The 277,863-nt window shown below is 45.9% G+C and overlaps 2 protein-coding genes across 5 annotated transcripts; both read left to right on the top strand.

Moving 5' to 3' along the window:
• The first annotated feature begins 56,122 nt into the window (after window positions 1-56,122).
• On the top strand, window positions 56,123-253,991 carry MSRA (methionine sulfoxide reductase A). Of its 4 annotated transcripts, XM_083605574.1 has the most exons (7): window positions 56,123-56,349; window positions 69,298-69,318; window positions 127,944-128,012; window positions 136,589-136,708; window positions 172,456-172,560; window positions 184,828-184,934; window positions 253,185-253,991. In XM_083605574.1, the coding sequence occupies exons 1-7, from the start codon at window positions 56,145-56,147 to the stop codon at window positions 253,341-253,343; spliced, it is 786 nt and encodes a 261-aa protein (XP_083461700.1). In that variant the 5' UTR covers window positions 56,123-56,144; the 3' UTR covers window positions 253,344-253,991. The 4 variants fall into 4 exon arrangements, with proteins under 4 accessions (XP_083461700.1, XP_083461702.1, XP_083461701.1 ...); XM_083605575.1 differs by lacking the exon at window positions 69,298-69,318 and having other exon boundaries at window positions 56,125-56,349; XM_083605577.1 differs by lacking the exons at window positions 56,123-56,349; window positions 69,298-69,318 and adding an exon at window positions 67,495-67,701.
• A 3,046-nt stretch (window positions 253,992-257,037) lies between these two features.
• PRSS55 (serine protease 55) lies at window positions 257,038-263,183 on the top strand. The gene is made up of 5 exons (XM_083605483.1): window positions 257,038-257,243; window positions 257,491-257,686; window positions 259,067-259,308; window positions 260,811-260,953; window positions 262,755-263,183. The coding sequence occupies exons 1-5, from the start codon at window positions 257,189-257,191 to the stop codon at window positions 263,160-263,162; spliced, it is 1,044 nt and encodes a 347-aa protein (XP_083461609.1). The 5' UTR covers window positions 257,038-257,188; the 3' UTR covers window positions 263,163-263,183.
• The last annotated feature ends 14,680 nt before the right edge of the window (window positions 263,184-277,863 follow it).

The raw sequence follows: 277,863 nt of genomic DNA, 5'->3' as shown, positions 1-277,863 counted from the left end.
CAGGAAGGAGGAAGATGGGGACAAAATTAGAGTAAGTTGGCTCTGCTTGTCACTGGCTCTCTGGTGCCACCTGCTGTTGGCCTCCGGGCCTTTCGCCCCATCGGTCCCAACCAGTCACCACTGTGTTGTATTTCTATGGCTAAGAAATGTTATGCTATGCATTTGTGTAGCTGCGTAAAATTGCCATGGCACATCTTTCTCTCCAGGCATCTGATGGAGTGAAAACCGACGCTGCAGTTAGTCTATTAGCCTTTGACTCTGTTGGTTTCACTCCAGGGAAATGTATTTTTGGACAACTGGATGTCTGCAAGTCAACATAAATCCCAGCAGCACTGGGTTGAGTTGGAGCTAAAGCCTTGGTTCTGATTCCACTCCTTTGTGAGTAAATCCCCATCTTGAGCCTTAAAAGCGAGTCCAATTCAGCGTTCAGTTACGTAAGCATAAGACTGCAACCAAAATAGGAAAATGTGTTTGCATACCATTTATACATCCCTTTAAAGGTACTGTAAGATGTTGCACTGATGATGAAAATTTGTCCTGGAGAAAAACCAATTCTTTATCCTGTTCTTTGGAGGGAAGGCGAACGCCCCTCCCGCTTCATCACCAAGCAGAAAATGAAAATAAAAACAGAAAGCTGGTAGCCGTGTGGTCAGCCAGGGGGCCACAGTCTGTGATAGGCTGCCATGCTCTGAGTGTGGTGGACTGCCAACCTTACTATATGCTTGTGAAACATGGACCACTTATAATGGCCATCTCCAACTCCTCAAAAGATTCCATCAACGGTGTCTCTGAAAAATTTTACACATCACTTGGGAAGACAAGCGAACTAAATATCAGTGTACTGGAAGAAGCAAAGATCACCCGTGTTGAAGCAATGATTCTTCAACATCAACTTCATTGGACTGGTCATGTTGTGCGGTTGCCTGATGATCGTCTCCCAAAGCAACTACTCTATTCCTAACCTAAAAATGGAAAGTGCAATGCTGGTGGTCAACGAAAGAGGTTTAAAGATTGTCTCAAGGCAAATCTAAAAAAATGTAGTATAAACACTGACAACTGGGAAACACTGGCCTGCGAGCGCTCCAACTGGAGAACAGCCTTTACCAAAGGTGTCATGGGCTTTGAAGACACTCAAACTCAGGACGCAAGGGAGAAACGTGCTAAGAGGAAGGCACGCTTGGCAAATCCACACCGTGATCAACTCCCACCCGGAAACCAATGTCCCCACTGTGGAAGGATGTGTGGATCCTGAATTGGCCTCCACAGTCACTTACGGGCTCACTGTTAAGACCGTGTTCATGGAAGACAATCTTACTCAGCTACGAGGGATCCCAAAGAAGAAGAAGAAGTTGTGGACTACAACTCCCATCAGCCATAGGGCGTTTACCATGCCGCTTGGTGCTGATGAGAAGTGCACTCCAAAATGTCTGCAGGGCACCAGGTTCCTGAAGCCTGGCTTAGGGCACAAGCTATGAACCGGCTCAAATCTCAATTTATTAGGTGGCACTAAGACACAGTTTAGGGGCGTGGGTGGCGCTGTGGGTAAAACCTCAGTGCCTAGGACTTGCCGATCGTATGGTCGGTGGTTCGAATCCCTGCGGCGGGGTGAGCTCCCGTCATTCGGTCCCAGCTCCTGCCCACCTAGCAGTTCGAAAGCACCCCTAAGTGCAAGTAGATAAATAGGTACCGCTTTATAGCGGGAAGGTAAACGGCCTTTCCGTGTGCTGCACTGGTGCTGGCTCGCCAGAGCAGCTTCATCACGCTGGCCACGTGACCTGGAAGTGTCTCCGGACAGCGCTGGCTCCCTGCCTCTTAAGTGAGATGAGCGCACAACCCTAGAGTCGGACATGACTGGCCCGTACGGGCAGGGGTCCCTTTACCTTTACTAAGACACAGTTTGCCTTCAGGTCTTTGTATCATCTCCCACTATCTGTGAACTCCAGTGTAGGTGAAGAGTTTTTGTTTTGTTTTTAATTCTCCCATCAAATGTGATCTCCATTGTTTAAAAACCAAAACCATAGCTTATGTGCTACAATGTTTGGTTTTTTGCCACCTGGTTTGATTCTCCAATAAAATTCACAGCTAGGAGCAACTATTTAAAACACCCAAAAATAATTGAAACCAACGCTAAGCTAAAGGCAGATTCAATCGCACGTCATCGTTCTACATACCTGGGTAGGCTTGCCTAACCAAAAATGTTTCTAGCTGGTGCCGAAAAGAGTTCAGTGAAGGCGCCGGCCTGGTGTCAATCGGCAGGGAGTTCCAAAGTGCGTGTACTGCCGCACTAAAATATTAACATACACATGCCTGGAAGATGTGATCATGGCCGCTAACCTGCAAGGCTTTAAAAAGTGATTAGACAAATTCCTGGAGGAGAACTCTGTCAGTGGCTTTCAGCCATCTCGAGAGGCAGTCTGGCTCTGACTATCAGGTACAGTGGTACCTCGGGTTAAGTAATTAATTCGTTCCGGAGGTCTGTTCTTAACCTGAAGCACCACTTTAGCTAATGGGGCCTCCTGCTGCTGCCGCGCCGCCAGAGCACGATTTCTGTTCTCATCCTGAAGCAAAGTTCTTAACCTGAAGTACTATTTCTGGGTTAGCGGAGTGTGTAACCTGAAGCGTATGCAACCCGAGGTACCACTGTACTGGGGTGCAAAGAGAAGCAGGAGGCTACCACTTTCATGGCCTGCTTGTGGGCTTACACAGGCACGCACGAAGCTGCCTTATGCACCATTGGTCCCTCTAACTCAGGGCTGTCAACACTGATTGGCAGCAGCTCTGCAGGGTTTTGGATGCTGGCCTGGAGACGCCAGGGTTTGAACCCAGGACATGCTGCATGCATAGCAAATGCTCTGGCAGGCCACACCAGTCTGGTCCAACAGGGCTCTTCCGATGTCTTTATGACCATCACATCCAGGCAGCACATGAATGGGTGTCTGCTACAGCTGTTAATCAATACATGTGACGTTGCCAGGCCACCAACTCCAGCTGTGCCATCTCTGACTGGCAGCTCTCCAAGATCTTCGGCAGTCTTCTTCAACCTGGAGACAAGTGCTGGCTGGGATTGGAAGGGTCAGGGATGCTTTAGCTGAGATTCCTGCATTGCAAGGGGGTTGGACAGTTCTGTGATTCTAACATCTGGAGCACATCAGGCTGGGGAAAGGCATACCCTCCAACATTTCTCTGATGAAAAAAGGGGTGTCCTATTCCATAATAATGTTATTATTTATACCCCGCCCATCTGACTGGGTTGCCCCAGGCAATCTGGGCAGCTTCCAACATATATAAAAACACAATAAAACTATACAGGGCTGCCTTCAGATGTCTTCTGAAGATTGTGTAGTTATTTATTTCCTTATTGGCTCGGGTGTCGCATAACTCCATACCCTCCAACGTTTCTCTGATGAAAATAGAGACGTCCTAAGGAAAAGTGGGACGTTCCGGGATCAAATCAGAAACCAGGATGGCTTCTGTAAATCTGAGGCTGTCCCTGGAAAATAGGGAGATTTGTGGGGTCTGGGAAGGCTGGTTTTGTCTTAGGCAAAGATCTTCTCACAAATCTGTTTTAATTTCTCAGAAAAGATTTTATTGAATAAATCAAGCAAATCAGTACAACAGAAAGACTAGAAGTACAAAACAGCTGCGCAGTACATCCAAGAGAGACCTAATATTAGGTTGGTAAAGCACTCAAGACATTCAGGAAACCCAATTTCATGCTGTGCGGAGGGAGTCCTCTGTGTGTCTGCATATAAGATAAAATCCCCACCAAGCAGCATAGAATTTTTCAGGGCCCTCTAAGCTTTTGGCAACACAAAATTTATGAGTTTTGTTTTTTAGCTCACACTAAACTCCATATATTTTCATCCTGAAAGTGAAAGTTGCAAATCCTGCAAGGTTTTTCATTGGGGGGCAATTTAGCTTCCTTGCTAGAGTTCATGGGAGCTGAAGCTTTTCAATTTATCATCCCACAGATTTAGTAAACAAAGCTGCACTAAAAGTGGACTGGGATGTTTTGAGCATTTTGCTCAAACGCTGGTCCAGAATTTGGGCAGATCTTCTCACGAATCTGAGATCTTTTTATAACTGGGGGTGGTGGGGATCGAGCCCACAAACTTGGGCACGCAGTCCTCTGCCATTGACTTACAGGCCTTCCCAGAGGCAGGAAAAACTGAAGCAATAAATGAGATGGAGAGGTTCATTCCTATGGGAGTTTCTTGAATGCTTTTCACCCTAAATACGTAACAAAACAAAAATGCAAATTTATCCAGCGCTCCTTTGCCTCTTCCCTTCTTCCTCTCACCTCTTCCTGGCTTAGCCTGCGATCCTAACCCCACTTACCTGGAAGTAAGCCCCACTGAATTCAATTGGGCTTATGACGGCGTAGGCATGGTTAAGATTGTGCCGCTAGCTGCCTCTTCCACGCCTGGACTTCTGGGCAAGGTAGAAATATCTGTTGCTAGACAGAAAGATGTGCATATCAATCACCACCATCATCTTAGCCAGGCTTCCTCAACGTCGGCCCTCCAGATGTTTTGGGACTACAGTTCCCATCATCCCTGACCGCTGGTCCTGCCTGCTAGGGATCATGGGAGTTGCAGGTCAAAAACATCTGGAGGGCCACAGGTTGAGGAAGCCTGCTCTTAACAGTAATAGGAGGGAGAAATCTAGGGCCATAGTTTGCACTTCCGTGGGGCAAATACACAAACAAAAACAATTAATACCTATTCCTGTTAGAGACAAGAGTCAGGAATGGAAAAGCATTGAAAAGCATTGTCATAAGTTCATTAGGCCTGTTTCCCAAACCCCAACACATTAACAGTGGGATAATCAGTGGAGAAGAGCCATTTTTAACGGCTGGTACACGCAGGAAGAATAAGACACAGGGAAATGTGATTTCTTCCTTTTTTTATTTGCTAAAACTGTCAACAAAATAATGGAGGCCTCTTCCTCTCCATCTGCAAAAGGTACTGACAAAATATCCCTATTAGATCTCTGGATCCAGTTCAATGAGATGCATATTTCAAGCCTCGCAAGAAATCTTGGTTCCCATTTTGTTTTAGCATCCCGCGCTCCCCTGCAGACCTCACAGTGTGGGTGAGAGGGAGAATGCATGATGAAATGAGCATTTAGCCATGTGCCTTCAGCTCTGGAGCCAAGCTCTGCCACCTCCACCTTCCTCCTTGGGTGATTCAGATCTTGCAAGATCCTCTAATCAGGTGCAAGGAGGTTTTCCTGGGGAGATCTGGAATGGGTTCTGACTTGAGGCTGGTCCCCTTATCTGCCCCAGACTCGATTAACTCCTGAGATCCACCTTTTGGCTGCCCCTGCAGATATTTAGCAAACACGGCGAAACAAACACAAATCATTTGAGTTGTGAGTTTAGACTCTGCATGATCTGAGTTTGGGTTGCTGTTTTTTTTGCGCTAATGGCTCTGATCTTCACTTTATTGTGCCTTTTATTTTAGATACAGTGATACCTCGGGTTAAGTACTTAATTCGTTCCGGAGGTCCATTCTTAACCTGAAACTGTTCTTAACCTGAAGCACCACTTTAGCTAATGGGGCCTCCCGCTGCTGCTGCGCGATTTCTGTTCTCACCCTGAAGCAAAGTTCTTAACCCAAGGTACTATTTCTGGGTTAGCGGAGTCTGTAACCTGAAGCGCATGTAACCTGAAGCGTATGTAACCCGAGGTATCACTGTACTGTTTGTTGATCAAAACTTGGGTGATTTTTGGTTTCTAAACCCTTTCTTTCCTCTCCCCTCTCTGCTGTTTTGGTAGCCCTTTGGGGCAGAGACCTACATTTGTTATTCCTCTGCAAAGTGCCATAGACACGAATGCTGCTAAATTACTAAGACTGATGCCAGCCATGTCAAAATCTTGAGGGTATGCATTGCACTGAAATAAATAAGCAGGTGTCAATAGGCTTCTGAAGGGGCGGGGGTGTCAAATTGAGTCACCTCACTTTGCACCGCTTTTAGACTTGGATAACTCGCAGCTCAGCCCCTAAGTATGTTTGCTTGGAACTGAGTCTCATTGAGCTGAATGCAGTGCTTTTTCCGGTGAATTTTGTGAATCTAAGTTTGGCCTCATTGAGGGGCAGTATTTCAGTAGGAGTAGGAAAATGAGAGTAGCCCTAAACATTTTAATAGGGGAAAAAAGCAGTGGCTGAATGGGACTTCTCTAAGATCAAAAAAGCACGCCTAGGACTGCAACCTTACTCAGAGACCCAAGAGTCCTTCCTGTCTCTGCAAGGTGACCTTAAAAAGAATTGCTTTTCCCCCATTAAAAGAATTCCTATGGGACAGAGGCAAGAGAACAGTGAATTATGAGGCCACCAAATATATTGCCATTTTTAAGGGCGGCTTGCTGTGGATCCTCGTTCCTTGATGCTGAAGTTAATGGGTTTTGGGGAAATGGTTTGGGTTTTTGTTCGGCAAGCTACCTGGAAAGCCCGCTGAGCAGAATGGTCAGGATAAATTTTCCCATGAATGAAGAACAGGGGGGGAGGAGAAAAAAGTATCTCTCCCCTGCCCCAGATTTGTGGTGCAGTCCCCAAACCACTTAAACCGCTTTATGTGAATAGTACAATAAACAAAACCGTTCTCTTTTTGCTCCCTTGATCAAGTAATGACTGGAGCCCATGCTATTTCAGATAGAAGTAGAATCCTCTCGCCGCTTTGGTGGAGGACGAACAAATCTGGGGAAATGAATGAACTGCGTTGAAATGAGTGGTGTTGACTTTAGGATCGGCTGCAACACACCAGCCTATGTTCAGGAGTGCTGCTTATGCACTGAATTAATGTGGGGGCTTTCCACATCATAGCTTGACCCTGAATATATTTTCTTGGGGTGCCAGTGGGATGCAGGGTCCATCCTTGCACCCGTCCAACAAGCTGCGGGTTTTTGCCCCTTCCTGCGCTGGACGCCGACTTTGGCCTAGACGCCCATTCAAATGAGCCACTTGGCTCACAAGCGGACAGATGCCGTCTTAAAAGTATCTGTCACTCTGTGGGATCTTTGAGAAGCAACTTAGCGGGACAGCATCTTCCATGCACCCAGAGGGCCCCAATGGCATCTTCAGGTAGGGCCAGGAAACTCTGGAGAGCTACTGCCAGCCAGTGTCAGCAGCACTGAGTGAGATGAACCACTGGTCTCTGCTTCCCGTCTTCCAGGATCCCTGTTTTCGTAAGCAGAAATGGCCCGTTCCGATCTACGCCTAACTGAGAAGGGGTGGCAGCTGCAAGGCATGCAATGTCTGCTCTAAAGTTCAGTGCATTTAGAGGTTCCAAGAGAGATGGTCAAGTTGTTTGTGTGTGCTTCTATCGCAGCCAGAATCCTGTATCCGCAGAAATGGAAAGATGAAGGCGTCCCAACGAAAGAACAATGGGTTTTAAAGATCAACGACTACACAGAGATGCCGAGGTGGGCAGCAAAAATAAGAGATAAAGACAGAGGAGAACTTTGTCGAAGAGTGGAGGTCCTTTGGGGCCTATTGGGAGGAAAAAAACCTATAGCCAAATAAAACTGCAAGCAGGAGTTGGATAATAGGCAAGGGAAAGAGAATAAATAAATGATAACATAAGTTATAATACAATAGAAAATAAATGGCAGTTATGGCAGCAGATAAAGGAAGGCAATGGGAACATCACCGATTCAAGGATAGGAAGTCAACATGTATTAAGTTATTCTGCTGAAAGTGAAATGAATAATGTCACATTTTGTGTAAAAAAATATATTTAAAAATAAATAAAGTTTGTTGCATTTAATGCATGGGCAAATTCCCCATGCATAAATGCAGCCTGAATTGCAGCCACCAGCCACAATGCATTTGCCCACAGAGCTGCTCCTGATGTGCATTAATGTTCCAACTCGCTTGCTTTCTCTAGGGTCAGGTGACTGGGGGCTGGATGACTTGCAGGAGAGGGTGGAGGAGTGCAGCTCAGCGGCTCAGAGCACATGCTTCAGATGCAGAAGGTACCTAACCTTGGGTTCAAGCCCCCTCCAACTTCCAAATCCAAAGGCTCAGTGGGAAAAGACTTCTTTCTGCCTGAGGCCCCAAAAAGCGGTTGCCGGCCAGAGCAGACAACACATGGATCAGTGGACAAAGAGCCTGGTATAATACGCCTTCCTAGGTTCCTGTTGATGTGGCGAGTCAACTGCATTGAAAAGGTTTGGCCTGCCTTGTCCACCAGTGACCTCTTGCTCTCTCTTCTGCTTGCGGCTGCAGACCTAGGTTCTTCAACCTGGCGCCCTCCAGGTGTTTGGGACTACAACTCCCATCAGCACGCTCCCCCTCCCCGCAGCCTGGCTTGCAAACGACAAGGCCTTACTTAGAAGAACAGCCATTCCTGCACTGCAGGGGGTTAGAGTAGATGCCTCTTGGGGTTCCCTTCCGACTCTAGAATTCCATGATTCAAATTTATTATTATTATTATTGGCTCACTCTTGAAATAAAGGGCATGATCCACCAGCATCTCTAGCACGGCTTCTTTGGAAGGCACTTAAACCCATTGCCTTAAAGTGGAGCGAAAACACATTTCTTCGAAATAAAAAGCCGAAAGGATTCCTAGCTTCCAATATCGATCAAAGCCCCCTTCGTTCTGCCACCTCCTTATCTTAGAGGGTTTTCGGGGGGGGGGAGTGTTCCCACCCCCCACCTTAAAACACAGGCCCTCAAAGTCAAGGCAGCTGGCTTTGTCTGTAGTCTGTAGCTTCCCTGGGCCATTCCCCCCCCCTTCTTTGGAGAGGGCCATTCCCCCCCTTTATTTTACCACCTCCTCTGATTCTTTTTCTTTTGATCCTATAAATAATTTGGTTTATTATCTCCTCCCCCACCTTCCTCCCCCCTCTCCCGCTGCCATCTATACGCTGCCTTCTCTGCGAAGGCGACGGGAGGGAGGGGATGTAAAATGAATTGAACGGTGGGGGGGGGTCAATTCTGTAGGGTAATTGGTCCCCATTGTGGAGATGCTGGGGCAGCTGTTGGGGGTGAGGTGGTTGTGGCGAGGGGGGGGCAAGGTCTGTATTACCATACAAAGGAAACAAATGGCATGTTTATCTGGCAAGGAGGCTGACAAGCAACCTCTCCCCCTCGCCCCCTATATCACACACATGGGGCTGCCCCCCTCCTGGGGTCCTTCGGTTTTAAATTATATTTTTAAAGTTGGGGGTTGGGGGAGGGGGGAGGGGAGTTGCAAAACCGCCCTCCCCACTGGACATCTGTGTATCGATGCTAGAAGAGGATATATTTTCCATTATGATGCATTTGTTTTGGGTGTTGTTTAAAATGCGGGTTATCTATATAATCCCACAGAACTCTTTCCCAGTTATAAATGAAAGCCATGCTATGTAGAGGGGAAAATTTTGATTTCTCAGCAGAAGGTACGCAAGAGAGAGATAGCTATTTGCTGCAGAAAGGCGAACTGATATCCCAAATGACCTTTTGAAATAATAATCGCAGTAAATAATCACCATAGTACTACTACTAATGACAATAATAATAACAATAAAATTGCAGGGCAAATCGTATTAAGTTTGCTTATGTCATTCTGCAGAAACATAAAGTCTTTGCATTCAGGAGAACAAGCCTTTGCAGATAAATCTTTTGCAGACGTAAAATATACAACAACATGATGAGAAAATTAAACGACAAATCTAACTAATAAAAATCTGCCATGAATGCTTAAGGATGTGTGTGTGTGTGTGTGTGTGTGTACACACACACACACAATTGTTTCTGTGACATGCACACTGCATTAAAGCCAATGACACCAGTCCTATTTAATGGTTCTAGATAGTAGCCTTGTGATTATGTGCAATGTTGTTTTTTTGCAGTCATATCCAGATTTTATACATGCTTATCACTTATATCTCAATTACATGCTGCCATTAAAATCTATGGGAGTTTCCTCACTGATTGCAATATGATGTAAATTGCAAAAAAAAAAAAAGCCCATACACTGCTCATACGCACACACACTGATAGAACATGGCCACGATCCATTCACATTTAAGCACCAACTGAGTTCAATAGAAGAAATTTGGGCTTACATTGGTTCCTCTCCTGTTAAAATTAGTGGAACCTAAAAGTGCTTAACATTAGTTGGAGCCTAGTCTGCATTTTAACAGCTCTATGAGCTTTCTGTGTATGTCAAATTTATAGAAATCGATTGATATTTTATATCTATATCTACCTACCTATCTATTATCTATCTATCTATTAGCTATCATATTTAGCTTTCTATACTGTCTATACATTCTTGTTCTCAATAGGTTATTCCTTCGCAAGCTTTGATTGCCTATTACATTTGTCACATGTCTGTAATATTTATTTACTTACAAAATAATTGTTCTTTGGGGTTTTGTTTTTATTTTATTTTTTTAAAAAAAGATTTACAGCCTCATCTGCAGCCAGGGTAGCAATGTGCCCTACTCGATTTATCCCTCCCTACCCCTTAATTCGAAACAAAACACTGGGTGGCATGCAACCTTACTCAGAGTAGACCCATGGACGTTAATGTGGGCACTGCTCACTTCATTTCAATGGGTCTACTCTGAGTAGGACTCAGCTGACCACAAGCCACTGTAGTAAACCTTTTTTTTTCCAGTGATGCACAGCAAGACACGCAGCGTTTCAATTATCCCCACAGAAATGACAAGCTAGCAGCAATCTCTAGGGCTGAGGGCCCTGGCGGCAGGTGGGGAAATTTTGAAAAAACAAAAAACCCACCAAAAAACGAGGGGAATTTCAAGGGTTGGTTTAGTGACAGGCTCACAAAAAAGGAAGACCCCCTGCAGGGACCCCCCTCCTTGCTTCCTAGGTGGGTGTCTCTCATCCCACATGCCCAGAAGGTGACCCCTATGGGGATGGGGGTAGGAGACACCCCACAGGGCAGCTCCCGTTGGAAACTAAAACGAGGAGGGGGTTTCTCTGTCGGGGCAAGGCTGGCTAAGCCCAGAACACATCAGGGCCCCAATCCAACGTGCCCCCCCACCCACCCGCCAAAGAGTTAAGCATGCTCAACGGATGGAAGTGGCGCTGGTGGTGCAAGAATTCTCTCCACACACTTACCTGGGGGGCGTCCGAGGCGTGTGGGTCAGAGTGGACGGGGGGCTTCCTTCCGCAGAGGCTGGGGGCTAGAGTGGAAATCCAGCGGGGGGGGGTGCTTTGGCACTGCCTGGCGCATCATCCAGAGACCCCCGCCGCGCCGGGCTGCTGGGTCGCTCGGCTTGCCGTCCACCCCCGCGCCCACCCCCCCCCGACGATTCGGCAGCCTCGTCCTTAGCATTCACCGCGTGCCTTAATTGTATGGACATTTAAATCAAGGTCCGCTGTGAACACGCAGAAAGGGGGCCTCTGCTGGTCCTGATCCTGTCCCAGGCAGGCAGGCAGGCAGGCAGGGGTAGCGGCAGCCCAAATTGAGGTGGGCAAACCCCCCACCCTCTAAGTGGAATGGAGTGGAGGTGGGTAGGGGGAGGAGAGAGGGGGGGCGTCAGATCAGCCAACCTCCCTCCCCAAACCTGCTTCTATTTCTTTCCTCTCTTTCCCACCACCCCCACTTCCATCCCACCCCATCCCACAAACAATAGTGGGGGGAGGGAGGCGATGACGATGCCTCTGCAAAAGGGCGTCTTTGTTCTTAAGCCCCTCGCGGGCGCCGCTGTCAGATCTGCTTGCTCTGCAGTGGGCGGTGGGCCCTGTTTCTCCGCCCCCCCCCCGTCCCCCACAAGAGCTGGTGCCAGGAGGAAAAGTGGGGCGGAGGAGAAGGGAGTGGGGTGGGGGGGAAGGACCTTAGGTTGTGGGGAGAGGGGAGAAGCCAGTGCCCTTATATCCTCCCCCCGCCATCGCCCCGCACGCCGCCGGACCCATCCCTGCAAGAGCATCTTTGGAAAACAGAAGAAGAAGAAGAATAGCATCCCTACTGGTCCTGATGCTGCGGATGCTGCGTCGGTGATGCTGCGCTTTGGTTCTTCTGCAAAGGATGCTCTGAGCGCGCAGCCTCTGCCAGGCCTGCGCTCGGCGGGGAGGAAGGATGGAAGGAGAAGCAGAGAGGGAAGGGAAGAAAGAAAGAAAGAAAGAAAGAAAGAAAGAAAGAAAGGAGGAAGCCAGTCTTTGACTGCTGCAGCCAGTCTTCTAAAGCGAAGGTCCCAAGTGGTCCAAAAGGGGGGGGGTGGAGGGAGGGAGGCGGGGAGGGGAGGGGGGCCACACAGCGGCGAAGCGGGGGCCCATCTGTCTCCTGCTTTGTCAAGTCTTGCATACGCTAAAATGCTAATGACCTAGATAGCTCATGCAAAATGCAGCAGCAGAAAGAGGAGGGGGAGGGAGGGAGGGAGGGGGAGAGAACCAGATCTCACCCCCACCACCCCGCACACACCGGCCACCGCGCGCACACGCACACAGAAGCGTATCCTCGCCCCAGCTTCAAAGCCCTTTCTTGCTTAGGTAGATGGGTTTGGCCAGAACCTGGCCAAAGGTCACCCCCCCCCGTGGTTTTTTTAAGAAACGTATTTTTAAAAATGGATTTTTTTTGGGAGGGAGGGTGTTGCCAAGGTGCCCCAGTTTAAAAGAGACCCGTGAGATCGAACCCTCGGCGCCTCTTCTCTGCAGCCTCCCTAAGCCAACACACACATACACCCCTCCGCCAGAGTGGGGGGGGCACCCGCCTGTCCCCCCCCCCAAATAAATGCGGGCAAATACAAGCAGCGGCATTCCTTTCGCAGGCCACCAACAAGATTATTCCCTCCGCGTTAGGATTATCATGCGATTTCCCCATCAACCAAAAGCAAGAACACTCTCTCTCTCTCTCTCTCTCTCTCTCTCTCTCTCTCTCTCTCTCACACACACACACACACACACACACACACACACGTGTGCAGCACCAAACACCTCCCAGGACCTTCCCCGGTCCAAGGTCCCTCTCCGTCCTCACCTCTCCAGCTCCCCGGGAGGAGGCAGGGGAAACTCCGCGGAGTCCCCTTTCCCACGACACCCAAGAGCGCGAGCTTCCTACGAACACCCAACTGGAGATTCTTCTCCAGAGGACCAGCCTCACTGGAGCCAGGCTCCTGCTTCCAACCGCGGCCGGACAGCTGCCTCCGGGAAGAGCGCAAAAGCAGGAACTCCCGCCCAACCAGCCTTTCCCTGTGCCCCCCCCGCAAGCAGCTGATATTCAAGAGCCGGTAGACTGCGCCTGGACACGGACGTTCCATTTAGCATCCTCTCCCGAACGCTCTTTTTTGCTGTCGTTGTTGTTTCTTTGCTTTAAAGCTGCTTCTGACGCCGCCACACACACCAAACCCCCCCCAATACAACAAACCAACCCCTCCAGCACAGAAAACAAGACCCCCCCATTTTCTCCATCTCCAGGCTCCCCTTTATGGGAAGGGCTCGGTTTGTCCCTCCAGGGGGTAGCTTCTTCGCTGGGGTGGGGGGAGCGGGAGAACAAGAAGACGGAGAGAGAGGGGGAGGGATGGAGGGGGGGAAAAGATGCTGTCGGGAGTGGGGGGGGCGAGAAGGGGGGTAGTTTTCCTGGAGCAAAAGGAGGAGAGGAGGAGGGGGGGAATATATATATATTTTAAAAAATCCGCAAGCAGGACTTGAGACTCTTCCAAACCTTCCGGAGAGGAAAAGATGCGTCCATGGGACCAGTCCGGGGAGGAGGCAAGCCGGGGGTTCCCCCCCCCGCGATGGTCCAGGCAGCGCTGTGCCTTGCAGAGAGAGAGAGAGAGAGGCAGGCAAGACGAGGCTGCGAGGCGCTTCTGTAGTTGATGCTCAATCTGGAGACCCGGGAAGCGCCATCCTAGGCAGGATGGGGGGGGGGGGAGATATGGGGGGAGGAGGAGGAGGAGGAAGAGAAAGAAAGGAGGCTGCGGATCACCTGGGGGAGGGGGGGAGGAGGGGGAGGAGAGGGGCAGCCTCAAAGGATGTCCTTCCTTCGGAGAAAACCTCCGCGCCTGTCTTGCCCACTTGCCTGCCCTTCCGCAGGGCTCTCCAGCAGCAACTCCTCCTCCTCGCTCTGCCCTCCTCCCCTTAGTCCTGGAGGGATTATTCCTTTAAAAAACAACCCCCCCCAAAAAACTCTACCAGCAGCTGCTTTATCAGCCCCCTACACCTATTATTTCCTCCCCGCCCGCTTCTCCTTTTAACCAGCGCTCTGCGCAAGGTCTTGGAGATGCCCTTTGCCTTTCCGTCTCTGAGTTCCCCCTCCGGCGGTGCTGATGGGATCTTTGGGGAAGGAGAGGGAGAGGTGAGGTTTTGGGGGTGCCTAAGAGGGACCACAGAGGCACCCACGACCCAGCTGCTAAGGCAGGAGTGGGAGAATTGTGGGGGGGGGGGATAAAAGAAGCGCTTTGGAAGATCCACCGCGGCCTCTCTCGACAGCCGTCTGGGGAGGGAGGAGAGGCTGGTTTCTTAACGCGTCCCACACACACCCCGCCCCACCTCTCATAGCCAAGAATCCTCTTGAGCTTTCACCTTGACCAGAAAAGGTCATCTAGGGGTCCCACCTTGACAGCTCTTTGGCTGGGGAGATTGAATGAACTCATCGCTTGGATATGTTTGTGTGTGCGCGCGGGTCCCAGTCTCTCCGCCCTCCTCTTCCGCGGGGGCGCTTGTGGATGTATGTACGGATCCACACGCATGTACGCTGCAGTGGAGTGCCCCAGATTTCGGGCACGTCATGGGCATCCTTTATGTGCATGCTGACAATCTCAGATTAACACACAATCACACACACACGCGCCCCACCATCATGTTTCGGTCGTCATCCATCATGGAATGCTGGCGGTCCGAGTTGGGTAACTCACAACATCATTTGCTAAAAACAGCATTTAACAAGCGGATTGTCAACAGCTTCCACGTCCCGGAGATTTCCTCTTTATGCGCAATTCTATGCCCATAGCTGTCGACTTTTCCCTTTTCTTGCGAGGAATCCTATTTGGAATAAGGGAATTTCCCTTTAAAAAAAGAGAAACGTTGACAGCTATGTCTATGCCCCTCTTTCTGGTTTTGCGTTTTGCAAAAGCTCCAGGTGGTTCGCTATAATTTGCGGACAAAAACGACCCAAAACAACCCTCTCAGTATCTATCAAAGGTGGCTCCTGATTAAAAGAGAGCTATCTATAGACGTGCATGCAAAACAGCAAACTCTCAGATACCTATGTAGACGCAAATAGCAAGGTATAGGAAGGTTTGAGGTCTGTGTGTGTGCAGAACGTGCGTTGTGCATTGGAGTTTGACTGCTGTTGATGATGAAACTGGGAACAGGGTTGGGGGGGGGGAGAGAGAGAAGTGGGGGGGATTGCTAAAGGAGGGAGGGAGTAGCCATCTTTCGCAGCTGACATCACTGCGGTGGAGTAGAACCGAGAATTTCTGAGACTGCATGCAGGCTGCTGCAGTGATACTGTACAGTGTGTCTCTTTCTCTATTTTTTTGAAGCCATTATTTCCCTCCCCCAGCCACTCTACTGATTATTGTCAGAGAAAGGAAAGCTATTCCTCCCCCCTCTCCTCTCCACCCCCACCCCTACGCACTTCCAACCCACCTTACTGCATTCAAGGTGAATTTGAAGGAGACGAGGGCTGTTTATTGTGCGCTTTTCAGTCCTAGGCAGGGGAGCTCAAGGAGGAGGTGGGCAGAGCCCGGAAGGAGAGGAGGCCGAGGTCGCTGGAGGAAATGGGGGAGAAGATGCATGCGCTTTAGCCCGGAGAAAAGGAGACTGAAAAGAGGGGAGGTAGAGAAAGGGGATAGATGTGGAGCCATTGCAGGATCTGCAGAAGGCAGCGATGGGGCTGTTGCATTTTCCCTGCCCACTGAGGAGAGAGGCAGAACTGCAACAGCCTTAAACTCAGAACACAAGAAGATCCTGCTGGATTAGACCAATGTTCCACCTAAGTCCAGCATCCTGTTCTCACAGTGACCAGCTAGACGCCTATGGGAAACCCCCCAGCAAGGTTCAAGCTGAGCAAAGATCAACCATTAATTGACCTCTCCTCCAAGAATTTGCCCAATCGTCTTTTAAAGCTGTCCCGGTTGGTAGCCCTCAATGCCTCCGGTGGCAGGGAGTTCCATAGTTTAACTAGGCACTGCGTGGAGAAGTGCTTTCTTTCATCTGTCGTGAACCTCCCAACATTTATCTTCACTGGAGGTACATTGAGTTCCAGTGTTAAGAAAGAGTGGGGGAAGGGGAACCTCTCTGTTCACTTACTGTATGCTGTGCATAATTTTATAAACTTCTATCATGTCAACTCTCACTCGCCTTTCCTCTATCCTACGTCTCATATGCTGCAAGCCTTGAACATTTTGGTCCCCCTTCCCCAACTCTACAATATCCTTTTTGAGAGGAGGCAACCAGAACAGGTGGAGCTTAACAGCAGGAAGGACTTCCTAATCTTATTAAGAGCTATTCTGTCAGGAGGCTGTGTGGAATCTCTCCTAGCCTGGAGGTTTTCAAGCAGAGACAGGAAAGGCGGCTGCAAGGAGGCTATTTCACATACTGCTCAGTGCCATTTACGTCCAGAGCTTTGCTGTTGGCCTTTGTGTTTTTGTATTTTGGCATCCAGACAGTTGAGATCTTCACCGTCATCCCACTGACATCTCCAATATGGATGGTGCCATCCTTAGTTATGTGCAGCAGTCCTTTAGGCAGCAGAGCATGTGTGCACATGTATGTTATCATATGTGATCTGTATGCACACGCCCATTGCAATGTTCAAGATGGCAACGGCATGTGGTGGTCTCAGAAATGGCAGAGAGAGGAACTGAAGGGCCTCAGGACAACTTGATATTTTTTTGTAAGTCTATGTACTGGAAGCTGCCCAGTGTATACATAGTAAAATTATTACTACTGCTGCAACTACTATTGCCATTATTCCCAATTTCTTGGTCCGTGTCATTGCCACAGATGTAAAGAGGTTGCTGAGCTGGACTGAAAGGGTCCAGTAAGTTCGTGCTTCTCTTCAGTGTTGGCAATGGGGCAGCCAGAAGCTGATTCTTCAGGACCAAGGACAGCAACCAGGCAGCTCAGATGTTGCTCCTTTGAGTTCACTCATTGCAGCTACGGTTACATGTCTGAGTACAAAAACAAACAGTAAAAATCTGAATAATGGTGCAGTTTCACCTAGTTTCCAATTCACTCTCTAAAAGACAAAGTCCAAAGATTAACTTGGCTTATATGGATTTGTGAGCCCCTCTTCATAGAGGCTGAGGCCAGGGCTGGAGTGAATAGGCAATCTGCAAAACAACTTCATAAAAAAGAGAACCCAGCTAGGCAATTGCAATAAATATTGACAGTGGTGATGGGTGTGCCTGGAATTGTTCATAACAAATGTGAGCAGAATCAATGGCACTGTCTGTGTTTCCTATATACCCCTCTCCCTGGCCACGGCTCATTCATCTGACCTTGGGAAAATTCTGTCAGGACTGGAGCCTGTCGCAGGTCTTCTTCTGCACTGCCACCCACCCAGTTCTGGATAATAAAAGGGGAAACTAGCCAAGGGAGTCCTTCTTGCACCCGTATGTCGGAATGGATCAGTCACTTCTCCCTGAGCCCTGGAACAACCTTTCAGATCAAGGCCTGCTTGACCTCAGGGAGGACCTGGGTGCTTTTTGAAAGTCGCTTCTTAAGGAGAGCTTAAGCTAAGCCTGCTGAGTTTAGCACAAGAATTCTGGAGCCATCTCTAGAAGGTCTCCTTGTTGCGCAGGCCAGCAAGCAAGCTTGACGGGTGGTGATGGCACAGCTTCCCTGCATTAGATCTCCCACAATTTATTTATTATTGCATTTATATTCTCCCCCGCAGCTCAAGGAACTTGAGGGGGGGTACATGGTTGGACTAGATGACCCTTGGGGTCCCTACCAATTCTATCATTCCATGATTCGTGATCCTGGAGAGCCACAGGTAGTCAGTTAAGGCAATTCTGGTGGACCAAGAATGGTGTGACAGCTTTCTGTCTCCCGATGTTCCTACAGTAGAGAGCCAGTGTGGTGTAGTGGTTAAGAGCAGTGGACTCGTAATCTGGTGAACCGGGTTTGATTCCCTGCTCCTCCACATGCAGCTGCTGGGTGACCTTGGGCTAGTCACACTTCTTTGAAGTCTCTCAGCCCCACTCACCTCACAGAGTGTTTGTTGTGGGGGAGGAAGGGAAAGGAGATTGCTAGCCGCTTTGAGACTCCTTAAAGGGAGTGATAAAGCGGGATATCAAATCCAAACTCCTCTTCTTCATCATCATCATCATCTGAAAAACAAATTCACGCACAGGCATCTTCCAAAAACCCAACCCAAAGCCATGTTTATGGAAGACGATCTTACTCAGCTACGAGTGATCGCCAAAGAAGAAGACGACTAACTGCTGTTGTAGGAAAACATACCCGGTTGGGGGGATAGCCACAATATTTTGCATTGTAGTGATGGTGCTTTGAACTACGTAAGTTTAACAGAAGAACATGGTGGAACAGTTGTGGCAGGAAGAATTGGGGTTATATCCTGTGTGCTCCATCACATACCTTCCAAGAGCCAGTGGCCATGTAAGACTAGAAGACACAAAAAAGGAATAGCCATACTCGCAGCCGACATCGTGCCGTCGCACAGGGCAGCACGACCGAGGCTGCATGCATAAAACTCTTTTCTAGCTGCAAAGAGTCACTAATTTTGGGTTCCCCAATGTGGCCCACAGACCTCTCTCCCCTTTGACATCCACCAAGGCTACCCCCCCATTATTGATGTTGTTGTTGTGCTTGTTTCAGTGTGGGACATATATGCATTTTGGTGTTTTTTTGGAATAGGTATGTGTTTTTCCTCTTGTTTGGGTGGGCGGGTGTCTGAGCATATCAACGCAGAACCCGTTGCTATGCACACCCGTGTTCTTAATCTCCCGGTGCTAAATTTGGGATCTAATTTCCCTTTAAAAATGTTCCCCCACCCCGTGAGGTTTCTTGAGCCTTAAGCACGCCTATTATTATAGCATTCGTGCCTCGCCTATTAACATCAACTTGCTTCATTTCTGTACTTGGAACAGCAACAATAAAACAAAATAAAAGATGCAGGATATAAAAGCAGGAGCAAATATAAATAGATTCAGGTACCACGTGCAATTCGTTCCCCACGATGGCAAAACCCCCATGGATTGCAGTGGTTTTTGATCGCAGGAGCGATCCAACAGATTCATGGTCACTACTCAGTTCAATGGCACTTGTTCGTTAAAGCTCCATCCCAAACGAGCCTCACTGAAATGATGACCATGTTTGGGGTGTGTGAACCTAGGGCTGTGTTGTTATTGTTGTTCTCTTCGTGACCCCCTGGACCAGAGCACGCCAGGCACTCCTGTCTTCCACTGCCTCCCGCAGTTTGGTCAAACTCATGCTGGTAGCTTCGAGAACACTGTCCCACCATCTCGTCCTCTCTCGTCCCCTTCTCCTTGTGCCCTCCATCTTCTCCAACATCAGGGTCTTTTCCAGGGAGTCTTCTCTTCTCATGAGGTGGCCAAAGTATTGGAGCCTCAGCTTCAGGATCTGTCCTTCCAGTGAGCACTCAGGGCTGATTTCCTTATGAATGGATAGGTTTGATCTTCTTGTAGACCATGGGACTCTCCAGAGTCTCCTTCAGCACCATAATTCAAAAGCATCAATTCTTCGGCGATCAGCCTTCTTTATGGTCCAGCTCTCACTTCCATACATCACTACTGGGAAAACTATAGCTTTAACTATACAGACCTTTGTTGGCAAGGTGATGTCTCTGCTTTTTAAGATGCTGTCTAGGTTTGTCATTGCTTTTCTCCCAAGAAGCAGGCGTCTTTTAATTTCGTGATACCTGTCACCATCTGCAGTGATCATGGAGCCCAAGAAAGTAAAACCTCTCACTGCCTCCATTTCTTCCCCTTCTATTTGCCAGTTGGTGATGGGACCAGTGGCCATGTTCTTAGTTTGACATTCTGTCAAAGAACATAAATCAGAATAGGACTCAGATCTCAACTCCACAATATGCCTGTCTATCTACAGTATCTTTATATCTGGAATATAGGAAGCTGTCTTCTACTGAGTCAAACCATTGGGTCCATACGGCTTGTTCCACCTGCCTTGTCTCACCTTCCAGTCTTAGGATGAACTGAGTGGAAGACTATGAGTCATGGGGGTGGGGAAAAGAGTGTGTGAATTCAACAGTGCCTAGTTTGCTTTTGTTAGTTTGTTAATGTTGTTAATATTTAATGTTTTACAGTGGTACCTTGGTTCTCAAACTTAATCTGTTCTGGCAGTCCGTTCCAAAACCAAAGCGTTCCAAAACCAAGGCACGCTTTCCCATAGAAAGTAATGCAAAATGGGTTAATCCGTTCCAGACATTTAAAAGCAACCTCCTAAAACAGCAATTTAACATGAATTTTACTATCTAACGAGACCACTGACCCATAAAACGAAAGCAATAAACAATGTACTGCAGTCACATAAACAATTATTAAATCAGTAGCTGAACTGGGTTCCACACCGTCACAAAAACAAAACAAAAAAGCCGCAAAAACAAAAATGCAAAACAAATAATAAAAGCAGGCAGACCTCAGTGTAACACTCAAAACGGAAGTGTGGCACTCAAATCGGAAGTGTAAGACTCAATACAGAGCATGTTCGGCTCCCAAAAAAAGTTCACAAATCAGAACAATTACTTCCGGGTTTGCAGTGTTTGGGTTCCAAGTCGTTTGAGTACCGAGGTGTTTGAGAACCAAGGTACCACTGTATTATGTTTTATATAAGCTACCCAGAGTGGCTGGGGCAACCCAGTCATATGGGTGGGGTACAAATAATAAATTATTATTATTATTGGGTCCACCTAGATCAGCAATGACGCAGCAGCTTTCGGGCATGGGTCTCTCTGAGCATTGCCTGGAGATGCTGGGATTGAACCCCAGGAATTTCTGCATGCAATGCAGAGGCTCAGCACTGAGCTATGGCCGTCCCCCAAGTTCCAAGCCATCAAGCCTTGAGAGTGGGTGAGAAATGTCTGGTGGAAATCTCAGAAGGCACCGGGGAGGCCAAAGCAAGGTCTTCTGCTATTTGGGAGGCAAAATTACCAGTGTGTAACTCTGTGCACCACAGAAAGTTGCTATAAAGGGAATGCAGTTTTTGGACTGAAAAGGTTTCCTGTACCTTGATCTAAACCAATTCCTTGCAAGGAATCTGTGCTAGAATATTCCTGACATGGGCATGTCCCAACTTTTTTGGGGGGAGGAGGGTGCACAGAAAGAAAGATCTAAGCGTGCCTTGATTTGGCCTGCTTGAGAGCTTTCAGAGCAGTCAGCAAAAGTGGACTGGAGTAGGAGGCCTCTGGTGCTGGGCTAGCAAAATCCAATTACAAGGGACCTTTCAGTACCTTGGAGAGTTCCAAGGCAAAGAGATGTTGCTTCCATAAGAGCAATTTTCACACCAGCCCTATAAGGTAGGCCGTTGTCACCCACATATTGCTGGTGGGGTGGGAGATAGGGCTCAGAGATAGCAGTTTACCTAAGGACACCAAAATAATTCATAGCCCAGATGAGATTTGATCTGATAATTTCCTGGCTCACAGCTCATGCTCTTAGCCACTGTGTTACATCTTTTGCAAAGAGGTCATGTAATCGCTTGCTCCGAACTACATTCTAACAGTTAAACCCTTAAGGCGCCTGGGTTAAATCTGGCACAAAGATCTTCTTGGAAAGGTGTTAACCTTAAAATCCCTCCTGGGCGCTCCACTCCCTCCATATGTTTCCACAGGTTATTTTTTGCTGGGGAATCCAGCATGCACACCTGTGCCATCTAAAAGGAAGAGAGATCATCATCCAAAGCAATGCAAGCTATGATTCATACTTCCCCTTCCATTCCACAGTAAGAATTCTGTCTAAAGAATTTTGTCTAAAGAAACACAGATGGGCGGGGTATAAATAATAAATTATTATTATTATTAGCCTCAGAGCCTCAGAAAAAATGTAGTTGGTCAAGGGAGCCAGGGAGTCTAAAAGATTGAAAACCTCTGAACTGTGGATTTTTCTCCCATGAAGAAGTAATGATGGCCACCAATTTGGATGGCTTTAAAGATGGACTGTTGGGAAAGATGGAGGGCACAAGGAGAAGGGGATGACAGAGGACGAGATGGTTGGACAGTGTTCTTGAAGCTACCAGCATGAGTTTGACCAAACTGCGGGAGGCAGTGGAAGACAGAAGTGACTGACGTGCTCTTGTCCAGGGGGTCAAGAAGAGTCGGACACGACTAAACGACAAATAACAACAAAGATGGACTGGAGAAATTCATGGATGATATCAAAGGCGGCTCACCATGATGGATACGATCTCCCTCCACTGTTGGAGACAGTAGAGCTCTGGATAACAACATGCTAGGAACCACAAGTGTGGAGAGCACTCAGAGGCTGCTTGGGAGCTTCTGTTTGACGGACCTGGTTGGCCACTGTGAGAACAGGATACTGGAATATATGGGGCCCCTGTGGGCTGACCCAAATGCAGGGCTTTTCATATGTTCTAAGGGATGATGGGAGTCATAGCCCACAACATCTGGAGGGCATCGCACTGGCTACCCACACGCTCCACCTGCCTCAATTTTAGCCAGATCATGATATCCCCCGGTTGTCTTCTGAGAATAGTAGCTATTCGTGCTGGTGACTAATATACAGGGAGCCAGTGTGGTGTAGTGGTTAAGAGCAGTAGTCTCATAATCTGGTGAACTGGGTTTGATTCCCCGCTCCTCCACATGCAGCTGCTGGGTGACCTTGGGCTAGTCCCACTTCTCTGAAGTCTCTCAGCTCCACTCACCTCATAGAGTGTTTGTTGTGGGGGAGGAAGGGAAAAGGAGATTGTTAGCCGCTTTGAAACTCCTTCGGGTAGTGATAAAGCGGGATATCAAATCCAAACTCTTCTTCTTCTTCTATAGGGTCCATCAGTAAAAAATAAGGAGTGTGGTGTCCCTATGCCCCACCCAGTAATTTGAGCAATAAAGAGTGTATCTTCCATAAGGGTTGCTTGGCATGCTTCAATAGCACATGGCCTAGGTAGCAGATGGTAAACACCATGCTGTCTAACCTACAGATCTGATCTATTAATGTTTACGCTACATATTTAGAATATTTCACACATAAACACATGCACATCTCAGAGGATAGGTTCTAATGAAACGTCTAATGATAAACAATATTCTAAGAATAAACACGATTGATAGTCTTTTGAGTTTTCCTTCTGCTGATGCAACGTCTAAATATTCTTCTTCTTCCTTCCACTGGAAGGCCTCTTCCCAAACTGACACCATGCCTACTGAATTAACAGGGCGCGTTCTCAGGTAAGAGGGGCTAGGATTGCAACTTTAGTCAAATATATTATATCACTGCGCGCATACACACAAACACACAAGAGTATGGAATATTTTCCAGAGTGTTGTCTGTGAGCAAGGCTTCTGCAATAAGTCAGCACTGCTGGAGGCAATGTTTTTCCATGTCAGATTGAATTTGTATCACGGGGTTTGCATAGCATGATGGGTGCTACACACACACACAGTGAGAAGAAAACATTTATTTGCATGTTTGTTTCTGCAAGAAAATTAGCAACCGTTTGACGCAACGTATATCTTAATATGCATTGTGCAAAATGTCTATTTTACGGAGGCGTCGTTAGCAGAGTAAATCGCTGGTTCCAACACTGCCCTTTTATGCCTCATGAGAGTGTATAGCAGAAGGAAAGAGAAATAATAGCAAAGGAAAGCAATATGTTCCCACCCCAACGGCAAATTTCAAATCTCTCTACTTAAGAATGATGGGTGAAGAAAGGATGGAGACCCCCGAGGGGCCAGGGCAGATCTAAGGACGCAGAAACCCAAGCAATCATCTGGATTTGTGTCTTGTCCTGACTGACTGAAGTCTATACAACATGGCGTGGGATCACGTGGTGGTGGTGATGGGGGAATGAGAGGCAGCTGGTGGTGGTTTCTGAAGCCAGTTCAGCACAGACAAGGGAACCAGAGGAGCTTGCATAAACGAGAAAGCTCTCCTTAAAAAACAAACCTCCTCAAAAGTTAGCAAAATAGAACAAGACATCACTGTCCTCTCATCACGCTACAAACAAACAGGAGCTAAAAAACTCCTTCAACTTACAGAACAAAAAAGGAGAGAACTAGACTCCCTGGAAATCAACAAAACAATGATCAGCATTCTATACTCTAAACAACGCTTCTATGAATACGGAGGGGAAAACTCCAGACTATTAGCAAATAGATGTAGGAAAAAAGCACTCAAAACAAGACTACACTGCATCTCCAAAAAAGATGCCAACATAACATTCTCCCCCAAAGAAATAATCTCAGAATTTGCAGAATTGTACTCCAACCTATACACCTCTCATAACCCACCTGAGGAGGAAATCAGAAAATTCCTAGCAGGACTGACCATGCCTACCTTAACTGATGAGGAACAATAATTCATGGACAGTCCTATCACCCCAGGGGAAATAGATACGGTCCTCAAAAACTTGAAACCACACAAAGCCCCAGGGGCCAGACGGCTTCAAAGCAGAATTCTATAGGAAATTCAGAGAACCCTTGATGCCCTACATGACCCACCTATTCAATGATATCATGAAAGGGGGGCCCATCCCCAAAACCTGGAACCATTCCAAAATAGCCTCCATCCCAAAACCACTGAAAGACAGCCTCAAAGTAGAATCATACCGCCCAATCTCACTAATAAACCAAGACTACAAGATATTCACATCAATCTTGGCCAACCGCCTAAAAATCTTCTTATGCAAGTTAATAGCCCCAGACCAGACTGGCTTTGTCCCTGGTCACAATATTACAGACCCCATCAGGAAACTTACTGAATCTGATCGAACACAGCAAGGCAACTAAACACAGACAAGGGAAGCCAAGGAAGTGAGTCAGGACCACGGACAGCTACCAGGCCGGTCACATAAAAAACCTCCATAACAGAACTGGAAACCCTACATATTCTGGTGAAATCCTGAAAACTGCCTCAAGCACACACGTGCACCCCAAATGGGATGAGCCTTGCAGGCTTCTGCAGCAGAAGGATGCCTTCTCTGGGCTGAAGAAGGCCCCTTCCTGCAGGGATTGCAGTATGCTTGTATCCTGGCCCTCCCATTTAAACTCAGAGCTCAATCTCTCACTACGGCTGGAAGTTGTAACGGTGTTAAAGTCAGTACAACCTCTCCACATGGTTAGGCATGGCAGAAATCTATGGCATGTGGCTGTTGTTGTTGTTTAGTCATTTAGTCATGTCCGACTTTTCGTGACCCCCTGGACCAGAGCACGCCAGGCCCTCCTGGCTTCCACTGCCTCCTGCAGTTGGGTCAAACTCATGCTGGTAGCTTCGAGAACACTGTCCCACCATCTCGTCCTCTGTCGTCCCCTTCTCCTTCTGCCCTCCATCTTTCCCAACATCAGGGTCTTTTCCAGGAAGTCTTCTCTTCTCATGAGGTGGCCAAAGTCTTGGAGCCTCAGCTTCAGGATCTGTCCTTCCAGTGAGCATTCAGGGCTGATTTCCTTCAGAATGGAGAGGTTTGATCTTCTTGCAGTCCATGGGACTCTCAAGAGTTTCCTCCAGCGCCAGAATTCAAAAGCATCAATTCTTCGGTGATCGGCCTACTTTATGGTCCAGCTCTCACTTCCATACATCACTACTGGGAAAACCATAGCTTTAACTATACGGGCCTTTGTTGGCAAGGTGATGTCTCTACTTTTTAAGATGCTGTTTAGGTTTGTCATTGCTTAGTTTAGATGGACACAACTTCCAGACAGGAGTGCCTGGCGTGCTCTGGTCCATGGGGTCATGAAGAGTCGGACACGACTAAATGACTAAACTACAACTACAACAAACTAAGTTTCATTTCTTCATTTAAGGAATTTATACCCTGATTTTAACTATATGACTCTAAGTAGCTAATGGGGAATAACAACAACAACAACAACAACAACAACATAAAACATACAGCACACAAAACGTAAAACACAATAGCATAAGAAGAGCCTGCAGGATCAGGCCCATCTAGCCCAGCATCCTGTTCTCAAAGTGGTCCACAAGGTGTTTGTCACAGACCAGCAAGCAGGAAGGAGCAAGCGGAAGAGAAGGAGACAAATCTGAGCAACGCAGCTCCACTTTCTCGCCCTCCATTTCCACAGTGGTGGGGGGGGGGGGTCAGGGCGAACGCAGAGGGTTAAACCAGCTCCACCCAATGCAGTACATAAATTCTCCACCCCATCCAGACAACTGCATTTTGCTGCTGCGTTCGCTGCTCTCAAAAAATAAATAAATGCCCCAGGCATTTCAAAAAAACAGGACCCGGCGGCTTGTTTGTGTGTTTGGTGCACTTCGCCTTTCATAGCTCCTGAACGATGGTGCTCCACGAGTCGCGAAATGGTGCAAACCTGACTTCATCCTCCTCCTCCTCCTCTTCTTCCTCATCCCCCCGCCACCCGCTGCCTTATCCCTTGATTTGCTGCCCAAGGCGGCTGCACCAAGGATGAAATGCTGACTGCGGGGAATTTCCAGCTTTTTCTGCTGTTCATGCAGAGGTGGAGTGGGGAGGGGTTGGGGAAATGCAGCAGTTCGAACAGAGAACATGCAACCTCATTCCGGAGCTGTGGAAAGCGATGTGTTGAATCCACAGCAGAAATTAATTTTGGGTAGTAGAGAGAGGGGAGGAAGGAGAGGGGAAAGGAAATCTATATGCAGCTGTCCCTGCTGGACTTGACAAATCTTGCAGGGCCAGAGCGAATCAGAGTGTGTCATAAAGCACAGATTCATTGTAGCATCTTCAAATTAATGGCAAGGCTCCCTCCTCCCACCCTTTAATTCCTTGTAAGCTCCAGGGTTCGTGTGTGTGTGTATTGTGTGTGTGTGTTTGGGGTTGTTATCCAATTGCTGTTATAACCAGAGACCTATGCAACCCTGACAGGCCTCTGTTCCTGGGGCTTCCCATGCAAAATCCCCGAAATTTTGCAGTGTGAAGCAGTGTAAAAGCAGCTCGACGTGCGTTGTTGTGTATTTTGCAAAACAGTAGGACCAGCCTCTCTACCTCTGAAACAGAGTGAGCCAGGAGAAGCCAACAACTCTGAAAGCGGGGGGAACCAACTGTATTTTTCCATCTATAAGACGCCCCTGTCTATAAGATGCCCCCTATTTTTGTGGCCTCGGAATTTAGAAAATAGGGGGGATTGAGCTTTCGGGGAGAAAACCACCTATCAGCTCCCCGATCGCCACCAGCGGCTGCCAATCACGCTCCCACTTGCTGCGGCAAGGGCAGCTGTCTATTTGCTGCCGCAGCAAAGGCTGATGGCGGCGATCAGGCAGCTGCGACACGAGCGGTTGTGTGCTGTGTTCCGGCGGGTGAGTGATTTTCGGGATTCCGCCCCACAACAATCAAGCGGCCAATGCCGAAAATCGTTCACCCTCCGGAATGAAGTGTGAGCCCGAGATTGTAAGCAGCAATTGTAAGCGACGCGAGCGGTTATGAGCTGCGTTCTGGCGGGTGAGCAATTTTTGGCACCCCCCCCCCAACAATCAAGCAGCCAATCACCACTTTCAATCTCGAGCTCACACCAAAAAACCATTCGTGCGTCCCCCCTCAGCACTACTTGTGCATAAGACGAGCCTAAATTTTGAACCTCATTTTTGGGTCAAAAAAAGCTCATCTTATACAGCCATACCTCAGGTTACAGCCACTTCAGGTTACGTTTTTTCGGGTTAAAGGTAAAGGTAAAGGGACCCTTGACCATTAGGTCCAGTCGTGGCCGACTCTGGGGTTGCGGCGCTCATCTCACTTTATTGGCCGAGGGAGCCGATGTACAACTTCCGGATCATGTGGCGAGCATGACTAAGCCGCTTCTGGCAAACCAGAGCAGCGCACGGAAACGCTGTTTACCTTCCCGCTGGAGTGGTACCTATTTATCTACTTGCCCTTTGATGTGCTTTTGAACTGCTAGGTTGGCAGGAGCAGGGACCGAGCAATGGGAGCTCACCCCGTTGCAGGGATTCGAACTCCCGACCTTCCGATCGGCAAGTGCTAGGCTGTTATGGACCACCAAAACCCGGAAGTACCGAAACAGGTTACTTCCAGGTTTCAGCAGTTGCGCATGCGCAGAAGTGCTAAACCGTGCTTTGCGCATGCGCAGAAGTGCCGAATCGCAACCCGCGCGCATGCAGTTGCACAGATGCAGGTTGCGAATGCTGCAGGTTGTGAACGTGCATCCCGCACGGATCACGTTCGCAACCCGAGCGCCCACTGTACACTGAAAAATACGGTAGTTAAAAGGCCGACGCAAGGAAGACACTCGGATCAAATCCGCTGTTAGGAAAGGCTCTTTGGATTATGGGATTAGGACTGGCTATTTTTGGTCAGGCTAATCTGGGGAAGCAAAGCGAGCGGCGTCAGAAGGACAGCCTCTTCAGGGATGGGCAGGGAGGATTTGATGGGCCCTCTGGGAAGCTGGGAAGTTCACCGTTGACTATACACACCCAAAACATGTTTGGGGAAGTGTGTGTTATTTAAACCCAGGGCCCAGAGAGCCAGTGTGGTGTAGTGGTTAAGAGCGGTAGACTCATAATCTGGTGAACCGGGTTTGATTCCCTGCTCCTCCACATGCAGCTGCTGGGTGACCTTGGGCCAGTCACACTTCTCTGAAGTCTCTGAGCCCCACTCACCTCACAGAGTGTTTGTTGTGGGGGAGGAAGGGAAAAGGAGATTGTTAGCCACTTTGAGACTCCTTAGGGTAGTGATAAAGCGGGATATCAAATCCAAACTCTTCTTCCAAACTCTTGTTCAAGCTTGCAGTTTACTTCTGCCACCTAACCCCAATGAAAGAGGGAACACACCCGTGGCAATTTGCACCTCATTGTTCCATGGTTGGTCAGTCTTAAAATGTGCTTTCCGGTTAAAGAACAGATTGTTGGACCAGCAACAGATCTCTCTGTTTTACCACTACTATTACTACTGTGTCGCAGCACCGAGTTAAAGTCCTGCTATCAGTTGAGAGGCAGGAATGTTCCATCTTGCATGGCCTTGAATTTTTTAGGCAACCCAAATGGATGTAATTGCATGACTTAATCTGATGCTTGGAGTAGAATCACAGAATGGAATCACAGAGTTGTAGACTTGGAGGATCATCCAACCCCCTACAATGCAGGACAATGCAGTTGTCCCATACAGGGATTGAACCTGTGACCTTGGCATTATCACCACCACGCTCTAACCAACTGAGAGGGCAGGAGAGGACCATGTCCAAGAAGCCATCATAGCTACACCAAGTTCTCGGTGCAATATCAAGGAGCCTCCCCAACTCCTCTTCAAACCCAGGTCTCTTCCAGCCCCCAGTCCCACCAGAGTATACAATGGGTTGAAACTGGGACCTTCTACATGCCAAGCAGGTCTACCACAAAGGCTACATCCCTTGCTCATTGATGACCACTGGGCACTCCAAGCCACTGGAATCTTTGACACCCTGCCTGGGCAATGTCTTAGGAAGACATTGCACAACTTGCATATGGTCAAAGAAAGAGAGAGCAGCGGATGGTGTTGTACAGGAAGAGAGAGCAGCGGTTTTGCGGATGGTGTTGTACAGGAAGCAAAAACTGCCTGTGTACCAGTTAAGAGAGTGGGTTATGAGCCGGCAGCTCAGCCACAAACTGATTGGTTGGCTCTGGAGTCCTTTGGATGTTGCGGCTTCCTTGTTTCGTGAGGACCCAACTAAAGTATAATTTCACAGCCAGACACCTCGTTAGCAGCAGCTCGCCCCGAAAAAGGAGACAGCGTGCACGAGAGCTTTAAATCCAAAGGGGGAAATGCTCACAACCTTTTCTGCAGAACACCCACCAAACGGATCGGCCCCAAAGAAAGAAGCACGTCTGGCTTTGACCTGTGGACACCATTAATACAAGTACCGTTCCGGCACAATGAACCAGAGCAGAATGGCAATAATTTTTAATTTCCTCTCTTGGACAGAAGGGGCTGGTTTGCTCTAGTCATGTCTGTCTGGGCACGGCTGATCTCTTCTCATAGGAAACAGGCCCTTCATCTGCTCCATACCGCAAGGTTAGAGAAGAAGGAGATTCTACACAGGGGGCTTACGCAAGCCCTGGAAAAATGTGAATTGACAAGCAAATATGACTGGTGTTTTTTTATTTACACTGGGTCAAGTGCCAATGCCCTCATCAAAGCTGTTTTGCCAATGACAGGCATCTGATTTGGCCAAGAAATTAAAGGACGTTATAGCTCTTTGTTAATTCCCCCTCTGGATGCGGGTGGCGCTGTGGGTTAAACGCCTACGGCATTTCCGTGCGCTGCTCTGGTTCGCCAGAAGCGGCTTAGTCATGCTGGCCACATGACCCAGAAGCTGTACAACGGCTCCCTCGGCCAATAAAGCGATATGAGCGCTGCAACCCCAGAGTCGGCCACGACTGGACCTAATGGTCAGGGGTCCCTTTACCTTTAAGGAAACACGGTTTACCTTCTCACCGGAGCGGTACCTATTTATCTACCTGCACTTTGACGTGGTTTCGAACTGCTAGGTTGGCAGGAGCTGGGACCAAACAGTGAAGGCTCACTCAGTCGTGGGGATTCGAACCGCCGACCTTCTGATGGTTTAACCCACAGCACCACCCGCGTCCCTCTTCACCTTCTTTGCTACCTCCTAAAAGAAAAAAAACTACTAATAACATATTTATACAATAACATCAAACCTAAAAATATAAACATAACAATGAATACACCATATTATTCTCTATCTTCTACACATTTTCTAATACTAATAATATGGTTGTTTATTTAAATCCTGCCATCAAGTCTATAGACTTTCTTTGTTTCTGCAAGTATAATATAAATGGTTCCCATTCTTTTTCAAAGTCCCTGTTGTCTTTTTCTCTTAGTCTGTCTGTCATTTCTGCTAGTTCTGCATAGTTCGTCAAGGAATGGAAGTATGGCAGTCCTGAGCCACTGAAGGCTTTATAGGTCAAAACCAGCACTCTGAACTGGACCCGAAAACTAATTGGCAGCCAGTGCCATCGGGCCAGGAGTAGTCTACAATTTGTTTTCCTTGTTTATTTATTTATAAAAGTATTTCTGTACCACCAACACATAAAATATCAGGGTGCTGTGCAGCGATATGAAAGCTTTCTTTAATTTTGTTTTATTTAAAAACACATTAAAAGCAGTGTGGAACAACCATTAAAACAACTGGCTGCTCAAGAAAACTTTGGGCAACCGCATAAGAGTGTTGGCATGAAAAAGTATTCTAGAGGCACCTAAAAATCAAATCAAGGGTGCCTGAAAGAGTGTCCCATAGCATGGGACTCGTAACTCTAAATGCCCAACTTCTGGTTGAGACCAGTGGTGCCTCTGTACAGTGGTACCTCGGGTTACATACGCTTCAGGTTACAGACTCCGCTAACCCAGAAATAGTACCTCGGATTAAGAACTTTGCTTCAGGATGAGAACAGAAATTGTGCTCCGGTGGCGTGGCAGCAGCGGGAGGCCCCATTAGCTAAAGTGGTGCTTCAGGTTAAGAACAGTTTCAGATTAAGAACGGACCTCCAGAACGAATTAAGTACTTAACCTGAGGTACTACTGTAATATGATGAGACATCTTAAACGCCCTTCTCTGGATGATCTCAATCGTCAGTCTGGGATCTAAATGCTCAGGTGGTCCTTAGCTTATCCCAAACCCAAGATGTGGGGTAATCTATAAAACAGCATTGTTTTGTTTGCTTGTTTGCTTATATTTCTGTTCCACTGTGTCATAAAAAAAATAATCAAAGCGGTTTACAGCAATAAAAACTTACAATAAAACCATAAAAAAACTAAAGTACAGACATCAATTAACTCTGATGGATCTTAAGTGGCTGCATAGACCTGGAGGAATAGAAAAGTTTTCCACAGGTATTTAGTTGGCACAGACGACGCTTCTTGAATCTGCATTGGCAGGGTCAGTGCAGTCTATAGCATATACACCGCAGGGGTTCAAAGATCTGCCCAGCAGCCCCCAAATTTAGTTTCGCCCCCAAATTAACTTTTATTATGCTTATGTCAGACACCACGTATACACCTTATCTCTTGTTTAAGAAAGGGAGGGAAAAGAAACAAAAAAATTTATTTGCTCATTTATTTACAGTACACTTATACTTAAGTATACAACACCACCACACTTAAACTTATAAGTATTGTTTAGGCACCTACTTAGGAGAAACATCAGTCGTGTCAAAGGTGCCGCTGATTCTGCTGCAGCATAGCAGCTCAATACAATATGTAACATAATATTTTGATTTAAGAGTTAATTTCACATGCACGGCACAGTTAAGAATGACAAGCGCCGTCGCTGGCGCAGCGCATCTTTGGCAAATGAACGCACAAAGTCGAAAGTCCTTTAGTGAAACAGTAAGTATACATTTTGGTAATACCTAGGTATATATGTATTTTGCTTTTCTAGCTTGATAAAAATTGTTTACTATTTCATAACAGGTAGATAGTTAAAAGCTTAGGCCAGGAGTCAGCAACCTTTTCCAGCTGTGGGCCAGTCCACCATCCCTCAGACCATGTGGTGGGCCGGACTATGTTTTGAAAAAAAAAAAAAAGAACAAATTCCTATGCCCCACAAATAACCCAGAGATGCATTTTAAATAAAAGCACACATTCTACACATGTAAAAACACACTGATTCCCGGACCGTCTGTGGGCCGGATTGAGAAGGCAATGGTCCGCATCCGGCCCCCGGGCCTTAGGTTGCCTACCCCTGGCTTAGGAGGCTTCAGCAGGCACCTGGCACCCCCCCCCCCCAGAATTCGGCACCCGGGTCTCCCGCACCCCTTGCACCCCCAGGTAAAGACAGCGCTGGGCAGGGTGTTCCACAGGACTGGGCCCATGGTCCTAAAGGTCTGGTTTCTTGTTATCGTATCAACTCAGGGAAAGACCAATGGCGCACCTGTGGATGATCTCAGCGATTGAGCCGGCATATGGGGATTTAAGAGTTCAGGTGACCGCTAAAGTACTCTGGACTTCATTTGTAAAAAAAAAGGGGGGTAACGTTATCCTATGGTGTTATAATGTTGATTCCTTATAATTTGTTTTTTTGGAAAAAGGAAAACGAAAGTTCTTCCGCGAACTGAAAATACAGAATCTGATGACCTGGCAGCCAGACATAATTCCAGGATGATTTAGTGCTTCCATGCCTCTGTGTTTCCTCTCACTGATGGTTTCTTTCTTTTTTAAAAATTTATTTATTTGGTTTTTCAGATTAAAATTTTACAATCATATATCGAACCCAGATCATAAAAACAAGATTCCAAGGAATCGCCTGGACTTCCAACCTCCTCTTTGTGGGTCCTATTATTAATCATTTCCTCTTGCATCTTTTATGATGATCCAAATCTTTTACATCTCCATTTTTTCCAAAATTCACGATTAAACTACAAAATTCACCATTAAACTACAAGCGATATTCCAACCCTGCTAACGATTTTAACTGTCTGTAAGGTTAAGTTATACATTTCACCCGTACTTTATTAAAATTTTGGTTTTCCGTGATTTCTGATCATTTTAGCCATTTCGGCATAGTCCATCAACTTCACCTGCCAATCTTCTCTGGTAGGGACTTCTTCTCTGATCGTTTCTTACTGCCAACAGGGCCCTAGAAGATGCTCTCGCAGGAACCACCATCGAGAACGTGAAGACTGCTTCTTCAGTCAATATGGCGGACACAAAATGGGGGGAAGTTCTTCATGGGTCCACAACTAGAACCTTAGGTTGTGCTTGGAAGGCAGCAGAAGCCACAGAGTACCGGAGTGCATAAACTAAACCTAATGGTTTTCCCAGTAGTGATGTATGGAAGTGAGAGCTGGACCATAAAGAAGGCTGATCGCCGAAGAATTGATGCTTTTGAATTATGGTGCTGGAGGAGACTCTTGAGAGTCCCATGGACTGCAAGAAGATCCAACCTCTCCATTCTGAAGGAAATCAGCCCTGAGGGCTCACTGGAAAGACAGATCCTGAAGCTGAGGCTCCAAGACTTTGGCCACCTCATGAGAAGAGAAGACTCCCTGGAAAAGACCCTGATGTTGGAGAAGATGGAGGGCACAAGGAGAAGGGGACGACGGAGGACGAGATGGTGAGACAGTGTTCTCGAAGCTACAAACATGAGTTTGACCAAACTGTGGGAGGCAGTGGAAGACAGGAGTGCCTGGCGTGCTCTGGTCCTTGGGGTCACGAAGAGTTGGACACGACGAAACGACTAAACAACAAATTAAAGGGAATCACATAGGGAGAGAGGGAAGTGAGGCTGATCCCTCCTCCCACCTAGCAAACCCTCACTCATAGGTGGATTTATTTTAGCTGGGGAAATGAATTATTTCGGCCTGAACAAGAGCAGCCAAGGAAGCATTTGTTATGCAAATCTTTTCATTACCGCAAAGCCAGAGTGCCGATCGCAGATAAAACTCTTTGTAGCCTTCCTTCCACATATCCCCCCCTGAGCAGCAAGACGCCATCACCTAGGCTGATTATCTCTGCAAAAAATAAAATAAAGAAGGAGAATGGGCCAGCTCTCTAGTGACACGTTTTTTCCTAGGCTCTTTCGTTTTTTTTGTCACCAGAAGAGAAAGGCCGGGATAGCAGGTGAAAAACTGCTGGGCTCATCCAAGTTCGGTCCGTTTCAGCTCCTCTGTGTCCCCAGCTGACGTGACATCTGCTCTCGAATGACCTCACATGCCTTCTGTCAGCGCACCCTCTGCCCATTCTTCGTATGCGCATATATTAAGGTCTCTGGTGAAAAGGCTTCTTTTCCTGCTTCCTTGGGTCTCCGCTAGGCCTGTCAACGGCCTGAGACAATGGGGCAGATGAGGAATGGACCCCAAGTCACACCCTGGGGTTAAAAGGGTGGCTATGGCGCCTCCTAGGAAGACAGGAGGGAGATGCTATTTATTTTCTCCAATTATATTTTTATTACATTTCAACATTTTTAATATATATATGTGTGTGTGTGTGTGTGTGTGTGTGTGTGTTATTTAACATACCATTTTCAACAATAATTAAACATACTTTTACATCTTATTCAATTTTTTTGACTTCCATCAATCCTGCCTGAAAATTTTCCAATCTAATCTCTTAGTATGCATTTCTTATCTTCCCTATTACATTTCAAACTTATAACCAATAGCTCTATCTTTCTCTACTTTGTAACACTTCGTATATTTCTCCTTACAAAATTTCTTGTAGTCCTACTAGAGTACAGTGGTACCTCGGGTTACATACGCTTCAGGTTACAGACTCTGCTAAACCAGAAATATTACCTCAGATTAAGAACTTTGCTTCAGGATGAGAACAGAAATCATGCTCCGGCGGCGCAGTGGCAGCAGGAGGCCCCATTAACTGAAGTGGTGCTTCAGGTTAAGAACAGTTTCAGGTTAAGAGCAGACCTCCGGAACGAATTAAGTACTTAACCCGAGGTACCACTGTAATTTGTTGATTACAGTTGCTCTTCAAATAATTCATATACTTCTTCCAATCTTCTGTAAATCTCTGGTCCCGCAGGTTTCGAATCCTTCCTGTCATTTTGTCCAATTCTGCATAGTCCATTAATTTCATCTGCCATTCTTCTTTCGTCGGAATTTCTTCTTGCTTCCATTTCAACATTTCTAACATATATGGTACAGTCCAAACACAATTCCATCTTTTCTCTTATTTTTTTTGGCTTCTAACCCCATTTTAAGTGGAGCTGTTGTTTCTCCTCCCCTTCTGTGGCACCTTGTTTTCTATCTGTCCCATCCCCTCCAACATTTCTCCGATGGAAATAGGGATGTCCCGTTCCATAATGATAATTTTATTATTTATAAGCCACACGTCTTACGGGGTTGCCCCAGCCACTCTGGGCACCTTCCAACATACAGTATATAAAAACATAACAAAACATTAAACTTTTTTTAAAATTTTAAAAAACAACAACCCTTCCCTATACAGGTTTGCCTTCAGATGGCTCAGGGGTCAGATAACTCCATACCTTCCAACATTTCTCTCATGAAAATAGGGACGTCCTAAGGAAAAGTGGGACATTCTGGGATCAAATAAGAAACTGGCTTCTCTAAATCAGGGGTGTCCCTGGAAAACAGGGACACCGGTAGAGTCTGCTATCAGATCATAACCACAGTATTATAATCTAATTACTTCTGTCGCTCATAGTGCAACTCCTGCTCACGAGTTCAGCATACTATAATATTTCTTTAAATAGTCTGAAAAAGGCATCCATTCTTCCACAAAATAGCCATCATTAGATTATCTTAATTTTGCTGTTAATTTTGCCAATTCTGCATAGTCCGTTGTCTTAATTATCCATTCTTATTTGATTCCTTCCATTTCTGTGCATACAGTATCCTAGCTGCTGTCGTTACATAGATGAACGATTTTAACATTTTTTGGGGGGGAGGAGATTTTTGCCCCTATAATCCCTAACAGGAGATGTCATTTATTCATTTTATTGCAAGTATACACCATCTTTCTCTCGAAGGAGCTCAAGCTAGCATACATTGTTCTCTCTCCCTCTCTCTCTCTCTCTCCTCATTTAATCCCACAACAACCTAGTGAGGTAAGAAAGGCTGAAAGGCCATGTGACTAGTCCCTAAGGCCACTCGTGGCCAAGTTGGGGGCAAGATTTGAACTCTGGTTTTCCAGGCCCTAGTCTGATGCTCCATCCATTATACCATGCTGGCACTATCATGCCCCATTTTCTTCCCGAGCCAAGATAGGCCTTGCCCAGACATAACATAATGATGGCTGACTGGGAACAGTTATGGACCACAGGTATGAAATTTACGGCATGTAATGCCTTAAGAGAAAATTTAATGAAAATGATTTATAGGTGGTACATGACACCAGTCAAGCTTGCAAAAATTTACCATTTGCCCGATAATAAATGTTGGAAATGTAATGAGACTGAAGGTACATTCTTTCACCTTTGGTGGACGTGCCCAAGGATTAAGACATTCTGGGAGATGATTTATAATGAAATGAAAAAGGTATTTAAATATACCTTCCTGAAGAAACCAGAGGCCTTTCTCCTGGGCATGGTCGGCCAATTGGTGCCAAAGAAGGATAGAACTTTCTTTATGTATGCAACAACAGCAGCAAGAATTCTCATCGCGAAGTATTGGAAGACACAAGATTTACCCACCTGGGAAGAATGGCAGATGAAGTTGATGGACTATATGGAACTGGCGGAAATGAATGGCAGAATCCGAGACCAGGGAGAAGAGTCGGTGGAAGAAGACTGGAAAAAGTTTAAAGACTATTTACAGAAATACTGTAAAATTAATGAATGTTAGAAAAATGTGGAAATGAAGTTATATGGCTTTAGTAGAAATGTTACAAGGAACTAAGTATAATTAGATTATTAGAGTATTAAAGGAAAAATAAGGTTAGAAATGTTAAGATAATTATAGGATAGAAAACAGAGGAAGATGGAAAGGAATTGTTGAAACAATTAATAGAAGTGGAATACAAAAAGGGAGGTGCGAGGAGGTCGCTGAAATAAGTGAATGAAAGATAAGATATTGAAATTGTTTGGTGTGTTTTAAATTGTTTTTATTTTGTTTTGTTAGTTTAATGTGTTAGTGTTATGTAGTGTTTTTATGTTATATTATGTAGTGTTTTTGTATTGTATTGTATTGTTTATTTTATTTTGTTTTGTTTAAATTGTTGGAAAAGTCATAAATATTATTTTTTTTTTTTTAAAAAAGGTAGGCCTTGCCCACACTCCCTGTGAGTGCGCTCTTACCAGTATTCTGGGAAACAAGTAATGTTAGCCACAATCTGTAGCAGTTAAGATGCCCAATGTGTATCCAGCTCACTATTGTCTATGCCACCAACTTGCAGCTTACGTGCGTTTAACACATGCGATCACAACTTCATACCGCTGGCTGATATCATACAAATTAAATGCACAGAAGGTGGGGAGCTTAAAAGCTCTTGTTTACAGACCTTTTTCCCGGCGTGGAAAGAAGTTTTAAACTCTCGGAGTTTCTTAGTGAGCTCCAGGAGGCTCTTGCGAAACCTCACAGCTCCATGTGGTACGCAGGCTGAGACCCTTCCTGCCCACGGACTGTCTTGCCAGAGTGGTGCATGCTCTAGTTATCTCCCGCTTGGACTACTGCAATGCGCTCTAAATGGGGCTACCTTTGAAGGTGACCCGGAAACTACAACTAATCCAGAATGCGGCAGCTAGACTGGTGACTGGGAGTGGCCGCCGAGACCACATAACACGGGTCTTAAAAGACCTACATTGGCTTGGAGCACAATTCAAAGTGTTGGTGCTGACTTTTAAAGCTCTAAAGAGCCTCGGTCCAGTATACCTGAAGGAGCTTCTCCACCCTCGTTGTTCTGCCCGGACATTGAGGTCCAGCTCCGAGGGCCTGCTGGCTGTTCCCTCACTGCGAGAAGCCAAGTTACAAGGAACCAGGCAGAGGGCCTTCTCGGTGGTGGCCCCCGTCCTGTGGAACGCCCTCCCACCAGATGTCAAAGAGAAGAACAACTACCAGACTTTTAGAAGACATCTGAAGGCAGCCCTGTTTAGGGAAGCTTTTAATGTTTAACAGACTACTGTATTTTAATACTCTGTTGGAAGCCGCCCAGAGTGGCTGGGGAAACCCAGCCAGATGGGTGAGGCATAAATAATAAATTCTATTCTATTCTATTCTATTCTATTCTATTCTATTCTATTCTATTCTATTCTATTCTATTCTATTCTCATAGGAACTTGGACAGTCTTGTGAGATCTTGTAAGAGCCTAGCGGAGCCCGGTAAGCAAGGCAAAGGGCTTCAAAAACTCTCTTTCTTGCTTGGGCAGGGGGATAAGACCCATTTAGAGCGCCAGCTCTGGAAACAAAGTTTGCTAGTGCATGGGGCAGTTCAAAGGGGTTATTTTGACTCTAAGAGATTTTGGCTTTTCGTGCTGACCCCTGGAACGTATCCCTCGTGCAAGTTGTGAGTTACCTACACCTACTGGTGGTGACTACCTGGGGTTTTAGGCAGGGATCTTCCCCAGCCCTATGTGGATTTGCTAGAGACTGAACTTAGCACCCTTCGCCCCAGAGCTACACCCATTTCCCCAATAACCTGGCAGCTAAATGAGGCAAACTGACTCTTCAGCATTGCCCCTTGTGCTGGGCCCGGGGGTAACCCAAGCAATGTGGTCCAGGTCCGGTCCCGAATCCAAGGGTTCCGCGAGGAGTCAGTCCGACAGGGCAGAGGCAGGAAACCAGGCAGGGTCAGACACAGGGTCTTAGGCAGGTTCTGGCAAACAGCAACATTGCTCCCACAACCTTGGGCGGGGTCCGACAGCCTTTTATCTTTGTTGGGGTAGTGGCCGGTCCTGATCCCCCGGTGACTCACCTCCTCCTGCAGTACTCAGGTCTCTCCTTCTCTCAGACCTCAGTCTCTGCAGCTCGGGAGATGTTGGTGGGTTACTAGATCCAGAGGCCGCCTCAGCCTCTCCTGACCCAACCAGTAGTGGAGCAGCTGTAAGTGATGGCCCAGCTGAAGGCAACAAGGTAGTCCCCGTATCTGGAGCCAGGGCAGACTCAGCCCAGCTGGTGCTTGTTGCAGGGAAACCTGTGCAGACTGGGGCTCTTCAGAATCAGGCCCCAGACTTGGTTCAGATGATGCCTGAGGCAGAGGATCCGGTGTGGACGGAGACTCCTCTGGTTCCGAGTCTGAGCCCGAGTCCCAGGCCATCACACCCTTCTGCTATGGGGCATCTCTTCTGAACAAGAAGATTTCTGCACAATGCAGATGCATTGCTCACATACAGTGGTACCTTGGGTTACATGCGCTTCAGGTTACAGACGCTTCAGGTTACAGACTCCGCTAACCTAGAAATAGTACCTTGGGTTAAGAACTTTGCTTCAGGATGAGAACAGAAATTGTGCTCCGGCTGCTCGGTGGCAGCAGGAGGCCCCATTAGCTAAAGTGGTGCTTCAGTTTAAGAAAAGTTTCAGGTTAAGAACGGACCTCCGGAACGAATTAAGTACTTAACCCGAGGTACCACTGTACTTGTGTCAGGCAGGGGTGTAGGGGAGGTGCGGGGGTGCGGTCCGCCCCATATGCCACCTCTGAGGGGGTGACAAAATGGCAAACCGTGGGGGTGGCACTTACTGTGGGGCCTGCAGCACACCTGAGCCACACATCTCCTAGGAGTGACATGGTGTCTCAGGGCCCTGCACTGCCCGAAAGGGCAGCGTGGGGCTTGCATCCACCAGGCGGACTCCGTGGGCAGCTTGCCCCCCTGGGCAGATTGCCGCGGTGCCCCCCAGCCCTGGGCAGAGCGCAGATCGCCACAGCACCCCCGTGCGTTGATCGCCCTGTCCCCGCTGCTCCAGGTGCCAGAGCAGCTAGTTATACCCCTGGTGCCAGGAAACCTGGTCCATTCAGGGCCTACAAACGCGTAGCAGTTGCATTTGCCATGTAAACCCCCCAAACTGCTCCAGCTTCAAGTGTTTGGAGATGGAATGAACAGTTCAATTCTTGGAGGCAGCATCATTATGCAGAGAACCTCGACGATGCATCAAACTTCCCTCCTTATTAAAAAATAATCAGAACTTAATCTGGCTTGTTCTAAGCACCTAATGGGATCTGTAATTTCTTGCTAATTATATAATGATTCTAGTTTGTTATGTAGGGCTGGCAATTAAAACACTCCAAAAACACTCTTCGCGTCAAGGAACCCGTTCTGTCGGCTGTCCCCGTGAAGGCGCTCCATTTGTGGCCGCCTTTTCGGCAACACTTGACATTTTCCGTTCAGATGCGCCTCCGTTTTTTAAAATGGCTGCCTTCTCCTCCTCGTTTCATTGTTGGCTTCCATTCAGGTGACGTGTTAACTTGCAATTTGGGAATACGTGCCAGGATGTGTCCGGACCGGCGCTCTCATCCCTTCCTTCAGAGCTTTCCAAACTTTTCATGTTGGTGACAACACATTTTAGACACGCATCCTTTCGTGACACAGTAATTCAGTTTTACTAGCAGACTGGAGGTTAATCTAACCCCTTTCCAGCTCTGGGAGGAATGCGGGGAGCGTTTGCACGACAAACCTGCACACTGCAGCTGACACACCAACGTGTTGTGACAGTTTGGAAAACTCTGCCTTACTTAATGACATAAAAAGTGCCAGGTCAAAGGTCCATCTAGTCTCGTTCCCACAGTGTTCCCACAGTGGCCAACCAGATACCCAAGTGGGAAGTCTGCAAGCAGGTATGTAAAAAGGTAAAGGACCCCTGGATGGTTAAGTCCAGTCCAAGGTGACTATGGGGTGTGGCGCTCATCTCACTTTCAGGCCGAGGGAGCTGGCGTTTGTCCACAGACAGCCTTCTGGGTCATGTGACCAGCATGACTAAACCATTACTGGCGCAACGGAACACCCTGGTGGAGGCCAGAGAGCATGGAAACGCCGTTTACCTTCCCGTCACAGCAGTACCTATTTATCTACTTGCGCTGGTGTGCTTTTGAACTGCTAGGCTGGCAGGAGCTGGGGCAGAGCAACGGGAGCTCAGCGCAGCCCAGCCCAGCGGCATGATTTCTACTGTGGTAGCACATGCTCCAATTGGCTGCTTAGTTCTGAGGGAGCTTACCTCTGTACATTTAGTTGAACGCTTTCCCTGCAAAGTACAAAGTTCCTGAAGTGACAAAACCCCTCTGTTGCTCATCAGATTATGCAGTTGAGTTCAGTTTCCTCAGTAAAGTCTTGTTAGGACTTTTCTCTCCGGACTCCAGTCGCATTACTCTAGTGACTGTTGTCAGCTCTGAAGAAGAAGAAGAAGGAGGAGGAGGAGGAGGAGGAGGAGGAGGAGGAGGAGGAGGAGTTTGGATTTGATACCCCGCTTTATCACTACCCGAAGGAGCAGCTAACATTCTCCTTTCCCTTCCTCTCCCACAACAAACACTCTGTGAGGTGAGTGGGGCTGAGAGACTTCAGAGAAGTGTGACTAGCCCAAGGTCACCCAGCAGCTGCATATGGAGGAGCGGAGACGCGAACCCGGTTCACCAGATTACGAGTCTACCGCTCTTAACCACTACGCCACACTGGTTCTGAGGGAGGTTTGGAGGGTGGTATCAATGGAGAGGGCCTTTTCAGTTATAGCTCCCTGTTTGTGGAATGCTCTGCATGGTGACATCATTTACACCCTTTCAAGGCCAGGTTAAAAACGTATATTTACTTACAGGCCTTTGGCAGAACAGGATGATTCTACTGTCTGGTTTTGCTGCTGTTTATTTGGCTTGTTTTATAGGCTCTTATTGTAATGTACTATTCTTTTTCTGATTGTATGCTTTAAAAACTTTAAGTTTTAGAGGCTGGCAAGTGGCTAATAAAGTGGACTAATAAGAATAATAATAACAACAACCTGATAGAATTTTGCAAATAGAATGAAACAGAAATCAGCCCGAGATCCTTTGAAAGCTTTCAGTGTTGCCTCTTTGCCCCGTGCAGAGCTAGTTTTAAAAGATGGCGCACTGCACATTTCTCTGACTGCCATCCTCTGCGTGTAGTGTTTGTTTTTAAGTAAGAAACAGTGCTTAGTGCTTGGCTGTAAATGAGCTAATAGCAAACACATACACACTGCTGAAGATGAATCAGATTGTATGTTTTATTATTTGGCAGGTTTGCGTGAAGGAACAAACGCCAAACTTTGTAGCTTCACGGAGTTCACCTGCAGACCTGTAAAATCAGCTGATATGTTTTTGCAGTGGGAACGTGAGGGCACCAGAAATGTCAATCTTTGCTAGCAAAGTGAAAAGGAAATGTTCCTCTCGTTCGGCCAAGCTTAAATTTCTTAGCAGGGAACTTCACTGTAAAAGTACGCCCACCGCCGTGGAATTTATTGGGGCTGCACGTTTCTTTGTTGCCACATGGGAAACAACCAACATCTCTTCGTGGGTCTGTCCCTTGTTAAACACCGCCAGGCCTCCGTGTAATTATACTTAAGCTGAGGCACCAGAGTGGCATTCTAAATGGACTAATTAAGACTAGATTACTCTAAACTTTGACAGCTTCCCTTTAAAATTAGACCCCCCCCTAGTTATATGCCATTATAGTTCTCATTCTCCATCACATTAGCAGCTATGAAAGTGCTGCACTTAGATTATTTGAAGCGGGGAGGGCGGAGGAAATTGTGACAAAAAAGAAATCACAAGGAAATGGCAAAGCTAGCCGGGGTTGGGGGTTTGAGTGCGTGAAATGGGTAAACACATGCTGTCGCCCCCACAAAAGGGATTTCATAATGTTTGTGACTCCTGTGGTAATCATTGGCTAAGGAGAAGGGAGGCTCTGGAAGGTTGCCCCCAAAAGGAATGTAGCCCTCGGATGGAGACTCTTCGCTTTCACCATGCCATGCATAAGAAGAGTTTGGATTTGATATCCCGCTTTATCACTACCTGAAGGAGTCTCAAAGCGGCTAACATTCTCCTTTCCCTTCCTCCCCCACAACAAACACTCTGTGAGGTGAGTGGGGCTGAGAGACTTCAGAGAAGTGTGACTAGCCCAAGGTCACCCAGCAGCTGCATGTGGAGGAGCGGGGAATCGAACCCGGTTCACCAGATTACGAGTCCACCGCTCTTAACCGCTACACCACACTGGCTCAGAGGACCCAGAACTCACTAGGAATGCCTCCCTTGTGCTCTTATACTGGCAATGACGCCCACCTGAGAAATGCCGAAATGGAGTTCCCATACCCTCCAACATTTCTCCGATTAAAACAGAGACACCCCCGCTAACATTTCTCCGATGAAAATAGGGACATCCTCTTCCATGCCCTCCAACATTTCTCCAACAAAAATAGGGATGTCCTAAGGAATAGTGGGACATTCTAGGATCAAGTCAGAAACTGGGATGGCATCTGTAAACCTGAGACGGTCCCTGGAAAATAGGGGCACTTGGAGGGGCTGAGTTTCCATGAGTTCTGGCTAAAAAAAAAAAGAGCCCTGCTTCTGCCATGTCAATGCCTACTTGCCTTTTCTATCAACTATTGTCAAAGTGAAAGATCTGCCACATGGAAGATGGAGCAAGCTTGTTTTCTCCTGCTCAAGAACAACTCAAACCAATGGCTCCAAGTTACAAAAAAAAGGGGATTCCTTTTTTATTTTTATTTTTTATTGATTAAAATTTTACATATCTATACAAACATTATATGCTATCTCTTTACATATGAAGAAAAAGAAAATTATGTAGAGAATAGAAAAATTTTAAAGGAACAAAAAAGAGGAAAAGAAAAAAATAAAGAAATAACAAAGATACGAAGTAAAAAAAATCAAAAGAGGAAAAGACAAGACGACATTATTTACACAATAAAACTGTTCATCGACACAATCCTGCCCACCCTTCTCATTATACTGTAATATAAACATTCTTTTTTAACACAGATTTGTATTGTATAATAGCATTTCTTTCTACTTTGTATATATTCCTCTAATCGTTTTCTTTACAAATATCACTCAGTGTCTGCTAATATGGAATTACCTGTACAGTAAAGTTTTACATGGTTCTTGAATGTTATCCATACTCTAGTTGTTTTTTGTTTCGATGTTCCTCTAAATGATCCCGCTAGGGATTCCAACGAAACACCAGGAAGAACTTTCTGACGGTAAGAGCTGTCCAACAGTGGAGATGGACTCCCTTGGAAGGTGGTGGACTCTCCTTCCTTGGAGGTTTTTAAGCAGAGGTTGGATGGCCATCGGCAATGGCGTAGCATGGGGGGGTGCAGGGGGGGCCGGCCGCACCGGGCGCAACATCTGGGGGGAGGGCGCGCTCGCACTCGCAGCTCTCTGCCCCTACCTGGCTCACTCACTCTCTCTCACGGGTTAGGGGGCGCAAATTACTTGCCTTGCCCTGGGTGCTGACAACCCATGCTACGCCACTGGCCATCGGTCATGGATGCTTAAGTTGAGACTCTGGTATTGGGCTAGATGAGCCTCAGCATCCCTCCCAGCACTACAATGGATGGACCAATGGTTTGACGCAGCAAGAGGCAGCTTCCTATGTGTGATGGCCTTGGACTCGGGCTTGGACTTGGAACCGGAGGAGTCTTAATCCGCACTGGATCCTCTGCCTCAGGTGGCATCTGAACCAAGTCTGGGACCTGATCCTGAAGAGCCCCAGTCTGCACAGGTTCCCCTGCAACAAGCACCAGCTGGGCCAAGTCAGGGGCCTGAGCCTGCCCTGGCTCCAGATGTGGGGATTACCTCGTTGCCTTCAGCTGGGCCATCACCTACAGCTGCTCCACTGCCAGTTGGGTTAGGAGAGGCTGAGGCGGCCTCTGGGTCTAGTAACCCACAGATGTCTCCCGAGCTGCAGAGACTAAGGTCTGAGAGAAGGAGAGACCTGAGTACTCGTAGGGGGGGTGCTCGCCTTTGGGCAAGACAGGGAGGTGAGTCACTGGGGGATCAGGACCGGCCGTTACCCTGACAGAGATAAAAGGCTGCTGGACCCCGCCCCAGGTTGCGGGAGCAATGTTGCTGTTTGCCAGAACCTGCCTGTGATCCTGTGCCTGACCTTGCCTGGTTTCCTGCCTTGTGTCTTGCCTTGGCCCTGTTGGACTGACTCCTCGCGGATCCCTTGGATTCGGGACTGGACCTGGAGCGCGTTACTCGGGTTACCCCCGGGCCCAGCACATCTACAATGGATGGACCAATGGTTTGACGCAGCAAGAGGCAGCTTCCTATGTTTCCGGAGAGCCAGACCACTGCTTGGTCCTGCATCCAGGTGCCATGGTGGTGTGGTGGGCAAGGCAGTAAAGTCTGGCTGCTGGGGCCCATGGTTCATGTCCCCTTCAATGCATGGACACTTGGAAGGCTGCAGGATGCAACAACATTCCCCAGCAAAAGCCAGGACCCCAGCAAGAGCTGTGGCAGTTCATTTTATCAGCTAATTGCACACTGTTTATAGATGAGTTGTGTGTTTCCTTTTATAATGTCATCCATTTTTTCTCCCTTTCACTCCCCACATCCCTGGTCCAGTTGATGACTTTTCCTCTTCCAGGTGGCACAGAGATGTCTTTAGTGCTACGAAGAAGAAGAAGAAAGGGGAGTTGTCTGTGATTTTTTTTTTTTGCACCGTTCATTATTTTCCATGCCACTTTCAGCTAGCCTGATGGAATCAATAGCAAGCCACCTCTGCTATATTAGAGGGTCACTGCTGAGAAATAACACACACACCCTCCTGCAAAAAATCAAAAACCATATATACCTATAACCCGAGTTTCTCCTTTGCTAGCTACACTAATGTAGCAAATCTCCTATTTGGGCCTCTTCCTTAATTCTGTCCTTCAAGTGGTCAAGGTCTGAAATCAAGTTCTTGTTGCAGACCTCCTTGATGCCATTGTCCGGCCAGCCACTTCACCCTTTTCAGCCTTGAGGCTTACCCTTTCATCCTTGCATCATTAAGGACAAGTCTTGAAGCCTTACAGTCAAGGACGAGGTACAATCTGCCTTATTCTTCTGTTCATTGTGTAGCCTTTTCCATTTCCTAACTTCAGTCGCGGGCGATTCTTCAGCCTCTGGCAGATGAGTAAGATGGTTGGGTTCTGTGATAACAGCCTTTGTCAGTGTCCCATTTCTCTTCTGCCCAAGCCAGTATGGCCATGGTGGCTCAGACCTTGAGGGTACCAGGTTGGTGAAGGCTGGTCTACACTCCCAAAATACTACAAGTACAGTCATACCTTGGGTTACAGATGCTTGAGGTTGGGTTCTTGCGGGTTACGGACCACCGAAACCCAGAAGTACTGGAATGGGTTACTTCTGGGTTTTTAGCAGTTGCGCATGTGCAGAAGCACCGAATCGCAACCCGCACATCCACTGTATATTATGGTTCGAGCACATACTGTATTTTTCGCTCCATAAGATGCACTTTTTTCCTCCTAAAAAGTAAGGGGAAATGTGAGTGCATCTTATGGAGCGAATGGCGCTGCGCAGAGAGGGAGAGCTGCACAGCGGCCCTTCAGCAAAGTGCCTCTCCCGTGAAGCGGGAGGAGAAACGGAGCCCCTTCTGTTCCTCCTCCCGCTTCGCAGGAGAGGCGCAGCGCAGAGACAGTGGCCAGCTTTGTAAGCTCCCAGACCTAGGTGTATATTAATCTGACCCTTTAAAAAAAAGCCACAGGCGACTGGCTAGGATTGTGCCTGTTCTATATCTCACAAATGTCATGTCTTCTCTAATAATAATAAGCCTGGCTGTAGTTGTTTCTCACATAATCATGGTAAAATAGTGCAAATAGATAAAGGGAAATTAAATGGGCAAATGAAAAAGGGACACATTAGCTGATGCCTTGGATGGCTAATCAAATGCTTAGTGAGATCGTATATTGCTTGCAATTAAATCCGAAAGCACAAAGGTGTTTCCGCATTCTGGGATGCAACGTTAGGTGGAGTCTTATAGATAACCACAATATAAAGCCGTTATAGAAGCACCCCCAAAATGTGCTTGTGTGCATTATGTGGCTGGTAATAAAGATGATGGAAGCTCACATTATGACGGTGGTAGAGGTAGCCAATGCCTCTCTGTTATGCCTTCTCAATAATGCTCATTTCAGCCGTTGGAAATTGTTGAGCATCCTTGGAGTGAAGGGGTGGGAAGGGAGGGAACACCCTCCTCTACTTTCGCCATTAGAGATAATGTGTAATTTGCTGGAAAAACAAGCTATATAGCCATTAGTATGTCAGGAGGGAAAAAAACGTTAACATAAATTTGTCAACATGCTTAAATTGGCCAAAGGAATAAAAGGCAGAACACCCTGGTTCCATGTGTTGGCAATGACTTCTGCACGACCTTTTCTTCCTTATCACAATGAATATTGAATGGAGCCAGTAGGATACAGGAGCAGAGGGCTCGGCCTTAATGAAAATTCAGTGGATTTAGTTTGGTTTTCCATCTTCCCACCTCGATGACGGATGTTTGTCCCATCACGTGAATAGCAACCGGCCATCTTCATGGGGGTTTGGTTTAATAAATTAATGGCTACAGTTCCCGAGTGCAAGTCCTATAGTGCACAAGGGTGCTTTGTAAAAAGACATAGTGGCTAAATTTGCTTCTTCTTGTCCCCACCCAATCATTGCATCTATTAAGACTGTAGGCAGGGACTGATTTGCTTTCTTCGTTTTTCAACGCCTTGAACAATTTATCGGAACATAGGAAGCATTATGTCAGATCTCGATTGGCAGATGCTCTCTAGAATTCTCTCCCAGACCTTCTGTATGCAAGACAGATCGGAGCAGAGGAAGCAACCTTGTACTGAAGCCAGACCATTGGCATAGCTAGAATAAGGTAGCCAGATTTTTTTCAATGAATCCAGGGACACGTTGATTAATTCATTACTACACGTTCGGGACGTTGATGCTGCAGTGATGGCGGTGGCAGAGGGGTGGCCGCCTTGACCTCAACCGCCACGTTTCCCCTTCCTCCGAGGTTTCTGTCTCCTTTCTCCGTGAGCCTGGGCAGCCCGAGTTGTTGGTTCTTCGGTGGCGGTGGTGGGGAAGCGGTGCGTGGTGGGTCAGGCATGGAAGGCGGAGAAGGAGGGCCGAGAGCAGTGGCGGCAGCAAGGCTCGGGCAGCGCTATGCCCGCCTTCTCATTGGAGCAGCCCCAATCCCATTCCTACTTGCGTGCAAGCAGGAAGGGGCAGGGATCTCTCAGTTAGGCGGCGTGATGCCTTCCTTCCCAATGGAGCAGTCCCAATCCCATTCCTACTTGCGTGCAAGCAGGATCGGGGTGGGGATCCCTCAGCTGGGAAGGGAGGCTTCCTGTTGCCTGAGAGATCCCTGCCCCCTCCTGCTTGCACGCAAGCTCTGATAGGCAGCGTGAAGGCTCCCTTCACAGCTGAGAGATCCTGCCCCGATCCTGCTTGCATGCAAGTAGGAGTTGGGAGGCTTCTCTGATAGGCAGCATGAAGCCTCCTTTCACAGCTTAGATGCTGGGGTCAGGGAAGGTGGAGGCAGCCCGGAAGCTGCATCTTAGAGCCCCTGCACCACCATCATATGGGGACTTCCGCGCAACTCCAGAAGCCCGCCAGAGCTAACTGCTCCGGGCTACTGAGACTGCCGCTGCTGCGTTACCCGGGGACATTAGATGAAATCCGGGGATGGAATTTGTCCGGGGACGTTTTTGCAAATCCGGGGACTGTCTCCGGGAAATGGAGACGTCTGGTATCCCTAAGCTAGAATATCAGAATATTGGAAGAGTCTGGACACAAAATGTGGAACATAATATCCAGATGGAGGATTGGGGAAAATTATGGAAGAATGAGATGAAGTTCACAGCATGTGTGGCAATTAAAGAAAATTGTATGAAAATGATGTATAGATAGTATCTAACCCCAGTTAAATTAGCAAAAATGCATAAAACTAAGGAAAGAAGGATTGGAAATGCAAAACAATTGAAGGGACATTTTTTCATATGTGGTGGGATTGTAAAATTATAAAGAAATATTGGGAAATGATTTATAATGAAATGAAGATGTTTAAAACAACCAGAAACTTTTCTTTTAGGTATTATAGGAGTGGATTTACTAAAATCACAAAAGAGTTTATTTATGTATGCAACTACAGCCGCACAGACATTATTAGCACATTGGAAAGAAGAATGTGTCCCAGCTAAAGAAGACTGGCAAGTTAAATTAACGGAATATGCCGAAATGGCAAAATTGACAATGGAACTAAGAGGAAAAGACGACAAAGAATTTAAGGAAGATTGGAAGGACTTTATTGCATATATACAGAAGCATTGTACATAAGTTAATACATTAGCAGGGTTTTAAAATTACTTGTAGTTTTGTTATGAATGGATCATAGGTAATACAAATGAGTTTAAACTTAGCAATGGACATGTGGTACATTGATAAATAATGGAACTAAGGAAGAGACTAGAGGGAAGTCAGTCTGTTCTGTTTTGTTTTTGTATTGTTTTTATTTTTGTTATCTTTGGGAAATTAATATTATTATAAAAAAAGAATATTGGAAGAGTCCAGCTGGATCAAGCCAAAGGCCCATCTAGTCCAGCATCCTATTCTTGCTATGGCCACCCAGACGTCTATGGGAAGCCTGCATGCAGGACTTGAATACAGCAACAACTCTCCTCTCTTAGGACCCCCAGCAAATGATCTTCAGAGGCATACTGCCTCTGACGATGGAGGCAGAATATGCTCATTGTCACTAGCAGCCATCGATATTTTGGGCTATAGCTTTTGGGTGGTCTTGGAGGAGACCCTTGAGAGTCCCATGGACTACAAGATCAAACCTCTCCATTCTGAAGGAAATCAGGCCTGAGTGCTCCCTGGAAGGACAGATCCTGAAGCTGAGGCTCCAATACTTTGGCCACCTCATGAGAAGACTCCCTGGAAAAGACCCTGATGTTGGGGAAGATTGAGGGCACAAGGAGAAGGGGATGACAGAGGACGAGATGGTAGAACAGTGTTCTCGAAGCTACCAACATGGGTTTGACCAAACTGCGGGAGGCAGTGGAAGACAGGAGGGCCTGGCGTGCTCTGGTCCATGGGGTCACAAAGAGTCGGACACGACTAAACAACAATCCTCTTTTAAAGCCATCCCACCTTTTTTTTGTCCATCCTGAATTATCAAATATTCAGCTTCAATGGATGCACTTAAATGACCTTGATAACGGAAATATGGAAATTCCATTTGGGATTCCCACCTCCCCAGCTGGTCTCTTCTATGCTCTACTATGTGGCGGAGAACCTCAGGCTCTCCAGGCCTCTCTATCTGTGCTGCAGAACTTTCATTAGGTCGCATTGGCTCTCCTTTGCAGCTGAATTGTTTCTGCCTGGATGGAATGAGTCTTCGAACTCTGACGATGACCATTTGTTTTCTAGGTGGGGGACAGGGGTTTGTGTGTGCAGAAACCAGCCTAAATTTACATGTTGCTCCGCCCACTGCTGGCATGTTATCTTAAGAAAGCTTCCCAGAACGGAATGCAGCCCTTGGACTGGAGAAAGTTCCTACCTGTTTTGAGCACGGATCTGATTCTCCCTTTCATGAGTGCTTCTGTACTGAAATCACCTTGGAGTTGATGTTGCAAGGGCAGCTTGGTGCACCGTGCTTAAAATCCGAGAGAGGCGATTTGCCTCCAATGCCAATTCACTCGGTTATGAAAACCTAGGACTCAGAATAAGGAAGAAGAGCCCAGCGAAGGGTGTAGCCGTGACCGGGACACACTGGGGCAAGATGGGGGTGATTGGTGTGGAAAGTACTTGTGGGGCAGTGGAGAATGGTGAGGGGATGGGGGACAGTGCACGGGGAACCAGAGCAGCAGGACCCATCACCAGAGGGGCCCGGGTCTCCCCAAACATGGTGGGCTCTGAGACCTAAGGAGAAGCAGGAGGGACGCTCTAGGAGGTTGAGGCAGCCAAGGGCTCACAGCCCAGCTCAGTAGCTGGCCAGGTGAGGCTTGCTAGCTCTGGGAGGAGGTGTCCGATTCCCCAGGTGGAGTAGGCTCAGGACAGGTGAGGGTAACATGCCTCGTCAAGCCAAAATGCTGCAACCAGTATGCAAGGTATAAAAGGGAAGCAGAGTAGAGGTGCTGTGTCTGCTCCACTCCCCACAATGGTTGGATCATGGCTTGGATAATAATAATAATGATGATGATGATGTATTTATATGCCGTCCTCCCCAGCCAAAGCCGGGCTCAGGGCGGCTAACAACAGTAAAGTGATACAGCATTCTAAAATCAGTTCAAAATCAAATTAATGGCAACCATTGGGCTAGAGTGCTATGAGGATTACAGAAGGAGAGGTTCAGACTGTGCCCTGGCCAAAGGCCTGGTGGAACAGCTCCGTCTTGCAGGCCCTGCAGGAAGATGTCAAGTCCCAGAGCCATAGTCTCTTGTGACAGAGCGTTCCACCAGATCGGGGCCACAGCCGAAAAAGCCCTGGCTCAGGCTGAGGCCAGCCTAACCTCCCTGTGGCCCGGGATCTCCAAGATGTTTTTGTTTGAAGACCGTAAGGTCCTCCGTGGGATATACCACGAGATGCTCTTTGGGACTGTTCTTGTGTGGGACTGACCTTTAGGTGTCCTGACCCCAGATCGGCTGCAGAGGCAGGAACCTGGCCTGACTGGACTTTGGACTTGTTGGACTGCTGGACTCTGTGTCACCATCTGCTATGGAATCATGTACATCTGTGGGGCTCGCCGCCAGGTACCCTGTGGTTCAGGGCACTAGCCAGTGGATGATTCCTCCTCCTGGATGGAGCTAGTTCTGTCCTCTGGCATTTTTATTCTTTTCTTGGGATGTGCCCTGTTGTTCTCAACCTTTGGGACCAACACTGGCATTAACAAGAGTCACTAGGAGCGTTCAGCTGCCGGCACAGCTCCCTGATGCTGTAGTTACACTGGAAATCCACCAGGTGGCTTGAGGGAATCCGTTGCAAAAACCAAAAATTCCTGACGAAGGAGAAGACCTGCTCCCCTGCCCCACTCAAGGAGATGGTCTATTTGGTAACGTTCAGAAGCACTCTTAAAATACGGTGTTACGCAAACTAACAACCTACACGATGCATGTTGCTATGCCTGCGCATTTCTTTATAATCTGCTTGTGGGCATCTAAGGCCGCATTAAGAAATCCATACCGTGTGAAGCAAATGCACATCTGCAGCTAACTCTCACAGAGCCCCTCTTCAGCCCATGTAACACTGGTGCTGCGGAAAAGATTAAGACGTATGCATTTGCAAAAAGCTGGAGGCCCAGTCCGCGTTTTACGTGACATGCAGTGCCTGCTCCCTCACGGGCGGTTGCAGCAGCAGCAGCAGCAACCGTAAAGCTGGGATGCATTTTGTGAACAGATGTCAGGCAGCCCCGCCTAACTGTACGGTGCCTAAGTGTTACCCTAGGTTTATTAAGCTGCTGATTTTATTTCGTTTTGAGTTTGTTTATGTTTCGTAACAAATCATGCTTCCCCAAATGTTCTGTATTTTGATGGCAAGCTACATGTTTATCGCAATCCGCTTTAGGCATATAAATAAACTGAACGGAAACCTTCAACTTGTAATTTTATGACGCCGAAAATCTAACGGAGCTGCATCTGAGGAAGTGGGCCCTGCTCCATAATAGCTTATGTCATAATAAATGTTATGGGTCAGCAACCTTTTCCAGCCGTGGGCCGGTCCACTGTCCTTCAGACCATGTGGTGGGCCGGACTATATTTTGAAAAGAAAAAAAAAAATGAACGAATTCCTATGCCCCACAAATAACCCAGAGATGCATTTTAAGTAAAAGCAAACATTCTACTCATGTAAAAACACGCTGATTCCCAGAATATCTGCGGGCTGGATTTAGAAGGTGATTTGGCCAGATCCAGCCCCTAGGCCTTAGTTTGCCTACTCATGCTTTAAGGTACCAGAAGACTTTGTTGTGTCCTTAAGGTCCTTTATTTATTAATAAATAAAACAAGCTGTTATTGTAGTTAAGAGGAGATCCTCAAGGTTTGTTTAGGGTGCTTATGTACCACTCTTCTAGTGCAGACTGACACACAGTGGTTTACATTATATCACATTAATAAACATCAATAAATAAGCATCAGCCCCAGCCAGCATGGCCCAGTTAGGGGTGATGGGAGCTGGGAGTCAGCAACTATTTGAGGGGGCATAGATTCTCCAGTCCTGCTCAGGGGTGTCAGTGGTGCAGAGTGCCTTCCGCTGATGGCTCAGCTGCACCCTTTATCTGGACAGGGACAGCCTAACTGATGTCCATGCTCTGGTAACTTATGTTATAGAGCACTGCAATGCATTATTCATGGTGCTGCCCCCCAAGATGGTTTAGGAACTTCATCTGGTGCAGGATTTGGCAGCCAGGTTGCTCACTGGGGCACAACGGTCTGAGCATGTACAGTCAAACCTCGGTTGCCGAACATAATCTGTTCCAGAAGTCCGTTCGGCTTCCAAAATGTTCGACAACCAAGGCGCGGCTTCTGAGGGTTGCATGAGCTTCCTGCACTCAAGCAGAGCCACGTCAGACGTTCGGCTTCCAAAAAATGTTCAAAAACTGGAGCATTTACTTCTGGGTTTTCGGCGTTCGGAAGCCGAAACTTTCCAAAACAGAGGCGTTTTGGAGCTGAGATTTGACTGTAACCCCAATCCTGGCTGCTGATTAGTTTCTGGGCCCAATTCAAAGCAGAGGATTTGACGTAATACAACCACTGAAATTTGCAAAGTCCATTCTCGCTGTGTTACAGAACTACGTGGCAAGAGGTGCCCTAATTTCCTGGCCAAGATGCTTCCCCCAGTTCTGCTTCTGGATCTGTGGGGTGGAGGCAGTCAAGAGTACTTCAGGACAGGGGCTTATTTTTCAAGGGCAAGACAGCCAGAACCATCACTGAGACTGCCTATAACTTCAGGAACCTGTGTGCCTTATGCAGTTTCCCTTCCTTCTCCCTTCCACTCCTTTTTTCCTCATGTGCTATGTATTTTTATTATTATTATTATCCCTCTATGGACATGTTTTCTGTAAGCCGACTGGAATGGCGTTTTTGGCCGAAAAGGGTAGGGTATACATGCTGTAAGTCAATAGAATAATAGAACTGTAGAGCTGGAAGGGACCCCATGGTCATCTAGTCCAACCCCTTGCAATGCAGGAACCTCAACGGGATGATACATGACAATGGCCATCCAACCTCTACTCGAAAACCTCCATGGAACAGGAATCCACCTCCTCTAATGGGAGTTCATCCCACTGTTGAAGAGCTTTTACCATCAGAAAATTCTTCCTGATATCTTTCCTGAGAGATTGTCATTGCCTTTTTAAAAATCAGCTGCACAACAAGCAGAAATAGCACAGCACTTCCCATCACTTCATTGCCATGTCAAGGTGAGCTGTGCCCTTTGCATTTCTGCCTCTCATGTCACTGAGGTACGAAACCTTCTTTGGGGAAAAAGTCGACCCCTGATGCAGATGTTCTCAGACAGTCCATTCCCAAGAGCCAGGCACCCATTCAGCGCATCATCTACTACGTGGGTGGTGCTGTGGTCTAAACCACTGAGCCTTAGCGCTTGCCGATCAAAAGGTCGGTAGTTCGAATCTGCACAATAGAGTGAGCTCCCGTTGCTCTGTCCCAGCTCCTGCCAACCTAATAGTTCAAAAGCACACCAGTGCAAGTAGATAAATAGGTACCACTGCGGCGGGATGGTAAATGGTGTTTCAGTGCGCTCTGGCTTCCATCACGGTGTTCGGTTGCACCAGAAGCAGGTTTAGTCCTGCTGGCCACGTGACCCGGAAAGCTGTCTGTGGACAAATGCCGGGTCCCTCAGCCTGAAAGCAAGATGAGCGCCGCAACCTCATACAGTGGTACATCGGGATGCGAATGTGATCCGTTCCGGAGCCCCATTCACATCCTGAACGCAACATAAGCTGCGACGGCACGTCTGCGGGTTGCGTTTTGCCGCTTCTGCACATGACGTCATTTTGAGCGTCTGCGCATGCGGCGAAACCTGGAAGTAACATGCTCCGTTACTTCCGGGTTGCCGCAGAGCGCAACTCGAACGCGCTCATCCTGAAGCACATTCAACCCGAGGGATGACTGTAGTCACCTTTGAATGGACTTAACCGTCCAGGGATCCTTTTTTTTTTTTTTTTTTTTTTTGCCTTTTACTACCATCACACATGGGCGTAGCGGGGAGCTGCCTCCCGAACCAGGTAAATAAATAAAAATACTTAACTAAGCAATTGTGTCACAGATAACTCTGTTCCGCCCCTGGCTACGCCCATGCCATCACACCTTGCTTGGGCAGGGTTTGGTCCGAATCTCCCTCCTTGCAACTTGAATCCATCAATTTGGGCCTTTGCCTTTGATGCAGCAGACATAATAAATTAATATTAAATAACATTCAGCAATAAGCATTATTATTGATAATTAATTTTATGATCATCAACTGCTTTTCTGTATCAGCCACTGCGGGGAGGTTTGCAACATAATTTGATCCACTGCCCGCCTCCCCCCCCCCATAGGCGTTAAAAAAACCCCCAATATTATGCAAGGTAAGTCCCCGCCCGCGCGTGCGCAACTACACTTTTCCTCTCCGGGGGCACGTGACTCCCCATCGCTCGCGCCCAGCCGCTGACCACGTGCCTCCCCCCCCCCCAGCCTCGCGACATGGGTTCCGTCCCGGCGCATGCGCGCGCCACCTGACGGCCGCCGCCTCAACGTCCCTTTTGCCCCAGTTTATGGGGTGGGGGGAGGGGCGATGAGTTCCGTCGGCCTCCGGAGACTCTTCCTCGCTTTCGCAGCCATGGGAGAAGCCGCCTCTTCTGCCCTCAAGGCAGCCGGGGAAAGAGAGGTCCTGCCCGGCCGGAGCCGGAGCCTTGTGCGCCTCCTGGGTAAGTGAGCGGGGAGAGAGAGAGAGCTAAGACTTAAAAAGCGGCCTCCTGAGGGGAACCGGGCGCCTCGAGTCGGAGCGAAGGAGAAGGCCGCGCATGCGCCTCGAGTCGCTGGTGTGTGTGTGTGTGTGTGTGTGTGTGTGTGTGTGTGTGAGAGAGAGAGAGAGAGAGAGAGAGAGCGCGCAGCTCGCGAGGGAGACGTTATTCTCGAGACTGTGGCGCATGCGCGAGCTCTCCCCAGCCGCGCTCGGCGCCTGCGCGCTGAGGAGGTGGGTCGGGGACCTCGCGGTGGTGTTCGGAGGGAGCATGCGCGCCTCTTGGCCCGCCTCTCTCCGAGGGAGAAGCCAAGCCCCAGTGCGCATGCTCCGCGTGGGTCTCTGCAATCTTAGGCGGTGCATAGGTTTTTCAATCAATTTCCTTTATTCGACCGATAGTCAGAAATAAAACATTACACAATAATTATAAACTATAACATCATAGGGGTAGTTACAGATAGGTAGCCGTGTTGGTCTGCCATAGTCAAAACAAAAAAATTTTTTTCCTTTCCAGTAGCACCTTAAAGACCAACTAAGTTAGTTCTTGGTATGAGCTTTCGTGTGCATGCACACTTCTTCAGATACACTGAAACAGAAGTTGCCAGATCCTTCTATATAGTGAGAAGGTGGGGAGGGGTATTACTCAGAAGGGTGGTGGGAATGGGTGGTTGGCAGATAGCTGTGATAAGCCTGTTGACGACTCTTAACGACTGCAATAGGTCTTACAGGAAAAAGCAAGGGGTGAGAAGGTGAAAAATGGCTTTGTCATGTATAATGAGATAAGAATCCAATGTCTTTGTTCAGACCAGGTCTCTCCATGGTTTTAAATTTGGTAATGAGTTGCAATTCAGCAGCTTCTCTTTCCATAGACACCACCTTATACCGTAAACCAACTGACCGACAAACATATCTACATGCCTCTAGCTACCATCCCAAACATACCAAACAGTCCATTGTATATAGCCATGCACACGAAAGCTCATACCAAGAACTAACTTAGTTGGTCTTTAAGGTGCTACTGGAAAGGAAAAAAATTTTTTTGTTTTGATCATAGGGGTACATAAATAAGGTAGGGTTAGGGTACTAGACCTCTCACAGATAACCCACATCAAAGCATTCAGTTATACGTTTCCGACACTTGAGTGCCAGGAAAAGGAATTTAGCCACTGACAAAGTTATTTCCCCCGAAGACTTATTTAGCAGATATGCTGTCTGCTTTCCTCTTTGTCGGGAACTGAGCTGGGGTAAGTATGGAGTTGGTGCATAGGTTGCATTAGGTTGGCTGTTTCTAAGGAGCTGCAGAGGCGGCTGTTTTGCAACTGGAGCAATGATTTTCACGTAGAGTTGGAAGGGACCACGGGAGTCATCTAGTCCAACCCGCTTGCAATGCAGGGATCTGTTTTCCCCACGTTGGGCTCGAACCCACGAGCTTGAGACTGAGAGTCTCGTGCTCTAGTGACTGAGCTATCCCCAGGCTTTGCGCCAATAAAGGGCATTCCATCTCACTCACAGCCTGCGTAAGGCGGTTTTTCAGTTATACTTCCTTGCACACCTCTGGCTTTGGAAAGTTAAGGGTTGCAACTAACGGTTGGAGAAAAATATTTATACATACATACCTTGCCTTTCCCCCTGAACTCAATGTGGCTTACAGCTAAAATAGAAACATCTAAAAACAGTATGTTATCATAAGGCCATTATACATAAAATAAACATGTCATTACAATAAAATATCTGCTTTCCTCCCCCTTTATTTGCAAAAAGAAGACCTGCTCTAATGAAAAGTACCTAAAAAGACACGTTGCATAAAATGTTCTCTTGGAGTTGGGAAGCAACAGAGGGATGGCCCAAGTTTGCAGAGGCGTGTTAAGTTGTTCGGGGTCATTGAAACAGGAAGGGAGCTCTTCAAAACGAGTGAATGGATGTTAAAATGGCATATGCAGTTCTTTGCAAATAAGTGTAAAGTGATACATGCCAGGGTGAAGGAACCCTTAATTTGGCATACAGTAAGCCCACAATTTACACACGTTTAATTTGTGTGCATTCAGATTTACGCACAGGGCAAAAAAGTTTTTTTTTCTAAACCACACAGCCTAGAGCTTGCTGATCAGAAGGTCAGCGGTTCGATTCCCTGCGACAGGGTGAGCTCCTGTTGTTCGTTCCCTGCTCCTGCCCACCTAGCAGTTTGAAAGCACATCAAAGTGCAAGTAGATAAATAGGTACCGCTCCGGTGGGAAGGTAAGCGGCGTTTCCCTGCGCTGCTCTGGTTTGCCAGAAGCGGCTTAGTCATGCTGGCCACATGACCCAGAAGCTGTCTGCGGAGAAATGCCAGCTCCCTCGGCCTATAGAGTGAGATGAGCGCGCAACCCCAGAGTCGTCCGCGTCTGAACCTAACACTCAGGGGTACCTTTACCTTTAAACCCACAATTCACACACATTTAATTTGTGTGCATTCAGATTTACGCACACGGCAAAAAAGTTTTTTTTTTAAAAGGGGCAGGGTTCTGGGAAAATGACATTGGCAATCCCACCCACCATTGAACCCAGAGGGTTTTGACTATACACGATTTTGGCTTTATGCACAAGCTGCTGAACATAGCCGCCTTTATAAGTTGCAGGCTTACTGTGCATGCTCATGGGGACTGAACCAGAGGTGACGGACTAGGAGCATGACCTTGGGATCATAGTAGATAGCTCGATGAAGATGTTAACCCCAGTGTGCGGCAGCTGTGAGAAAGGCAAATTCCATGCTAGGAATTGGGAGAGGAATTGAAAAAAAAAATGATATCATAATGCTGTTATAGAAATTTATGGTGCAACTGCATTTGGCGTATTATCTTAAAAAGCAGAGACATCACCTTGCCAACAAAGGTCCGTATAGTTAAAGCTATGGTTTTCTCAGTAGTGACGTATGGAAGTGAGAGCTGGACCATAAAGAAGGCTGATCGCCGAAGAATTGATGCTTTTGAATTCTGGTGCTGGAGGAGACTCTTGAGAGTCCCATGGACTGCAAGAAGATCAAACCTCTCCATTCTGAAGGAAATCAGCCCTGAGTGCTCACTGGAAGGACAGATCCTGAAGCTGAGGCTCTAATACTTTGGCCACCTCATGAGAAGAGAAGACTCCCTCAAAAAGACCCTGATGTTGGGAAAGATGGAGGGCACAAGGAGAAGGGGACGACAGAGGACGAGATGGTTGGATAGTGTTCTCGAAGCTACCAGCATGAGTTTGACCAAACTGCGGGAGGCAGTGGAAGACAGGAGTGCCTGGTGTGCTCTGGTCCAGGGGGTCACGAAGAGTCGGACACGACTAAACAACAACAAGTACAGTTCTGGTCACCTCACCTCAAAAAGGATATTGTATAGTTGAAAAAGGTTCAGAAAAGGACCACCCAAATGATCAAGTGGATGGAGCGACTCTGCTATGTGGAAAGGTTGCAGCATGTGGGACTTTTTAGTTTAGAGAAAAGGTGAGGTAAAAGTACAGGACCCCTGGACGGTTAAGTCCAGTTGAATTTGGCTATGGGGAGCAGCTTTCATATCTGCTTTCAGACTGAAGGAGCTGGCGTTTGTCTGCAGACAGCTTTCTGGGTCATGTGGCCAGCATGACTAAACCGCTTCTGGAGCATGGAACACCGTGATAAGTGTCAGAGCGCACAGAAACCCTGTTTACTTTTACACCGCGGCGGTACCTATTTATTTACTTGCACTGGTATGGTTTCGAACTGCTAGGTTGGGAGGAGCTGGGACAGAGCAATGGGAGCTCACCCTGTCATGTGGATTCGAACTGCCGACTTTATAATTGGCAAGCCCAAGCGGTTTGGTGGTTTAGATACAGTGCTACCTGCGTCCCCTCAGGAAAGGCGAGTATGAGATGGCATGATAGAAGTTTATAGAAGTGTTCCCTGCCCCTCTTTTTTAAAAAGAAAAAAAACCTGTTCTCTCATGCAATGTGCCTGTACCCTACGATGTATTCTCCACTGAAATTTATAGCAACAGCAACCAGAAACAAGGATGTGTTCATTTTTTGTGTGTGTTTATACTTCAGGTGAAATGATGCAGGGGTAACGCAACTGATACTTAGGTTGAAATTCTTCATGTGACTTTTGGAAAGAAGCAATATGTCAAAAGCGTGCAAATAATCTTTGGTAGATGAACGGTATCCAATATGTATGCATTTCAGATGGCCTGACCGTCTGTCAGAGAAACACAGCTCCTGGGAGTCCTCAAAACCCAACACTGTCTTATCACCTCCTAAGTACCACACACAATATTCATTAGCCAACACTTTCACCTGAAAGCCCCCGCCCCTCCAATCCCTGGAGTTCTTCAAAAGCTGCTTAACATTCCTCTCACACTGCGGTGTGCATGGGCCTGAAGCTTTATTGTGCAAAGCTGGATCCCCACCCCAGAAGGATTCAGATGGGCTTGTAAGCCGAAGTATCTCACCAGAAGGGACCCCCCTGGCAATAAAAGTCAGGTTGCTGGGGAACAGCATCACTTGAGGGGTGGACACGTTTACTCAACTGGCAATCCCTTGATTGCAAAGAAGACATAAAAGAGAAGTATTCAGCAGATTGCATATTCATGAACCTGACCACAAGAAAATGGAGAAGATCTTTATTCGGAGAATGATGCTTGTGTGTTGCTCTGAGAATTTATTCCAGATTACGGAACAAAATAACCTGATGTGAGGGCGTTCTTCAATGCCTGGCTGTCAAGGCTTGGGAAGGCCCTCGAATAAAATACAGCAGCTGATTGGTTCTTCAAATAGTATCTGAGATTAGAGGAAGATGGAGGATTGCATTTAGAAGAGGGAATTTTGGAATTCCCTCTTCTGTGGGCCAATTAAAGATACAGAAGACCTGGCCCTAGCCTCTTCTGCTTCTGGACACTTTATCAAAACATCCTGGGGTCTATGGAGCAGAGATTAATAATTTTGAAATCTTTCCTGCATTCTGTGTCAAGATTGTTTACAGAGTATTACTTCATTTTTCTCACAACTTCCCTGTGAGGCAGATTAAGCTGAGAAACTGTGGTTTATCAAAGTGTGCTGCTTCATTGCTGAGCAAGGAAGCCTATGCAGCAACACTGGTGTAAATTCCCTTATTGCTGAAAATGTGGTCCTGTACTGGGGACGAAGGTGCAATCCTATAGCTTCTATAGTTTATTAACAGTGGCAGCAAGACCAGCCTTTCAGAAACCTGTGAAAAATGTTTATCCATGCATAAAACGGTTACGTACGCCGAGGAGGCAGAATATCTTAGAAGGATCTGTTATCTCCAATTTCCCAAAGGTTGTGTTTACATTTTTTAAAGGACAGTGTTTCATGTACTGCAATTGAGGGATGAATTTCTGATACGGCTTAACAAACCATACTAAAAGCTTTTCTGAGGTTATCAATAACAAAATAGCTGTGCCAGAGATAACATTATAATATGCCTTGTCCACAGCGGTTACTGGGCTTGCTTCCTTCTTTTTATTCAAATTCTCCCTCGAGAGTCTCTGCTTCTCCCGTACCCCAGGGATGAAGAAACTCTGTTCACTTGCGGTTATCAGTATGGACCTGATGTCTGCTGCTGTGAATAGAAAGTGCTGCCACTTCACAGACCTGAGTCACTCCTTTGGTATGCAGAGCTGCTAATGAATAATAATAAAAGATCCTTATATTAACTGAGCCTAGTACTGTGGATCAACCAGCTCTGGCTATTTAGGTAGCTCATTTCCAGGCTCATTTCTCTTTTTCCTGCTTTGAAAGTGATATTTCCTCTTTGCGGTTGATCTGCTCCGTTCCTCCTTCTCTGCGGTTTCCCAGGCTATGGTATCAGAAGTTTCCCAAGGGCTGAGTTGGCTTGACTTCGTCAAAACAAAAACAAGCTCAACTCACCTGCGAGTTGTGCAAGGTCTGCAGCTAGTTTCCACACAAATGAAGAACATTGACTAAGTTTGTGCTGACAGGTAGCCAAATGTACATTGTCCCAGTGACGCCCTAAGCATGTTTACTTGGTGAAAGTCCCGCTGAATTCAAGGGGACTTCTTCCCTGCTATGTGCGCATGTACGGTTTCGACATTTCAAAATCTGCTAATAATTTCTAAGCCTGCTGAGGTTGAACAGATTTTAAAATTAGCTGTCAGAAGCTTTACCACCACTTTAGGCTGAAATGTAAATTCTTACCTACCCTTCAGGCATAAAGTTTGGCAATCTTTAATGGTTTTTGCCTTCAGTGCATGTTTTGGAATACAAACATTTGAAATACATACAAGCATTAATGCTGCAGGAGGCTAACAACAAACCCTGGTTTTTAATACCTGCTTTTACTGGGCAAGGCCTATAGCTCAGTTGTAGAACATCTCCTTTGCAGCATCACCAGCTAGGAGTGTAAAAGACTCCCTATCTGAAACCCTGGAGAGCCACTGTCAAATCAGTGTACACTACTGAACTAGGGGTACTGCTAGTCTGACTTGGTGTAACACAGCTTCCTGTGTCCCTAATAGGGAAGACAGTGGGGCTGTGATTAAAAGGTAAAGGTAAAGGGACCCCTGACAATTAGATAAGTAACTATGCAACTTTTAGAAGACACCTGAAGGCAGCCCTGTATTGGGAAGTTTTTAATATTTTATTATGTTTTAAAATGTGTTGGAAGATGTCCAGAGTGGCTGGGGCAACCCATTCAGATAGGTGGGGTATTCTTCTCTTCTCTTCTTCTTTTTCTTCAGATGAAGGGTGGTACAGAAATACAGTAAATCAGTCAAACAAACAAAAACAAACAAAAAATCTTTGTATTCACAGAGAGTTGGTGATTGAGTGGTTCCTGCAGGGACCTTAAATAGCCTATCCCCTGCTACATCAGTTTCTTTCACTGAACAGTGAGCTGCTTGCCACCCTTCTGAGTGTGCTATGACTTGGCCACACCCCGGGGATCCTAGTACAGTGGTACCTCTGGATGCGAACGGGATCCATTCCGGAGCCCTGTTCGCATCCTGAAGTGAATGCAACCCGTGTCCGCGGGTCACGATTCGCCGCTTCCGCCCATGTGCGGTCATTTTGACCGTCTGCGCATGTGTGAGCGACAAAACCCGGAAGTAGCATGCTCTGTTACTTCCGGGTTGCTGCGGAGCGCAACCCGAAAATACTCATCCCAAAGCTACTTCAACCCGAGGTATGACTGTAAAAGGCTACTTGTATGCATGGTTTCAGGATGGAAACTTACTTTGCGTTTCTGGACAATTTGTTACTATTATTCTATTATTATTATTAGCATTTGTACCCCGCTCTTCAGCTGAAAAGGCTCCCAGAGTGGCTTACTGTATTTTTCCGTCTATAACATGCCCCTGTGTGTAAGACACTCCCTATTTTGGGGGACGCAAAATTAAGAAAATGGGGGGAGATTGCCCTGAGTTGTTGAGCTTTTTTTGGGGGGGGGGTTGTAGGAAATTGCTCATCTGCACGCATCGCAAAAGCCACCTAAAATATGTCCCCGCGTCTGCACAAGCCACCATTCACCCGCCCTAATGCCGCAGCGACAGCCAATCAACACCAGCCCTTGCTGCAGCCACCAATAACACACTAAATAGACGCTGGCAATCTCTGCATCGTGGCAGCAACCAAAACCACATCCCCACTGTGCACTATCCATGTATAAAATGAACCCCAATTTTTAACAATTTTTTTTCAGTTAAAAAAACCCCCTCATCTTATACACGGAAAAGTACGGTACATACAATTACCCACATACAAGTCAATACCTGATTATCTGTACTGAGAGAAGGAGAGAAGAAGATGACCCTGCTAATGCGTCTTGTCTTTTTGGTGGCCTCTGACGCCATCAGCCACGGTGTCCTTCTCAACTACCCTTGTGTGTTGGGAATTGGTGATACGCATTTTAGTGGCATGGCTTCTTCTCCCCTTGGAAATTGTCCTTTGTGCTTCCCCAGGGTTAAATATTGTCTCTCATGCTGTCTTACACCTCCTTGAAGTGCTGTGTGAAGTTGTCTGGGGGCTGGAATGCAATCTAGAGCAAGCCAGTAAAATATTGTGGCTGAGCAGGGGTTTGAAACTCATTTTTCCATTTGTGTGTCCGCGTCTAAGACTGATGTCCTCCCTATTGCAGCATACTATTTCCTGCAGCTAATGCACTCTTTCATGGAAGCATTGATACTTTTTTGAAGCCAGAACATGGACCCTTCAGATTGTGAAACTGTACAGTGTTATCTGCACAGTATAATAACAAATGTTAAAATAACTGTTGGAATTGTCTGGTGGGGGTGGATCCAGGAAATTACGGACTGGTTAACTTAATGTCTCCCTTAAAGGGAAGCGGGTGGCGCTGTGGGTTAAACCACAGAGCCTAGGACTTGCCGATCAGAAGGTCGGCAGTTTGAATCCCCACGACGGGGCGAGCTCCCGTTGCTCGGTCCCAGCTCCTGCCAACCTAGCAGTTCAAAAGCATGTCAAAGTGCAAGTAGATAAATAGGTACCGCTTCAGCGGGAAGGTAAACGGCGTTTCCGTGCGCTGCTCTGGTTTGCCAGTCATGCTTAGTCATGCTGGCCCCATGACCCGGAAGCAGTACGCCGGCTCCCTCGGCCAATAAAGCGAGATGAGCGCCACAACCCCAGAGTCGGCCACGACTGGACCTAATGGTCAGGGGTCCCTTTACCTTTACCAAACTTAATGTCTGTTCCAGGAAGACTGGTGGGAGGTATTGCTGAAGATAAAATAACCAAGCATATAGAAGGACAAGCTTCGCTGAAGCACAGCCAGCATGGCTTCTGTAAGGGCAGTGACATGTAGTCCTGGGCATGGTTGGCCAATTGGTGTTAAAGAAGGATAGAACTTTTTTTATGTATGCCACAACAGCAGCAAGAATACTTATTGCAAGGTATTGGAAGACACAAGATTTACCCACTCTGGAAGAATGGCAGATGAAAGTGATGGACTATATGGGATTGGCGGAAATGACTGGCAGAATCCGAGACCAGGGAGAAGAGTCGGTGGAAGAAGACTGGAAGAAATTTAAGGACTATTTACAGAAACACTGTAAAATTAACAAAGGTTAAAATGATGCTGGAATGAAACGAAGTGGTATTAGTAACAATGTTAAAAAGGAGTATGCAAAAATGATTTATTAAATAGATGAAATTATAAGGTTACAATATGTCAAGATAAAGAACTAAGATAAAAACAAAGAGGGAAAGGATTTGCTGAATTAACCATTTGAAATGGAATACAAAAAAGGGAGGTGTGAGGAGGTCAGGGAAACAAGTGAATGAAAAATAAGACATTGAAAGATGGACTTATTTTTTTTACTGTTTTTTCTATTTTCTTTTTCTTTTTTTCTTCTTTCTATTCTGTATCTTTTTTATTGTTTGTATTTTTTCTGTATTATTTTATTATTTTTGTAAACTCTTTCTCAAAATTTGAATAAAATATCATTTAAAAAAAAATGTAAGGGCAGTGACATGACATGACAGTGGCCAAACTGATGTCTGTGGGAAACCCTCAAGCAGGATTCGAGCACAAGAGCAAGTTTCTGCAGTTTCCAGCAACTGGTATTCAGAAGTATTACGGCCTCCAACTATGGAGGCAGGGCATAGCCAATGATGGTTAGTGGGCATTGATAGCCCTCTCCTCCATGAATTTGTCAAATCCCCTTTTAAAGCTATCCAAGTTAGTGGCCATCACTGCCTTCTGTAGGAGGGTGTTTTAACTGTAACACTGGTTTTAACTGTGGTTTGGGGTGGATAATAATTAGGTGTGCCTGATACTGATTTTATTGTAAAAGAAGAAGAACAAATGTTTGCAAATGGACAGCAAGATCCCTTTAAGAATTCTTTTTCAATGCCAGCATAGTGTCACCAGGCATTTGTAGGAGAGGGAAGCACTTTTTATGAACTGGTCCCAATTCAATGCCTTTTGTATCTTACGGAAGGTACACGGGTGGCACCGTGGGTTAAACCACAGAGCCTAGGACTTGCCGATCAGAAGGTCGGCGGTTCGAATCCCTGCGACGGGGTGAGCTCCCGTTGCTCGGTCCCAGCTCCTGCCAACCTAGCAGTTCGAAAGCACATCAAAGTGCAAGTAGATAAATAGGTACCGCTCCTGCGAGAAGGTAAACGGCGTTTCCGTGCGCTGCTCTGGTTCGCCAGAAGCAGCTTAGTCATGCTGGCCACATGACCCGGAAGCTGTACGCCGGCTCCCTCGGCCAATAAAGTGAGATGAGCGCCGCAACCCCAGAGTCGGCCACGACTGGACCTAATGGTCAGGGGTCCCTTTACCTTTTACCTTTACTGTATCTTACGGTCTGACCACCCATTGCCTGTGGTTCCACCTGACAAGATATCTGACAAGATGAGACACAAGGAGGGGAGGGGAAATTAACATTCCTTGTATTTTCTTTGAGAACAAAATGATTATAATTTCAGTTTTAGCCATGATTTAGGTCTGTTTCCATAGTGGAGCTTTCCCCATTATCACCAGTCAGCCTGATATTAATGCAGTATTCCATGCTTCTTAATGTTATGGGTAGAACCTCCTTCGAAAGAAGCTTGCCATCTTTATGTATTGCCTGCAGACGTTTATAGAGAACACATTTCTTATCGCTGAATGGTGCGCATTGCATCCAGTTCTCCAGGACTACTGAGTAAAATGTTTTTGTTACCATTGTGCACAGTGTACTAAACCATGAAGGCTGTAAGGCGATTTGGCAGGATGAAGCGATGCTGGTGCCAGGATTTGGTTTCTAGCCAACAATTTTGGCTAAGAATATATACATATATGTATATGTATACATATACATATACATCTATACTCACACACACGTTTATATGTGTATATATATGTGTGTGTGTGTGTGTGTGTATATATATATATATATATATATATATATATATATATATATATGTTTATTAATTGACTTGCAAAGGGCATCTATTGGAAACAAGGACTTCCAACAGCCTGGCACAGGCTGGAGCTCTGCCAAGACTGCTTGGGAAGGTTGCCATGCTGCAAGCAAGCAAGCAAGCTGAAGAAAGGGGGGAAAAGGCAAGACTTGGCACTGTTCAATCAAATCGGCTTCTTTTGTCTGCTTTCTCGGCTTGAGCTTCAGGAAAGAAAACCATCTTGGGATACAGAAAAAAACTCAGAAGTTTTCGGTGTCCAAACTTAGAAGATTATTAAAAGTCGCTTGGGCTTTTTTGTTTTGTTTTGTTTTGTTTTAAAGCGGCGGTATATTAAAATTCGTCCATCACTGGTTTGGGAAATAGCAGCCTTTCTTAAAGAAGCCACCACAGTGTTTTGTCTTTATACATATAGGATAATACGGTATTTGAATTTTGAATGTATAGTAAGGTTGGAAGATGGGGATGAGGGGGCGGGGGCGGGGGGAAGATTCTAAGTTTTAAAATAATGGTATACATTTGCAGAATAAAAGTTCTCATTGACTTTAAGCTTTTGGGATCAAGCTGAACAGTTGTTTTTATTCAAAAAAACTGGTTTGAGGGTATAAGCTTTCCTTTCTTTCACCTTTATAATACATTGCAAATGATAACTTTTAAAAGGGATCCCCTCTGATATATGTTCCTATATACGCTGTGAAATGATATAGTTTAAATATTGATGTAAAATAGTGTTTTGCATTTTCTTAAAGCAGCAGCATTTGTTTTCAACGATTCCTCCTTTACCTAGCATGTTTCCCTTCAATTGGTGACAACAGGGAAAACCCACAATGTTCAGCTTGAAGGCACCAGTCTTTGCTTGAAGACATGCAGCTAGAAAGATGGCAATTTGTTTTAGTGCCTGGAAACAGTTTGGGGCATACAGTATAACTTTCAAAAGACGCTTGTGAAATTAGCGAATTGTACACTTCAGGAGCAAATTGTAATGGATTCTGTAAATTTTTTTGATGGTGGCAAGAATTGCAATTTGGGCTAATCGCTCAGGATGAGGAAAGTTTTGGGTTAAGTAGGTTCTGTTCTGTTCTGTTCTGTTGATTGAGATAACTGGTAGAAAAAGCCCCACAATTTATTTGCTTGAGTTTGAATTTATTGGGTTAAGTAGTTTAACAATGAATGAAGATCAGATTCAGTGCGATTTTAGTTATGCAATTAGATACAGAGTAATTTTCTCTTAAAACAGTCTTTAACTTTATGACACAGGAGAGGAATAGTTTATTCCTAATTTTGAACCAACAAATACACAACTATCTTGTCAACTAGGCCTCGAATTACTCCATTTCTTTCCTTCATGACTGGTTTAGAGAGTTATGACAGTCTAGTATGGGTCATTTTCACTTAGCATAAATAGTTGATGAACTTTTTTTGAAATATGAGATTGTTCAGTTTTGCCACCAGCTGTTAGAGTAACAAGTTTCATCATAATTTTTTTACAAAACAAGCCCCTGACTGTGTTTAAAAATCTTTATGTAGATCCTGAATGTACATAGAAAATTGTTACGTTTGTGATGCCAAGCACACTTATGAAGAAATTAATTCCCTTGAAATTCAAAGAACTTTATGAATAGCAAGCTTAGGACTGGAATGTTAAAGAGCCAAAAATAGTTGGAGTTTTTAGTGTATGTAGAATAGAAGTTGATATATTTTTAATAAAAAAGTTCTTGCCTAGCTGAACAGATTCCAGAGTCATTACAGTAAAGCACATGCTGTCACTGAACTTCTTTTTGTGTCTTATTGCAGTGTTTGTTGTAATGGCTTGCTTGGAAAGATATTTAGGACTGCCTTTGTAAGATCCCATTTAATTTTTTGGAAATGAAAGGTCTGCATGTAGCTTATTTTATTTTGTAACATTCATGCTAATATTCATGTAGATTTGATTGCATTTTATAGGGTTGAAGTTACCATTATTATTAATGTTCTTTTTCTGTGTTTATCTTTTGTATAATTCTTCATAACATAACATAAGATGAGCAGTATTCAGCCAAAGGTAAGCACTTTAAAACTGCTTTGATTTGAAAGAGAGATATTTAAACACATTGAATTCTTCCATTGGATTGAATGGGATTGAATGTCCAATCCGGTGCATGATTCCATGAAAGTTAGAGCCACTGTATCCAATGGGATTTACTCCCTACTAGGTGTGCTTAGGATTCTGCAATGGTATGCCCAGTTATATAGGAATAAACTATTGAACTCAGGGGAACACAGCAGATGTGTAGGGTTACACAGTTAAGCAGGATTACTTTGGTGTATTGTGCCCTTTGGTCTTGAAAACCTATTCCAATTTTTGCTTGCAATTCCTAAACAAATATATGGGAAAGTATGCAGAATTTTAAAGGAGGATATACCAAGTAACCTGCTTTAAATATACTTTGACGTATTCATGCAAGATGCATTAGTATTCTGCTTACCTTTTTCAAAAGTTTTTTAAAAAAACTTTTTAGCCAAATGATTGCCAAGGAATTATTCTGAATCCCCAAACTGAGATGCCACAAGAGTGCATTGTTTGTGTGTTATGGACCCAAAATTCCAGGCTTTTGGAATGAAATTCTCTCTAAAAGTGCAGTGAGCCAGCTGGAAAAATAACTGAATTTTGAAATGTTCTTTAAAATAGATTCAGATACGATACGATAATCTTTATTGTCGTTGTCCTATACAGAACATGTAATATAGGGGAGTATTCAAATATACAAACTGCCAATTTATTCTGAAATGCTATATTTCTTTAGAGGTGCTAATTTGAATGCAATCCAGTCACAGTAGCTCCTGCACAACTTTCATTGAAATTGTTAGGATTCACAATGGAGTATTAAAATATTACAATGCTCTGGCTCAATCTCCATTGATTTGATGGGGTTTGCATAGGAGGAGTTCCTGGGGATTGCACTTTTTGCTGCAGCATGTACGACATGTGTTAGAATTTTTTTTAGAAAATGCCATTACCAGCAACGTGTTAATAATGTATTAGGCCTTAGGTAGACAAAATGTTTAGCTACAGTTTGTTTCCTTTACCACAGTTATCGTATTTTTTGCTCTATAAGACTCACTTTTTCCCTCCTAAAAAGTAAGGGGAAATGTGTGTGCGTCTTATGGAGCGAATGCAGGCTGCGCAGCTATCCCAGAAGCCAGAACAGCAAGAGGGATTGCTGTTTTCACTGCGCAGCGATCCCTCTTGCTGTTCTGGCTTCTGAGATTCAGAATATTTTTTTTCTTGTTTTCCTCCTCCAAAAACTAGGTGTGTCTTGTGGTCTGGTGCGTCTTATAGAGTGAAAAATATGGTAGCTAAATCTGAGCAATCTAGTCTTGAATAAACTAAGCAATAATGGTTGTCTGTAAGAATACCGGGATGTGAAACCCTGGTTAAGGCTGTTTCCTCGGTTCTCCAGTTGCTCTGCTTTCAAGGTGGCAGGCATGTCTTAGCCCAGGCATAGGCAAACTCAGCCCTCTACAAGTTTTGGGACTACAATTCCCATCATCCCTGACCACTGGTCCTGTTAGCTAGGGATCATGGGAGTTGTAATCCCAAAACTTCTGGAGGGCTGAGTTTGCCTATGCCTGTCTTAACCAGACTCCCTAAACATTTGTTTGTTTCAGTGCTTATTTGTATCTCGCTTTCCTTCCAAGTGGAAGCACAACATGGTTAACATCATCAAACAACAAAGCATAAAACAATATCCAAAGACAATCAAACACCATGAAAAGTTAAGTATAGGACCTCAGTTGTTGTTGCTGTGCTGTGATTTGTTGGCAATTCACAGCAACTACAATAAGGGAAGAAGAAAGAGGGGGATCAGTTGTACACCTTCCCCATCCAGGACAGGATGAAAAGCATTTCTTCAAAATTGGGAGTGTAGGTAAAACCTTTAGGAAGAACTTCCTACCCATTAGAGCAGTTCAGCAGTTAGAGCTATATGTCTGGTTCCTCATTCTGAAATGAAACTTTTGAAGAAGGAATAAAGTAGGTTTCCCCCACCCAAGAAATAAATAAACCCAAGTGGGCACAATTATGTATATGTTTGGGAACCAGGTGATATCATAAACTTGAGTTTGAACTGTCATTGAATGTCCTGTGTATAGCGAATGAAGAGTGAGTAGGATGACTGGGTTTGCAAAGCAAGGTGGTATTATTATTATTATTATTATTATTATTATTATTATTATTATTATTCCACCCATCTAACTGGGGTACCCAAGCCACGCTGAGCGGTTTCCAACAAATTAAAACACAGTAAAACATCATATTTTAAAAAAAGCCCTAAACAGGGCTGCCTTCAGGTGTCTCCTAAAAGTCAGAAAATTGTTTATCTCCTTGACATCTGATGAGAGGGCATTCCACAGGCTGGGCATGACTACTGAGTTCCCGGTCCCCTATAACTTCACATCTTGCAATGACGGAACCGCCAGACGGCCCTTATAAAGGTCAGCTTTGTGGGAAAGATCAAGGAATACAGAAGAACAGAAAGAGCCCCTTGTATATCAAACATTATAGTAAACACCTTCCACAGAGGAACCACTGTGTACTTGGCCTGTGGGGAGCACCTTCTGTCTAGTTCAAGGGTAGCTAACTTGTGGTCCTCCAGATACTGTTGGACTTCAACTCCCATCAGCCCCAGCCAGTGTGGGTAATGGCGAAGAATGAAGGGAGTTGATTTATTTTGCTTAATTTACTTAATAAAATTTACATACCGCTTGACTGGAAAAAAAATGCCTTAAAGTGGTTTACAAAGAGATAAAACAATTGTTTTATCTCTTTGTAAACCACTTTAAGACATTTTTTTTTACAATGTTTACAACAGTACTTTAAAACATACAAAAGTTAAAATACTAAATAAAACAGATTAAAAATACCTCAAATTTTTAAGCATCTGTGTATGTTTTTTTAAACAAGAATGCTTTTAGCAGGCGTCGAAGAGTACAGCGAAGTCGCCTGCTTGATCTCAATAGGCAGGGAGTTCTGATGTGTCGGTGGCACCACACTAAACAATCAAGTTCTTACAAATGCAGAACGGGTATTATGTGGTACCTGTAATAGTGCCAGTTCTGCCTATCGAAGTGGTTGAGCGGGCAGTTGTGGAGTAAGCAGATTTTGTAGCTAAACTGGAACCAAGTTGTTAAGGACTTTATATGCTAATAGTAACACCTTGAACTTGGCCCAGTAGCAGATTGGCAATCTGTGCACATCTCTGAGCACAGGTGTTTCACGCTGATGAGGTATCTTAAGTAGACATCAAGTAGATGGTTGATTTAGGAAAGCTGGAAATTCAAGCAATATTTCAGCACCTTGGACAGAGCACTGGAGCTCTAAAGGCAGAGCCCATCAGTGCTCTTAGTAGCTGTGAACAGGAGTTCTACGTACAGTGCTGCCCAGGCCACCTTCCTTTTGAGGGGTCTGCCTACATTTAAAGCAGCTTTGCTTTTGCCTTGTACACATACTGGCTATACTGTTAAACCTGTTGTTACCTTGAGATTGTGGTGAGGCAGGATGCTGAGGGCTTTTGGGCAAGAGGTATCTCTCACATTCAAGGGTGCCAGAGATTAGGTGGTCGCAAGATTTGAGGATGGACGATGCGAGTCCGAAGATTCTTTCCCTTCTTCAGTGGAAGAACCCATGGAAATGTGCTGTTCAGCGACTTATTTTCTGCAATAGGAATTTTCCTCCAAAGAGGAGGTCTACAAGTCTGTAGCTGGTTCTTGAGCCTGATGCTAAGTGTTCCCTCCAAATAACGTTTGCCTGGAAGGAAGTCTCATTAGTTTTAATGGAACTTATTTCCACAAAAGTGACAGGCTTAGTTTTCATTTTACCTGGAAAGTGACAAAAAAACACACCACCCCTGTGTCTCCTTCCCTCTCCCCTGCACCAGCACTGTCTTATTCTCTGCTGCTGGTTATGTTTTTAGCATTTACTGGTGATATTATTTTGACAAGGCTTGTAGCAGAAAGGTAATCATCAGTGTGCTGTGCTGTTTTATGAGGTAATAATCTAGTTCCTTTATTTGAATAAACTGCTTGGCCTTTGGGCTCCTAGTCTTCACTTGAAAAAACTAGATTGGATTATTGCTTTGTACAAGAGAGACGTGTTCTTGTTTTGATTTATTATAAGCCTTTGCCAATTACTGATCGCTTGCCCTGCTCCTGATTTTCAAAGCATTTATATTTTGGCAAACCTGTAGTCAAATATTGATATTGGAAAAGTCTCTTGACGGTGATCCTATCATTATATTCTTATGATAATTCTCATTATAATTTGAAAGTTTGCTGCTAGTGACCTGGCCAATTCTTGAAATGGAAGCAGTCCTAAGCGCTTGAAAGGGAGTGTGTTTGGAATCAACACAACTTGCTTCGAAGTAAATAGGAATGCAAAATTAAAACTGACTGCCTCAGAAGGACTTGACCTTTATGTTCAAGTGTTAGGAAATAATGGGGGAGCCACTTGATGACTTCGAAGCAGTGGACAAGAGTGGGAGATTAAATGCTGTTCAGTTTTCTACCAGTGTTATACTCCCAAGGGAATTTTGTTGTCTAAGAACAAAAAAGAGTGCAAATCAACAAGGCTTTCCATTTATGATCTTCCGTTTTTTAATAAAACATTTCAAAATTTTAACCCCCCCCTTCTCATCAGCGTCACAAGGCAGCTAACAGCAACATTTTTTGAAATAAAATAACAGCAATAATAAACAACAAGCAACAGCAGATTAACAAAACAAATAAATAAAAAATTAGTTTGAACTGATTGGGGTATTAGTTGAGCTGATTGAGGTCAGCAGCAGAAAATTTTACAGTGCTTTGTGTGTGTGTGTGTGGGGGGGAAATCTGTTTTATAAGTTCATTTGAAACAATGAATTGATTCCAATTGCAAATATTCATTTCCTATGAATCATTTCCTATGAATTAGCTTGTTGGATACCTAATGGGAGGGAGTTCCAGAGTGTAGGTGGCACCACACTAAAGGCCTGATACTGACACCTTGCAGAAGGGCCTCCTGATATGATGGCATCTGCTGGTTCCCTCTACTGCAGAGCATGGTGATTGGTTCGGTATGTAGGGCGAGAGAGGATCCTTCAGGTATCCTGGTCCCAAGCTATTTAGGGCTCTGTACACCAATAATATCACCATGAACCTAGCCCAGTAGCTAATCGGCAGCTGGTGCAGTTCTTTCAAGAGTAGCATAATTGTTGTTGTTGTTTAGTCGTTTAGTTGTGTCCGACTCTTTGTGACCCCCTGGACCAGAGCACGCCAGGCACTCCTGTCTTCCACTGCCTCCCGCAGTTTGGTCAAACTCATGCTGGTAGCTTCGAGAACACTGTCCAGCCATCTCGTCCTCTATCGTCCGCTTCTCCTTGTGCCCTCCATCTTTCCCAACATCAGGGTCTTTTCCAGGGAGTCTTCTCTTATCATGAGGTGGCCAAAGTCTTCACGATCTGTCCTTCTGTAATAGGACATACATAATAGCATAATAGGATGATGTTATTCTGTCCCAGTGAGCATTTTTTATTATTATCTAAAGAGTATTTATTTTATTCCTCACCCTGACTGCCTCCAAGAAATAACACTGGGGGAAACCCCAAAGAGGGGTACATACAGCGACTTGGTAAAGCAGAATTGAACAATCCCGGGAGTGAGGAACAAAAGTAGAACTGTCTAAGCAAAGACAATTAAACTAGACCTGCGGAAGGCATATCCTTTCTTCTTTGAGTTTTAAACTGAGAAAGTCCCTTGGAATTCTAACAGATTTTGTCTCAGGTACAGGCTAACAAGAATGAGCAGGAAGGACTACAATACCAAACTTTCACTACAGAACGCTGTACACACCTGTTGTCAAAACTCCCTTAACCACTGTGTCTATTTGCTTGCTTGCTGAGCTTGTCTGCGGAGAAGGACATAGGTCTTCTCCTTTATCCAGTCTTTATTGTATGGCTGGTATGTCTGAGTATCAGCACGATAAACAAGGCGGCTGAGGTCAGCCAAGTCATCAGTGAAATCAAATAACTGGCTAATATCATATGTAATTGCAGGACTGTTAGGATTGTGTTTTGTACTGAGTTGAATAGGATCCAAAAGGCAGCAGTCTGATTGGTCCTAGAACAATAGGATTCAACAATAGGGTCCAGAATGCAGCAGTCTGATTGGTCCACAGGAGCCACCCAATCCAGCTCCAGGTGGAAGTGAATCCGCAACCTGAGTGGCCTACAGGTGAATCCCAGAATTAGCCAATCACGTGGGGCCCATTGTGTAAATAATGTCTATAAAGCAGACATTCTGGGGGAACTTCCATTCCTCCTCACCACTATGAGCTGAATAAAGAGCATGAAATCCACTCTCGACTCCGAGTATATTTCAGATTCATTCTCTTCAGACGCTCTTCATACTTTTTACAGACACCTTCCATGCATTCATTCACAGATTCATAATCAGCATAAGTCCTGCCTTCTGGTTGTTTGGTAGGTTGAACAAGCAAAATTGTGTGAGCTTTTGAGCTGCCGCATTCTGTATTAGCTCTGCTTCAGGCAGCAAAATGTATTGGGCTGTTGCTGGATAAGGCATTTTCTTCTGTGCAAGGATAGGAGTGGATGCCTCTCTCTCCTAAGGTGATATTTGCTGTGACACATGCACATATCATTCAAAAATGAAAGCTTTCTTTTGAAAACAACCTGTTAGTATTATAGGTAAATTATAGGAGACCATAGTTCAGTTCTATATTTACATGAAAAATACTTCCCGGTATATTCAGTGGGCCTTTATCTCAGGAAAGTGTGCATGAGCTGCAGTCTTAATCAACTAATTAATTGATTGATAAACTAAACACATTTGATTAATCAGTTCAGATTTCTTTAATCATTTGGCAGTTCTGTTCATAATTCACACCAAGCCATTGCAATAGAATGGAAATCTAAAGTAAATAAAGCATTTGTTTCCCCATTTTTTAAAGCTGCATTTTTCAGCATGGACACAAATTGGGGTGCATTTTATTTTCTTATATACAGTATATGGGCAAAAGTGATTTTGCTAGAATATATGGTTCTAATAAAGAGGCTTCAGCTGCCCCTGTGTGCAACCCTACATCTTGTTTTGTAGCTGCCCCAGTGAACTGCAGTCATAGCCTTTGAAGAACTGGGATTGCCTGTGGGAATGGAAGAAATATTTTTTCAGAAGAAAATTAAATGATTAATTAATGCAATATAGTGTCTCTTACCAAAGGCTTTTCAGGGGCTTGTTTAGCTCAATTAATGAGGAAGAATTCCAACAGCAGGTTCTTAGTGTAGCTTTTTGAAGACTATAAACGATTTATAGCTGCTGCAGGGGAAATGATCTTAGAGCTGTTCTGCTAAAACTACCCACTGAAGTTACATCCAGAAAGGAGAGATTTGATAGCTTTTACTGGGCTCTTTTTTAAAAAAAGCAAGCAGAGTTCCTTGAGGATAGGATGGGCATTTGGAATAAAAATTAAAAACAGTTTCCAGTAGGGTCCAGCAAGCAGCTCCTTTATTTTCTGCATTCTTAAGTCAAGAACATACAAAATGAGAACTTAACTTAGAATTACAGAGTTGGAAGATACCTCAAAACGTCAACTAGTCCAGCCCACAGTAATGCAGGATTTGCCATAGAAGTGATATGAGAATGAGCTTCATGGAGGACCACAGAAGAATAGGACACCAACTTGAGTCTCCATAACCATCACTGCCATTTTCAAAGAAAGTTTCATATCTGGTGGGACAGTTATGCCTTCTGTGTGGTTTGGTGGTTTGTGTTTCAAACAAAAACTGGGGAGTATCAGGTTCAAAAACCTGATACTCCCCAGTTTTTGCGAAAAGCAATGACAAACCTAGACAGCATCTTAAAAAGCAGAGACATCACCTTGCCAACAAAGGTCCTTATAGATAAAGCTATGGTTTTCCCAGTAGTGATGTATGGAAGTGAGAGCTGGACCATAAAGAAGGCTGATCGCCGAAGAATTGATACTTTTGAATGATGGTGCTGGAGGAGACTCTTGAGAGTCCCATGGACTGCAAGAAGATCAAACCTATCCATTCTGAAGGAAATCAGCCCTGAGTGCTCACTGGAAGGACAGATCCTGAAGCTGAGGCTCCAATACTTTGGCCACCTCATGAGAAGAGAAGACTCCCTGGAAAAGACCCTGATGCTGGGGAAGATGGAGGGCTGGGGAAGAAGGGGCGACTCAGGATGAGATGGTTGGACAGCGTTCTCGAAGCTACGAACATGAGTTTGACCAAACAGGCAGTGGAAGACAGGAGTGCCTGGCGTGCTCTGGTCCATGGGGTCACAAAGAGTCAGACACAACTAAACAACTAAACAACAACAACAACATCAGGTTCAAATCCCTTCTCGGCCATGATGCTCTCGCTTTGTGAATTTTAGCCAGTTACTGTTTTTTGTCCTAACCTACTCACAAAGTTGTTGTGAGGCTAAATGGGAAAGGGGAACCCTGAGCTCCCCTGTAGAAAGGTAGGGTATAAATCACAGAATTGTAGAGTTGGAAGGGACTCTGGAGATCATCTAGTCCAACCCCCTGCAGTGCAGGACTCTTTTGCCCAATGTGGGGCTCGATTCCACGGCTCTGAGATTAATAACAATAGCTGTGCTTTATACCATGATAGTGCCTACATAATGTACATTTAATGTGCATAATTTCAGTGGCATCTTCATGAGACAGCTGAAAATTGATGTCCCGGGCTGAAGAGGATTTAGAATTAATCTCTGTAATTTTCCACAAATGCTGAAATATAGTTGATGCAATTCAGAGGTCTCCAATACAGAATTTTTCTTATTGCTGTTAATGAAGCTCGTATGCCCAAATGTGAAATTTCCTGATGGAAGTCACCAAAAAGTATATTATGAATGTAGCAATTCCTTCTTCAGTAGCCATGGCAAGGTATCAGAAAGTGCACCTTTCGAGAGGGAAATTATTGCTACTGGCTGTGCAACCAATGCATTTTACTTTAAAATTCATAATTACGGCAGTGTTTGCCAGTCCAAAACTGAACTGGAAATCTTGTTTATATACACATTTCCTTTGCATTGTTATAATTAACTGATCTTTTCATTCCTCAAAATACTGGGGGTTGGGCTGAGCCATGGTGGGGATGGTTCCTTTTTGACGATGGATTTCAGAAGACCTTGGATTTGGCTAAAATAGCAGGGGCAGGGAGTCAGAGTGGGACTTGGGGATGTTATTAAGTGCCTCCTACTTTGCTCTTCTCCTCATAATTTGAGCCCTGCATCTATTAGACAATAATATGTTGTAATATTTGTGTGCATGGCAAATCATATTAGCGCTAATACTGTGAATTGACAACATCATAATTCTGAAGGTACTGTATGTTCAAGTCTTACTGGTTGATTGTTTTAAACTGTTTGCTTTGCTAATTATGATGTTGAGGCTGTCCTATCGTCTCCTATTGATGTAATAGCAAAAATAAACAGTTTTGATTTGGACTTTGAGGCAATGAGAGGATAGAAACAAATGTGTACAACTGAATTTTCCTTGAACCCCCAAGGCTTAGGTCTCGTGGTTTTCGCATGTGGACCTCCTCTTTGCAACCCCCTGCTGTCACTGTCCAAAGCCTAGGACAAAAAGAGATGACCACATGGGACTTTTAATTCCTGATCCTTTAACAAAATTGTCACACACATTAAAATTATTTTTTCTGGCTGAAATCCAGTGCTCACTTCCATTAAAGTAAGCAATGGTTAATAGTGTCACTTATTTCTGGACGAATATGCATAGTATCACATTGTCAGTCATGAGGACTAGGTGCTTATTCTTAAAAAATAAAGCTGGCACCAACTTTCAACAGGAGTCTCTTCTGCGGTCATGAGATCGTCTGGAACATGGGGTAGTATATAGCTCAGCTTATTGCCCAAAAAGTTAAGGTGAGAGAAAGGAGTTGGGCAAAAAAAATAAAAAAATAAAATATCACATAACTTTGCAATTCAATTGAATCCTGAAAGAGTTAATTAAATTTTATAGAACAGAGCGCCTTTTTCCTCTGGCTGCATTTTCACACCTTTTATTAACCTCCCCTTTATTATCTACATTTCACTTGGGAAATTAAATTAAAATTACATTTCGTAATGATTCTATTTTTCTTAATGATATTTAATGACCTCACAACTCCGTATGTGTTTTAATGAGTTGGAGGAAAGCTTATAGTTTCTTCTAAGAAGCAAGCTACAGCTGTACTAAAGTCTGGGCTGAATTTCAGAGTGGTCTTTAGATTTTTAATCCACTTTCTCACCAAAGGCTTAGGGCGGCTAATGCTTAGAATAATGTAGCATTTTAAGTATTGCATGTAAAACAATGCAAAACTAAAATGAACCACATCTCCTATACAATGGGTTTTCTATAATAATCTTCTACACAAACATGACCATTGGTTCCTTAAGTGTCTTTCATTTCCTACAATGAAAGGAAACATGGCCATAGGTTCCTGAAAGACACCCTTTCATTTCCTAAAAGTTTGGCTTTGATGAGTGACAGCTATCATTCTATCCTTCTACCAGCTAGAAAAATATTAGCTTGTTCCAAGTGGAGGTGTTTTGGTCTTATGTGGAACTTTTCTGATAACTTTTCTGCTATCTCCCTTAACTCTGTAGGCTGAATGATTCAGGCTGTTGCTTAATTTGGGCTGCAATTCTAAACACACTTGCTTGGGAGAACAGACCATTGAAAGAAAAGGTGCATACCTAGGATTGTGTTGTGCAATTTCCAGAGGCCCAATCTGTACCAAATTTCTAAGGTTCCCATGATTCCTTGTTTCTTCGACTGTGGTGTTTCCCCAAGAATGACCAACAGGAGTGCTTGTTTGGTGACCACATAAATGTTATAAACCACTTTCACCAATACCGCAGGGACTGCATTATTTCTTCATTAGCAGCATTGTACTGGGTACTGCCTGGGACGCGGGTGGCGCTGTGGGTTAAACCACACAGCCTAGAGCTTGCCGATCAGAAGGTCGGCAGTTCGAATCCCTGCGACTGGGTGAGCTTCCGTTGCTCAGTCCCTGCTCCTGCCAACCTAGCAGTTCGAAAGCACGAAGTGCAAGTAGATAAATAGGTACCGCTCCGGCGGGAAGGTAAACGGCGTTTCCGTGCGCTGCTCTGGTTCGCCAGAAGCGGCTTAGTCATGCTGGCCACATGAGCTGTACGCCGGCTCCCTCGGCCAGTAAAGCAAGATGAGCGCTGCAACCCCAGAGTCGTCCGCGGTCGGGCCTAACAGTCAGGGGTCCCTTTACCTTTACTGGGTACTGCACAAAGCACAGGAGATAAGAGGTTGGTGCAGTCCCTGCCCAGAGGGCTTACAGTCTACACCAGGCATAGGGAAACTTGGCCCTCCAGATGTTTTGAGACTACAATTCCCATCATCCCTGACCACTGGTCCTGTTAGCTATGGATTGTGGGAGTTGTAGGCCAAAAACATCTGGAGGGCCGAGTTTACCTATGCCTGGTCTACACCAGGCAGACAAATAATGGTACAGGGTGGGGAAAAGTTGGAAGCATGAACATACATGTACCGAGAATGGGATCGCGAAGGGTGGGTAAAGGTAGAGGTCTGAAGTTACGGTAGTGATTTGATGAAGAAGTAACTTTAAATGCTCAGAACTAAGCATGAATAGAGTGGTCTGTCTGCCCAGTGATTCAGTATTTCAGGTCTGTTTTAGATCTAGTTGACTTCATCCATCTTTTGGAATGAAACATCAAAAGAGAATTTCCCTCCCGCACCCACCAAGATTAGGCTTGTGGCGATAGTGGCCAAGGGGAACATTTCCCTTATCCAGTTTCCTCAACTCTGAACATGAGAACCAGTGCGCCACTATTTGTGAGCACTGTGCTGTAGATGATCACCCCATGGTTGCTATGGAGGTGATGGGAGAAAAACCTTGAATTAAACTGTTTTTTCTTTTTTTAAGTGGATTAAAAACATGAATTCTTAATCCTTGTCATAATGAGCTGAGAATGTAAGTGGAACGTAGAATCAAAGAATCTCCAAGCCTAATTGGGACCTCCGCCAAACAAACACAGATTACCTGTCCTTTGTCAGTGGACAATAATGGCAGATAAAGGGAACCTGCAGAGCTCATATCGTGGAGGATGACCAATTCTGACCTTTGGTGGCTGAAGGTAGCTGTTGTTGGCACAGGAGATGCTTCACGGTGATGCTTTAAAAAGGAGATAGCTGCCCTAACCGTGCCCTAATTGCATTTAACTCCTGTTGACAGACTGTGTTGTTCTTACCAAAGGCTTCACACATATGAAATCATTAGTACTCAAAGATGTCCAGATTATTTACTAACTTCACTGAGCACAAAACTCTATTTGAATAAATGATGCAAGGCTCCTAGATTCCCCTGGAAAGCTGGTTATAGCAAAAGCTTTTCCTTGACATCAAATGCTGTCTTTTGGAGTTGTATGCGGCAGTCTCTAAGAATCTTCCCTGTTCCCTAGGGGGCTTGTTTTAAACCTCTCCTGTTGGCACATGTTCCCTTAGCATGCTAATGAATTCTGAATCCCAGGGGGCTCCTTTGCAGAGTGTTTTCTTTTTAAAATCAGCTTACACACTGTTAAAACCCACAAAAGAGGCACAGCTCTCTTTTGGGGGAGTTGACATAATGTGCGCAAAATGAAAAGATGATCAACATCTAATATGGAGGGGAAATACGTGAAGCATAACATTTCGGCTCTATAAATATATTCTGGCTGCTTGGACTTATCTATATATGAAACAGCTCTTCTGTGCAATTGGATAGGATGCCTTGGCACCCTGGGGGCAGCTGTTCAGAGACTATGATGGCTGCATTCCACCTTCTCCCTCCCCAGCCTGTGGTTTGGCTCCTTGTCTGTTCCCAAGGCGCTGAGAAGGGATTGCTCCTTCCAGCCAGCTCTGTCCACTGTTTTACTGATGGCATTCATGCAGCCTGTGTAGTGGGAAAGGTGGGGTGCCCTGGTCAGCAGCACCTAACTGCTGCTGTTCCAGCATTCCCAAGGGCTGCCACTGAGTAATAATAATAATAAATAATAAATTTTGATTTATACTCTGCCCTCCCCGGCCAGAGCCAGGCTCAGGGCGGCTAACACCAGTAAAATTACAATTAAAAAAAAACACCAATTTAAAATACAGGTTAAAATACAAATTAAAATGCAGCCTCATTTTAATAGTAGCCCATAGATCAAAACCATAAGGGGAGGGAAACATAAGGGTCAGACTGAGTCCAAACCAAAGGCCAGGTGGAACAGCTCTGTTTTGCAGGCCCTGCGGAAAGATGTCAACTCTCGCAGGGCCCTGGTCTCTTGTGACAGAGCATCCCACCAAGTTGGGGCCAGTACTGAAAAGGCCCTGGCCCTAGTTGAGACCAATCTAACCACCTTGTGACTTGGGACCTCCAAGGTGTTGTCATTTGTGGACCTTAAGGTCCTCCATGTGGCATACCAGGAGAGGTAGTCCCGTAGGTATGAGGGTCCTAGGCCACATAGGGCTTTAAAGGTCAAAACCAGCACCTTAAACCTGACCCTGCACTCCACCGGGAGCCAGTGCAGTTGGTAAAGCACTGGATGAATGTGATCCTGCGGCGAGGACCACGTAAGGAGCCTCGCTGCGGCATTCTGCACCCACTGGAGTTTCTGGGTCAGCTTCAAGGGTGGCCCCGCGTAGAGCGAGTTACAATAATGAAGCCTGGAGGTGACCGTTGCATGGATCACTGTGGTCAGATCAAGGCGAGAAAGGTAAGGGACCTTACCAACCACCACCACCACCACCACAATTTATTATTTATACCCCGCCCATCTGGCTGGGTTTCCCCAGCCACTTTGGGCGGCTTCCAACAAAATATTAAAATACAATAGTAATTGTTCTCCCTCCCTGTTTGCCATTGGCAATGACACAAACCAGCATCTAGATAGGTGCTGTGCTTTAATGTAGAGCAGGCATAGGCAAACCCGGCACTCCAGATGTTTTTGGGACTACAACTCCCATGATCCCTAGCTAACAGGACCAGTGGTCAGGGATGATGGGAGTTGAGGTCCCAAAACATCTGGAGGGCCAAGTTTGCCTATGCCTGATGTAGAGGCTACTTGATCAGGTGTGTTCTTTGAGACCAGAGTACTGTCATCACGTTTTGGTTCAGGCATTATGAAAGCAAGTGGCTGGTTTCAGACTATCCATCACGGATTAGACGGCACACTTTGCTGAATCATTGCAGAAGACGTCATGTTTTCAGTGGCCTGCAGGCATGCATACTGTGTGTCTACCAAGCAAACAGGCATTTCTGCCAGGAGGCTTATTCCTAGCACCAAAGGAAACAGTTGTTTCCAACCAGAGGCAAATAAATTCAGCTGGACAGGCTGATGATGACACCAGCTTAAGATACGTGATGCTTTGCTCCTGGCCAGCGTTTTCTGTATTTATAAATATTTGGATATATATATGGTGTATAGAATTGCACTTTTGATAGTTGGCCCAAGTATTTTTTTGTAGTACTAGAAAGCAAACTTTTCAAGCTGAGGTTCTAGATGAGTAAAACAGATAATGTGCACTAGCTGAAGTTTACCTAGTTGAACCTGACCTCCAGAGCAAAGATGTTGGGAGAGCCTATATGGTTCTAATTCGAATAGAAATAGCTAAGTCATATTGAGAAGATTTATGTTACAAATACTTGCTGAATACCTATCAGCCAATGCAAAATAAGTTCTGCATTGGGAATATAACAGTGCAAATATCTGGCATTTTTGTATTCTGAGAACAGTAATACCTGCCCCTTCTCTGGAGCTGAACTGGGATTGTCCCTGTTAAAACCTGCAAGATGCATTAACTTCCAACAGTTACTAACAGCCTTGTTAGTGAATATTGGGAGTGAGTTGGGCATTGAATCCCATATATGCCAAAAAATGGCTGTTCCTTCTGTTTTCAGCTGCAGTCTGTTGTTTTCCTTCATAGTTTCAACAAGAGCAGTGACAGGAGTTGCACACGTGTTTTCTGTTGTGTTTATCCTTTCTTTGCTTTTTCTGTAACTTGCAAAAGAGGACTTGTACATCTCAGCTGTGCACAAGGGGTGAAGACACCTCATCGTAGATGAGATGCATGAATCCAGTGCTGCACTTTGCATGAAAAAAAATTAATTATTGATTTCTTTCATTTATAAATCTCTTCCTATGAAACATCACAAAGTGATTTCACCATACAATAAAAATGTATATGAAACAATTGCGCATATAAAAACAGTAAACTACTTGCTTGTATGAAAACAATTGAAAAGCTATATATTCATATCTATAACAATGCTGTTAGTGCTTCAGTTTCAACCACTTCTTAGACAAGTGGCAGTTCTCTTTAAAATGTGCTGCTTAAGTAGTGAGCATAAAACTCTAAATCATTCACAAAGGTCTGCTAACATTCATATTGAGATTTACATGTGTAGTCCATTTTATACTCCTAGAAGTGTACTCCAGAGAATTACAGCTTTTTATTAACACTGTAGTTATCTGTTATCCTATATATTATCTCTGGTACATATTAGTATTACTATATAATTTACTCATAAAAAGGCAGTGATTTGTAATGAACAGCAACAAGGAAAGGGCAGATAAAGAAGAGCCTGGGCAGACACAGCTGACATAATAGTATCAGGGAAAATAAACCGCCTGCCATACCTGATATTTCGACATCTCTGCTCAAGGAAACAGATTTATTTATTTGCAAATTTATAGTCCTTTATTTCATAAAAAATGTAGCAAGTATATAAGAATAAAATTTAAAATAAGCAAAAACACCAATAAAGCAACAATAATAATAATTTTATTATTTTTACCCTACCCAGCTGGCTGGGTTTCCCCGGCCACTAAGGGCAGCTTCCAGCACATATAAAAACATAATAAATAAGTATAAATAAATACTGATTGGGTAAAATAAAAAATAATGCTGTTCAAGCCTGTCTAAAGAAAAGCATTTTCACAAGACATCTGAAAGGAGGGATGTTTTCTGCTGAACCTCTGCTGTTACCCAAAAGGCTTGGTCCATAGTAAAGGCTGATTGAATCTCAGGGGCGTGGGAAAGCCCCAGAAGTGCTCCATCAGGGGATCTCAGTTACTAAGGTAGACCATAAGGAATCAGGCAGCCTTTAAGGTATGTGGAGCCCTAGTTGTTTAGGGCTTTGTGGATTAACACCAGAGTCGCCTTTCCTATTGGGCTTATTGGTGCGTTGCGCCAGGGCGCTGGCCTCTCAGGGGCGCTCCAGCGATTGGGGGAGCTACGCAGCTTTGCCGGCGGCCTCCTGCACGCCCGCCAGCTGTGCTCCCGTCACACCACCTGCGGGTGTGCAGTTTCCTCCCCAAGCCTCCGCGGGAGGAGAGCGATCCCCGCAGAGGCTTGGGAAAAGGTTGACAACTCTGGGAAAGGGGGGGGTGTCGCCGGAGGGATCTCTGCACCACGGCGCCGGATATGCTTCAGACGGCCCTGATTAACACAAGTACCTTGGACCTGTCCTGGTAGCAGATTGGCAACCAGTCAGCTCTCTCAGTCGAGAGAGGCAGATTGAGACAGTCCCATGGTTGCGGTGGAGGCCATGAAATTTGGAGCCGGTCCAATGCAGCCTCAGCATAAATGTTGAAGTCGCCCAGAATTATCACCCAGGATCCCTTCAGCACTGTGCTTGGGACTACCTTGCCCAGCTGGGTCAGGGAGGTTGTTGGACAGCTGTGTGACTGATACAATAATAGCATCCTTAATTTGCCTCCAAGACCCGGTGCCAGATGCAGGCCCTCTATATCTGCTCCAGGGCAGAGAGGGTTCCTGGTTAGATAGAACAAACTCCGGTGAAATATGCCCCCCTCACCTTCCTGACCCTTTAGCCTGTGCTGGTCCTGTGCTGAGTATCCAGTGCAGCAGAGCTGGGTAAAATCTGGACCAGCCATCTCTCCCCACCCCTAAGTCAAAGTGATGCACACCGGGTCAGTACCCTCCTCTGCTATTAAATCATGTACAACCATGGTCTCATTACATACTGACCTGGTGTTTAACATCAGTACTACCATGCTGTTGGGGACAGTGGCACACAGCGGTACCAAGAAGCTGTGGGGAGCCAGATATGGACATTGGGTGCAAGCATCTATTGTCCCGTGTGAAGATTTGCGAGAAAAGAATTGCCAAACACTTCATTCAATGCAAACTCTAACATGATTATTTTTGCCGATTCAAGAGTAGAAAGTAGAAAGTAGGTCAGCTCTGCAGCTGGTACCTGGAGTCAAGACTTCCCTTACCATTCTCCAGGGATTCTCCTTTTATTTACTTGTGCTGGCTTTGAAATACACAGTCATGGGGTGAGATCTACTAACCTGGAAGCCCCCAGACCAGAACACATTCATAAATGTAAAAATATGTACATATATTTATTTATGGAAAACAGCAATCTGAACAAGTAGCCATTTACTATCCTAACCAAGCATACTTTATTTCCCCCTTTAATAGCTATTCCATTTTCTAAACCAAGCTGCTGCTCTCTAATATTGCTCAGTCCTCTCACACTTTGTCTCAACTGTCCCACCTCCCCGTCTTTCTCAGTTGACTCTCCACTTGTCACTCACCCAGACTCCACGTACAGATTCATCACACTCCCTTGCTGACACACATTCTTCCACTCGTTCATCTGCTACCATGCTGCTACTTCCAACATTTATTTGGTTCAGTGCAGAACTGGTGCCGATTCTGCTCAGAAGAGACTTAACATCCAGCTAAGCTGGGTTTTGATGACTCCAGATCAAGGGGTGGGATTTTTCCCTTTCCTTTGTAGAACATGAACCATTCCCATTGCCCCCACTGTTCGATAACGTAAACAGGAGAAAAAAGGAAGTTGACAATTCCCCCATGACCCCTCCCCTCCCCTCCCATGTCCCATCAAAGGTGCTGTCAGAACACTCTTCACACCACATTTGACGCCTTTTGCCTCTTGGCAGGAAGATGCATACCTCTTCCATCAAAGCTTATATATGCAAACTTGTATGGTGCAAATGTATGCCCCCTAAAGCTTTGCTGTAAGAAATTGGAACATGTTGACTTCTGCACTGCTGTGTTCGGTGTGTGATATCTAAGAAGTGCGGAAAACTTTTTTCTCTTTGTCGTCGCTGTTAAATGTTCTCCTTCGCCTTCAGAAGCTTCCTGGTTATTTTGCTGAATATTTGTAAGTCTTGTCAGCTTCTGAAGGAAGCACTTAAAGCTGGTGGAGAATTTTCTTCACTGTTCTTAGAGATTTCCCTCTGTGCATTCAAAGGTTCTGCAAGGTATATGCTTGCATCCCTATCTATCAGCACTGCCAGTTTCTCTTGGCAATAACAAAAGAAACATCCCGTGATCCTCTGTGTCAGTTTGTAGCCCTTTGTGTTTGTGCAGAATCCCTGACTTGTGCTTCTTCCTCCTGCTGTGGGGTCTGTTTGTTGTCTCTCCTATCACTCCCTTTTAGTTAACACCTTTTAAAGGAGGATGCCATTCATATTCTGGAAGAGAACACATAACCAGCCCAGTTTGTATATTTCTTAGGTCTGGATTTGTTAGTCATAGAGCAGGAAGGCATCCTCAGCAGATATTAAAATGATCCAAGTCAATGTAAGGGTCAGTACTGTAATATACTATAGCAGTCTTGATTTCAGTCTTTCACCTTAGTAGGACCAAAACCCAAGGAACTGTAGATCTGGGAAGAAGCTACACGTTTTTGCCAGACTGCTTGTCCCTTTGCTCTTGCTATGGCCTCATTGCAAACCTGGAACTGGAGTTATTAAAACCATAGTCAGTTTCCTTGCTGTGCAGTACTTTAATTGAAATCCTTGGATAAGAGCTGTATCTTTTTGGGAGAAAGTCTGAACTCCTTTACTTGTACGAAATCTTGTACTTAAATGAATTTACGTGATAGCGAGAGCTCATGCACACTTCCGCTTGTCTGAGCGGTTTCCCACTTGCCCCACGTTTTGGAGATAGTTTTGTCTTTCCCCAGCTGCATTCCCCTGGAAAGCCCACTCTTTGGTGTTAAATGGGAACAAACAGCAATCTGCTGAAAACCTGATTGCCCTTTGTTCCCATTCAGCGCTGAAGATTGGGTTTGCCCAGGGGAAAGCAGCAGAGTAAATGAGGGTGTGGAGGAGCCCTAAGTCTTGTTGATTTCACTTCAGTGTTTTTCTAGGGAATGTATGTTGAGGATCATAGCCACACAGCCCAGTTGCAATCCTAAATATACCTACTGGTATTACTACGTACTAACACGCAAGCATCCATGCTGCAATCTTAAGCACTCTTCTTTGGAAGCAAGTTTACTTCCAAGAAGATCAAACCTATCCATTCTGAAGGAAATCAGCCCTGAGTGCTCACTGGAAGGACAGATCCTGAAGCTGAGGCTCCAATCCTTTGGCCACCTCATGTGAAGAGAAGACTCCCTGGAAAAGACCCTGATGTTGGGAAAGATGGAGGGCACAAGGAGAAGGGGACAAGAGAGGACGAGATGGTGGGACAGTGTTCTCGAAGCTACCAGCATGAGTTTGACCCAACTGTGGGAGGCAGTGGAAGACAGGAGTGCCTGGCGTGCTCTGGTCCATGGGGTCACGAAGAGTTGGACACGACTAAACGACTAAACAACAAAAAAATATTTGGACTGAGTTATCTTAGTTGCTCTTAACCCAAGTTTTTCAGCTTAACTGCTTTGTGGAGGAGGCTCTAAATAGCTCGGTGCTTGTGCCTGATGTCTTTCACTTGCTTTTTGCAAAAAAGAGAGAGTAAAATTCTTCTTTTAATCAAGGGAGGGCAGCACGAAGGTCGGCTTTAGAACCACAACAACAACAAAGAAGCAGAACATTTCCTATCTCTCCCTTTAATGAAATGAGGAAATTATCCCAATTTCTTCACGTTCACTCTCCTGTTAAGAAACAATTTTTCCTCCAATGCTTTTTACAAATCAAGACCTTTTAGCCTGTCTCTCTGGCTGTCAGCCTTAGTGTCCGTCTAATAATATAAGTTGTCTTTAGCTGCTTTCCCCCTCTTGTTTTAGCCCCCAAGGTTGCAGGGGGAAATCACACTGAAGTACAGTGTTCTTCTGTATAGCTGTACAAAAGGAGAGCCTAGTTGTGGCTCCCCTTGAAGTGACCTAGTGCAATTACGTTTCCTCCCTGATGAGATGTGACTGTGTGTTGCTGTTCTGTTCCTAGTGTGCTTTTGTTTGTGTTCTCTTATAATTACAGGGAGCAAGACGGACAAGCTCTGTATGCTTTTGGGGGGGAAAAACCCCTATTGTTTCAACACAGACATCTGTACTCAAGGTCTGAACACCCTTCCCCCCCCCACTTTTTGTTTTGGAGGGAGGGGGCGGAATTAGCCTTCTTGCATCGTACTTAACCTTTTGCTGTACCCTATTTCAGCAGGAACTTGGAGGCAGTGTTTATTTGCCTTTGCCTTCCTTCTTGGGATAGGTTAGATTTTTAAAACGTGTTTATAGAACATTGTTTTTCTAGGGTCCTAAATAAATGCATCAAGTGGTACCGAGTGCGTAGTGTGTACAGCTGCCAGTTAATTTACTTCCCATCCTAGTCAATTGAGATCCAGCCAACCTTGCAACCTTGCCGTCCTAACACGGTTCCAGTGTTTAAAGGTAAAGGTAAAGGGACCCCTGACCATTAGGTCCAGTCATGACCAACTCTGGGGTTGCGGCGCTCATCTCACTTTATTGGCCGAGGGAGCCAGCGTACAGCTTCCGGGTCATGTGGCCAGCATGACTAAGTTGCTTCTGGTGAACCAGAGCAGCGCACGGAAACGCCGTTTACCTTCCCGCCGGAGCGGTACCTATTTATCTACTTGCCCTTTGACGTGCTTTCGAACTGCTAGGTTGGCAGGAGCTGGGACCGAGCAACGGGAGCTCACCCCGTCACGGGGATTCGAACCACCGACCTTCTGATCGGCAAGCCCTAGGCTCTGTGTTTTAACCCACAGCACCACAAGCCCGTTAATTTGACTAGCCCACAAACATTAGCCCCCCCCCCGTGTGGACTACAAGAAAATAGAGACCAGCCTTTGTAATCCTTCCCAGCTTGGTCTTTTGAGGCATTCCTTACTTGCCACAATCAAGCAAGTGCCTTTTGCTTATTATCTTTTCAGCTATGCTTTGCAGCTCTTGCAGTTGTGGGTACTTGCAACGAGGCTTTGTGCTGCAGTTTCTCTGGGATGTACAAAGAGGTCCAGAGAAGTCACTAATAGTCAGTGTGAGCTAAAAAGCAGAAAGCAGCGGAAGAACCTGTGCCACGAACAATGTGATACGTTGGTAGAAATGGCCAGCTCCTTTTAAAAATTATAGATACAGGGGCATTGTTCCCAAGAGTCAGGATAACATAATTCTGCTTTGATTGGTGCCTCTGTGCTCTTGCTTATATAGTTCGTTAATGGTGGTGACCAGTAGGAGGCTACTGAATGGAGTTCAGGTTGAAATTCGGGATTCTTGCATCTAAAATCTTAGTTGCATTTTGCAGCAGTGTAAACCTGCTTTTCTCCCTTACTCATCCCCACAAATTAGAACAGTACAGTGGTACATCGGGTTACATATGTTTCAGGTTACATACACTTCAGGTTACAGACTCCGCTAACCCAGAAATAGTGCTTCAGGTTAAGAACTTTGCTTCAGGATGAGAACAGAAATTGTGCTCCTGCGGTGTTGCGGCAGCAGGAGGCCCCATTAGCTAAAGGGGTGCTTCAGGTTAAGAACAGTTTCAGGTTAAGAACGGACCTCCGGAATGAATTAAGTACTTAACCAGAGGTACCACTGTAGATTTCAATAGATTGGTCACAACCAGGGCTTTTTTCCAGCTGGAACTCAGCAGAACTTAGTTCTAGTTCTTGGCACCTCTCAGGTGGGCTCCATTGCCATTCTAAGAAAACAAGGGAGGTGTCCATGGTGAATTCCAGCACCACTTTTTCTAGAATAGCTCACTGGTCACAGCTCACAAGTGGTTTGTGAACTGACCTAAGAGGGATTTGCGACACTGGTGAGAGTGGGGAAAGGGAGAGAGAACAGAAAAGGAGAAAGAGAGGATACGATGGAATTTGATCAATAGATGAAAGATGTAAAGGTAAAATTAATACAGGAGAAAATGAAGTCTTATATAGAAGGTTGGAGCTTAATGGTGGGTTCTGCATCTGTAAAGGCTGATAGCTGCTGTTTAAGAACAGGCTTGCCACTCTCTTCTCTTTAGTTCCAGGAACTTACTGCTCCTGACTTGAGGGAGAGCAATGCCAAATTCTGTATTGGATAACCCTCTATTAAATAAATTTATTGATGATAAGCTTAGCAGCAATGTTTAGTGAATTTTCCAAAGACTCTTTATAAAATTAAAGTCATCTTGATATATTTGGCTTTTAACTTATTATACTTTTTGTATTTTTTATAGTTGTTGTTTTTTTGTAAACCACCCTGGGAATATAAGTGAAGAGTGGCATAAAAATACTTAAATAAGTTTTCAATTCTGTCACTAGTAGCCAGCATAGTAATTGTGCCTTTGGATAAGTTTATATAAGTAAGAAGAAATCAGTTTTGCAAGGGGTATGATAAGAAAGAATGAGAGAAAGTAACTTGATATTGATTACTGCTCTTGAATTGTGCTTGTAATTTTTATTTGTTTGCAACTTGGAAACTTTTCACAACAAAAATCAATGAAGAATATTCTCATTTGCTTCTATAATTGCAGCACTGTCTGTTTGCAATTCTTTTACATTTCCAAGCTGGAGAGTAAAAAATGGTTCTTGAAAATGATTTTTGAAAATGAAATATTGTAGTCAGCATAATAAAGTAAACTGGCTGACATTTCTGGATAAATTGAATCAGTTTTGTTATTCTTCCAAAGGAGATGCCTCACCTGATGACGCACTTTTTTCTACTTTGGACTTTCTTATTCTAAAAAAAAAGTATCATTGAAAAGAAGCATCAATATAGCAAATCTCCAGAAATGTCTTGTTAAAGGAATTATTTAAGTTAGTAGGGAGTGTTGATTTAGCTGCCCTTAAACAAGCAGTCATGCATACACTACTGAAGAATCCCACCAGCACCCCATGGTTTGCAACACTTAAAAGCCTGGTCGCAAACACCACTTCATGGGCAAGGCGAGGGAGCGAGTGGTGATGGAGCAGTTATAACTGTAGGATAACTGAAGGATACAGACTATGTCTGGGTTCAGGCATGGTTTTTGGACCGAATCAGCCTTGGTTGGCCTGATGGATGACCTATATTGAGAGTGATACATGGGAATGCGTTTTCCATCTGCTTCTGAATCTTTCTGTGGCTTTTAACACCATGGACCATGGCAACCACCTGGATCAGCTCTGTAGAATGGACTTTGTTTTACAGTTGTTCCTTTCCTCCCTAGTCATTGGGGTTTTGGGGGTCAATGTGTAATCAGTATGCTGTTGATACACACCTCTATTTCTCTACAACATCTGAGTCAGAAGAGGCTGAGCATGATCTAGATCAGGGTTTCCCAAACTTGGGTCTCCAGCTGTTTTTAGAATACAACTCCCATCATCCCTAGCTGGCAGGAACAGTGGCCAGGGCTGATGGGAATTGTAGTCCAAAAACAGCTGGAGGCCCAAGTTTGGGAAACCCTGGTCTAGAACGTTGTCTGGATGTAGTTTTGGTATGGATGGCCCAGAAACTGAGTTTGAACCCCAGGCAGATGGAGGAATTGTGAATGGTTCCTGTGTCTGGGAGACTGGCTACTTGCAAGTCCTAGAGATGGTTGTTCTCCCTCTGAAAAAACAGATTTGTACTTTGCAGCTGCTCCTGGATCCAACTCTGATACTTGGGGCTCAGCTAGCCTCAGTGGCCAGGAGTGGCTTTTACCAGCTGCAGCTGGTACTTCAACTATGATCATTCTTGCACAGGGATACCTTTGCCATGGTGAATCATTCATTGGTAACCTCAAGGCTTGATTATAGCAGTGTGCTGAATGTGAGGCCACCTTGCATCTGGTCTAACTACCAGATGTACATTCAATATTTGAGGTCCAGTCCTGTGGGACTCCTTCCCATCCTGACTGAGATTAGACACATACCATCCTGACTTAACAGGCACTTAACAAAGACTTTCCTATTACAGCAAACATTTTAAGGTGATTTTCTGTTTCTATGGTGCATCCCAGTAGTGATGTATGGAAGTGAAAGCTGGACCATAAAGAAGGCTGATCGCCGAAGAATTGATGCTTTTGAATTATGGTGCTGGAGGAGACTCTTGAGAGTCCCATGGACTGCAAGAAGATCAGACCTCTCCATTCTGAGGGAAATCAGCCCTGAGAGCTCACTGGAAGGACAGATCGTGAAGCTGAGGCTCCAAGACATGGCCACCTCATGAGAATAGAAGACTCCCTGGAAAAGACCCTGATGTTGGGAAAGATGGAGGGCGCAAGGAGAAGGGGACGGTAGAGGACGAGATGGTGGGACAGTGTTCTCGAAGAGAGCAGCATGAGTTTGACCAAACTGCGGGAGGCAGTGGAAGACAGAAGTGCCTGGCGTGCTTTGGTCCATGGGGTCACGAAGAGTCGGACACGACTAAACGACTAAACAACAACAACATCATGGTGCTTATTCTTTCTTTGTTTTTGTTTTTTAAGTAAAAATTTTGGAGGGTAGTGGCGTTTTGGTTTGCTTATTAAGTTGGGAAGTACAAATGGGAAGGTGAATCAAATGAATTTCTCCCCCATATCTATCCCAGAGTGGTTTTCAAAAATCAGAAGTCAGTAGTAAAACAGCCCCGACCTTCTCAGGATTATACTCTAAAAGGCATGACATGACACAAAAGGAAAAGGAATGGGAAGGGCGGGGAAAAAAATACATTCTCCAGTTCTTACAACTTGTAATGGCCAGCTAAGATTGAGCTGCTGAGGGAGCTTGATGAAATGGCTGTTGCTAAGTGACTGTTGAGGGAAGGCCAAAGGCAGCTGGTTTCTCAGCAAAAGTGATAGAATAGTCTTGCTTCTGTGCTGTCCTCTTCTCTACTGCCTGATGAAATTTTTGCCATTAAAACATGGAGACATTTTGACATGTAAAGCCTTGCAGTGCTGAGACCCAGTATAATGACCTCCTGTCATCCTAGCATAACACCTGCAATTAACTTATAACATTGTCTGCACCAAGTTGAGCACACTGAAAGAGGTATTTTCAGTTCCCGTCCCACAAATATGGAGCTCCTTGAAGAGTTTCTAAAGTTATTTAGTTTGTTCTCTTTTCCTCCAATTCTGTGTTCCGATAGTTGTCCCCTTTCTGTGGAATAGCCTTCCTGGTAGTGGATGCTTTTGCCTCAGTTTGTGGACTGTAAGGAAGGCTTGAGAGTCTCTTCTGTTTCAAATTTCTCTGTGGGGGGTGGCTGGTGGTTTATCTATGGCTGACTTTTATTTTGTGCTCTGTTTCATGCTACCTCTTGGGCTTGCTGATTGGCAGTTCGAATCCATGCAACAGGGTGAGCTCCCGTTCCTCTGTCCCAGCTTCTGCCAACCTAGCAGTTTGAAAGCATACCAGTGCAAGTAAATAAATAGGTACCACTGTGGCAGGAAGGTAAATGGCGTTTCCGTTTGCTCAGCTTCCGTCACGGTGTCCCGTTGTGCCAGAAGTTGTTTAGTCATGCTGGCCACATGATCCAGAAAGCTATTTGTGGACAAACGTTGGCTCCCTCGGCCTGAAGCTAGATGAGCGCCGCACCCCATAATTGCCTTGGACTGGATTTAACCGTCCAGGGGTCATTTACCTTTTTTACCTTCATCTTACCTGTTGGGGTGTGATTTCATGTTTTGTAATCTGATTTGGAGAAGCATTGAAATGATAAATACATAATGACAGCAGATGAGTTAAAATAGTATGCGTTTCTGTTAATAATATTTTTTCTGTCTTATTGGCTTATAACTGACATTTATGGATGCTTTATGCATTGTTACTTGGCCAGAGTCCTTTGGAATTGTCTGGACTAGCAATACACAGATGCACCAATATAGCTTCCAAGTGTGAAAAATAGAGTGTGCATTTTTCCTAAGGAAGAGATGCCATTTTTCAAAGAATGGGAGATACATAGGAAAGGAACTCTAAGTTAAGCAACTCATAAGTGAGTCTGAAACTTCACCCCATGTTTTGGGCAGAACAAGCAACAGCCTGGAGTCAGGAACAATGCGTCTGTTTAAATTGGGCCAATTCTGCCTTCAGTCAGTTTGCGTCTTGTGGTTTTCTGCATGTATTTTAGAAAAGCAGCTCTCAGATATTTGAATTGCAAATGATGATAGAGTTTAGCATCTTTTTTGAGAGGTATGGCACAAGCATCTGAAGTAGCACTTGCCAGACTTTTAAGCGTCAACGCAGCAGAAAGCCAAATGATTTCCGAAAAAGGAACATTTCACGGAATAATTTATTTGATATGGCAAAGCCGTTTGTTGTATAATTTCTGTCCTGTTGCTATGGGAACCCATTTTAGTGTTGCAGTGATTGTTAATCAGGATTTGCAGTTATACCATTTTCATTGCGGGACCCTATATCCTTATAGATTGAATCATGGTTCTCATTGACAGTGGCATAGATCAACCATTATTGCAAGATATAAAATGGCATCAGCCTTCCTGTCATTTTTCTTATTATTACCAGAAGCAAAGACACAAGTTTAGCTTTTCCAGGAAACTCAAAGAGTGCTGCTTGCCCCACTTAATGCCTTTGATCCCTGCAGAATTCCGGCACAAAGAACAAGCTTCTGGTGCACCATACCATCACTCCGGAAGAGAGCGATTTAAAGGGACAGGATGCACTCTTGTGTGCAAAGAGCATCTTCAGCCAGAGTATTCACGAGAGGAAATAAGGCATGTTGACTTTGCCACCAGCTTGAGGTCATTTGTGGAACGGTCAGCACATTCTGCCTTTTATAAAGAGGAAGAAATTCAGGAGGAGGCAAGAGAAGAATTTCTTGTTGGGCTTCGAAGAGCCCAGATGTCTAGCTGACGTGCTGTTTGGCTTCCTATTTTACACTCCCCAAGACTATCACCCTTGCATTGTATAGGAAACCTGAAGTTGAGAAGCTCCAAGTCCTTTCATTCTAGGGCAGTTGGCCAATTGAACGTGCAGGTTTTAAAGCTTGTAGCAACCTAGTAGAACCATCAAGTCAGTGTCACTGGCTATGATCCTGCAAATGGCACATGCAGTTGAGTCTAATGTGTAAAGTCCGGCAAGTTCAAGTTGTTCTCTGGGTCAATGTGGGAAGAACATAAGAAGACCTGCTGGATCAGGCCAGAGGCCCATCTAGTCCACCATCACAGTGGCAACAAGATGCCCCAGTGGGAAGCCTGCAAGCCTGGTACAGCACTCTCCCTACTTGGGATTTCCAGCAGCTTGTGTTCCCACTCTTGACACCGGAGGGAGAAAATTGTTGTTGTTTAGTCGTTTAGTTGTGTCCGACTCTTCGTGACCCCATGGACCAGAGCACGCCAGGCACTCCTGTCTTCCACTGCCTCCCGCAGTTTGGTCAAACTCATGCTGGTAGCTGCGAGAACACTGTCCAACCATCTCGTCCTCTGTCATCCCCTTCTCCTTGTGCCCTCCATCTTTCCCAACATCAGGGTCTTTTCCAGGGAGTCTTCTCTTCTCATGAGGTGGCCAAAGGATTGGAGCCTCAGCTTCAGGATCTGTCCTTCCAGTGAGCACTCAGGGCTGATTTCCTTCAGAATGGAGAGGTTTGATCTTCTTGCAGTCCATGGGACTCTCAAGAGTCTCCTCCAGCACCATAATTCAAAAGCATCAATTCTTCAGTGATCTTTATGGTCCAGCTCTCACTTCATATATCACTACTGGAGGGAGAAAATAGCCATCATTATATCCTTATCTTCCATGAATTTGTGCGGTCCTCTTTTAAAGCCATCTATGTTGGTGATCCTCACTGCGTCCTGTGGGCCTGAGTTTCCATAGTTCAGCTATGCACTGATTGGAGCATTGCTGCCTCCTGTCTGTCATGAATCATCCAACATTCAACTTCAATGGATGTCCACGAGTTCTAGTTGTGGGAATGTTGTGGGTAACAGGAGAGGCTATATTGATTAATATTATCCTTTCTAACTCGTGCTAGCAAGTATGTTTCTGAGCACAATTCAAAGTGTTGGTGCTGACCTTTAAAGCCCTAAATGGCCTCGGTCCTGTATACCTGAAGGAGCATTTCCACCCCCATCATTCTGCCCGGACACTGAGATCCAGCTCCAAGGGCCTTCTGGCGGTTCCCTCATTGCGAGAAGTGAGGTTACAGGGAACCAGGCAGAGGGCCTTCTCAGTAGTGGCGCCCACCCTGTGGAACACCCTCCCACCAGATGTGAAGGAAATAAGCAGCTATCCTGTCTTTAAAAGACATCTGAAGGCAGCCCTGTTTAGGGAAGTTTTTAATATTTAATGCTGTATTGTTTTTAACACTCGATTGGGAGCTGCCCAGAGTGGCTGGGGAGGCTCATCCAGATAGGTGGGGTATAAATAATAAATTCTTCTTCTTCTTCTTCTTCTTCTTCTTCTTCTTCTTCTTCTTCTTCTTCTGCAGAGCGCATTCCCTCTTTTACACAGCAGAAAGCTGGTTGCAGACTCGTGTGAGTGGTACATCGGCTTAATTCGTTCCAGAGGTCCGTTCTTAACCTGAAACTGTTCTTAACCTGAAGCACCACTTTAGCTAATGGGGCCTCCCCCTGCTGCTGCACCACCGCTGCATGATTTCTATTCTCATCCTGAAGCAAAGTTCTTAACCCGAGGTAATATTTCTGGGTTAGCAGAGTCTGTAACCTGAAGCGTATGTAACCTGAGGTACCACTGTACAGTGGTTGTGCATGGGATCCGTTCCGGAGCTCTGGTCAGATCCCGAGGTGTGCATATCCGGAGGTGCCACTTCTGCGTATGCACACGGCACGGTTTAGCGCTTCTGTACATGCGCGTGGGTCAAAACCTGGAAAAATACTTCCTGGTTTGCTGCGTACGTTTCCCGAAGGATACGTAACCGGAGGTGAACGCAGTTAGAGGTACCACTGTATTACCCTATTACAGAATTATTCTTTGTGTAGTTTTGCTTGTGAGAGTCACTGTTCTTCCTTTAGCCTAATTTCTATTATGACAGCTGCTGTGGAAAAACATGGATGTTGTTATGGTGTATTGCACAACAAACATGATCTTGCAAACTGCAGAAACTGTCATGAGCATAACACGCAAGCGTGCACACACTCTGTTTTATACCAGCACTAGAAATTAGACTCTTTTTTGGGAAGCCTAATGGAGGTAGGGGGTGGTCTTCCTAGAGAGTGCACCTGGGGAGGCAAGAGTTAATCTCACCTTCAAAGCTGTACTCTGCAGGAAGATCATCCTACTCCACAAATAGGCTTGAAGAAAACCTTATATTGAAGCAAATAGAAACCCCCCATTTCAAGCTTAATTTTAGTGGGAAAGAAGTGATTTTGGGAGTTCACAGCTGGGGAGAGAAGAGTTAAGCTTTGGGGGAGGGGAAGTTATTCAGTTGTGTTAGGGTAATGTAACTTCAGTGTTCGTCTCAGTATTCATATAGTGCAGAGGTGTCCAAAACCACGCTTGGCTGGATCTCTAGTTGCTGGCTACTCCAAGATGCTCCAAAAATGCTAATATCCAAATATCTTGCAAGGAATAATAAAGGAAACTCTGATCCTGGTGTGCATTTTTTAGCCAAGTTCCCGGTGGATCCAGCCTCTTAACTCTGGTTCTTCCATGGATGACAAGATATTACACAGGATTTTCACTCTAAGCAGGCCAGTGTAAGCACGGAGACTAGGTGAAATCTATCCACATTTCTCAAAGGTGCTCAAGGGGAGGGTCTTGAGTGCAGTGCCAGTGTACAGGCTTTGTATATAGAAACCCCCAGGGCCAGTCCTCTGCATATCCAGTTAAAAGGATTGCTGCCCATGTGGCAAAGAAAACAGGGCCTGAGACCTTAGATCTGTCGCTGCTTGAATTATGGTCTAGGGCAGATATTGCATGGAGAATTACAGAGTTCAAGCAAGGAGGCAATACCTGGGACAGCTCCAAGTGGAGCTGGAAAAAGTTCAGGCTAGATACAGGCAGCAGAGTATGACGCTACTCTAGTGAAGGCCTGAAAGTAACTGATGATTTAGGTAGGCTGTGGTTGGGTCAAAGTTCCTTTGGGATCAGTTGTCGGCTCTAGCAAGGCTGATTGGCTTCCTTCACAAGGTTTGAAGTTGGTGTTCTTCGCAATGGAGGAGAGTAGAATGACCTCACATTGTGGAGCTTGAGCACTGTGGATCTCTTAAGGTTCTTCAGCTTTGGCTGGGGAGGGCGGGATATAAATAAATTATTATTATTATTATTATTATTATTATTATTATTATTATTATTATTATGTGAAGTCCTCCTATGTCCTTTCTAGGGATGATACTCACACTCACTCTTGTGCTTTACGGCATCCTCAGAACTTTCTCCAGGTTGTAGGGAATCCAATTCCCGGGTCACAACAAGTACACAGTATTGGGTTAAATTAATCACTAGTCTGACTTCATATAAGGCAGCTTCCTATACTCACATGTAAGAAGCCATCCAGGAGTTAGGCATGACATTTTCTTAGGAATGGAAGAACCTGCCTTATACTAGATACTTGTTTATCCACCCAGCCCAGTGATATGTGTTGACCTGTGTGCCTGCAAAGCGTGGGCTCTGCCACTGAATTAAGACCCTTTCCCCCATTCCATTCTGCATGGGTCAAGGGACTTCCAGGCTAAATTCACCCTGCGTCCCTGGAAATCATTAATATACAGTATCCGCTTCAGAAATCCCACAGCAGCACCTCCGAGAAATATACATTTGTCCAGTTTGCAGCTTACACGGCGTCTCAGTAATAACATTCATGCTGTTTCGTTTCTTATTGACACACATTCACAGTTTCTCTAATTTCAAGTCTGCTTATGGGAGCCAAGGACCTTCGTGTAACAGTTACATTTTCACTTGGTTGTCTTCCAGTTCTTCTGAGTGATGAATAATCAAAACATTAGCAAGGCGCAAGTAGCATTTTTGCTGCCTCCTTTTCCGTGTTTGCTTATCTTTCCCCCCCTCATATTCAGCCTTGCACATGCCCAGCCCCCAACTGTAATTCTGATTGGCTAAATTAATTCCGCAGTATCCTGCTGTGAATAATTATGTTAATCCTGTGTAGAATCAGATGCCTCCTCCTCCCCCCAACCTTTGCCTATATTAGAATGTGGCAATTGTAGCGCACAGCTGGCTCATCAGAGGTGGCCAGTTTGGGAATAGGCACATCTGACTATGCTTAAATCTCTGCCTTGATTGCTTAAGACGATACACGCAAACTCCATGATTACTGTCATTTTGTATGTTTCACAAATGCGCCTCTTCCCCTGCAAAGCTGGGTCGTTTGAGAGGAGAAATGACTAGAATTGAGCCTCTTCTCCAAACTCCAGCTGATGAGGAAGTGTTGCCAGGCTTACTTTAAGAATGAAATGATAGGTGAATGTGGCGTTGATGGCATTGTTTTGAACAGATCGCTGTTAGGACACTGAGGCAGTTTCTCATTTTTCAGCTCAAACTGGATGCTATGGTGGCACGCCTGTGGCAGGATGTGAGGTGTGGCAGGGGCAATTTCAAGTGGAGAGGTGGCAACCCTCTTCCCAGGCTGTTTCTCCATCAACCAGGCTCATTTCTGGTCCCTTGAGTGCTCCTCAGATTTGGCAGACTGGCTTTCTGTCAGTCTTGACAAAGTAACTTTGGCACACTGAGGATGGGGTAGTATTTCCTCTAAGCAACAACCCAGAACTGGCTTTAAGCTTGAAGAGGTGATGGAATTAGAGCATCTAGCAGGGGCACTGAAAGGTGAAGGTATACCATGTGATGCCCTCCATAAGTTGTTGGATTGCATAATATGGTGTCTGGAAGTATAGTGTCCAGGTCAAGAGAAGTAAGGAGTGCCTGGCGTGCTCTGGTCCATGGGGTCATGAAGAGTCGGACACAACTAAACGACTAAACAACTACAACAGATTTTGCCTTGGTCTGGCCACACTTGGAATAATGTGTCCAGTTCTTGGCACCACAATTTAAGAAGGATATTGACAGGCTAGAATGTGTGCAGAGAAGAGTGACCAACGTGATCAGGGGTCTGGAAACCAAGCCTTACGACGAACGGGTGAAGGAATTGGGTATGTTTAGCCTGGAAAAGAGGAGACTGTGAAGAGATATGATAGCCATCTTCAAATGTATTAAGGGCTGTCACATGGATGGAGCAAGTTGGTTTCTCCTGCTCTGGAGGGCAGGACCCATACCAATGGCTCCAAGTGACAAGGAAAGAGATGTTAGGATGTGTCTGGGGAGACGGGGGCAATTGTCAGGCCCCCAGCTGCCTCCAGCCCACTGGCCGGCAGCCGGGCGAACTCTGGTTCTCGGAACAGCATCAAAACTGCGACTCAAGCCTCAGAGACCTTTAGAGACTGAATACGCAAGCCAGCAGAGATAAACCAAAAATTTTTTTTTTCCTTCCAGTAGCATCTTAAAGACCAACTAAGTTAGTTCTTGGTATGAGCTTTCGTGTGCATGCACACTTCTTCAGATACACTGAAACAGAAGTTGCCAGATCCTTCTATATAGTGAGAAGGTGGGGAGGGGTATTACTCAGAAGGGTGGTGGGAATGGGTGATTGGCAGATAGCTGTGATGAGCCTGTTGACGACTCTTAACGACTGCAATAGGTCTTACAGGAAAAAGCAAGGGGTGGGAAGGTGAAAAATGGCTTTGTCATGTATAATGAGATAAGAATCCAATGTCTTTGTTCAGACCAGGTCTCTCCATGGTTTTAAGTTTGGTAATGAGTTGCAATTCAGCAGCTTCTCTTTCCAGTCTATTTCTGAAATTCCTTTGTAGTAATACAGCTACTTTGAGATCTTGTATAGAATGTCCTGGGAGATTGAAGTGTTCTCCTACTGGTTTCTCTGTCTTGTGATTCTTGATGTCCGATTTATGTCCGTTTATTCTTTGGCGTAAGGTTTGGCCTGTTTGTCCAATATAGAGAGCTGAAGGACACTGTTGGCATTTGATGGCATATACAATGTTAGACGATGAGCAATTAAATAGTCCCGAGATGGTATGTGTGATGTTGTTGGGGCCAGTAATGGTGTTGTCCGGGTGTATGTGGCAGCAAAGTTGGCATCTGGGTTTATTGCAGGCTCTGGTGCCAGAGATAAGTACTCTTCGCAACAGAAGTAGCGGACAGAGGCATATGTAAGCATATTTACAAGTGTTTATTCAGCATTAGAACAGAGGAAAAACATGTCTGTTCCCCTTCGTGTCAAAGCAAACAGCATAGGCAAAAGCTATATACAACGGAAGTTCCCAGCAGACTGTGCTGGAAGTAAACAGACATGTGACATACAACAACTCCACATGCCTGTTCTAAAGGTGGAATGGAACTATGTCCTAACAAGAGATTCCAACTAAACATCAGGAAGAACTTTCGGACGTTAAGAGCTGTTCGACAGTGGACCCTCCTTCCTTGGAGGTTTTTAAGCAGAGGTTGGATGGCCACCTGTCAGATTCAAGCATTGCAGGGGGTGGACTAGATGACTCTCAGGGTACCTTCCAACTCTACAATTCTATAATTCTATGCAAGTCCCATCTCCCGTGACATGCTAGTTGGAGCCAATGGGAATTTGAGTCCTGCAAAATCTGGAGAGCAGCACACTGGTTAACCCTGTTCTAGGACATCATTGGAAATTTAAATGGCGCCTGCCTGATGCTCATTGGAGTGCTTAAGGCTCACTGGAGTGCCTGAGGCAGTGGTCTTTGCTAGGGTGGGAAAGTGCTGACCCTGGCCCTGCAGTAACCTAAGCGCTCAATTGTTGTCTGAGATAGTTTAAGGCAAATAAAGGATGCAAATAACCATCTGATACTCTGATATTTGATTAGCTAGGAGCTGAAAACAAGTAAGTAGATTCCAGAACAAAACATTCAGGCAAGTTGTCATTCTGCAGAATGGCGGAATGCATCTGAAAAAGAAACATGCCATGCATTTAATCCATTGTAAGGCTGCTTCTGGTTGGCTTATTGAATTTGTGTCTCGTAGCTGAAAATATCCAAGCTTCATTTTTTGTAATTCTTTGCTGTATGCATAATTCATTTCAACCTGTCAGAATCTCTGCTCATGTGTCCTCTGATGATGCCTGCTTATTTCCATCCCATCTGCAGGGCAAGGGCCTATTGTTGGGTTTTTTCCTTTATTTGTTTACAATCTCGTAGGATGTGAAGATGCTGCCTGTTTTGGTTTGTTTGAGTATCCTCAGTTTTATATTATGGTAATATATTGCCTTTTACATGTTTTTAGCAACTGTGCTTGAGAAGGTGGCAGTTTTTATTCAAGAATCTCTTTTTCTGAGGTCGTAGGCAAGGGAAAGAAACTTCCAAGGGAAGAAACTTCGATGGAAACGAGAATTCATGTTCACAGGTGCATCTATCTATCCATCTAGATATAGAGATAGATATAGATATAGATATGTAATTTACCAGTGCAGCCCTTGAACCTCATATACTGGAATTTAGAGAAGGTTTATATCTTCTTGTTCTGAAACCAGGACCCAGAAACAGGAGTGTTTCTCCCTTGTACTTTGCACACAAAGCCTGTTCATGGAATATGTTGGAATTGCTGTTTTCATGAGAGTCATCTAGCTGTGTGGGCAATGCAGCATGTTAGATCGCCACTCACAAATCTCATCTGCAGCAGCTCAGCAGCAGTGGAATATGCCTGAGGGAATGTGCAGACTGGCTTACCAGAAAATAAGCGAGTGACCGAATACATTCCTTTCCTGTCCAGACTTGATTCCACACCTTGAGCATATGCCTTACAGGCCTGGTTGCCTCCTGTATCAGTTCATTGCGCTTTCTTAAGCAGCTCCATCCCACAGCCTCCGGTCTCTTAAGTCTTCCTTGCCTACCTACTAGGCAGCTGTACCAGGTTTGGGGCAGCCAAGCTTGCTCTTTTGGAAAAGTCAGTTCCTCCTGCTCCAGGGTTCCTTTCTCTCTTATATGAGTTTGACTCATTGCACATTGAACACTGCAGGGGGGAGAGCTCTTTGGTTTTCTGGGCGCCTCACTATTTTTGTTTAAAAGTATCTCATGAAAGTAATAAATTATTAATTCTAGGCTTCTCTTGTAGCAAGCGCTCAAGTTGGTGGCCAAAACAGAATTGCCTTCAAATGACTACAAAAGGTTATGTAATTGTCTGACATCTGACGGGAGGGTGTTCCACAGGGCGGGTGCCGCTACCGAGAAGGTCCTCAAAGCTGGACCTCAGCGTCTGTTGGCTGAACAATGGGGATGGGGGTGCTCCTTCAGGTATACAGGGTCAAGGCCGTTTAGGGCTTTAAAGGTACAGTGGTACCTCGGGTTAAGAACTTAATTCATTCTGGAAGTCTGTTCTTAACCTGAAGACCACTTTAGCTAATGGGGCCTCCTGCTGCTGCTGCTGTGCTGCGGCTGCACGATTTCTGTTCTCATCCTGAAGCAAAGTTCTTAACCCGAGGTACTATTTCTGGGTTAGCAGAGTCTGTAACCTGAAGCATATGTAACCTGAAGCGTATGTAACCCGAGATACCACTGTAATTGCTTAAGAGTGGCTTACTTAAGACTCCTCAGTGGACTCCCATACATGTTGACAGACAGTTTGACCTATGTGTTGTCAGAGTATTCTCTGAGCCCATCAGGGCTTGACCCAACTGGAAAGGTGGCAGAAGACTTTTGCTTGCTGGGCATCCATGCTGCCAGAGTGGCTGGCGCGCCTGTATGTGGACCACAGTTCTGTGATCCCAAACTTTGCCCATCTTGAACCATGCACCTCTCAGCCTCTTTGTACCCCATTTTGCTGGGTTACTCCACTCCCATTCCTTCCTCCTAGTTTCCTACCTGTACCTTGCCTTCTTTCTTCCTCACTTTGTGTTTTAGGAAGAACATAGGAAGCTGGTCCGTCTAGTTCAGATTGTCTGTATTGACCACTCGTAGCGTTCTTGAAAAGTAGAGACATCACCTTGCCAACAAAGGTCTGTATAGTAAAAGCTATGGTTTTCCCAGTAGTGATGTATGGAAGTGAGAGCTGGACCATAAAGAAGGCTGATCGCTGAAGAATTGATGCTTTTGAATTATGGTGCTGGAGGAGACTCTTGAGAGTCCCATGGACTGCAAGAAGACCAAACTTCTCCATTCTGAAGGAAATCAGCCCTGAGTGCTCACTGGAAGGACAGATCGTGAAGCTGAGGCTCCAATACTTTGGCCACCTCATGAGAAGAGAAGACTCCCTGGAAAAGACCCTGATGTTGGGAAAGATGGAGGGCCCAAGGAGAAGGGGACAACAGAGGACGAGATGGTTGGATAGTGTTCTCGAAGCTACCAGCATGAGTTTGACCCAACTGCGGGAGGCAGTGGAAGACAGGAGTGCCTGGCGTGCTCTGGTCCATGGGGTCACGAAAAGTCGGACACGCCTAAACGACTAAACAACAACAACAAGCGTTCCAGGATTTCAAGCAGGAGTCTTTTCTAGCCCTGTCAGCAAGTGCTGGAGATGGAGGCTAGAACCTTTGGTATGCAAAACATGTGTTCTACAGCTCAGCTACAGCCCTGGTTCTCTCTCCCTTTTCCATAGCACATTTGCTAGTACCATCCTCTTCTGTGTTCCCCAGAGGCCCTACTGCTTGTAGGAACAGCATCACTAGAAGAGTGAGCATCGTTTAGTAATAAAAATCTGTTGTTTGCTTTTGTCCTTTTACTGGAGTGTTGCAGTCTATGATCTCTACCCACACTAATAGGGGGTATAGAATTATATCAAAAAGTAAAATCCATAGTTCGTATCCCTTTAACAACAGCTTTTATTTAGGTTTTGATTGAGCAAATGCAGTCTCATGATTTCAGAAAGAATGCGGTCCAGGCTGTCACAATGGGATGCAAATTGATTGGACTTTTCTCCATTTATTTGGTTTAGCACTGCAGGTTTTCTGATTGCTAATTCAGCAAAGACACAGAGGTCATAAATATGTGTAATTTTCCACAAGGTTAGATCAAATGTGTTAATAGGAGAAGAAACATTAACAGGCCACATTCACAAAAGCTCTTCAGAAAAGATCACAGAGTTTCAAGGACTTTCTTTTTGCCTTGGATGAACAATACATTCCTTTTTTTTTTAAAGGGGAAAATTAGCTTGGCTCATAGAAAGTTATGTTAAAGCTTGGGTTAAACCATTGTGTTAATTATCTGGAGGTCATTTGGAGAAAATTGCCATCAAACACATTGAAAAGATTTTATATTTTCACAGAAATTATGATCTTCTGTTTCTATGGAAACAGCAACTGTTACTCGTGAAAGCTTTTTAATGGAGGTTTGCAGAAGCTTAATGCGGAGAAATTTAGCAACATCTCTTTAGAAAACCCAAAGCAAACAACCAACTACATACATGTTGCTAGTTTCAGTATTACGTTTAATAAAGCTAGGGCAGTTTTAGCTGATTGTAGTTGTTATTTCACAATATTGGATTCAGGTTCCTAAAATGTTCCATGCATTTGCACACATACATGTCTTCTGATCTTTGTGCAGGGATTTTCATTTCCACCACATTTTAATGGGATAAGGAACCATTCTCTGGTTCTTATATCTCCAAACGCTAAGCAAATGAGATTCTGAAAGGGTTGCAAAAGACTGTGTATTTTTTGGGCTAGTCTGCATGGCACACTAAACTGTGATCAGTGTTATGTGGATAAGGTTCAGCCAGCTGAATTAGAGCATTGAGTTTGTATGCTTCCCTCTCCTGCCTGCATGAATGTCCGTTTCGATTGTACAGTGGTACTTCGGGTTACATACGCTTCAGGTTACATACGCTTCAGGTTACAGACTCCGCTAACCCAGAAATAGTGCTTCAGGTAAAGAACTTTGCTTCAGGATGAGAACAGAAATCGCGCGGCGGCAGCGGGAGGCCTCATTAGCTAAAGTGGCGCTTCAGGTTAAGAACAGTTTCAGGTTAAGTACGGACCTCCGGAACGAATTAAGTACTTAACCCGAGGTACCACTGTACGTGTGAACAAGGAGTGCTGGTTTAAAATAAGCAGTGCTTATTTCTTGCTAACCGAAAAAGCTTCAAACCATGACTTATTTTACTAACCACTACAGTGGTACCTCGGTTTACGAACTTAATCCGTTCCGGAACTCCGATCTTAAACCAAAACTGTTCTCAAACTGAGATGCGCTTTCCCTAATGAGGCCTCCCGCCGCCGGTGTCCTTCCACCGTTCGGTTTCCGTTCTTAGACTGAGGTAAAGTTCTCAAACCAAGACACTATTTTTTTACGGAGTTTGTAAATCAAATTGTTCTTAAACCGGGCTGTTCTTAAACCCAGGTACCACTGCATTTGTTTTAAAACAGGATTTCTGATTTGCAACCTAACGCTAAGCTGAGATTCTTTGAAAAGAAAAGTAAAGCCATTAGCAGTCCTTGTCCTGGCTGTGTGGAAGAAGGGAGGGAGGAGTGTGTATGTTTTTGTCCCTTTGCTCTAGCTTTCTGAGGATCAACACTGAACCTTGGTTTAGCATTATGTGTGTGCGAGCCCTCTGTGTTTTTAAAGCAAATTAGAATTACGTACCTGGGCATCTAAGTTCTGTACAAACAAAGCTGAAATCTGTGCCCGGTATAAATGGTACAAATGGGGGGAATTCAGATCCTCTTGATGCCTTGATTTTTCTGTGAGTTGGTGAGATGAGGAGAGCTGTCAAAAACTCGCTCCCACAGGTTCTCCTCTGCTGCCTCAGGTTCTGCTCTGCACCTTGGTTTTACCAAAGAGCTGTGAGCAAGGAAGCAGGCTGGGAGTTGACTGGGTGTAGGTGGCAGAAAATGCTCCCTCAAGATGGCTGAACGCTTGTTTAGTTTGCAGAGTTCTGCCTGCTAAGTGGTGATGAAGGCAGGAAAGGACGTTGCTGCCTGCATTGCAACCTCAGTGAGTCATCCTGCAAAGTTGTTTCAGGGGGTCATGCTAGTCCATGCATAAGCAAACTCAGCCCTCCAGATGTTTTGGGACTGCAGCTCCCATCATCCCTGACCACTGGTCCTGTTAGCTAGGGATGATGGGAGTTGTAGTCCCAAAACATCTGGAGGGCCGAGTTTGCCTATGCCAGTACTATTCCAACTGTTTGGGTTGGTATCCAGTTTCTATGTCTCCAGACAAATTCCATTTACAAGCAGAAGTTGTTCCGCTGAAAGTTGCCGCTACTGAATACTGCTTGGATGCTATTTTCAGTGGCAGCAATTAGGACTGAATTACTGTGCCAATAATTAACACGGCTAATTCTTGTGATGTAATTACTACAAACAATAATAACTAAACAGGGTAATAAGAGCTAATGCAGCCCTTGCCCTGAAATATTCCGAATGGCTCTGCATTCACCTAATTTCTAAGTATCACATGTACATGCTCACAAATCATAAGAATGAGAATAAAAAAACCCCACCAGTGCCAATGTAAAATTCTCCCAGCAGTGTCATTCCATCCAGCATAGAAAACAATTTGATTCCAGTGAATGCTGTTGCGGATATTGATTTAATTAAGTATCTCCATTAATTCCTAGTTCTCCTCTGGCCAGTTTTGCCTTTTCTTCCTGCTGAAGTTGTCCAATAAACGTTTAGGAGTCTTGATGTATTTTCTTAATTAGATGGTTGTGATAATGAGTCCCCATGCCGGACTTAATTTGATGCACAAGATGCAAAGGGTCTAAACTTTTACCCCCCTGAAGGGGAGGAGGGGAACATGCACAGTAGAGCAAGTTTTATTGAAACTTACAAGTTCAGCTCATTTTGGCGCTGAGGACAAACTGCATGGGTACAGTTTAAAAATAACAAAGCAGCCATTGGGTTTGGATCACAGACTTTTTAGAGATGAAACGCTTTGACAGAAAAGGCCACCAGTGTTTTAGTAGGATAATCTTCACTGCAGAAAACTATGTCAGGATTATCCTAACAGCTGAACTCTTACAACTCACAAGATGCAGATGTTCCTAAACATCATCATGTGCTGCAGTTATTACAGTAGCAGCAGGATTTTCAGTGACACCAGCTCCCCTACATCTGCCTTCAAGGAGCAGAAGCATAAAATAAACTACCCACTGAATACGTCCGGCAGGGAGGCCTTGCCTGTTAGCATCTTCCCCTATCAGCTGCCATGCAACATGTAGTGTGGTGATTTTTTTCTTACTAAAAGATTATATAGTAAGATATATTGTTGTTGTTGTTTAGTTGTTTAGTCGTGACCCCATGGACCAGAGCACGCCAGGCACTCCTGTCTTTCACTGCCTCCTGCAGTTTGGTCAAACTCATGCTGGTATCTACAAGAACACTGTCCAACCATCTCGTCCTCTGTCGTCCCCTTCTCCTTGTGCCCTCCATCTTTCCCAACATCAGGGTCTTTTCCAGGGAGTCTTCTCTTCTCATGAGGTGGCCAAAGTCTTGGAGCCTCAGCTTCAGGATCTGTTCTTCCAGTGAGCACTCAGTGCTGATTTCCTTCAGAATGGAGAGGTTTGATCTTCTTGCAGTCTATGGGACTCTCAAGAGTCTCCTCCAGCACCATAATTCAAAAGATGTATTAGAAAATGTCAAATGGGGAGGCGGTGGGGTACAAAAAATATTGAGTGGGGCCATGTGTACCTCACAGGCAGGGGTTAGGCACAGGTTTCGCAGACCAGAGCCCACGATGTCAGATGCATAAAGTGTATTCCTCAGTTGCCAGGTTCACATGGTTGAAGAGGATTGAAAACTGTGAAAGTTAAACGGCAATAAAATACAGAAAGTACACTCTCTGAAATTAATTAAAGCTTCAGTGTAGGCCAAATAAGCACAGTGACCCTTCACAATAGCAATAATTGGTGATAAGCATAATCTTACCATTGCTTAGTAAATTAGCATCTGAGGAAGAACAGGAAACCATAATCCTTGCTCAGATCTAGATGAATAGAATTTATGTCTTGATAAGTTGTAATTCAGCAGTTTAATACTGGAGTTTCCCTTTAAAGTTATTTTGTATAATAATAATAATAATTCTGGGGTGAATGATGGGGGTAGACACTCCTTCAGGTATAATGGACCGAGGCTGTTTAGGGCCTTAAAGGTCAGTACCAACACTTTGAATTGTGCTTGGAAATGCACTAGGAGCCAATGAAGGTTCTTTAGGACCTGTGCTATATGGTCCCAGTGGCCTCTCCCAGTCACCAGTCTAGCTGCTGCATTCTGGATTAGTTGTAGTTTCTGAGTCACGTTCAAAAGTAGCCCAACATAGATTCCTTAAATTCCTTGTAGGTTGTAGTCCTGTCTTACTTGTTTCTGAATATTCTGATGTCAGATTTGTGCCTATATATTTACAGGAGCTGGTATAGGAGCCAACTCCTAGGGATTTGGGCCACGCCAATAAATTTTTTGAGGAGCCCCTCAAGCTAATGGGCATTGCCATTCAAATAGTGTGCATGTGCCGCATCATGTGATGTGACTCACCCCCAATATTTTATTCAGGTTGGCACCCATGGGTTTATGGGGTGGGATAGTACCTCTGGTGGGACACGTCATGCTCCTTCTGGGCTAGTTTGTCCACCTTTCGTCCCCAACTGCACTCAGCTCTCACCTGTGGCTCCTAGAAGCTGTCAGCAGGCAACAGCAGCCACACCCCAGGAAACTGCTTCCACTGGCTGGCTAAACCAGGTGAGGGTAGCTGATGGGTCTCAGAGCCTCAATGAGTTAGGGACTTTACACGCATGTGAAGACGGGCTCTAGTGGATTGAATGGATGAGACCAAGAGAGGGTCCAACGGTCAAGAAGGTGGTTTCTGCACATCCTGGAGAGGGAAGTGAGGGACAGATGGGGTTCTTCAACCTGGAAAGGCAGCCCATCTAGGAGGAGAACACTGACCCTGAGCCTTGCTGGATATCTTTGAGAGAAGAAAAACTTAATAAGTAAACCTTATGAAAGACTGGGGTGGAGACCTTAAGATGATTGGATGGCACCTTGTATGCCTCCTTCTGGCAACTCCTGCGGCTAAACTAGAGTCAAACATATTGAGAGCCAGTGTGGTGCAGTGGTTAAGAGCGGTAGACTCATAATCTGGGGAACCGGGTTCGCGTCTCCGCTCCTCCACTTGCAGCTGCTGGGTGACCTTGGGCCAGTCACACTTCTCTGAAGTCTCTCAGCCCCACTCACCTCACAGAGTGTTTGTTGTGGGGGAGGAAGGGAAAGGAGAATGTTAGCCGCTTTGAGACTCCTTTGGGTAGTGATAAACGTAAAGGTAAAGGGACCCCTGACCGTTAGGTCCAATCGTGGCCGACTCTGGGGTTGCGGCGCTCATCTCGCTTTATTGGCCAAGGGAGTCGGCGTACAGCTTCCGAGTCATGTGGCCAGCATGACTAAGCTGCGTCTGGCGAACCAGAGCAGCACACGGAAACGCCGTTTACCTTCCCGCTGGAGTGATACCTATTTATCTACTTGCACTTTGATGTGCTTTTGAACTGCTAGGTTGGCAGGAGCAGGGACCGAGCAACGGGAACTCATTCCGTTGCGGGTATTCGAACCGCTGACCTTCTGATCGGCAGGTCCTGGGCTCTGTGGTTTAACCCACAGCGCCACCGCGTCCAAACTCTTCTTCTTCCTCCTCCTCCTCCTCCTCCTCCTCCTCCTCCTCCTCCTCCTCCTCCTCCTCTTCTTCTTTGCTTTTCTTTAGACCACATCAGTGAGACCAAGAGCGGGGACTTCTTGTCTGGGCAGCCCAGGATCTCCATACACACTACCCAGGCTTGCACACTGGGGAAGTCACTCTGGCGCTGCTAATGCAGCAGTTTGACTTCACCTCTGGAAAGGTACTCCATTGTCTCTCAGGACAGACAGATGCCAGTGACATTTACAGGAACAGGCTTGTTTATCCTACCTGGAATGTAGAAACGCACTGCTGAGAGATGGATGCTATTGTATCACAGTGGAAGATGACCTGGTAAATGAACTATTGGGTCTGCCTTTGTTTTATCCAGTACTAGTTTGATTTAGTAGGTTTAGGTACTGCGTTGGCATTTGGGGTTGAGACCCTACAAGAATTGGTACACATATCAGGCAAGATTATTAAAGGAACTCATCCTGACTTCATTACAAGGTTTTCGAAAGTGCAAGTACACAGTGTCTCCTGGCTTGTGTTGGTAGAGAAGAAATTTCCCGACCTGCTTGGGCCACTGTGCCATATGAAAGGTGAGCTCTGTGGAGGTTCATAAATATGGTTGCATTTCCAATGGCCGCCTGCATGGTTGCTGGAATATATGGACTGGGCCAACTTTGTAAAAATGGAAAAAGCAGATCCAGATCAAAAGTATGTAAAGCTGTTTAATTTATACATTTTTGTTATCATGCTATAACAACTGCTGATGCAATTCCATTTGGTTTTATTGTTTATTACAGTTATTTATAATATCACCTTTCAGGATACAGAGCCTTCCACGTGTTTTTGTTCTAGCTCACTGCAAACCTTCAGTATAGAAATGAATACTATGCTGACTATAGTATTTTTTAAAAAATGTGTTTTTTTCTCTTTTAACCTTGGTTTCCATAACAGGAAAATCAATGAGTACTCAGAGGTTTTTTCCCCATCTTATACTAGCTGTTTTGCTCCCATCTCCCACTTTCTGATTATATTCATATTATCACAGTTCATAATAAAAGTGGTGTATTTGGCAGAATTTCTTCTAAAGTATATTTAATTTTCTTATTTCAATTATAATTGTCAGTTTTTGTCAGCTACAGAAAATACAATGGCATTTGTATTGGAAGAGCTTTAATTTTCTAAAAAGCTTTTAGAGAGAACATGTTCAAGCAATTCAGTACTACTTAGCCGTGAGAAATTATCATTGCATTCTAATTTTAAGTAATGTTATTAATTAATTCTTAATACCTGAATCTGGACAACTTATTTAACGGGAGTAGTTGAGGATATACTTCACTAAGCCATTCTTGCATTTCACTGGAATATTTTGGAATTGCAAAATTTCTTATTATATCTTTTACATAATCTATTTCAGCTTCTTTTATTTTATAGGTGATCCACCCAAATCTATGACTTAATTTAAATCAAACAAATAAAAAGCCTATTCAAGGAAATATGCTGTATCAATCCAATTTGAGACAGGTTTAATATTTAGAAGCTTAAACATGCTTTGGGATTAGTTTATCTTCCCCCTTTAACTAAAATTTAAAGCATGTGTACGCAAACATGAATCTGCAGAAAAATGGCAGGGGTGAAAATGACCAAATATAACACAACAACACTGTTGGGAACTAAGTTCTACCCAAGCCAGTGGGATTCATTTTCAAACAAGTTGTGACTTGTTCTTACAGAGCTACCCTTCCATCTCGGGTAGGACAAGGCCATATTGTAACACTGCCTGCTAACACCCCTCTCCAAAAAAATCCCATTACAGGTACAGTGGTACCTCATGTTACATATGCTTCAGGTTACATAAGCTTCAGGTTACAGACTCTGCTAACCCAGAAATAGTGCTTCAGGTTAAGAACTTTGCTTCAGGATGAGAACAGAAATCGTGCTCCAGCGGCGCGGCAGCAGCAGGAGGCCCCATTAGCTAAAGTGGTGCTTCAGGTTAAAAACAGTTTCAGGTTAAGTACGGACCTCTAGAACGAATTAAGTACTTAACCTGAGGTACCACTGTAGTCACTTTCATATTTCAAGCACAGTGTCGGTGTTAGGATCCACAGGAGAAGGCCACTTTCAGGATTGTTTCTGGCCCATCTTCACTGTACTTCCTATCAGCAGCCTCTCATAAATGTAGGAGCACTTGTAGATTACCACTGTGCAGCGTGGGATGGGAGGGTCGGTTGTTAGTGTGATAGCACTGAGTAGTGGAGGCCCATACCCATTGGGACTTGTAGGTCAGAAGGCAGGGAGGCCAACAGTAGATGGATTCCAGAAAAGTGACTGGCGGAGACAGTTAATTCTGATACTGTTCTCACGCTCTTCCCTGCTGAGTTCTACAAAGGGAGCGCTGAGACCAAAGATTAGAAAGTTGGCAGCTTTGCCACCCCCTGGACTGGTTGTGAGCAAGGAGGTAGGCAGCTGAGGGCTGGCTGAGCTTGGTGGGGCAGTGCCCCATTCACCCTAATGGACCAGTTTCCGTTGGGCCATTGACACATACTGAGTGTTGGCTTGGAGAACGCCATGGGTTGCTATGCTGAGCTGACTTGGCACTCCTTGCACCATTCTTGCGTGCTTATTTGCTGGTGTAGGGTCTTATAGGGCACACCCTATGAGAGTGCAGAAGTAGGGTGCCCCACTTGCCTTACCTAGAATAAACTTTCCTGTTCGATTGCCCCAATCTTTATATGCATTGCACGCATTCAGCAAGCGTAGGCAAGGCTATGAGAGTTACATCCACAGCATTTCCTCGCTTATGTTGCTTCTCTACTCTTTTATCAGTGTTCTGCTCTTCATTTATTGTCTCTCCTGAGTCATCAGTATTGGTCTAATGGACTGGAACAGCCTAAGGTGAATGATAATTACTTATTGAGTCGCTGATAAGCCCAGATGAGAATAAGGCTTATTAGATCAGTAATAATGGAAATCTGCATTTAATATAGAAATCTGTAACCAGTTTGAAACAAAAGAGCCCAGATCTATTGATCCCCCCCCCACCACTGTCCAGAAAGTTAAAAGTGTTAGAAAACTTTTTAAATTAATAACATGAATCATAGAATCGGAGAGAGAGAATACTTTGGCTGTCATCCTGGGCTTGTCGACTTGGAGGCAAGCTCCAATAAGATCAATGGGATTTGCATCCAGATAAATGCATTTGGGTGCAGTGTGATACCTAGTGTTCACCCATGAAGTTTGTGTGTGGGGGGGGTACACTTGGCGTTGTGCTAACTGTGCTTTAAAACTCATTGCAAGTAGCTGAAAGTCTGTAAATTTTGATAACAAACTTGAATTGCAATGTGGGTTGAGTAATTTTGATTGCAACTGTAAAAAATATAAATAATGATCATGATGACTAATTGCTTGCGCATCCAGTAGCTTAAAATACTGGTTGAGTATTCATATTCTGGCCAGTTCTTGTCAGAACTGTACAGCCGACCATTTCCTGTTGGTTGAATTTTCACACCCAAAATTTGAAATGATGCAAATATTCCATACATTCCTAATCAGTACAAGAAAAGAGGGTACTATTACACGAGCACATTGAGCTTCTGCTTTTTTGTCCAGCCTTATGACTCATTTGGAGAGGGAAGGAAGAAGATTGGGTGTCCCCTGACAACTGTTTGCCTTGTGATTCCTTCTGGAGACTCGTTATCTCATGTTTTAATCATGGAATCTCCCTTGGCCTGGGAACTTCTTTATCCAGATTATCTCCAAGAGGGAAAAGCAGGATGTGCAGACTCTCTCTCTTTTGGATATCTCCTTTTTAAACACGGAGAGTTTCTTGGACAGGGCAGCTAAAGCACGGCTGCTTATTTCCAAAACCTGTATCCATTTAAAGAGGAGGTGTAAACTGAAACCGGGTTGTAGAGCAGCCTTTCTCAACCTGTGGAGTCCCCAGATGTTTTGGGACTACAACTCCCATCATCCCTAGCTAGCAAGGCCAGAGCTCAGGGATGGTGGGAGTTGTAGTCCAACAGCATCTGGGGACCCACAGGTTGAGAACCACTGTTGTAGAGGCTCTTCACAGAACTTGGGGCCTTCCTTTATTTTCCCTGGCAAGAACTGGTGCTGACCCAGGATACTCTGGTTCCCGAGGTGGTCCTGTCCCCAACCATACGCAGACTCTCCACTAACCAACAAGGGACACAATCCAGCAGACGGTTCTTCTGCCCAGTGCTCACTGAAACGGACAGGAACCATCCAAGAGCGCTCCAAATTCAGCACCCAACCGAGGCCGCTTTGGGGCAGCAGAAATCCCCTTTCCAGAGTTTCCCCTTTTCCGCTAAACCCCAACACCGCACGGAATTTGCTGTCGAGGTGCTGCGGATGGGGCTTTATTTATTATTATTATTATTATTTGTTTGCTGTTTCCATTGGTACCCCATCCCTCATCCCGGGGAGCGAAAGCTGGTGGGGGCTAGTCTGAAACAAGATTCTGAAAGGGAGGCCTGGAACTCTCCAGCTTATCTGAACATTACTCCTGATCATTTATCACTGTCAGATGGGAGTGGGCGGGGGTGGGGAAGAGGCACTGAACCATTCCTGCTCATCTGTTGACTGACAGCTGAATGAAGCTTTAATGCAACCTCCAGGCAGATAATCTGCCATCAAGGGGAGGTGGGGGGGAGTGTGTACAAGGAAGATACTCTATCACAGCCTGCATATTGCTTACAGCTACTGACATCTTCACGAGGGCTGTTGCGGTGGGTTTTTTTTCCTTCCCCCCATTTGTGCTGTATTAGCAGCATACTGGAGACGTGCTCTCAATCTCCAAAATGATAATACCACGACATTGTGAGCCAGATGAGAAGATGTCAGTGTTTTTGTTCTGCGTTTGTACAGAGGGAGTCGACTCCTGACAAATGTCAGTGTCCAAGGGACCCAGCGTAAGCCTAGTGATGCTGTAGAATAGTGCGAGTTGGAAGATTCCTCATTTCTGATTCGGCCACAGCCGTGAACTCACCCAGTAGCCTCAGGCAAGCCATGATTCTCTCAACCTCAGCCCCTGCCCCCAGCCTGGAGTATGGGGATAAACAAATATTAAATTCACCCTGTTCTGAATTTAATTGGCCAGTTCATTTGTTTCTTTTTGCAATGTTGTTCATCACTTTTTGTCGTCACCCCCCCCCCCAGAATCCCACTTCCCCCTGTTTTATTTGTTGTTATTAGTGGTTAAAATACATTGTCTCTGTGGCTTGGTGGATTTGGCGTGCTGTTTTGGACAATGGCTTCTGTTTTACTCATGTGCTGCAACCTAAGGGAGTCTTCCGTCATCCTAACATCCAAATTCTTTAAATCCTCCCATTTGTATATGTAATCATTTCTGAGATTCATTTCATATCACATGCTTTAGCTTAGGCAGATTTTATGGAACTTTGCTTGAAAGTGGTGTCAGTTAAAACGCTATTGACAGCAATTGTTATAAGCTACTGCAATAAGTATTCTAGAAAGTGAAATTTCAGACTCTTTGAACAATGTTAATGTAGCATTCATGGATTGTGGCTTTGGAAATTTCAACTTTTCCTTTATGACCCATTAAGCAACATGGCAAGCAAGCAAGAGGGAGTACAGTGAACTAGTATTCTACATTTTACCACTGCTAGTTTAATGATTTCAAACTCCTTCCTTAATGAATAATATTTTGCTGTTTCCATGTAAGTAGAAAGCAGTAATTGTAGCTCTGATGCTCCCCAGTTTTCAGCCTCCAAGGGTCAGGAGTATGCACAGGCCCCTTTCTGTGGCTTTGTCTCCAGATCCAGTCAGTAGCTCCCAGCCTTCTCATCATGGTGTTTTACAGGTATACCTGTATGGTGGCAGCACTTAAACCAGGGATTCTGGGACCAGATGCCCTTGTTGTTGTTGTTTAGTTGTTTAGTCATGTCCGACTCTTCGTGACCCCATGGACCAGAGCACACCAGGCACTCCTGTCTTCCACTGCCTCCCGCAGTTTGGTCAAACTCATGTTGATAGCTTCAAGAACACTGTCCAACCATCTCATACTCTGTCATCCCCTTTTCCTTGTGCCCTCCATCTTTCCCAACATCAGGGTCTTTTCCAGGGAGTCTTCTCTACTCATGAGGTGGCCAAAGTATTGGAGCCTCAGCTTCAGGATCATTCCTCCAGCACCATAATTCAAAAGCATCAATTCTTCGGCGATCAGCCTTCTTTATGGTCCAGCTCTCACTTCCATACATCACTACTGGGAAAACCATAGCTTTAACTATATGGACCTTTGTCGGCAAGGTGATATCTCTGCTTTTTAAGATGCTATCTAGGTTGGTCATTGCTTTTCTCCCAAGAAGCAGGCGTCTTTTAATTTCACAGCTGCTGTCACCATCTGCAGTGATCATGGAGCCCAAGAAAGTAAAATCTCTCACTGCCTCCATTTCTTCCCCTTCTATTTGCCAGGAGGTGATGGGACCAGTGGCCATGATCTTCGTTTTTTTGATGTTGAGCTTCAGACCATATTTTGCACTCTCCTCTTTCACCCTCAGTAAAAGATTCTTTAATTCCTCCTCACTCTCTGCCATCAAGGTTGTGTCATCTGTATATCTGAGGTTGTTGATATTTCTTCCAGGAATCTTAATTCCGGCTTGGGATTCATCCAGCCTTTCGCATGATGAATTCTGCATATAAGTTAAATAAGCAGGGAGACAGTATACAGCCTTGTCGTACTCCTTTCCCAATTTTGAACCAATCAGTTGTTCCATATCCAGTTCTAACTGTAGCTTCTTGTCCCACATAGAGATTTCTCAGGAGACAGATGAGGTGAGCACGCCCTACTTGTGCACTACTGGGACAGCTTTCAAGTAGAGGGACTTAATGATCTAGATTCTAGTTTGCTGTGCTGCACTACCAGCTATGTAATGGTCGGAAAAAGCAGCACCAGGTAACTTGAGGAACCAGTAGGAGGCTGGCTGGTCCTATAGTGGCTCTTCACACTGAGCAAGTTATATTTGGAAGAAGCTTCTATACAGATGTGCCTCACTTTATCCTCCTCCCTCTTCATGTATCTGTAATCTGTAAAGTTCCATTGCAATTCAGTAATTCACAACAAAGTGGATAGTCCACACTCAGGAAATCATTCATTTGTGTGATTAATACAGTGCCTCCCACTTAGTTCATTCGGTGAATGGTTTATATAAGACCCAAATGTTCCTTTCATTTATGATTCTTATGCCATATCCAGTGAGTAGAAGTTTTTCATGTCTTGAACAGATACTGCAGTGCAAAGTATTTCTGCTTTTTCATGCTCCTTATTTCTGTCTTAAAGTTTGGGAATTCCTGGACGTGCCCGCTTTTGGGGTCCTACAAGCCCATCCAGTGGGAATTTTTGCATTTTAAAGCAAATGTCCTGGATTTTGGGATTTTTTTTGTTTGCACGCAGGTGGCTCTTTATATTTTACCTCTTGAAATATCGCATGGTCATTGATTTGGTGTAGGAGGTGGGAAATCTGGATCTCAGCGACCCAATAATACATGTGAAAGGGTTGTCCCATGTTCTTTATCTTATATCTGAAGTGTTCACCCTTTTCATACGCAGGACCCCTTTTGAAGCCAAATGTGTATTTGGTGACCTGCTTCTTTAATTTGTTCCCGTATAAGTTTATGCATGTGACCCACTGTAGGTCAGGCTGTGGTAGTGGGTCCCGGTTCACCATAACAGCAGTCCTACTGGAGAGAACCAGAGATCCATCTGGTTTTTGAGGGTCTGGCTGGAAGCGAGTGATAATGTGCTTGGGGCCTTGGGCTATTGTTTGGGTGATGAGCTACTAACACTCAGCGCAGTGGCATGCACAGTGCAGTTCTCATGTGTCTGCTTGTATTCACTGTCTTCAGTTGTCTGTTCTATCCACTGTCCTGAGAATAATTGAATTCAGGGAACAGCTTGCAAATCTCAGGGTAAAGCAGAGGGAACAAGAGAATGGGAATGGAGAAGGGGAACGAGCACTGACGTAAAGAGAAGTACAGTGAGGTAGGTTTTTGTGGATGTGGGTGTCAGTGGAGTATGGAGACTGATTAGGAATTTGCTTACCATCTGTGGTCTAAACCCATGGACTGCAATCCTATGTAAATATTCTTCATTTCAGAGAAAGGTGTAAATCGTTTAAAAGACTATATGTTTTTATTCTGCCTTTCCCTTTCCTGGTAGTAATGGTGCAAGCTGTTTTGCTTATATAAATAAAAAATAAAATAAAAAATTGTCCAGTAGCACTTTATAGACCAACTCAGTTTGTTCTTCTGTGTGCATGCACACTTCTTCAGATACCTGAACACGAAAGCTTATGCCAGAACAAACTTAGTTGGTCTATAAGGTGCTGTTGTTGTTTAGTCGTGTCCGACTCTTCCTGACCCCATGGACCAGAGCACGCCAGGCACTCCTGTCTTCCACTGCCTCCCACAGTTTGGTCAAACTCATGCTGGTAGCTTCAAGAACACTGTCCCACCATCTCGACCTCTGTCGTCCTCTGTCGTCCCCTTCTCCTTGTGCCCTCCATCTTTCCCAACATCAGGGTCTTTTCCAGGGAGTCTTCTCTTCTTTTGAGGTGGCCAAAGTATTGGACCCTCAGCTTCAGGAGCTGTCCTTCCAGTGAGCACTCAGGGCTGATTTCCTTAAGAATGGAGAGGTTTGATCTTCTTGCAGTCCATGGGACTCTCAAGAGTCTCCTCCAGCACCAGAATTCAAAAGCATCAATTCTTCGATGATCAGCCTTCTTTATGGTCCAGCTCTCACTTCCATACATCACTACTGGGAAAAACAGAGCTTTAACAATGTGGACCTATAAGGTGCTACTGGGCAATTTTTTATTTTTTTTATTTCGACCGCGTCAGACCAACACGGCTATCTACTGAATCTCTTTTTCTTATGAATGCCTAGTCAGTCTTTTTAATTTTTGAAAGAGAAAAATAATAATTCCCAAATCCTACCTAAAGGAATTTTGGCCCAGTTTAAAATCATTATTTACTGACATATTGTACTGAATATTGTACTGAAACACATCATATTTTGTAGCATCAATCAGTGTTCAGACAGTAATGCCGCTTGATATAATGGATGCAGTTGAATGTGGGGTGTCACATCGCGATACATCAACTGCATGAAAACATTGCTGGAACTATTTTAAGCCACCACTGTGCCCTTTGTCAGTGTCAATTTTAATAAGTGAAAATAATTTGTTCCTAGTATAACTTGGAGCCATATTGTTTTTCACAAAGCTCCGATCCAGCCAGATGAAAAGCAGTATTTGAGGGTACTTGGTGGGGGCTACTCTTCAAGGATAGGGACGCGGGTGGCGCTGTGGGTAAAACCTCAGTGCCTAGGACTTGCCGATCGCATGGTCGGCGGTTCGAATCCCCGCGGTGGGGTGAGCTCCCGTCTTTCGGTCCCAGCTCCTGCCCACCTAGCAGTTCGAAAGCACCCTTAAGTGCAAGTAGGTACTTGCTTTCTATTGGTACCGCTTTCTAGCGGGAAGGTAAACGGCGTTTCCGTGTGCTGCACTGGTGCCGGCTCGCCAGAGCAGCTTCGTCACGCTCGCCAAGTGACCCGGAAGTGTCTGCGGACAGCGCTGGCCCCCGGCCTCTTAAGTGAGATGGGCGCATAACCCTAGAGTCGGACACGACTGGCCCGTACGGGCAGGGGTACCTTTACCTTTACCTTACTCTTCAAGGATAGGGGCTTTTCTTTTGCTAATCTCCTGGCAAGTGCCATTATTGTAAACAAAAATTGCCCTTTTTCTCTTATGGGGTATCCAAGAGCCCATATAGAGTCCTTACATAGGTTCCCTATTGGTAGGAGAAAATAACAGAGGCCAACCAGAGACTATTGAGAAGCAAAGCAGCTAGTAAGCCTGATCTTTATTGATCTGTTGCAATAGGGTGCTCCCATCACCTGCAGGAAAGGAGGAGGAACCCAGAACAATGGCGCGCAAGGCCATATAAAGACTTGAAATTGCCGCCCTGTAGATCAAGACCACCCCCAGAAATGTCATACATACATCACAGAAAGGGTGTAACCTAAGACCACCCCCCAGATACATCATACCTACATCACAGAAAAGGCGGTCTAAAACAGAAATTTGAATGTTGTTTTTCTCCTGTCATTGTTTATCTCCTGTCTGGCAGGTTACTTGATTGGATTGCCTGGGGAGCCTGGCCACTCTTTTGTAATGATAAATACTTAGTTCCTGGGCCAGGTCACAGGCTCACACCCTATTCATATCTGGAATGTGCCCTTAAGACAGGATTTGTGAGGAAAGAGACAATGGGGAGGTTTCCCACTTTGACCTTGCAGAGAAAATATTTGCTCAGTTTAGGAATCAAAATGGTTCCAGGTCGGTCTTCCTGTGCTGATCTATGTACGTGCTTGGTTGGTACACTTATGAACATTACCATATATCTAAGACCTCAAAATTCCTATCACACCATTCAGCCTTGAAAGCCATGGAGCTGGGAATTGTACTGCTGTCAGAGATCTTAGGAGAGAGACTGGGTTCAGTGGCAGTGGTGTTTGGAACAGGAGATTAAGATGCAGGAGCCTAAAGCGCCTTTGCTAGGAGTTAAGATTAAATAGCTTGCCATTTGGAACATGAGAACTATCAGTACCCTGTGTATAGCAAAGGGTGCAATTGGGGATTTAAAAGGCAGTCAAGACATCGGGGAAGGTAGTGTAGCATTGGGGCAAACACCGTGTTTGTCTGATATGCTGGCCTGACCTTGCAGAAAGTTTAAAGTGGGCCAGGAGACAAACAACTAATTTAGGCTCAGTTTATAAAAGAAAATAAGTAAACAGCACTGAAAACAGCCACCCACACCCACCCTCTTGCAATCTTCTCAAATTCCCTTGAGTACCAAGATTTGTTTGCTGTGGAGCACGAGGAGCTGATGCTTGAGAATCAAAGATGCAAACCCCCAGCGAAGCTAGTTGAGCAAGTTCTTTCAATCGTGACAATGAGAGCGAACTCTTCTACTGTTGAAAAGGAACATTTGAGTGGAAAACAGCATTAGCAAATGGACACAATCTCTCTCTTTCTCTCCGCCCCCCACCTGCTGACATTATTAGACGTTTCACTTATAAGATACTGAAAGAGAAAATCACAGTGACAAATGCCCGCTTTTAAATTAAATACATTATTTCCATCTCTTTCTGGTTAGTATCTTGTATGCAAGTGTGAAATGCAAACCACTGGCTTCCAGATATTTCCTGATGCTTATTCACAGCAGTGAAGGGTTGTCACAAAGAGTGGGAGTTAAGGGGTAAGTCTGGGAATGGGCTGGAATTCAGGTGAAAGAAACTTCTGCCAGTGTAATCCCATTGCAATCCTATTGTCTTTCCTGGCACTTGTGATTTATTGCTGCATCTCAGATTGCCAGGGCTTCTTCCTGCCCCCTTAAGCCATGCAACTCTCAGAAACAAGGAATTTACTCGTTTCCTGCTGTAGCACTTTTCTTTTTAGTTTAGAACTTAAAAGAAACATTTGGGGCTTTTTAACTTGCAAGGAATAAATGGAACAGACAGTCCATATCCTGGGAACATTGTAAGCTGCTTTATAGAGAGATAGAGCATTGGTCCATCTATCGCAGTACCTTGGTTCTCAAACTTAATCCGTTCCAAAACCAAAGCGTTCCCAAACCAAGGTGCGCTTTCCCATAGAAAGTAATGCAAAATGGATTAATCGGTTCCAGACTTTTAAAAACAACCCCTAAAACAGCAATTTAACTTGAATTTTACTGTCTAACAAGACCGTTGATCCATAAAATGAAAGCAGTAAACATTGTACTGCAGTCACACAATCAATCAATCAATCAATCAGTAGCTGAACTGGGTTCCACACAGTCGCAAAAACAAAACAAAAAAGAGCTGCAAAAACAAAACTGCAAAATAAATGGCAAAAACAGACAGACCTCAGCGTAACACTCAAAATAGAAGTGTGGCACTTAAATTGGAAGCGTGGCACTCAAAACGGAAGTGTGGCACTCAAAACGGAGCACGTTTGGCTTTCCAAAAAAGTTTGCACACTGGAACACTTACTTCCAGGTTTGCAGTGTTTGGGTTCCAAGTTGTTTGAGTACCAAGGCATTTGAGAACCAAGGTAACACTGTATTGCCTGCATGGACTTGCTGTGGCTTCTCTACAGTTTAAAAGAGGGGATATTCCTGGCCCTTCCTGGGGATTCTGGGGATTGAACCTGGGACCTTCTGCGGAAAAAGCAGATGCTCTATCATTGAGGTATGGCCTTTCCCTCATTCTTCTTCCTACTTCCCAGATACTTCTCCTGCTCTTCCTTCGGGAGGGTGATCTTTTGCTTCTTCCAAGTGTACAGATGGAGCAGCTTAAGCCTGTTCCAGTTAATTTTGCAGATTTTAAGAATGGAAGAAAAGCTCTGCTGGATCAGACCAAGGTCCATTCAGGTGGTGGTGTGGTTGATCAAGAGCAAACAGGCAAGACTCCGACCTGTCTTTTTCAGGCTTTATTATTGCAGACTATTTACAGTGAAGAGTGTCGCAAGTTCATGTCCGGCTCAGTCGCTAGCAGAATCTGGGAGTGATCGGTCCTTGTACCTCCCCCAGCATAACAGTCGCGTGACCTCCAACCTTCTCCTCCCCTTCCTGTGCCAAAACCTACTGCGCAGAATGGGTGCTGGCAAAGGGGGACTTCCCTCCTCTCCGGTTTGCTCAGCCTTGGCGTTGAGGCTCTCCCTAGCGTCCCCTGCTCCCACCACCTCCTCTCCACTGGAGCTGGGGCTTTCCTCCTCCCCAGAGGAGGAACTGCTTCGCAAGATCTTCGGAGGTTCCCTATAACATGACTGCCCTTCCACCTCTCGCCTCTGAGCTGATGGCAGTTCCCTGACAGTCCATTAGTACAGCATCCTGTTCTGACACATGAAAATTAAATTATATACTTCAATTTTATATGTACTGTTTCCCTAAAATGCTCGTTTTATTGGAACCTGCTTGGCTTTGCCTCGTGACCATTGCTGGTCAGTTTTTTGTTTTTTGCAAAAGTTCCCGCAGGATTGCATGCTAATTGCGTTGGTGTGGTCTCATCAAAGCCAATGGAACTTGACGTTGAAATATCTGGGCACTGTTGTGGATATTGCTGTAAAGGTTTTTTAGATCTCTGACATAATGGGAGGTTGTTTAAGAAAATTAATGGAGCTCTATATTTTCTTTAGACCCCTGTGTAACAACAGCACAATAAATTGGTATTGAAATAAAATACAGAAGTGGAATTTCTTTTTACACAGGCATAATTGAAAGCAAGTATTTTAAAAGCCTATTAGCTATAAATAACAAGTATCTAACAAAGTAACCATTATTGATTATGTGTGGTGGAGACATTAACAGTTCAAGCTAAAATTATTGAGCTCTCATGAAAATAAAGAGCTGGGGGTGGACTTCTAGGCCATGACAACCAACCCCAAGGTGTTACCTTCCTGTGGCCTTGAAGGTAATACCCACGACAGAATGCCTTCATGAGAGAATAGGCAGGGATAAAATTCTCTGTGCCAAATGCCTGCCAGGCGTTAACTTTGGAAGTGTAGACTTGATTCTGACCAAACTATGCCTCCTAGAGCAAAATATACACCAGGAGGCTTAATTTGGTCAGAATCAAGTATACACATCCAGAGTATATGCAGTACTTCCGGTAAAAGCAGAGCCATCACCTTGCCAACAAAGGTCCGTATAGTTAAAGCTATAGTTTTCCCAGTAGTGATGTATGGAAGTGAGAGCTGGACCATAAAGAAGGCTGATCGCCGAAGAATTGATGCTTTTGAATTCTGGTGCTGGAGGAGACTCTTGAGAGTCCCATGGACTGCAAGACGATCAAACCTCTCCATTCTGAAGGAAATCAGCCCTGAGTGCTCACTGGAAGGACGGATCCTGAAGCTGAGGCTCCAATACTTTGGCCACCTCATGAGAAGAGAAGACTCCTTGGAAAAGACCCTGATGTTGGGAAAGATTGAGGGCACAAGGAGAAGGGGACTGCAGAGGACGAGATGGTTGGATAGTGTTCTCGAAGCTACCAGCATGAGTTTGACCAAACTGCGGGAGGCAGTGGAAGACAGGAATGCCTGGCGTGCTCTGGTCCATGGGGTCACGAAGAGTCGGACACGACTAAACGACTAAACAACAACAACAAGTCGCTAAAGGGCTGTGAAAATTTGTGTCCCAGGCTTTATAGACTTGTCTACCCATGTGCTATCGGAAACAAAGGGGCTCACTGGTTGCCAGATGTGAAATATACGTATTGACATTATTTTCAGCTCTCCCACCCCACTACTGTCTTTGGTGTCCCCACCCCTTCCTCCTGGAAGCACATTAAAAAAAATGACATAAGGAATTGCCATTTGCAGTAAGCAAGAGGTTTTTTTATGTTTGTTCACATACAACAATTTTTATTTACAGCAGGTCTTCTAGATTTAAGGACCCCAATTCAAATGTTATGGGTGTTACAGAGGCAAGGTGACCAAGTAAGCTACATAAAGAATATAACAGGCCCTCCAATACCGTCACACCTAGGGACAGGATACTGAGGGGAGCAGACCCAGACCCCAGTCTAATCTGTTTTCAGAAGTTTAGCTTACATTAGTGATCCAGGTGGCAGATGGGCTTCCTGGCTATGGAGCAAGTGTGTTCAGGGATACCGTTGCCTGGCAAACTATACCAAATAGGTACATTTACATAATAAAGGTAAAGGTAAAGGGACCGCTGACTGTTAGGTCCAGTCACGAACGACGCTGGGGTTGTGGCGCTTATCTCGCTTTATTGGCCGAGGGAGCCGGCATACAGCTTCCGGGTCATGTGGCCAGCATGACTAAGCCGCTTCTCGCGAACCAGAGCAGTGCACGGAAACGCCGTTTACCTTCCCGCCAGAGTGGTACCTATTTATCTACTTGCACTTCGTGCTTTTCAACTGCTAGGTGGGCGGGAGCAGGGACCGAGCAACAGGAGCTCACCCCGTCACGGGGATTCGCACCTCCGACCTTCTGATCGACAAGCCCTAGGCTCTGTGGTTTAGACCACAGCACCACCCGCATCCCACATATACCGTATTTTTCGCCCCATAGGACGCACCACCCCATAGGACGCACCTAGGTTTTTTGGGGGGGGAATTTCCCCCCCAGGTGTGGGGCTGGCGCAGGGGAAGCCCGAGCTTCCCCTGACCCCAGCCCTCAGAACAGGCTGCTGCCTGCAAGCCTTGCGAGCCCGGCGGGACCTCCCGCCGGGCGCGCAAGGCTTGCGAACACCTTCCTGAAGCACGGGGCGTCCTCCGGAGGGCACCCCGTGCTTCGGGATGCAAGCTGCCTCCCCAAGCCTCGTGCGCCTGTGGGACCTCCCGCCGGGCGCGGGAGGCTTGCGGACACCTTCCCGAAGCACGGGGCGTCCTCTGGAGGGCACCCCGTGCTTCGGGATGCAGGCTGCTGCCCTCAAGCCTTGTGAGCCTGCGGGAAGTCCCCCGGGCTCGCAAGGCTTGCGGATAGCTTCCTGAAGCCTGGAGAGCGAGAGGGGTCAGTGCGCACCGACCCCTCTCGCTTTCCAGGCTTCAGCGAAAGCCTGCATTCGCCCCATAGGATGCACACACACTTCCCCTTCATTTTTGGAGGGGAAAAAGTGCGTCCTATAGGGCGAAAAATACGGTACGTGATACATACAACACCCCCCCAAAAAAACCTGAAGAGCAGAATCTTTTAGTTTCATGCAATTTTTAAAAGTTTTCTCTACAAGAAGTGCCGTTTGACAATTGCCTTTATCATCATTGCTATGAATAAAGGATTTAGCATTAACCCATGCTAGTTGAGGTATCGAAGATATAAATATGTTTTAGGGGCTTGTTCCCATGATACATTTTCTTACCTGACAGGTAGCTATTTCCTTCTTTCTTAGATAAACACCATGTGAATGGAAACAGCATGGTCGAACCTTTTCCAGAGGGAACACAAATGGCAATATTTGGTAAGTTTTTCTATTATTAATAATATTGACTATCAGTACAGCTCTTCGTGTGTGCTCTATAAAATTATTTACAATTATTATTCCACTTGGTTGTTGTTAGAATTCCCAACTCCTTGGTGGCTCATTCAAGATGACTGAGTGAGCTTCATGGCTGAGCAGGGACTTGAATCCAAATGTGGCAAACCTTTCAACCTTGGCTGTCATTCACGGTTTGTTTGTTTTTGAGAGAAACAAACCATGAGCTCATGTTTAGATGACGCAACAAGCCAAGGCTTGTGATTTGTTGCTCCTAGTGTGGAGGAGGAGGACTTTTGGGCAGTGAGCACACAATGGTTTAAATGTGACTTGTGAATGCAGCCCTACACTTTTATTGATTTTACTTCTTATAAATTGCTCGGTTACAAGTCCGTCCTTCTGCTTTTGAGTGTTACGAGTCGATATATTTTGGTTTGGGATTTGGGAGCAACCAGGACCTCTCTGAGCATTCAGCTGAGAATCATTGATTAAAAAAAAGAAGTAATCACTGGTATAGATAAAAGCATTAAAAGTTCAGGAGACATTTCAATATATATGCTCACTGATGCTCACGCACATCTCCATAACCGAACAATTCTTTCTCGTTTTTTAGAACAGTTGCATCTTCTAAATACTTTAAACTTAATTCTTTTTCAGTTTATTATACTTATAATCATTTGCACTGGAAAACAAATTGAGAGTAATTTTTTTGGATTGAAAACGTTCCATTTTTGGTCTGATTTGTTCACCTTTTACACTAGGCAAATTGTTACATGAGGCATGGAGAAGCAACGGAGTTGGGCTCTAGATTCCTTCAAAACATCTGCAGTTACTGTGACACTACCAAGGACATTTTTGAAGTACACTGTAATACGGGAATAATACGGGAAACTGTCCTTGATTGAGGTTGCATTAGCATTCTCTTATTTCAAAGGATCACATATTTATCTTTTTATGCTTTCTCTCTGATTTTTGTTCTTGGAGAAAAAAGCCAATGCAACTGTAAGCTCTTGAGTGTATGTGTAGGTCCTGTTTATGCTCTCTTTCATGGTCTTTTCCCCAAGGTACCATAATTTGTATTTTTCATTCTGACATTTTGCAGTTTATGTTTTATTTTTCATCTGCTCAGCTTGTATCTTCTTTATCCGTCTCAATGCACGTTGAGTTTGATGTCAGTGCAAATTGCTTTTCAAAATAGACTTTTTGATCTGCAGAATACTCTTTTCAGAAGCATAGCATTCTTTCTAGAAGTGTAAAATTCTTAAGATATTCTCCCTGGAGTAGTTGTAGGAACAGACCACCTGCTTGGGTTCAATGCAGAGTTAGATAAACATATATGTTGTATATCTTGACATTTCTGTTCCTCTGCTGCAGGAGGGACTTCCATAACTCAGGGATGAGGTACGCTGTGTGGTATTGGTGTGCCCCAATAATATTGCCCTTGGAAATGATTGGCTGATCAGATCACAGTCTGAGACAGTGGGCCATATCTTTCTATGTCTATATGTGTGCATGTATGTACATACAGGGGACGCGGGTGGCGCTGTGGGTTAAACCACAGAGCCTAGGACTTGCCAGTCAGAAGGTCGGCGGTTCGAATCCCCGCGACGGGGTGAGCTCCTGTCGCTCAGTCCCTGCTCCTGCCAACCTAGCAGTTCAAAAGCACGTCAAAGTGCAAGTAGATAAATAGGTACTGCTCTGTCGGGAAGGTAAATGGCGTTTCCGTGCGCTGCTCTGGTTCGCCAGAAGCGGCTTAGTCATGCTGGCCACATGACCCGGAAGCTGTATGCCAGCTCCCTCGGCCAATAAAGCGAGATGAGAACCGCAACCCCAGAGTCGGCCATGACTGGACCTAATGGTCAGGGGTCCCTTTACCTTTATGTACATACAGTGTATGTGGAACATTTCTCTGAAATGCGCAGCCTTCATGTCATTCCAAGGTACTTGTTCCCTGAGGACACCTGGCCTCTGGCACACTGGGCTTTGCTGCAGTTCACCAGCCGATTACTTTCCAGGTGTTTGGGGAGAAAAAGGAAGAGAGCTCCAGGTGCACAGAAGTATGTTTCATTGAACCCCAGGCTTCGTTGGGCTGAATAAAACATGTATTTGCATACCTGGAGGTCTCCCCGCTTATTTTCTAGCATTTGGTTCCTTCTTATTCTCTCCCCTCGTGTTTTTGCAGCCTGAGGCAGGGAGCAAAGTTCCTTGTTGCCCACAGGATGCGGCTGGTTGGGTGGACTTGCTCGTGCATGCATCCTTTATGGCGACTTGTGAGGAGTCTGTTGAGTCTGCTTATATATTTGGTATTTGGTTGGATTAGGTGGCCTCTCGGCCCTTTCCAACTTAACAATTCTATAAAGAACTGTAAGATCCGGTAGAACTCAAACTCTATCCCTGTGGGCCCTTTGGCACTGCTGAGATCTTTTGCCTGCTGCTGAGTTCTAGAGCAGCCTTTCCTTTATTCCATTCCACAGAACAGTTTTGTTGTTGTTTAGTCGTGTCCGACTCTTCGTGACCCCCTGGACCAGAGCACGTCAGGCACTTCTGTCTTCCACTGCCTCCCGCAGTTTGGTCAAACTCCTGCTGGTGGCTTCGAGAACACTGTCCAACCATCTCGTCCTCTGTCGTCCCCTTCTCCTTGTGCCCTCCATCTTTCCCAACATCAGGGTCTTTTCCAAGGAGTCTTCTCTTCTCATGAGGTGGCCAAAGTATTGGAGTCTCAGCTTTAGGATCTGTCCTTCCAGTAAGCACCCAGGGCTGATTTCCTTAAGGATGGATAGGTTTGATCTTCTTGCAGTCCATGGGACTCTCAAGAGTCTCCTCCAGCACCAACCACAGAACGGTAGAATGGTGTTTCTCTCTCCCCCACCCCATACCAAGCACTTCAGAGTATCTGTTCCCACCCCCTTTGATTTTGAACCTGCCTGGCAAATAAGATCTTTATTGGGCACCCTTCTCTAGGTGTTCTTGCTGTTTGAAGTTAGGAAGGGTGGTGACTGGAGATATTTATTTATTTATTTATTTATACCCCGCCCATCTGGCTGGGCTTCCCCAGCCACTCTGGGCAGCTTCCAACAAAATATTAAAATACCGTAGTACATCAAACATTAAAAGCTTCCCTAAACAGGGCTGCCTTCAGATGTCTTCTAAAAGTCTGGTAGTTGTTCTTCTCTTTGACAAATCTGGTGGGAGGGCGTTCCACAAGGCGGGTGCCACTACCGAGAAGGCCCTCTGCCTGCTTCCCTGTAACTTGGCTTCTCGCAGTGAGGGAACCGCCAGAAGGCCCTTGGAGCTGGACCTCAGTGTCCGGTTAGAACGATAGGGGTAGAGGGAGGAATTCAACATCACACTAAAAATACATTCTGCCAGTACAAACATATCTGCTTGCCCAACTGAATGACCTCCCCTCTCCTCCTCCTGTGTATTTTTCTGGGGGTTCCCCTGACTCTCCCAAGCCAATTTTGGGGATGATGTGAGGGGAGGAGTGGGGAAAGCCCTACTGCTGGCCCCTGCTAGGGATACTATTTAGTTGAATCCGTTCCAGAGTTTTTTGAGAGCCAGTGTGGTGTAGTGGTTAAGAGCGGTGGACTCGTAATCTGGGGAACCGGGTTCGCGTCTCCGCTCCTCCACATGCAGCTGCTGGGTGACCTTGGGCCAGTCACACTTCTTTGAAGTCTCTCAGCCCCACTCACCTCACAGAGTGTTTGTTGTGGGGGAGGAAGGGAAAGGAGAATGTGAGCCGCTTTGAGACTCCTTAAAGGGAGTGAAAGGCGGGATATCAAATCCAAACTCTTCTTCTTCTTCTTCAGTGGTAGTACCCTGACTATGGGGCTCCCCTGCCCTGAAGCATGGATTCCTGTTGCCTTCATTACTATATTTTATGCACCAGGGGAAGTCCAGCATCTCTTTGGCATGCACTCTCCAGTCTCCTTTGGAGCAGAGCGTATCACACAATCTGGGGAAAAAACCCACAACCCTCACTTTGTCTATTAATTGACTCGAGTGGAATGCATGTTCTCTGGAAGTAGATGATCAGTTTTGATGCTGGGATTCTATGTTCATGATATTGTTGTGTCTGGAGAACTTTTCAATGTCCCCAATGCTGCCTAGAACTGGCAAAAGTGTACAAATGATTCCTAGGCGGTTTCGAATCCAGGCACTGCTTTGGGCCAGTTCTTCTGAGCTTCAGCTGTGAAATTTAATCACATACCTTCAAGCTATTCTCTGGGCTGTGGACATGGCTACAGTGGCCAGCAGTCTATTAATCAGTTGCAGAGGTAGTGGTAACTTCCCAGGGAAAGCTAACTAAACATGCTTATTTTCCCAGGCATTCTGACATGTTGTTTTTAGCCCTGTTTGAGGGTCCTAATCTTGTCTTACCAGCTGAAAGTACCTGACATTGCTTGGGAATTCCAAGAAACCAAAGAATACTGAGAATCATAAATGGCTAATATAATTGGTTAGTTTCTAGGGCTATACCTGCCCCCACCCTCTGGGGTGACCCAGGAAACACCTGACCTGGATCTGGCCCGATATCAGTTGGTGGAGCTAATGCTTAATTGGGTTTTTATTTTATTTTACAAAAGCCTATACAGTGGGGGAAGGAGGCACTGTGTCTTCTCCCCGGCTCCCGACCACACTGCATAGAGCAGGAGGGTTCAATCCTGCTAGGTCTTGCTTTGCAAGCGTGTACTCTGACTGGAACTGTTTGGGAAGCAAATGGTTTTGTGACCCAAAATACAATTCCGCACAGTCTCTGTTCAGTTCTTTTTATACATTGCTGGATACAGAATATTCTGGATGTACAATTATTCTTAGATTGTCATTATATTGTCTCTTTGTTTTTAGTACATTTCAACCAGCAACAAAGGTAGGAGCCGGCCAGAGTACATGACTTAGTTTGAAGTTGGTTTCTGAAGTATCAAAGGAAGGCCATACCTTTGTAATCCGTTTGATGGCGGGTACGGCTTTGTTCTGTTAACTGAGCTTTCAAAGAATCTTTGAAATTGGCAGAAGGCAGCGGAGCTCTTCTGATTCACTCCTAGAGAGGACCTGGCCTGAAACACTTCTGAAACAGGAAAAGCAAAATGAGAAAGAAAAGAATGCACCACAGGATGTCCAGTAGAACCCGGCCCTAAAAATAAAAGATGGAAAGCAAAAAACAAATCCTAAACCCATTTGGAGTCGTAGTTTAACTTTTGGGGCCAGTGGGGACATTTTGAATTTTGAGAAACTGCTCTGGGTTGTCAGTTGCATAGTTGATGCCTTGGAATGTGGCACAAATTGGCTGCCATGGGGGCGCAGCATAACACAAAATGGCTGGCACATTTAAAAGAGAAGAAAATGAGACTGGATAGAGGAAGCAGCTGCCTCTCCTGCCCAGCTGGCAGCAACAGCATCCTGAGCATGCAGGGGTACCATTCTTTTCAATTAAGTGGCTGGCAGGCAGCAGCAGTGGTGTAGGCAAAGATGTCATTGCTCCTTATGAGAGCTGCTACACCACTGAGCCTACCTAGTGGCCGTGAAGGCAGGAAAGAAGGCATACTTTCCTGCCTCCATTGCACCCTCATTGTGCCGTCCAGCAGAGCTTTTCTGGGTGGCGTAGGGCCTTTTACAGTCTGACCCAAAGGAGGTGGCAGAACCGACAGTAGCTGGCTGTCACTTGTTTGCAAAGCATTTTGAGGATAAAATCACTTGCATCCATCAGGACCTTGACTCCACTGTTAAAGTCGATGAATATTGAGATGTGTCCTGTTATGTTGGATGAATTTCAGATAGCAAAGTTCGAGGATATGGAGATGTTTCTTTCTTTCAGGGAAACCACTTGCATTCTGGACCCTTGCCCCTCTTGGCTGATAAAAACTGGCAGGGAGGGAATTGCTGGCTGGCCAGGGAGATGATTAATGCCTCCTTGAGAGAGGGGGTGGTCCCTGGCTGCTTGAAGGAGGCAGTGATAAGACCACTCTTGAAGAAACCCACCTTGGATTTGGAAGATCTAAGTAACTATTGTCCAGTGGTCAAGCTCCCCTTCTTGGACAAGGTTCTTGAGAGGGTGGTTGTGGACCAGATCAAGGCACTTTTGAAGGAAACATATTTTCTTGATCCATTTCAATCGGGTTTAGGCCTGGTGTTGACATAGAAACTGCTTTGGTGGCCTGTATGATGACTTCTGTTGGGAGAGAGAAATGTGGAGCCTTCAATGTGGGGTTGCTCAGGGTTCAATTCAATTCTATCTCCCATGCTGTTTAAGATCTACAAAAAACCGGTGAATGGGGTCATTCAGAGTTTTGAAGTATGTTGTCAGCAATGTGCTGATGACACACAGCTCTGCTTCTCTTTTACATCTGCTGGTGTGGCAGTGGACATACTGGACCATTGTCTTGCCTCAGCAATGGGCTGGATGAGAGCCAACAAACTGAAGCTTAATCCAGATAAGACGGAGGCACTCTTAGTGGGAGATTGTCTGCTCTTGTTGGTGTTGCACTCCCCCTGAAGGAGAGGGTACACAACGTGGGGGTAATTCTGGATCCCTTGCTGGTTCTTGAGGCTCAGGTGGCCTTGGTGGTGCAGAGTTCCTTCCATTAGGTTTGAAGAGTATCCAAGTTTCTCCAGTTATTTTGTTGTTGTTTAGTCATTTAGTCGTGTCCGACTCTTTGTGACCCCATGGACCAGAGCACGCCAGGCACTCCTGTCTTCACCTTCTCCTTTTACCCTCCATCTTTCCCAACATCAGGGTCTTTTCCAGGGAGTCTTCTCTTCTCATGAGGTGGTCAAAGTATTGGAATCTCAGCTTCAGGATATAACTCGTCTTTATTCTAACATGTTATAACTCGTATTTATTCGAACATGGTTAATGAAGCTAGCACCTACTGGCTACCATCCAAAAGCAGTTGAACTTTTGGGTTTCTTCTAGACATCTGAAGGGATGAATTTCATAGGGAAGTGCACCCCTTCCCTGTCACAAGGATCACAAAGAACAGCAAACCCCACTTTCTCAGGTCTGAGCTAAGAAATAGATATCACCATAGAGCACATGAAGCCCACTTTCGATATGTAGGACTTCTGATTCAAGGAAGGACACAAAAAGACACTTTTCCTTACTTCCACTTGAAGCCTTTCCCCTAGTTAAGTTGGCTTTTTTTTTAAAGGTAATGACTCACAGGGCAGGAGACTACAGGGTGAATGGATTCAAGATGGTGCCTGTTGTACCAAGGTCCGTTCTGTCTGCTATTTAATTTGTTGTTTGCTTTGGAGCATTCAGCTTCAAAGGGAGAATTTTCAGGCCAGGCCCTGTTTATATTTAGATATTTGCTAACTTGTAATTGCAGATAATTTGAATTGGTGAAGCTCTTGTTAAAATTAGTGGAATTCTGTTGAGTTGAAGCTCCGACTTAATGGCTAGCTGGCCATGTCAGTGAATAAATATTTCATTTTTGTGTGCACTTTGAATATTATTTTCATGCATAAATTGACTAGCCTGGAGAGCGCCCCCCCCAAAAAAAAATTCCTGTATGATCTCTAATTTAGTTAATTATTGCTCTGCCACCTTTAAAGATTGCAGATGCCAGGAAGCAGAACATTAAATGAATGTTTGCCATTAATACAAATTATTGTGTTTTGACAGTTTGTTAATCAGCTAAAAGAAAATTATGCTGTAAAAATATGTACAATTGCCATTTAACCAACCCTAAGGCTTTTACATGGATGGGGATTCTCGTCCCTAAAGGTTGTGCATTTTGAAATCCTTTTTTTTTTTTTTAAGGAAATGGGCCATCTAAAGTGTGGAAGAATTAGGTTTTTATTTTATTTCAAGAAAAGCATGTGTTCATGACGACTGCCAGCGCATCTTACTAGATTGCCATTGAGGAGTTCCTTTCCCTCCCATTGGATCAAAGGGTCTGCTCAGATTCTTCCTTGTTACATAGGGGAAGTGTGATCCTATTGGTACTACTGATAAACTTTTGACGCAGATGCCCTCCAAATCCTTCTGGTCCTCCTGGAACAGGCAGGGGTTGGCAGTATTCTACTGAGGATATTAATGGACTGACTGATACCAGACAATGACTCCATGCAACAACTGGTCTTTCCCTTGGGATAGGTCTTATAGCAGGGGGAGAATACAATTGGTGCCAGTCACAAAATAGCTGCCATGGGGCATAAAATAATTCAAAATGGCTGCCAAAGGGAGATTTTCTTTTTAAACGAAAACTCAGAGTCTGGGGAACCTGCCCAGGCACACCAGTAAGTATCTGAGCTCTGTCATAGTGGCACCAGTTTTGACAGAGCTTTTTTTTTTTTAATGTTCTTAAATGTATAGTAATTATTTCTTTTTCTTTCCCTTCTCCTTTTAATTATTATTTTTTACAGAGTTTTTGACTGCAGATTGGAAGACGGGGTTCCCTTTTCTTGAATTTATTGTTCTTGGTTTTGTTTTGTTTTTCTTAAATAGTCTATGTTTTTTTATTCTTAGCTGTGTTGTATGGCACATTGAATATGCTCTTTTAAGCAAAAACCTTGTAAGTCTTTTGTAACAAGAATGCTTTCTGTTTTGTTCCATACAGGGATGGGCTGCTTCTGGGGCGCCGAGAGGAAATTTTGGCGGCAGAAAGGAGTCTACTCAACTCAAGTGGGCTATGCTGGAGGACACACCCCAAATCCCACCTATGAAGAGGTCTGTTCAGGTAGGGCTGACTCTTCCATGGATTATAAGCCTTTTTCTGAAGCACTGTGATGTAAGTCCCCTCCCCCAAACAAACAGGTTGTTAAGACTATTCTATAGAAGTAAGATTAGGGGCATATATGCATAGCTGTCAACTTACAGATTTGAAAATAAGGGACCAGCAGCCTTGAAAATAAGGGACCAGCAGCCTTGAAAATAAGGGACCTGCAGCCTCACCTGTTCCAGGCACTCCAGTCTTCCTGTCCTCCTGCAGTCTGGTCAAACTCATGCTGGTAGCTTCGAGAACACTGTCCAACCAACTTTGTAACCAGAGGTTCAACTGAATAGAATCTGAATCACATGCACCACAAGGCCTATGCAGCCTCAACTTAAGATGGCTCCCCGGCCTGGCTTTGCACTACAAAGTTTGCAGCAGCATGTGCAACAAAATGGCATCCAGCATTCAAAAACCCCCTCAGCTTGCATTAACTAGCCACACAAAAGGCATGCAAGCTCCACCCTCCAGTCGTCGTTCTTAGACTTCTTATTGGGTGAGCAACACAGCCAAGCAACACAGTTGGAGCCTCCCTCATCCCTGGCTGGCCGGCAGGGAGGGAGGGAGAGGAGCTGCTTCCTTTGAAATTTAAGGGACATCATTTAAGGGACATTTAAGGGACATCTATCAATAAGGGACAGCAGCGGGACATGGCGCTGGAATAAGGAACTGTCCCTTCAAATAAGGGACATTTGACAGCTATGCATATAAGCATGCAGACTTGCCTCACGCCAACCCAGAACATTGATCTTTCTACATAGACCAGGACTTCCTACTCTGGCCTGCCAAGGACTTAGGCAGAAAAGCCTTTGGCAGCTCAGATATCGAGGTCCATTTAGCTGGAGGTGCAGGCCAGGGCTTGAATCTGTGACCTTCAGTATGGAAACCAAGTGTTCAAATGCTGAGCTGTGGCTGGGCTCTGTGTGCGCTCCGCACTGAAAAGCAGAAATAAAACAAGTGTTCCATCAAAGGAACCCAGATTTTGTGCCAAGAAAAGGGAGAATTCCATAACCCATTTTGACAGTGAAGCACAGATTTATTTGTTTTGCCTAGTGCTCTGCTTACATGGGATTGTGGGAACTGTGGCAATGTGCCCAGCAAATACCCCCATTCCCTGGTGATGTTTTGCATTGGGGATTGCATACAATCTACAAGGATAGGAAACTTCCTTTTGCAATAAGTCACTTGTTGTTGTTGTTTAGTCGTTTAGTCGTGTCCCCATGGACCAGAGCACACCAGGCACTCCTGTCTTCCACTGCCTCCGCAGTTTGGTCAAACTCATGCTGGTAGCTTTGAGAACACTGTCCAACCATCTCGTTCTCTGTTGTCCCCTACTCCTTGTGCCCTCCATCTTTCCCAACATCAGGGTCTTTTCCAGGGAGTCTTCTCTTCTCATGAGGTGGCCAAAGTCTTGGAGCCTCAGCTTCCAGATCTGTCCTTCCAGTGAGCACTCAGGGCTGATTTCCTTCAGAATGGAGAGGTTTGATCTTCTTGCAGTCCATGGGACCCTCAAGAGTCTCCCCTAGCACCATAATTCAAAAGCATCCATTCTTTGGCGATCAGCCTTCTTTATGGTCCAGCTCTCACTTCCATACATCACTACTGGGAAAACCATGGCGTTAACTATACGAACCTTTGTCGGCAAGGTGATGTCTCTGCTTTTTAAGATGCTGTCTAGGTTTGTCATTGACCTTAAGTCACAGCACGATCATTTGTGGGTCTTGATCTGCTAGTAGAAGACCAGTATCTCAAGGTGCTACGTCGTCCTTGGTTTCCTGTGGGTGCAAGGGGCCAACCCAGCTGCCCTGGAAATCCAAGAAGTCATTGGAATGACTGGAGTGATGTTACGACTGCAAAATGGGGAAAAGCCATAGAGTATCTGCTTTGCATGCAGGAGTTCCCGGCTTGAATCATAGACATCTCCAGGTAGAGCTGGAAAAGAAGCTCATGTCTAAAACCATGGAGAGTCCCTGCCAGTCCAGATAGACCAATGGGCAGACTCAGCATTACTTGACTTCTTATGCAATACGAGGGTCGTGCGCTAGGAGCTTGTAAAATAAGGCATTAGAGACCGGGTGCACTTGTATTTTTCTCGGACATAAAGGATGCAAAGGTTGTGGCCTAGCCTCTGTGCCATAACAGCTGTGATGAAATTCAGCCATCAGGAGCAGGGGTCAGCAAACTTTTTCAGCAGGGGGCCGGTCCACTGTCCCTCAGACCTTGTGGAGGGCTGGACGATATATATATATATATATATATATATATATATATATATATATATACACACAAATAACCCAGAGATGCATTTAAATAAAAGGGCACATTCTACTCATGTAAAAACACCAGGCAGGCCCCATAGATAACCCAGAGATGCATTTTAAATAAAAGGACACATTCTGCTGGGGAAGCCCAGTCAGATGGTCGGGGTATAAATAATATATTATTATTATTATTATTATTATTATTATTATTATTATTATTATTACACATGTAAAAACATGCTTCTTCACACACCGTCGGCAGGCTGGATTTAGAAGGCAATTGGGCCGGATCCGGCCCCCGGGCCTTAGTTTGCCTACCCATGATCAGGAGTAACAGAGTGGCTTGGGCTAGCGCAGAATATCTCTAAAAATACGATGTTTTGGTTTCAGAAACTACAAAAGTGATCATCTTACACAAACTCTGCCTGAAAGCAAAATAATCCGTGCCCAGATTTTTTATCTACAACAAACTTGAAAACCTTCTAAGATTAATTGACCCCATTTTGATTGCCATGCGCTATTAGCAGAAACTAGGAGCAAGGAGTTATTATATATATATGATTTTAAGAATAGTTGGTGCACAGCACCTTTTCTGGTGGCAAGATGGATGCCACGTTGCATTGAACTGAAGGAGCAACCGGCCTGCTCAGATTTCTGAAGCCGATAAGTACTCTGATAGGGAATTATTTTTACATCACAGTAAATTGTCCTACAGATGCAAATTTGAAAAGGCATTTGCAATGGATAAGTGTTTGGGCTATTTCCAGTGCATTTTACTCAATACACAAATACACATTTTTTGGCAAGCATTATGTGAAACTCATGATGTTCATTCAGTACGAAACATCTCTTCATAGTTTGCTTACAGATGTTCAGAACAATTCTTTGTTTATCAATGTATTCATAAGCTATTTGAAATCTGCACATCTCAAGTGGAACTGAAATCTGATGGAGGCATGAAGTACTTGGTGGTTTATCAGCTGCTTCACTGCAATTACCTCCGCCCGCACTTCTTGAAATCAGAATGTTTTTACATTATATTTCTGATTCATACTTGGGGTATGCAACCATGTAATTTCCCGGAATTTAGGGTAGCTTTTTAAAAAAGTAATTATATGGGGAAACATGTGCTTTAAACATTATTTATCATTGTGTTACCCCGAAAGTCATTTGGTTGGCCTGTTTTAAATCTTGTCACCCTCTGATGGTTTTTCTCAACAGCTGTCAGTTTATCTTTTAATATGCGTGAGTGATCTTTGAAAATTAATAGCAATTTAAATATATGCATCCTGCCATTAGCTTTGTTGCCATGATACCTACGGCATTGTGTGACAAATTATGCTGGTCACACAATTAGCTTTTTGGGGGCGACCCACCTGATCATGTTCTTTGTGGTTGCCTTTTCCTTTTATAATCCTAGTCTAAAAGCTACTTTAGATATTACTGTGGAGTGCATGAAGAGAAGGAGAAATGAGATTGCCACTCAAGTAACCCAGTGTCCTTGGTTAATGTTTCTAAGAATTTTTAAGGATTTGTGGAGGCGACACAAACGCTATCTTGAACAATGCTTTTCTCTGTTCTACCGTCCCTTATTGATGGGAAGAAACTCAAGGCCTCTTCTGGAGGTTCAGCTTCATTTGGAGAAGAGTGCATTAGATACATAGCATACATTTCCAGAAAAAGTAGGGAAGGCTCAGAGGGTGATAGTGCCAAGACAGAATGGAACCATGCCCCCTGATTCCACTGAGTTCAGAGCACCTGTTGAAGATGAATTTTCCACTATCCAACCCTGTCCAACTCAGTATAAGTTTTATAGTGTGTTGTTTTATATTTTTGTCATCATTTATTGTGCAGTTTTACTATTTGTACACCGCTTTGGAATCCTACCTTGGGATCCCACCTTGAGCAGGAAAACTATTTATTTATATAAAAAAGTTATGCAGCCCTTCAGCAAAAAGTCCCAGGGCAGGTTACAATAATGTAATGTAATGGTAAAGGGACCCCTGACCATTAGGTCCAGTCATGACCAACTCTGGGGTTGCGGCGCTCATCTCGCTTTATTGGCCAAGGGAGCCGGCGTACCACTTCAGGGTCATGTGACCAGCATGACTAAGCCGCTTCTGGCGAACCAGAGCAGCGCACGGAAACGCCGTTTACCTTCCCGCCGGAGCGGTACCTATTTATCTACTTGCACTTTGATGTGCTTTTGAACTGCTAGGTTGGCAGGAGCAGGGACCGAACAACGGGAGCTCACCACGTCGCGGGGATTTGAACCGCCGACCTTTTGATACCTAACAATAGATTACACTGTTCTGTTCTGTTGAACAGTGTAATCTATTGTTAAGTGCATCTTCAACTTAAGGTGGAAGCTGTACAATTAAAGTGCCAGATGTACGTCTGTGAGGAGGTAGTTTCACAATTTAGGTGCTGTCGCAGAGAAAATGCTCTTCTGGATTGTCATTCCTTGCGTTTAGGAGGGCGGCCAAACTACCAAAAGTATTTGGAGCCATCCAGGTCATCCATCCAAGGTATAACTGTATATGAAATTGGCTCCAGACAGTTGCTTACTTAGAAAGCTTGCCCAGTGCCCCAACCACTGCTTTATATCTTGTCAAGTAAAAACCATGCTTACATACACGAGTGCACAATAGCAGGCGCATGTAAAAAATTTTCCTTAAGGACGTACATGACACTCTCTGTGTTAATTACCACTTTCTGAGCAGAATAAAGAAAATGAGCAGTGCAAAGTTTTTTCTCTCTCCCCTCTAGTTTCATCTATCCTGTACGTGGGATGTCCCCACCCCCATTAGGAAAATTCAACTATCATATAACTTAGAGAAAAAGACATCACTGTCCTGGCAATATAACTGAGACGTCATTATACCTTGCCAGATCACCTAGCTTTCTGTGATGGTTTCGTTGCATAATTAAACTGCAAACGTTATCCTCATTTTCTATGGCTTCTAAGGATACCTGAAGGTTTTTGAGAACAGACTCTGAAGGAGATCACAAGATTAAAGTCTTCAGACAGTAATGAGTGTGGTTCAGAACATTTCCTTTTATTGTTCAAACCATTGTCAAGAGAATGGATTCCTGTTGAGCTTTTGTCTGTACTCCTTATAAACCTCTCTTGTAAGGAAAGGGTGTAAGGATTTAAATGACTAGTTTACAGATTCAGTGGAGACTATCAGTATGCTGTGCACCCTTGATTATTCTACATTCTTCTGCTTGTTTTACTGTACCAGTCTGTCACTTTCTCTGGATAGCCTTATTCACCTGGGCTGAAGGGTGGACAGGTCAAAGCTATCAAAGCACTCTGTATGATCTGAAGTACGACTCTGTATGATCTGAAGGAGTACGACAAGGCTGTATATTATTTCCCTGCTTATTTAACTTATATGCAGAATTCATCATGCGAAAGCCTGGACTGGATGAATCCCTAGCCAGAATTAAGATTGCCGGAAGAAATATCAGCAACCTCAGATATGCAGATGACACAACCTTGATGGCAGAAAGTGAGGAGGAATTAAAGAACATTTTATTGAGGGTGAAAGAGGAGAGTGCAAAATATGGTCTGAAACTCAACATCAAAAAAACGAAGATCATGGCCACTGGTCCCATCACCTCCTGGCAAATAGAAGGGGAAGAAAAGGAGGCAGTGAGAGATTTTACTTTCTTGGGCTCCATGATCACTGCAGATGCTGACAGCAGCCACGAAATTAAAAGACGCCTGCTTCTTGGGAGAAAAGCAATGACAAACCTAGACAGCATCACCTTGCCAATAAAGGTCCGTAAAGCTATGGTTTCCCAGTAGTGATGTATGGAAGTGAGAGCTGGACCATAAAGAAGGCTGATCGCCAAAGAATGGATGCTTCCTGAATTCTGGTGCTGGAGGAGACTCTTGAGAGTCCCATGGACTGCAAGAAGATCAAACCTCTCCATTCTGAAGGAAATCAGCCCTGAGTGCTCACTGGAAGGACAGATCCTGAAGCTGAGACTCCAATACTTTGGCCACCTCATGAGAAGAGAAGACTCCCTGGAAAAGACCCTGATGTTGGGAAAGATGGAAGGCACAAGGAGAAGGGGACGACAGAGGACGAGATGGTTGGATAGTGTTCCTGAAGCTACCAGCATGAGTTTGACTAAACTGCGGGAGGCAGTGGAAGACAAAAGTGCCTGGCATGCTCTGGTCCAGGGGGTCACGAAGAGTCAGACACGACTAAATGACTAAACAACAACAACAACATGATCTGAAGGAAGGGTAGGTGTTGGCACCTAACTGTTGCCCATTATTTCATTATAGAAAATAAGGAATTTTGTTGGACGAAAGAAGTTTAAAACTATGTTCTTGGGGATCAGGGGTTTCCTGGAAGCTCACGAGGTGTTCCTTGATGAGATGATCAGTAAGATCAGAGCTGAGCTTCCATGAAAGACTACAAATTTCTGCCCTGTAATGTGCAGTCATGAAACAGTGATGGGCACATCTTTGGGTCCAGTTCACATGGTGGCATCAGTGATCACAAAAGCCCTGGCAAGCACGACATTGACTTAGTGTGCCCCCTAGAACATGGCCTGGAATTTTCTGCAGCTTGGCAGGTTCCTCAGAAGTCAGACTGATGCAAAAAACGATCCCAATGCTGAGCTGCTGATGTTGCAAACTGAGTAAATGGTAGGCATTAAGTGCATTTGCATATCTGCCCTTCAGATGGCTAAATCTGGACTTTCAAAAAACTGATGAGTGTCTGTGGCGAGAAATATACTTCTGAGAAATATACACATTTGTTACTGAGGCAAAGAAAATAATGGGGAAGTGTGTTGGTTGTTTTTGTGGGGGGTGGGGAGACCGAGTGCATTGGTTTGCCCCCAGAGCTAGAAGGGATGTTTGTCACAAGTTGGAACATGTGCAAAGGATCAAGGATCTGAAACCCAAGCGTTATGAATAATGGTTGAGGTAATTGTGCATATTTAGCCTGGTAAGGTAATAAGGTAAAGGACCCCTGGACGGTTGTTGTTGTCGTTTAGTCGTTTCGTCGTGTCCGACTCTTTGTGACCCCATGGACCAGAGCACGCCAGGCACTCCTGTCTTCCACTGCCTCCCGCAGTTTGGTCAAACTCATGTTTGTAGCTTCGAGAACACTGTCCAATCATCTCGTCCTCTGTTGTCCCCTTCTCCTTGTGCCCTCCATCTTTCCCAACATCAGGGTCTTTTCCAGGGAGTCTTCTCGTCTCATGAGGTGGCCAAAGTATTGGAGCCTCAGCTTCAGGATCTGTCCTTCCAGTGAGCACTCAGGGCTGATTTCCTTCAGAATGGATCGGTTTGATCTTCTTGCAGTCCATGGGCCTCTCAAGAGTCTCCTCCAGCACCATAATTCAAAAGCATCAATTCTTCGGCGATCAGCCTTCTTTATGGTCCAGCTCTGGTCTACGGTTAAGTCCAGTCAAAGGCGACTATGGGGTTGTGGCGCTCATCTTGCTTTCAGGCTGAGGGAGCTGGCGTTAGTCCACAGACAACTTTCTAGGTCATGTGGCCAGCATGACTAAAGCACTTCTGGCGCAACGGAACACTGTGACGGAAGCCAGAGCGCACGGAAATGTCTACCTTCCCACCACAGCAGTACCTATTTATCTACTTGCACTTTGACGTGCTTTTGAACTGCTAGGTTGGCAGAAGCTGAGACAGAGCAACGGGAGCCCACCCCGTCGCAGGGATTCGAACTGCCGACCTTCTGATCAGCAAGCCCAAAGAGGTTCAGTGGTTTCGACCACAGCACCACCTGTGTCCCATGTTTAACCTGGTAAAGAGCGGGCTGAGAAGAGATATTGCCATCTTCAGATATCCAAAAGTTGGTCACATGGAGGATGGAGCAAGCATGTTTTCACCTGCTCTGGAGGCTAGCTTCTGAACCAATGGATTCAAGTTACAAGGAAGGAGATTCTGACTAAACATCAGGAAGAACTATCTGACAGTAAGAACTATTGGAAAGTGGAGCAGAGTCCCATGTGAGGTGGTGGACTCTCCTTGGATGTTTTTAAGCAGAGGTTGGATGACCACCCATCATGTATGATCTAGTTGAGAACCCTGCATGGCATGGGGTTGGACTAGATGATCCTTGAGGTCCCTTCCATCTCTATCATTCTGTGACTCTATGACATGGCCATGAACAACAGGAATGGACTACAGCTGCTATCAGTGCAGATTTCCAAAGGGCGGCAGATGGTGTCGGCTGCCTGTTCGCATCTTTCTCGTTCGCTGCTGCGTTTTGTTTTGTTAAAAATTAATATTCTTATTTCAGTTCAATATCAAAGCTCTTGTTCTCTTAACGATCCAACGCTATGGAGCTGCAGTGATAATGATGATGACGTTTACAGGGCACATCCTATTTCCTTGAAATGGTGATATTTCTGTAATTACTGCGTGTAATATTATAGCCGCCATTTATACACTGCTGTTCCCAAGGAGCAACAGCCTCCATATGTCGTGTGCATTCCCTTTCACATTAGGCTAATGATTCTGAGTACTTTTAAAATGTGGGTGGGGTGGGAGGGGGGCTTCTTAGCCTATTTTGTGTTTCACTGAGAAAAGTAGTGCTCTGTCCTCAGGAAGATGTTGCTAATAAAGCTATATTGGTTTCACAAACATTAACTAAATGAGCAGGATAAATTCTACCTGTGAATTCTCCAGGCTTCCAGGGCCTTCCTCTGTTTGTCTCCCAAGGAGCTCATTTGGTAAAATTTGTTGACTCTCTTTAATTCACATGCGTCAGAGTGGGATGCCCATCTATCTTCCAAGGGTCTGCTCAGCTGTGAAGCTCAATTGAATAATAATAATAATAATAATAATAATAATAATAATAATACCATTTTATTTATATCCCGCCCTCCCCAGCCGAAGCTGGGCTCAGAGCGGCTAACAACAATAAAAGTAACACAGCACTCTAAAATCAATTCATTTTAAAATCTATTCAAAATCAAATTAATGGCAACCATTGGGCTAGAGTTCTGTGAGGATTGCCAAAGGAGGGGGTCAGGCTGTGCCTTGGCCAAAGGTCTTGTGGCAGAGCGTTCCACCAGATCGGGGCCATGGCCGAAAAAGCCCTGGCTCTGGTTGAGGCCAGCCTAGCCTCCCTGTGGCCCGGGATCTCCAAGATGTTTTTGTTTGAAGAGTGTAAGGTCCTCCGTGGGACATACCAGGAGAGGCGATCCCGTAGCTACGAGGGTTCTAGGCCGTATAGGGCTTTAAAGGTCAAAACCAGCACCTTAAACCTGATCCTGTACTCCACAGGGAGCCAGTGCAGCTGGTATAGCACCGGGTGAATGTGATCCTGCGGCAAGGACCCCGTAAGGAGTCTCACCATGGCATTCTGCACCCGCTGGAGTTTCTGGGTCAGTCTCAAGGGCAGCCCCATGTAGAGTGAGTTACAATAATCAAGTCTTTTTTTTTAAATAATTTTTATTAACAGGCCAATCAAATCACATTAATTCCAAATCACATTAGTTCCAAATTATACAGCCAAATTTTTAAAGTTTTGTTGGGGGTACCCATGCTTTGAGCTCCGAAAGGGATCCAAACATCACTCTTGCTGCTGCTTTAATTACACAGTTCTGTCCAGATAGTCTCTTTGTTATTTTCCTCATCTTCTTGTTGTTATCATATATTCCTTTCTTTGTGATCTCTGATAATCTTCACAAGCGGGTTGAAAACAAACATATCCTGTGTGGATTTTACACTCTCCAAGAGCCATATCACATAAAGGACAGACGCCATTTCTTCAATAATCAAGTCTGGAGGTGACGGTCGCGTCCCCTCCATACTTGGGCAAGTCACTACATCTCATCCTTAGGAGTAAGGGCTATAAATCTAACTAAGAAATAATCATTTTGCAGGCTGATGGGAGGTTTGCTTTGGGTAAACCGCCCTGAGACCTATGGGAATAGGGCGGTATACAATTTTTAACAACAATAGCTGCTCTTCCTTGGCATCCTGTCTCCACTCAAAGTGGCAACTAGTGAAATGGAGTGAGGTTAAAAAGAGAAACCACTTGCAGTGGTGCCAAGGAGCTTTGGTGTGAAGATAGGGAGCTAGGCTGGGGAGCGCTCAGAAAGCAGGAAAGGCACATGGAGGGACCTTTTTCAGAAATCTTCAGAGAAGTTCACTGTGGAAGATCTGCATCAAAGCTTCTTTGGGTGCAGGCCGAATGTGCCTGGAGTTTGGGATTCCCAAGGGTGCTCTATGCTGGGACTTGGAAGTGGCTGAAGAAGGCCCATGTTCAAAATACATTCAGTTGGTTGGTGGACTGATTTATGATCTAATAATTTTGTGTCTCTTATTTTGGGAAGACTCTTGAAGCACCTGAGTATTGGTGTGCTGCAGCTTTTATTGCTTTTGAACAGAGTTCTGTAAATAACTTGCCATTATTGTATTATTTCCTATTTATCCGAGTTCTTCTTTGGGCTTATATGTTTTGAGTAAGGCAGTTGTCTCTTTTGATATTAACTTCCACAGAGATAGCCATGTTAGTTTGTGGTGGGTGAGGAACAGCAGAACCTTCTTGCGTCTTAGAGAGTAAGAATTGTATTATGACATCAGCTCTTGTAGACTAGAGAGTCCAGTTCATCAGATGTACTCCATGGAAATATATACTCTGTGGAAATATATGCCATAATAATATATCAATATATTTATTAGCCTTTAAGATGCCATGAGACTCATAAAATTGTAGAGTTGGGATGGACTGCTCGTTCAGCCCACTGCAATGCAGAAATCTTTCACCCAGCGTGGGTGAAACCCTGAGTCTCATGCTCTATTCCTCGTCTCATTGTTCCTTTTTGATTCTTGCCACAAAAGAAGAGAGAAGGGGACAGAGGGGAGGGAGAAGAGCTAGTGAGGGGAGGAGGCAAAGTCCACCCAGTTTTGTCTTCCCAGGCCAAGCAGAGAAATTGGGTGCTACCCACTCTGGCCATGCTCCATCTGTGGCACAGTGTTCCTTCATCTTGCAGCCTGCAACCTCCTTTGGCACCCTGTCTCCTCCCAGGAACTTCCTCACCGAAGAAGCAAGAGGAAGACCAAAGGGCAATTGAGGGCTGCAAGGATAGTCATCAGATACTGGGAGGTGTAGGAGGCTGTCTGGATGTGGAGAAACCTACCTACCTGGATAATTTTTTAGGGCAGTGCTTGGCGTCAGTGTGATCACAGTGTGCTTGCACACTTGAGCGAGATGCTTCAGTTCTTTAATGCCACATCTGTGAGATTTGAAGAGGTAGTCCAAATCAGAACTTCAGCGAAGACTCTCTGAGTAGCCACCTTCTGCAACTTTTGCTAGTTTGTGTTCCGATTTCCCTGTTGGCTTAAGCCAGTGTTTGCTCACCGAAGTGGCAAAATTAGAAATTAATTGTGTTTTCTTTCCAAACAGTATCAAATGTTAATTGTGGCTGAAATGTCTTCCAGTTATTCAGTTCTAATGTCACATTTCCATAAAGTGTATGCAGCTGAACTTTCTGCTGAATGTGCTGTAGCAGCCTGACATGAGTGTGTCTAATCTCCCATTTCTGAATAAAAGGACAACAAGCAAGTGGAGAGCCATCTTTTGGCTTCATGCTCTCCTAGGTCGGCATATTTGTTACCTACGTCAACAACTGGGGTACCAGAGAAGGGGATGGTATGGACCGTGTTGCAGAGGATGGCTTGGTCTCTGTTAAGGATGCTGAGTATAGACAGGGCCAGGATTGCTAAAAGTGCCATTAAGAATTTAATAAAGGATGAAATAAACCACAAGCAGTTGCACAGCCATTGTGGTCCATGTGGTCAGCCACATGCTAAGTTTAATAACCATAGTCAGAGAATGCATACACAGGGTATGGTAGTGTTTGGCCATATCTCTTAGAATCATAGAATTGAAGTGTTGGAAGGGACCAAGAGGGTCATCAAGTCCAACTCCATGCAATGCAGGAATCTCAACCAAAGCATCCATGACAGATGGCCATCCAACCTCTGCTTAAAAACCTCCATGGAAGGAGTCTTGGCCCTGTTGACATCAGGACTGCTCTTGTCTTTTAAAAAGATTCTTTCCCCCTACTGCTTTCAGTCTGATCAGTGTTAGCAACTTACGGGAAACTGAAATGGGGAAAGTGGAATGCAGGAAATGACATGAGATTTGGAAGTTAAGCTTAACGACGGCCAGTTTATTTTAGCCATTCATCTTATTGCCTGTAATGCCATTCTTTTAAAATGGAGCCGCCTCCATAATTTCCAGAAAATGGAATCTGTGCTCTTATGATGTATCCATCCAATTCGTAACAGCCAATTTATAAAAACAATTAAGTGGTCATACTTAGTAGTAGTCTTTCTCCTCCACACTTTTTGAAAGTGTGATTTAATGGTGAAATGTATCTTTTAAACATAATGGCATGAAATATTTTTATTCCATTCCTGCATTCTCTTGAGAAGGAGCTTAAGAAGATGACTATTGTCTCCATGCTAAAATCAGGGAATTGAAATGTAGGCATTATGAGAACTCCAGAATGTCTAATTGTCATTGTGGGAGGAGAATATGTAAATCAGGCTGTTTGCTGATATTACTCCTGTTGCACTTTTTGCGGCATAATTTATTTTTTGCATTTTTCTGTATGTTTTGCATTTCACTGTGTATGACTGAACACCTAGATAAATATCTTACCCTGTTCACCACATAGGACTTACGACCAGAAAAGATGTGAAATGAGATATATATGATCAAAGCAGCACGGCAGGGAAAGGCCCATTTGGAATGAGGATCATGGCATATTTAAAACCATTTCCCATCCATTCAATTTCCCCAGTTACAACCCTTTCCTCCAAATCTACTTATTTTCCCTGTGGAGCAAAATATTTAGGTGTGATACTACTCTGCAGTATCTACATTGATGAATATGTAAATTGGAATGTATATGTAAGCAGATTAGCACATGCACCACCATTATAATATCAGAATCCCTTTTCTACTGAGGGCCTTTGTTTGCGTTACATTTTGAAACTTATTTCTTAGCAGAAGTTGCCTGTGAAATTAAATAATAATCAAGCACTGATACGGTTTGTTAATCATACCAAATTTTGTGGATGCTCTAGTGATGTGGCTGCTCTAGTAATATGCATTCAAGAACTGGGTATCCTGCTGCATTGTAGTGTTTGCTGTATGCTCGGCCTGGAAAAATAAGCAACCAAGAAATGACAATGTGACATAAAAACAGAAGAGGCACTTCATGTTAGGATTCTTGCTCCGTGTTTGCAGTCATGAGATTGTTGTCTATCACATGACAGTGTATGTTTTCATTCCACAGTGTGGGAAGTGATGGAGACAGGATGTTTTGTGTTACTGTGTTCCGGAAAGTGGGACTATTGTCCTTTGTTTTTCCCCTCTTTGCTGTCTGATGAGAAAGAGGAAGGAGCTGAAGCAGAATGCTCTGAGTGTATTATATGTAAATAGATTAGTCAAAATGCTGTGCTACTGAGTTCTGTTACGCAAACCGCAAATACTCTGCAGGATCCCTAAGCGGGCTAATGCCTTTTGGTATCAGTCGCTGTGATGTTCAGGCTGCAGAAAGCATTTGAAGCTCCCGAACGATTGACCAGGAGGGAGAGAACATGCCAGTTGGGCATGTGTCTCTGCCAGGGTCCTACACATGAACAGGGCGATCCTAACACTCCCAGCATCCCTGAAAACCTTGCCAGTGACCGCCAACCACGACTGTGCTTGTACCCACCCACGGAGGCAGCCAGTGAACTCATGAAGATGGGGAAGCGCCCCCCGCCACCTCCCTGTGTTATAACGGCATGCACAAAATGCCAGGCAACCCCAGGGGACTTCCAGCCCCAGTGGCACAGCCAGCAGGGACCCTTCTATATCCAGCCTGCAGGTGTTCCTTTGGGCAGGGGTGCAAATCCCGTGACACCCCACACAACCGCCATCTAATACACAGAATTCCTAAGTGCACACACAAAAGGGAAGGGGGAGAAGCCACTTGCTGCAGCATGGCTTTCTGGGCAGGGCAGCTGCAGAGCATAATTGGTTCTGCTGGGGCAAGGGTTCAAGACCAAACCACAGAGCCTAGCGCTTGCCGATCAGAAGGTCAGCAGTTCGTATCCCCGTGATGGGGTGAGCTCCTGTTGCTTGGTCCCAGCTCCTGCCAACCTACAGTCCAAAAGCACGTCAAAGTGCAAGTAGATAAATAGGTACCGCTCCGACGGGAAGGTAAACGGCGTTTCCGTGCGCTGCTCTAGTTCACCAGAAGCGGCTTAGTCATGCTGGCCACATGACCCGGAAGCTGTACGCCGGCTCCCTCGGCCAATAAAGCGAGATGATCTCTGCAACCCTAGAGTCAGCCACAACTGGACCTAATGGTCAGGGGTCCCTTTACTTTTATGTATATGTATGCAATATATATGCAAACACAACAAAACATAAGGTACCATGAAACAATATGAAAATAACTGGCAACTGAATAGACCTGTTGGCACAAAAAGGTGTTCAGGAGAGTCCTGAAAGTTAGCAGTGAGGATGCCTGCTGAATCTCTGCTGGCAGAGTTTTGCACACCATGAGGAAGGTGCCACTAACTGCTCAACTTCTAGTTGATGCCAGTCGGACTTCTCAAACACGGGAGACCACTAACAGCATTCCTCCAGATCTGAGTGGCCAAGCAGGTTGGCCTTAAGGTGGATCCAGGTTCCTTGGTATTTTGTATATTAGAAGAATGACCAGGAGGAGCTTGTTATATTATCTCTTCTCAACACTGGTAGGCTTGATAAGAGAAAATTAATGTGGGTTAGAATGGGGTTCATGTGTACTAAAGTCATACTTAGAAATCTTATCAGCTATGAAGGGTTTTTTTTTTAAGGATGACCTCTTAATTAAAATTGCAATTCACAATTTCTTTTGTAAACAGACAAGGATTTTGTCCCACTGCATTGTTTTTGATGAGAATTCAAGATCATTTGGAGTAGAGGGGAGAGAAGAGGCCTTTTATTCTGGAGAAGTGGCAGCGTAAATAGCAAACTGTTTACTGAAGCCAGTTTTAATTAATTCCCTGTATGGTTCAAAACTAAGTTGCTCTTATTGGTCCCTCACAGCATAATTAATCATCAGTAATAATTTATTTTATGTGGATTCCGAAGGTTAAACATGGGCACAGCAATTCATTAAAAAAGGGATGGGAATTAATAACATCTAAAAGGTTTGCCACAGAAAAAGTGAAATATCTGGAAAGATTTATTAAAGGCTAATGATTGATGTGTTCAGCGTTTTATCTGCTAAACTTGAGAGCTTAAATCTGGGTCGAGTCCCAACAGAAATACGTTGGCTGGTGCTTGATCATTTCCCAGTGGCTAACTTTTTATTAGTGAAAAAGCACAATGTTTCACTTTTCATTTATATCCTTGGCAAGATGCTAGTCACCAGTAAGTGTGAAATTCTGAGACCATGGTTACAAAAATAAATGATATACATAAAAAAGGTAAAAGACCCCTGACAGTTAAGTCGTCGTGAACGACTCTGGGGTTGTGGTGCTCATCTCACTTTACTGGCCGAGGGAGCTGACGTTTGTCCGCAGTTTTTCCGGATCATGTGGCCAGCATGACTAAGCCACTTCTGGCGAAACCAGAGCAGCGCACATAAATGCTGTTTACCTTCCTGCTGGAGCGGTACCTGTTTATCTACTTGCACTTGACGTGCTTTCAAACTTCTAGGTTGGCAGGAGCTGGGACCGAACAACGGGAGCTCACTCCATTGCGGGGATTCGAACTGCCAACCTTCCGATTGTCAAGCCCTAGGCTCAGTGGTGTAGACCACAGTGCCACCCGTGTCCCAAATGTTATACATATGAGAGCATAAATTGTGTATATCTTAATCTTATTGTGATGTACATTTTTAGTTATTGCTTTATGACGGAAGTGGGCAACCTTTTCTGTCAAGGACCAACCTGAAATACCATGCAGTGTCGTAGAAACCCCACTTCCTCTTTACTTAGGCTGGCAAAAGGGTAGCCATAGCAGAGGTGAGATAAGACCAGGAAACTCTGTAATGCCTCTATGGCAAATTATGTAAAAGTACCAGCAGAACACTTTCCAGAACTGGTCAGTACCTTCACCCTGCAGGGCCACATTTTATACCGTAAGTACAAAAGCATCGCAAAGCATCGCTTGCTTCAGCTGTGGAAATTTTACTCATAGCACTGCACCCTACAGAATATCATAGGGTGATGGCCTGGAAGCAGGCGGTCTTCCACGCTTGCCCCTGCACTTTGGAATGTCTTTTCCTCTGTGTACATGAAGAAGAAGAAGAAGAAAAAGAAGAAGAAGAAGAGTTTGGATTTGATATCCCGCTTTATCACTACCCGAAGGAGTCTCAAAGCGGCCAACATTCTCCTTTCCCTTCCTCCCCCACAACAAACACTCTGTGAGGTGAGTGGGGCTGAGAGACTTCAGAGAAGTGTGACTAGCCCAAGGTCACCCAGCAGCTGCATGTGGAGGAGCGGGGAAGCGAACCCGGTTCACCAGATTACGAGTCTACTGCTCTTAACCACTACACCACACTGGAAAGACATGAAGTTGGAGGATGGATGATGGCTAACAGATTGAGTTTGAATCCTGACAAGATGGAAGTACAGTTATACCTTGGTTCTCAAATGCCTTGGTACTCGTACGTTTTGTCTCCCGAACAACGGAAACCCGGAAGTAAGTGTTCAGGTGTTCTGGCTGAATTGGTTCAGTTTGTAAAAAAACAGTTGTATACCTCTTCATCCAGCTAAAATTCAAACTTGCTACATAATCCCTTGCTTCAAAGAAGTTTCTGACTGTGGCTTGCAAACTTTTATGAGCATAATGCATAACATAAAGGCAGAAAATAACAAGTATGTTACAATGAAAGCCATTGAGTTCCTCTAGTTTCCTCTAGCTGTGCCCAAGTAACCAGATTACTCCCAATAAAAGCCGTACAATAACCTAAAGAATAGCCCCAATAAAACAGCTGCAAAAGCATACTATCACTAAACAGTGTCAAAATAATGTTAATACTGGTGTTTGGTAGACCTGGGTAGGGAGAGCATTCCACAGGCAGGGAGCCACAACTGAAAAGGCCCTCTTCCTTCCCCCCCCTCTCTGTGTATATACACACACACACACACACACACACACACACACACACACACACAATGATTTGAGTGTGAACATGAAATCATGCAGATTCCCAGGAGAGGAGATCACAGGCACTTTGCTCTTCCTCTGATCCTGCTGCTGTGACCTAAACCAGTGTTTCCCAAACTTGGGTCTCCAGCTGTTTTTGGACTACAACTCCCATCATCCCTAGCTAGCAGATCAGTGGCCAAGAATGATGGGAATTGTAGTTCAAAAACAGCTGGAGACCCAAGTTTGGGAAACTCTGACCTAAACCATGGTTCACCTTACATGTTTTGTCCAAACCTAGGCTCATGGGTTGAACCACTAACTGTAACCAAGGTTTGTTCTTTATCTTGTTTATTAAATTCATTTACCACCCTTCATCCAAAGATCACAGGGTGGTTTACAGTATAAAAACACAAAAATGTATAACAATAACAAACAAAACAATAATCCCCATCACACAGTTTAAAAGGCCATAATTAGCCAAAGGCCTGGGAGAAGAGGGATGTTTTTGCCTGACGCCTAAAGGAATGTAATGAAGGCATCAGGTGAGCCTCCTTGGGGAGAGCATTCTGCAAACAGGGAACCACCTTGGTTTACTTTAGTCCAGGCATGGCCAAACTCGGCCCTCCAGATGTTTTGGGACTACAGTTCCCATCATCCCTGACCACTGGTCCTGTCAGCTAGGGATGATGGGAGTTGTAGTTCCAAAACATCTGGAGGGCTGAGTTTGGCCATGCCTGGTAGTCCTAAGCAAGATCTGAGCCTGTCTCTTACAACACCTGATGGCAGAATAAAACCAGATCTTAAAGTGCTGCTTCGGAGCGTTCTGTTTTCAGATAGGCAATCTTTTGTTTTGTTTTGTTTTAAAGGTACAACTGGTCCTTAATAGCGGGAGAGCAGAAATCAATGCTATCTGCAAAGGAGTGGTGTTCTGAATGTGGAGCAAGGGAATAAACAAAAGCTTCAATTAATGCCGTGGCAGAAGGCCAGGTTGCAGAATGACAAGGCATGAATTCTCGGCTTGCCAGAGATGAGCACAAGTGAGATGAGTGCAAGGATTTTATGCACCCCTATGAATAAGACCACCAAAAGTGGAGTGAATGTGTATGGAAATGGGGCCATAAAAATAAGGGGGCGCGGCGTGCAAAGATTTCCCTTGCTAGCAGTACTTGAATTACAGGGGGCAGAGAGGGCCCACTATCCCTTACCATTTATGATGACTCCGTCAGCAGCTGAAGGCTATGGGGAAGGTCAGTGGGGCAGTCAGGAAGTGGGGGTCCATACCCTCCCCCAACCATAATCTGAGCACTGTATCCCACCTTGCTTTGCCTTGCCTCTTTTTCTCTGTGTCACCCTTTCAGTTTACTTCTGCACTGTCACTCAGTTTTGTTGTTGTTTAGTCGTTTAGTCGTGTCCGACTCTTTGTGACCCCATGGACCAGAGCACGTCAGGCACTTCTGTCTCCCACTGCCTCCCACAGTTTAGTCAAACTCATGCTGGTAGCTTCGAGAACACTATCCAACCATCTCGTCCTCCGTCGTCCCCTTCTCCTTGTGCCCTCCATCTTTCCCAACATCAGGGTCTTTTCCAGGGAGTCTTCTCTTCTCATGAGGTGGCCAAAGGACTGGAGCCTCAGCTTCAGGATCTGTCCTTCCAGTGAGCACTCAGGGCTGATTTCCTTCAGAATGGAGAGGTTTGATCTTCTTGCAGTCCATGGGACTCTCAAGTGTCTCCTCCAGCACCATAATTCAAAAGCATCAATTCTTCGGCGATCAGCCTTCTTTATGGTCCAGCTCTCACTTCCATACATCACTACTGGGAAAACCATAGCTTTAACTATATGGACCTTTGTCGGCAAGGTGATGTCTCTGCTTTTTAAGATGCTGTATAGGTTTGTCATAGCTTTTCTCCCAAGAAGCAGGTGTCTTTTAATTTCACGGCTGCTGTCACCATCTGCAGTGATCATGGAGCCCAAGAAAGTAAAATCTCTCACTGCCTCCATTCCTTCCCCTTCTATTTGCCAGGAGGTCACTCAGTTAGGTTCACAGATAATAACAGTGTTGGTTGTTGCTCACTTCTGTGTGCCTTTAGTCATACCTGACCCTTTCCTTCCACACCTGCTAAGCATGGCGGCCTTTAAACATTTCTGTGGTGTGAGATGATTTAGACTGCAAGGAATGCTGATAGATCAGAGATGAGGTTTAGGTTAAAGTACCTCACCAAAGACTCCTAGCAGTCATGGAATATCTGGTGATATAGCCTTGTGGAGCAGGAACTGGTTAATTAATGGGAAGCAGAGAGTAAGAATAAATGGATAGTTCTCATGGGTGGAGGATGTAGAAAATGGAGTCCTCCAAGGATTGCTTTTGGACCGGCACTCTTAAAATTGTCCATACATGATCTAGTGTTCAAGGTGAGCAGTGAGGTGGCCGCGTTTGCAGTTGATGCTAAATTGTTTGGGTCATTAAAACAAATAGGGACTGTGCAATTCAGTGCAGACAAGTATAACGTGACGCATGCTGGGGCAAAAAAATACTAATTTCACGTATACACTCACAGGGGCTGAAGTGGCAGTGATTGACCAGGAGTGAGACCTTGGGATCGTAGCAGCTAGCTTGATGAAGATGTCAACCCAGTGTGTGGCAGCTGTGAAAAAGGCTAATTCCATGCTGGGGATCAATGATAATTAGGAAAGGAATTGGAAATAAAACTGCCGATAGCATAATGGAATTATACAAATCTATGGCGCAGCTTTATTTGGAATACCAAATCGCCTCACCTTAAAAAGGATATTGTTGAGTTAGAAGAGGTTCAGAAAAGGTCAAGTGAAATGACCAAGGCAATGGAGAAACTCCCCAAGAAGGAAAAGTTACAAACATATTTGGAGCTTTTTAGTTTAGAGAACAGGGATGTGGGTGGTGCTGTGGTCTAAATCACAGAGCCTAGGGCTTGCCGATCAGAAGGTCAGCGGTTCGAATCCCTGTGACGGGGTGAGCTCCCATTGCTCGGTCCCTGCTCCTGCCAACCTAGCAGTTCGAAAGCATGTCAAAGTGTAAGTAGATAAATAGGTACCGCTCCAGCGGGAAGGTAAGCGGCGTTTCCGTGCGCTGCCGTGGTTCGCCAGAAGTGACTTAATCATGCTGGACACATGACCTGGAAGCTGTCTGCGGATAAATGCCGGCTCCCTTGGCTAGTAAAGTAAGATGAGCGCCGCAACCCCAGAGTCATCTGCGCAACCTCAGAGTCATCTGCGACTGGACCTAATGGTCAGGGGTTCCTTTACCTTAGTTTAGAGAACAGGTGAGTAAGAGGCAACATGACAGAAGTATATAAAATCATGCATAGCATGAAGGAAGTGGATGGAAGAAAGTTTTGCTCCCCGTCTCATAGCACTTGAACTTATAGACAGCCAATGAAGCTGAAGGTTGGAAGATTGGGGACAGACAAAATAAAGTGCTTCTTCACACAGTATAGTGCTAAACTATGGAATTTGCTCCCACAGAGGGCAGCAATGGCCACCAACTTGGATGGTTTCAAAGAATTGGACCAATTTATGGAGGATAAAGCTCTCAATGACCGCTAGCCATTATGGAGGCTGTGCTCTGCTTCCATGACTGTAGACTGCATGCTTCTGTAAACCAGCTGCTGGAACCTGCAGGAGGAGAGAGTGCTGGTTCTGCTTAGGCTCTGCTCGTGGGCTTCCCAGGTGCATCTGATTGTCTACTGTGAGAACAGGGTGCTATACTAGGTGGTTCCCTGACTTGATCCAGCAGAGCTATTCTTATGTTCTTGTGTTCTTACCAAAGTCACCCTTCTGGAGCCAATATGTGAACCAAAACACAGGTGGCTTTTGAAATTTACATTTCTTTGAAGTTTGCAGTGCAGGTCTTTAGCTAGGCGTGTGTACAAAAATGCGTATGCCAGAGGAAAGTGTGCATAGAAATGCATACATGACTGAAATGGTTGTTGTTGTTTAGTCGTTTAGTCGTGTCCGACTCTTCGTGACCCCCTGGACCAGAGCACACCAGGCACTCCTGTCTTCCACTGCCTCCCACAGTTTGGTCAGACTCATGCTGGGAGCTTCGAGAACACTGTCCCACCATCTCGTCCTCCGTCGTCCCCTTCTCCTTGTGCCCTCCATCTTTCCCAACATCAGGGGCTTTTCCAGGGAGTCTTCTCTTCTCATGAGGTGGCCAAAGGACTGGAGCCTCAGCTTCAGGATCTGTCCTTCCAGTGAGCACTCAGGGCTGATTTCCTTCAGAATGGAGAGGTTTGATCTTCTTGCAGCCCATGGGGCTCTCAAGAGTCTCCTCCAGCACCATAATTCAAAAGCATCAATTCTTTGGTGGTCAGCCTTCTTTATGGTCCAGCTCTCACTTCCATACATCACTATATGAGTGAAATAGGAAATACCAAAAATGCATTATATTAGGGAAAACATGTATATTAGTCAAAACTGCATACCAAAAATATGTTTATTAGTAGGAATTTGCACTAAAATGTTGACAAATATTCATGAGGACTTTTTTTCTAAAAGGTGTCGTTTGTTTGTTCGTTTGTTTGCAAATTGCTTTGGAAATATGGAGAACTGAATTTAAGATTGGAAAAATGAGAAACAGAGAGAACCAAATTTGACAAATTCGTACATCCCTGCTTATGGTAGAGCAGAATGTCAGAGCTTTTGAAAATGTCCCCTGTGGAACAGTACCTACCCTATGATAACTTTAACTCTGTGGAGATTGTTTAACAAAAATGTGTGCGTTGAACAGCTGTACAGCCAGATCAGGTGGTTACGCAGTGAGGTGCATCGTGTTACAAGATACCCAGTGGTATCTTGTTCAAGCAGTTTAAGGCAGGGGGGAGATGATTGTGGGCAGGACAAGGTCTTGATAGATCTCTGTAAACACACAGGCTTTCTTTTGCATATTTAATCCTTCACCAAGAAGCACGACTGCAACACAGGGAAATAAGGTGAGGTGACAGATTCTCTCCCCTTGACGCAGCTGCCACAGGCTGTGATTGCAGCCTCCATTAAGCCGAATCAGAGAGCTATTTTCAGTGATTTTAAACTGACAATCTGATGGGGAAATTTACAAACAGTGGTTAGGTGGCATACAAATAGCTCTTTCCCAAGACTGCGTGTTTCTGATCTCCCTTGTTTGGAATATCCACTGCAAGAGCTTACTTCATGTAATCTTCTAAGAGTGGCTATGCTTTCCAAGTGTGAAATGAATGTAGGCTGAACAGGCAATTAGCTTCTGGAAAACAGCTTTTCAACAACAGCATGATAAACTTTTATCCTCCACTGGTCCACGGCTCCCTGGGAGCAAGCTGGGTGGTGCAGTGGGGGGGGGGGGGGAAGCAGCAGGGTCAGGTAGTGGACACATCGCTGCAGGGGCAGACAGCTGTTAGCCTGTGGACCATATCCTGCGCTGATCAGGCATGGTCCAGCTCCTCTCCACTTCAGATCAGACTGGTCAGTTGCTGGCCTGGGTGGTGCCACTCCTTGAGTAACCTATAGGAAGCGACTGACACTCGGAAATGAAAGCAGAGTTCTTTCCCAGTGTCAGGGGTGCTTCCCAGCCAAAGGAATGCACATAGCAGATACCGTATTTTTCGCTCTATAAGACGCACCAGACCACAAGACGCACCTAGTTTTTGGAGGAGGAAAACAAGAAAAAAAAAATATTCTGAATCTCAGAAGCCAGAACAGCAAGAGGGATCGCTGCGCAGTGAAAGCAGCAATCCCTCTTGCTGTTCTGGCTTCTGGGATAGCTGCGCAGCCTGCATTCGCTCCGTAAGACGCACACACATTTCCCCTTACTTTTTAGGAGGGAAAAAGTGAGTCTTACAGAGCAAAAAAATACGGTAGTTAACTCCTTGTTGCCAAAGATAACACAGTTACTTCTGCAGCTCTGGATATCTTTGTACTTCTTTGGCGATCCCTCGTAGCCGAGTAAGATTGTCTTCCATAAACATGGTTTTAACACTGAGCGCATAAGTGACTGTGGAGGCCAATTCTGGATCCACACGTCCTTCCACAGTGGGGACATAAGTTTCCTGGGTAAAGTGTTCAAGCAGGTGGTTGCTGGCCAATTCCACTCACACTTGGATTAAACCAGTTATTTGGATTCATTTAAGTGGGATTTCAGGCCTGGTTTTGAAACGGAAACTTTCATCCTTGCTCCACGACATGACCTTTGCTAAGATAAAGACCAGTGCTTTTTTCCTGGGGGTACGCATACCCCTAAACATTTTGTGAATCTTTGTACTTTTGCCCATTTACTGTATTTATTTTCCCTGATTTGAACTATAAAATGGTGATTTTCTTGAGTCAAAGAGTACCCCTAAACATTATTTTTTTTTTGAAAGAAAAGCACTGTCTTGAACTAATGTGGGTCAGGCGGACCGGAGCGAGGTGCCGCTTCTGCAGAAATTGCCAGTGCTGTTTTAAATCAACGGAGCTTCAGTGTACTTGGGCTTTAACCCACATCTACACTTAGTATCGAGCGGCCTTGGGACACATGGCAACCCTCAGCCGCTTGCCGTAGAGCTTGATTGCACAAAGGCCTCGTTACATAGAAACAAGGATAATAGGCCCTAGAACAGCATGTCGGTTCTAGCTGCAAGCTTCCGACTTAAGAACGTTTATTGTTGAAAAGCTGGCCTCATATGGCTGAGCTCAACATGGCGAGCAGAAGCAGAAAGCTGTTTGGCACTGAGAATTTCTGACCTGAGATCAATCCATCAAGGTTCTGCGGCTCTGTTTCAGAGTTTAAGCTTCAGCACAGAAGGTTCCTGAAATTTTGCTGCCTCAGACTGCGGGGCTGCTCGACTGACTGAGGAGAACTTTCTGTTTTTAACGTGAGATAAATCAGAGTGAAATGAACATGCTTTAAGAGCAAAATGGGAAAATACATTCCGGAATCAGGAAGTTTTCATCTTCAGCAGTGACCCTTTCTTTATGAAGTTGCACAACAAAAGTATTATAACAGGAACGACCTCTCTTTCTTCTGTCATGTTGAAAAGCAGAAATGTTCCCTACTGGAAGCCTTATCTCAGGGGGAAAATATTTGAGTTTTATTCAGATTTATTACCTTACACCTGCTGATTATTTAGAGGGGTGATTATTTCTGCTGTGTATTTAGAGGGGTGGAAGATGCACATTCGTTAGAAAGGCACTTTGAAATAGACTTAGTGTGTCTTTCCCCACCTTGCGATTGATGTCTCCAAGAATTCTCTATAGAGTTTTTGGCTCACGTTGCTTCCAAATGTGGAATCACAGACTTGCAGGCCTGGCAATGGGTCCCAGTCCATGTCCACCCACAGGCAATGGCATAGGCCCTGCCAGCGGAAAGGGGGCTCCAACCTGGTCACAGCAACAACAATTATTTATTATTTATACCCCCGCCCATCTGGCTGAGTTTCCCCAGTCACTCTGGGCGGCTCCCAATCAAGTATTAAAAACAGTACAGCATTAGTTACAGATAGGTAGCCGTGTTGGTCTGCCATAGTCAAAACAAAAAATTTTTTTTCCTTCCAGTAGCACCTTAAAGACCAACTAAGTTAGTTCTTGGTATGAGCTTTCATGTGCATGCACACTTCTTCAGATACACTGAAACAGAAGTTGCCAGATCCTTCTATATAGTGAGAAGGTGGGGAGGGGTATTACTCAGAAGGGTGGTGGGAATGGGTGATTGGCAGATAGCTGTGATGAGCTTGTTGATGAGTCGTTAAGAGTCGTCAACAGGCTCATCACAGCTATCTGCCAATCACCCATTCCCACCACCCTTCTGATTAATACCCCTCCCCACCTTCTCACTATATAGAAGGATCTGGCAACTTCTGTTTCAGTGTATCTGAAGAAGTGTGCATGCACACGAAAGCTCATACCAAGAACTAACTTAGTTGGTCTTTAAGGTGCTACTGGAAGGAAATTTTTTTTTTGTTTTGAGTACAGCATTAAATATTGAAAATTTCCCTAAACAGGGCTTTCTTCAGATGTCTTTTAAAGATAGGATAGCTGCTTATTTCCTTCACATCTGAAGGGAGGGTGTTCCACAGGGTGGGCGCCACCACCGAGAAGGCCCTCTGCCTGGTTCCCTGTAACCTCACTTCTTGCAATGAAGGAACTGCCAGAAGGCCCTCCAAGCTGGACCTCAGTGTCTGGGCTGAATGATGGAAGTGGAGACGCTCCTTCAGGTATACAGGACCGAGGCTGTTTAGGGCTTGAAAGGTCAGCACCAACACTTTGAATTGTGCTCGGAAACGTACTGGGAGCCAATGCAGATCTCTCAGGACTGGTGTTATGTGGTCTTGGTGGCCACTCCCAGTCACCAGTCTAGCTGCCGCATTCTGGATTAGTTTCTGGGTCACCTTCAAAGGTAGCCCCACGTAGAGCGCAATGCAGTAATCCAAGCGGGAGATAACTAGAGCATGCACCACTCTGGAAACTATTTGTTTCTCTCATCCGCCACCACTGTTGTTGTTGTTGTCATCCGTCTGTCTCGAGAGAAAAGCGCCTCCGGGGGTGGCATTAGCAGCACTGAAGGCAGTGTGTATGGAGGTCCTGGAATGCCCAGATAATAAAACCCCCTTCTTGGCCTTGCTGACGTGGTCCAAAGGAAAGGGAAGCAAGACTTTGGGTACAAGCTTGGCTGCAGGACTTGCCAGAAGGAGGCGTGCAAGGTGTAAGGCAAGGCTCAAAAGTTCAGTGCCATCATGAAGATGGGGTAGGAGAAGAACTGGGGGAAGGCATCCTCACATGCAGGGCCATCTTAACCACGGTGCCGTGGTGCAAAGATCCCTCCAGTGCCCCACGCCCGTTTCCCAAAGCCTCTGCGGGGATCACTCTCCTCCCGCGGGGGCTTGGGAAGGAAGCTGTACGTCCGCCAGCCATATAGTTGGCGGGGCACAGCTTCCATCCTAAGCCTCTGCAGGGATCGCTCCGAAGTGAAGGACATGAGGCAGGAGTTGCTAATGCCAGTGAGCTGCGCACAGGTAATCTGCAAGCAAGCTGCTGGCCAGCTCTGTGGAGCCTCCTTTTATTGACACAAATATGCAAACCCAGGCAGATACATTTTGGGCTGTGAGCTTCACACATCTTCCAGTCCCGAGATCGTGAGGTGGTACAAAGCTATTTTGGCACCTGTTTCCACCGCATCATTTCCCCCTTGCACAGTGTATGACGAAGGAGACAAAAGGTCTCAGAGACAAAGGTTACAGACAGGGCACCGCAGACTACTGAGACTGCAGAAGGTTAGACAGAGGGCATGATGTTCAGACAGCTGTGGGTTTGTCTGTGAGGGGGAGTGTGCCCCGCACCCCAAGGTCATGTGTGCAGGCAGACTGAGGCTGCCTGTGGGTGGGGAGTGTGCTCCAGACCCAGCGATCATCCCTACATCGCTCCCCTTCCGTGGAGGCTTGGGAGGCAAGCTGCATGCCCGCCAGCCCTTTGGTTGACTGGGCGCAGCGGGCAGCTGTGCAGGAGGGAAAGGGGAGGCCGCCGGCAAAGCCGCACAGCTCCCCCACTCGCTGGGGCGCCCCTGAGAGGCCGGCGCCCTGGCACAATGTGCCAGTAAGCCCAATGGGAAAGACGGCTTCTCACATGCTTCTTTTATATCAAGCGGGTGCCTTCTCTGCCTATGCAGAGTTGGGTGGACAGGGGGAAAAGCACCATGCAGCCTCCCAGGCCACTCCACCTGTTGGAGCGCGGGTCTTCCTTCTTACCCCACAGCACACCTCAGGAGGTGATGATGGCTGCTCTGGATTCAGAACCCACAACAATAAGAGACCAGACCAAGAAGCTATAAAACGAGATCCATGGATTCTCTCATCCACTCACATTTGACATCCTAGCATATTGCTTACTGGGTGCACACCCACCCACACATAGAATCATAAAATTGTAAAGTTGTTTTTTTATATATATATAAATTTTTATTAATTTTCCAACATATATTAAGACACAATACAACTGACAATACATAAACAAACAAACATATAAACACATATAATTTCATAACCTCTTTTTCTTAAACCTTATTTCAACGACTTCCCCATACCTCCCTTTTCTGCATCCCTGTTTTAAACTTTCCCAGCAACCCCTAATTTCAATTACTTATAATTCACTTTCTTTAATCCTTTTTCTCTTACCCAATTATTTATCACTGCAATTCTGTTTTACATTACCCATGACATTTTAGCACTCATTAATTTTACAACAGTTCTTAAGATAAACTTTAAATTTCTTCCAATCTTCTTCCACCGTCTCTTTTCCTTGGTCACGGATTCTGCCAGTCATCTCGGCCAGTCCCATATAGTCGATCACCTTCGTCTGCCACTCTTCCAGCGTGGGTAGTTCTTGTGTTTTCCAATACTTTGCTAAAAGAACTCTTGTTGCTGTTGTAGCATACATAAAGAACGTCCTATCTTTCCTTGACACCAGTTGGCCTACCATGCCCAGGAGAAAGGCCTCTGGTTTCTTATGAAAGGTACACTTAAGAACCTTCTTAATTTCATTATAGATCATTTCCCAGAAGGCCTTGATCCTTGGGCACGTCCACCAAAGGTGGTAGAAAGTACCTTCAGTTTCATTACATTTCCAGCATTTATTATTGGGCATATGATAGATTTTTGCAAGCTTGACTGGGGTCATGTACCACCTATAAATCATTTTCACATAAAATTGTAAAGTTGGAAGGGACTCTGGGGGTCATCTAGTCCAACTCCCTGCAATACAAGAATCACAGTTAAAGTATCCATGACAGGTGGCCGACCAACGTCTGCTTTAAAACCTTCAAGGAAGGAGAGACCACCATCTTCCGAGAGAGTCTGTTCCACTGCCAAACAGCTATTACATACACTGCAAATTTAGTGTGACTAACAGAAGAAAGTACCGTATTTTTCGCTCTATAAGACACACTTTTTCCTCTCCAAAAATTAAGGGGAAATGTGTGTGCATCTTATGGAGCGAATGCAGGCTCCATGGCTTCAGCGAAAGCAACACAAAGCCTCCGAAGCGCAGCGGGAGCTCTCCCGCTGCACTCCGGAGGCTTCACTAGGAGTATAGCATCTAGATCAAGGGAAGTAATAGTGCCACTGTATTCTGCTCTGGTCAGACCTCACCTGGAGTACTGTGTCCAGTTCTGGGCACCACAGTTCAAGAAGGACACTGACAAACTGGAACGTGTCCAGAGGAGGGCAACCAAAATGATCAAAGGCCTGGAAACGATGCCTTATGAGGAACGGCTAAGGGAGCTGGGCATGTTTAGCCTGGAGAAGAGGAGGTTAAGGGGTGATATGATAGCCATGTTCAAATATATAAAAGGATGTCACATAGAGGAGGGAGAAAGGTTGTTTTCTGCTGCTCCAGAGAAGCGGACACGGAGCAATGGATCCAAACTACAAGAAAGAAGATTCCACCTAAACATTAGGAAGAACTTCCTGACAGTAAGAGCTGTTTGACAGTGGAATTTGCTGCCAAGGAGTGTGGTGGAGTCTCCTTCTTTGGAGGTCTTTAAGCAGAGGCTTGACAACCATATGTCAGGAGTGCTCTGATGGTGTTTCCTGCTTGGCAGGGGGTTGGACTCGATGGCCCTTGTGGTCTCTTCCAACTCTATGATTCTATGATTCTAAGACTCTCCTGGCTTCAGGGATAGCCGCCTGAAGCCAGGAGAGCAAGAGGGATCGATGCGCACCGATCCCTCTTGCTCTCCTGGCTTCGCTTTGCTGGAGAAGCGCTGCACAGCTTTCCCTCTCTGCGCAGTGCCCCTTCAGCGAAGCGGGAGGAGAAATGGGAAGGGCTCCGTTTCTCCTGCTGCTTCACTGAAGGGGCGCTGCGCAGAGAGGGAGAGATTTTTTTTTCTTTTTCTCCCATGTTGCACACATTTTTACTACTGTGTCCTACTACATGTAATCCTAATTTCTTATATCTTTCTTAACAGGAAACAGTCCTCCTCCCCATCATTCCACTTGGGTTCTTTCATCTCTCCCCATCCCCAATTGCAACTAGCAATAAAAGGACAGAAATGAATGCTGAATTTGGAGCTTTGAGATTTGAAGGCTCCTGTGTCTTTTCTCCTGTTATTCTCCAATGGTTTTACTATATCTCCATGTCCTTCCTACTTCTCCCTCCCCATTATTCCTGTTGTGCGATGAACAGATGTTTCCACTGTGCTTTCCCCCCAAAGACTCCTAAGATTTATTTTTGTTGTGTCATTCTAATAGCCCCTATAGGTCCTCAGTAGACCTTCATCTCTGTTTTGCAGAGCAATTTCACCGAAGTCAGAGTAGTAATTATCCAGATTTACATTCACGTATAAGTAAGATACAAACATTGACTAACATATAGTAAAAAAAAACCACACCAGCAAATTCCTTATGCATAATGTGGAATGTAATGAACAGCAGAACATAATGGTGCTAGTGTCTAGATGTTTATGTGTTGTATTGTTGTGTTGTATTGTGTTGTGTGTGTAGAAACCTATTTTACAGGAGAGACCAGGGCTTTTTTTCTGCTGGAATACAGTGGTACCTTGGGTTACATACGCTTCAGGTTACACACTCCGCTAACCTAGAAGTAGTGCTTCAGGTTAAGAACTTTGCTTCAGGATAAGAACAGAAATCGGGCTTTGGCGGCGCGGCGGCAGCAGGAGGCCCCATTAGCTAAAGTGGTGCTTCAGGTTAAGAACAGTTTCAGGTTAAGTACGGACCTCTGGAACGAATTAAGTACTTAACCTGAGGTACCACTGTACGCAGTTCCAGTACCTCTCAGGTGGGCACCATTGCAGGCCAGCTGCCTGACGATGACAGTGCTGTTTCATGATGTAGAGAAGCAACGGTCAAGGCTTGCCCCTCCATGGGTGCCTGTGCCCTGCAGGCCAGGCTGACGCTGGGGCGCAAGCTTGGAGACCAGAAGGTGAAGGGGGCAGTGGCAGGCTGCTGCCATGGTCGTGCACAGTGCAGGTCCAGTATACCTGAAGGAGCGTCTCCACCCCCATCGTTCTGCCCGGACACTGAGGTCCAGTTCTGAGGGCCTTCTGGCGGTTCCCTCACTGCGAGAAGCAAAGCTACAGGGAACCAGGCAGAGGGCCTTCTTGGTGGTGGCACCCGCCCTGTGGAACGCCCTCCCACCAGATGTCAAAGAGAAGAACAACTACTAGACTTTTAGAAGACATCTGAAGGCAGCCCAGTTTAGGGAAGCTTTTTAATGTTTAATAGACTATTGTATTTTAATATTCTGTTGGAAGCTGCCGAGAGTGGCTGGGGAAACCCAGCCTGATGGGAGGGGTATAAATAATAAATTATTATTATTATTATCTGCGCTGCAGGGCAATGCCCGCTAAGTATTGCTGTTTGAGAGGCTTCGCAGCAAGAGTTGGTATAAAAGGGCAGGGTTTTTATGTTGCAGCCCAAAAGAGTACAGTGGTATCTCGGGTTACAGATGCTTCAGGTTACAGACTCCGCTAACCCAGAAATAGTACCTTGGGATAAGAACTTTGCTGCAGGATGACAACAGAAATCGCAGCGTGGCAGTAGCGGGAGCCCCCATTAGCTAAAGTGGTACCTCAGGTTAAGAACTGTTTCAGGTTAAGAACGGACCTCCTGAACGAATTAAGTTCTTAACTTGAGTTACCACTGTACATGGTGTCTTGCTCCCCAGTGAGTGAAGGCGCTGAGGGAGGGAAACAATCTGAATCTCCCTATAAGATGGTGTGGCCCGGCGTCATGTCACGTGATTTTGGTTTCAAGATGGTGGCATCGGTGCCTGGGTTGGCGACTGAGGCGGTGAGTTGCGGCACTTTTTTGTAGGGGAAAAAAAAGCACTGGTGGAGACCATAGGTCTATGGTAGAGGACCTACTTCGCATGCAGAACTTTCTGCCCCCTTGGCTCCAGTTAAAAGGGTCAGGTGACGTGACCTGCCAAGACAGTGCAGCGCTATTGTCAGTAAGTACAGGGTTGGATGGGCAAATAATCTGGTATACAGCCGCTTCCTGTGTTGATGGATGTCGCAGTTTGATCTGGACAGGTCAGGTCTGCCCTCAAAGTTTAGAAATTTTGAAGGTCTAGCATTGTCCATTAGTATGTATTTGAGTACACAACAATATCTGCAATTTTATTGCTGCTCTTATCCTGGGAAGGGAAGTTACTGTCATGGTTCCTCCTAGGGTGATTTTGAAAATATTATCGCCATTGTGCTAGCATAGTTTATCATTATTAGGTTTTGCAGGAGCCCTTTCCCTGTTTCTTGCCATACAGTACTCCCGGAAGTCATGACTATGTCCCAAAAATATTAGAGGAGATGCAAATCATCGTTTAATTGTGTTCATAAGCCTCGGCCATCTTTATTTATTGGTTGTGCTTCTGTAGGCAGCATTTAATAAAAACCCTTTCGGTTGTTCCGTAACAAGCGTTCTCTCATTTATCTGGACTTCTAGGATATGTCTGTAACCTACTGTTTCTAACAGTACGCTCTGTGATTCCTTTAGAAGTCCAGGTCTGCTTTATTTCACTGGGGAAACCCAGCCAGATGGGCAGGATATAAATATTATTATTATTATTATTATTATTATTATTATTATTATTATTGAAATCTAAAGGATGCTGCCTCTGGAAAGGATCCTTTACCCCTTTGTTCTTATCTAGGAATAGTATCTCTTTACCCTTGTTTCCTCTGGTACACTTGAAACTGGTATGCTGGAAGCCAGCATGGTGTAGTGGTTAAGAGCGGTGGACTCATAATCTGGTGAACTGGGTTCGCTTCCCCGCTCCTCCACATGCAGCTGCTGGGTGACCTTGGGCTAGTCCCACTTCTCTGAAGTCTCTCAGCCCCACTCACCTCACAGAGTGTTTGTTGTGGGGGAGGAAGGGAAAGGAGATTGTTAGCCGCTTTGAGACTCCTTAGGGTAGTGATAAAGCGGGATATCAAATCCACACTCTTCAAATCCAAACTACTGCTGTGTTTTCCAAGGGTAGTTTTAATGCGAAACTACCATAGGCTAAGGGTGAACTCGCTTCTGGTTGTGGTAAACCAAGCAGTCAATGCTTCATTTTGTGTAGGGGTAGTGTTGGTTTCTGGTATTTTACCTATGAGTATTGTGCTGTGTTTTATTGGAATGCTTTGTAGAATACAGTGGTGCCTCTGGTTGCAAACAGGATCTGTTCCGGAGGCCCGTTTGCAACCTGAAAGGAACGCAACCCACTTCTGTGCATGTGTGGGTCGCAATTTGCTGCTTCTGCACATGCACGTGATGCCGTTTTGCGTGTCGGCGCATGCGCGAGCGGCAAAACCCGGAAGTAACCCTTTCTGGTACTTCCGGGTCGCTGCGGGACGCAACCTGAAAACGCTCAACCTGAAGCAAACGTAACATGTGGTATGACTGTACCGTTATTTGTTTGCCTCACTGTATATTATTGTTCTCTGCTTTATGAGAAATTATCTCATATATAAAGGATATAAATTTATTGAATATATAAAATTAATAAGCAAACTCCTGTTCTAAGGTTTAGCTGCTTTTGTTGAGATTGGACTAGATGACCGTTGGGATCGCTTCCAACTCTACGATTCTCTGATTCTATGGTCTTCTGGACTGAAGTTATTTGAAATTTCATTCACAGAATGCTGAGTATCAACGTTCTTGGCAACAGAAGAGCGGTTCATATCCTGGGTTTGAACTTAGCCATAAAACAGATATAACCCCCAATTAATAATTTGAGAGTTATTGAGATAACCAAATCCACTGGGTAGATTATGCAGTAATTCCATTACAGGAATAATTTGTAATTAATCACGCCTTTCCCCCCTTGCACTGTACATAGTTTTAACTGAGAACTGCTATTACCAGGCGTAAAATGGTAACTGCTTGGTTCACATGGAAACGACTAGCAGCCCAGGGTTAGAACTGACATACCAGAACCCAAGCGTTTATGCAAGTGTGTGCACGAAATAATATTGCAGTTCCTCTATGCATTGTATTAGCATAGTTGTTTAGATCTGGCATCCCAAATGCCCGAGCCACTGCCATTTTTATCTCTCTTTGCATCCCTGTTTCCCTTCTCAGTCTTTTCTGCAGCCCAATAAAGTAGCTGATGTCAGGTGACAGTATAGAGAGTGAGAAACCCTATGGAGCTGGTCTTCCAGCACAGCTAATATAACGGCCCTACCAGTGTTAGAAATTGAGATATGAAAACTAGGAATTAAATGGCACCTCAAACCTAGGTTGGGGTGCCGCAATGGAGCGTCTAGGCACACTTTTTTAATAACAAGAATACAAAGCTGAAAACGAATGAAGTGCAGCTAAAATATTATGCTCATTTTTCACATGGTCTAGTCCTCCTCCCCATATTCTTATGGTAATATGATAATATTTTTCTCCAGTCTTCAGAGAGTGGCTGGAAGTGGGGAGGCAGGAAAAGGTCCTCCTTTTCTTCCAGCAGTAGCAGTTTTAATCTGAAATCTTAGGCTCAGTACAGCACTCAGAGCTCAGAAACTGCTTGCATTATTGAAATTCCCTGTTGCAAAACACGCCTAGAACAATGGGAGTTTCGAACCCTGGGCCCTACCACTGAGCTCTTTGTCTGCTGCAGCCTTTATGAATTTATTACCACTTGGCTGCATTGAATGTTCCTGAATTTTGACATTCATGTTGAAATTGTCATCATTGGCATAGGCAAGCAACTTGCCAAAGAATTACCGTATTTTTCCGTGTATAAGACTAGGTTTTTTCCCTAAAAAATAATGTCAAAATTTTAGGGGCGTCTTATACACGGATACATCTTCCCCCCATTTTCTTAAATCAGAGTCCCCCAAAATAGGGGGTGTCTTATACATGGGGGCGTCTTATAGACGGAAAAATACGGTACTTACCTTGCCAAGCCCTTCTGCTGATTCAGTACTCTTTGGTTATCTGACTGTGGCTTCCTCTCAGTACTTCTTTGCCTGTTGCTGCCCTCATTTGCCCTCATTTGCCCTCTGGCTGTGAATTCGTTTGCAGGCATCATTGGTGCCATAATTTAACGACACACACTGTAGGGTATCATTACATCAGAGCATTGCAATGTCATGAATGAAATTGCATGCGTTGCCAGAGCCAACTTCTGGTTAACAGCAGTGAGAGCAAAGAACTTGAGGACAGTGAGAGCAAGTAAGAAAATGGAAGTTGGCAACAGCCATGGAGAAAGAATAGTGTCAAAGCAGCACAACTTTTGTTTGCAACGGATATCAAACCCACCTCCTGAAAATGGGAGGTAACTTTTCACACAAATGAAAGAGAGCATGAAACTAGATAAGCTACTTGTAGTGATCAGGTGGGATTGCTATGAGGAATTATAACAAATATAGAGTAGTCCATCTGTGTCAGCAATGAAAGCATTGTATTGACTGGGTTTAAACTATTTTGATAGGATTCCTGATCAATCCACACCTCTGCATCCCTGTTCCATTTCTCTTTCTTCACAAGTCACGTACCCACTTAGACAGGCAGGCGTCCTGAGTCATCAAAGACAGTGGGCAGTTTCTTTGCTGTAGCTTTTCTGATATGTTAATCTTAGGGCCAGGAAACAGGTTTCACATAAAGGTGATCATGATCGCTGTCCTCCTGGCCATCCTTCTTATCATGTGTATTGATTGTTTATGACCTCCGGGGTTCTTGAATGCACTCTTTTGTAGTTTTCATTCATTTACCCCAAAAGTATGCATGTTTAACTAGTGTTTGTAGTTTGACTTTGTCCCCACGTGGGGTTTGTTGAAATGCTCAGAAGAAATCTGATTCCTTCTTCCGAACACTTTGTAAAAAGCTCTTTTGTGAATAAAACGACCTGGGCCGGGGGCTGGAGAGAGAGATTATTATACGCACCCTTCCCAGAGTCTTGCTGGTTCAAGCCTCTGTGTGTATTCTTATTAATCAGAGTTCAATCCTTCCTTTACTTTGAGAACGCCTCACTACTTCAGCCCAGCCTTCCTCACGCCATGAACTGTGGAGCAGAACAGAGGTTCTGGCTTAGTTTTCTTTGTGGTCCAACATCATGGCTGCTACAGCGAAATGTGCGCCAGCTGGCTTTTCTGGGATCGCCTTGCAAGGCCCCTGCTTGAGGAATCCATCGCAATGCACTGCAAATGCTCCTCTCAAACCACCTGAAAAGGTGATGTGGTAAAATTGCGAGCAAATTAGAAACCCCTATCCTATCCCCATATTTATATTGCTGTTTTAATTTATTGGCGAGGCAGATGCCCATTCTTTTGGGGTGGCCTTTTGTCATTAATACTTTGGCTTCTTCTTCTTCTTCTTTTTCGTTTCGTTGAAGGGAGAACTGGCCATACCGAAGCTGTGCGAGTGGTATTTCAGCCAGAAACCATCAGCTTTGAGAAACTGCTCAAGGTCTTCTGGGAGAATCATGACCCGACACAAGGTAGAGTGATGAGCGAGCCAGTATTTAATTATCTTACTAATTACAGCTGGGATAATTAGTGTTCGAGCTGCTAGGAAGAGATGAACCTTGAAATCACACCGCAGCTTGAGAGTATGATTGCCGGCATTTATTGATGGGGTGGGGAAGAATGAGGAGCAGGAAGCGCGCAAGGCAGCCTCCACCCCCCAACCCCCCCACAGATGCCTGCCTGTGAAAATTCCCACAGAGAGAGAGGAGAGAACAGAACAGAGAACAAGACAATAGACATTCCTTTCACCTTTGATTATTACAGTTTCTTCCTTAATGCGATCTTTTGTCTTTCAAATTAAAGGCCTCTTCGCAGTTGATGATTTCACTCAGGCACAGAGCTTTATCCTCTGTGAATTTGGTGCGGTTTTTTTCATCTTTCCAGAATTACAGGTATCTCTTACGATTAGAGAAAAATGAGCGAGAGGTTGCAGGGCTTGCTTAACGGAGACCATTAGCACCAGTGCGTTAGACAATTGTCTTAGCCAGGTACTCTGGTTTGATAGCTGCTCCCTGGAAGTGTTTGCAGTCTGAAAGCAGTACAGTGTACCTCTGGTTGTGAGCGGGATCTGTTCCAGAGGTGAAACTCGTTACTGTTCTGTTATTTCCGGGTCGCTGCAGGATGCAACTTGAAAATGCGCAACCTGAAGCAAACGTAACATGAGGTATGACTGTACAGTCATACTTCGGGTTGAAGTAGCTTTGGGATAAGTATTTTCGGGTTGCACGCTGCGGCGACCCGGAAGTAATGGAGTGCGTTACTTCCGGGTTTTGCCGCACGCACAGACAGTCATAATGATGTCACGCACATGCGTTGAAGCGGCGAATCACGACACATGCAGACGCATGGACGCGGGTTGCGTTTGCTTCTGGATGCGAACGGGGCTCCGGAACAGATCCTGTTCGCATCCAGAGGTACCACTGTACATGCCTGGAGAAAGAGAAATAAGGAAAGCGGGCAGTTTCGGCCTAGGGATTGCTGACTGATAACTTGCTCTAAAATGCCGCTCCCAACATGAGTCCCTCTATTCCAGATTTGTGACCTTGGAGGTGACTGTACCTCACAAAAGCAAAAGGAGAGATGGGTGGATCCTTGGTGTCTTCCCCCCATTCAACCCCCCCCATAAGAGCTCTGTGACACCCGCTTTTTATACAGACTGTTGCCGGATTAGAGCAAAGTTTCACCTAGACTGGTGTCCTGTTTCCGACTGTCTTCACCAGTTTCTGGCATTCAGAGGAGGCAGATGTTATCCTTCCGTTTGCACCTCGCTGAGAGCAGAGGGGTCTGAGAGCCAGAGGCATAGCATGGGGATGCCATGGCCCTGAGTGCAATCTTGAGAGGGGGCACAAGCACAGCAGGCTCCTTCATCGGAGACTGGCTTTGTGCCAGAAGGAGCTGCACCTTGGCTGCGGCGTTTGTGCCTGGCGCAGCTTCGCCCCCAGGTCAGGCATGACCTGGGGTAGGAGAGCAGACAAGTGGGCAGCAGCGCTGCCGCCCACCCTCCTCGGCCGTAGTACACCTCGCACCTGGTGGCAGCAGCTCTTACGACCCGGCAGCCCTCCTTGGCCGCGGCAAGGTGTGCCAGGCCACATCAACTCCTCCCGCCTCCACTGGCGGGTTAGGCAGCGAAAAGCAGGAGAAGAGTGGGCAGCAGCCTCCTCGCCCCTCTCCCACTCTGAACTGTGGCGCATGGAAGGGCTCCTTCCATGCCCCACCCCCCTCGGGGACACGGCCTGTGCGCTCCACCACTGCTGAGAGCAGCTCTTTCTTGCCGTTCTTCCCACCCCAAAGCATTCAGAATCCAGCAGCAGGGAAGGTGTGATAGGTGGGTTGGAGCAGCCTTCTACACCTTGCTCAAAACAATGAAATACCGTGAAAATCCCTGAAACGAGAAGTAGTCGACTAGAAATATTATCTTGTGGAAACCAACTAAATAATAATAATCAAAAAGCTTAAGGAAAAAATTCATAAAAACCTAAAATAAAACGAAACCTTAACGGGATGCCGGCTACAAACCTCGTTTCACTGAACTATTCAGTTTCCTCAGAAGGAAATAGAAAAATCATAAACTTAAATGACCAAAATTCAAACAAGGGTAGAACCCCAAAAATTCTGATGTATTATAATCCTAGCTTGATCTAGGTAAAGCAAAGCACAGTAATAGGATTGAAGACTCAAAAGTACAGTTTCTAAAACTGAATTTACAAAATAGGTTTGAAAACCTAAATAGCAAGTTTTAAACAAAGCCAAACTTGAAGAAGGCAAAGTGGTACCTCGCAAGATGAAATTAATTTGTTCTGTGGGTTTTTTCGTCTTGTGAATTTTTCGTCTTGCGAAGCACGGATTCCCATAGGAATGCATTGAAAATCAATGCATTCAACAAACTTGCAAGACGTTTTCGTCTTGCGAAGCAAGCCCATAGGGAAATTCGTCTTGCGAAGCAACTCAAAAAACGAAAAACTCTTTCATCTTGCGAGTTTTTCGTCTTACGAGGCATTCGTCTTGCGAGGTACCACTGTAATAAGGGGTTGAAGACTCAACTGTGAAAATTCTAGTGCTGCTTTTGCAAAAAGGTTTAAAAACCTAAATGGCACAAATTCAAAGGAAGGAATACAAGTTAAAGCTATTTTAGATTTTGAACAAACTCAATAACAGGGCTGAAACACTCCCATGGTCTAGATGTTACTGCTGATGTTAAAGACTGAAGCACTTTGGTGGCTGGGACTGTTGGAAGATGCAGTCGAAAACATTTGGAAGGTAGCAGGTTGGGGGGAAAGTTAGAGGGTGCCTCCTCCCTTCAGCAAGACCCAGTTGAGTCTTTTCAGGAGGATGATCCAAGATTCCCCATTTTCCTCCGTTTGCCCTGTCTGTTGCTACTTTTCAAGCTTGCCCAGCCCGTTCCCTTCCCTCTGGTTGGCTAGTGGAGTAGCTCAGCTTCAATGAGCATGCTGGGCATTGTATGCCATTTGGTGAGCCTCCCACCATATTTTTCTTCCAGCAAGGGATGCAACTCAGACTCCTGTTACCTATGCTGTCTCCGTGGGGTTTCATGTCCTCCTCCACTATGGTTGTGGTGTGGGTGGGAGAGGCAGTGGTGGAATATGTGATTCACAGCTCATTGACAGCTTTCAAAAGGACCTTATGAATCCTGTAATCAGACCTCAGCAGCTACTGAATATTAAACCATGCTGCACAGCAAGCCAAGCTTGTGAAACCAGTTTATTGCTCTGGTTGCTACCTCTGAGTCACCTGATGAGGTGGAGGACCCAGGGAATCCCCTTTTCTTTTTCTCAAGAGACCAACCTGCTCCATTCTCTCAGTTTGTATCAGATTTTCATTACTGCATCCCATTTCGCCTAAAGGGCCTGTTCGTTTGTCACCGAGCGGGGAAGCCTGAGCCTTTTATAGATGCACAAGGAATCTATCATCTGCAAATAATTAAAATTAGTCACTAGAAATTACATTGTTTTTTCTAATGAACAGATGTGTCTTCTTAGAGGAGTGGAAGAACAGCTGTACCCATACAGAATGTGAAAGGAGGCCTAGGCCACCATTATGCATTCTGCTATGAGCCTGCTATTTCATTTTGACATGTTAAAAATGAGGAGGGAGTCAACCAGCTACAAATCCACATAAACACCATATAACCCACATTTTACCAGCTTCTCCCACTAGAATATTATGGGAGCTTTGTTCAGGCAGGCTTAAAATGGTGATTCCGTTACAAAGACATGCTTGAGTCTAGTTTAAGGTGGTGTCTGAGCAATGGAGCAGAGATGCACATTGTCCTCAGATTTCTGGTTTGGTGATGAGATGAAGAGAGGCAAAGTAGAGTGTGCCCAGGCAGGTGAAACTATATATAGCAGCACCCCTGGCAGAGCACATTGAGAGTGTCTCACAGAGTTCTCTCTAGCAAACTTACAGGAAAACTCTTTGAGCCTCAACTCCTATCATGAGCCTATCTTAGCAAACAATGAATCATTGGTTTGACTGCCCTTTGAATATCCCACCCTTTGGGCTCCTGAACTGGCAAGTGACTCCATAGTACAAGCAGGGGTCAGCAATTTTTTTCAGTAGGGGGCCGGTCCGCTGTCCCTCAGTCCTTGTGGGGGGCCGGACTATATTTTTTTGGGGGGAATGAACAAATTCTTAAAAGGTAAAGGGACCCCTGACCATTAGGTCCAGCCGTAGCCGACTCTGGGGTTGCGGCGCTCATCTCGCTTTACTGGCCGAGGGAGGCGGCGTACAGCTTCCGGGTCATGCGGCCAGCAGGACTAAGCCGCTTCAGGCGAACCAGAGCAGCACATGGAAACGCCGTTTACCTCCCCGCCAGAGCGGTACCTATTTATCTACGTGCACTTTGTGTTTTTGAACTGCTAGGTTGGCAGGACCAGGGACCGAGCAATGGGAGTTCACCCCGTCTCGGGGATTCGAACCACCAACCTTCTGATCGGCAAGTCCTAGGCACTGTGGTTTAACCCACAGCGCCACCCGCGTCCCATGAACGAATTCTTATGCCCCACAAATAACCCAGAGATTCATTTTAAATAAAAGCACACATTCCACTCATGTAAAAACACCAGGCAGGCCCAGCAAATAACCCAGAGGTGCAGTTTAAATAAAAGGATACATTCTACTCATGTAAAAACACACTGATTCCTGGACCACCTGCGGGCCAGATTCAGAAGGCGATTGGGCCGGATCCGGCCCCTGGGCCGTAGTTTGCCTACCCATGGTACAAAGCATAAGGGGCTGTTATTGCCTCTTCACCTCTGCTCCACCTCTAGCTGATGCCTTTGTGAAACCTGAAACGGGCAGTTAAGTTTGGTAAAGCAGAGGCTCTGATTTCCTTGTGGCCTAGAGCTTCACCAAGGACAGTTGCAGCCGGGAACTTAGCTGCTGAGTTCCTCCTCTGGGTGTAGAGCTTCTCCCCTTGCCAAACAAGTGGGACGGCCTCAGTGCCAGCTCATTAACATGCCGTGACCTTCTCTTCAAAAATTTCCCTTTCCCATTGGCGACTCTCAAGCTCTTTTTGCAGGAATCGTTACAGTGAGTGATGAGATGAAGCCAGGGCGACACGGTACAAATGACTTCTGCTAAATAATCATATGATGAGCTGCAGGAAGGGAGTTTTATTAGTCTTAACTCAGCAGGTATTGATCGTGGGGGGAGGAAAATCGCGGATCGATATATCAGAAGACAAGTGACAGCTGCAGAAAACTCTGTAAATCAAAGATACATTTTTACAACCAAAATAAGAGCTATGAGCTGCCCTTTACAGTTTCACTGCACCACGCCAGAGAGCGTTTCAGAGCGTAGCAATTTGTCTCCATTACCACTTGGATCCTTTGAGAATGGAGGGGAACGGAAAATGGTTCCATTAGGTTTTTGCCTTTCATGAGAGGGGGAGATTGGGAGTGCCATGTGTGTGACTCTCAAAATGCCATTGCAATCCAAGTTTACACTAGAACTGAATTAAACCTGGTGATTCCACTTTGCAAAGTAGCATAGTCAAAGGCCTGGATTATTCATCTAGTTGCTAATCCCGCTGCAAGGATTAATTTTGGCTTCTGCTTGTAGTTTATCAACACCCGGTGAGTTTTTTGTGGCTACAAAATGCTTCTTAGGCATTGTTGGATGCATTCAAGGCCGCCTTTGCTTCCTGGCCCAATGACACTGTTGCATTACATTGGAAGAGGAGGCTTAGGCAGCTGTGCAACATATTATGGTCTGCGTTCTGGTGTGCTCCTGATCCAGTTTGAAGCACGGCATAATCTCAATTCCTGTGCCATATTTCAGCTACTGTGGAGCGTTTCTATAACATACTGCTCACCTTTCCTGTTTTCCACATCATAGCTTCTCTTTCAGCTAATCACAACTTCCGACAGTTTTAGCTGAACAGTTTTTCTTTCACTTTCAGTTAATTTCACCTGCATGATGCACAGCTGAGAATTAGTGCATCAGGTTTAGCAACTAACATGCACATGCACATTGAAGACCACTATAATCTTCACCAGAGCAAAACGCATGTAAGCAAAAACCTTGCTTTACTCTGTGGCTCTTCCATCCTAACTCTTGCACAGAGGCAAGTGTGGTTGTGTCTGTGTGTGCCTTTCCCTGCCACCCTGCCCAGCCTTCTGGTGGAAGAGCTGACAGACACCCTTTTTCTTCCCAACAACACTATACTAGCTACTATGGATGTGGAATCTCTGTATACCAACATCCCACACAACGATGGTTTACAAGCTATAAGGAACACCATTTCAGATAAAACCACAGCGGACTTTGCCACCAAACTCTGCCAATTTGTCCTTACCCACAACAACTTCAAATTCGGTGATGACCTGTTCCTTCAGATCAGCGGCACAGCAATGGGCACCTGCATGGCCCCACAGTATGCCAACATCTTCATGGCAGATTTAGAACGTTTCCTAAACTCCTACCCACTCAAACCTCTCTTGTACCTGCAATACATTGACGATATTTTTATCATCTGGACACATGGTCAACAGACCCTGGACACCTTCCACCAGAAATTCAATGATTTTCACCCCACAATCAACCTAACAATGAATCAATCTATGCAAGAAATACATTTTTTGGACACTACTATAAAAATACAGGATGGACGCCTAGACACCACCTTATACCGTAAACCAACTGACCGACAAACATATCTACATGCCTCTAGCTACCATCCCAAACATACCAAACAGTCCATTGTATATAGCCAGGCACTACGTTACAGCCGTATCTGTTCCAATTCTACAGACAGAGACTCTCACCTAAGAGATCTACAGCAAACCTTTTTAGAACTAAAATACCCAGCAGATGAAGTTAGACAACAGATCAACAGAGCCAGACAGATACCCAGAGAGAACTTGCTGCAAGACAGACCCAAAAAAGAAAATAACAGAACACCTCTAGTCATCACATACAGCTCCCAAGTTAAAACAGTACAACGCATCATCAGAGATCTACAACCTCTCCTGGACAATGACAGTTCTCTTTCTCAAGCTCTGGGAGGAAGACCTTTCATTGCCTACAGACAGCCACCCAATCTTAAACAACTCCTAACCCACAATAATACTACAACCAGACGTAACACGGACACTGGCACCAGAGCCTGCAATAAACCCAGATGCCAACTTTGCTGCCACATACACCCGGACAACACCATTACTGGCCCCAACAACATCACACATACCATCTCGGGACTATTTAATTGCTCATCGTCTAACATTGTATATGCCATCAAATGCCAACAGTGTCCCTCAGCTCTCTATATTGGACAAGCAGGCCAAACCTTACGCCAAAGAATAAATGGACATAAATCGGACATCAAGAATCACAAGACAGAGAAACCAGTAGGAGAACACTTCAATCTCCCAGGACATTCTATACAAGATCTCAAAGTAGCTGTATTACTACAAAGGAATTTCAGAAATAGACTGGATAGAGAAGCTGCTGAATTGCAACTCATTACCAAACTTAAAACCATGGAGAGACCTGGGCTGAACAAAGACATTGGATTCTTATCTCATTATACATGACAAAGCCATTTTTCACCTTCTCACCCCTTGCTTTTTCCTGTAAGACCTATTGCAGTCGTTAAGAGTCGTCAACAGGCTCATCACAGCTATCTGCCAATCACCCATTCCCATCACCCTTCTGAGTAATACCCCTCCCCACCTTCTCACTATATAGAAGGATCTGGCAACTTCTGTTTCAGTGTATCTGAAGAAGTGTGCATGCACACGAAAGCTCATACCAAGAACTAACTTAGTTGGTCTTTAAGGTGCTACTGGAAGGGGAAAAAAAAGAATTATTTTTTTTTTTTGTTTTGACTATGGCAGACCAACACGGCTACCTATCTGTAACTGAACCCTTTTTCTCATGACCCTTGTTACCTCTGGCTCAAGGTATGGTTTGCTTTTTAAAAAATCTTTAGAACTTACCTAACGGAGAGCTCACAGCAACTCGGGAATACAGGAAGCATACTGAATCAGACCATTTGATCCATCTAACTCTTTGTCTTGCCTGGAGTATTGATGGCAGTGGCTCTCTAAGGTTTCAGAAGGGACCTTCTTAGTTCTACCTGGAGATGATGAGGACTGAACCTGAGATATTCTGCAGGTGAAGCAAATGCACCAGCCCTGAGCAGTGGCCTTTCTCTGTGTAACTGGCATGACCCGGGTCTAAGTCAATCAGTTCTAAATTCTGTTGGTTTGGTGAGAGAATTAAACCCATGCTTAAAAGCAGTAGAACAAGTAAATCCTTAGTGTTGGCTGGATGAGGTGGTCCTTGTCTCAGAGATGCCCACGGTTCAAACTATTTTGCATTTCTTGTTCCTGAGGGTCAGCATGGCAACAAGTTTCCATAGCAGACCAGGCTCCATTAGTATATATACATTAATTCATATTCAGCCAATTGTAGGGCTTCTCATAGACTGTCCGCAACTCTAAAGTGCTAGCACAGGCATAGCCAAACTTGGCCCTCCAGATGTTTTGGGACTACAACTCCCACCATCCCTGACCAGTGGTCCTGTTAGCTAGGGGTGATGGGAGTTGTAGTCCCAAAACATCTGAAGGCCCGAGTTTGCCTATGCCTGTGCTAGTACTTACTAGAAAAGCTTTAAATGGCCAGGCCAGGTTTCTGCACACAGTTTCGGGAGCAAGTCTTTACAGACCCAGCCACCCCTGAAGATCAACAGAGTGGGTCCAGCTTGTGATTTCTTTCGTATGTGGAATGTCAGTGGGGAAGTGGAGCAGGGCTTTTCCATCAGATGCACCACCCCTCCGGGCTCAGATATACCGTATTTTTCGCTCCATAAAACGCACCTGACCATAAGACGCATCTAGTTTTTAGAGGAGGAAAAAAAGAGAAAAAATATTCTGAACAAAACAGTGTATGTATGATTTTTGTGGTTCATGCTGTGGCCACAGACATGTGATTTGACGGTGAATTTGGGGTAGCCCAATGCAAAAATCCTGAGAATCCATGTGGATCCGTGCTTTTTAACCACATTTTTGCGTCATTGTGGCCCCACACAACAGTGGATGTGTGTGTGTTTTTGGTGCAGGCTGTAGCCATGGACATGCTATGTAATCTGATGGTGAATTTGGGGTGACCCAATGTAAAAATCCTGAGGATCCATGGGCTTTTACCTCCCCATTCTCAGGCAGCCTCCTTTATCACTAGTGTCCCTTATCTTCCTCCCCAACTGCTTACCGATCAGCTGCTTCCTTTCAACACTCCCTTCCCTCGTTTGCATTAGTGTCTTTTCCTTAGCTGGAGCAGTTTTTTTGCTCCTCCTTTTCTTCTAATTTCTCTCCTTATTGCTTCCTTTCTCCTTTCCTTGCAAGTTTGTTCTTTAACTTCCCCCTCCCAGGCAGCCTCCTTTATCTCTAGCGTCCCTTATCTTGCTCCCGATCGCTTGCTGATCAGTGGCTTTGTTTCTACACCCACTTCCCTCTTTCAAAAAAAGGAGCATGAACTGCTTTTCGCCCCTGGGCAATTCAGCTCCAGGGACCACGCATTCGCTCCATAAGGCGCGCAGACATTTCCCCTTACTTTTTAGGAAGAAAAAGGTGCGTCTTATGGAGCGAAAAATATGGTATGTGGGGATGGTTAAGTGACACCTGAGTTTTGATTTATATTAGAAGCAGATATGACTTTTCTATGTAGGTGAGGATTTGGTTCTGAAGTTTCAGTAGTGATATGCAGCGTTTGAAATGCACCTGGTGGATTTTGCAACAGGCTATCAGTCACTTGTGACCAAGTGAAGATGCCCAGACGCCAAGATAGTGCCTGAAGTCTCCACCACCTGGAGGTGCCTGCCTGGGGATCCTTGGATCGGGACTGTTTTCACACACCAGCAACACATCCTGCAGAATTCTACCCCTGATATTTTATCTGCACAATCGGAACGAATTTCAGGAACCCAAAAGTTGTATTGAAAAATGCGACTTTCAAACCGCCTGGCCAAAAATGGAAAATAGACCTTCCATTTTGGTGACTGTGATACAAATCTAAGGTTGCTCCGGATTTGCTGATTAAGGCATCACTGGGGGGAGTTAAGGCTTCCAGGTGGAATTTTAAGGTGACACATCTCACACAGGCAGCGTAGTGCTTGCCTGGGTTGACTTTCTTCTCGACAAAGAAAGGATTATCAGGATCGGTCATTCTACACTATTGTTTCCTAAATTGAATTTCTTGCCTCATTTGTTGCTTATTGAGATTTCCACAAGCAATAGTTGCCAGGGGAAGTTGATAGTAAGCAGTGCTGCTTTGAAGAAGTAGAAAAGGTTTTTTTTAAAGGCCACATTGATTGCAGGCGGAGATGAAACAGCGTATAGGGGGGAGGTTCAAAAAGTATCTACATGGTGGTTAGAGAATAACTTGCACCTAAATATTAGTAAGACAAAGGAGATGGTGTTGGACTTCCGGAGGAAGAGAGGGGAACCTTCCTGTTGTATATCGGGGGGCTGTGTGGAGAGAGTCTCCTCCTTTAAATTCCTGGGAGTTTACCTTAGTGAAGACCTCACTTGGAAAATCAACATAACTCAGGTGGTCAGAAAGGCCCAACAGAGACTCCATTTCCTCAGGGTTTTGCGAAAGAATAATGTTAAACAACAACTGATGAACTCCTTTTACTGGTCCACAATAGAAAGTGTCCTTTCATACCACAATGTGGCATGCTAGCCTGACAGCCACGGACAGAAAGTCTCTACGAAGGGTGGTGGATACAGCACATGATATCATGGGCTGTCCCTTGAATCCGCTAGATGACATCGCAAGGGATTGATTCCTTAGGAGAGCGAGAAAAATTCTCAGGGATGACTCACACCCCGGCCAGCACCTCTTTAATCTTCTACCCTCGGGCAGGAGATATAGAAGCATAATCAGCCGTACCAACAGGCTAAAAAATAGCTTCTATCCGTGGGCTGTTAGGCTGTTGAATGAAAAATAACATAGTGAAATTGACTTGCAAGGAGGTGTGTTGTTTGATAAGAGATTGAGTGTTTGGGAGGGAGGGGGCTCGTTTAATTTCATTGTACACAGGTTGTACAATGACAATAAAGGTATTATTATTATTATTATTATTATTATTATTATTATTATTATTATGTTCTCTTGAAAATAAATGGGGCACTTATATGAAACGTGCATTACCTCACAGGGTGGCAAAATCTCCCTCTTCCCCTGACCTGCCTATTTTGCAGTGCAGCAGGCAAACTATTCCATTTCACAAGCAATTCCAAACTGTTTGACAACGCAGCACAACAGTGGCGCAGTCCCAGAGTCCTTTAGATAACCATGGGTGCAACACGCATGGGGTGGCTTGTGTACGAGAGGCAAAGAGGTCTGTCCTGTTATGCCACCTTAAGGCATGGTCTCATGCTAACTGCTTCTGCCACTATCCCTTGCCATTTGGCTCCTCCCTTACCTGAACTGTTTCCACCAACCGCCATTCTACCTGGCTGCTTCAGAGGTGCCAGAAAGGCTGTCGTCGGTTGACCTGGCCAGGGCCAACTTCAGCTTGGCTCTTGCCACCCCCAAACTTCCTTTGTCAGTCGCCACTCCACCTTGTCTGACTGTGCGCATAATGCCATCAATTTGGTGTGTGCATCCATACTTTCACTCAAGCTTCTCACAGTGGCATGCAGCCCTCTCTTAATCTTCAGCCCATTTCCCTCCAGTGACAAATGAGCCTTAGGCTTCTATTGCCGTGGAGCCAGCACAGGGACCTCCTTCTATTTAAAGCAGAGCAGGATTATAGGGGAAACTTTCCAGCTCCTGTAAGGGTGCAGAACCGCCTCCTCCGATAAGCACTCCCCACTCATTAGAGAGTTTCTAAAGGCCTCTTTACAGTTGGATTCTTTGAGTGATTTTATGATACCCCCTTCTCGGTTTTTTTTTAAAAGCAGCCTCTTGATTTCAGTGAATTAAATGACAGCACATATTGCAATCACTCTCTTGATTTCTCTTAATGCCTTACAGCTGTACTTGGCTGCCAGTGATGTCACCAAGCCATAATATGCATTCACTTCTGGTTAAGCAAGAGGGAAATACTTGATAAAAATGTCAACTGTGGGCGTACAACACGCGAAGGGCTTGTTTTTCTAAACCTATGGCAGGACAACATTAACATTAGATTGATTGGTTATATTTTCACCCTCTGGGATGTAGAACTGAGCCACCCACACCTTCGTCTTCTTTTTCTTCTTTAATCTTAGGGATGAGGCAGGGGAATGATTTCGGCACACAGTATCGGTCTGCCATCTACACGTTTTCCCCAGAACAGATGGAGGCTGCTTTGAGATCCAAAGAAGAGTACCAAAAGGTAAGGCTGAGTAGAACTTAACAGTGAGGGGGACTTTCAGGTCCCCCACAAGCACCCGGCCTTTGGGGAAAAAAATCCATCATCAACTTTTTAGCCATCAGGCTGTGCTTTGCTGCAAAGTTTCGCAGAGTTCTAAGTACCAGCGTGAGTTTTCCAGCCTTCCTGGAGACTAGCTCCCTGTTGGGTTTCCTACCTGGCTATTAGTGCACTCACATGAGAGATCATTTTGGCCTCGCTATACTTGTTTCATGGTGTCGCACCTAGCAGAAGAGAGAATTCATCACTCTGAACCGTGAACTCCATGCTGATGTTGCCATCTCTCCCTGTTGGAACATCTGGGGTTTGCATGACATTGGTTTATACCGTTGCAGCTTCTTCTTCTTCTGCATTTAAATCTGCCGGCATTATCCTTTTTTTCTTAACACTTTTGGCAGTCATAGTCAAAAATAACTCAGCACCAAGCAATGCTTTTCATATTCCTCCCCCTTTTCTTATCTGTTTGCTTGCCACTGAGTCTATGCATTTCTCAAGGAACCTATGTCAGATTCAGAGTCCCATTCAGCAGTGCCCTTGCTGTTTGCACAGGGCACTGGCCAAACCTCTTGGGCTTTACCATTGGTCCATGTCAACCCAAACCTTCATTAATGATCTTTTCCCGGAGGAACCCCTGATAAGCTTCTAAGGAAGCCTAGAAACAGTTTGAACAATGCACTAGAGAGAGATACTTAATAATAAAATAATAATAATAATAATAATAATAATAATAATAATAATAATAATATAATAACAAAACACTAAAATATAATAACCTATTAAACATTAAAAGCTTCCCTAAACAGGGCTGCCTTCAGATGTCTTCTAAACGTCTGGTAGTTGTTGTTCTCTTTGACATCTGGTGGGAGGGCGTTCCACAGGGAGGGCGCCACTACCGAGAAGGCCCTCTGCCTGGTTCCCTGTAACTTGGCTTCTCGCAGTAAGGGAACCGCCAGAAGGCCCTTGGACCCGGATCTCAGTGTCCAGGTAGAACAATGGGGGTGGAGACGCTCCTTCAGATATACTGGACCGAGGCCATTTAGGGCTTTAAAGGTCAGCACCAACACTTTGAATTGTGCTCGGAAACGTACTGGGAGCCAATGTAGGTCTTTCAAGACCGGTGTTATATGGTCTTGGCGGCCGCTCCCAGTCACCAGTCTGGCTGCCGCATTCTGGATTAGTTGTAGTTTCCGGGTCACCTTCAACAGTATGTCAGTTCCCAGCTCTGTAGTCAGACATGGGCTTACATCAAGGAGGTTGTCTCCATAGTTTTTGTCTAGGGGTATCTTGGAAGGTTGTTGGGAATCACACTTGCTGGGAGTCACAGATGGGTGAGTCACTCTATGCTGTTGTGCTCAGATCCACCTTTTGGAAGTCCCATAGGCATCTGGTTGGCTGTTTCAAGAATAGGATGCTGAACCAGATGGGCCATTGGCCTGATCCTGCAAGCTCTTCTTAAGGTGTAAAGCCCAGAAGAGTGACTGGCAATTGGTAAGTTGGCCACTTCCTTACATATTAAGCACGCAATAGCATCGTCCTTGCACACCTGAGACCTTCTCCTGCAGAGCATATGCTCTGCCTCTGACTTCTCACCCCCAAACATATTGGATTTGCTCTCTTTGTCAGCTGGTAGCCTTTGAAACTTGGGTTTACAGTGCAGCTTTCCTCCCCAGAGGGCTGTGGGTAGTTCTAGTTATGTTGCTGGCATTCTTGCTCTAAGTGCTGTTATTTGATTTCAATCCTGAAAGTTGAAAGAAAAACTCTTCCTCACCTCCAGAAATTTGCCATGGTGAATGCCAAAAGGAGAGGGTGAGGATGGGTCGAGGGGGACAGGACAGTGCAGTACCAGACCTATATATTTAGGATTGCTTGGCACAGATTGTCAGCTGTGTCCTGTGAAGGGTTAAGCAGATTTTAAGCTGGCAGGTTTGACTCCCTTCATTGCTCCCACAAGCTGAGGTTCAGTGTCCGCAGCTCCCCTCCTGGTGTGCTCAGCCTGGAGCTGGCAGTCCTGTCATTGTCTGTCTGTTTTGGGCTGCCAACTTGGATGGATAAGTACTGGCCTGTGTCTGACTGATAGGAGGTCGGACGTGACCGTGCGACCACGCAAGCGTTGGCCCTCTAATCAGGGATGGCAGCCTGATTTGTGAGGGTCTCTATGCCTCTAGCCAGTCCTTTGCTTCCCTTTCCTCCTTACTGATAGGATACCTTTCCACAGGCAAAGGTTTTGGGTGGGGTGGGGGTTGCGCATACGGGTACATTCAACACAGTCGCTCCCTACTTGCAGCCCAAGATGATACAGTCTCAAGAAAGACTGTACCCCATGCATATTTGACTTCCTTAAAGGAGGAGACTGAAGAGTCTTTCGATGAATTGAAAGAGGTGATGCTGTTCCAAACATACTCACCAGACTCTTTCTCAGTGTCTCTTTATCTCTGGAGTGGTTCATTTTACTACTTATTCCATGTATACCTCGTTGTTCTCTTTTTCGCCTTACTCCAGGCTGTTCCCTTGCTTCCTCCCATGCTAATATTCTTGCATTTTAATCCAGCGGTTCCCCTTTCTTTACCATTCTTCCTGCTTATCAGCACAGATGTTTCTTGAAAGATCAAGTCAGTGGAATTATTCACAGGAAGTTTAAATGAAACATGTTTATCTGTTCTTGGGACAATATTGTCCTTAATTTAGGTAATGTGCAGTGTCTTCTGGAAAAAATGAGGCCTATCAGGGCTTCAGTACATATGGAATTGCAGCCTTAGATATTTAATATACAGTATGTTAAATAATCTTTCTGCAATCTCAGTGAATGAAGGGTGCAATTTAGTGTCGTTTAGCTGTAATTTTCAGCGAGCAACTTCCAGGCAAAGAGAGTCAGTTGCAGCAGAAAAAGAACCAAGAGGCTTGTGGCACATTAAAGGATAACCAGTATTATTATAGCATAAGATTTTGTGAACTAGAGACCGCTTTAGCAGATGTGGGTGTTAAGCCTCTGCTTAGGGCTTAAGTCATAAGGAGTGCTGGGGTGGGGATTTCTCTCACTGTCCTTCTGTGGTGCAACAAGCGCGCCCTGGAAAATCTGGGGCAGTTGCTTTTGTGTGTTCCTTATCTGACTTGTGGACTGAGTCAGTGGGGATAAGTGAATTGCCAATCAGCATGTTATACCTGCTTTTCTCAGTATTAGATGTTTTTGGCTGGGAAGGTGGGCTAGAGGAGCTTGTAAATATTCCTGCAGAGGTCATTGCCTGGACTCAAGCCCGCAGTTGGTTCTGAACATGGGACACAAAGGGTGTCAGGCAGCAATTCTCTGGTCAATTTTCTGCTCTGGTCAGACCTCACCTGGAGTACTGTGTCCAGTTCTGGGCACCACAGTTCAAGAAGGACACTGACAAACTGGAACGTGTCCAGAGGAGGGCAACCAAAATGGTCAAAGGCCTGGAAACGATGCCTTATGAGGAACGGCTAAGGGAGCTGGGCATGTTTAGCCTAGAGAAGAGGAGGTTAAGGGGTGATATGATAGCCATGTTCAAATATATAAAAGGATGTCACATAGAGGAGGGAGAAAGGTTTTTTATTCTGCTTTTTTCTTTTCTTTTCTTTTAAAGTATGCAAGTTTGTATTTAGACGTTACTTGAATATATATGTTATCACAACATTTTGATTAAGGACTATTTTAGTTCAGTGCATTCATTTCTAAACATAGTTTATCATAAAGCGCATATTTCTTTTAATGCATTTGGGTACATTTTAGAGCTGAAATCTGTATCATAACATTTGGAGAAGAGCAAAATCCAAAGACAATTGTATTCCAGTCTGTGTGTTAGTCTGGAAGGTGTGAATTAGGTTAGTTTGCTTGAACATGCAGATCAAACAAAATTCCCCTCCATCCCTATGGTAGGCCAGGGAAGTTCAAGTAATCTCTGACCCCTAGAAAGCCTTCTGATCTGCTCCATCCACCAATGGAATTGTAAGATCCATTGCAGCAGACCCCATCCAGGGTCACCTGTTTCTCAGCAAGGCTCTTTTGCCTCTACTCTGACCAGTCACAGAAGGCACATGTCAATTGGGTGCAGAGCCCTACGGTCTCTTAGCCCAAGGGATGCCTTGGATAGGCTAGGTCTGGTTCTGGCATGTGTGGTAGTGTGCCAGGAATATCTGTGGGTTGCACTTCATGGCCCTGGACACTTGCGCGGTGTGCTCCAAAACATATTTGCCTCGAATCTGCATTAATGGCATTAATATATTTGACTCTGCAGTTGTTGCTCAAGCTAAATAGCCCATTTATCTCTCTGTGCAACTGTCGGGCTTCACCTGCCCTGCTTCTGTGTTGGTGTAATCATTTCTTACTATTGCAATTGTTTAATTATATCTTGTGTGATCATCTCTCCCCCCTCCCCCCTCCCGCGCCCCTCCAAACTTGTCATTATCTCTTCCAAATGTGCAAATTGGTGTTAAGTATCAACTGCCACAGCAAATAAACATCCACATTATTCAATGGCATTTTATTGCAGCAAAGGGGAAAGCTGCTGTAATTGACTTGCCTGCTGTAAGATGTTGAAATTCAGAATTATGACCACAGGAGAACCTGGTTTATTTCATTGCCCTCTGGTGGCCTTGAGACATGACTGCAGCGCAGTCAAAGGAAGCAGCTCACATTTGCGCCTTCCTATATTGGCTGAAGTTGCCTTGTTCTCAGTAGCCACATCAGTAACCCCTTCCCCTACATAGGCTATTGTGTATTGTTGTTGTTGTTTAGTCATTTAGTCATGTCCGACTCTTCGTGACCCCCTGGACCCGAGCACGCCAGGCACTCCTGTATTCCACTGCCTCCCGCAGTTTGGTCAGACTCATGCTGGTAGCTTCGAGAACACTGTCCCACCATCTCGTCCTCTGTCGTCCCCTTCTCCTTGTGCTCTCCATCTTTCCAACATCAGGGTCTTTTCCAGGGAGTCTTCTCTTCTCATGAGATGACCAAAGTATTGGAGCCTCAGCTTCAGGATCTGTCCTTCCAGTGAGCACTCAGGGCTGATTTCCTTCAGAATGGAGAAGTTTGTTCTTCTTGCAGTCCATGGGACTCTCAAGAGTTTCCTCCAGCACCATAATTCAAAAGCATCAATTCTTCAGCGATCAGCCTTCTTTATGGTCCAGCTATCACTTCCATACATCCATACTATTGTGTATTTGTGAGAGCCAATCCTCCTTACAGGATCAAGGCCCCACAGAGTGCAGAACTTAGTCAAAGCAGCAAAAATTGAGAAAGGAAGTCAGTTCAGAGTGGCAGGCCAGTGGGTCCCAGTAGAAATCCAAAGTCCCGGTAGGTCTCAAATCCAGGGAAACATTCCAGAGCAAGAGAAGGCAGGAACACAGATTTCCTTATTACAGCTGGAGATCAGCTTGCCAGCAGATGTGCTTTAAAAATGTAGGGCAGCTGGAAAGTTGTGAGTCCTGTACAGTAGGGCTGGTTCTGAGTACGAAAGTCAAACACTACCGAAACTGGCACACTCAAGCAAGATCAAGAATGTATCCTGACAATATTACTTGATCCACAGGAACCAGCAGAGGAAGAGCACAGGCACGCCATCCTTTTTCAAGGGCCTTTCCCAGCCGAAAACAACAAATTGCTTTTTAAACCTTGCTCTGCAAAAAGCAGCTCAGCACTGGGAATTACCCCAAACGGAGCCTAATTAAAAACTGGATGTGTGCTTGGGTCTTGGATGCTGAGTTTCTGTCTGTTGCCCAAATGGATCCACTACTGTACCTGAGCTTCTGTGGGAATCTTTAATACGTTTCAACGCCTTCTCCCAACCCTTTTATCACAATTTTTGCAGGCTAGCACATACCCCTCCTGCCATCTGATGCACATGTCTGATGCTCTTAGCTTCCATTTTACGGCCCATAATGTATCCGCATTTGTTGTCTATTGGAAAGCAGGAACCAAGGAGAAAACACCTGTATGCCTTTTATAAAAGCTCAGCTGCTTATTAGTTTTACTCACAAATCCAGCACAGGGAACTAAACTTGTAGAGGGGTTGGTGATAAGGCCTGTACACTATGTTTGTCACATTAATAGTGGCTGAGACTGAAGGGCATATCTATAAATGTTTGAAAACATTTTGGCCATGGTGTATTAACTATAATGCAGAAGCATAAATTGAACAGTGTGTAGTGATGTTTATTTGGCTATTGAGTTAAAGTCACTCTTCCTTCTCTGTTTTCAAGGGGAGAAAGCAGTTGCCTGGAGGTTTTTGTGAATTTATTTCCATCAATCAGTTAGTTCAGTGGTTCCCAATTAGCTAATTACCCAGGACCCCGTACTTATCAATAGCCAAGCCATGGACCCCTTTACTTGTGAATTTTTTTGCAACTGTTTTTATTGATTTTCATATTATATATTTATACATTCTTACAATAGTAGTAACCTAAAACTCTCAGGATTACCACTTCCCTCTACCCCTCTTCTGGTTTTCTTGTTTCCACACTAAAATATGTACACATTGATTTATATCAGCATACTGTTCATATCTATACATGGTTCTTTCTATAATCTCATATAGAATGCTCCATCAATTATACATTGTAAGGTTTATCTTAGACCTGCCGGTGTTCTTATACGTAAACAGTGTTTCTCAAGGTAAGTTATAAATTTCTTCCAGTCTTTTTGGAATGTCTGGTCGTCCTGCTCACGATTTTGTCCCGTCAGCCTGGCTAATTCTGCGTACTCTACCGTCTTTGTCTGCCATTCCTCAATAGTCGGCAGATCTTGATGTTTCCATCCTTGAGCTATCAAAACTCTGGCCACCGTTGTCGCATACGGAGTTAGTTTTTTGTCTTCTGAAAATTTTGATAACTCTATGGTAGTTATCTCTGCAAAGCAAATTCTTGAACAAAATGTGGTGTAGCCCCTAATAAGCAAAGGATTTTAGGTATACTAAAAAAAACAGACTAGGAGCGAGTGATAGTCTGGTTTTCAACATCGTGATATATCAGCAGCTAAACACCACAATATTCTGATATATCACAATGTCTGAAATTGGAGATCAGGCGTGGGGGTGAGGGAAGGAGCAGTCACAGAGATTGGATGGGTGGGAGGAGAGGAAGTGGAGTCACCTCCACCGCATGGCTTGAGTGGGAGGGGATGGGGGGGACGCATCAGCTGCTGTCAGCTGGACAGCCAGCGGTGGCAGCCCGCGAAAATGCATGTCCACTGTGGCTTCTTCTTTCCTGCTCTGCCTCGGTGCCAGGGGAGAGTAGTGCCACGATGCCTTGAAGTCAGAGCGATCAGCTGCCCTGGTCTCAGATGAGCAGCGTTATCGGCCGAGATCATTGTGCAATATCGGCAGTGCCTGGAAATCGACTGCCCTGTTTTTCCTCGCGTGGGGAGCGATACATTGCTGCATATGTAACTGCAAACAGTTCTTGCAGTGTTATCACCACTACAGCCGTACCTTGGTTCTCAAACGCCTTACGACGTGAACGTTTTGGCTCCCGAACGCCGCAAACCTGGAAGTAAGTTTTCTGGTTTGCGAAGTTTTTTTTAGAAGCCGAACGTCCGACATGGCTTCTGCAGCTTCCAATTTGCAGGAAGCTCCTGCAGCCAATCGGAAGCCATGCCTTGGTTTTCGAACGTTTTCGGAAGTCGAATGGACTTCCGGAACAGATTCCATTTGAGAACCAAGGCATGGCTGTATATTGAAAAATTGCACAGCGCTAAAACAGACCATAACATTTGTGATATTGCAATGTGAAAATGACAAAAATATAGTTGCATGGGAGTCAAGGGAAGGGGCCGTGGACCCTCTAGGTGCATTTCATGGACCCCTGATTGGGGACCACTGAGTTGGTTGACTAAAACCTCGGGGATTGATTGGTAGTGAAAAATAAGTATATTCTGTAGACGGCTCCTGGGAAAATACAGGCATTTCAAAAATCTCTCAGATCTTCAGCTTCAGGAATTTCCCTTGAAACTCAAATTAACCAAACTTTCTTGAATGGAGATTGTTGGGCCTGCAGCTAAGGATACAGCTAAAGATGTCAGATAGCATAGCTCACCTGGGCAGCTGGAACCCAGCTGTTAATGCTCACCCTCAGCCTTTATCCACCCGAGTTCTGACACAATAATACTGACTTCCCTTACAGGGTTGAAAGGATTACTGGCATTATACTAAGCTTGTAGTGTAGAGGGGAAAGCGGAATATAAATGTTCATGGTACTGCGTATAAAAATGTGGAATGTGTTCTGCGGTGTTAGTGGGATCTTAACACCTGGTTTGCAAATATAGGTTTGTTTCTTAGTTTCAATTTATTGGTTTGTTCAAGACAGGTAGAGTGTTTTAACTGTGATGAGCTGATTACTCATTTCTCTAGATAGGTTTAGTTGAAGAATGGAATATAAGTATATCCCTGTTGCTGCTGCTGTTACTTTCAGACAGCACCTTATTTACAAGTATAAAGTATGGAAGCTTACCTGAAACCCACACACTCCATCCTGAAAGGCCCATCTCCTTGCCCACTGGGCTGACTACACACATGGTCAAGGGACCTGTTTCTTCATTAGTATATTACATGTTCCAGGTGTGAGCCCTGTCTAGGCTGCAGGTATAGGAACTAAGCACTGGTCAGACCTGGTGCAAATGAAACTTCATAGACGCTGTGCCTGAGGTGTGATTACCATTTGCTGTGTTCAGATAGCAGCTGTTCTTATTTGAGCAGCAACGACTGGTGCAACTCCAGTATCACCACTTACATAAATGATAAAAGTCTGAGTGATAACTTTGTAGGATGGATAGTTAAATGTAGATTTGTTCAATTGTACCGGCATTTCAGGGGGTCTTTTCTTTGGGATTCCAGTGCAATGAATTTGGGGTTCCTGTATCATTAATTTCCTGTGCAAATCGCTAGAGAGAGAAAAGAGATTCTCTGTGCAGGAGGGCATTCTTCCCCATCTTCCCAAAACATTGGGTCAGAGTTGCATTTGGTTTTAAAACAACAATCATTGCTTCAAGTCTGTAATGGAGAAGAATGCAGTGTGTGTGTGTGTGTGTGTGTGTGTGTGTGTGTGTGTACATGTGTACACGCATATACAGCGTCTGGGATCAACAACTTTGGCCACAAAAACTTGGCCAAAACCTAAACTTTTTTGTCCCAATTTCCCCTTTTTGAAATATGGCAACCCTAACATATGTATAAAATATAACATGCAATATAGATAGATAGATAGATAGATAGATAGATAGATAGATAGAGTGTGTTACAGTGGTACCTCTGGTTACGTACTTAATTTGTTCTGGAGGTCCATTCTTAACCTGAAACCGTTCTTAACCTGAAGCACCACTTTAGCTAATGGGGCCTCCTGCTACCGCTGCACAATTTCTGTTCTCATCCTGAAGCAAAGTTCTTAACCCGAGGTAATATTTCTGGGTTAGTGGAGTCTGTAGCCTGAAGCGTCTGTAACCCGAGGTACCACTGTATATATGTTATATGTGTGTGTGTGTGTGTGTGTGTGTGTGTGTATATATATATAATATATATATATATATATATATATGGTGTGTTATATATGTGGTGTGTTTGTGTACAGTGGTGATGGCCTGGGACCCTTTAAAAAATGGAAATGGCCCAGCGTTGCACTTTAAAAAGGACTCGCTCCCCCTGGTGGGAATGTATAATTCTGAGCGCGATCACCTGCCTCTCGGCCTCCTTCCTCGCCTCCTTGCTGCCCCCCCTTTCCGTGCAGCACATTCATCTTCTTTCACGTGACGCCTCGAATGTGCTACTGAGCTGCAGTGTGGTTGCCATAGCAGCCAGCCTGGGGAACGTGCCCATTGGCTGCATCCTCAAAAGGAGGAAGAAAAGGCCCACCGTGTCAAGGGTTGCCTGCGCAGGGTGCCTGCCTGCCATTGTTTCCCATCAACCCTTCGCCCGGGACGCATTAACAGGCAATGTCAAAGAAGGGCATCACCCAAGAGGTCACTTGAACGGCCAGCTGCGTACCCTGCCCGGCTCGTGCTGTCGAGAGCCCCCTCCCCTCCCCACCCGCCCTGGTCCCCTGCCGGTCAAGGCCATTATCTTGACCCTCGAGTGCGGGTGTCGCCAAAGGACAGTCGTCAAGCTGGGAAGTGCGAGAGCGCTGGGCTCCTTTTGTTTAACATCTCGCTGCGTTTCCTTTTGAACTGCTTGGGATTCAGATGCAGTTGCACGTGGGGGCCTTTCCTCCTGCCAGTTCAAACGGCGGAAATGCAGATGACAGGCCTCAGATATTATAATTAACTTCCATTTACAGCACAGCTGTCATCAGAATTGCTATGACAATTGAGGGACCGAGAGGGCCATTCTGCACCTGGACCAGATTTAATTTTAAACTCGGTTCTCCTTTGATCTGTGCCCTCTCTCTCTCTCTCTCTGCCTCCCTCCGTCTCTCACACATTCTGTTTAAAAATAAATGTTTCAGACTCCTAAACACCAGCCTTAGTTTTCCAGCATGCAGGCGCGCAACTGCTCCAGCTTTTTCCAGCTCTGCTAAGCAGAGAGAGGAAAGCACTTTGTACATGCCCAGAGTCACGTTATCAATTCATAGCTGTATTAGCAGTGCCAAGAAATACAACACCTAGCTAATGTGACTTTTTAAAAAAAATAAGATGGTTTGTTTCAGGACAGTCAACTTCTTCAGCCTGTGAGTTTGGAACTGCTCTGGTTGAGCCACAGTGCGTATGCCCGTGATGACGCTAATGTTTGCAATAGCTTTATGAAAACCTGAGGCTTGTTTCTCTCCAGCTCAGCCCCTGGTCCCACGACCACAACACCAATTGCTGCAGTTGTGAGCAGACGCACATCTGAATATAGGGATCTGTTTGGCCCTTTTATTCTGATCCAGCAGGGCTCTTCTTATGATTCTAATTTGAAGCATTGCAGAGAGCTTTGCTGCAGTAGGAACATTATCACACGCCTAATGGTTTAGGTTTTTGTGTGGGTAATTTTTCATGTACAGATCTTTCCATACCAAGGACCCCAGGAAAACAAATATCCCGTAATTTTGAAAAACATTACCTCATTACAAAGATTCCTTCCTTCCTTCCTTCCTTCCTTCCTTCCTTCCTTCCTTCCTTCCTTCCTTTCCGAACCATTGTCCCATCTATGTGTTCATCCCCACCTCTCCCCATATCAAATCTCTAGATGGATTTTTTTTTTAAAGGCCTCTTCTGAGAGTGCAAGCAGGGATCACTCTCAAACAGAAACCCTTTCTTTATCAGAAGTCAATGCCATTTTAAATTGGTTAAGTATTTCCAAAATTTCTGGGGAAAGGCCATTTTTGCAAGCATCAGACCTTTGCCATTTTAGTCACCGGCGTGCCTTGCTCAGGGGTCAGATTCTGCACCCCTTCCCTGTCACTACAGATGCGCATAGTTACTTCTGATCAAGTCAGTTGGAAGAATCCTGGGTCCATGATACCCAGGCCAATCTTAAACAGCCCTCGAAGAATCCAGCTTTTCTAGCTTGAAATAATACATTTGATTCTCTCTGCAGTGTATTTTTCCTCACCTTCCAAATTCAGGCCCCGGGAGACGAGCAAATCCATCCTCAATCCTCCTCTCCACAATAAAATCTACTAAGAGATAAACTGATTCTGAAGAACTTCAGCTGTATCTTATCTGACTTTGTTTTTTATTGGATTGTTTAGTTTAATGAGGCACTCTCTAGAATGATGAATGATTGGGAGTTCAGCTCCCATTTCCCTTGAGCACACAACAAATGATAAGAGCTGCATTAAGCATTAGTCTAAGTATGCTGCAGACTAGGTGCACCAGGGAAATGGAGCCCCAGTTGTAGCATAATTACCTTAGAGGACCTCTGTACATGGACGGGGCCTACTTTGCTTTATGATCACGGTACCTGCTTCTCTGATGTATGGAAGCGAGAGCTGGACCATAAAGAAGGCTGATCGCCGAAGAATTGATGCTTTTGAATTATGGTGCTGGAGGAGACTCTTGAGAGTCCCATGGACTGCAAGAAGATGAAACCTATCCATTCTGAAGGAAATCAGCCCTGAGTGCTCACTGGAAGGACAGATCCTGAAGCTGAGGCTCCAATACTTTGGCCACCTCATGAGAAGAGAAGACTCCCTGGAAAAGACCCTGATGTTGGGAAAGATGGAGGGCACAAGGAGAAGGGGACAGCAGAGGACGAGATGGTTGGACAGTGTTCTCGAAGCTACCAGCATGAGTTTGACCAAACTGCGGGAGGCAGTGGAAGACAGGAGTGCCTGGTGTGCTCTGGTCCATGGAGTCATGAAGAGTCAGACACGACTAAATGACTGAACAAAACCTGCTTCTCCCCTCCCCGCCAAAAGCTCATGGCTTCTTCCAGCTGTTGGTTAAATGGGGGCATCTCGCCTGCTTGCCAGGAGCAGAACTAACCTTTCTGAATGCCACCACACAATGTCAGGGGAGAGTGTTTTTGGCGCAATTTGTGCTGGCAAATCGGATGATGCATTTGGTAGCTAGCTGCCCCCCATGGAATGACGGGAAGGCGGTTGACATGAGCAGGGTGCCCACGAATGCCTGCCTCGAGAGGTGCCTTAACCTCTCGTGAAACTTCTCATTTGCAACGTGCAAGTGTAACGCGAACCACAGGCTCTCTGCTTATTACTGACGTGGCCTTGTTGCTCAAGGAATCCCAGAGCTGCAAGGACCAACCACATTCTCGGCAATGGAAAGAGAAGAATCACATCCAACACTGGCAGATCGAGGGAGCTCTTTGTTTTTGTTTTTCCAAAAAAAAAAAAATATATTTTTTTTCCAAATATCTTAAACACAAGACAGCTTAACAATATTATTCTCCTTTAAATCTATATCTTATCCGAATTAACAAGAAACGTTACGAGTTTTATTTCACTCCTGTGAGTGTCTTTATTTACGTACAGTTTTCTCTAAGTATACCATAAATTTGGACCATTCTTTTTGGAATTTCTCATCGTCCTGCTATCGGATTCTTCCAGTTAGCATTGCTATTTCCGCATACTCCAATACTTTCTGTTGCCGTTCTTCAATTGCTGGAATATCCTGTTGTTTCCATCTCTGTGCGAAGAGTAGTCTTCCTGCTGTAGTAGCATACAGGAAGAATTTCTGATCTTCCTTTTTAATGTCCTCTCCAACCATTCCTAGCAAAAGTGCCTCCGTTTGGTTTTTTTTAAATAAAAGGTGTACCTAAATAATAATAAAAATAAATAATAATAGATTTTATTTATATCCCGCCCTCCCCAGCCGAAGCTGGGCTCAGGGCGGCTAACAACAATAAAATAATACAACATTCTAAAATCATTTCATTATAAAATTAATTCAAATCAAATTGATGGCAACCATTGGGCTAGAGTTCTGTTAGGATTACAGAAGAAGGGGGTCAGGCTGTGCCTTGGCCAAAGGCCTGGTGGAACAGCTCTGTCTTGAAGGCCCTTCGGAAAGACGTCAAGTCCCGCAGGGCCCCGGTCTCTTGTGACAGAGTGTTCCACCAGATCGGGGCCACAGCCGAAAAAGCCCTGGCTCTAGTTGAGGGCAGCCTAACCTCCATGTGGCCTGGGACCTTCAAGATGTTTTTGTTTGAAGACCCTAAGTTCCTCCATGGGACATACCAGGAGAGGCAGTCCCGTAGGTACAAGGGTCCTAGGCCGTATAGGGCTTTAAAGGTTAAAACCAGCACCTTAAACCTGATCCTGTACTCCACCGGGAGCCAGTGCAGCTGGTATAGCACCGGGTGAATGTGATCCTGTGGCAAGGACCCCGTAAGGAGTCTCGCATTCTGCACCTGCTGGAGTCACACATTCTGCACCTGCTGGAGTTTCTGGGTGAGTCTCAAGGGCAGCCCCACGTAGAGCGAGTTACAATAATCCAGTCTGGAGGTGACTGTCGCGTGGATCACAGTGGCTAGGTCTGGGCGAGAGAGGTAAGGAGCCAACTGCTTAGCTTGGTGGAGATGAAAAAATGCTGCCTTTGTTATAGCTGCAATCTGTGCCTCCATGGAAAGGGAGGTGTCGAAGATTACACCCAAATTCTTAACTCTTAAATATATTTTTTAACTCATTATACACACTATCCCCAAAAGTCTTCACCTTGTCACACAACCACCACATGTGGAGAAAATTTCCGAGGGAGCTCTTTGGAGGCATTTGAAACATGGTCCGTAGAAAAGAGCACAGCCTGCACTACATCTCCCCACCAGCAAGGCTGAAAAAGAAATCTTAATTTTTGTTTCTTTAAAGCTATATGTCTCCATTGTCTGCCTCGTCCTCTTTCCTGAGCTTTCTAGCGCTTGCCCTCCTGCATGTTAAAGTCTCTGCCCGATGCCTAGGAATTATTTTGGTTCTCTTTGGTGTGATCCATCAAAGCATTAACGGTGCCTTGGAACATCATTTCATTGTAAATGGAGCGACTTTTGCTTGAAGTCAGCTGGACACCCACATCACCCAAACACCCAGATCACTGCCAGTGTCTTTGCTTTTATGTTATCCTCCCACACCCCCATGATGTTCACACGCAAGGATAAAAAGAAGAGCATAAGATGCAAGTCTACAAGAACGGATTGATGAGCAGGGTAAGCGAAAGACATACTTGGTCATTGTTGTTTAAATGAAATAAGAAGCGACTCCTTTATTTTGCTGCGGCAGCTATGAATAAACCAGAGTTGCCCAGTAACTGGGTTTTCAGCTAAATCCCCATCAATGCTAGAAAAATCAATGCCCAGCTCCCACTTTCTGTAGATTTACCAAAGTGAACAACTGTGTACTGAAATCAAAGCCATTTGTCCACAGGCTCCCACTCCATAACTTCTGTGACATTTCCCTAAAATTCTAGCCTTATAGTGGTTAATGAAAAACGGCTATTTTGGAAAACAAATCACGGGTTTCTCCTTTCATGCAATATCACCTTGGTTTCTTAATTGTAATGATATATACTGAGTATTGCAGTTAATAACACTTTCACAGATATATAGCAAAACACCCAATTTCTCTCTGGATTTGTAAATAATAGAACATAAATGATGTACATGATCAGATTCTTTTTCCAGGATCTTGTAAAGGTAAAGGGACCCCTGACCATTAGGTCCAGTCATGGCCGACTCTGGGGTTGCGGCGCTCATCTCGCTTTATTGGCTGAGGGAGCCAGTGTACAGCTTCCGTGTCATGTGGCCAGCATGAATAAGCCGCTTCTGGCAAACCAGAGCAGCGCACGGAAACGCCGTTTACCTTCCCGCTGGAGTGGTACCTATTTATCTACTTGCACTTTGACGTGCTTTCGAACTGCTAGGTTGGCAGGAGCTGGGACTGAGCAACGGGAGCTCACCCCATCGCTGGGATTCGAACCGCCAACCTTCTGATTGGCAAGTCCTAGGCTCTGTAGTTTAACGCACAGTGCCACCCGCGTCCAGGGTGCAAAAAGCTATGAATGCTTGCCATTCCCCGCACCTCAAAATGCATTTATGGGACGTTGCCTGCTTAATTGTATCTGAGTAAGAGCAGTAAGCTTTCTTGTTAGTAAAGTATTCCAAATTCTTACACCATTCCTTAGCAGATTGATTGTTATTATTTTCCCAGTTCTTTGCAATAGTCATTTGGGCAGCAGTTAACAAATTCCAAACAAACTCTCTTTTTGTGTGATTGGCTTTGGGATTGTTGTTGTTTTTAACATACTTTCTTGTGTCACTTAAAAGGAGAACTTGTGGCCTATGCAAAAATCCAGCTCCTGTTATTCCTTGAACATTTGCTTCCGGTACCTTATAATAGTGTTGCACCACAGCTAGAGACATATAGTAAAGCTGTAGCTGCAGCCATCTGCTGGTGATATTACTGTACATCACTTTAATTCAACTATAGTTTTTTTGGTAGATAAAATGTGCAATCTCGGTTCAGTTAAAAATACAATACCGATACCTGAAGCCCATCCCTGTAAATGATTTAGGAGTGCGTATGACCTGCCTGTTGATAGGAAGAGGCTTCAGAATATTCCTAAAAATGCACAGGCTTGGGCCTAAGGGGGGGGGGAGGAATCTCCTGGAAATGGCAATCTTTGCAATCTTTCTGTCCTCCCTGTGTTCCTAGTGGTTAAACTCAAGAGCGTATGTACGATTGGCATTAATGATTTTGGCCTGGCCATTTTTGGATCAAGTCTTTTTGAGGTCCTTAAAGGACAAAAAAACCCCACAGACTTTCTTTACGGAAGATGCAAGGGAGCTCTTGGATTTACAGATGAGCCCGTGCTTTCAGCACCCCTTGTTGTTGTTTAGTTGTTTAGTTGTGTCCGACTCTTCGTGACCCCCTGGACCAGAGCACGCCAGGCACTCCTGTCTTCCACTGCCTCCCGCAGTTTGGTCAAGCTCATGCTGGTAGCTTCGAGAGCACTGTCCCACCATCTCGTCCTGTTTCGTCCCCTTCTCCTTGTGCCCTCCATCTTTCCCAACATCAGGGTCTTTCCCAGGGGGTCTTCTCTTCTCATGAGGTGGCCAAAGTATTGGAGCCTCAGCTTCAGGATCTGTCCTTCCAGTGAGCACTCAGGGCTGATTTCCTTCAGAATGGAGAGGTTTGATCTTCTTGCAGTCCATGGGACTCTCAAGAGTCTCCTCCAGCACCATAATTCAAAAGCATCAATTCTTCGGCGATCAGCCTTCTTTATGGTCCTTCAGCACCCCTAGTCATCCCTAAGGGGACAGATGGTTCTTATCAGAGGGTTGAAGACGCCTAGCCAGTTTGATCACTGGCAAAATTAAAAAGGGGCAAAAGAACTGCACCTGTGTTTACCACAGAAAGCAATTCCTCCTTGAGTCACTTTCGAATATTGGCCCTAGTCAGGAGGTGGACCACAGCGCCCTGCTGCAGCAGAAGCACATGTGGAGCTCAGCCCGTGAAGAACAGCCCAGCGGATTGTTGTCATCATCGAAATGGGAGTTGAAAAAAAGTCAGTGTGTCTTTTGGACCATTCAGTGTTTGCACTCTCTGCTTGACCATTGCAGAGGTGCAGTTTCTAGTAACAACAGCGACTCTTTACTTTGCGGTAGTTGTTTGCCCTGAGAGCTGGACCATAAAGAAGGCTGATCGCTGAAGAATTGATGCTTTTGAATTATGGTGCTGGAGGAGACTCTTGAGAGTCCCATGGACTGCAAGAAGAACAAACCTCTCCATTCTGAAGGAAATCAGCCCTGAGTGCTCACTGGAAGGACAGATCCTGAAGCTGAGTCTCCAAGACTTTGGCCACCTCATGAGAAGAGAAGACTCCCTGGGAAAGACCCTGATGTTGGGAAAGATGGAGGGCACAAGGAGAAGGGGACGACAGAGGACGAGATGGTGGGACAGTGTTCTTGAATCTACCAGCATGAGTTTGACCAAACTGCTGGAGACAGTGGAAGACAGGAGGGCCTGGCGTGCTCTGGTCCAGGGGGTCACGAAGAGTCGGACACTACTGAACGACTAAACAACAACAACAAAGTTGTTTGCCCTGGAAACCCAAGTAATCGTCCTCAGCACCTATCTTGCCAGCTTTTGCTTCCTTGCCCCCAGCAGAGACTTCCAGACACACACACACACCCTAAACGCTGAGAAAGCTGGTGTCACAAAGGTCTAGTTCTTGCAGAAATGTCAGATATGTTTCCGGGCTTCCCCTCTTCAGGCTGCAGGCGAGGGTTCACGTAATGAAGTGAGGCACCATGTCCAAAACTCCCTGCCTGTAGAAAACCAGCCTGTCAAGAAGGTTTCCTGCCCACCATTTTTGTGGCGTTCCAGGTTTTGTGGGTGCATGTGTGTTTCATATGCAGGGATTTTTCTTTTGTTTTGTTTTGTTTTGAAGTGATGCTGAGCTGGTAGGCCTGTGTACGGCGAACTCGAGATCTGTTATTTCTTCTTTTGTTTATCCTTCAGGAGAGGAAGGCAAGAAAAGTGTCAAAGATCCGTAGGCAAGTGCCTCTGCATATATTCTCAGCCCCGCTGCTCCTCCGAGAGCTCCACACAGAATGAATACATGCAGAGTGTAGTTCATGCTGAAAAGGGATACTTTTTGCAAGTCTGCGTCTTCCATGCTTCTGTCTGTGTCATCTGTCAATCACTGCTCAACCCTTAGGAATATAAATAAAAAAATTGTCCAGTAGTACCTTAGAGACCAACTAAGTTTGTTCTGGGTATAAGCTTTTGTGTTCATGCACGATACCTTCAGATACCTTCATCAGATACTTCAGTGTGCATGCACACAAAAGCTTATACCAGGAATGGCCAAACTTGGCCCTCCAGCTGTTTTGGGACTACGACTCCCACCATCCCTAGCTAACAGGACCAGTGGTCAGGGATGATGGGAATTGTAGTCCCAAAAAACAGCTGGAGGGCCAAGTTTGGCCATGCCTGGCTTATACCTAGAACAAACTTAGTTGGTCTCTAAGGTGCTACTGGACAATTTATTTATTTATTTTGACTGTGTCAGACCAACATGGCTACCTACCTGGACCTTAGGAATATAGTAAAGGTTAAGGGACCCCTGACCATTAGGTCCAGTTGTGGCCGACTCTGGGGTTGCGGCCCTCATCTCGCTTTATTGGCCAAGGGAGCCGGCGTACAGCTTCCGGGTCATGTGGCCAGCATGACTAAGCCGCTTCTGGCGAACCAGCGCAGCGCATGGAAACGCCATTTACCTTCCCGCTGGAGCGGTACCTATTTATCTACTTGCACTTTGACGTGCTTTCGAACTGCTAGGTTGGCAGGAGCAGGGACCGAGCAACGGGAGCTCACCCCGTCGCAGGGATTCGAACCGCCGACCTTCTGATCGGCAAGTCCTAGGCTCTGTGGTTTAACCCACAGCGCCACCCGCGTCCCTTGTGGACAAGGAATATAGGAAGCTGCCTTATACTGAGTCCGACAATTGGTCCATCTAGGCTAGTATTGTCTGCACTGACTAGCAGGAACCTTCCAGGGTTTCACAGGAGACATTTTCAGCCCTGCCTGGAGATGCTGGGGACTGACCCCAGGGCCTCATGTTTGCAAAGCAAATGCTCAACCACTGAGCAATGGCTCTTCCCCTCAGCGACTTGAACACCTCAGCTGCCTGTATCAGTAACCCTTTTCAGTTCTTTTTATGTATTAAAACCCTCAACAAAACATTATTTTCCATCCTTATTGTTTTGGTCCACACAACAACCCTCCAAGGTGGTTCATGCTCATTGACATGACCAGGGCTGAGGTGGAATTTTGAATCTGGATCTGCCAATTCGTTTTCAGCACTGTTGTGTTTATTTCACCATCACGCTTGCTATTAAAGTGACTGATTTGGATTTGTAGAAGGTAGAAAATGGCATAGAAGAAAAAATTCTGTAGCCTTGGTTCAAGAAGCCGGGTTCTCCCCCAAACTGGTGTACTTACCTTATTTTGAAAATTACTGCTGATACCACATCCACACAGTATCACAGACACAGACACTCCAAATAGGAAATGCAGAGGAAATTGCTGGTTCTCTTTGCAAACACAGATTTAGAAAAGGGGTTTGTGTGTGTGCAGATTTTAAACCTACTAACCTTGACACATCATAATTAATCCACATGTGGCATTGTATCTGCAGGGGAATGAAAAGAAGCTCTCAAAATATTGGTGTGAAACATCCTTACCGCATTGTTTCTTTAACTGGAATCAGAGAGGCACATGAAATGGGGGTCACTTAATGCCATCACAGAAATAAAGGTATTGGGAGAGGGAAGGGGGAGACAAATAGGAACGAAACAAAGGGAGAGAAGGGCTATCGTCTCCAGCACACTATTGTTTATGGCAAACTTGTTTGGCTGGATTGTACATTTCCCCATTATCTTAACTCCTAACGAGCCCACAAATTGCATTCCTTGCTTATTGTGAAGCCTGCATACTGTTAACCCAGCCACGAGGGTGCTAGAGTAGCATTATTTAAGCATCATTAGTATGCGGCAAGGTGCCTTGCTTCCCACTTAATCCCTTTGCAAAGTGGGCCTACAAGCTCTCTGTCTCTTTGTTATGACAGCACGAGTCTTCGTGCTTCTAATGCAACACTAATAAGACTTTAAACTAGAGAGCTAAATTAGGGAGACGGGGAAATTGAGACGAGAGAATAAGACCCAGTGAACGAGGAGCCGGGAGGATAAGCGGGATGGAGGGAGAGCCGGGGTCTGTATGTGCAGCAGCGGCAATGGGCAGTGCAGAGACATCTTGGGAGAGCCCAGCCATACAGGGAAAGGTGCAAAGGACCTGAACGGAAACCTAGATAAAAGCATAAAAAGGGCCTGCTGGATCAGGCCAAGGGCCCATCTAGTCCAGCATCCTGTTCTCACATTGGCAAATCAGATGTCCGTCAGAAACCCGCAAACAGGACCCCAGCAGAAGACCCCTCTCCCCTCCTGTGGTTTCCAGCAGTTGACAGAAGCATTGCTTCCTCCAACTGTGGAGACAGAGTGCAGCCATCATGGTTAGTAGCCTTTGACAGCCCTCTCTTTGCATTGATGGAAAATCAAACTGATTAAAATGGACTACCATTGATAGGACGCAGGTGGCGCTGTGGGTTAAACCACAGAGCCTAGGACTTGTCGATCAGAAGGTTGGCGGTTCGAATCCCTGCAACGGGGTGAGCTCCTGTTGCTCGGTCCCTGCTCCTGCCAACCTAGCAGTTCGAAAGCACATCAAAGTGCAAGTAGATAAATAGGTACCTCTCCAGCGGGAAGGTAAACGGCGTTTCCGTGTGCGGCTCTGGTTTGCCAGAAGCGGCTTAGTCATGCTGGCCACATGACCCGGAAGCTGTACGCCAGCTCCCTCAGCCAGTAAAGCGAGATGAGCGCCGCAACCCCAGAGTCGGCCACGACTGGACCTAATGGTCAGGGGTCCTTTACCTTTACCGCTGATAGGGGCAAGGAACTGTTCACAAGGCCAGGACTTGGATGTGAATTTCCAGGGGACTCTTGGACAGAGGTTTCCAGCAGTCATGCTCTCCAGTACTCTTCCTTGGTGGCCATTGCTCACGTGGAGATGGACAGAGAGGCTTACCTGGCTATTTGCAGCTTCTTATGTGTCCCTATCGCTGGTGGTGCTGTGGGTTAAACCACAGAGCCTAGGACTTGCCGATCAGAAGGTCGGCGGTTCGAATCCCCACGAGGGGGTGGGCTCCCGTTGCTCGGTCCCTGCTCCTGCCAACCTAGCAGTTCAAAAGCACATCAAAGTGCAAGTAGATAAATAGGTACCACTCAGCGGGAAGGTAAACGGCGTTTCCGTGCTCTGCTCTGGTTCGCCAGAAGCGGCTTAGTCATGCTGGCCACATGACCCGGAAGCCGTACGCCGGCTCCCTCGGCCAGTAAAGCGAGATGAGCGCTGCAACCCCAGAGTCGGCCACGACTGGACCTAATGGTCAGGGTTCCCTTTACATTTATGTGTCCCTATATTTATCTGCATGGCTTGCAGCATGTGAAGGAACAGAGCGGCCAAGGGGCTCATCTAGGGCTATCCAATTTTGTTCTCGCAGCTTTGAGGGGCAACTTTGGGCAAGAGAGAGTGATATCCTCAAGGCCAACTTGTAAGTTTCACAGCTGGGAGAGGGGATCTGAGAGCTGGTTCTGTTCATCAGCTACCACTGGTCTGGCTGTTACGTATATTCGGGGAAGGGAAGGAGCATCAGCTCAAAAATGTGTAGGGAATAAGCCTCGTAGGTGCACTGACAACAGTTTACAGCCCCAATCTGTTTGTCAAGTCTTGAGGCTCTACTACATAGACACTCATATTAAGTCGAACCCATCCATGACCCGCTCAGCACATCAGTGGCAAGACAATTGTAAAATCTTTTTTAAAGAACCAATCTGTTCAAATGTATTGCTTAAAACCATAGGCCATCACACTGTAGAACAATATAATGGAGGGATATGCACAATGCAGCAAAAACCAGAGGGCATCACAAAACTAAAACGGAGACAGATACAGTCATACCTCGTGTTGAGTTAGATTCATGTTGCGTCTTTTCGGATTGCAAGATCGGCAAGTATACACTTCCGGGTTTTGCTGCGTTTGTGTGCGCAGAAGCGTTCTGCGCACTTCACACATGTGCAGAAGCGCTCTATCGCGCTCCATGCTTGCGCAGAAGCGCTCTATCGCGCTCCATGCTTGCGCAGAAGCGCCACTCTAGTTGCGGACTTTTTGGGGTGTGAACCACTGTACAAAATAACAAATGTGGTGTGACATAGAATTAAGTATAAATCAATGAAAAGCAACCACTTCATAGTTCAAATGGCACAGTTACCAAGGCCAGGACAGCTGGTTGTTTGCCTAGGTTTAGTTTTCCCCATCATACCATTTTCTAATATTAGAATTCTAATATTATTAGTGGCCATATAGGCAGATTCACACAACTTGGTTAACCGCTCTATGGGTTAGTGAGGCCCTGTGAATGTGTAGGGCACTTGGACAGGAGTTCACAGCCTCTTGCCTCCTCCCTGGTCCTCTTTACTTCCACCCTGAGCTAAGGCAAGTTTTGGCTTGTGTTGTTGTTGTTGTTTAGTCGTTTAGTCGTGTCTGACTCTTCATGACCCCATGGACCAGAGCACGCCAGGCACTCCTGTCTTCCACTGCCTCCCACAGTTGGGTCAAACTCATGCTGGTAGCTTCGACAACACAATCTAACCATCTCGTCCTCTGTCGTCCCCTTCTCCTTGTGCCCTCCATCTTTCCCAACATCAGGGTCTTTTCCAGGGAGTCTTCTCTTCTCATGAGGTGGCCAAAGGATTGGAGCCTCAGCTTCAGGATCTGTCCTTCCAGTGAGCACTCAGGGCTGATTTCCTTCAGAATGGAGAGGTTTGATCTTCTTGCAGTCCATGGGACTCTCAAGAGTCTCCTCCAGCACCATATTTCAAAAGCATCCATTCTTCGGCGATCAGCCTTCTTTATGGTCCAGCTCTCACTTCCATACATCACTGCTGGGAAAACCATAGCTTTTACTATACGGACCTTTGTTGGCAAGGTGATGTGGCTTAGCATGTGGTTAAGTTCTCTCTCCATCCTTTCTAACCCTGAGCTGAAGCCAAACTACATACCATGTGTGGGTTGCACGGTATCTTCACACACTTGCCTCTAAGAACTGCAAAATGCATTATTTGGAACTTGGCAAATGTGAGCTCTTTCCACAGATGAAACCTACTAATTTTAAATTAGAAATCCTGGTTCAGATCGCGAGAGAAGAATATCTTTACTGTTTAAACACATCACATTATTTCAACCACAAAAATAATAAGTATAAAATAACAAGAGCCTTCATGACAACTGCCTCAGCTTATATTTGCTTCATTTTTGCTGTTGCTCCAAAGTAGGATGGAGGAGAAATTTGTTGAGACCAGATTTTATGGCAAACTGACCTAATTTGCAGAACACAGCTGTCACTCAGATTATGCGCATCTCTGTGTGTCTGCTGATGTACTTTCGGTGGAAACAAATTGCACAAACATACAAATTTTGTCGGGAAAAGCATGCGAAAATCCATATCGTAGGATAAATGCTTTGAAAGGCTTACAAAAATGGCATATTTTATGGGGTTAATGCTTACAAAATGCATACAAAAGGCATATTATTTAAATTCAAATTTTTCATTTTAAAAAAAATCTGGTGCGGGGGGGGGGGGGAACAGTGTGGACCTTTGGTTGAGTGCATGTTGAACTGATCTAAAATGGAAATAGACTGATCGGTCCATCTTTACCACAAAACTTGAAATGCATTTTCAGTGCCTCTTTGTGTTCTCCTCACTTCTTATCGTCGTATACGTTTCTGCCCACTTCAGAAAGCACCCCTTTTCACATTTAGGTACCCTACATTTCTGCAAGTCCCATTTCCATACCTTCAGCATTCCTAAGCCAGATAGAATTTGCTAACCAACTAAGCATGTAAAAGGCAAGGTCTGGCATACAGTGCAACTTTAAGAGTGCATTATCGCACAGTTAGCAAATTCATCTTGGTAGAATGGGAGTGGATGTGAGGCCCCAGAGAAGTAAAAATGCATGGAAACATGTATAAAAATGGCCTGTCTGACACATAAAACATTGCGCGTGCACCCCCCTCCCATTCAAGGTGAATCTAACAAAAATGTCTCACGACACCTCGGAAAACAGCTACACAGCTGAAAAAATGGGAAATGGAGTAGAAAGTGTTAACATTATTTCAGGAAGAATGCCTCTTGACTCCAGTCCGCTTCACATATGGGTTAATTTCCCACTTCCATCCTCTAGAGGACAACGCTGGCATATCTGGCTTGAACAGCTTTGCTTCATCTTTAATACCAATATTGTAAACCGAAATGGTCCAATCTGCACAATGAGTGTCTATCTGGAGGTTTTGTGCAGTGTTTTTTTTACAAAAATATTTTTTTATTATTATTATCAGCATTCCCTTGATATCTCTATCGTAATTTCGCAACGTACGTGGAAGTAGCTGGCAGGGTCTCCCTCGCCAGACACACACACACACACACACACACACACACACACACAAAAGGCTCTTACAGAAATAACCAGAGCCCTTCGCTCTCTCCCCCCTTCTCCCCCCCCCTTCCCTGCTCATGCCACACTTGGGAATGCAGCTTGGAACGGCAACTCTGCATTCCAAGCTGTGTGTTTGCATTCAGCATTGTACGTGGAGTAAGCCATTTCGTAGCAATACGCGCCTGGCAAGCTTCCCTCCTGATGGAGGTAATGGAAGAATGTGCTCTTCCTATAGTATATTGGCTTGGCACGGGCCACTCGCTGGTGCGATTTTGGCAGCTGTGGGGCCCAGCTGCCCAGTTCCAACTAATCTCTTCTCTCAGAATATGAACAGAGTGCCTTCTCCTGCTGCGTTTGCCAAGAGTCAAATCGAAGGTCATGCCTGGCTGGGGGATAACGTTCAGGGCAGTTACTACACAGAAGTAAGCCTCCAACTTTATTCAGGGGGGATTTTCCCCCTCGTAAGTTTGCAGGACGTGGGTGGCGCTGCGGGTTAAACCAGAGAGCCTAGGATCTGCCGATCAGAAGGTCGGCGGTTCGAATCCCCGCGACGGGGTGAGCTCCCGTTGCTCAGTCCCTGCTCCTGCCAACCTAGCAGTTCAAAAGCACGTCAAAGTGCAAGTAGATAAATAAGTACCACTCCAGCGGGAAGGTAAACGGTGTTTCCATGCGCTGCTCTGGTTCGCCAGAAGCGGCTTAGTCATGCTGGCCACATGACCCGGAAGCTGTACGCCGGCTCCCTCGGCCAATAAAGCGAGATGAGCGCTGCAACCCCAGAGTCGGCCACAACTGGACCTAATGGTCAGGGGTCCCTTTACCTTTAAGTTTGCAGGGGGTGCCAGCCTTTGAGCAGTTTCCGCTGGTAGGTTCTAGTCCCAGCTGCCTATCCCAAGGCAAAACTATCTCACCACCATGTTGGTCCTTATAATCAACCACATTGTGTGCCACAGGCAGCAGAAAAGACTGAGCAGGGCATGGGGAATTCCTTCTAGACTTCAGATTTTATGCCCAGTGGGATCTTTGTGGCAAAAGAGTGAACTCCTAAGTGTGGCAAAAGTGTATGTTTTGAAATTCAGGAAGAGTGGCATGATATATTTTCCACTGCAGGTGTGTGGTTCAGGTAGCCCATATGCAATTCAGGTAACACGAGGGGGTAGACATAAGTTTCCCCTTAATAAATCCAGTTATAAAACAGGTGGCATTAAAATTCCAAATTCTAGGGCCTGGCTTCAGCATCCTCTGACCACCAGCACAAGGGCTGTTGTGCCAACGATAAGAATAATGATTGTGCAATATGAAACCTAACACAACAGCTGTAATATCGGACGCTGGTTGTGCAGCCAGTTGTGCAACAGAAAGTATTAGGGCTGCTGCAATCTGCCTGTGGCGCACAACGTTGTCAATTATAAGGGCCAACATGGCCATGGGTTGCCAGCTTCCTGCTTTTCTCTTGGGCAAGCCGTTCTGCTAGTGCAACTGGTATGCTGCTAAGGGACTTCAACATAGTGCAGCGCTTAATTCTTCCCTGGGAATAGAATTCCTAAAATGAGCAATACATGCCAGCCAGTGTGGTGTAGTAGTTAAGAGCGGTAGTCTCGTAATCTGGGGAACCGGGTTCGCTTCCCTGCTCCTCCACATGCAGCTGCTGGGTGACCTTGGGCCAGTCACACTTCTCTGAAGTCTCTCAGCCTCACTCACCTCACAGAGTGTTTGTTGTGGGGGACGAAGGTAAAGGAGAATGTTAGCCGCTTTGAGACTCCTTAAAGGGAGTGAAAGGCGGGATAGCAAATCCAAACTCATCTTCTTCTTCTTCTATCTTAGTGATTTTTGCACCAATCCTGTAAGGTAGGCTGAGGAAAGGTAGAGTTCATGGCTGAATTCATGGTAGAGTTCACCTCACTCTCTTAATCACTGCCCTTGCTGCATTGTTTCCTCAGTGCCTGTATTGTAAAGGTAAGAGCAGCCGACTGATGGTTCTGTGGCTTCTCTGGACAACGTGCTTAGCCCACAACTCTGCTTCCACTTTCCTTCTCAGCCCCCAAGTTCTGCTGCATTTTCATTGCTAGCAGCCTCTATCAAGTACTCCTGCCAATAACGCAAAACCTGAACTACAGGATTTTGGAGGAATAGCAGGAAACGACAAGGCTGCTTTTACAATCTATGCAATCTAGAGGAGTTTTGCAAAGCATTTGCCCTGATGAGATGAGAGCCTCTCCCCTCCTTACCTGCACAAGGGAGCTTGCCACGCTCCCGTTATCTCAGCAAAGCCTGCCCAGCCGCCCTGAGACTTGATAACCTGGACTTGCTATGCCAGTCTAATTGCACAATTAAATTCATCTGCATGTGGTTCGAGATCCCCGTCTTTAGGCTATCAGGTGGTGAACTCTTGAGTGGAACTTTATTGTCTGCACGGTCATTATGAATGCCAACAGAGAACTTTTTCCATGCTGTGACAGTCCATCACTTTAGTGAGGAGCTTGCGTGCACACACACACACACACACACACACACACACACACACAGAGAGAGACTCCAGTTTGTCTTCTGAGCTGCTGGGGATTTGTGCAAGATTCATTGCGGCTGCTCTGTAGCTTGCAGGAAATCCATTGGGCTGAATTGGCACACCTGAGCCCCAGCAAACCCTGCTGTGGACATGCCATCAGACTCTTGCACAAAAACAGCATCAACTGAATCTTCCGCTGTGTGTGTGTGTGTGTGTGTGTGTGTGTGTGCAAAGGAGGGTGCGGTTGAGGCTTCCTATGCCACAATTTCGCTGCAGATTTCCTCTTCTAAGAGATTTACTTCTAGAGAAATCCAAGCAGACCTTGCTGTCATCTCTCCCACAGAAGCACGTGCAGCCAAACACACTCTGCTAGCTTATAGGCCTTGTGGTTTGTGAGCATGCTAGCATTGCTTGTGTCAGATGCTGATTCCCCCCCCCCCAAAAAAAAACCCTCAAAAAAGAGAGAAAGAATCCGAACCCAGCTCTCCTCCAGCGGGGTCTGTAACGTGCGCAGGCATATTTGTCAAGGAGGCCGTGTTCTTTTTAACACTTCCCTCAAGCGGCGTTCTCTAACAGTAAAACACTCCCTAAAAATACGCAAATATTTTTAGCCACCGTGTACAAATCAGGTTGTGTTGCACATTTCCCTGGTGAGCAAAAGTGATGAGTTTGTGTTCATTAACTCTGGGCCATCTGGTGCAAACATGATGCAGTCTGTGAATCAAAACACGCGCCGAACTCCAGGGATCAGAATAAGTGCCAGGCCTGTGTTTGGGGCTTGGGACGTGGAAGTGGGGGGTCGGCAGCAGTTGAATGCATAGATCTCCCTCCCTCTTTTAATTAACTTTCCTTAGTAACATGTCTGAGCTGCTGCTGCTGCTGCTGCTGTTGCCGCTGCCGCCTCTCTGTTGAGAGCCTGGATATTTTTAGAGAGGTGCTTCGCTCCTGAAGTACCATATTTTTCGCTCTATAGGACGCACTTTTCCCCCTCCAAAAATGAAGGGGAAATGTGTGTGCGTCCTATGGAGCGAATGCAGGGTCCTTGGCTTCAGCGATAGCAACGCGAAGCCTCCCAAGCACAGAGGGAGTGCTCCCTCCACGTTCCGGAGGCTTCGCGTTGCTTTCGCTAAAGCCTGGAGAGCGAGAGGAGTTGGTGCGCACCGACCCCTCTCTTTCTCCAGGCTTCAGGGATAGCCGCCTGAAGCCTCCGGAGCGCAGTGGGAGGTCCCACTGCACTCCGGAGGCTTTGGGTTCCTTTTGCTGAAGCCAGGAGAGCAAGACTCTCCTGGCTTCAGCAGAGAGGGAGAGCTGCGCAGCGCCCCTTCAGCAAAGCAGGAGGAGAAATGGAAGGGGCTCCGTTTCTCCTGCCGCTTCACTGAAGGGGCGCTGAGCAGAGAGGGAGAGAATTTTTTTTCTTGTTCTCCCCCTCTAAAACAAGGTGCATCCTATAAACTAACCGGAAGAATTCGAAACCTGCGGGACCAGAGATTCACAGAAGAGTGGTGTAAATTTACGGACTATTTGAAAAGTAATTGTGATGACCAGATTATGTTTGTAGGTTTGCAAGAAGTTTTGTGAGGTAAATTATTTGAATTATTGCAAAAATAGTTAAAGAGGTGGATTGTGAGTTAAGATGATTAAAGGCAATAGGAATTTAAGAAATGCAGAAGAAATGATAAAAATGGTGGATCATCAGAGGTGCTGATGGAAGTCCAAAAAGATTGTATAAGATGTGAAGTTCTGTGGAATGTATAATAATTGATATGTTGAAATTAATAAAAATTATATATATATATATATAACAAAATGAGGTGTGCCCCATGGTCGGGTGCGTCCTATAGAGTGAAAAATATGGTATTTCACCTGTCCCTTTCCCTGACTGTTGCTTGACACGTGAAAGTATTGGGACCGCCTCCTGTGGGGTGAGTGGGAACTGCCTGGGAACACTGGTGTTTTCCTCCCCTGCACCCCCAGAAAGTGTTCCTGTAACTTAAAAGCTTGGCAAGAGAATTGGATCCAGAGCAACCAACCAGGGAAGCACCAGAAAAGTGAGAAAGGCCTCTTGCCAGCCAAAATGTGAACTAACGGAGGGAGAACTGCTGTGGTTTTTGAATGTCTTGTTATGGGCCTATATAGAAATCCCGAATGGTCTCGGATTGAAGGCTGGTGGAAGGAATAGACACTGTGCACAAGCTCTGCTTGTCTTAGAAAAGCCCTCCCCAGTGTGGGGCCCTCCAGATCCTGGAATTGTAGAATTGGGAGGGACTGAAAGGATCATCTAGCTCAACCTGCTGCAATGCAGGAAATCTCAGCTAAAGCAATTCCCCGTCAGCCACAGGCAGTGTAGCTGTACTGGCTGGTGCCAACGGGAGTTGTATCCCAAAGCATTTGGAGGGCACCACATTGGGGAAGGCTGTCTTAGATGCTGAGAGTGTAATGTTTTGTGAGAAGCACGGCCAAAGGCCAAACTACCATCGCAGAACATCTCAGCCAACGCAGTGCCCTGATTTAGTGTTTTCCTCTTGTGCTTTCCATTATCAAAGGCGATCCATCCACCCAGCCATTGTTCTGCTGTTCCTCCTCAGCTACAAGAGCATTACTTTTTTCTTGGTTTATTTAAATAACCTTTATTATTATTATTTTGCATACACACACTTAATTGGCAGTATTCACCAAAAAAAAAATATCTTGGCGTACATATAAAGATCCCTGTGTGCAAGCAAAAAATCTGCAGCCATGTGAAAGGTAAATGAGTTCCCGGTATTGACTATTTTTCCAGAGGGACCTCGGTCTTCGGGAGCAGCTTTGGGGGGGCTTCGGGGAGAAACAGGGTGATTATGTGGGGGACATGGAAAGGCCCCGGAATGCTGTGTGGGCACTTTAGAAACCAGCCATTGCTTGAAGCGATAGTGCTTTGCTTTATAAATCAGGGCCAGCCAATTTGATGTCATTGAACTACAAGTCCCATCATCCCTGGCCATTGGCCATGCAGATTGTGGCCGATGCAAGTTGGAGTTCTTTGCAGAAGTCACTCCACTGCTTTCAATTGGTCTTGCTTCCATGTAAGGGCACAGCCATCTGTTTACATCCTCCTGGGGACAATAGGATTGCAGCTTTGGTTTCTCTGGGTGTTGTTCCTCCTGTTTCTGATGTTCAGGCTGTGAATGCTGGTGCTTTTCCTGACAAAGCAGCACCTTCAGTGCCCAAGAGGGAGGGATCATCATACTTGGGCAGAATCTCAAAGTTTGCAGAAGCACAAAAAAGGCCTAAGGTGTGGGGTACGTTGAGGACTGAGTGGGCCAGGTGCCAACGAAATAATGACATACTTGTGGGGCGAGCAGTGGTAAACCAGGAAGGAAGGAGAATGCAATGGAGTATTGTGAACAAGGGCATGGTTGGCTGGAATACTTTAGGCTGCAGCTTGTTTTGACTAATACTCAACTTTGTAAAGTGGTCACCCAAAGGTCTTGCATTCTGGACTGTCGTTGCTCTTACAGTTAGCTCTGGTGGCATTGGCAGCTGTCAGGAGTACCTGGGTGTTAGGACAAACAGCCCCACCATTGTTCCCATGGCAGCTAATCATGATGTCATGCTCTGAAGACTGTAATTAATAGGTGTGGGGAATAAGAAGCAAAAGTGGATCAGCTCCGTGGAGCAAAAATGCTGTTTCCATGCCAATATCCATATATAGAACACACTGAGCATAGTCATTTCGACAGTGCTGGTTTCCTAGGTGTGTGTGGGAAGGGCATTAGCAACGAAACGATAGTCAGGCAAAACTGTGTCAACAAAACTATGTGAAGGGAAAGCAAATCCCAACAGTTCAGCAGCTCTTTGAAATAACTCCTTAGATTAACAGGAACCTGTTCAAAGGAGGCAGTGCATGTAAAAGAGGTAATGACCACCCTGGGTCAAACAGTGGTCCAATGTTGTACCTGTGATCATAAACAGGGCATGATGATGATGACAGGCATGGTATCCTTGTGCTAATCTGAGCATCACCATTGTGGTGGTGCTTCTCCTCTTCCGTTGTGATTGCTAACATAGACTGTAACCTCCAGGTTTGCAGTTTAGAAAGACAAGAGAAGCACTGAAGGACAGGTGGCACAACAGAAGCCAAGAATGCAATGTGCTCTACGTGGGGCTACCTTTGAAGGTGACCTGGAAACTACAACTAATCCAGAATGCGGCAGCTAGACCGGTGACTGGGAGTGGCTGCCAGAACTATATCACTGGTCCTAAAGGATCTACATTGGCTCCCAGTACGTTTTCGAACACAATTCAAAGTGTTTGTGCTGACCTTTAAAGCCCTAGATGGCCTCAGCCCTGTATACCTGAAGGAGCATCTCCACCGCCGACGTCAAGCCTAGACATTGAGGTCTATCTTCAAATGCGAGAAGTGAGGTTACAGGGAACCAGGCGGAGGGCCTTCTCGGTAGTGGTGCCCACCCAGTGAAATGGCATCCCATAAGATGTCAAGGAGATAAATAACTAGTCAACTTTCAGAAGGGGGTCTCTTCCAACTCTATGAGTCTATGAAATTACCTGGGCTTTAACCAGTCCTGTTTAAAGTCCCTGGGAAGGTTGTTGTTGTTGTTTAGTCGTGTTCCAACTCTTCGTGACCCCATGGACCAGAGCACGCCAGGCACTCCTGTCTTCCACTTCCTCCCGCAGTTTGGTCAAACTCATGCTGATAGCTTCTAGAACACTGTCCAACCATCTCTTCCTCTGTCGTCCCCTTCTCCTTCTGCCCTCCATCTTTCCCAACATCAGGGTCTTTTCCAGGGAGTCTTCTCTTCTCATGAGATGGCCAAAGTATTGGAGCCTCAGCTTCAGGATCTGTCCTTCCAGTGAGCACTCAGGGCTGATTTCCTTCAGAATGGAGAGGTTTGATCTTCTTGCAGTCCATGGGACTCTCAAGAGTCTCCTCCAGCACCATAATTCAAAAGCATCAATTCTTCGGCGACCAGCCTTCTTAATGGTCCAGCTCTCACTTCCATACATCACTACTGGGAAAACCATAGCTTAAACAATACGGACTTTTGTTGGCAAGGTGATGTCTCTGCTTTTTAAGATGCTGTCTAGGTTTGTCATTACTTTTCTCCCAAGTAGCAGCCATCTGTCAATTTCGTGACTGCTGTCACCATCTGCAGTGATCATGGAGCCCAAGAAAGTAGAATCTCTCACTGCCTCCATTTCTTCCCCTTCTATTTGCCAAGCAAAAAGAATGGGCAATATGTGTGACTTCAGTCCTCCTATAACCTAACCATATATCTCACGGTGTCAGTTGCTTGTATTTATAATTGTAGAGGCCGCTGATGTGAGCTCCAGGGTGTGATGGCCATTGCAAAGATATATTATACCTGCAACTTAGGTACTGAAGGCACAACAATTAAGCCTTTATTCCTTAAAAATCCATTTAGATGCCCTGAATTCCATAAGCTACTTTCTCAGGAGCAACCCCTCTTTCAGCATGATTGATGTTGAGATGAGAGTTTCTGCCTGGGTGGTATGAGCTATTCTTTGCCTGTTTGAGCCATCTGTTTTTGCCCTCACTTTCTAATCTTATTACTTCCCTTGAAGGCATATGTCCTGTGGTAAACCATGGGCCTGCCAATCTTTTCTTTCTTCATCTTTTAAAAATATTTACACAACGTATTGATTTGTCAATATAAGCTTCTTTTCCTGTGTAATGCAGGTACTGTTTTTATAGGCTGCATCTAAACATCTGCGAAAAGGGGAGAGTAGCTTTGCCCAAATGCATTACTTTTACCTGAAGAAAACACTCATAGACTGCCTGTAATACACACACACACTCATTTAATTTTATTTCCCATTTAACATTCCTTTTCTCCATTGGAGAGGAGTCTCCTTCAATCAGAGAAAGGAATCTCTGGGTCCAACTGCCTGAATTCTGGATGTACGTACATACTGAGCAGATATAGATGGAAACTATTAAGCATTTTGACTAGTCAACAAGGCATAACCAGCCCTTCCCAACCATTACCCCTAAATATTGAGTGAACAAAGGGAATTTCATGATAGGTATAGAGATCATAGAATCATAGAATCATAGAATCATAGAGTTGGAAGAGACCACAAGGGCCATCGAGTCCAACCCCCTGCCAAGCAGGAAACACCATCAGAGCACTCCTGACATATGGTTGTCAAGCCTCTGCTTAAAGACCTCCAAAGAAGGAGACTCCACCACACTCCTTGGCAGCAAATTCCACTGTCGAACAGCTCTTACTGTCAGGAAGTTCTTCCTAATGTTTAGGTGGAATCTTCTTTCTTGTAGTTTGGATCCATTGCTCCGTGTCCGCTTCTCTGGAGCAGCAGAAAACAACCTTTCTCCCTCCTCTATGTGACATCCTTTTATATATTTGAACATGGCTATCATATCACCCCTTAACCTCCTCTTCTCCAGGCTAAACATGCCCAGCTCCTTTAGCCGTTCCTCATAAGGCATCGTTTCCAGGCCTTTGACCATTTTGGTTGCCCTCCTCTGGACACGTTCCAGTTTGTCAGTGTCCTTCTTGAACTGTGGTGCCCAGAACTGGACACAGTACTCCAGGTGAGGTCTGACCAGAGCAGAATACAGTGGCACTATTACTTCCCTTGATCTAGATGCTATACTCCTATTGATGCAGCCCAGAATTGCATTGGCTTTTTTAGCTGCCGCGTCACACTGTTGGCTCATGTCAAGTTTGTGGTCAACCAAGACTCCTAGATCCTTTTCACATGTACTGCTCTCAAGCCAGGTGTCACCCATCTTGTATTTGTGCCTCTCATTTTTTTTGCCCAGGTGCAATACTTTACATTTCTCCCTGTTAAAATTCATCTTGTTTGTTTTGGCCCAGTTCTCTAATCTGTGAAGGTCGTTTTGAAGTGTGATCCTGTCCTCTGGGGTGCTAGCCACCCCTCCCAGTTTGGTGTCATCTGCAAATTTGATCAGGATGCCCTTGAGTCCATCATCCAAGTCGTTGATAAAGATGTTGAATAAGACCGGGCCCAAGACAGAACCCTGTGGCACCCCACTAGTCACTCTTCTCCAGGATGAAGAGGAACCATTGATGAGCACCCTTTGGGTTCGGTCAGTCAGCCAGTTACAAATCCACTGAGTGGTAGCATAGTCAAGACCGCATTTTACCAGCTTCTTTACAAGAATATCATGGGGCACCTTGTCAAATGCCTTGCTGAAATCAAGGTAGGCTACATCCACTGCGTTCCCTTCATCTACCAGGCTTGTAATTCTGTCAAAAAACGAGATCAGGTTCGTCTGACATGACTTATTTTTCAGAAATCCATGCTGACTATTGGTGATCACAGCATTCCTTTCTAGGTGCTCACAGACTGTTTGCTTAATGATCTGCTCCAGAATCTTCCCTGGTATTGATGTCAGACTGACTGGGCGGTAATTATTTGGGTCCTCTCTTTTCCCCTTTTTGAAAATAGGGACAACATTTGCCCTCCTCCAGTCTGCCGGGACTTCGCCTGTTCTCCAGGAATTCTCAAAGATGACTGCCAGTGGTTCTGAAATCACATCTGCCAGTTCTTTTAATACTCTTGGATGCAGTTCATCTGGCCCTGGAGACTTGAATACATCTAGACTAGCCAAGTATTCTTGTACTATCTCCTTAGTTATTCTGCGCTGTGTTTCCTCTGCTGAATCATTTGCTCCAAATTCTTCAGGTCGGGCATTGTTTTCTTTATCGGAGAAGACTGAGGCAAAGAAGGCATTGAGGAGTTCAGCCCTTTCTGTGTCCCCTGTTTGCATTTCACCATCTTCTCCTCTGAGTGACCCCACTGTTTCTTTGTTCTTCCTTTTGCTACGAACATACCCATAAAAGCCTTTTTTGTTGCTTTTAACCTCTCTAGCAAGCCTGAGTTCATTCTGTGCTTTAGCTTTTCTGACTTTGTGTCTACACGTGCTGGCTATTTGTTTGAATTCCTCTTTGGTGGTTTCCCCCCTTTTCCATTTTTTGTACACATCCTTTTTTAATCTTAACTCAGTTAAAAGTTCTTTAGATAGCCACCCTGGCTTCTTTAGGCACCTTCCATGTTTCCGTCTCATTGGTATTGCCTGAAGTTGTGCTTTTACTATCTCCCTCTTAACAAACTCCCAGCCATCATGAACTCCCTTTCCTTTTAGTATTACTGTCCATGGGATCTCACCCAGCACTTCCCTAAGTTTTATGAAGTCGGCTTTCTTAAAGTCGAGAAATTGAGTCCTAGTATGCTTGGCTGCTCCTTTCCGCTGTATAGTAAACTTCAGAAGAGCATGATCACTCGCGCCTAATGATCCTTCCACTTCTACCCCACTAACCAGGTCATCAACATTGGTTAGGACCAGATCTAAAATGGCTGTTCCTCTTGTTGCTTCTCCCACTTTCTGGACAATGAAGTTGTCTGCAAGGCCAGTGAGGAATCTGTTTGACCTTATGCTCTTGGCTGAGTTTGACATCCAACAAATATCCGGGTAATTGAAGTCCCCCATTACTACTATCTCCCTTCCTTTTGCATGCTTGGCCATCTGTTCCAGGAAGGCATCATCTATGTCCTCCGTTTGGCTTGGGGATCTATAGTAAACTCCCACAATGAGGTCTCTGTTATTCTTCTCTCCCTTAATTTTGACCCAAATGCTCTCACTTTGGCTTTGAGGTTCTAAATCTTGGATCTCTTCACAGGTATACACATCCCTGACATATAACGCCACTCCTCCTCCTTTCTTGTCTGGTCTGTTTCTCTGAAATAGATTGTATCCCTCCATTATTACATTCCAATCGTGGGACTTATCCCACCAGGTTTCAGTGATTCCTATTATGTCATATTTAGTTTGCTGCACCAAGAGCTCAAGCTCATCTTGTTTATTTCCCATGCTTTGCGCATTAGTGTACAGACATTGAAGTCCATTAATCATTCCCCCGTGTCTCTTATTTAAGGATTTTTTCCTCCCACCACTAGGTCTGCGTGCTGTTTGCTCCATTCGGTCTATGACATTTGGATGATCATCTTCATCAATTGATAGACTCCTACCTTCAGGACCACTGTCTCCCTCCCCCACATTAGTCAGTTTAAAGCCCTCCTGATGAGGTTTCTGAGATTTTTTGCAAAAACATTCCTCCCAACCGTTGTGAGGTGCAGCCCATCGCTTGCCAGAAGTCCATCTTCAAGATCAGCCAGTGAAAGGGTCCATTTTCTTTGGCGATCCCTCGTAGCCGAGTAAGATTGTCTTCCATAAACACAGATTTAACAGTGAGTCCATAAGTGACTGTGGAGGCCAATTCTGGATCCACACGTCCTTCCACAGTGGGGACATTGGTTTCCGGGCAGGAGTTGATCACGGTGTGGATTTGCCAAGTGTGCCTTCCTCTTAGCATGTTTCTCCCTTTCGTCTTGAGTTTGAGTGTCTTCAAAGCCCATGACACCTTTGGTAAAGGCTGTTCTCCAACTGGAGCGCTCGCAGGCCAGTGTTTGCTAGTTGTCAGTGTGTGATGGCCTGGGAATCTGATTCAGAGGCTGAACCAGAGGAATCCCAGCCTGCACAGGAGTCCCCGCCTCCAGGGCCGGCTGAGCCAGGGCAGGGCCTTGAATCTGAAGCGCCTGCACCTGTGCCGGATCCTCAGGAGCAGACACCAGATGATTCCACTCTGGCTCCGGAGGTGATTGAGGACCCATTGCCTACAGGTGCGCCTCTCCCAGCCCTGTCAGGGGAAGGTGAGCCTCCCCCTGGGTCCAGTAACCCTCCAGCCTCTCCTGAGCTGCAGAGGCTCAGGGCAGAGAGGCGGAGGGAACTGGGTTCTCTCAGGAGGAGTGCTCGCCTTAAGGCCAGGAGAAGCGGGTCACCTGTGGGCCGGGACCGCCCCTGGCCTCAGCGAAGATAAAGGCCAGTCAGCCCGGTCCCAGGTTGCAGGAGCAACGTCATTGGAAACCTGTTTCTGCCAGCACCCAGACCTGTTCTTCCAGAGTTCCCGACCACGCCCGGCTTCTTGCTTTGGACCCCGCTTCGCCCTTGCTGGACAGTCTCCAGACCCTCGACCCAGGACCAGACTCTGACCATGCCTCATGGTAACCTCCCCCCGGGACCAGCACACAGTGTTTAGATTTGCCTTGAGAGAGTCTTTGAAGCTCTTTTGTTGACCACCAGCATTACATTTTCCACTAGTGCCAGCTGACATTAGAGTTCTTCAGCCTTGTTCTTCAGCCTTGTTCTTCAGCCTTGGGTCCCCAGACGTCACTCCCACCAACCCCAACTCTTAGCTATGCCTGCTGAGGTTGAAGAAGGTTGCACTAGTGGGAATTGCCACCACTGTGGGGCAAGAGGCCAGACCAATGCCTGTGAGCACCAGGAGGCCTTCGTGGAAGCAGGACACTTGATGGACAACCCTGATATGAGCACAAGCTGCCGATCTGCCTATCTTCTTGAGGAGTTCGTAGCATTACAATGCTTTCTGTAACGGTCTTGCAAAATGGCATCCCTTTGAGCTGTTAATATTTTGCAGTTTAAGAGATGAGGGCATGAGCTTGCGACTTGTCCAAGGCCACAAAGGAGAATTACAGCTGAGGTGGGGTTGATTCATATTGATAGGAGCTCAGCATGCTCTCTGCTGGTCTCCAGTCTTCCTGTTTGAATTTGGCTATTGTTTTTGACTCATTCTTCCATTATTGAAAATTAATCTGTAGCATGGATAAGCTAATACTAGTCTTTCAATTTTGTTTTTCTTCACAACAATGCTTTTGATTCTGCTCCATTTCTCTTAATTGCATTTTCGTTTGCTATTGTTAACTGGCTCCCCTGCCCCTTTGCTCACTTCGCAGCAGATGTGAAATCTAGCTGTTAAGTCTTGTGATAAAACGGCAGAACATTACAGTAACTGTGGAGAGCAGCCATGAAGCAAATGAAAGACAGCCCCAAGATACTGTACTGAAACCTCCTGGGGAAATGCAGAACATCCTGGGAATTGTAGTTTTGCAGTGAGCCATAAAACAAGCCGTTGTACCCCTCTAACACTTCACAAGTGTGGATGAACAAAGGAACCTCTTTCCAGTCCATTTCGCTTTCACATGTGTTTGCCCATCAGCCTGTTCCCTCCACGTTTGTTTGTTTTTAAGTCTGCAAGAAAATTCACATTAAATGTGTGTTTCTAAATGTATTTGCTCTCAAAATGCATATTTTAAAATGCATTTTGCTGCATTTGAGGCAAGAACTATGCTGGAACACTGGGTTAAGTTCAAAAGACAGTTGGGGAACTAACTTGCTGTTGTCACATTAGTCTGGGTCTGAGTGCACACTGCCCACCATACTACATAGGTTTCTATTCCTGCGGACACATTCTTTAAAAGATCCAAACAGATTCGGTTAGAAGGGAAAACAGTATCTTAATAGTGTCCCTACGAGTCTGTTTCTAGGTGATCTAACCTTCATAAAGTTCATGCCTATGGGCTGTTCTCGAAATTCTTGTATTTCAGGATCACCTGAGTGACCCATACCTGCTTACAATGAAACTTACTTGTAATAGAGTGGCTTTCATGTGGAACAGCAGAAGGGATATATATATATATATATATATATATATATATATATATATATATATTGCTTTTAAAATATGTCAGCCGCAGAAGTGGCTTCCTGCTGGTGCTGCTGATGTTTGAAGGAACAAAGTCTGTCCTTGATGCTTATCAGAAAGTTACCGTATTTTTCGCCCTGTAGGACACAATTTCCCCCCTCCAAAAATGAAGGGGAAATGTGTGTGCGTCCTATGGGGCGAATGCAGGTTTTCGCTGAAGCCTGGAGAGCGAGAGGGGTCGGTGCTCACCGACCCCTCTTGCTCTCCAGGCTTCATGAAGCTCTCCGCAAGCCGTGGGAGCCTGCGGGAGTTCCCGCCGGGCTCCCACGGCTTGCGGAGAGCTGCCTTCATCCCGAAGCCTGGGGAGCACAGCGGAGCGCACCCCGGGCTTCGGGCAGATATCCGCAAGCCTGGGGAGACCGGTGCGACTTCCCGCTGGGCTCCCTAGGCTTGCAGATAGCAGCCTGTTCTGGGGGCTGGGTTCGGGGGAAGCTCGGGCCTCCCCAGCCCCACGCCTGGGGGGGGGGAAATAAAAATTATTTTCTTTATTTCCCCCCAAAAAAACTAGGTGTGCCCTATGGGCCGGTGCGCCCTATGAGGCGAAAAATACAGTATATCCATTGCAAGAGTTTGATTGCAGTAACAACAGCAGCAGAAGGAAGCATTTATATGTAGCACACTTTGAATGTTCATCACCTACATCGTCACAATAGCATTATTCATCCATTCATATCGAAACTCATAAGGAGTTCATGGGACTGGCATTTGGACAAGGGCACAGTATTGTCAGGGGGCCACAAATTCAGAGGAGGTGTGGGACTTCATCATCTGTGATTTGATGATTCCATCAGGCCAATGGCACAGCTCAACCTGAGACTCTAGGAAAGTCCCTGGCATCTTGGGTGCACAGATATTCATGCTACTAAGACGTTTCTGGGCAGGGTTGAGTGTGGCAGAGGACCAGGGAAGAGTAGAATGGCAGAAAAAGGAAAGCCACAGGAACTGGAAGAAGACCAGCAAGGAGACTCAGGATTGAACTAGATACAGTGGTACCTTGGTTCTCAAACGCCTTGGTACTCAAAAAACTTGGAACTCAAACACTGCAAACCCGGAGGCAAGTGTTCCGGTTTGCAAACTTTTTCGGAAGCTGAACATGCTCCGTTTTGAGTGTTATGCTGACGATTTGAGTGTTACGCTGAGGTCTGTCTGGTTTTGCTATTATTTAGCGTTTTTTTTGTTTTTGCGGCTCTTTTTGTTTTGTTTTTTGTGACTGTGTGGAACCCAGTTCAGCTACTGATTGATTGATTGATTGTGTGACTGCAGTACATTGTTTATTGCTTTCATTTTATGCATCAGTGATCTCGTTAGATAGTAAAACTCATGTTAGATTGCTGTTTTAGGGGTTGTTTTTAAAAGTCTGGAATGGATTAATCCATTTTGCATTACTTTCTATGGGAAAGCATGCCTTGGTTTTGGAACGCTTTGGTTTTGGAACAGACTTCCAGAACGGATTAAGTTTGAGAACCAAGGTACAACTGTATTATGCAGCGGACCTATGTAACAGTTTCCTGATTTTTAAAACATAAAAGGGGCTATTGGGAGTGGAAGTGCATTGGGGCTAGGTGGGAATGGAATGCCTACTACCTTCTTATATTCATGCTTCCCTTCTTGCAATTCCTCTCAAAATTGCTTGCATCAGCAGCTCTGTGCCATCTACCTGTCTTAGTTTCTTCCATGGTTGGAAGAAGAGTTTTAAGGAGGGGTAAATTTGAGCAGAAAAGTGGCCAAAGTAGTCTTTCTCTCAGCCACTTTGAAGAGTTTAATTTGGCAGAGAGAAATTTTGGCAGAAGTTGACTGAGGAACTGTCCAGGGTGCTGAAGCTTCCACTTCCTCCGTCTCTGAAAACTTTGCCCAGGCATTCGCTCTGGCTTCCTTGCAGATAAATTGTCCCTCACTCTCCAGACTAGAACAGTGGAGAGGCTCGAGATAGCCTGCTTTAGAAATGCAGGCCAGATTTCATTCTTACCCTCCTTTTTGTGAAAGTATGATGTTGGAGGTTAGATTTCACAATGTGGCCTCAGGGAGGTGGGGAGGCAACCATTATATTGCGTTGGAGAGTATTTTACAGTGCTGAGAGGCCTTTAAACAGCATCAGGAGGAGCCTGACTCCTGGCTGCACTGTGCCTTAATGAAAGGACCATCCAGGTGGTAGGCGCCTCTTCTATTTATTGTGACTTTTAGTACTGAACCAGAAATGTAGACAACACTCTAGAATAGGGTTGTTGTTGTTGTTTAGACATTTAGTCATGTCCGACTCTTTGTGACCCCATGGACCAGAGCACGCCAGGCCCTCCTGTCTTCCACTGCCACCCCCAGTTTGGTCAAACTCATGCTGGTAGCTTCGAGAACACTGTCCCACCATCTCGTCCACTGTCTTCCCCTTCTCCTTGGGCCCTCCATCTTTCCCAACATCAGGGTCTTTTCCAGGGAGTCTTCTCTTCTCATGAAGTATTGGAGCCTCAGCTTCAGGATCTGTCCTTCCAGTGAGCACTCAGGGCTGATTTCCTTCAGAATGGAGAGGTTTGATCTTCTTGCAGTCCATGGGACTCTCAAGAGAATAGGGTTGGGTAGGGTAGAATAGGATGCCTCCTTTGTTGGAGTCTTTTAATCAGAGATTGAGTGTCCGTCTGCCAGAGGTTCTTGAGCTGTGACTCCAGCATTGCAAAGGGTCAGACTAGATGGCACTCTTGGTCCCTTCCAACGCTGGGCAAGGAAGTTGGATTCATCCAGACCCTTTTGCTTCTCTGGTGGTGCACTTTGGAGGGGGGGAAAGTGCTGATTGGCGGAAGAAACTTTCAGCTAATTATGGTCTTCCTTTCCCCCTGTGAGTCTCACTCCTGTTCTTAATTTCCTGACCAGCTTGTGCCCCTCCCCCGCTCCTTTCCTAGCATCTGTGGTTGTTTCAAATGGAGCTGCACTACCTGCTGCTCTGACTTTCTAACATACCATACATGTTGCATTGCCAAGCAGTGAACTGCCAGCCATCTGCCATCCAAATCACAATTTACATTGTTTCTTCTTAAAATAACGCCTTCAGAATACCAAGTAACTCTCTGTATCAGGTTTTCGGAATTGAAAGCCGGCCAGAATTTAAAGGGGGCAGGGGGAGGGGGGGGAAATACCAAATGTGCCTCAGAGAGGAACACTGGGGGAGAACTCTGGAACACCAAAAGGTTTTGCTTTGTTTGATTTCCCCTTCTTTGCTCTCTGATCGTGTATTTATAGAATCATAGAATTGGGGGGGGGGGGAGACAGTGGAAAGCCGTTGTATTCAGGGACACGGGATCACACAGTTCCTAAATCCCATGAAATACGAAGCCCACCCTGTCCCGCGACAGTTTCCAGGTGATCTTCATGCCATGTAGGCAAGCCACATCAGGGGAGAGAAGCGCAGAAGGAGTCAAAGGTTATTGAGCCAGGGTTGTGTTGGTCCAGGACCTGGGAGATCAGGGTTCAACTCCCCAGCCACCCGTGAAGCTCACTGGCTGACCTTGGTCCAGTCTCTTGTCTCTTAACCTACCTTTCAGGGTCGTTGTATGGATAAAATGGGTAGGAGAACCATCTTTGCTGTGACTCCTAAAAGACCTGTTCCCTGTTTTGCTAGCTGATTTCTACCTGGCCTGGGATGGTGGGGTCCTGACGGACTCCTACTACGAAACCTGCTGCTCGCGATGCCTATAGACAGTTGGGGTGGGACATCATTTAGGAGTTTTTATTTGGGGGTCAGGATTTAATTTAATTTTGGAGATGCTTATTTTTTGCTGTTATTGGTGCTTCGTTTTTGTATTTCTGTTGCCGCACCTTATTATGAATCATGTGGGAATTGTTTGATTTTATTGTAAGCTGATTGATATGTTTTCATTTGTTGCTTATGGCAACTCCTTTTTTTCTTACATTTTTGTAATGCAAAGGTGGCATACTTCTACTAATAAAAACCATATATATGCATCACAGGGAGCTGAACTAGGAGACCCTTTGAGACCCTTCCGGGCCTACAGTTCTATGGTTTCCTTTGAGCAAAGGTGGGCTGTAGAACTGTAATATATCTGAATTATATCTGTATCTGAAGAAGTGTGCATGCACACGAAAGCTCATGCCAAGCACAAACTTAGTTGGTCTGTAAGGTGCTACTGGACAATTTTTTTTATATATTTGTAATAAATTTTGGTGTTGTAATTTATATCTTTTTGCAGGCACTATGTGCTTTCCAGATTCCTCTTCTTGTCCTCACCACAACCTGAGAGATGGGTTGGCATGATTACCATTTTACAACTGGAGAGCAGAAGTTGAGAGTGATTGGCTTGCTAAGCCTTCTCAGGTTGTCCACAACCAAGCAGGAATTTGAACCTAGCACTTGTACGTAGGAATGCTGGGAGAAACTCAAGAATGGCTGACCCCCTATTTTTAAAACTATGCAATCCAGCAGTTACCTGGATCTGTCCCCATCTTTAAGTGAAGCTAGTGTAGGTTCATTGTTAGGCAGGAAAAACAGAAATAGAGAGAAACATGGCAGCTTTTTTTATATTAGCACTGCTGGAGATCAGTTTTAGTTTTTAAAAAAACCCGTTAAAAGCCAAGTTGGGTAGCATTATCTAGGAAATGGAAGGAATGGCTGCTCTGTATTTTGTGGCATTTTGGTTGGTCCTAAGAAACATATTGCTCAACTATGTTTTTGCCACTTACGAAAGGGGTAAGATTTTGCATATATGTGGTTGGTTGGTTGGTTGGTTTTTTGTCAGCATTGTGTTTCTAAACTGATACCCCTCACCCAGCCTTCCCCAAACACAACCCTTGGAATGGGCCAATTGGAAGGAAAGAAGGAAGGAAGGAAAGAAGGAAGGAAGGAAGGAAGGAAGGAAGGAAGGAAGGAAGAGAACCAAGCTCTAATTTGTCATCTGTGTGCAAAAGTATGCTCAAAGCTGGTAAATTCCATGGTCTGCAACTGTTGCTGTATATAGTGGGTGCCACAGCTGATTAAAGTTTTCCAGAGTTAATTTACATTTCTTTTTTACGACAAGGGTCATGGGAAGAAATAAGCTACATGTAAATTGAGAAACACCCTGTCACTTGACATTAAATGTGCTTCTTCACACCTGTTATCCTTGTTGGTTTGTCAAGTATCTTTTTGGCTTTTCACCGGGACCTTGGGCGGTCTTCCAGTGTCAGACGGCATTAGAACTCGTAGCTATGTAGCTGCTGAAGTTCCTCTTGTGTGGAGCCTGTGCTTCTTTTACATGTTGGCATATCAGTAAAAAGATTAAGAACAGTAGAGCTTTTATGTGCTTGGGCTAGAATGGGTTACGCTCTGAACTTAATCCAGGCACCCACTGGATCACAGTATTGTGAGCCTTGGTGAAGTTCTTGGGAGTTCAGAACACGCAGGAGGGCTCCAGACAGCATCTTTTTTACTTGCTTAATTAGTTTACTCAGATTTATGTCATGTCCTATCCTAAATTAGAAGGCTGATCACAGTATTATGCACTGAAAATGCCTCTGTGTCTCTTGAGCCTATTTAGCCTATCTTCCACCCTTCTTTCAGCTCTACAAGAGAGCTTCTGACAGTGTAGCCAACCCAATACCACGTATTAAAAGGGCACCACCCATTTGACACTCCTGTATTTCCATTTTATATCACAGCCATCCCAACTCTCAGTGGCAAGGTAGTTGCTATTGCGTGCAAACCACTTCAGAAGCAGATCCTGGGCTCTTTCACTGGTGTACTTCAGGATTTCTCTTGCTCTCCTTGGTTCCCTCCTAGCTTGGCTTTGATTAGCTGGGACCCTGATAGAAGCTCTTGCCGCCCATGTCAGACCTAGACATGGACATTTTGCCTTCACCCCACGTGTTAGGACACAATTGCCTCAACTTCCTTGAGCCTTCCTTTCCAGCTTTCCATCCTTTCCTTCTTCATAGACCATTCTGAGCTGGAGGGACCAATGGTGTGACTCAGAATGAGGCACCTTTCCATGTTCCTTCCTTCCTGTGTTCAGGCTGTGACCACAGACACAAACAACTGAATCCAAGGGTTACCCTGAAGGAACTCAACTCAGCTGCTGGATTCTGAGGGTGGGATTCACCTAACCAACCTCACCAGTGGAAGCCCAGTGCAAGGACTTTCACTCTTGCAATGGAACTTTTCCCTCTCATGTCCTCTTGTGCCCCCTGAAATTGGCTCTGGAAGAGCCCCCTGAAAAGCATGTGGGGTGAGGAGATGGGGGATCATTCCATCTGGCCAAGTCACAACTGTTTAAGCCCCTGCATGGAAGCCAAGCTCTTAATGTTCACCTACTCCTTGCCTTCAACATCAGATCTTTGAGACCATCTGTGGTGAGGGAACACCTGATCTAAAGAACCAAGAGTGTAGTGGTTAGAGTGTCAGACAGAGACCTGGGGTCAAACCCCGATCCTGCAGTGAAGTTCACTGTGTGGCCTTGGGGCAGTCACTGTGTCTGTCAGCCTGTTCAGTGTCCATGGGTTTGTTGTGAAGATGAAGGGGAAGGGAACATGGAACCACCCTGAGATTCTTAGAGGAAGGGTAGGATAAAAATGAAATAATCATTGGCAGGGTGGGGTGCAAGAAAAATAAAAAGAGAAAGAAAATAGCCAAATGAAGTTAGGTTCTGCAAAGGAGTGTATGAAGGAAGATCATGCACAAATCGCCTGGGCTTTCTGCAACAAAAGAATTGTCACTGCTAATAATTCAGCATAGCACTGCTATATAAAACACATCTATTTAGCACCTGCTGAGAACCGCAGTGTTTTTAAAGCAAAACGAGAACCAAATGTTTTCAGGACAGGGGCCTAGATACAGAGCAAACCTACTTGGCAGCACAGTGAGAGAACAGAGTCTGATTTCTCTAACTGTGACTCAGAGAACAACATGCCCACACCAAAAGCACATTTATTGGAGTTGCTTTGGGTGTCATGGAGATGCACGGCTGGCTGAATGCAGGGGGGTGGGCACATTCGGCTGCCATCCAGAGCCGTTCTCTCAGATGGGAAGGTCAAGTTGCCTTGGCTTTCAGCTCCTTCGCTCACCCCACTGCCCAGACCGAGACGCACAATGCTGCCTGGCGCATGAAGCGCATAATCCCTTCACACCATCCTAGTAGCATCTTTCCATCAAAAAATCATGAGGCTGGAGAGCACTGGGTGAGAATTTGTTACATTATTAATATTCTCTCTGACAAGGGGATGTGATTTCCTCTGGCTTGCTTCCAAAGCATCTCTCTTTTCCTTTTTTATCCTGCCAGTTTTGTTTGGGCACATATTCTCGGATTGGGATCGTCTTTGGTGGTTTGGTCGGTAACATTAAACGAAAATAAGACGAGGACCCGGATGAGATAAAGAGGGGAAGAAGGAGTAAGCACTTTTATCCTCCTTATGCATGGTCGCACCTTCCAGGGACTTGAAGTAAGGTTTCCGCCAGCCCCCATGCCCCCTGTTTAGTTATATCCTCTGATTGATTCCAGTGCTCATCCAGCAGACTTATCGCTGTTACGAAGAACTGCTTCTCCAAGTTCAAGTTGCTTGAACCTGCTCCTTGGTTGAGTCTTCCAGATAAGTTGTTAAGTAGCCGCCCCAGTGCTGCTGGCCTTCAGAAGAAGAAGAAGAAGAAGAAGAAGAAGAAGAAGAAGAAGAAGAAGAAGAGTTTGGATTTGATACCCCGCTTTATCACTACCCTAAGGAGTCTCAAAGCGGCTAACATTCTCCTTTCCCTTCCTCCCCCACAACAAACACTCTTTGGGGTGAGTGAGGCTGCGAGACTTCAGAGAAGTGTGACTAGCCCAAGGTCACCCAGCAGCTGCATGTGGAGGAGCGGGGAAGCGAACCCGGTTCACCAGAGTACGAGTCCACTGCTTTTAACCACTACACCACACTGGCTCTCAGGAAGTATGATGCTGAGGTGGGTAGTTTCAAAGGGGCCAATGAACATGGGATTCTGCCCAACAGCAGGTCAGGCTATTTGTTCCCCTAGCTCAGTATTGTCCACTCTCTGGCAGCAGCTCTCCAATGTTCCAGGCAGGGATCTTGCTACCTGATCCTTTCTCACTCACTGGATCATCACCTTGTCATGGTGAGTGGTCTTGCACGTTCCTATGACCCTTGTGAGCAAAGCTGTCAGGAATCTCGTATTTCCAGTGGAGTCACCCAAGGCAGTAAGGTCAAAGGGAAGGAGCTAGACAAAGAATGATCCAAGAAGTCCTCAACAGCAGAACAGGCGGGTGATAACAAGCGATATGTTACAAGCGCTGTGAAGGCAGATAAAGGCTGCAGCAGATAGGAATCTACTGGTTGTTGTGACTACTCATGCCGTTGGAACAGAGCCTTACTGCGAAACTGTGCGTTGGTCAGCGTGCCCTGATATATACACAAAAATCAAATCCACGCACAGGCATCTTCCCAAAACCCATCCCAAACCCAAACCCCAAAAGTCCCATGGCGATTGGCAAATGGTAACGGGGGCAGGATTGTGAAATCTGGAAGCCCCTAGTCATGAACCGGCGCATGGGCAGTGGATACAGATTCTGTATTATTTACATATACACGCTCAGAGCATCATAACTCAGCTCCTTCCTCTTCAGCATCAGACAGCAAAGAGAGAGAACAGAGGACAAATGTCTGCACGGAAACACAGTAATATAAACATCCTGTCTCCGTCACTTCCCACAATGTGGAATGAAAACGTACACCGTCGTGTGATATAAACAATCCCATGACTGCAACACGGGAAAAGGATCCTGACAGTCAGTGTGTTGCGCACAGAGCTGGCTTACCCATGACACGGGGTGAGGCGGCAGAAACTGAAAATGCAGTGGTCCCCCCCCCCATTGGTGGAGAGAGACCAGTGGCAAAACTCTGTGGAACACCTCCCCTCTTCCCAAGTTGGGACATTTCATGCCTGCATCCCACAGAACATCTTCTCTGGAATGGGAAGTCAGGGCAGCTCCTTCACAGGCCCACATCTGCTCCTACACAGTGTCACAGTGAGCTCCAGGTGCTGCTGGCTTGGCACCAGCACAACAGCCCACTTAAAAATGCTTTTTTGGAGGCATTAAAAGTCAGAGCAACCAAACAGATATAAGCGATGGTGGGGGTTCTCTGGCTCCGCTGAATGTGTGGGAAGACATGGGGGACGTGTCAACTGTGTTATTTCTCATGAACCAAGGAGCTAATCTGAAACTTGATAGCATCCAGCTTCACCTTTTTGTGGAGACTGTTGCTGCATGGCAAAATCTGGTTATGCGCCAGATTCATTGGCTCCCAGTACGTTTCCAAGCACAATTCAAAGTGTTGGTGCTGACCTTGAAAGCCCTAAATGGCCTCGGTCCAGTATACCTGAAGGGGCATCTCCACCCCCATCATTCAGCCCAGACACTGAGATCCAGCGCTGAGGGCCTTCTGGCTGTTCCCTTGCGGCAAGAAGTGATTTTACAGGGAACCAGGCAGAGGGCCTTCTCGGTGGTGGCGCCCGCCCTGTGGAACGTCCTCCCACCAGATGTCAAGGCAATAAGCAACTATTTTACTTTTAAAAGACAACTGAAGGCGGCCCTGTTTAGGGGAGTTTTTAAATGTTTGATGCTGTACTGTTTTTAATATTCAGTTGGAAGCTGCCCAGAGTGGCTGGGAAAACCCAGCCAGATGGGCGAGGTATAAATAAATAAATAAATAATTGTTATTACTACTACTACTACTACTACTACTACTACTACTACTTTACCTGCGGGTGATTGGTGACATTGCTCATGGGCCTGATGCCTCTGACTTGGAGCTTTCGGCTCCCTCTCCAGACCAACCAGCAAAGCGGACAAATCTTCGATCCCGCTCGGACTTTGAAACTTCATCTCCATCAGTGACTAAAACCTAACGTCAAAACAAAAAAAAATTTTTTTCCCCTTCCAGTAGCACCTTAAAGACCAACTAAGTTAGTTCTTGGTATGAGCTTTCGTGTGCATGCACACTTCTTCAGATACACTGAAACAGAAGTTGCCAGATCCTTCTATATAGTGAGAAGGTGGGGAGGGGTATTACTCAGAAGGGTGGTGGGAATGGGTGATTGGCAGATAGCTGTGATGAGCCTGTTGACGACTCTTAACGACTGCAATAGGTCTTACAGGAAAAAGCAAGGGGTGAGAAGGTGAAAAATGGCTTTGTCATGTATAATGAGATAAGAATCCAATGTCTTTGTTCAGACCAGGTCTCTCCATGGTTTTAATTTCAGAAATAGAAAGGAATTTCAGAAATAGACTGGAAAGAGAAGCTGCTGAATTGCAACTCATTACCAAACTTAAAACCATGGAGAGACCTGGTCTGAACAAAGACATTGGATTCTTATCTCATCAACAGGCTCATCACAGCTATCTGCCAATCACCCATTCCCACCACCCTTCTGAGTAATACCCCTCCCCACCTTCTCATTATATAGAAGGATCTGGCAACTTCTGTTTCAGTGTATCTGAAGAAGTGTGCATGCACACGAAAGCTCATACCAAGAACTAACTTAGTTGGTCTTTAAGGTGCTACTGGAAGGAATTTTTTTTTGTTTTGTTTTGACTATGGCAGACCAACACGGCTACCTATCTGTAACTATAACCTAACGGTTGAGTGACCAAACTAGATAGGGGGGAAAAGAGACAGACATGGAACAGAGGAGCACGGCAGAAAGGGGGATGTCCACACCAGGGTACAACAGGCAGCCCCTTGACCAACAGAGCACACACATGTGGAAAGAACAGGGGACCCCACCACCATCACCACTGGCAGCATAAGCCATAAGCCACACACCCCAGCTCACCAGCAGAGCAAGGAGAAATGGCTCAAAGAGCTGCCTGCTCTCCTAGTTGGTCTGGTGAGAAGTATGAAGACTCTTCCATGGCATCAAAATGCTTTAATATACCCTGCCTGTTCCTTCCTTCCATCACCCTCATGAGGAAAGTCATCCATCATCCCCAGTAAACTGAAATTCACAGCAAGTCAAATTTCCATTTTTGACTCACCCTGTTTTTCCCCCCTACTTCAGCTGCAGTGCAGTAAAATGCACAAAGTGCAGTGCAGCAGACACCCTTTTAAAACATTGTGCAGGCTGCACATATCCTAAAGGCCCATTGAAACATTGGCCGACAATGAGGATAAAAATGAGGGCAATGTTGCTAACTTTAAAGAAATGCTGGTCCGCCCCCACCCCCCCAACAATGAGAAAACATCAAGCAAATATAGAAACCCATATTTCTGTTAACTGTGTTTTTCTTAAAAGTAGCATCTCCTGTGCTGCTTACAAGAACAATCAAAATAAGATTCATCTGTCCATCTATCTATCTATCTATCTATCTATCTATCATCTATCTGTCTATCATCTATCTATGTATTCATCCATGCAATTTAACTTTGCCACTCTGGCAAAGTATTATTTCAGAGGCTTCCCCTAACTTATTTATTAGCTTCAGGTTGAGGGGACAAAAGGGAATTCCTGATCTTCTACCCTTGATTTCGCCCAACACAAAAGGAACTGAGTTTGAAAAGTGGGGGAGGAAGTTGTGTGTCCAAGATGCTGTGTTGGTGGATGGGGTGCAGGGCAGATAGCGCTGAGGGAGGGGCAGACCTTGGTAATATGTCACTCTGCTAGACCCCCCTCCCAATCTTAAACAGGTCTCTAGGAAGGAGGCACAAGGCTATGACAGGGTCCTACAGCCCCCCTCCCTCCTTCCTGGAAGCTGGGCAAGGGCTTTTTGGACTCTGAGAACGTGCCCTCCTTGGCTGTTGGCCCAGTGTGGCTGCACCACTCACACTGCCCTAAATCCGCCTCTGCTGTACGGCAAACAACTTAAACTTTTCCTAACTTCCAATACTCACCCCCCTCCCCAGTTTAAAAGGTCATAAAGGTAAAAGACCCTGACCATTAGGTCCAGTCGTGGCCGACTCTGGGGTTGCGGTGCTCAACTCGCTTTACTGGCCGAGGGAGCCGGCGTACAGCTTCTGGGTCATGTGGCCAGCATGACTAAGCTGCTTCTGGCGAACCAGAGCAGCGCATGGAAACGCCGTTTACCTTCGCGCCAGAGCGGTACCCTATTTATCTGCTTGCACTTTGACGTGCTTTCAAACTGCTAGGTTGGCAGTAGCAGGGACCGAGCAACGGGAGCTCACCCCGTTGCAGGGATTCAAACCGCGACCTTCTGATTGACAAGTCCTAGGCTCTGTGGTTTAACTCACCGCGCCATCCGTGTCCTTAAAAGCTCATAGGTTGTTTAATTAGCCTGGGAGAAGATGAATGTCCTCGAGGTATTGTGGTCCTGAGCCATTTAAGGCTTTATAGGTCAAAGCCAGCACTTTCAGTCGGGCCCGGAAACAAAACGACAGCCAGTACAGTCAGGCCAAGATTGGCGTCATATGCTCAAACCATCTTGCCCTGGTGAGCAACCTGGCTGCTGAATTCTGCGCCAGCTGTAGCGTCCAAACTGTCTTCAGAGGCAGCTGAACCTAGAGGTTACTGCCGGAGCATTGATGACGGAAGTTCGGTTATCCCTATCCAGAAAGGGGCACAGCTGGGCCACCAGCCGATGGTACTCCATGCCACCTGAGCCTCAAGCAACAGCAGTGGATCTGGAAGCACTCACCATGTGTGTGCCTGCTCTTTCGGAGGGAGTGTACCCCCCTCAAGAGCAAGCCACATCACATCGATCCAGTCAAGGGAGCCACCCACTAAAGAATCATCATCATCATCATCATCATCATCATCTATTATTTCTACCCTGCCCATCTGGCTGGGTCTCCCCAGCCACTCTGAGCGGCTTCCAACAAAGATTAAAAATACATTAAAATGTCACACATTAAAAACTTCCCTGAACAGGGATGCCTTCAGATGTCTTCTAAATGTCAGGTAGTTTATCTCTTTGACATCTGATGGGAAGTGTTCCACAGGGAGGGTGCCACTACCGAGAAGGCCCTCTGCCTGGTTCCCTGCAGCTTTGCTTCTCTCAGTGAGGGAACCGCCAGAAGGCCCTCGGTGCTGGACCTCAGCGTCCGGGCAGAATGATGGGGGTGGAGATGCTCCTTTAGGTATACTGATGCCTCACTCTTACCTGGATTGAGCTTCAGTTTATTGGCTCGCATCCAGTCCATTACCGAAGCAAGTCCGGCACATCCACGTCCATATGGTGCAGCAAACTCTGCTGCCCAGACGGTTGACCTAAACTCCACAGCAAAGACATCAAAAATGCAACTAGCTCTGGGCATATTGGTACTTGTTTAAACCTGACTACATGACAAATCACTTAGTATGTAGCAATGCTAAGGCCAGGCTGAAGGGAGCAGAGAATTGCAATGCATACTCAAGGCCCCTCTCCCCCTCGCTCTCTCTCTCTTCCCTGAACCATATTCAGAATTCTGAACCAGGATTGACCTCACCTGGCCTTCCAGGTGCTGACAGATAAGTAGAGCAGTCTTGTTCATTTATAATTTATAAAAATAACCTTTAAGCTTTTTGACAAGGTCAGGTGCTTAAGAGGAGGAAGTGATAAATAGATGGAGTGTAAATAATGCTTCACGACACCCCCAAGTTCAGTGGAAGGTTGGAAGGGCTGGTGCAGAGGGTTTTTTTGGTTTATTATTATTATTATTATTATTATTATTATTATTATTATTATCATCATCTTGGTATTTGTGTTTGAAGATCTCGGCGGGGGCGGGGGGGAGGTTTCAAATAGCAGCTTGTTGGTTTTGCTCCGATTTGTGAGGTTTGCTTCCCCAGAGGGGAAATGCTCTGTATTTTTTTAAATGTTCACACTGTTGTGCTTCGTGCATCTCTCTCTCTCCCCCCCCCCCCATTCCATAACCCACTGCCTTGTCTTCTTGTGTCTTTGTGACAGGTTTTCTGCTTCCTTCTCAGCCTGCCTCACCGTCCTTCCTGTCAAAGAGCCCCCATGTAGCCATAAGGCTTTGGGTGTATTTCCCACCCCCTTTTTTCAAATGTCCTCTGTGTGTTCTGCATGCTGGCATATGGCAGAACTATAATCATATTCTGGAGGGGGGTGGGCAGGGGCTGACAGGCAACATCACCCGGAAATCCCAAGAGAATGCCGCTCGGGGTTGCCTCCAATGGGCACCAACACTGGCAGTTGCAGGAGGCATGGTGGCTGCTTCTTGTGGCCACACAGGTTGGGCTTTCAAGGAGGAAGTGAGTGATGGGGGAGCTGGAGGGTGGGTGGAAAGATTGATGGTTGCTTTCTCCCTAGAGCTGGACAGGTGAGAGAGCTCAGGGGCAACCGGAACCACTGGAGCAAACGGCCTTAAAATCAGCCAGCAAACCTAGGTTTGTACCATGAAGGACTGTTAAGGGGACCTGTCTCATATGTTGTTGTTGTTTAGTCGTTTAGTCATGTCCGACTCTTCGTGACCCCCTGGACCAGAGCACGCCAGGCACTCCTGTCTTCCACTGCCTCCTGCAGTTTAGTCAAACTCATGCTGGTAGCTTCGAGAACACTGTCCAACCATCTCGTCCTCTGTCGTCCCCTTCTCCTTGGGCCCTCCATCTTTCCCAACATCAGGGTCTTTTCCAGGGAATCTTCTCTTCTCATGAGGTGGCCAAAGTATTGGAGCCTCAGCTTCAGGATCTGTCCTTCCAGTGAGCTCTCAGGGCTGATTTCCTTAAGAATGGATCAGTCTGATCTTCTTGCAGTCCATGGGACTCTCAAGAGTCTCCTCCAGCACCATAATTCAAAAGCATCAATCCTTTGGCGATCAGCCTTCTTTTTGGTCCAGCTCTCACTTCCATACATCACTGCTGGGAAAACCATAGCTTTCACTATACGGACCTTTGTTGGCAACCTGTCTCGTATATAAAGCTCTATGTCCCGAGGAGGATGGCTTTGTAGCTTGGCGGTGGAAAACGTGGTTTGCATGCAAGAGGTCCCAGATCCAGTCTCGGGCATCTCCAAGGAGGCCTCAGAAAGAGCTGGATCAGAGACTTTGGAGAGCGACTCCCATTTGTGTATACAACACTGAGCTAGCTGGACCAACGGCAGGTTCAAGTCTACAAATATGAGAGCAGCCATTCTTGACCTGGTGATGTCCTCAGTGGGGAAATGGCACCCCCCTCACACCAGCCTTCCTTCTGCACATCACATCCTTTAAACTTAAGGTGTTTTTGACCAGCGGGTATTGTAACGAAACACTTCGATGCTTGACACATTGCTTTTTCCCTTGCTGAGGGGAGGCACAAACAAGTGGCTGAGGTCTCATCTGCTCTTCCACCAATGTGACTTGCTGGAATTCTTCCTGCACTGTCCCTCTTCAGACTGTGGGGTTTTGGATTTGAATGCCCCCGTTACAAAAACTCCCTGCGCGTTGAAAACAAACGCCCTAAGGAGAGGACCTCAGGTGAAACCCTTTTCATCCTTTCCAGGCTGTTAGAAGAATGAAGGCTGAGCAAGTAGGCCCTTGTGCTGACCTTACAATATTCATAGGAGTCTAATACAACAGCCTGTACAGTCTGCGGTCATATTAACTTTGGGACGTTAATGACTTGTAGCTGTTGTCCCCGGGGCGCATTCCATAAAGGCGCAGGCCTCCATTGTCCCGAGGCTTCATGACATTTTCTTCCACTGATTCACTGAACTCGAGATCCGCTGTAAAAATAAACCGCGCTTCTCTTTACCTTGCAGACGTTTCCAGCAGAAGTGTTTCTGCACCTGGCCTAATTTCCCCTTCCTGTTCTGCCTCTTGCTTCCTTCTTGAGCTCCCGGCGAGAACTTCCCCGTCTTCACAGCCTTAATACAGACATCCATTCATCGCCACAATGCCTTAGCAGCGCTATTCACCATTACACAGCGAAACACACTTCAGCCTCCACGATTAGTCACTCCTGTCCACGAGGACTTGCATCAGACAGGTGGCATTTCTGCAATTATCATTTTCAGATGCCCTATTCTGAATCTTGTTAAATTGCACTGGGGGGTGGGAATTATCTCTCCTTTGCCACCATTGATTCCGTTTGTCCTTGTCTCTGCAATAGGGCTATTCATGTCATCCAAAGGCACTGACACACTACAGAGCCTTAGCTCTGTGTATGTTGTGTGTTAAGTGGCAATTGCAGCAATTTTATACTCTTGCTTCTCAGAAAGATCTTTGTCAGTAGTGATACCATGACAAAAGACTAGGGTTTACAGCGATAGACACTGAAACCCCTTTATTTATTTATTTTTAATCCTATCAAGGTTTTGTCTCGAGGCTTCATGTCTGAATAAAGCTTTATAGAAAACCTTCAAGGTAACTCACTTCCTGATCTATCACAATAAGTTTAGGAATGTGAAGTATAGGGTATCAAGCATTTTTTTTTAAGCTGTTCTTTGCGAAACCTTAATCAAAGCCTCGGAAACCGGCCTCAATTTTTTATTGTTTTGCTTGTTTATTATTATTTGTACATTTATTAATCACCTTTCACATACATGTCTCAAGGTAATTCACAGATATTTCGTAAAAGAGTTTTGGAAACAGTACAGCGAACTGAGAAACGGTTTCAAAACAATATGTACGAACTCAGAGAAGAAAGGTTAGACCACCTCAACTTTAGTCTGCTGTGTCTGGTGTCGTATGGCAGTGACCTGCCTTTTATGTAAAGGTAGAGGGACCCCTGACCATTAGGTCCAGTCGCGGTCGACTCTGGGGTTGCGGCGCTCATCTCGCTTTATTGGCCGAGGGAGCCGGCGTACAGCTTCCAGGTCATGTGGCCAGCATGACTAAGCCTCTTCTGGCGAACCAGAGCAGCGCATGAAAACGCCCTTTACCTTCCCGCCAGAGCAGTAGCTATTTATCTACTTGCACTTGGATGTGCTTTCGAACTGCTAGGTGGGCAGGAGCTGGGACTGAGCAACAGGAGCTCACCCCGTTGCGGGGATTTGAACCGTCAACCTTCTGATCGGCAAGCCCTAGGCTCTGTGGTTTAACCCACAGCGCCACCCACAGCCTTTTATGTAGGGGGAGGTTAACCCTTTCCAAGCTTTTGGCTGTTGGAAAAGTAGTGGAATGAGTAAAACAACAAAAAAAACCCCAAACCCACTTCCATGCCATTCTCTTTGTCATTCTTGCCCCCTCCCCGCCCCCGTTGTTTGAAATGCCAAGATTTTTAAAAGACAATAACTTTCGGCATCAGTAATCGCTCTCCCATCTGCTCCGGCCTGCTGCTTCTAAATCTGCGTGTTCTCAGCTGCGGCACATTCGGCTTCCTGCTTGTCTTCCTCTCAGAGATAAGAGATGCCAGCAGAACCTAAACTCTTAACAGCATGATGGGGGGAGGATTTTGCAGTTTGGTTCAGCTGGAGCTTTAGCAATGAGGAGGAGACCTAAAATTGAAAAGATTTGTGTCCCCCATCCTTTAAAAATCCAAAACCAGAGGTTTTTCCTTGCTGTAAAAACATGAAATAGCTGCCTTTGCTCCTCTACTCATTTGCTACACAAAGACGTAGGATTTCACTGTTCTTCTGTTGCAATAGTCACCTGATCACTGCAGTTATTTGGTGTGTGTAATGATGCCTATCAGTCATTGCGCCAGAAATAAGCGTAAAAGTATAAGAGCCTGCTGGATCAGGCCAAGGGGGACCCGTTTAGTTCAGCATCCTGTTTTCACAGTGGCCAACCAGACGCCTGTGGGGAACCCACAAGCAAGACCTGCGTATCTCCACTTCTGATACCCAACAACTGCTTTCAGAAGTATGTTGTCTCTCAACAGCGGTGGCAGAACATAGCCATTGTGGTTAGTCTTATTCCCCCGTCGATAGTCTTAAGGTAAAGGTAAAGGGACCCCTGACCATGAGGTCCAGTCGTGGTCGACTCTGGGGTTGCGGCGCTCATCTCGCTTTATTGGCCAAGGGAGCCAGCGTACAGCTTCCGGGTCATGTGGCCAGCATGACTAAGCTGCTTCTGGCGAACCAGAGCAGCGCACCGAAACGCCGTTTACCTTCCCGCCGGAGCGGTATCTATTTATCTACTTGCACTTTGACGTGCTTTCGAACTGCTAGGTGGGCAGGAGCTGGGACCGAGCAACGGGAGCTCACCCCGTTGCAGGGATTCGAACCGCCAACCTTCTGATCGGCAAGTCCAAGGCTCTATGGTTTAACCCACAGCGCCACCCGCATCCCCATAAATTACTCCCCATAAATCTGTCTAATCCTCTTTTAAAGTTGTCCAAGCTGTTGGCCACCACCACGTTTGCGGGAACAAATTCCTATGAGCTGTATGGAAGAGTATTTTCATTCTCTTTCCTGAATCTCCCAACATTCCACCTCATTGGCTGGTCACCATTGGGTGCTTCGAGTATTACAAGACGGAGAAAAACACCACCTCATCCATTTCCTCCATGCTATGCAGAATTTTATACATGGCTGCAGGGGCACCAACTCCAGGGGGCCAAGCGTTTTTGCCCCCCCCCCCAGTATTTTTTTGGGGGGCAGCTCCCCAATGTTCCCTCCATCGGGGTGCAGAGGAGACTGAGTGAGGAACCGAGCACAGCTTCAGTAGCCGTCTCCTCCTCCTACTGCCGTGTAATGGAGAAGTGGAAGGAATCCATGAATGGAGTGCCATGATCATTGCCAGATTTGTAGGTTGTGCCATCGTGTCTTGAGTAGGATGACACAATGGGCTGGTCCAGACATCTTGCCAGATGCTATCGTCTTTCTATTTCTTGCTGCAAAGCAAAAAAAGAGGTTCCTTTTTATTTCCAAGCCGTTCTCCACACACACACACACACACACACACACACACACACACCGGGCCCGGCGTTATGTTGGGCTCAGGCTTTGTTGTGAAGGTGACCATGGGAAACGCTTGCACGACTGTCAGTATCTAAACTCTGATTTAAAACTCTCTCCATCTCAAAAGCTCAAGCCATTGCCTGCGTACTTCAATGAAGGGAAATCTGCCTCGTATATGCCAGGTGTATCTTGCGAGATAATGGAGTTGGCTTGGAAAACACAAACACTACATTATTCATTTGGGAGCTCTACATGGTACCGAGATTAGCAGCGAAGAGAGAGCCAAGCCCTTGTAGATCAAACCATGGCACTTGCAGGCTCGGTTAATGACGCAAACTGAAGGGACCCCTGCTGGGTGGCAGAATTGCCTCCATGTTGACTTCCCCCCTTTTATAAGAAGAACTGTTACTTTAAATTCCCACCATCGACCCAAGGCTAAGTGTTAGGAGCACAGGAAGCTTTGTTGTTGTTTAGTCGTGTCCGACTCTTCGTGACCCCCTGGACCAGAGCACGCCAGGCACTCCTGTCTTCCACTGCCTCCCGCAGTTTGGTCAAACTCATGCTGGTAGCTTCGAGAACACTGTCCCACCATCTTGTCCTCTGTCATCCCCTTCTCCTTGTGCCTTCCATCTTTCCCAACATCAGGGTCTTTTCCAGGGAGTCTTCTCTTCTCATGAGGTGGCCAAAGTCTTGGAGCCTCAGCTTCAGGATCTGTCCTTCCAGTGAGCATTCAGGGCTGATTTCCTTCAGAATGGAGAGGTTTGATCTTCTCGCAGTCCATGGGACTCTCAAGAGTCTCCTCCAGATCCATAACTCAAAAGCATCAATTCTTCAGCGATCAGCCTTCTTTATGGTCCAGCTCTCACTTCCATACATCACTACTGGGAAAACTATAGCTTTAACTATACGGACCTTTGTCGGCAAGGTGATGTCTCTGCTTTTTAAGATTATGCCAAATCAAACCAACAACAGTCCATCTGTCAGGAACTGGCTGGATGAGAAAGAGTGTGGGAGTCACCCACCCAAAAGCCTTCCAGGGAAGACACAGAAGACGATAACATGGACCCTAGACCGTGGTGCTGGGACACTGAAGAGCAGTCAGGGGAAGTGATGAACTAGGAGGTGATAGAAGCAGATGGGTTGAGTGATCAGGGGCAGAGGGAAATCAGGAGGAGGACCTTCCAGGACAGGGTTAGAGGCTGAGAGTCACAGTGTGAGTGCAGATGCAGAGAGAGATGGGTCAGAGGTTGTCATCTCTACCCAACAGCAGGACAGTCCCAGTCCTGCTGGCCTTCCTCCCCCTCGGACACCCTGCTTGAAGAGAATCCTGCACATTGCTGAGCGACAGGCCAGACAGACCCAGAAGAGGAGCTCACCCCCTCGGTGCAGCCTTCGTCTGCTTGGGAGGGATCCAGAGTGAGCGGCCAGAGGGGGAAGGGCGGGGCTAGTGGTCAGTTCTGTGACTTCAAGAAGACTACTGTAGGACAGGAGAAGGCGCAGGGAAGTGTAGCAAGCATGTCCAGGAGGCTTGCTTACGTGGAAAGGTTTTTTGTTTAATAAAATAGAGAGAAAGAAGGACCACGATAGAGCTACATGAATGCATGCGTGGTGTGAAGACATGGATGGGAGGCAGTTATTTCTCAATCTCTTGTATTACTAGAACCCCGAAACAACTGGATGTTGGGAGATTCAAGGCAGAGAAAAAGAACGTGCTTCTTCATACAAAGCAAAATCGAACTATAGAATTCACTCCCACAAGGTGTAGCGATGGTCACCAACTTAACCAGCTTTTAAGGACGAGAGCCAGATTTGATGAAGTGAAGGGCCGTGAGGGCCGACCAAAGGGCCAACCAAAGTTGTTGACCTTTCTTTAGGATTGAAGTTGTTGAGGGTTTTTTTAGGCCCCCGGAAAGGACTTTGGACATGCCTGGATTAGACCAATTCATTGAGAATAAGGCTACCAATGACTATATGCCTTCTCTGGGATCAGACACAACACATTTCTAAACACTGGGGGAGAAGGGCGTGAGGTGGCTGTTGCCGCCATGCCCAGCTTGTGGGCTTCCCATTTGGGACATCCGTTTGGCTACTGTAAGAAACAAGACGCTGGATTAGATGTGCCCCCATTTGGCCTGATCCAGTAGCCGGGCTCTTCTCATGTTCCTTCTTTTGAGTGAGGGAACACTTTCTCTCTTCTCAGCAATTTTGGCGCTTTTCTAGGCCTCCCTTCGCGGGTCTCGTTGCAATCTAAACCCTTGTTCTGAAATGTTCTGTTTAAAACGGGGAGGCAGTATTTTTAGTGTCGGCTAGAAGCATCACATGCAAAAGAGTCACTTGCAGATGAAAGCTAGAGGGCTGTTTATGCTCCACTGATAGGGACCGTGCCAATGAAGGCTGGGTTAAGGTGCGAAAGGGAGTTTGGGATGCTCTTTCCACTCTTCCCCACCCCTTGCCCAGCAATAAGCTGGCATCCTTGATAAAAAGAGCAACCGAAACTGACGTTCAGGAGAGGGAGGAGGCTCGCCACCCTCTCTTCTCTTGGAACTTCCTGTAATAATCTAACCAAACAGTTTTGAGATTTCAGAACGCTCCCCGCTTCCTAATTAGGACAAGCTTAAAAGGGAACAGTTGGCATTCCCGTTGGTGAGGCCCATGTGCAACCTGCAGCAGGCCAAGTTGAGAATGATACTGATTTCTCCCTTACCTACGTTCCACGTTCAGCAGCTGCTCCGAACAGGTGCTCACTCTCTTCGGAGCAGATGGCACCAAAAGTAGGCTTGCTGGCAAGTTTCTCTACAAAGCGGCCCTTCTTCTCGCATGCATTGATGTGCGTATGCAAAGAGGCACATACAATCGGCGCTCCCCCTTTTTGTTGTTGTTGCTGATGTAGCTTCACTTGCCGTAGAAGGTCAGTGACTAACGGATCCTTCCGGCTCTCAACAGTTACTTTCAGGATCGAGTGGCAATTGCTAAAAGTAGGGAACCGTTTCGAAAGCATCCAGGTTCTGTGCGACCTCTGTTTAAAGAGCCATGCATCTGTGAGCATTTAGCTAGGATCTGGATTCCCCTCAAATTTCAACTGAATGGTTAATACAGTGGTTGTTGTTGTTTAGTCGTTTAGTCGTGTCCGACTCTTCGTGACCCCCTGGACCAGAGCACGCCAGGCACTCCTGTCTTCCACTGCCTCCCGCAGTTTGGTGAAACTCATGCTGGTAGCTCCGAGAACACTGTCCCACCATCTCGTCCTCTGTCGTCCCCTTCTCCTTGTGCCCTCCATCTTTCCCAACATCAGGGTCTTTTCCAGGGAGTCTTCTCTTCTCATGAGGTGGCCAAAGTATTGGAGCCTCAGCTTCAGGATCTGTCCTTCCAGTGAGTGCTCAGGGCTGATTTCCTTAAGAATGGATCGGTTTGATATTCTTGCAGTCTATGGGACTCTCAAGTGTCTCCCCCAACACCATAATTCAAAAGCATCAATCCATTGGCGATCAGCCTTCTTTATGGTCCAGCTCTCACTTCCCAGCACATCACTACTGGGAAAACCATAGCTTTAAAACCATACAGTGGTACCTCGGGTAAAGAACTTAATTCGTTCCGGAGGTCCGTTCTTAACCTGAAACTGTTCTTAACCTGAAGCACCACTTTAGCTAATGGGGCCTCCTGCTGTCACCGCGCCACCGAAGCACAATTTCTGTTTTCATCCTGAAGCAAAGTTATTAACCTGAAGCACTATTTCTGGGTTAGCAGAGTCTGTAACCTGAAGCGTCTGTAACCTGAAGTGTCTGTAACCCGAAGTACCACTGTACTTTGAACTGCTTTTCGAAACAGGGCACTTTTACTTGCTTAGTACATTTATATGCTGCCTGTCCTCCAAGGAGCTCAAGGCAACTTTTGTCCCCACAACAACCCTATGAGGTATAGAGACTGACCCACCCAGTAGGGATTTGAATCCAGGTCTCACTGGCCTTAGTCTTAAACACTCTAGCCCCTGTACCACATCAGCTGCCTGCACAGAATATTCAATTTTTTAAAAATTAAAAAATAAACTTTTACAGCAATAAATACACAACTTCATTTTCTTCCAGCACCAACGAGAGCATGTGTAGTCCATCTGGATTGGCCCTGTGAAACTATGATGCAAAAAAAACCCTAGACTCAGTGAGTGGTGCTGGGCAATGCAGGCTGGTTGGTGTTGAGATCTGTTTGCATTGCCTCATGTTTTCCTCGCTGTTTTTCTTTTTGAAATGTGTGCATTCCGTTTCATTTTCTTGCACTATTTGGTGTGTTGTTGTTTTTTTGTGGGGGACAAATGGGTTGACCTCTATCACAATCACAAATGGGGAGAGTGCTGTTGCACTCATCTCCTAGAGAGCCAGTGTGGTGTAGTGGTTAAGAGCGATAGTCTCGTAATCTGGGGAACCGAGTTCGCGTCTCCGCTCCTCCACATGCAGCTGCTGGGTGACCTTGGGCCAGTCACACTTCTTTGAAGTCTCTCAGCCCCACTCACCTCACAGAGTGTTTGTTGTGGGGGAGGAAGGGAAAGGAGAATGTGAGCTGCTTTGAGACTCCTTAAAGGGAGTGAAAGGCGGGATATCAAATCCAAACTCCTCTTCTTCTTCCTACTCAAGAGTTTTCCATGGGCATCTGGTTGGTCACCGTGACAACGGGATGCTAGCTTAGATGACCTTTGGGCCTGATCCAATGGGTTTCTCCTTACATTATTATGGGATAATGTGAACCCAGCCGTGAAGGGCACAGAGGCAAATTGGTCTCCGCTTACATGTAACTGTCCATGCTGCCTAATATACATTTTCCACCTGCTCAGCCAGTGTACAAAATTTCGGTTTGTCAAGCTCCACACTGAGAAGTAGCTGCACGATTGACCAAATATGACAGGGACACATGAACTGCAGTTACAACTTTGTATATCCAAACTTCCTGGTTCTGTAGATGTGCCTCATCGCATTGGCACAGAGAGTGGCGTATGCTAACCTCATTACTGTGGAGCAAGGAGGTCGGGCCGAGGCCCCTATGATGCAGTCGCAATTCTTTTATAACAGACTAATGCCCCAAATAAAGCATAGTGCACGTAATGGCAGCCAGTAAGGTCTTCATGATGGTGGTTCTGTAGCAATTAGGGATCGGGGAGGAATGCGTTTCGTCCGCTTTTCACAGTGGTCCAGCCCAATCCAACACTCCTGAACTCTCAGAACTACACAAATTACACTGATTTTGCAGTGCATTTTCAGTGTGCACAAAGTACGCAGAGGATGTGCTCAAAATACGTGCTTTACAGGTGAATGCACTGAAATGCATCAAAAAGTGCATATTTCGTGTAAAATGTATGTCTTTTACATGAAAGGCACATGCAAAATACATACGATTCAGATGCGGTCTGGTCATGTCTTCCTTTGAAAAATCCACTTGCCGCTGGGTGGCACCGACCTATGATCATGCTTGTTTGAAGGCTTGGTTGCTAAAGGAATCAGTAGGAGATAAGGCCACGTTCCTAAGCATTCTTTCTTTGTGTTTTGCTTTCCCAATTTCCCCCCCACCCTCTTACTTTGTTAACCTGGTCTATTGCTCAATAACTTGCCTGTCTGTATAAACCAGTCCTCTTTCTGTCCATTTCATGCGTCAGAAGCAGGCTTTTGTCTACCAAACCTCATGATGTAATAAAGTCATGAACTTGCTCGAGCGAAGCCAATGGGACATCAGTACTTGCATCACAGACCATGATGGAAGGTCTTATTGTGGTCTTCTGGTTACCCAAGACGGGTCAATGCCATGGCTCTGGAATATGCTAAAAGGATCAGTTGCTCCTCTTTGCACATTCCACAAAATGCAGCGGCTGTCATGCACACCCTTCTCCCTGTTGTTGAAGTTTTGGCCTGATGATTCCCTCTCTCCCAATTGTGCCTCGCAAGCCTCCTCACGTTCATTCAAGCCATGTAAACCAACATGGGCTTCAAGAGTCAGAGGCGCTGACCAGAAGGGCTTTGCTCGTTTCCTTTCTCTCTGGGCACAAAAGACCCCCACGCTTGCTTGGCTTTGCTGTTCATTTTGAACAAACAACTGGAGCCAAAGCAACCAGATGAGACTGACATCTGTCTCTTTAACTCTTGCCAAGTCACTGCTGTTCCATGGCTGGCAGGGAAGGAGAGGGGCTGCAAACGCCAAGTTCTCTTGGAAAGGCATGGTGCATTCCTTGTTACTCTCCCTCCCTCCATCTCCCTCGCCTGCCTCTTCCCTCTCGTGCATCTGGTGCTTCTGCCGTGGCTGGAAAGAGAGCAATAGGATGGAAGTCGGGAAGGAGATCAACACTAACAGGGGGACAGAGCCTGTAGTTTATAAGACCACACCCTGTTTAAAAGGCAGAGAGAGAGAGAGAGAGAGAGAGAGAGAGAGAGGCCCTGCCATACATTTAAAGCACTCACATACACTTTAACAGCTCCCCCTCCCAAAGAAATCCTGGGAAACGTGGTTTGTTAAGGGTGCTGGGAGATGTACCTTTGTGAGCGGTCTCCTCTAACACCTCCCAGCACCCTTTATCAAATTATAGGTCCCAGGATTTGCCGGGGGACGCCATGCCTGTTAAAGTGGCGTGGGAAGTGCTAGCCCTCCAGAACAGATACAGCTACCAAGGTGAGAAGAGCAATAGCTGCAAGTACTAACACACAATAAAACAGAAGAAGGTTTTCAAGAGGTGTCCGATCCTGGAATCGTGCCTTCCTTGCAGCACAACACCCCCTGCAAAATCTCCAGCGTTTTGCGGGGAAAAATAGGACCGCTCTTGCCCATGCGTCATACCTGGGAGAGTCCCAGTCAGTCAGTGTAGACCCATCTAAACCGAACAGGTGCCCTCCAGATAGTTTGGTCTCTAGCTCCCTCCCTCCCTGACTATTGGCTGTGCCAGTTAGGGAAGCTGTAGTCCCCAAACAAGTAGGTTGAAGAAGGCTGCTGAAGGCAATACAGAGTCAGCTGGGCTCTTGGTCTGACACAGACAAGGCAGTTTCCTGCCTTCCTAACACCTAATATTCCTAAGCATATGTGCTTTTTATGCCATTTCAAAGAAGCTTTCCCTGATTTCTCCCAGCAGACAAATTATGGGCAAGCTAGTGGGTGAGTGGCTTCCTAGTGGATTAGTCAATTGGGGCTGTTTCAGGGAAATGGGATCGGATGAAGTACATGCTGCTATAATGCCTAAAGGAAAGCGCAGGGCTCATCCACACTTAAATTTGCTCCACATTGCGAGGCAGAGGTCTGGTCTTTCCAGGTCCTTGTTCAAGTGCTTTTGGGGGGGGGGTTACCTTGCCACTCCCCCTGCAAAACCCACAATTGGCCACTGATTAGGAGCAAATGGCAATTCACAGAAAACCTGAATTGCTGTTTCCTCCATTTCAGTGGTAATGATCAGGTTTCCTCAAGGAAAGCTGCAGGGCAAAAAAGAAAAGGAAAAAAAGAAAATGCACTCGGATTCAGATCAGGAAAGTTCATATCTTTGCCTAGAAAGCATGCAGGGCAGAAGGTGGATAAACCCTCAGCCACATACACAGATTAACTTTCTCCTGCATATTGGAGCTTCTGCAACTTTCACCAGAGATGGGAAACGGGGCCGTTCCAATCTTGCCCCAATAAATTTATCATGGTGAATGCGTCTTGCTCACACTCTGATTGGCCTCCATAGTCCAGCGGCTATTTGGGGGGGACAGGTGCAGCCAGAAGCTTAGGTGTCCCTTGCGATGGGCAGCTATCAAAGCAGCCAGCCTCTTGGGTGAATATTTCACACTCAGATCTGCAGGGGTTAAAAGCAAAGCACAGTTCCTGTTCGGAGGGCAGAAAGGGAGCCTCTGAGCAGGAGTTGTGCCCAGCGCCCTTGAGAGCTGGAAAAAAGGAGAGGACACTTTAAATTATTCTCTCTCTTTTTTTAACTTAAAAGTCTCCTCTGCAGGACCAAACAGCCTGTCCTAACCCCTAGACCCCTTTCTGAGATTTTAGCAGCTGGTTTCGTCAGCAGGCCAATATAAGGAGGGCACAGAGGTCAGAGTCTGAGCTCCTGTCCCTGATTTATCAGCCGCCACCAGCAGGCTTGTGGCAAAAGCAAGGTCGGAAGCCGATCCTGCAGCAAGCGTGCGTGGGCCGCGCAGAGACTGGCAGGGTCTGGAGGGCTCCTTTTATCTGCTAGGAGAACGTGGGCGAGTTACAGGTCGAAAGTTGCTTCTCTGCCAGCCAGAACTGGCATCCGGGCCGCCTCCCGTTGCGTCCTGTTCTCAGATCTTACGTTCCCAGGAATGAAGAAAGGTGACCTGGTTTCTGCTATCCCCAAACCGCAGGATGACTATTTGACTTTGCTCAGAAGTCCAGCTGCATGCAAACTCTGCTTTAGTTGCTTTGCCTTCATAGGGCACGGATGGGTGCGCGTATGAGGAGCAGGGTGCCATTTGAAGGCATCCAGAAACAGGGCACTCTGAAAAAATGGGGGAGCTCAGAAAGGCAAAAGTTGAGCTGCTGCTGTACGCCTTTGGCTCAGAGGCATGTTCCGCAGAGCTGTTTTGCTGACACAGCATTTTGGGGGAGCATCCTTTGTTTATTCACAGCACACCACTTTCAGACTTCGGATGTAAACAAGAAAGCCTTCCTTTTCTTTCCTTTTTCGCACCGTCTTAGACTCCCCACGGTATGGTGCCAGCAGCCAAAACAACAACAGTCCAACTCCGTGGAATTGGATTCTTCCAAACACCTTTTCCGCCGTTAGGGGAAATACATCTCTCCCCCCCCCCTTTTCCTCCCCCTGGAGCCATGCCTGCTTCGCTAAATGCAAAGACTCGGGATTTAACTCTTTATTTATTCGTGCGTTGTAGTTCACCCTGCTCTTCATTTCATCTTCACAACAACCCAAAGAGGTAGGTTAGGCTGGGAGGCAGAGACTGGCCCAAAGGTCACCCACTGAGCTCTGTGCCTGAGCGCGGATTTGAACTGTGCTCTCCCTGTTGTCCTAGTATGACACGCCAACCACTAAAGCAAACTGGCTCTCTTGGTCACATTCCCCCCTGGGCTCCTTTGGGAAGAAGGGCAGGATATAAACCGAAGAGATATGTAAGTAAACAGGGTTCAAGGAAACCAACAGGCTTTCTCCTACATTCAAATTGTTCTCACATAAAAAGCAAAGGTAGCTGTGTTGGTCCGTGGAGAAGGGGAAGCTCCTCAAATCCACAGCTAGGCAATGCCTTTATTAAGGTCAGCTGAAAACATTGCAAAATTGTGGCAAGCTTTCAAGTTCTCAGGACTCGAAATCAGGTGGAATGCTATGCATAGCAGGTGGTGATGGGGAGCAAGAAAAAAATTGGGGGGAAACCCGACAACAGAAAGACCCAAAATTGGGCTGTGTGCTGTCTCTCCGAAGTCAGCTTTTGGACTCAGTTCCAAGATGGATATGGCTGGCTGGGTATGTCTCTCCCAGGTGATTACAGATATCAGGTTACTCACCTAAAGGAGAATTAGCTGCTCCCCATTTCTGAGAAATCAGCTCTACAAACATCCTCCCACTCATTCCGTTTCCTTCTTGGCTGAGATTGCACTATGTAAGAACCATTTATTTCAACCCAAAACTTTGGCAAGATAAAGGGGTTAGATGGGATCCCCCGTAGCAGCGGAAATAGCCAGTCTTTGCCTGCAGGAATTGGATCAAAGCAATCCATTTTTTTGCAATCAATGGATTGGAACAAGTCTCCGGTATATAGTGAATGCCCCCACCCCCATTTTCTGTAGTATGTTGTTGTTGTTTAGTCGTTTAGTCGTGTCCAACTCTTCATGACCCCATGGACCAGAGCACACCAGGCACTCCTGTCTTCCACTGCCTCCCGCAGTTTGGTCAGACTCATGTTTGTAGCTTTTCTGTAGTATAGTAGACCTATATGGCTACCATTCTGGAAAGCAAGTGAAAGTAATTTCACACACCCCAATTTGCTTCCAATTTGTTCTCTGACAGCTGGGGTAAAAAAAAAACCCCACTTTCGCCGCCTCCAAGCCATACAACTAAGAGAAAAGGTTCTTTAAACACATACCCAGAAATGGAAGGAAGTCAACAATAAGGAAGGAACTCTCATGGGGCTGGAGCATCTGGTTAGCTACCGTGAGAAAAGGATGCTGGAATAGATGGACCACTGGCCTGATCTAGCAGGCTCTGCTTACATTCTTATGTCCTCCCTGCGTAGCCCCCACCCTGGCATTGTGGACTCCTCTCCTGACGCCCACATATAGAGGAGGGGGCCTCCATGCATATAGTTCAGACATGTCCAACAGGTAGATCACTGGACGTCTGTGGTAGATCACTGGTAGAACATTGGCTCCACCCAAAGATGCTGAACAACTGTGACGTCCCTAAAAAAAGCTCAGCATTTTACCTCCTCCATGAAAAAACTCAAAAACTTTAACCCGAACCCCCCCAAAATGGGCTTTCCTTTCCTCCTTCCTAAAAACAGTTCAATAACTTTGACTTTCCTCCTTCCTAAAAAAAGTTCAAGAGTTCAGCATTTTACCTCCTCAACAACTTTGACCTGAACCCCCAAAAAGGGGTTAGATCACTGCCAGTTTTTAAGTCTGTGAGTAGATTGAAGTCTCTTGGGAGTTGGCCACCCCTGATATAGTTCACCATGCAGAGACTTCTCTGGAATTTGCAGCCCTGAACTATCGGTTTTGCAGATTCCGGGGAAGTTTTCTCATGTGCAACCGTGGGTGTGAAGACCCCCAAGCTGTAGACTCCTGAATTGGGCTCTAGCCTCTGCTTGTCGGCTGGTGGGTCACTCAAATGAATTTCTTACCTCAGTGCAAACAATTCCTAATGGGATTCTCCCTCCTTTTCCTCCCTCTGGCAGGTGTTGACGGAGAATGGCTTTGGCACGATCACCACTGAGATCCGCGAGGCTCCAGAGTTCTATTACGCTGAAGAATATCACCAGCAGTACCTGAGCAAGCACCCTAATGGCTACTGCGGACTTGGAGGCACTGGGGTTTCCTGCCCCATCGGCGTCTAAAAGAGATCTTTCCTCCTGCGACCACCTCAGCACCTTAAAGCAAGATGTCGGACTCAAAGGGACACGCTCTGAATCTTTTCTACCATTTGGCTGCAGTCTTCTGGGTGCTCTCCCCACGAGTAAATGCCATGAAATCAAAGGCACCTGCTTGCAAAGAAAGGCTGAGAGCTGAGCTATACATTTAGCAGAGCCACATGCCTGGAGTCCTTGTTGGACTCCACCACTTCAGGATGCAGACAGGGAAAATCACTTTTGTTTCATGCTCCTCCATATAAGTAAAAACGAATTCACAGCATAAAGAAAATCAGCTCATCGGATGCCTCATCTGGTGTACTGCCATAGCCTGGAATATTAATTTTCTACGCACGAAGCATTTGGTTTTTTTAAAAAAAGAAAGGGGAGCGTTCAAAAACGCACTCCCCCATTCTACATTCTGAAGTGGTGCAGTCCAGGAAGGCCTGTAATGTCTAATTTTGCGGAATCTACATGGCTCGGGATCCCAACACAAGCACCTAGGTGGGCGTAGTCTCTGCAGTGGAACCCAGGGATGGACTGGGTGTTTCACGCTGTGTGCCAACATTAGCCCTGGAATCTGAAGTGGGTGTGGAAGGCAAGGCTGTGTGTTCCCATGCAGGAGAGAGAAGAGATAGAAAAACAAGATCATGGGGGTGAAAGCCTTTTGAGAAGCAGGCAACAGAGAAAGAGTAAAACATCTGCACACCCCTCTAGCTTCTTGGCTCATACTTGCAAAGCCCCCGTTCGGTTGTTCAAGCCCCATTCACGGGGTTAGAATATTTTGCAGGGTTGGCGGGGATATTCCGGTTGCCCCCACCTTCTGTTGCTTCCCTGTCACCCAACCCTCACTATCCTCCATGCACCAGGGCTGAAGGTTTGAAGCGAGCAACCTCTGCAGACTCCCACACACACACAGGATTTAGAAGCCAGTTTTGTAGAGCTCTGTATCACCAGCATGACACCCCAGCGTGAGGAAAGCAGTCTTCACATCTCCCAACGCCGATTCATGCAGCGGGTTAGGGGCGAGAATGTGATGAAAGAGGGTGGGGATGACAAGAATGGCCTCTTCTCCCACGATGGAATCCTGATGGTGTGAATTCTTTTTGAAACTGGTGCCAGAGCTCAGTTATATCAGTCTGCATTCAGCTAATGCCTTAATTCTGTGGGTTCAGGCAGCCACAGATCTTTTACGTGTGCTCTTGCAGAAGTTACCGTATTTTTTGCTCTATAAGACTCACTTTTTCCCTCCTAAAAAGTAAGGGGAAGTGTGTGTGTGCGTCTTATAGAGCAAATGCAGGCTGCGCAGCTATCCCAGAAGCCAGAACAGCAAGAGGGATCACTGCTTTCGTTGCACAGCGATCCCTCTTGCTGTTCTGGCTTCTGGGATTCAGAATATTTTTTTTCTTGTTTTCCTCCTCCCAAAACTAGGTGCGCCTTATGGTCTGGTGCGTCTTATAGAGCGAAAAATACGGTAATTCTGTCGGAAGGCATTTCGGGAGGGGAGCTACGTGGGCACAACTGAGATGCTTTTGCAGCTGTGGCATATAAAGCTTCTGCTATCCTCTCGGGGCGGGGAATTTGCTGGAAATAAGTGTGAAAATTGAGAGCTTGGACTGTGGGGAAGTCTCTTGACTGAAGGAGGAGCCGCAAGGTTTGATTTCCGTAGCATCAGATGTGCAGTTTTATAAGCTCCTCGGCCCATGGGTACCCTTCTGTTACTGCCCCAGATGTTTGTGGCATGCAATTCCCACCCCCATCCCCCCAAAAAGGACTCCTGTGATTCTCTCCCCAGTCCTTCACTCAGTTGTAAAGAATGCAGTTGTTTCTTATTTGCGAGAGCAGCTACGACATGGGGAAAGCTGAAGAAACCTGGCTTCTCTTGACCCAGGGGGTGGTCTGGATCGGTAAGGAGACTGTATCAAATGTAATGCAATAAAGAGCTGCAAGTTGCTAAGAAAAAAAAGATGTCTTGTGCTGTTATCTCGAGTCCACGTACCCAAGCCTTGGATCTGCTTTTTGGCTCTATACAACGAGGCTGCCAACCTGAGCTTGGAGACTCAGTTTCATTTACCACTCCCCTCTGTAAAGCTACAGATCAGGTCCCTCCATAACTAAGGTTTCTGCTGAGATGCCCACCGCTGGAACGCCAACCAGCTAATCAGTCCTTACACCACCGTTCTGCCCGCTTCTGTCTTCTTCCGTGGCAAACAAATGTGGGTTGGATCGTTTTGATGGCCACATGCTCAAAGCCACAGACTCACGACCGCTTCAGGGCATTCTCCTTCTGCCCTGCAGTTGGGTGGTGGGAATGGGTCATGTGGCATAGGCGCCAACTCCCCGGGGCACCCACGAAATCCCCCATGGAGGGGCTGGGCACCCACAAATTTCGGTGCCAAGGCCATGCACGCTGCATGGCACCCGCGGTCGTGGGGCCAAACTGGCTTGGTGGTGAGCAACATTCCCCACCACCACCCATCCTTTTCAATGTTTGTCCTTGGTTAGGGTCTAACATGTGATTCTGCCCTCCTTCCCGAGCTGCCCCCCTCATCCTTAGAAGGCATGGTTCCTATAGTAACAGAGCGCATTGTGTGGAAGCGTTATACCTCCGAATTGTTCTGTTGTTCACTGTCAAGGAACCTGGCCCTATCTAATTTCCCAGGCGCAGGGGTGAAAAGGGGAATACAGCATAATAGCGCTGCAGCTGATTCTTTACTTGTGGCTGCCTTCACCTCTTTGGTTAGTATTGGCCGGGTGGCGGGAGAGTGTTATTTTCCTCCCACTGCTGGGTGAGGGCCTCTGGCACGGGAAGGCCCATTTTCAAGGAGCAGTAAGAAATTGCAGCCTTGAAGCCGCCGTGCCTTTTGCGCAAAGAGATTGGATTTATTAGCAAATCGGATACCATGGGCCTTGAGCTCAGCAAGTGTCGGGAGTGGATTTTCTCATTCCGGAAAACAAATGTCCCCCTTCAGCTGTTTGGGGCTATATGCATTGCTATGCTGGGCTGCCGCCATTTGGAAAGAGGTTTCGCTCGGTCTCTTATGTTCGTAAGTGCTGCGCGTGGATGCAAGACACACCTGCCCATTATCTCCATGGTTTTTTTCTGCAACCCACCGCATAAAAGGTTCCTGGTTATTTGTAACCTGGATTATGACACTGCGACCTGACATAGCTAGAGGAGCTGCCATATTGGGCCCCATCTGCCCTATACATTGAAAGCAGATTTTCAACGCAAAATGCGTACAAAAAAACCTCACAGAGTAGATGCATTTGTCACTAGATTCCTGGTGGTTTTTTTTACATTAATATACCCAGTAATTTAATTCCTAAAATAGCAGGGGTGGGGATTAAGCTACCTGGTGTGAAGTTTTTGGGTAGTACATGGCCAGAGACTGGTGGTTATTTGTGTGTGTTTGTGTATGTGTGTGTGTGTGTACACACACACACACACACACACACACAAAGCTCATTTGAAAAGCCACCTTCCCTTTTCTTCCTTGGGATTGCCAAATCTTGACATTGGCTCCCTTGTGACGCTTCCTCCTTTCAGTATTCAGATGTCCCCCTGGGGAATTTAACACAGGCTAGACATCTGCAGGTTGCTGGCCTTCCAGCTCACTGCCAGACCCAGCATTCCATTATGACATCACCACAAGGGAACAGGCTGGTGGGTGACATCACATGGGGACTGGCAATGTGGGAGGAGCTGTGAGTGATGTCGCTTCTAGGCAAACAGATTGCTTATGTCCCGTACAATGAGGAATGATGGGATTGCTTCTTGTAGCTTCTGGTCTGAACATGAAGACAGAGGGCCTCTTTAGAACGAGGCTGAAATGCTACAGCACCTTCTCTTGTTGCTAGCATCCTTCACGAGAATCTCCCATACAGGTAGGCGGATTCTGTTTCCGCGGTACGTCATTTATTCCTGGTAGCTAGGTGGCAAAAAGCCCTCAGTCTTGGTGCTGTCCACAGGAACCGGGGGGGGGGAGAAAACGGGTTTGAAACACAAGTCATCGTGCTGCAAGGCCCATGGCCAAGACACACGCTTGCAGCCAAGCCCGGCCTCACTTTCCCTAGTCTGCCATATGGGCACAAATCTTGCAGGGAATGAAATAATTCTGCTATCTCTTGACAGAGCTACAGGCCTTGCCCCCTGTGCATTGTGGCCTGTGGCCTGAATTCAAAGCCATCTCAGGATCAGGAGCAACGACTGCCTCTGAGATACTTCCCTGGCAGGCCAGCATCCAATCAAATGAGCTGCATTTCTGTGGAGGTGTAATTCTGAGCAGTTGGTGGGTCCTGTCTGCAGCTCACTGCTACACGGAGGAACTGTGAGTACTACTTTAAGTAGATAGCAAGTTGTCTTTAAAAATAATAAAATTCCCTGTGTTATTTTAATGGATGAATTAAGAGTATGATCCATAAAGAACCTTTGTCCCTGAGAAAGCTCACTCTCCAAACACTCTTTGGAGCAATCTTCAAATAATAATACTATATATTAATCGTGAACGCCTCCTTTGAGTATGGATCCTAAGCACCTTCCATACACAACTGGGAGGGATCAGCCGGCTCACGTTCAAATACACACATATATATAATGAAAATGTAAGAATGTCGTCATACTGCAGTTCACCTGGCTGCAGACAGGTGGTGCTATGAACTACAGTGTGATGGCAAGCTTGGGTCTCAGAGCTGTTAGGCCATTATAACAGGCAAGGAGGAGGGATCTGGAGATGAGAACCAGGGAAGGAGGCAAGAAGGCGGGCAGCTGGTGGCCCAGGTGAGTGAGCAGGCAGGCAACCCACCCAGGTGAGCAAGTACTCCAGGCAAGCCGTAGAAGTTTGACATGGCCTGTGGGGAAGGGGTGCTTTTGACAAGGTGCAAAGAGACACTCGGAGGGCGAAGAGGAAGGTAGCAGACGAGAGAACTGAAGACAGACAAGTCAGCCAGGCAGCACATGGACCAGGTGAGCGGGTGGGCATCCCAGACAGGTGAGTGGGTGGTCCAGGGGTGCTTTGGCAAGAAGTAAGAGGAGCAGCTGTGTGTGTGTGTGTGTGTGTGTGTGTGTGTGTGTACAGTCATACCTTGGAAGTTGAATGGAATTGGTTCCAGAAGTCCGTTCGACTTCCAAAACGTTCAGAAACCAAAGCGCAGCTTCCGATTGGCTGCTCACCAAAACTGATATACTCACTTCCGGGTTTCAATCATTCGGGAGCCAATTTGTTTGGGAGCCAAGACGTTTGAGATCCAAGGTACCACTGTGCTAGAAAAAAAGAATACCTAAGAAGAGGGAGGTCAAATGGCTTAATGCTTAATGACTACCAAGTATGCCCATTGGACAGTGCTGCCCAAATGTTGGGTGGTGGAATGGAAAACTGGGCAAAGAGGGAATAGAATGGAGTGTGCTGAAAAAGGGCAGAGCTGGCTTTCAGGAAACCTGCACAAGAATGTTTCCCACTGCAATGTTTTGCTGCATCTTCAACTTTCTGAGTACCGGCCTGAAGCTTTGCCTCTCGTTTGTTTTGCTTCGTCTTGGGAATGGTGGAGGGAGAGCGCATGGATCCCAGCACACAAATGTTGCCCCACAAGCCTTCCCCACTCTTTCTAAGCTGTTTTATGCTCATTCAAGTCATTGGTTCGTTGGGACACAGTCCTGGGGTTCATTGTTGGATCTTTGTTGATGCTCTGCCCCTCTTTCCTTTGTCCCCAAGTCCTTCAGATCTCCATGTAGTGGTTGCTTTGAATGGGCATGAATTGGAGAGAATGAAGTTGGACAGGGTGCTCATTCACGAGGACTTTGACTGTACAAACCTGAACAACGACATTGCTTTGCTCCTGCTGGCCTCCCCAGTAGACTTCGGCGAAGAGAGGACTCCCATTTGCCTGCCCTTGCTGGAGGACCTTGGAGCGTGGCAAGACTGCTGGGCTGCAACTTGGAGATCCACCACGCCTGGTATTGCATTTTCTAGTCCAGAGCTCAGTAAAAAAAATACTCCCCTGAGTTTGCCGCACACACATGCACTCGCTCCTGTAAGTCGGAGCAGATGGGGCGTGTGAATGTGCAGGTATCCATTGGCTCAGTCTGCACTTCAAGGTGAAACGATCAAATCCACAGTTTCCGAAACCACATGTGAACCCAAACACAGCTGTCCCCTTTGAAATTCGCATTTGAATTTTGCAATGCAGTTTTCCAGCCAAGTAACGTGCAGAAAATTCATGTGCTCGTGTAAAGTGTACATGAAAACTCAAGTACTGGTTTAAAATAATACAGAAAAATGCATTATGTTAGGGAGAGTTGCTTTGTAAAAATGTGTGCGTGTGACAAAATTGCATAGAAACAGGAGAAATTTGTACTAAGGTGCTGATTAATTCTCATGAGAACTTTAAAGGGCTTTCCCCCCAAACTAATAGGAAGATACAGATAACCAAACTTAAGATTTAGGGAGATTTTAGGAATGGGAAATGGAGAGAAACCAAAACTGTTGGATTCTGAGCGTGATTGCGGCAGCTAGACTGGTGACTGGGAGTGGCCGCCGAGACCACATAACACCAGTCTTGAAAAACCTACATTGGCTCCCAGTATGTTTCCAAGCACAATTCAAAGTGTTGGTGCTGACCCTGAAAGCCCTCTGTCTAGTATATCTGAAGGAGCGTCTCCACCCCCATCGTTCTGCCCGGACGCTGAGGTCCAGCTCCGAGGGCCTTCTGGCAGTTCCCTCCCTGCGAAAAGCCAAGTTACAGGGAACCAAGCAGAGGGCCTTCTTGGTAGTGGCACCCGCCCTGTGGAACACCCTCCCACCAGATGTCAAAGAGAAAAACAACTACCAGACTTTTAGAAGACATCTGTAGGCAGCCCTGTTTAGGGAAGCTTTTAATGTTTGATGCATTACTGTATTTTAATATTTTGTTGGAAGCCACCCAGAGTGGCTGGGGAAGCCCAGCCAGATGGGCGGGGTACAAAAATAAATTATTATTATTGTTGTTGTTGTTGTTGTTGTTGTTATTGTTGTTATTATTATTATTATTATTATTATTATTATTATTATTATTATTGAACTGGGAACTCAATGGCTTGTGACAGAGACCTCCCCATGAGATCTCACTGGAAGGAACCAGCACAAAATGATCTAGAGCAAGTGGAATCACCAGCCTTTGTAGCTGGCAGGCTATAGATTTGGCCTCTGAATTGCCCAGACCTTTTGCCCTTGCCCTTGCCCTTGCCCTGGCCAGCAGTGCAACCCCTTTGCCTTGATGCCATGCCACCAGCATCCGAGGCCCCTCTTGGGCTTCGAGAAACGCAGGCTCTCCTTTTCTCAATTCCAGAGCAGCACAAGTCTCCGCGCTGCACAGAGTGGTGAGGCCTAAACGAAGCCCCCGCCGTCCCATTCACCCCTCTCTCCTCCTCCCGTCATTTCTGAATGGCGCTGCCTCCCCCTCTTTCCTCTGTGCCTGCAGGCGACGAGAACACACCGACCAGAGTGCTAAAGAAAACGGAGATGTCTCTGGTCGGCGGGGAGACCTGTTCCAAGAGCGTACAGGGGCTGACGGAGAGCATGCTGTGCGCCGTCTCTGACGAAGGAGGGAAGGAGACCTGCAAGGTATAATGAACCTGGCCCTGTACTGCTGTGCCGCAGGCTGGGGAGGCAGGATGGATGCAGTAATGATCTTCGATGTCTTCCCCGGGCTTCCTGGGGGCTGCTAATGTTTCTCTGCACAGCCTCCAGAGAGATGGGGAAGACTTATTTTAGCAAGCTTACAAGTAGGGGAAGTCCTGGTCACCTACAAGGATATACAAGCCATGTCCTCCAGTCTTGTTTTGAGTCCCAAAAAGGGGAAGAGAGATGTCTTCATGTTCCTTTATCCCTCCTTTTGATTATGTTTGTTCCTTCCCCTCCCTTTTCCCTTTTCTCCTTCCCTCTCTTATTGTTCCCTCTCCTTCCCCCTCCTCATTTTCTTGTCCAGATTTTCTGCCTCCACTGATACACACTGTGAGCTTGTGGCTGGAGGTGGAAACTCTTTAGGAAGAGATGCATATTCTTTACTCAAGAGGAGGTTTTGCAGAGGGTTGAAACCAGGGCTCCCCCCCAGCCGGAACTCACTGGAACTTAGTTCCAGCACCTCTCAGGTGGGCACCATCGCCATTACAGTGGTACCTCGGGTTACATACGCTTCAGGTTACATATGCTTCAGGTTACAGACTCCGCTAACCCAGAAATAGAAATCGCGTGGCGGCAGCAGGAGGCCCCATTAGCTAAAGTGGTGCTTCAGGTTAAGAACAGTTTCAGGTTAAGAACAGACCTCCGGAATGAATTAAGTACTTAACCCGAGGTACCACTGTATAAGAGAACGAGGGAAGTGTTTTTTGTGAGTTCCAGCACCTCTTTTTCTAGAAAAATAGCACTGGTTGAAACTGTATGGAAAATGCAGAAGGGAAAGGGAACAAGGGAGGGTGAGGAATTTATGTGGGGAATTTATAAACCACATGATTGCTATTTATTATCTATGGTGCGCCTTCACGTGTCGGGGGCTGTGAGGCTTCGAGAGCAGAGGACTCCTGCCTTGAGGGGCACCCAATGTTCAACACAGTGTAGATAACGAAAGAAATGGCATGAATGGAGATTGGGGTAAACGGAGAAGAATATGCCTTTGTTTTGGTTGAAACATAGGCTCAGAAAATGTCTCCATTGAAGTTTTCAGTAACAAAAAAACCCCTAAAGTGTCTGAGTTATCCGATAAAACTGAAAATCCACAATTCACGTTAGGGCCATTCCATGATTAGACCAACCCAATTGTCACTAAACCTCGGAGAAGCTTTTGATATGTAAAGTCATATGATGTGTAGTCATTGAACACCTAGCCTGCTGATGAAGGATTGTGGAAAACTCCCAACATTTGCGCACTATTTTCTGGTGTCTTGGTTGCCCATCAAGTGGCTGTTGTGTGAATTTTGGGGCCTATGGAGAGGAAAGTTTGCCCATGGACCTTGAGAGAGCGACTGCGCCGTCTCAGTTTTGGGATACCTAACAGGGGTGTAACAACCCCTCACCGCGAATAATAGTGCATAATAGTGAATAATAGCGCAAAGCTGGCAGCTTCCTTTCTGCTTCTCCAGAAAGCAGGGCCCGAAAACAGTGCTTTCGAATTACAGGAATGAAAATTCCAACTAAACCTTAGGAATAACTTTCTGGCAGTAGGAGCTGTTCAGCAGTGCAGTAGGCTACCTTGAAGGTTTGTAAACAAGAGTTTGGGTAGCCATCTGCGAAGGATTCATTTGTTGTGATTCCTACATTGCGGCGGTTGGACTAGATGATCCGTGGGGTCCCTTCCGACGCCAGAATTCTATGATTCTATGAGGACGTTGACCTCTTTCTCTTGTGTCCTCCTTCTGACCTCTCCCAGGATGACAGCGGGGCTCCTTTGGTTTGCACTTCCGGAGAAGACAGGAGATGGTTTGCGGTTGGACTAGGCAGTCAGGGTGAGGCCTGCGAAGGAAAGGGCAGCCCCGCCGTCTACACTGTGGTTTTCAGCTACCTCAACTGGATAGAAGAGGTTACGGCCGAGGAAGGGAAACCATTTATCCCCGAAGGAGTGGACGTTGTCGTAGCCGATTCCGAAATCCCTCCTCCCGGTTTGGCTGAGTTCGAAGAGGTGACGGCTGAGGAAGAAAAACCATTAATCCCCGAAGAGGTGGATGTTGTCATAACTCATCCCGAAATCCCCATTCCCGGTTTGGCCGACTCTCCCTTCCTTTCCTCCCCCTGTGCCGTTGCTTCTGTTCTGATGTCGATGCTTTTCCGTTTATTGTAATAAAATCCGCTTTGCAAACGCTCTCTCTCTCTGTTGCATGCGTTCTCGCTCGCTTTCTTCATGCGTAAAATAAAGAAAGCTCCTAAAACGAAACCCAAGGGCCATCAAATGAACATGCTTCCTGCACGTTCCCCCAGGGCTGACTTCTCGGGGGGGGGGGTTTGCAAGTAGTGGCACGTTTTGCAATACGGAGGGACATCTTGTGGTTACACTGTGCACTGCAGCCAGAGAGAGGCTGCGCTGCAACACAAGATGCTGTGTACATGCATCAACTGCTGCTGTAGGCCACAGACCACCTCTGGCCCACCCCTGGCAATCCAGAATTTGCCTCTGGCCCTCTTCTCTCAGACCTACACCACCAGATATGCTACTCCGGGTCAGGATGCTACAGGAGTGTTTGTCACCTTTGGACAGACGGGCAGCATCACTCACCTGTCAATCACCTGATCTCAGTCTCCATGACATCATGATGGGAGGGGTCATCCACAACATCTGGAAGGATGCCGGTTGCAGAAGGATCATTTGCATCACTGATAGTGCTATTATTAATGGCTTTTGCCTCACTGTATGCTCACATATCTGCAGTAAGAGCAATTGTTTGCAAAGAGGCTGCTGAGAAGTTCTCAGCAGGAGATGGGAATTATTCCTTCGCACCTTTATCTTTTCATTCCCTGCCTTGTGGAAAGTTTCCCCCTCTTCCTGCCACTTTCCTCACCTTTTGTGTGTGTGTGTTTTAAGGCTGTTTACTGGCTGTGGGGGAGAGAGACTTTCTTTATCTCTGTGCAGCTCCTGGCATGTATTAGGCATTTGAATCAATAGTACCAACCATTTATTTCCTAGATAAAACAGAAATGCTTACCCCCCCAAAAATACACCAAGGCAGCATTCAGCATGCACAATTACAATGAGGTAGATAAAAACATCGCTAAAGATTAAGATTAACGTTTTTGTTTAACCCATTCTGCATTCCACATATTGGTAATTACTGTGATATTTTCTTTTCCAAATATGTAGAAGTATTCGTTAAACCTCAACAAGTGTAATCTTTCTCCATGTCTGCTCTGATACTGCTTTTCTTTTGGTATCTTCTCTCATCCCTTTCTTTTTTTCCTTCTGTAATTTTATTCCTTCCCTTGTAATTTTAAAACTACAACAATTACATTTAAAAATCAGTACAAAAAATAATAAATACTAGTTCTTGTCGTTGTTTTAAAAAATCACTTTGCAAATGCATGCACTGCCACACAGTTTTAAAGGTAAAGGAGCCCCTGACCATTAGGTCCAGTCGCGGACAACTCTGGGGTTGCAGCGCTCATCTCACTTTATTGGCCGAGGGAGCCAGCATACAGTCATGTGGCCAGCATGACTAGGCTGCTTCTGGCGAACCAGAGCAGCGAACGGAAACGCTGTTTACCTTCCTGCTGGAGTGGTACCTATTTATCTACTTGCACTTTGACATGCTTTCAAACTCCTAGGTTGGCAGGAGCAGGGACCGAGCAACGGGAGCTCACCCCGTCGCGGGGATTTGAACCGCCGACCGTCTGATCAGCAAGTCCTAGGCTCTGTGGTTTAACCCACAGCGCCACCCGCGTCCCTCGCCACACAGTTTTAGGGGATGTCTAAAAGAAAGCATGGTTTATTCCTGCTGGGCCTCCACCTGCAGGGAGTGCCACAGAGCAAGACCTTCCATGCTAAAGGATTGGTCCCAAGTAAAGGCCGACCGAACCTCAGGGGTTTGGGGAATCACCAGACGTGCCCCACCTAAGGATCTCAGGGATCGAGTAGTGGTATAAGGAATCAGGTGGACCCCAAAGTGCGCTGGGCCCAAGTTGGTTAGGGCTTTGTAGATAAACACAAAAACCTTGAGCCTGGCCAGGTAGCAAATTGGCAATCGGTGCAGCAATCTCAGTAGCTGACTACCCTGTTGCCAGTAGCCGCCTCCTGTGAGCAGTCTGGCCGCTGCATTTTGCAGTAGCTGCTGCTGCCTGACCAAATGCAATAGCACGTTGCAGTAATCCGTAATGTGACGAAGCCAGAGTTATTTGGTGTGGCGATCACACAGGGTCCCCGGATGTTTCACCGTCTATTGATCCCTGTGCCACCACTTGATTTCTCGCTGCCACCACCCAGGCCCTACCTGGGACAATACTGAGTCCAGTCAGGGTTAAGTTGGAACATAAACTTTTGTTTATTTATTGCAGTTTAACAAGCGTGTGGTTTCATAAATGGTATCGGTCAATTACAATCATGGGGTGCCTATCCAGACCTATAACTTTCGCTACCTGCTCTCACTCACTAAACCACCTCTCAGATATTTACTTGTCTTCCTAGCCCCTAACTGTTCCTGACTCAGCTTATTTTGCTACTCAACCTACCCCCAAACTCTATCCCAATTCACTCCCACTCCAACCAACCACCCAACTCCCAACAAACTCCTCCCAGAGCTGGTTTTATAGTCCCTCTGACTCCACCCCCCTGGGTTCTGATAGGGTAACCTGTTTAACTATTTCACCTCCAGCACTCTCATATGTTAACGTCACACTTGGCCCCACCCATCATTGGCTCTCTGGCACCACCTACTGTCTGGACGTCCTGCCGTCTGCTGCAAGAGTCCCAGGGGTTCCAGCCATCACTGCCGAGACCTGAACGCAGTTGGGAGACCGGAGTGTTGCTGGGCTTGATGAGCACTTTGGAAAGGACCATAGCTCAGTGTCTGAGCTTCTTCCCATGTTCCTGTCTCTCTGTGTGTTTATTTCCTCCCTTGTCATTCCCCCTTGCTTGATGTGCCTAGGGCTTGCTGATCAGAAGGTCGGCGGTTCGAATCCCGTGACGGAGTGAGCGCCCGTTGTTCGGTCCCTGCTCCTGCCAACCTAGCAGTTCAAAAGCATGTCAAAGTGCAAGTAGATAAATAGGTACCACTCCAGCAGGAAGGTAAACGGCGTTTCTGTGCGCTGCTCTGGTTCGCCAGAAGCGGCTTAGTCATGCTGGCCACATGACCCGGAAGCTGTAGGCTGGCTCCCTCGGCCAATAAAGCGAGATGAGCGCCGCAACCCCAGAGTCAGCCACGACTGGACCTAACAGTCAGGGGTCCCTTTACCTTTACCTTTTACCGTACTTTCCCGTGTATAAGACTAGGGTTTTATTATTTTAAAATTACGTTCAAAATTGTGGGTTGTCTTGTACACAGATACAATTTCCCCCCATTTTCTTAATTTGGAGTCCCCCCCCCAAATAGGGGGCATCTTATACATGGGGGCGTGTTATACACGGAAAAATACGGCCCTTATCCCCACGGATCTTTCAATGGGTGCTGCATTCCTTTTGGCATCAGTGGGGAGCATGGGAGAGGGAGGGCAGGGGGGTTAGAAGGGGAGCCAAGCAGTTAGCCAAGGCAAATAGTTCCTTGGAAAAGGCTGAAGGAGACCCAACTCAGCTCCAGGGGCTGAGTCTCCAGTGCAGACCACACCATCCTTTCAAGGAATGGAGTAGTTCCTCATTAAAGCCCCTAGGTGGCAGCATTGCCTTCCCCACCCACTAGGGTCCTTCTGCCTCCTCTGGAATATCTTATGTTCTGCCTAGCAATGAGCAAACACTCCTCCGCTCACTTCAAAACTGATGTCGTCTTTTAGGAGCTTTCTGGGCAAACTCTTTTTGGGGAAAAAACACTTGCAGGGAGGCGAGACTTGGTTTCTGAGAGTCTTTCCCTAGCCCATGCAAGCTCATGTGCCTTTCTGTGCTGCCCCGTGGGAGTTTGCCATTCTTACTAGCGCCTGGCATGGCAGTGGGAGATGCCAGGGGATGAGGTTCCTTTCTTTGCAAAGCAAGAGAAGACTTTATGCATTTGTTCATATTGATTTGAGTTATACAAGTATTTCTAGACTGCCCTCTTGCAAAACCAGGGTTCTGTACCTTTATACAGTCATACCTCATGTTGCATTTGCTTCATCATACGTTTTTTCAGGTTGCATCCTGCGGCGACCCGGAACTACTGGAAAGGGTTACTTCCAGGTTTCGCCGCTTGCGCATGCACAGAAGTGCTAAAAAAGCGCCAAATCGTGCCGCGCACCTGTGCAGATACGGTGCTTCAGGTTGCGGGCTTTTCGTGTTGTGAACAGGGCTCCGGAACAGATCCCGTTCACAACCAGAGGTACCACTGTATAAAGGTAAAGGTAAGGTAAGGTAAGGTAAAGGACCCCTGGGTGGTTAAGTCCAGTCAAAGGCAACTATGGGGGTTGCAGCACTCATCTCACTTCAGGCCAAGGAAGCCGGTGTTTGTCCACAGACAGCTTTCTGGGTCATGTGGCCAGTATGACTGAACTGCTTACTGGTGCAACAGAACACCATGACAGAAGCCAGAGCACACAGGAACGCCGTTTACCTTCCTGCCACAGTGGTACCTATTTATCGTATTTTTCGCTCCATAAGACGCACCAGACCATAATGCGCACCTAGTTTGGGGAGGGGGAAAACAAGAAAAAAAATATTCTGAATCCCAGAAGCCAGAACAGCAAGAGGGATCTGGCTTCTGGTATAGCCTCTGGCTGTTCTGGCTTATGGGATAGCTGCACCAAGCCTCTTCAGGGCAGCAGGATGAAGGCTCCCCCTGCCCAAAGAGGCTGCGCATGGCTAAAGCAGAAGCCAGGAGAGGCGCTTGGCTGAAGGGGCACTGCGCAGCTCTCCCTCTCTGTGCAGCGCCTCTCCTTCGCAGGAGAGGGGCTGCGCAGAGAGCGAGAGCTTTGCAGTGCCCCTTCAGCCAAGCGGGAGGAGGAACAGAAGGAGCCCCTTTTGTTCCTCCTCCAGCTTTGCAGGAGAGGCGCGTCGCTGAAGGGGTGCCGCACAGTTCTCCCTCTCTGCTCAGCGCCATTCGCTCCATAAGACACACTCACATTTCCCTTTACTTTTTAGGAGGAAAAAAAGTGTGCCTTATGGAACGAAAAATACGGTATCTACTTGCACTGGCATGCTTTCGAACTGCTAGGTTGGCAGAAGCTGGAACAAAGAAATGGGAGCTCACTCCGTCACGGGGATTCGAACTGCCAACCTTCCAATCGGTAAGCCAAAGAGGCTCATTGGTTTAGACCACAGTGCCACCCTTAGCAGACAATATAGAACAATCATCAAAACAACTTAAGCGCTCAAGAACTGTGTGCTCAAGAACTGCATAGGTTTGTTGGCACTGGAAAGTGTTCAAGAGACTCCTGAAAGTCGAAAGTGAGGGTGCCTGCTGAACCTCTGCTGGAAGACTGCCCCATGACCACAAATCACCTGGATGAGGCAGGAATCATATAAAGAGCTTGCATGAAAGAGTTAAAAGGATTTTCCCAAGCAGATAAATTCATTCTAATATTTTTGTAGGCAGTTTAGGCCAATACACGTGTTTTTGTGATGCAATTTCCCCTAATACAACACCTTTTTGTTTTGCTCATTTAGGCATTTTAATGCACACTTTCTCCTTATTTACAAATTTTCACGTGCGTCCTTTGGCTGGAGAACGGCATCACAAAATTCAGGGAAGTGCGAATTTTGAAGGAGCGTCGCGTTTCTGTTTGTGTACTGCTTCAAAAACTGAATTGGATCATTTCTCATTAGAGTGCAAACAAAAGTGAATTTATCCACTCCCACCCCGGCCTTCACATCCCTACTCGGAAACCCACATAAATGCATCTGAGAAGATGGGGGAAGTTCAGTCTTCCTCACCTTTTTTCTTGTTTTGTTTCTGACAATAATATGAAGGAGAGGAAATAAAAGGGAAAAAAGTTGTGAATGAACAATAATAACAGAATGCCCTCCCCCCCCTTCACACCTTGCTCTCCATTCAGACTTTTGACAATCAACAAGGTCATTTGATTCATTCAGTTCTTGGAGTAAACAAAGACTCACAATAATAAACCCCCCTTCCCAACTCCTGCTGCCGTTCTGCCTCCCCCCACCGCCTTTTCTCTAAGAATAGATGCCTTCCAGACCCCCCTTTTACCTTCATCTCCCTCTGCCTCTGAGAATCCGACTCGCTGCCACTTCCTCAGACGGATTTCAGGGCTTCCAGAAAAGGCTCAGCATTTCCTCTTCAGTGTGGGAATTGCACCTTCCCTTGGTAACATCTGCATAGACACCCCGGTCATTCTCATATTTGTTCGTGTTCTCTCTCTCTCTAACCTAAGAAGCTGCCTTATATTCAGTAACACCATTGGTTCACCTAGCTCTGTAGCTGTGGTCTAAACCACTGAGCCTTGCTGATCAGAAGGTGGGCGGTTCGAATCCCCGCGACGAGGTGAGCTCCCGTTGCTCTGTCTCAGCTCCTGCCAACCTAGCAGTTCGAAAGCACGTCAAAGTGAAAGTAGATAAATAGGTACAGTGGTACCTCGGGTTACATACGCTTCACGTTACATACGCTTCAGGTTACAGACTCCGCTAACCCAGAAAATAGTACCTCGGGTTAAGAACTTTGCTTCAGGATGAGAACAGAAATTGTGCTCCGGCGGCCCAGCAGCAGCAGGAGGCCCCATTAGCTGAAGTGAACACTGTCCAACCATCTTGTCCTCTGTCGTCCCCTTCTCCTTGTGCCCTCGAACTTTCCCAACATCAGGGTCTTTTCCAGGGAGTCTTCTCATGAGGTGGCCGAAGTCTTGGAGCCTCAGCTTCAGGATCTGTCCTTCCAGTGAGCACTCAGGGCTGATTTCCTTCAGAATGGAGAGGTTTGATCTTCTTGCAGTCCATGGGACTCTCAAGAGTCTCCTCCAGCACCATAATTCAAAAGCATCAATTCTTTGGCGATCAGCCTTCTTGATGGTCCAGCTCTCACTTCCATACATCACTACTGAGAAAACCATAGCTTTAACTAGACCTTTGTTGGCAAGGTGATGTCTCTGGTTTTTAAGATGCTGTCAAGGTTTGTCATTGCTTTTCTCCCAAGAAGCAGGCGTCGGTTCCTGCTCCAGGTGGATCACGTTTGGTCAAAACTCTCCACTATGACCTGTCCATCTTGGGTGCCCTGCACAGCATAGTTCATAGCTTCTCTGAGTTATTCAAGCCCCTTCGCCACGGTAAGGCAGTGATCCATGAAGAGATTCTATATATATAGCTCACAATAAATATAATGCACTGAAGAACCTGGAACTCTGAGCATTTCTGAGCATTTCGCGACAGGCTACTAGCCACGACTGTGATGCTTTGCCTCCACTGCTGGTACACTGGGGGGGGGGGAGTACATTGGGGGGAGCTGGTACATTGGTGGAGTGTGTGCCCATGTTCAAATGTTAGGTGTCAATCTTAATTGCCTCAGGAAGACATACAGTTCGCGGGGTGAAATCCCCAAAAAGGATGTTACTTTTTTCTGTATGCCGCAACAGCTGCGAGAATATTGTTAGCGAAGAATTGGAAGAAACAAGATTTACCAACTATCGAAGACTGGCAGATGAAGATGATGGACTACTTGGAACTTGCCGAACTCACCGGGAGACTCCAAGACCAGAGAGAAGAGATGGTGGAAGAAGTTTAAGGAATATTTGAAGAAATATGTTAATATTTAAACCCCAGAATAGCTTTGGAAGTGGATATAGGCTGTAGGGTTAGAAGTAGAAGATAGGGTATTTTAAAATAGTATTATTTGTATGTGATAAAATGTGAAGTTATTTTAAGTATGATTTTTTTAAAAAGATGGTTTGAAATTATGATATATCTAAATTGCTAAAGTTGAAGTAAAATGAAAATCAGATAGATGGGACTTGGGGGAAGTCAACTTAATGTTTAGAAAATAAGGATATGACAAGAATTTGTTCGTATTGTTTGTCTTTTCTGTCTGTGTTTTTTATTTGTGTTATAAAATGAATAAAAAAAAATTTTGGGGGAAAAAGGGAATACATACAGTTCGGCGGCTGTTAATTCGGCGCTGGTGGGAGAGCCACAGTTGGAGAATTGAGCGAGTAAATTGGCTTTCTCTCTCACGCAGGCCAGTAAAATGTGGCGGGGCATTCCTACAAGAATAATAATAATAATGATAATCTTGGCAGCCTCTGGCTACCCAAAGTATGAATGAATAGGAGGACCGAAGGAAACACCTGCTGAGAGAGGAAATCCAGGACAACTTTTATTATCCCTCTTCACAGGTCTATTCAGAACTACATTGGGGGTTTCCTCTTCCCCTCGTGGGTACTTATGTGCTCATTCATGGTGAAGAAACACAGGCAGCGTCCATGTCGGTTTGATGCCAGGGAAACCACCCAGGCTTCCAGACCTTCCACCAAAGCTTGTTGTTCTGACGGCCGCCAGATTCCCCGGTGAATCATTATCATGGCAATTATTCTTGAATGGGCGATGTTGCAATTGCGTGGGACGGTTCCCCGAGTTGTTGTTGTTCTTTTCTTTTTCTCTGAATGTGCTTGGCAAACCCAGCTTCCCTTCTGAAGAAGCGAGCGCTGTTTTAGTAAAACACAGCGGATGCCCTTCCACGCCTTACGTGACAACCGGGATCCACCGGTGTTTCCCGCAGTGAAGGCATGCAGGGTGGCAGAAGAACACATGCTCCTCCTGAACATGGAGTGTGGATGGTCCTGGGGAACTAGGTCACAGAGTCATAGGATCGGAGAATTGCAGAGTTGGAAGGGTACCCCAAAGTTCACCTAGTCCATCCCTCCTTACATTGCAGGAATCACAGCTAGAGAATCCCTGGCAAGGTGGCCCTCCAACCTCTGTTTGAATACCTCCAAGGGTCCACCAGCCTCTGGGAGAGTCCAGTCCACAGTCGAACAGCTCTTACCATCAGAAAGTTCTTCCTTATGTTTAGTCAGAATCCCCTTTGTTGTAACTTGAAGCCATGGGTTTGAGTCCTACCCTCCAGAGCAGGAGAAAACAAGCTTGGTCCATCTTCCATGTGACTGCCCTTGAGATATGGCCTTGAGATACAGTGGTACCTCAGGTTAAGAACTTAATTCGTTCTGGAGGTCCGTTCTTAACCTGAAACTGTTCTTAATCTGAGGTACCACTTTAGCAAATGGGGCCTCCTGCTGCCGCTGCGCTGCTGGTGCACAATTTCTGTTCTTATCCTGAAGCAAAGTTCTTAACCCGAGGTACCATTTCTGGGTTTGCGGAGTCTGTAACCTGAAGTGTCTGTAACCCAAGGTACCACTGTAGTTGAAGATGGCTTTCTCTTCTTGCTCTGCTCTTTTTCAGGCTAAACATTCCCAGCTGCTTTAATAATAATAATAATAATAATAATAATAATAATAATAATAATAATAATTTATTTATACCCCACCCATTTTGCTGGGTTTCTCCAGCCACTCTGGGCGGCTTCCAACAAAAATTAAAAATACATTAAAATGTCACACATTAAAAACTTCCCTAAACAGGGCTGCCTTCAGATGTCTTCGAAAAGTCTGGTAGTTGTTGTTCTCTTTGACATCTGGTGGGAGGGCGTTCCACAGGGAGGGTGCCACTACTGAGAAGGCCCTCTGCCTGGTTCCCTGTAACTTGGCTTCTCGCAGCGAGGCAAACTCGACCCTCCAGGTGTTTTGGGACTACAACTCCTATGATCCCTAGCTAACAGGACCAGTGGTCAAGGATGATGTTGTCCCAAAACATCTGGAGGGCCGAGTTTGCCTATGCCGATTCTAGATAATAAACTCAAACATCCCAAACACTGCAGCTTTTCTTCATAGGGACGTTGATCCATCCCTTTGATCTGGAGGGTGCCAGGTTGAAAAAGGCTGTCCTTATAATTTAAATAAATGGAAGATCTCAATGGAGATAGCCATACCAATAAACTCCCTTCAGCCAAACATCCACTGAACTTGAAAATTTCTGCAGACAAAGAAGTTTCTCCTCTAGCACAAAACCACCACCTCTTCCCCAGGGGACTTCAGGTATCCTCTCACCTCTCTGTCTTTTCTTTTCCAGGCTGAACATACCCAACTCTCTCCTAGCAGACAGTAGTCCTGAACACCCTTCAGCAGGGGTGTAGCGTGGGTTGTCAGCACCCGGGGCAAGGCAAGTAATTTGCGCCCCCTAACCCATGGATTTGCGCCCCCTAACCCGTGGATTTGCGCCCCCTAACCCTAACCCCCAGATGTTGCGTCCGGTGCGGTCGGCCCCCCCTGCACCCCCACGCTACACCACTCACCTTCAGAAACTGGTTTTTGCCCTTCAAGCCCTTCTAAGCCTGGGGTTGGGCCAGGCAAAAGCTACGGTCAGGCAAAGAATCATAGACACCAAGAGACAACAGGACTGCGCAAGGTGCCCTGACTATAAAATTGGAGAAATCGAGAGATATATAGCGGCACCGACAGCATATCTCTTCTTTCTCATATCCAAAAATGCAAGAAGGGCCTTTACACTTGCCAGAAGCTTGGCTTTGCCCTCGCCGGTCCTGGAAGGAGTCTTTAAAAAAGTCCCATATGCTCAGAGACTTTGCGCCTGTTCATTGGGGGAGATAGGAAGCCCAGAGCACTTGTTCTTTAGATGTCCCTTTTATGAAGAGGCACGTAGTAAGACCATTGAGGCCTCTGGTGAGCCTCTGGTGAGGCTCGCTGACCTCCCAGAAAAGCAAAATTCAACCTTTTCCTGTTAGGCAAAGATCAGAAGACGACCCGGATGGTCACCAGATTCTGTGTACAGATCTGTAGGCACAGACCATCTCCCAACTCAAACTAGTTCGTTAAGAAAACCCCCAAACTTGGTTCTGTGGGTGACTCTGGGTCAGCTCCCTGCGGTAGTTTATTGTTGTACATTGTTTTTCAATTTATTGTTGTACATTGTTTTAATTGTTTGTTTTCCTTCTGTGACTGTACCCCCAAGTGTGTTTTATAAGCTGGTCTCCGACCGTAATAAATTATCTATCTATCTACCCAACTCTCTCAACCGTTCCTCCTGGTTGCCTGGAGAGCCCATGTTGCCACCCAGGCACATGTCCTAAGTATTTTTAAGAGCGTAAGAAGAGCCTGCTGGATGAGAGAGGTGGCCCAACTAGTCCAGTTTCTTGTTCTTGCAGTGGGAAGCCTGCAAACCAGACCTGATCACAAAAAAATCCCCTCCCCTCCTGTGGTTTCCAGAAACCAATATTCAGAATCATCATTGCTTCCAGCCATGAAGGCAGAACCATCATAGCTAGTGGCCTTTGATAGTGCTTTCCCCCATGAAACTTTATTTAGGACTTCATAGAATCGAAGAGTTGGAAGGGACCCAAAGCGTCATCTAGTCCAAACTGCTGCAGTGCAGGACTTCATATTTCCTTGACGCATTTTCACTGAATCGTCAAGTTGGAAGGCACCACAAAGCTCATCTCGTCCTGCGTTCCTTGCAATGCAGGAATCTTACGCCCAATGTGGGGCTTGAACTCACGACTTTGAGAGGAAGAGCCTCATGCTCTACCAGCTGAGCTACATAGGGTTTAACGAATCCAGATCTAGCAAGGGAAACGCAGGTAAGCAAAGTGTCTACTGGGCACAGCAATACTGATATAGGCAACTATTTGCACGAAGATGCTCATCCGGTCCCAAGTGCTAGCCAGATGTTGCTGCACACGGAAGGCGTGACCCCATTCTGGGTTGTTTCTGTTGACATTTCCATTCCACCTTAAGGAACAGGCATGAGATTGTTGTGTGTCACATGTCTGTTTACATTCCAGCACAGCTTGCTAGGAACTTCCGTGAGACGACATGAGAGAGAGACAACATGTTTCTTTGTATAATAATAATAATAATAATAATAATAATAATAATAATAATAATAATTTATTTATACCCCGCCCATCTGGCTGAGTTTCCCCAGCCACTCTGGGTGGCTTCCAATCGACTGTTAAAAACAATACAGCATTAAATATTAAAAACTTCCCTAAACAGGGCTGCCTTCAGATGTCTTTTAAAGAGAAGATAGCTGCTTATTTCCTTCACATCTGAAGGGAGGGTGTTCCACAGGGCAGGCGCCACTACCAAGAAGGCCCTCTGTCTGGTTCCCTGTAACCTCACTTCTCGCAATGAGGGAACCACCAGAAGGCCCTTGGCAGTGGACCTCAGCATCCGGGCAGAACGATGGGGGTGGAGACGCTCCTTCAGGTATACAGGACCGAGGCCGTTTAGGGCTTTAAAGGTCAGCACCAACACTTTGAATTGTGCTCGGAAACATACTGGGAGCCAATGCAGATCTTTCAGGACCGGTGTTATGTGGTCCCGGTGGCTGCCCCCAGTCACTAGTCTAGCTGTCCCATTCTGGATTAATTGCAGTTTCTGGGTCACCTTCAAAGGTAGCCCCATGTAGAGCGCATTGCAGTAGTCCAAGTGGGGGATAACTAGTTCTGATTTATGTTTAATAAATCTGTAGCTGTAGATTGACTTCACAAGCCTCACGCCTACTCTATGTGCGCAGTACACTCTGCTAATATTGTGCCCTGGCTTTTGAAGTCCGGGTCGCTGATTTACGTCAGAGCACGGGCCGATGGATGGAGACGGCACAGCTGGGGCTTGTCAGCTGGCCTTCCGGCCCTCCGCATGCCGACAACATCTACATAAGTTACCTAGGACTAGAGTTATTATTATTTAAATTTGTATACCGCCCTACTATACCCATAGATTTCGGGGGGGTTCTCTGCCTCTCCTGGAAGCAAGATTACAGTTGCAGGCCTGCCATCCTTATTGAGGCTGCTTGCTTGCTAATGGTCCTCTAAAACGATTGGCTAATATTTCCCCAATAGGTCCGCCTGGAATTTAACAAAAGAACACGAATGTGCTCTGTTGCCCCTTCCTAACGATCCATTGCATGACATTCACCTTTTTCACAGGTGGCACCCACTGGGTGACTCTTCACTGAGCCACCCACTATGACCCCAAGGACTCTCTCCTGGAAGCTCAGCCCCCGTTGAGTGTATATGTGAATTTTAGATTCTTATTATTATTTCCCTTTGGTGCATCACTTTGGATTTGCGTGCATTGAATCGCATTTGGTTCCTGCCTATAAAGCAGTTTAAACTTAGGGCCCTGTACTTACAGGACTGCCTCTCCTGGTATGCCCTGCAGAGGACCTTAATGTCCATGAATAATCATAGTTTAGAGGTCCCAGACCCTAAGGAAGTCAGATTATACTCCACCAGGGCCAGGGCCTTTACAGTGATGGCTCTGACCTGGCGGAATGCTCTGTCCCATGAGACCAGGGCCCTGCGGGATTTAACTTCCTTCCGCTGGGCCTTTAAGACAGAGCTATTCCACCTGGCTTTCAATTTGAACCTGGCCTGATCTTTTGTTCCCCTTCCTTCCCTCCCCCTCCCCTTTTTATGAAGATTACTTGCTCTGGGATCCCACAGCTGGTTCTCCCCTGGTCCCCTCGCTGGCCCAAGTGGGACTAATTTAGCCAGCTAGCCCTGGTGATCATCTAATGTTTATTGGATGGAATTCCACCTAAATTGATTTTTAATTTTATTGTTATTTATTTAAGCTTTATACCGTACTTTATGCTGTGTTTTTTTTTTTTGTAGCATCAGTTAAGTGTTTTAAATTTGTTGTTAGCCGCCCTGAGCCCGGCTTCCTGAACCGGGAAGGGCAGGGTATAAATAAAAATTTATTATTATTTATTAGTTGTGGTGGAGGGTCCATGCTCTTGGGGTCACACCAAGTGCTCCTGCCTTCTCAATGACAGGGGACGTGCCATTGTGTTTTCTGTTGCAGGTCTGAATCGGCATTGTTTATTGCACCAATACCCAGATTCCGCCACCCTGAGTGTCAGGCTCCTGGCTGTGTTTTCATAACAGGAAACAGCCTCCTCTCTCCTGCCAATCGAAGGAACTCTATTGTGCGCAACGGGTCCCACACCAGAAATCGGAAACAGAGTAGGTGAGATGATGCTACTTATACACATTCTGCCAGGTCTTTCGGCATCCCTGCTGAACCCCAAAGGCTGGCAAATCACCATCAAATGCCACTAAGGCGAATTTGCACATTCTCTTCCTTTCTAAGCGTTGTTTGTGAGCACAACTCAAAGTGTTGGTGCTGACCTTTATCCAAATGCTTTTTATTGATTTTTTCACAAAACATAAATAAAACTTAGTCTTTTACAATCAACATTTTGTGTCGTCTTATTTACATTGCGTAAGTTCACGCCCAGACTTCCTTCCTTCCCTGCTTCGGTTTTCTTAATTTATATCTTCTCTTGCAGGTTCTTATTTACGCTCTATACACATCACAGGATTTATGTTAACCCTGCTACAGTTTTTAAACTTCTGCAGTTAATTCTTATGTATGCAACAAATTTACTCCACTCTTCTTCAAACTTTGTCCCTTTTTGGTCTCCAATTTTATAAGTCATTTTAGCCAATTCTGTATACTCAAAAAGTTTGGTCTGCCACTCCATTACCGTTGGAATCTCCTGTGATTTCCACTTTTGAGCCACGAGAATCCTAGCTGCTGCCGTGGCATATTGAAATAGTTTACGATCCTCCTTTTTCACCTCCTCCCCTATTGGTGCTGACCTTTAAACTGGATAGAGCCCAAGAGGCATGTACACACCCAGAATCGCTACAGCCACGAAACTCCGCAAAGTCTGTTGCAGTTCTCCCATGCAGCTTATTGCAGAAGAGCAGTGGCGTTCAAAGACTACAATCTAGAAGCAGCCCTTGTTGTGTTGCTTTATTGGCAACTTCCGCCAGGGGGCATCAGGGCCCTACTGGCTTTAAAAAACAAAAACAACAAACCTGTGTGAATAGCAAAGGGGGAAAACAGAAATG

Source organism: Podarcis filfolensis (genome assembly GCF_964270895.1).
Source record: "Podarcis filfolensis genome assembly, chromosome: 3".
Classification (NCBI taxonomy): domain Eukaryota; kingdom Metazoa; phylum Chordata; class Lepidosauria; order Squamata; family Lacertidae; genus Podarcis; species Podarcis filfolensis.
Note: the sequence above shows the minus strand (reverse complement) of the source record. Positions and strands in the feature narration are given on the sequence as shown.

Bases quoted from the DNA above. Each gene is read 5' to 3' on its own strand.
- MSRA (XM_083605574.1), top strand. From the start codon at position 56,145: ATGCGCGCGCCACCTGACGGCCGCCGCCTCAACGTCCCTTTTGCCCCA. The intron at 128,013-136,588 runs GTAAGTTTTTCT...TGTTCCATACAG, and splicing joins AACACAAATGGCAATATTTG to GGATGGGCTGCTTCTGGGGC. The intron at 172,561-184,827 runs GTAGAGTGATGA...CTTTAATCTTAG, and splicing joins GAATCATGACCCGACACAAG to GGATGAGGCAGGGGAATGAT.
- PRSS55 (XM_083605483.1), top strand. From the start codon at position 257,189: ATGCTACAGCACCTTCTCTTGTTGCTAGCATCCTTCACGAGAATCTCC. The intron at 257,687-259,066 runs GTGAGTACTACT...TTTGTCCCCAAG, and splicing joins CACTGCTACACGGAGGAACT to TCCTTCAGATCTCCATGTAG. The intron at 260,954-262,754 runs GTATAATGAACC...GACCTCTCCCAG, and splicing joins GAGGGAAGGAGACCTGCAAG to GATGACAGCGGGGCTCCTTT.